Below are 288,358 nucleotides of genomic sequence, written 5' to 3'. Positions count from 1 at the left end.
ATCGCGGTATGCGTAAACACTGAACGCACACCGCGATCTCCACCGGATAGCAGGGACCGACAGGAGGGTGAGTATATTCACCTGTCCCCCGTTCTAGCGCTGCGTGCGGCTCCGTCTCCCGGCTCCTCTGCTGTGACGTTCACAGTTCAGAGGGCGCGATGACGCGCTTAATGTGCGCCGCCCTCTGACTGAACAGTCACAGCCAGAGGAGCCGGAAGATGGCGGCACGCAGCGGTGGAACGGGACAGACAGGTGAGTATAGCAAGTGCTGGGGGCCTGAGCTAGCGGTGATACCGGCACCTGACCCCCACAGCGCGCCGGTGTCCCCGCCTGCTCAGGCCCCCCAGCACTCGGCGCCCAGCGACCATAGGTGAGTATGGTATTTTTTTTTTTTATATATGGCAGCAGCATATGGGGCATACACTATGGAACATCTTATGGGGGCCATATAACACTATGGAGCATCTTATGGGGGGCATATAACACTATGGAGCATCTTATGGGGCCATCAACCATAATGGAGCAGTGTACGGGGGCATATATTATTGAGCATCTTATGGGGCCATCAACCTTTATGGAGCAGTGTACGGGGGGCATACACTATGGAGCATCTTATGGGGTCATAAACCATAATGGAGCAGTGCACGGAGGCATATATTATGGAGCATCTTATGGGGGCCATAAACCTTTATGGAGTAGTATACGGGGGCATACACACTGGAGCGTCTTATGGGGGCCATAAACCTTTATGGAGCAGTGTATGGGTGCATACACACTGGAGCGTCTTATGGGGGCCATAAACCTTTATGGAGCAGTGTACGGAGGCATACACTATGGAGCATCTTATGGGGGCCATCAACCTTTATGGAGCAGTGTATGGGGGGCATACACTATGGAGCATCTTATGGGGGCCATAAACCTTTATGGAGCAGTGTATGGGGGGCATACACTATGGAGCATCTTATGGGGGCCATAAACCATAATGGAGCAGTGTACGGGGCATATACTATGGAGCATCTTATGGGGGCCATCAACCATAATGGAGCAGCTTATGGGGCATATGGATGGGAGAAGCAAATTAAAGAATGGTGGCACAGGATGGGAGCAGCACGTGACAGAACGGAGGCGCAGGATGGGAGCAGCACATGACAGAACGGGCGCAGGATGGGAGCAGCACATGACAGAACAGGGGCACAGGATGGGAGCAGCACATGACAGAATAGGGCAGCACATGACAGAACGGGGGTGCAGGATGGAAGCAGCACATGACAGAACGGGCGCAGGATGGGAGCAGCACATGACAGAACGGGCACAGGATGGGAGCAGCACATGACAGAACGGGGGCACAGGATGGGAGCAGCACATGACAGGATGGGGGCGCAGGATGGGAGCAGCAAATGACAGAATGGAGGCGCAAGATGGGTGCAGCACATGTCAGAATGGGGGCGCAGGATGGGAGCAGCACATGACAGAACAGGGGCACAGGATGGGAGCAGCACATGGCAGGATGGGGGCGCAGGATGGGAGCAGCAAATGACAGAATGGAGGCGCAGGATGGGTGCAGAACATGTCAGAATGGAGGTGCAGGATGGGTGGAGCACATGTCAGAATGGAGGCGCAGGATGGGAGCAGCACATGTCACAATGGGGGCGCAGGATGGGAGCAGCACATGACAGAATGGGGGCGCAGGATTGGTGCAACACTTGACAGAATGGGGCGCAAGATGGGTGCAACACATGACAGGATGGGGGCGCAGGATGGGTGCAGCACATGACAGGATGGGGACGCAGGATGGAGCAGCACATGTCAGAATGGGGGTGCAGGATTGGACCAGCACATGTCAGAATGAGGGTGCAGGATGGGAGCAGCACATGACAGAACAGGGGCACAGGATGGGAGCAGCACATGACAGAATAAAGCAGCACATGACAGAACGGGGGTGCAGGATGGAAGCAGCACATGACAGAACGGGCGCAGGATGGGAGCAGCACATGACAGAACAGGGGCACAGGATGGGAGCAGCACATGACAGAACGGGGGCACAGGATGGGAGCAGCACATGACAGAATGGGGACGCAGGATGGGAGCAGCAAATGACAGAATGGAGGCGCAGGATGGGTGCAGCACATGTCAGAATGGGGGCGCAGAATGGGAGCAGCACATGTCACAATGGGGGTGCAGGATGGGAGCAGCACATGACAGAATGGGGGCGCAGGATGGGTGCAACACATGACAAAATGGGGGCGCAAGATGGGTGCAACACATGGCAGGATGGGGGCGCAGGATGGGTGCAGCACATGACAGGATGGGGACGCAGGATGGAGCAGCACATGTCAGAATGGGGGTGCAGGATTGGAGCAGCACATGTCAGAATGGGGGTGCAGGATGGGAGCAGCACATGACAGAACAGGGGCACAGGATGGGAGCAGCACATGACAGGATGAGGGCGCAGGATGGGAGCAGCAAATGACAGAATGGAGGCGCAGGATGGGTGCAGAACATGTCAGAATGGAGGCGCAGGATGGGTGCAGCACATGTCAGAATGGGGGCGCAGGATGGGAGCAGCACGTGACAGAATAGGGGCACAGGATGGGAGCAGCACATGACAGGATGGGGGCGCAGGATGGGAGCAGCAAATGACAGAATGGAGGCGCAGGATGGGTGCAGAACATGTCAGAATGGAGGCGCAGGATGGGTGCAGCACATGTCAGAATGGAGGCGCAGGATGGGTGCAGCACATGTCAGAATGGGGGCGCAGGATGGGAGCAGCACATGTCACAATGGGGGCGCAGGATGGGAGCAGCACATGACAGAATGGGGGCGCAGAATGGGTGCAACACATGACAGAATGGGGGCGCAAGATGGGTGCAACACATGGCAGGATGGGGTGCAGGATGGGTGCAGCACATGACAGGATGGGGACGCAGGAAGGAGCAGCACATGTCAGAATGGGGGTGCAGGATTGTAGCAGCACATGTCAGAATGGGGGTGCAGGATGGGTGCAGCATATGACAGGATGGGGACGCAGGATGGAGCAGCTCATGACAGGATGGGGACGCAGGATGGAGCAGCACATGACAGGATGGGGACGCAGGATGGAGCAGCACATACCAGGATGGAGACCATATACCAATATAGATGCTCGCCACCCTGGCGTAGAACGGGTTCAATAGCTAGTGTTACAGCGGCTGCTCACCGCTCTGTTCCTGGTCCTCAGCGTGCCTACTCCGCCCCCCTCGCGCGCTCTTCTTTCAGCGCTCGGCGCGTTGTCTTCTCCTCCTCTCGGGCGGCGCCATCTTCTTCCGGCATCGCTCGTTCCTGTGCCCCTACTTCCGGCGCTCCTGCGCAGGCGCACAGGCTTCAGCATTAGATACAGCCTCACAGCTCCAGATCACCTAGCACCGGGTGTGGTGCATCTGCAGCCAATCACCATGGAGAGCACGGTATTTCAGGCCACCTCCTCTGCTAGGAGGTGCCTGAGTATCTTTAGTGTTTGCTTAGTCTCTGGCCGTTCGCTGTGTCTCTGTACTTGCTCTGCGCTCCGGCGCTACTATTTACTGTGTTTGTTTTCCGTTACTTTGTTTCAGTTCCCTCTCCGTCCCTGGTTCTCCTCTGCCGATTCCTGCCTTCCGTTCCCGTGTCTTCTGCCTCTGGATTTTTCGCTGCTGATTCCGGTCCTCAGTTTTGTCTACTCTTCAGCCTTCCCTTTACTTGAGCCGTCCCTTCTGGTATCCGCTACCGTGGTAAGGTAACCTCTGGGCCTGCTCCTAAACAGCCCCTGTATAGGGGTTGGTTAACACCGGGTCTGCTCGCCCACGAGGGGGACTTCTACGGTCCAGAGGGTCCACTCTCGTACCCATCTCTGTAGTCCTAACAGTATACTCAGGCCATGGACCCCGCGGGTGCCGCGTTTTCTGCTCAGAAGGAATTGGCGCACATACGCGACAATCAGCAGCGCATCATGTCCTTCTTAAAAAATTTGGAGTCTCGCCTAACCTCTTTGCAAACCGCCGACCCTGCTAATACTAATCAAATTGCAGCCATGCAGCAGGAACTCTCCCAACAACGCGATACGCAGGCGCGTATGCTATCCTATTTGGCTTCCATAGACGACCGTTTATTTAATTTGCAGTCTCTCTCTACGGCTTCCGCCCAGGCTTCGCAAGATTCGGCTCCCTCGCCCCATCCGCTTCCTCGCCTCGGCAAACCTCCCAGGTTTAGCGGGGATCCCAAGATCTGTAGGGGGTTCCTGAACCAGTGTCGCCTCCACTTTGAGCTCCTTCCCCAACAGTATCCCTCCGACCGGGCCAAAGTGGCTTTTATAGTATCTCATTTAGAGGGGGAGGCTTTGGCCTGGATCAATCCTCTGTGGGAACGGGATGATCCTGTAGTTACCCAACTAGCTTCTTTCTTAGAGACTTTTCACAGGGTTTTTGATGAGCCCGGGCGCTTAGCTTCCACAACTGAGTCGCTTTTCAACCTCCAGCAAGGTTCTCTATCTGTTGGCCAATACGCCATACGTTTTCGTACTTTAGCCTCTGAATTAGGATGGAACAACGAGGCCCTGGTAGGAGCCTTTTGGCGAGGCCTGTCCAGTCGAATAAAGGATGAGCTGGCTGGACGGGATACCCCAACATCTTTAGATGACCTCATTTCCCTGTCCACGCGCATAGACCTACGCTTTCAGGAGCGAACGCGTGAGACTACTAGAGAAAAGAGGTCTGTTCGATCTCTACCTCCCATCCGCAGGTCAGGAAGTCCGCGTCCCTTGTCATCTACCACAACTTCCTTGCCAGAGCCCATGCAAATAGATCGGGTCAAGCTAGCAGAGCAACGCCGTCGGGAGAGACGATCCCAAGGACTCTGCTTTTACTGCGGTAGCGCCTCACATTTACTACGAACATGTCCTGAGAGGCCGGAAAACTCCTCCGCCTAGGACAGGTAAGGGAGGCCTCCCTAGGTGTTTCTGATTCCTCTCAACCCTTGTTTCTGTCCGTTTTGTTAGTGCTAAATCAAAAGCGTTTTTCTGAGGCCGCGTATGTGGATTCGGGCGCGGCGGGCAACTTTATCAGTCTTGAGGCGGTTCGGAGGCTTCGCGTTCCAGTTCTCTCGTTGGATTCTCCTCGTCAGATTGCTTCCGTGGATGGGAGACCCTTGCAAGATTCCGTCACTTTGATTACGGAAGAGATAGACCTATGTATCGGGGCTCTTCATCGTGGGAAGATAACTTTCTATGTTTTGCCTAATCTAACCCATACTCTGCTTCTAGGTTTTCCTTGGCTCCGTTTGCACGAACCCACCCTGGACTGGCGTTCAGGTGATGTATTCCGTTGGGGATCTACGTGTCAAACACAATGCCTTCTGCCTGTTCGCCCTGTAGTTTCGCTTCCAACTGATTCCGTTCTTCCCGGACTACCTACTCCATATCTGTCCTACATCGATGTTTTTGACAAGAAAGAAGCAGAGAGTCTTCCTCCGCATCGACTCTACGATTGCCCGATCAAACTTCTTCCCGGTTCCACTCCACCTAGAGGGAGGATTTACCCTCTGTCTCCTGCTGAGACTAAAGCTATGTCTGAGTACGTCCAAGAGAATCTATCTAGGGGATTCATCCGAAAGTCTTCTTCCCCTGCCGGTGCGGGGTTCTTCTTCGTCAAGAAAAAAGACGGATCTCTTCGACCCTGCATTGATTACAGAGGTTTGAACAACATTACTATCAAGAACAAGTACCCTCTGCCCCTTATTCCTGAACTCTTCGACCGATTAAGAGGAGCACGAATCTTTACGAAGCTGGATCTTCGAGGTGCTTATAATCTTGTTCGAATCCGGGCCGGCGACGAGTGGAAGACTGCCTTTAACACTCGGGACGGGCATTATGAATACCTAGTCATGCCGTTCAGTCTCTGCAATGCTCCCGCAGTCTTCCAATTCGTCAATGACATTTTCCGAGACCTTCTTTACTCCTGTGTGGTAGTATATCTAGACGACATCCTAATTTTTTCGGCTGACCTATCATCTCACAGAAGAAGCGTCCGTTTGGTTTTGCAACGCCTTAGAGAGAATCGTCTTTATGCTAAGTTTGAGAAGTGTCTCTTCGAACAGACTTCACTGCCTTTTCTTGGATACGTCATTTCTGATTCTGGTCTCAAGATGGACCCTGAGAAGCTGAGAACCATTCTCAGTTGGCCACGTCCCTATGGAACAAAAGCCATCCAGCGCTTTCTAGGGTTCGCCAACTACTACAGGCAGTTCATTTCACATTTCTCCTCGGTAGTTCGGCCTCTTGCTGCTCTCACTCGTAAAGGTGCCAATCCGAAGACTTGGACTCCAGAGGCCGAAAAAGCTTTTGAGCTTCTGAAGCAATCCTTTTCCTCCGCTCCCGTTTTACACCATCCAGAGATCAATAGACCATTCATTCTCGAGGTGGATGCCTCTTCTACCGGTGCCGGGGCAGTGCTCTCTCAAAGATCTTCTACTGGTCGCCTGGTTCCCTGTGGCTTCTTTTCCAAGACATTCTCAGCATCGGAACGAAATTATACCATTGGGGACCGAGAACTCTTGGCCATAAAGCTGGCTCTTGGGGAGTGGAGGCATCTTCTGGAGGGAGCCGTTCATCTGTTTGTGATTTTTTCTGACCACAAGAATTTGGCCTATCTTCAGACCGCACACAGACTTAATCCACGGCAAGCTCGATGGTCCCTGTTTTTTGCCCGCTTCGACTTTGAGCTTCGTTTTCGTCCTGGCGACAAGAACGTCAAAGCAGATGCCCTGTCCAGACTTTCGCAGCTTGAGGACATCGACGAGGAACCAGCGCATATTGTGGATCCCGGTAAAATCGTTACTGTGGCCCCTTTAAGTATAAGCTGTCCACCCCCGGGTAAGACGTTTGTCACTGAGAAGGACAGAGAGACAGTGCTGCGATGGGGACATTCCTCCAAATTGGCAGGCCACGCCGGGATTATTAAAACCTCTCTTCTCATCTCTCGCTACTATTGGTGGCCCTCGTTACGTCATGATGTCGAGGAGTTTGTCGTCTCCTGCCCTTCCTGTGGCAAGTGCAAGGTGCCTAGACAATTACCTCGTGGAGGGTTACTTCCTCTTCCTGTGCCTTCGAGTCCTTGGCAACACATCGCCATGGACTTCATTACCGATTTACCGAGATCCTCTGGTTGTACAGCCATCCTTACGGTGGTAGATCGGTTCTCTAAGATGGCCCATTTCGTTCCCTTGTCTGGACTTCCCTCAGCTCCAGAATTGGCGAGGATCTTTATTTCTAATATCTTCAAACTCCATGGGTTCCCTTTAAACATCGTGTCTGACCGAGGAGTCCAGTTTACATCACGATTCTGGAGAGCGTTATGCAAGCTTTTGAAGGTATCACTAGATTTTTCATCAGCCTATCACCCTCAGACTAATGGTCAAGCTGAACGAACAAATCAGATTGTGACTGCCTATCTTCGTCATTTCATCAACTCCCACCAAGATGATTGGGTAAACCTTGTGCCTTGGGCCGAATTCGCCTATAACAATCATTCTAGTGAATCCTCAGCCAAGTCTCCTTTTTTTGTCGTATTCGGACAACATCCGAATATGCCTCTTCCAATTTCTTCCACTACTGGAGTTCCGGCAGCAGACTCTTTGACTTTAAATTTTTCTGCAATTTGGGGTGAGGTTAAAGAGGCTCTCAAAAAGACTTCTGTTAAAATGAAGAGACATGCCGACAAGAAGCGCTTAGATTCTTTCTCATTTTTACCAGGCGATAAAGTTTGGCTCGCCTCTCGTTACATTAGGCTCAAGATACCATCCTATAAACTTGGTCCTCGTTTCATCGGTCCCTTCGAGATTCTGAGTCGAGTCAACGAAGTTGCCTACAAGCTGAAGTTGCCCGCTTCGCTCCGGATTCCCAATACTTTTCATGTGTCTCTGCTCAAGCCTGTTGTTCTTAATCGCTTCCATCCTTCTTCCTGTACCTCTCCTCAGCCTGTCCATGCTGATAACATCTTTGAGGTGAGGGATATTCTAGCCAAGAAGAGTATTCGCGGGAGAGAGTTTTTCCTAGTGGATTGGAAGGGGTTTGGGCCTGAGGAAAGATCCTGGGAACCTCGAGAGAATATCGATGCACCTCGTCTACTTAACAAATTCCTCTCTAGTTTTAGGAAGGGAGATTTTAAAGAGGGGGGTACTGTTACAGCGGCTGCTCACCGCTCTGTTCCTGGTCCTCAGCGTGCCGCCTCCGCCCCCCTCGCGCGCTCTTCTTTCAGCGCTCGGCGCGTTGTCTTCTCCTCCTCTCGGGCGGCGCCATCTTCTTCCGGCATCGCTCGTTCCTGTGCCCCTACTTCCGGCGCTCCTGCGCAGGCGCACAGGCTTCAGCATTAGATACAGCCTCACAGCTCCGGATCACCTAGCACCGGGTGTGGTGCATCTGCAGCCAATCACCATGGAGAGCACGGTATTTCAGGCCACCTCCTCTGCTAGGAGGTGCCTGAGTATCTTTAGTGTTTGCTTAGTCTCTGGCCGTTCGCTGTGTCTCTGTACTTGCTCTGCGCTCCGGCGCTACTATTTGCTGTGTTTGTTTTCCGTTACTTTGTTTCAGTTCCCTCTCCGTCCCTGGTTCTCCTCTGCCGATTCCTGCCTTCCGTTCCCGTGTCTTCTGCCTCTGGATTTTTCGCTGCTGATTCCGGTCCTCAGTTTTGTCTACTCTTCAGCCTTCCCTTTACTTGAGCCGTCCCTTCTGGTATCCGCTACCGTGGTAAGGTAACCTCTGGGCCTGCTCCTAAACAGCCCCTGTATAGGGGTTGGTTAACACCGGGTCTGCTCGCCCACGAGGGGGACTTCTACGGTCCAGAGGGTCCACTCTCGTACCCATCTCTGTAGTCCTAACAGCTAGTATATATATATAGACAGTATATATGTTTTTACGATTATTTGAGCCCATGGATCCATTGTATGTCCGTATGTCGGTTTTGCAAGCCTGCGAGAAAATTTCGCTGTACGGATGGCATACGGATTACATACGGAGGATGCCATGCGTAAAATACGCTGACACACCCTGCCTACGGATGACATACGGATCACTATTTTGGGGACTTTACTGCGTATTACGGCCGTAAATAACGGACCGTATTTTCATACGCTGAGTGTGACACCGGTGTCGTAGCTGTTTTCGTTCTGACCAATGACAGCTGACTTTTATCTGAAGTAATAGAGCAAGAGGCAATATTTTATACCATTTACAACATTAATGCAATTCATGTAGCCCCCACCATCACCCAGGGTCATACTGACCTTTATTCTCTAACGTACCCAGAGCATGTTGTGATTATTGAGAACATACATTGATAAGAAGTATGGTCTCCTTGAAAGGAGGCCATCAGACTACTGCGTCAACAGATTCTAGTAATTCTAACAATTAAAGGCAAAAGGCACTTAAAGGGAAACTATTAACCCTTCTATATCACCGGCCTTACACTGAGAAAACGGCGACAGAGAAACAAGATGTCCATTTCTTATATGGACAGGGACATGTGACTTTGGCAGCCAATCAGACCTTGTGGCATGACGTTGTGGATGGTTTCTGCGCCCTGATTGGCTGCCGGAATGTACACACATTAGGTTATCATAAAACAAATTAAAAAAAAAATAAAATTACACTCCGCCGCTCCTGTGACCTAGACACACCCCCACACACCTCATAAAACACGTCCCCCCTGCTGATCATACAGCACTACTGTTCTAGACAAAGTCAAAAGGAAAGCATTCATGGAAACGCAATAATTTACCGATCTGTGACCGAATTTTGCCGACTTTGAGGAAAAGAGAACAGGAAACCGAACACAAATCCGAATGAGCTATGTTTGTGCCAAACTTGAGATTTGATAACATTTTCCGAACAAGTTCGCTCATGTTTAGTTACGACAAGTATCTGAGGCAGCAGCAGTGATTACAGTATATCAGTCTATATGACATGATGGATCAAATATTTTATCTGCCACTCTGCCAACCAGATGCATTTCAGTAGACATGCACAATTTGAGCAGCAAGTTCCAGCTATGCCTAGACTATGAGCTTTGTCCAGCAAATATTCTGAGCCTTGGCCCCATAGATTTCTGGATTTGCAGACTGAGACAGTGCCAGGAACTAGCCCAGTTTGCCTTGGGCATACTATCTTGTGCAGCCTCCAGTATACTTTCAGAGAGAGCAGGAAGCCCGTTCCTAGGCAGTCATGCAACAGTCCTGAATTCTATCCATTTGCAAACTTTGTCTAATGATCTTTTGATGCACACCTAGGTCTTTAGCAATGTTTTTATTGCCTTTTCTAGGATTTGTAAAAGACGTCTTTTGAGGTCTCTTGAAAGTTGTTTGCTTGATTCAAGGTTTATATTAAAGTGCGCTGTGGGGATTCGTCGGTTTCAGACCTGGGATCAGAGGATATGTATGAGTTACACATACAGTATACCCGGCCAGTGAGCGTGGCCTCGCTCTCCATACACTTGTATGGAGCGAAGCTTCACTGTCTTGTCGGACACGCCCACTAGACAGGGCGCGATCTTGGATCCATACATGCGTATGGAGCGAGGCCATGCCCGCTGGCTGGGCTATGTATAACTTATATATATCCTCCGGTCCAGGGTCTGAAACCGGCTAATCCTCGCAGCACACAGTGCGTGTGCTGGGGGATTTATTCTTATCGATTTTGACCAGACAACCTCTAAGTAATATATGTTGGGAAGAACAGACTTGTCAGTAACTAGGCTGGGCTGCTTGGAGTAGTTTTGATGGGAACTCTGTTTTTTCTGGTGTAGACTGCACCCTGTTTGCCCATCCGTACAGAGTACATGGTGAGCAGGCTGCTAATCATTGGTCGAGGAAGGTTTACTCAGTTTAACCTGACTGGCGTGCACATGACACCTAGTCTGGCAGTGATAATCTCCTGATGATAAAACACTGATTGTATTGTAACTGCAACACATAGCCCAGTAAGTAATACATCTTTGGAATCAGGCTCACTTACCCAATATTATGCTGCTCTTAGAATAAATAGCAAAAACTTGCTGACAGATTCCCTTTAAAGAAATTGATTAATTGCTGTCCATATGAACAAACATCATGTATTTTTAATATTTAGCCTGAAATAATATTCTGTCACATATCCAAGTGACATGAATTGTCAAAATGAGAATTTTAAAATTACTCTTGAGTGCCAGGCTGATCTATGGGAAATAAATATATGGCGTAGCGCCTGCAATTCACTGCACTTATGTCAGCAATGTAAGTGTTTATCTGAGAGTGAAACCCAGCGGTGTGTACAGCATTTACCTCCAACATAAGAAGCTAAGAAGCTCTGCTGCCTTTGATCCACAAAATTGTTTCATCTATATACAAAACTCCAGGCTAAAATCATTTAAGTCACAGAGTGACTTGTATATTATTACTGTGAATTGAGTGCCTTCGTTTGCTGTTGAGATTGATTGATGATGGATGTTTTGGTCTTACATTGATCCGCACTCTCTGAGGTGCAAGAAAAAATACTGCTTAATGAAAAATCACTACTGCTGTAATACTGAAAAAAACACACCTCTGTATGAGGAAAATATCTTATTTGGTCAAAATTGCTATTTTGTTATTTCATTTACTTAAGACACATGGAGAATCACACAAAAATGGCAATGGTAGTTTCCCCCCTTGTGTGCTCATGTTATGTATCTCTATGATGGTATAAAATGCTGCTAGGCCTAGCAACCTGAATCTAAAGCTGCAAAATGGTCACAAAATGGTAATTATGGAGACAGTGTAGTTTTAACAATTTGATAAAAGCCTCTCCATTATACTTCAAGTGTTGCACTGTAAAATATTACACACCTGAAAATGATGCATGGCAGAGGGCACGTTTGCTCTGTCTGCGCCATTATACTGTAGTTTATATAAAATTAGAATATCATCAAAAAGTTAATTTATTTCTGTTCTTAAATACAAAAAGTGAAACCCATATATTATATAGAGTCATTACAAACAGAGTGATCTATATCAAGTGTTTATTTCTGTTAATGTTGATGATTATGGCTTACAGCCAATTTAAACCCAAAAGTCATTATCTCAGTACATTAGAATAATTAACAAAAACACTTGTAAAGGCTTCCTAATCATTTAAAAAGGTCCCTTAGTCTGTTTCAGTATGCTCCACAATCATGGGGAAGACTGCTGACTTGACAGTTATCCAGATGGCAGTCATTGACATACTCCATGTTCTGTCTTCCTCCACGTAGGATGCTGTGTGGATTCCAACATACGGCTAAACCTTCATCCACATCCCAGTAAACAGACTGTGTTGATGCTTAAGTCTTATTTATTAGGGTGATGATAACCAAAACTATAACGTTGAACAACAATGGTGGACAGTATTCATAGTAGATGATCGAATAGTGAATGATGTTGATGTACAAAGTGGATGTTCAGTGAATGATCATAGTGGATGACTGATCATAGTGGATGACTGATCATAGTGGATGACTGATGAAAAACTGTAAAGAATAACAGCATTTCAGTATATGCACATACAGGGTGCAATCACATAAATAACTGGGACCTAACAGCAAGAATTATACAGAGTGCATTACACAGTAATTCTAACAGCACTGCCCTATTCTATACAAGAATGCATCTATCTAAATGCAGAGTACACATTAACCTAACTGCAAGCTGCAAAGCACATCTGCCTAACTATATCTGACTATAGTAGCTGCATAAGGCCTAAATACTAACACAAACATAAGATGCATTAAACCTTTATAAAAGTACCGAGATCCGTTAGGACAGGGGTAAGAAAGTAAGCGAGACAGGAGCACGTGTGCCTCTCTGCAGATCTGAGGAAAAATGGCTACTGAAGCTTGTCTTCACAAGAAGAATGTGGGCGGAACTAACCCATAAGACATTGCTCTTAGGAGGGAAAGGTTGGTAAACAACATGAAAAGTAGGCAACTGATGACCTCCAGTGGCCACAACTTGAATAACATGATAATTACTCTCTGCACATTAAGATGGGCAGAACACTCCCCGCTTGGCGTCAACAGATGCCACAATTAGGTTCTTTTGGGGAAAATAATAATACAAGCTCGGTAACGGGCCTGAGGAACAGTTTGTTTTCTCCAAGCTTGCACACTCTGACCTCTACTTTCCGCACTTTCCCATCTTTACTGGGAAGGGTCTTAATGACTAGGCCGAGTGGCCACTCGTTCCGATGTGACTGACTGTCTTTGACGAGTACAACATCGCCAGATTGAATGTTTGGGCGGTCTTTCTGCCACTTTGTCCTGGTTTGCAGAGTGGAGAGATACTGTTTCCTCCATCTATTCCAGAAGACGTTGGACACGCTTTGTACTTGCCTCCATTGTCGTCTGTAGAGGTCTTTGTCATTGAATTCTCCGAGTGGAGCTTTCGGGACACAGGTTTTCTGTGTGAGTAACATTGCAGGAGTAAGGATGGATGGATCTCCAGAATCACTAGAAAGTGCTCTCTTGTAGGACTGGGTTACATGAAATAGACAAGCTATAGCTCGAACGAGTGACTTCCAGGTGGAGAACCTGCTGAACCAGTGAGATTCGAGGTGGCAGCTTGAAATCTCTGTATGTAGAGCAGACACTTGAGGTCGGATCTCTTCGTCTGTGTCTGGACCCACTAGTTCGAAAGTTTCAGGCCTGCTGATGTGGGACATCGAACGGTACAAAGAGGTAGGACCTGTGAACCATGAAGTGTCCTTCAGATGACTGGGTGCAACGGATCTAGTCGCGTGGTCCGCAGGATTGTGGTGAGTAGGTACGTAGTGCCACTGATTAGGGTCGGTGGATCTTCTTATCCGAAGTACTCGGTTGCTGACGTAGACGTAGAAGCGTCGTGTCTCGTTACAGATGTACCCCAGTACCACCTTGCTATCGGTGTAGAACTCTGCATCCTTGATCTTCAGCCTCATCGCATCCGAGATCAGTTCGGCCAACTCAACTGCGAGGACAGCAGCACAGAGTTCCAGTCTGGGTATCGTGTGTTCACGAAGTGGCGCCAGTTTCGTCCGACTCATAACGAACCCGATATGGCATTGTCCGCTTACGTCTATGGTTTTGAGGTATGCTACTCCTGCAATCGCTTTGACTGATGCATCACAGAAAATACAAATTCTTTGCGTTTTGACCTCTGTGGATGGCACAGGAGCATACGGTCGTTTCACACGAAGGTTGGTCAAGGCTTCAAGAGACTTCCTCCACTCTGCCCACAGGTCAGCCTTTCCCGCTGGAAGTGGATCATCCCAATCAGTAGTGTCTTGGGTGAAATCCCTGAGTATCAGCTTTCCTTGGATGGTTACTGGAGCTACGAACCCCAAGGGGTCGTATAAACTATTCACGAAGGAAAGAACTCCTCTGCTCGTGAAGGGTTTCTCATCCTTGCTGATCTGAAAGGTGAAGGTATCTGTCTTCAGGTCCCACAGCAATCCAAGGCTCCGTTGCATGGGAAGGGGGTCGATGCTGAGGTCTAAATCCTTTAGATCTCTGGAATAGTCTTCAGAGGGAAAGGCTTCCATCAACTCTCGGCTGTTGGAAGAAATCTTGTGTAACCTTAGGTTAGACTGAGCGAGCATGTCACGAGTCCTCTTTAGAAGACTGATTGCGGCCTCACTTGTCGGTGTGGACTTCAAACAGTCATCCACATAAAAATCCTTTTCCACAAAGGACCTGACGTCCGAGCCATACTCTTCTTCACCCTTTTTGGCAGAATGTCGGAGGCCATAGATTGCGACCGCTGGGGAAGGACTGTTCCCAAAGATGTGTACCCGCATCCGGTACTCTGCGATGTCTCCGTCCGGGTCGTTGTCACGGTACCAGAAGAACCTCAGGTAGTTTCTGTGTTCCTCTTTGACGAGAAAACAGTGGAACATCTGTTGTATGTCGGCCATAAATGCCACTGAATCTCTACGGAAACAGAGTAATACTTCCAGAAGTCTGTTGTTGAGGTCTGGGCCTGACAGTAAGACATCATTCAATGACACGTCTTCGCATTTGGCACTTGAGTCGAATACCACTCTAATTTGACCTGGCTTCTTAGGATGGTACACTCCGAAGAAGGGCAGGTACCAACACTCCTCTCCGTGTCGAAGTGCAGGTGTAATCTCTGCGTGGTTGTTCTGGAATATCTTTCCCATGAAGGTAAAGAAATGTTCCTTCGTCTCAGGTGACTTCTGAAGCTTGTGTCTTAGGGAGATGAATCTGCTGTAGACCAATTCCTTGTTGTTGGGTAGGCGTCTCCTCTGAGGTTGAAATGGTAGAGGTGCGACCCAACTATTCGCCGTATCCTTGACTATTTGTTCGTCCATGATGTCCAGGAATATCTTGTCTTCTATAGACATCGCTACCTCGTTGTCTTCCTTCGTCCTGTGGAAGACTGTACATCCTATGTGGTCTTGTTCACCTTCACAGGCGTGGTCTTCGTTGATAGGAACTGAGAAAGGGCAAGGTAGGGGAGTGCTGCTCGGTAGTTCCTTTACCAGCAGACTATTGTGACACGGCTGGAAGAGAGATGGACGTCCATTTTCTAGTGTGCTGGTAAGCATACTGTTGACTGAGACCGGCTTGTGTGCTCCTCCTAGACAGACATCTCCTACAATGACCCATCCAAGGTCTTGCCTCTGCGCGTATGGAGCATTCAGTGAGCCGTTGATATATTCTCTAGTCTTGTGGACTCGTAGTATATCTCTTCCCAGAAGTAAAGCTATTGGCGCTTCTGGTTCCAACTTAGGTATCAGGTGGGCTATACGCTTCAGGTGGGGGTGATACATTGCCACCTCTGGTGAAGGTATCTCAGACCTGTTGTCAGGAATCTGGTTGCACTCCAGGATGGTCGGTAGTGACAGACAGGTCTGGCCATCCATGAACTCCACTTTGTATCCGGTTGCTTTCCTCCCCGCCGTCTCGACGGTACCTGAACATGTCCTAAGGGAGTAGGGAGAACTGGGGCCTACAATGCTGAAGTTGTCAAAGAAGATGGACCTGGCTAAAGACCTATTACTTTGGTCATCTAGGATTGCATATATCTTGAGCACTTTGTCTCTGTGGCCTGTTGGATAGACTCGGACAAGGCAGATTTTTGAGCAGGATCTTCCTCCCTTGAGTCCCTTACAGATCTCCGTACATTGAGAGGTGACCGCAGGGGTGTCTTCATCGGTGTTCTTCTGTTTCTCATCGTGCTCCTCTGCTTGTGACAACACTCCTGGAGGTGGTCCAGGATGCAAGGCTGTATTGTGATCCGTGCTGCTGCATTCTGCACATTTCACGCTAGCTCCACAGTTCCTGGCGAAGTGAGAGGTCGTAGCACAGCATTTGAAGCAGATGTTGTTTTCCTTGAGGAAACCTTTGCGATCCTCTAAAGTCTTCTCCCTGAAGGCTCTGCACTTTAGTAGAGGATGTGGTTTCCTGTGTAGAGGACACTGCTTACTGACATCCTGAGGTTTGCTCTCTTCTGTAGGGGGCTTAGTTGTCTTGTGTGGAGGACCTGTGGAATCAATATCAGTTTTATGGACTGCCACGGGTGTCTTACTGGGTTTGACACCAGGGGTAGTGGAACATGACAGAGTGAAATCAAAACTAGGGTCATTTCTGATCTTGGCTTGCTGGGTGACAAACTCAACAAATACAGTAAAAGGAGGGAATGGTACGTTATGAATTTGTTTATACCGTGAACCATGTATAATCCACCTTTCTTGAAGATTGTAAGGAAGTTTTTGTACTATTGGATTGACACCCCTAGCAGTGTCTAAGAATGCCAATCCAGCCAAGTGACCTTCCTTCTGGGCGACCTGTAACTCTATCAATAAATCATTCAATTCTCTAAGTCTTTGATAACCCTTGGGCCCTATCTTAGGGAAATCATCAATTCTTTGGAATAAAGCATTCTCTATTACTTCTACGGACCCATAGCATTCGTCAAGTCTTTCCCACACTTTACGTAAACCTATGTGTGGGTATTCTATGTTAATGTCTCTTAGTCTTTTAGAATGCTCGACCGATTCAGTTCCAAGCCACTTTACCAGGAGATCTAACTCCTCACTACTAGAAAGGTCCAGTCCCTGAATGGCGTTCTGGAACGAAGCTCGCCACGACCTGTAGTTTTCGGCTTTGTCAGTGAACTTTACAAGTCCTTTTGTTACCAGTTCTCGGCGGGCAAAGAACTTTGCCAAGTCTATGGTGGCTTGATCAGTGTTGGTACGAGCCGGTATGTTATAGCCATGTCTAGTGTGTGGTGCATCACCATACCTGTGAGACGCTCTTGGCTTTGGACAGTCTGCATAGTACCTTTCTGGTGAAGAAGATGTCTCTTTAAGGTGAGGTGGGTGCTGTACCTTCTTCTCAGTGGAACGGTAGCTGTGGTCGACTCCTCTGCGTTGGACGTCTTCTTGTTTGTAGTAGCGAAGTTCGGGGTTGGATCGATGATAATCGATGTAGGCTGATCGTTGTAGTCTGTCGAGGGTGTTGTCCATGCTGGAGTGTCAATGAACGTACTCTGCGACGCGCTGAGCTGGATCTTGCTGCTCTAGATCTGTTCCAAGAACGTTGCTGCGTCTCTCATAATCAGGATCCTTCATGGCTTCCAAGTACTCTGCCTTAGCTATTGCAGCTGCTGCCTCTTTGTCTACCATAAGCCTTTCTAGAGACACTTGCAGGCGCGCACCTTCTGCTTCTTGCTCTGCCCGCAAACGTGCGGTTTCAGACTGCAAACGTGCGGTTTCGGCTTGCAGGCGTGCAGTTTGTTCTGCCTGCAAACGTGCATTTTCTGCTGCATGCTCTGCTTGTCTCAGCTTTAGATGCATTTCTTTCTCGGCGAAGGAAGACCTCGTTTTGGCTGCTTCAGCTTCAGCACGAGCGACAGCAGCCAGCTCTGCTAATGATGACCTGCTAGAGCTTGCTCGTGACCTCGTCTTGAGTGAGGATGTGCTGTTTCGAGACATTGTGCGCTTAGCTGCGTACTGCTGAGTGTTTTGGCGGGAAACTGAGTCTAGGTGCGGTGAGCTTCCGCGTGGCGGGAATGATGTAGCTCCTCTTGGCGGGCTGCAGTATAGTCCTGCGGCTGTATGGTGGCTGCTGTGATACCCGAATGCGGAGCAGTGTGGGTGTTAGCGGTTCCATACAGTCTGATCAACTACAGCCTGCGACCGGCTATCAGTTTCACTGAAGGCAGCTAATCTGTTCTTACTTTACAATCACCGCCTGCGACTGGCGATCTCGTTTTTCACTGTTCTGTCTTCCTCCACGTAGGATGCTGTGTGGATTCCAACATACGGCTAAACCTTCATCCACATCCCAGTAAACAGACTGTGTTGATGCTTAAGTCTTATTTATTAGGGTGATGATAACCAAAACTATAACGTTGAACAACAATGGTGGACAGTATTCATAGTAGATGATCGAATAGTGAATGATGTTGATGTACAAAGTGGATGTTCAGTGAATGATCATAGTGGATGACTGATCATAGTGGATGACTGATCATAGTGGATGACTGATCATAGTGGATGACTGATGAAAAACTGTAAAGAATAACAGCATTTCAGTATATGCACATACAGGGTGCAATCACATAAATAACTGGGACCTAACAGCAAGAATTATACAGAGTGCATTACACAGTAATTCTAACAGCACTGCCCTATTCTATACAAAAATGCATCTATCTAAATGCAGAGTACACATTAACCTAACTGCAAGCTGCAAAGCACATCTGCCTAACTATATCTGACTATAGGAGCTGCATAAGGCTTAAATACTAACACAAACATAAGATGCATTAAACCTTTATAAACGTACCGAGATCCGTTAGGACAGGGGTAAGAAAGTAAGTGAGACAGGAGCACGTGTGCCTCTCTGCAGATCTGAGGAAAAATGGCTACTGAAGCTTGTCTTCACAAGAAGAATGTGGGCGGAACTAACCCATAAGACATTGCTCTTAGGAGGGAAAGGTTGGTAAACAACATGAAAAGTAGGCAACTGATGACCTCCAGTGGCCACAACTTGAATAACATGATAATTACTCTCTGCACATTAAGATGAGCAGAACACTCCACACGGAGGGTAAGCCACAAAAGGTCATTGCTAAAGAAGCCGGCTGTTCACAGAGTGCTGTATCCCAGCATATTAATGGAAAGTTGAGTGGAAGGAAAAAGATTGTTGGAAAAATGTGCACAAGCAAACAGGATAACTGCAGCAGCCTTGAAAGGATTGTTAAGAAAAGGCCATTTAATAATTTGGGGGAGATTCACAAGGAAAGAACTGCTGCTGGAGTCATTGCTTCAAGAGCCACCCCACAAATACTTATCCAGGATATGGGCTACAAGTGTCGCACTCCTTGTGTCAAGCCATTCATGTCCAATAGTCTATTGGCAATAGACAACGCCAGAAGCGTCTTACCTGGGCCATGGAGAAAAAGAAATGGACTGTTGCTCAGTGGTCCAAGGTGTCCTTCCCTCTGCCGACAGCAGGATTTGGCACATGTCCACATTGCCAAAAGTACCAATAACTGGTTTAAAAACAACAGCATCACTGTGCTTGATTGGCCAGCAAACTCGCCTGACCTTAACCCCATAGAGAATTTATGGGGTGTTTTCAAGAGGAAGATGAGAGACACCAGACCCAACAATGAAGATGAGCTGAATGTTGTTATCAAATCAATGTGAGCTTCCATGACACCTCAGCAGTGCCACAGGCTAATCGCTCCCATGCCACATTGATGCAGTAATTGATGCAAAAGGAGCCCCGACCAAGTACTGAGTGCATTTACTGACCATACATTTCAGTAGGCCAACATTTCAGATTTTAAAATCATTTTTCAAGCTGGTGTTATAAAGTATTCTAATTTACTGAGGTAATGACTTTTGGGTTTTCATTGGCTGTAAGCCATAATCATCAACATTAACAGAAATAAATACTTGACATAGATCACTCTGTTTGTAACACAGGTGTTATCATTCGTTTGCCTTCACTTTTTGGGTGCAGCTTTATATTATGTCCCCCTGCTGGCATTTATTGCTGGTGATAGATTCACTTGGCTGTACTGACTAGAGATGAGCGAACTCGTTCAGAGTTCGCCAATTTAAAATTCAGCACGAACGTTGCATATTCAGATTCGTGTTCGGATTCCCAAGCATTTTCCCCCAAATCGGAAAAATTCGGCCAAGGTTCGATAAATTATCAAGTTTACACTAATGCTTTTGTTAGGACTTTGGCTAGGCTAGTAGAGCTGTATGATGTGTCACAGGGACTTGTTTGATGAGGGGATGGAATGGTGGGAGGTCAGAGTAGCAGCGGACTATATTTTCTAAAAAATGTTTAATAACCTAATGTGTGGAGATTCCGGCAGCCAATCAGGGATCAAAAACCATCTGTAGTCAGATAGTTCAGATACATAGGATCCTGTGTGAAATTGACCTTCCAGCTTCTAGATCGTTTCTGCTAATAGTGTGGGCCATACACCAGGCACATTTCAGCATCTAAATTGTTTGTGTTCATCGCGTAAGTCAGACAGCAGGCCACATTTCAATATCTAAATCCTTTCTGATAATAGTGTGGGCCATACACCAAGCCACATTTCAGAATGTAAATAATTTGTGCTAATAGTTTGTCCAGAGACCAGGCCACATTTCAGAATCTAAATAGTTTGTTCTAATAGTGTGGGCCATACACCATGCCACATTTCAGAATCGATATCCTTTCTGCTAATAGTGTGGGCCATACACCATACCACATTTCAGAATCTAAAAAGTTTCTGCTAATAGTGTGGGTCACAGACTAGGCCACATTTCATAATCTAAATCATTTGTGCTCATCGTGTAGATGTCACAATCCATTTTTGGATGCATGGCAGTGTGACGCCCAGGAGACCGGGATACCCAGCACCGGACCAATGGAGTCTGTCTCTTGAGGGGGATGTCACGGGTGGCTTGACCCGGTGCTGTGGCCTCAGGCAATGCACAGTGTAAGGGGTATCGTGAGGGGACAGGCACTTACTTGATCAGCAGCAGGTTCTCCCAGCGGTGACGATCCCGATCCTGGATAGATGGCTATTGTCCAAATGAAAGACTGAGGCACTGAAACGTTTAACTAGTTACTTCAACATAAAAGGATTTACAACCAGTCCTGTCACCGGAGTCTGTATGGGAACTCTGAGTTACTTTGACCCTGCCGGGGTCTTCGCCTCTTATTGTGCGCAATTTCTGTGTGGCCCTGCTGCTGTATGTGAACTGGCTGCCGGCCCAATCTGTCCCCTCCGGGTCCTGGTTCGACGGGCAACCCGAGTCCTTTTATCCGCTTACCCCCTCCGGGAGTACCGCTGAACTCTGTGTCTGTTGCTGCGTCCGGCCCTAGTGAAGCTGATATCACCTCACGTTTTTCCGGTTGCTGTATTATATATAATGAATACAGCCACGGATCCGGTATCCATCTTTGCGCCTGTTCTGGGTAGTGATTAATGCTACCCGGTTCTCACAATGTCCCTTTTCTCTGTCCCTCTTCTCCTCAGGCCGGTGATTTGGGCCTGGAAACCGTCATAGGGCTGTTAGAAATTCAGCTGTATGACCTCTCACTTTCAGCTCCTTAGCCCAACTGCCATTTCTTCTCTCAGACCAGAATGGATCAAGGGAAGTCTCTGGAGCTCCCCCTTCTGGCCGGAGGTGGTAGTGCAGTCTTGCTATTTTAGTATTTGTACTTACTGTCAGTAACTATTTTTGTGGCAAATACCCCTAGGGGTGCCACATTCCCCCTTAGTTAAGAACAGTACTCCGGGACTGTGGGACGATAACATTTTGACATAACAATTAATATGTACAGAGTCTTAAAAATGAAAAGTTACAAAAATCACTCAAGGAAACAAAAATAGAGTTCTGTAAAAAGTCACTTCAAATAGCGTCCATTAATACAGTCCTATCCTTGAAGGTACTAGAAAATGCACTGCACTTTGTGTCCAGGAATTTAGTTCCATTTTTCCAACGGAGTTGTCAATATAAAGTTTAAAGAAAGTTCAAAAAGAGCAAAAAGCAAAGTTCAAAAAGCAGTCTTTCCAGAGCTTTGATTTAGTGCCTCCGGGCTGATAACAAGTTCAAGAATATGCAAGAAGTTCATACAGACAAGTCTCTGTAGGCACTGGGCTTAAACGTTGCAGACTGATAACAATGACTATACTACATTTTCTGTTTAACTATATATGGCATAACATATATACAATTCACATTATGAGCTTTATAGTTGGTAATCTGCATACCTGGCCGGTAATTGACCCTGGGTACTACGCTGTGATCTACGTAATAGTGGTGTCTCTTCATGTGGTGTACTACTGTCTACTGCGGATGTAGTATCTGCCTGCTCTGCTAAAGATAATTCCACGACTATGGAGTTAGCAAGTCCACCGTGAATGGGTTGAATAACTTCTGGTTCTGGCTGGACAACTTCTGGCTCTTTCAATGCTTCCGGACATAATTTAAGATTGTCTCTTGACACTAGTACAGATGTTAAGCCTCCGTTTTTGCTAATGAGACACATTTTAGGATTATCCATTCTTGTTGGTAAAACTGTGTAGGGTACGGCTTCCCACTGATTGTCCAGTTTATTGGTTCGACGATTTCTCTGGAGCACTTGGTCACCCGGTCTTAATGGGGTCGCTAGAGCATTCTGGTTGAAAGTTCGCTCTTGTCTTTCTCTAGTTTGCTGAAGGCTTCTTTCCACACTCTCTTGCACTTGGCGATACTGCTTTTGCCGTATGATATCCCAATTGGAGTCTTGAACTTCTGCGTCTGGTTTCAGAATTCCCATTTCTAGATCGATTGGTAATTGGCCGGGTCTTGCACGCGTAAGATAAGCTGGGGTGCAGTTGATGGAGCTCACCGGGACATGATTATACAGATCCACCAAGTCAGGCAATTTCTCTGGCCATTGATTCCTTTCTGTCTCAGGTAAAGTCTTTAGTAGGTCTATTACAATATGGTTCATCTTCTCGCATAAGCCGTTTGTTTGTGGATGATAGGCCGTCGTCCGGATCTTTTTGCAACCATACATATTACAGAATTCTCTAAAGATCTCTGATTCAAAGGCTGTACCTTGGTCGGTGAGAACCTGTTCCGGATATCCATGGGGTCTACAAAAGTAAGTTTGGAACGCTTTGGCTGCTGTTTTTGCTGTCAGATCTTTTACGGGTACAACTACCAAGAAGCGTGAATAATGGTCCACGATGGTCAAGGCATAGACATAGCCGGACCGGCTTGGTATTAACTTCACGTGGTCTATGGCTACAAGTTCAAGTGGTTGTTTGGTGATTATGGGCTGCAGTGGTGCTCTTTGGTTCTTTTGATCGTTTCTTCTGAGGTTGCACGGGCCACAATTTCTGCACCACTGTTCGATTGATTTTCTCATCCCGACCCAATAAAATCTTTCTCTTAGAAGTACTTCTAACTTTTTCCAACCGAAGTGACCAGCACCATTATGGTAAGCTTCGAGGACCATCTTCACATCTTGTTTAGGCACGATAATCTGCCAAACCAATTCATGTGTTTTCGGATTGGTGTACCTTCTACAGAGCTTCCCTTGATACAGGAACATTTTGCCTCTCTCTTTCCAGAGTTGATGCGTCTCTTCTGGGGCATCCTCATCAGGATATGCACTTTGCTCAGTTAACAGTTCCTTCACCAACTTCACAGCCGGATTGCTGTCTTGGGTGTCAGCCCATCTATGGTGTGCTAACGGATTAAAATTCACCTCTTGTTGTTTCTGATAGGTACTTGACTGATGATGTTTTGCCTTGGGATGATGGAAGGCTGGTAGTTCAATTTCTTCAAGCTCCCCCGTTTCTTCTTCTACATCTCTCAAGTGTGGCATCCGGGATAGGGCATCGGCATTTCCATTCTTGCGACCTGCTCGATATTTGATCTTGAAGTTGTAATTAGATAACCGGGCTATCCATCGCTGTTCTAATGCACCTAATTTGGCTGTGTCCAGGTGGGTCAACGGATTGTTGTCAGTATAGACAATAAATTCTGCAGCGGCCAGATAGTGTTTGAAACGTTCCGTCACAGCCCAAACTACTGCCAGTAGTTCCAATTTGAAGGAGCTATAATTTTCTGGATTTCTTTCAGTAGGCCGGAGCTTTCTACTTGCAAAGGCGATGACTTTCTCCCGACCTTCTTGCTTTTGTGACAGCACCGCTCCTAGTCCCACATTACTGGCATCGGTGTAGAGGATGAAAGGTTGATGGTAATCTGGGTATGCCAGAACCTCTTCTCCGGTTAGTGCCTTCTTTAGTTGTTCAAAGGAGTCTTCCCTTTCGTCGTTCCATTGGAAAGAAGGGTTTCGGTTTGAAGGTTTCTTCGTCTGCCCTACCAAGGCGTCTTGCAAGGGTGCTGCCAACTTGGTAAATCCTTTTATAAATCTGCGATAGTAACCCACCAATCCCAGGAATTGCCTCACTTCTTTTGCGCTGGTAGGTCTCGGCCAATCCCTTATGGCGGTTATTTTCTCGGGATCCGGTGCTACTCCCTCCGAACTCACGATGTGTCCCAGGTACTGTACCTTTGGCTTGAGAAGGTGACATTTGGATGGCTTGACTTTCATGCCATACCTGGATAAGGCTTCGAACACTTCTGCCAGGTCTTTTAAGTGTTGTTCGTAAGTCTTTGAGTAGATGATCACATCATCTAGGTACAGTTGGACGGTCTCGAAGTTCTTGTGTCCGAGGCAGCATTCCATCAGCCGCTGGAATGTACCGGATGCATTGCAGAGTCCGAACGGCATGAGATTAAATTCACTTAGACCCATTGGTGTGGTGAATGCCGTCTTTTCCTTATCTCTCTCAGCCACAGGGACTTGCCAATACCCGCTTGTTAAGTCTAAGGTGGAAAAATAATTAGCAGATTTCAAAGCAGTCAAGGACTCTTCTATCCTAGGCAAGGGGTAGGCGTCTTTATGGGTGATGTTATTAATCTGCCGGTAGTCTACGCACATTCTCATGGTTCCGTCTTTTTTTTTGACAATCACTAGAGGGGCCGCCCAGGGGCTACAGCTGTCTCTTATTACCCCGGCCTGTTTCATCTCCCTCAGCATATCTTTTGCACATTGATAGTGAGCGGGCGGTATGGGTCTATATCTTTCTTTTATTGGGGGATGGTCACCGGTGGGGATTGTGTGTTCTACCCCTTCTATCCGTCCGAAGTCCAATGGGTGTTTACTGAAGACTTGTTCATATTCCATCACTAGCCTATACACCCCTTGTTTTTGACGGGTAGGTGTTGAATTTATGCCCACGTGTAGCTGTTGGCACCAATCCTCCATTTCTCCATCTGAGCCATTGCCTTCCACCTGACAGGTTGGTTCTAAGGGCTCAATGGTTGTGATGGCATTGTTGTCAACAGTATATAGCTTTGCCATTGTGGCATACCTTGGCAAAGTGACCTCTTCCTCTCCACAGTTCAAAAGTCGTACCGGCACTCGTCCCCGGTGTACCTCGACTATCCCTCGTGCTGTGAGTATAGTGGGCCTGCTGTCGGTGTACACTGGTTCTATTAATGCTTGATAATCTCGTCCCTTAGTACCAATGGCTGCTCTACACCATACCAGCATTTCTGTTTTTGGTGGGATTACAATAGACGTTGGATCACTTACCCTCACACTGCCGATTTCTCCACCTGCAACTTCTACCTGTTGCCTTAACATCAATACTTTTATTTCCCTCCGGAGAACTCTCTGCTGGCAGGATTGGGCAGTTTCAGCAATTTGCTGTAAGACAGAAATGACTTCGGAAAAGCAGTTCTCTAACACATTCATTCCTATCAATACAGTTGGTTCACAGTTCCGCCGGTCAACATCAACAACAATTATACCCTGTTTCTTCAATTCTACTTTACCAATCTTTATGGTCATCTCCCTGAATCCTAGTTTCGGTACCAACTTACCATTACTGGCCCATATATCTAGTTCAACATCAGAGGGCCCTTTATCAATATCTGCATCAGCCCAGTACCTCTTATAAAGGATATACAGCATAGATGAAATCTGGGAACCTGTGTCCAGCAAAGCGTTGAGGGGCATTCCGTCCAGCACGATAGGGATAATGGGTCGTCCTCCGATGTACCTGTTGTGCCAGGGTGTTGGGCCTTGAAAGTTCATTCCTGTGAAGCGGCCCGCATTCCCAGGGGATTCCCGTTTAAATCACAATCTCGTGCAAAGTGGCCTGGCTGCTGGCAACGGCGGCAAATGGGCTGTCCATCCGGTTGGTAGCGGTCGCGGGGTCGTCCTCTCCATGTCGGGTATCTCCGGGGTCTCATCCATGGAACACCTTCCCTACGGTTTGACAACTCCATCTTGGGTCCTCTCATCTCCTGCATGGTTTTAGCCATTGAAGCAACAACATCAGTTAAAGAGTCAAGCTTTTGTTGAAGAGCCTCATTAGTACTGGGCCCCAGGGGCTTAGCAATGGCCCCGGACATAGCTGATGTCACTGGTACTCCATGTTGTTGAGGAGCCTCTGCCATGAGTTGCGCAGGCTCCTGATCCCGAGGTGCCTCTGCCAGCTGGAGACGTATAACGCTCTCCTTTAATTGGGCAAATGTCAATTCAGGGTTCTTAAAAACAAGCATGCTCACATGCCCCCGGTGAGAAGGGGTGTAGAGTCCCTCAATAAATTGATCTCTTAGCAGTTTATCCGCTCCGGTGTTAAAAATGGGTTCAGCCAGTCTAAGTGATTTAAGGGCTTCCTGCAGGTTTAAGGCAAAGTCTCTCACGCCCTCATTAACTTTTTGTTTGCAATTAAAGAATCGTACTTTAGCTTTGCTGCTGGCAGTGGTTTCAAATGTAGCTTTTAATCCAGCAAATATGCGTTCAACAGTGCCTTTTAGATCAGCTGCCCATGCTGTGACTTCTCGCTTAGCATGGCCACTTAACTGCATCATCAGGAGACTAACACGCTGAACTTCACCCACGGGGAACATGTCAAAATGGGCCAGCATCTTTTCTCTGAAATCGTCAAGGGTATTAGGCTCACCTTCATACATTGGAAGCCATGGACCACCCGGGGTATATGGCATCAGCACCGGCATGATGGGCGCCACTCCTTGCACCGCTGCGCTACCGGACTCTCTATCGACACTCTGTCTTTCAACTGCATTAGCGTCGCCGGGTGCTGCGGCGTCTCCGTGCTGCGACATACTGTGCCCCCTTAGTTAATCCGGACCCTTCCGGTCCTCCGCTTCCGTCGGGATAGTGTAGATTCGTTCCGCTGTGCAGCAGGATCGATTTTCCCCTTGCTCTGACGTCAGAGCGCTCAGCTTGGTGCCGCCCACAATGACACACCCCCTGCTGCTCCCACCCACCGCGCTCTGTAATGGCGGATTCTGAAGTTTTTCAGTTAGACTGGGGCTCAGGTGATGGCATAGCTCAATTAACAGTCTCGTGCCTAACGGTTATGAGGTGATGGCGGCCATCTTTACTCCATTATAACCAATGGGGAAAAGTCACTTTCAATAGTTTTCAATGAGGAATGGATTTTTCTTTAATAAAGTCAATTTTCAAGATTTTTCATCCCAGTTTTCACAGTTTTGGGCTCCAATCACGGCACACAATACCCAGTATATGGGCTGGCTAGATCCTGTTCGTGACGCCAATTGTGACGCCCAGGAGACCGGGATACCCAGCACCGGACCAATGGAGTCTGTCTCTTGAGGGGGATGTCACGGGTGGCTTGACCCGGTGCTGTGGCCTCAGGCAATGCACAGTGTAAGGGGTATCGTGAGGGGACAGGCACTTACTTGATCAGCAGCAGGTTCTCCCAGCGGTGACGATCCCGATCCTGGATAGATGGCTATTGTCCAAATGAAAGACTGAGGCACTGAAACGTTTAACCAGTTTACTTTAACATAAAAGGATTTACAACCAGTCCTGTCACCGGAGTCTGTATGGGAACTCTGAGTTACTTTGACCCTGCCGGGGTCTTCGCCTCTTATTGTGCGCAATTTCTGTGTGGCCCTGCTGCTGTATGTGAACTGGCTGCCGGCCCAATCTGTCCCCTCCGGGTCCTGGTTCGACGGGCAACCCGAGTCCTTTTATCGGCTTACCCCCTCCGGGAGTACCGCTGAACTCTGTGTCTGTTGCTGCATCCGACCCTAGTGAATCTGATATCACCTCACGTTTTTCCGGTTGCTGTATTATATATAATGAATACAGCCACGGATCCGGTATCCGTCTTTGCGCCTGTTCTGGGTAGTGATTAATGCTACCCGGTTCTCACAATGTCCCTTTTCTCTGTCCCTCTTCTCCTCAGGCCGGTGATTTGGGCCTGGAAACCGTCATAGGGCTGTTAGAAATTCAGCTGTATGACCTCTCACTATCAGCTCCTTAGCCCAACTGCCATTTCTTCTCTCAGACCAGAATGGATCAAGGGAAGTCTCTGGAGCTCCCCCTTCTGGCCGGAGGTGGTAGTGCAGTTTTGCTATCTTAGTATTTGTATTTATTGTCAGTAACTATTTTTGTGGCAAATACCCCTAGGGGTGCCACAGCAGCTCTGGTTCTATGATGTAAATGTAGCTTTTTCCTATCAGGCCAGCAGGGGTTAATGACAGTTCACTTGCTGGCAGCTTGCTGTAATTGCAGAGTTGCTAGGTCAGCTGATATGAGGGGTGACCACTCCCACCATCCTTTAAATAATCACCTAATGCATCAGCTGTCTGTCGGTGATAGAGCAATCTATGTTAACCAAGCCTGGAGTAAGGAGCCCTCTGGTTGCAGTGGTGAATCTGCTGGTTTCATGGAGTTCGTGGTCTGGGTGCTTTTCTTCTGCTGTGCGGTGCTTTGCAGCAGAGAAAGTTGTTAAGCTAGGTTTGGGGTTTTTACTTTGTCTGTCTCTTGTTTGTCACTGTCCTCTGTGTTATACCATCTGCAGTGGTGAGGCTAGTGCCCTTGCCGGCCAGTGCAATAGCCAGGGCAGTGTGACTTAACAGTGAGGGACGAGTGTTATGATCTGGTGGCCTAGGAGCAGCATGAGACGTACTCTGGAGAAGGTGGTCCCTGTACTGACCGCAAACCCTGGACTTAGCAGCGCAACTAGAAGTAGCCGTGGGGGGTACTAGAAGTAGCCGTGGGGGGTACCTAACACTCCCTAGACCCCTCGACACAGCCTAAGAACTTACTACCCCTAAAGACAGAAACAGGAAACCTATCTTGCCTCAGAGAAAATCCCCAAAGGATAGACAACCCCCCACAAATATTGACTGTGAGAGGAGAGGGAAATAACATACGCAGACATGAAATCAGGATTTAGCATAGGAGGCCATACTAGCTAAAAAGAAAGAATAGGACAGAGTACTATGCGATCAGTATTAAAACACTAGAAAATATCCACCACAGAAAATACAAATCACCACATCTGACTAAAGACATGGAGGGTATATCTGCATCTCCAGAGACACAGCTAGGCTGCAAAAAATCCTTCACTGACAAAGCTGGTGGACAGCAAAAACAAAGCCAGAACTTATCTTTGTTGAAATGAACAGCAGAACAAAAGAGACCAGGTATGGATGTGAATCCTCCAAAAACAATGGACAACTGGCACTGACTAAAGGATAAAGCAGGACTAAATAGCCCAGCCCAAATTGCAAAAAATAGAAACACCTGATAAATGCTGCGATCCAACTACCGCAGCACTACCACTCATAACCACCGGAGGGAGCCCAAGAGCTGAATTCACAACAGTACCCCCCCTTTTGAGGAGGGGTCACCGAACCCTCACCAGAGCCCCCAGGCTGATCAGGACGAGCCAAATGAAAGGCACAAACCAAATCGTCAGCATGAACATCGGAGGCAACAACCCAAGAATTATCCTCCTGGCCATAACCCTTCCATTTGACCAGATACTGAAGCTTCCGCCTCGAAAAATGAGAATCCAAAATCTTCTCAACCACATACTCCAACTCCCCATCAATCAACACCGGGGCCGGAGGATCAACAGAGGCAACAACGGGCATCACATACTTCCGCAACAAAGATCTATGGAAAACATTATGAATGGAAAAAGAGGCTGGAAGGGCCAAACGAAAAGACACTGGATTGATAATCTCAGAAATCCTATCAGGACCAATAAACCGAGGCTTGAACTTAGGGGAAGAAACCTTCATAGGAACATGACGGGAAGACAACCAGACCAAATCCCCAACCCGAAGCCGGGAACCAACACACCGACAACGGTTAGCAAAACGCTGAGCCTCCTCCTGAGACAACACCAAATTGTCCACCACATGAGCCCAAATCTGCTGCAGCCTGTCAACCACAGAATCCACACCAGGACAATCAGAAGGCTCAACCTGCCCTGAAGAAAAACGAGGATGAAAACCAAAATTACAAAAAAAAGGCAAAACCAAGGTAGCAGAACTAGCCCGATTATTAAGGGCAAACTCGGCCAATGGCAAGAAAGCCACCCAATCATCCTGATCAGCAGACACAAAGCATCTCAAATAAGTTTCCAAAGTCTGATTAGTTCGCTCGGTTTGGCCATTTGTCTGAGGGTGAAATGCGGAAGAAAAAGACAAATCAATGCCCAGCCTAGCACAAAAGGCCCACCAAAACCTAGAAACAAACTGGGAACCTCTATCGGACACAATATTCTCCGGAATGCCATGCAAACGAACCACATGCTGAAAAAACAATGGAACCAAATCAGAAGAGTAAGGCAATTTAGGCAATGGTACCAAATGAACCATCTTAGAAAACCAGTCACAAACCATCCAGATAACAGACATCCTCTGGGAAACCGGAAGCTCTGAAATAAAATCCATAGAAATATGCGTCCAAGGTCTCTCAGAGACCGGCAAAGGCAGAAGCAACCCACTAGCGCGGGAACAGCAAGGCTTAGCCCGCGCACAAATCCCACAGGACTGCACAAAAGAACGCACATCCCGCGACAAAGAAGGCCACCAAAAGGACCTACCAACCAAATCTCTGGTACCAAAAATCCCAGGATGGCCAGCCAACACAGAACAATGAACCTCAGAAATCACTTTACTAGTCCATCTATCAGGAACAAACAGGTTCCCCACTGGACAGCGGTCAGGTTTATTAGCCTGAAATTCCTGAAGAACCTGTCGTAAATCAGGGGAGATGGCAGAAAGAATCACCCCTTCCTTCAGAATGCCGACCGGCTCAAGGACCCCAGGGGAATCAGGAAAAAAACTCCTAGAGAGGGCATCCGCCTTAACATTCTTAGTACCAGGAATGTACGAGACCACAAAATCAAAATGGGAGAAAAACAGAGACCATGGAGCCTGTCTAGGATTCAGCCGTTTGGCAGACTCGAGGTAAATCAGATTGTTATGATCGGTCAGGACCACAATACGGTGCTTGGCCCGCTCAAGCCAATGTCGCCTCTCCTCAAATGCCCACTTCATAGCCAACAACTCCCGATTGCCGACATCATAATTGCGTTCCGCAGGTGAAAACTTCCGAGAAAAGAAGGCACATGGTTTCATCAAGGAACCATCAGAATTCCTCTGAGACAAAACGGCCCCTGCCCCAATCTCAGACGCGTCAACCTCAACCTGAAATGGAAGAGAAACATCCGGCTGACGCAACACAGGGGCAGAAGTAAATTGGCGTTTAAGCTCCTGAAAGGCAGAAACAGCCGCAGAGGACCAATTCGTCACATCAGTGCCTTTCTTCGTCAAATCGGTCAGAGGTTTAACCACACTGGAGAAGTTGGCAATGAAACGACGATAAAAATTAGCAAAGCCCAAGAATTTCTGAAGGCTCTTCACAGATGTGGGCTGAATCCAATCATGAATGGCCTGAACCTTAACCGGATCCATTTCAATAGATGAGGGAGAAAAAATGAAGCCCAAAAAAGAAACCTTCTGCACTCCAAAAAGACACTTAGACCTTTTCACAAACAAAGCATTGTCACGAAGGATCTGAAATACCATCCTGACCTGTTTCACATGAGACTCCCAATCATCGGAAAACAATCAAAATATCATCCAAATATACAACCATGAATTTATCAAGATAACTCCGAAAGATATCATGCATGAAGGACTGGAACACAGATGGGGCATTAGAGAGTCAGAATGGCATCACAAGGTATTCAAAATGGCCTTCGGGCGTATTAAATACAGTTTTTCATTCGTCACCCTATTTAATACGAATAAGATTATATGCCCCTCGAAGGTCAATCTTAGTAAACCAGCTAGCCCCCTTAATCCTAGCAAACAAATCAGTAAGCAAAGGCAAAGGGTATTGAAATTTGACCGTGATCTTATTCAAGAGGCGATAATCAATACACGGTCTCAAGGAGCCATCCTACTTGGCAACAAAAAAAACCTGCTCCCAATGGTGAAGAAGATGGCCGAATATGCCCCTTCTCCAAAGACTCCTTAATATAGCTCCGCATGGCGGCATGTTCTGACACCGACAGGTTGAAAAGTCGGCCCTTAGGGAACTTACAACCTGGAATCAAGTCAATAGCGCAATCATAGTCCCTATGTGGTGGAAGGGAACTGGATTTGGGCTCATCGAATACATCCTGGAAATCTGACAAAAACTCAGGAATTTCAGAAGAGGGAGAAGAGGAAATTGACATCAAAGGAACATGACCATGAACCCCCTGACAACCCCAACTAGTCACAGACATAGATTTCCAATCTAACACCGGATTATGTAGCTGTAACCATGGAAAACCCAGCACAATATCATCATGCAAATTATGCAACACCAGAAAACGACAATCTTCCTGATGGGCTGGCGCCATGCGCATGGTCAGCTGTGTCCAAAACTGAGGTTTATTTTTAGCCAACGGTGTAGCATCAATGCCCCTAAAAGGAATAGGGTTCTGCAAAGGCTGCAAGGGGAAACCACAGTGTCTGGCAAATTCTAAGTCCATTAAATTCAGAGCGGCGCCTGAATCCACAAATGCCATGACAGAAAATGACGATAATGAGCAGATCAAGGTCACAGATAACAGAAATTTAGGTTGTACAGTACTGATGGTAACAGAACTAGCGATTCTCTTAGTACGCTTAGGGCAATCAGAAATAACATGAGCAGAATCGCCGCAGTAAAAACACAACCTATTCTGACACCTAAATCCTTGTCGTTCAGCTCTAGACAAAATCATATCACACTGCATAGACTCAGGGCTCCGCTCGGAGGACAACGCCACAGTGTGCACAACTCTGCGCTCGCGCAAGCGCCGATCAATCTGAATGGCCAGAGACATAGAATCACTCAGACCAGCAGGCGTGGGGAACCCCACCATAACATCTTTAACGGATTCAGAAAGACCCTTTCTGAAAATTGCCGCCAAGGCATCCTCATTCCATTTAGTCAGTACAGACCATTTTCTAAATTTCTGGCAATACGATTCTGCCGCTTCTTGACCCTGACACAGGGCCAACAAGATCTTCTCAGCTTGATCCACAGAATTAGGCTCATCATACAATAACCCCAATGCTTGAAAGAAAGAATCAACATTAAGCAAAGCAGGATTGCCAGATTCCAGGGAAAATGCCCAATCCTGTGGGTCACCACGCAGCAGGGATATGATGATTCTAACCTGCTGAATGGGGTCACCAGAGGACCGGGGTCTCAATGCAAGTTACAGTTTACAGTTATTTGTGAAACTCAAAAATTTGGATCTGTCACCAAAAAATAAATCAGGAGTAGGAATCTTAGGTTCTAAGGCAGGAGTCTGAATAATATAATCTGAAATACCCTGTACCCAAGCAGCAAGCTGATCCACACGAGAAACTAACTCCTGAACATCCATGTTATTACTAGGTTCTGTAGCCACCCAGAGATTAAGAGGGAGGAAAAGACAAAACAGGCTAAGGAAAAAAAAATGGCTCAAAACCTTCCCTCCCTTCTTCTGAGATGCAATTAACTCATTGTTGGCCAGTTGTACTGTTATAATCTGGTGGCCTAGGAGCAGCATGAGACGTACTCTGGAGAAGGTGGTCCCTGTACTGACCGCAAACCCTGAACTTAGTAGCGCAACTAGAAGTAGCCGTGCGGGGTACCTAACACTCTCTAGACCCCTCGACACAGCCTAAGAACTAACTACCCCTAAAGACAGAAACAGGAAACCTATCTTGCCTCAGAGAAAATCCCCAAAGGATAGACAGCCCCCCACAAATATTGACTGTGAGAGGAGAGGGAAATAACATACGCAGACATGAAATCAGGATTTAGTATAGGAGGCCATACTAGCTAAAAAGAAAGAATAGGACAGAGTACTATGCGGTCAGTATTAAAACACTAGAAAATATCCACCACAGAAAATACAAATCACCACATCTGACTAAAGACATGGAGGGTATATCTGCATCTCCAGAGACACAGCTAGGCTGCAAAAAATCCTTCACTGACAAAGCTGGACTAGACCAAACATGAAAATGCACAGAACTATAAGGTCCACAGCAGGTGGACAGCAAAAACAAAGCCAGAACTTATCTTTGTTGAAATGAACAGCAGAACAGAAGAGACCAGGTATGGATGTGAATCCTCCAAAAACAATGGACAACTAGCACTGACTAAAGGATAAAGCAGGACTAAATAGCCCAGTGTTCTGATAAGGTAATTCAGTACCACAATGGACATAGAGGTCAGAGCACATACTGTGACCTGACAATAACCCAAAAACATAGAACGAGCTCTGAGACGTGGGAACTCTGCTGACCGCAATCCCTAATCCTCTCCAACCACACTAGAGGCAGCCGTGGATTGTGCCTAACGCTCCCTATGCAACTCGGCACAGCCTGAGAAACTAGCTAGCCTGAAGATAGAAAATAAGCCTACCTTGCCTCAGAGAAATACCCCAAAGGAAAAGGCAGCCCCCACATATAATGACTGTGAGTTAAGATGAAAAGACAAACGTAGAGATGAAATAGATTTAGCAAAGTGAGGCCCGACTTTCTGAACAGAGCGAGGATAGGAAAAGGTAACTTTGCGGTCAACACAAAACCCTACAAAAACCACGCAAAGGGGGCAAAAAGACCCTCCGTACCGAACTAATGGCACGGAGGTACACCCTCTGCGTCCCAGAGCTTCCAGCAAGCAGGAAAAAACAAATAGACAAGCTGGACAGAAAAAAACAGCAAACAAAATAGCAAAGCAGAACTTAGCTATGCAGAGCAGCAGGCCACAGGAACGATCCAGGAGGAAACGGGTCCAATACTAGAACATTGACTGGAGGCCAGGATCAAAGCACTAGGTGGAGTTAAATAGAGCAGCACCTAACGACTTCACCACTACACCTGAGGAAGGAAACTCAGAAGCCGCAGTACCACTTTCCTCCACCAACGGAAGCTCACAGAGAGAATCGGCCGAAGTACCACTTGTGACCACAGGAGGGAGCTCTGCCACAGAATTCACAACAGTACCCCCCCCTTGAGGAGGGGTCACCGAACCCTCACCAGAGCCCCCAGGACGACCAGGATGAGCCATATGAAAGGCACGAACAAGATTGGGAGCATGGACATCAGAAGCAAAGACCCAGGAATTATCTTCCTGAGCATAACCCTTCCACTTAACCAGATACTGGAGTTTCCGTCTTGAAACACGAGAATCCAAAATCTTCTCCACAATATACTCCAACTCCCCCTCCACCAAAACCGGGGCAGGAGGTTCAACAGATGGAACCATAGGTGCCACGTATCTCCGCAACAATGACCTATGGAATACGTTATGTATGGAAAAAGAATCTGGAAGGGTCAGACGAAAAGACACAGGATTAAGAACCTCAGAAATCCTATACGGACCAATGAAACGAGGTTTAAACTTAGGAGAGGAAACCTTCATAGGAATATGACGAGAAGATAACCAAACCAAATCCCCAACACGAAGTCGGGGACCCACACAGCGTCTGCGATTAGCGAAACGTTGAGCCTTCTCCTGGGACAAGGTCAAATTGTCCACTACATGAGTCCAAATCTGCTGCAACCTGTCCACCACAGTATCCACACCAGGACAATCCGAAGACTCAACCTGCCCTGAAGAGAAACGAGGATGGAACCCAGAGTTGCAGAAAAACGGCGAAACCAAGGTAGCTGAGCTAGCCCGATTATTAAGGGCGAACTCAGCCAAAGGCAAAAAGGACACCCAGTCATCCTGATCAGCAGAAACAAAGCATCTCAGATATGTTTCCAAGGTCTGATTGGTTCGTTCGGTCTGGCCATTAGTCTGAGGATGGAAAGCCGAGGAAAAAGACAAGTCAATGCCCATCCTACCACAAAAGGCTCGCCAAAACCTCGAAACAAACTGGGAACCTCTATCAGAAACGATATTCTCTGGAATGCCATGTAAACGAACCACATGCTGGAAGAACAATGGCACCAAATCAGAGGAGGAAGGTAATTTAGACAAGGGTACCAAATGGACCATCTTAGAGAAGCGATCACAGACCACCCAAATGACTGACATCTTTTGAGAGACGGGAAGATCTGAAATAAAATCCATAGAGATATGTGTCCAAGGCCTCTTCGGGACCGGCAAGGGCAAAAGCAACCCACTGGCACGAGAACAGCAGGGCTTAGCCCGAGCACAAATCCCACAGGACTGCACAAAAGAACGCACATCCCGCGACAGAGATGGCCACCAAAAGGATCTAGCCACTAACTCTCTGGTACCAAAGATTCCAGGATGACCAGCCAACACCGAACAATGAACCTCAGAGATAACTTTATTCATCCACCTATCAGGGACAAACAGTTTCTCCGCTGGGCAACGATCAGGTTTATTAGCCTGAAATTTTTGCAGCACCCGCCGCAAATCAGGGGAGATGGCAGACACAATTACTCCCTCTTTGAGGATACCCGCCGGCTCAGATAAACCCGGAGAGTCGGGCACAAAACTCCTAGACAGAGCATCCGCCTTCACATTTTTAGAGCCCGGAAGGTACGAAATCACAAAGTCAAAACGGGAAAAAAACAGCGACCAACGAGCCTGTCTAGGATTCAACCGCTTGGCAGACTCGAGATAAGTCAAGTTCTTATGATCAGTCAAGACCACCACGCGATGCTTAGCTCCTTCAAGCCAATGACGCCACTCCTCGAATGCCCACTTCATGGCCAGCAACTCTCGATTGCCCACATCATAATTTCGCTCAGCAGGCGAAAACTTCCTGGAAAAGAAGGCGCATGGTTTCATCACCGAGCAATCAGAACTTCTCTGCGACAAAACAGCCCCTGCTCCAATCTGAGAAGCATCAACCTCGACCTGGAATGGAAGCGAAACATCTGGTTGACACAACACAGGGGCAGAAGAAAAACGACGCTTCAACTCTTGAAAAGCTTCCACAGCAGCAGAAGACCAATTGACCACATCAGCACCCTTCTTGGTCAAATCGGTCAATGGTTTAGCAATACTAGAAAAATTGCAGATGAAGCGACGATAAAAATTAGCAAAGCCCAGGAACTTTTGCAGACTTTTCAGAGATGTCGGCTGAGTCCAATCATGGATGGCTTGGACCTTAACAGGGTCCATCTCGATAGTAGAAGGGGAAAAGAAGAACCCCAAAAATGAAACCTTCTGAACACCAAAGAGACACTTTGATCCCTTCACAAACAAAGAATTAGCACGCAGGACCTGAAACACCGTTCTGACCTGCTTCACATGAGACTCCCAATCATCCGAGAAGATCAAAATGTCATCCAAGTACACAATCAGGAATTTATCCAGGTACTCTCGGAAGATGTCATGCATAAAGGACTGAAACACTGATGGAGCATTGGCAAGTCCGAATGGCATTACTAGATACTCAAAATGGCCCTCGGGCGTATTAAATGCAGTTTTCCATTCATCGCCTCGCTTAATACGCACAAGATTATACGCACCACGAAGATCTATCTTGGTGAACCAACTAGCCCCCTTAATCCGAGCAAACAAATCAGATAACAACGGCAAGGGGTACTGAAATTTAACCGTGATCTTATTTAGAAGGCGGTAATCTATACAAGGTCTCAGCGAACCATCCTTCTTAGCTACAAAAAAGAACCCTGCTCCTAATGGCGACGATGATGGGTGAATATGCCCCTTCTCCAAGGACTCCTTCACATAACTCCGCATAGCGGCGTGCTCAGGCACAGATAAATTAAACAGTCGACCTTTTGGGAATTTACTACCAGGAATCAAATCGATAGCACAATCACAATCCCTATGCGGAGGTAGGGTATCGGACTTGGGCTCATCAAATACATCCCGGTAATCAGACAAGAACTCTGGAACCTCAGAAGGGGTGGATGACGAAATAGTCAGAAATGGGACATCACCATGTACCCCCTGACAACCCCAGCTGGACACAGACATGGATTTCCAATCTAATACTGGATTATGGACTAGTAGCCATGGCAACCCCAACACGACCACATCATGCAGATTATGCAACACCAGAAAGCGAATAACCTCCTGATGTGCAGGAGCCATGCACATGGTCAGCTGGGTCCAGTACTGAGGCTTATTCTTGGCCAAAGGCGTAGCATCAATTCCTCTCAATGGAATAGGACACTGCACGGGCTCCAAGAAAAACCCACAACGCCTAGCATACTCCAAGTCCATCAAATTCAGGGCAGCGCCTGAATCCACAAATGCCATGACAGAATACGATGACAAAGAGCAGATCAAGGTAACGGACAGAAGAAATTTTGACTGTACCGTACCAATGGTGGCAGACCTAGCGAACCACTTAGTGCGCTTAGGACAATCAGAGATAGCATGAGTGGAATCACCACAGTAGAAACACAGCCCATTCAGACGTCTGTGTTCTTGCCGTTCAACTCTGGTCAAAGTCCTATCGCACTGCATAGGCTCAGGTTTAAGCTCAGGTAATAGCGCCAAATGGTGCACAGATTTACGCTCACGCAAGCGTCGACCGATCTGAATGGCCAAAGACATAGACTCATTCAGACCAGCAGGCATAGGAAATCCCACCATGACATCCTTAAGGGCTTCAGAGAGACCCTTTCTGAAAATAGCTGCGAGCGCACCTTCATTCCATTGAGTAAGTACGGACCACTTTCTAAATTTCTGACAATATACCTCTATCTCATCCTGACCCTGACACAGAGCCAGCAAATTTTTCTCTGCTTGATCCACTGAATTAGGTTCATCGTACAGCAATCCGAGAGCCAGGAAAAACGCATCGATATTACTTAATGCAGGATTTCCTGACGCAAGAGAAAATGCCCAGTCCTGAGGGTCGCCACGTAAAAAAGAAATAATGATCCTAACTTGTTGAACTGGGTCACCAGAGGAGCGAGGTTTCAAAGCTAGAAATAGTTTACAATTATTTTTGAAACTCAGAAATTTAGTTCTATCTCCAAAAAACAAATCAGGAATAGGAATTCTCGGTTCTAACATAGAATTCTGAACCACAAAGTCTTGAATATTTTGTACTCTTGCCGTGAGCTGATCCACACATGAAGACAGACCTTTAATGTCCATCGCTACACCTGTGTCCTGAACCACCCAAATGTCTAGGGGAAAAAAAAGGCAAAACACAGTGCAGAGAAAAAAAAATGGTCTCAGAACTTCTTTTTTCCCTCTATTGAGAATCATTAGTACTTTAGGCCTCCAGTACTGTTCTGATAAGGTAATTCAGTACCACAATGGACATAGAGGTCAGAGCACATACAGTGACCTGACAATAACCCAAAAACATAGAACGAGCTCTGAGACGTGGGAACTCTGCTGACCGCAATCCCTAATCCTCTCCAACCACACTAGAGGCAGCCGTGGATTGCGCCTAACGCTCCCTATGCAACTCGGCACAGCCTGAGAAACTAGCTAGCCTGAAGATAGAAAATAAGCCTACCTTGCCTCAGAGAAATACCCCAAAGGAAAAGGCAGCCCCCACATATAATGACTGTGAGTTAAGATGAAAAGACAAACGTAGAGATGAAATAGATTTAGCAAAGTGAGGCCCGACTTTCTGAACAGAGCGAGGATAGGAAAGGTAACTTTGCGGTCAACACAAAACCCTACAAAAACCACGCAAAGGGGGCAAAAAGACCCTCCGTACCGAACTAACGGCACGGAGGTACACCCTCTGCGTCCCAGAGCTTCCAGCATGCAGGAAAAAACAAATAGACAAGCTGGACAGAAAAAAACAGCAAACAAAATAGCAAAGCAGAACTTAGCTATGCAGAGCAGCAGGCCACAGGAACGATCCAGGAGGAAACAGGTCCAATACTAGAACATTGACTGGAGGCCAGGATCAAAGCACTAGGTGGAGTTAAATAGAGCAGCACCTAACGACTTCACCACATCACCTGAGGAAGGAAACTCAGAAGCCGCAGTACCACTTTCCTCCACCAACGGAAGCTCACAGAGAGAATCGGCCGAAGTACCACTTGTGGCCACAGGAGGGAGCTCTGCCACAGAATTCACAACAGCCCAGCCCAAATTGCAAAAAATAGAAACACCTGATAAATGCTGTGATCCAACTACCGCAGCACTACCACTCATAACCACCGGAGGGACCCCAAGAGCAGAATTCACAACAGACGAGGTTTCTGACGGCGGTGGGGGGAAGGACCCACTTGGGGCGTTAGGGGAGTGCAGGGACAGGCTCAGGTTCGAGCTCAGGAGGTGTCCATCCCTCATTCCCTATCGGTAGGGCCTTCCTCTTCCCATTTCCATCCCGTTGAGTGTGTGTTGTGCCATCCATTGACTGACCCCCTGTTGGCTCACTACATTTCGTGACCGTAGACATACACCACATCCTTAGGACAATAACACCATAGGATAAAGGAGTGAAGCTAGAAAATAATTTAATAAAAATTATTTAATTTTTATTACATCAACTAACATAAAAAAATACATGGTTAAAATTAGTAAGAAGGGTTCAGAAAGAAAAGAGGGACTTAGGACTCGAAATAGTGAAATCTGCTGTCTGGTAATGAACAGAATCTCATATTCAAAGAAATCTAAAATAATCAGAAATAACACTCCACTTGCAGAGATAATAAGGAGATAGGTGTTATAATGTTGTAAACAATAAAAATAATTTACAGTCCTTTAATACATGAATAGTATATAAATTATAACAAGCAGGTGATCATTTTGCAAGACCATGTTGCAAGTGCAGTATTATTATGTTACCAAATTGGCATCTTTAAACTCTTGATAAATGCTTCCTATTCTGTGCAAAACACACCTTTGCAGTGCAATGTAAAGCAATACAAACACTTTATATGCATCCTATTAAAGTCAGAGTGTAAACATGGGATAGTAGCAATCTTCAAGGAAATGACTACATGTAAACACAGTGGTTCAAAACTGAAAAAAAAAAGCTCCTGACTCTATTACCTGGCAGTATAGCAGAGTTTGTGAGTGGGTCCCGTCCCTCTGCCCTGATGTGCATGTTTCACCCTGAAAGCTCTATTGAACAAACACTGTCTCGTCCTATCCCAAAACAACTGATAATATCGTTTACTAGACGGGCTACTTGACTCCCTTTCTTTTGCAGCCACACAGCGGTACGTCTTGAGGGCTGGAAAGAGCATGTGCTTCAGTGGATGGCAAGTGTTGCATCAAGTGGCCTCTCCTCCTCTTTCTCCACTTTAAAATCACACACAGTACAATCCTCAGAGGTGGCACCCCAATTACCCTTGTTTCCTCCCTCATCACAACTCTGCAACTGCCCAACTAACTGTGGGGAGTCTGCAGAGCTTTTCACACATTCTATTCCATGGGCATCAGAGTTCTGCTCCAAAGATTCATGGAATCAAGAAGAGGAAAGCATCTGCACCAATTCACAAAAGAAAGCTGTGCCTACGCTACACCAGCATGTCGCAGACAATATCACCTGTTCCTTGAAAAAATCTATGTCTGCCAGGGTGCATTTCACCACTGGCATCTGGATGAGCAAACATGGGCAGGGGCGTTACATCTCGCTAACTGGGCACTGGGTGACTCTGGTGGCTCTGGGGTCAGGTGCGCAAGGGGTTGCTCTCCAAATCTTGGAATCCCCAAGGCTTGGGGGACAAACCTCTATATCTAAGGCTAGTTTCACATTTGCGTTAGAATCCGCAGCGTTTAATCCGCAACCGCAAATGAAGGAAAAACGCGGCATTTTCAAGCTTTTCCATGCGTTTTGCATGCGTTTGCGTTTTTTGTACGCATGGTGAAAAATTTTCATGGAGAAAAATCTAGATAACTAGACACCGCCAATGGGACTACAGTGGGCATGTATTATGGGATATCTATATATAGACCCTTGGACTGCTGAAATCTTCACAGTTTGCCACTGTATCCTGTGTCATGATGGATCTTCGCATGGAGAGCTTTTATTTCAACCTGGATTTAAGCATCAAGCGGTTTCTTGCCTGTGTATTTGCTTGGGAGCAACAAAGAAATAGAGAACGACAGAGAAGGACACGGTGTAGGCGTTTTTGGAGACACCCCATTATTGAACTCCGGGAGAGCCGTGGAGCCTACCACACACTATACGGCGAGCTTAATGCCAACGCGGACAAATTCCCTGAATACACCAGGATGTCTCAAGACTCTTTCTGGGAATTGCTAGGTCGTGTCCAAGGAGCCATCCGGAGTCAGGACACCCAGCTCCGTAGAGCGATTCCAGCAGAGGAACGTCTCTTTGTTACATTAAGGTACGTAATAATTCTAATCAAATGCTAGTCATAATTATTGTTGGTCTGCCATGTATTTGTATTTTCCTTTAGGTCTTTAGCTAAAAACCACCATAAATGGAATTCATTGTAAATTTATTTTTTTATTCTTATTTCAGATTTCTAGCTTATGATCCCTCCACTTTCAGTACCGGCTTGGAATTTCCACCCTGTCTGGAATAGTTGCGGACACCTGCCGGGCTTTGTGGAATGTTCTCCGGGATGAGTTTATACCCCTACCCACGGAGGACATGTGGATTGAAATTGCTGAAAAATTCTGGAGTGTGTGTGATTTCCCCAACTGTTTGGGAGCAGTGGATGGAAAGCACATACGCATTATCAAACCCGACAGAACTGGATCGGAGTACTTCAACTACAAAAAATATTTTTCAGTTGTGCTCATGGCAATAGCAGATGCGGACTGTCGCTTCATCGCTGTGGACATTGGAGCTTTTGGCTGTGGGAATGACTCACAGACTTTCAAGAACTCGGATATGGGCCGACGTGTGTATGGAAGAAATTTTAATTTTCCTCTGCCACGACCTCTCCCCAACACTCAAGGGCCACCGATGCCATTTGGTATGGTTGGGGATGTGGCCTTTCAGATGTGTAAAAACCTACTGAAGCCATATTCCAGTCGGGACTTGAACCACACTAAAAGGATTTATAGCTACAGACTGACCAGGGCCCGAAGAACAGTGGAGTGCACCTTTGGGATTCTTGTCTCAAAATGGCGCATTCTTGCGACAGCAATTAATCTAAAAATGGAGATAGTCGATGAGGTGGTCAAAGCCTGTGTGGTTCTCCACAATTACATAATGGCTAAGGAGCGACCCAACATTGAACTGGATGAACCTGTTGCAAACCCATTGCCAGATTACCAGCATCACCTGCTGCGGTCAACAGTTGAAGTTGGCCACATGCTGGACCTATTTGCTGCCTATTTTGATTCTGATATTGGACGTGTGGCATGGCAAGACAATGTTATGTAAAATTTCCTCTTTGGTTTTGTCCTGTACCAGTTATGTTTTAAATGTTAATAATATTTTTTGTTAATAAAATTCGTGTTTTGCTACCTTGACCGAGTCTCCTGTGTATTTCCTCTAAAAACCACTTATGTAGATAGTGGAAAGGTAGTTGACGTCATTACGTCCAGATTCTGTTCTGCAGTATCTATTGGACGCAGACTAAAGAGTAGATGGAGGTATAATAAAAAGCAGATCTACACTCATCAAATCAGGTGTCAGAAATAATTAATTCATGAGGCAAAAATAACAGCCTCATGAATTCACTATTTCTGACACCTGTCCAGGTGAGTATAGATATGTCTTGTATGACCTACATCGTCTCTTCGGTTTGTGTGAAATAGATTACGTACACAAGGCATTTCTCTACTCACCAGGTCAGGAGTCATATATAATGAGTTCGTGACGCAGAGTTTTGTGCATCACAAACTCACTATTTATGACACATGACCTGTTGAGTATAGTTCTGGTTTCCATTACCGCCATTTTCTCTTCAGTCTGCGACACAGATTAATCAGACTAAAGAGATTATGGAGAAAATACAAGTTATATATTTTTTTGCCACCTCATAGCTCTATACCAAACACACAAAGCTGCAGTGTTGTACTTAATAACTACTGGACCTATTTCTCAACGCAGTGATTCCAGCTTGGCATAGGTGGCTTTCCTTCATAGGATGCTGCCCTTCCCGTGGTTGTTCCTTCCCGGGGAAAGGCCTGGCTATTCACTGCTTGCGTCGAGAAACACGTGATGGTGTCTCCGCAGCTTCTTTACATGCATCTGCATATTTCCCATAAGGGATGGGGGCAGTGTTCTGGAATCACTGCGTTGAGAAACACGTGATGGTGTCTCCGCAGTGTTGGATGTTTTGGTCTCCCCGAGGCCAATCATCTGTGCCTTTATAGCCTTTTTACTAGGCACTGCTCCTAATAGCCAGATTCCTACTCCACACTGATGAGGGGCAAACACTCCGAAACAGCTGTCTGTGGATGGATACCATGCTTGGCATAGGTGGCTTTCCTTCATAGGATGCTGCCCTTCCCGTGGTTGTTCCTTCCCAGGGAAAGGCCTGGCTATTCACTGCTTGCGTCGAGAAACACGTGATGGTGTCTCCGCAGCTTCTTTACATGCATCTGCATATTTTCCATAAGGGATGGGGGCAGTGTTCTGGAATCACTGCGTTGAGAAACACGTGATGGTGTCTCCGCAGTGTTGGATGTTTTGGTCTCCCCGAGGCCAATCATCTGTGCCTTTATAGCCTTTTTACTAGGCACTGCTCCTAATAGCCAGATTCCTACTCCACACTGATGAGGGGCAAACACCCCGAAACAGCTGTCTGTGGATGGATACCATGCTTGGCATAGGTGGCTTTCCTTCATAGGATGCTGCCCTTCCCGTGGTTGTTCCTTCCCGGGGAAAGGCCTGGCTATTCACTGCTTACGTCGAGAAACACGTGATGGTGTCTCCGCAGCTTCTTTACATGCACCTTGGAGGTTTTGTCATGCCCGATAGCTAGCGTTCTCTCAGAACGTGTCTTCAGCGCTGCTAGTAGTGTCCTGATGGATAAGCGCATCCGACTGTCACCTGAAAGTGTAGACCACCTAGCTTTCATCAAAATGACAAGTCATGGATAGCCAATGACTTTTGCTGGGTAGACTAGGCAATGGTGCAGTTTTTAGTGTTATTTCAGTCTGTGCCACCTTTGTCGTGGCTTCTGTGCCTGATGTTGCTACTGCTGCGGATGTTACAAACAATTTTTTTCTCCATCTGGTGGGTTGCCTGTAGTGGAATGGGTGTCAGAGCCCCATTAAACTATTTCTACTCATGGAATTTGATGCCATGCTGTAATCCATGTCTGAGGATAAACAGTTTTCAACCTGGACAGTGCCAAGATGTGACCGTCCAGGCTGAGAACCACTGAGGAATGAGCTGCTGTGAGCACAGCATCAGTGACTAGTGGTGGCATCATTGAGGTTACTAAGGCTGCGTTCCCAGCCGGGCTCCTAAAGAATGGTCACCTCAGCACCCGCAGAAAGAGTCAATGAGTTCACTGCAGTTCAAGCTCAGTGAGTTCACCGTAGGTCAGCTCAGTGACTACATCACCGTGAGATTACAACGTGGGACAGAACGAAGGACAGGTAAGGGATGTGGTAGTTTTTGTTTTATTACAGGAGATGAATGCTTTAATGGAATGGGCGTTAGATGAGTATAACTGTGTTTGTGTTTGTTATTTTTAAATAAAAAAGGAAAATGAGTTTTCTTTTTATTTCAAATAAAGGACTTTATTTTGGCTGCGTATTTATTTACAATATAACTTTAGGATTAGAAATGGATAGGTGTACTAAGCAATGGACTTGATGCCATCGGACAATACAAAGGTGACATCAACCCCACAGAAATAAACCCCACTTGCCACTGCCACAGGGCATGTGAGAAGAGGCGGCAAAGCATCTAATAACCCTTACCAGCCTGAGAATACCAGCCACCAGCTGTCTGCTTTAGCTTGACTGGTTGTCAAAAATGGGTGGGGATTCCAAGCCAATTTTTTTTTATTATTTATTTAACCCCTTGGTGACCGGGACAAATTTTTGAAATTTGACCAATGTCACTTTATGTATTAATAACTCTGAAATGCATCAACAAATCCCAGTGATTTTGAGATTGTTTTTTCATGGCACATTATAATCTATGATAATGATAAATTTAGGTTGATATGTTTTGTGCTTATTTATAAGCAATATCAGTAATTTGACAAAAATGTAAAAAAATATCAATTTTCAAACACGGAATTATTGTCCCTTTAATCCATATAGTCTTACCACAGAAAAACATTGATAAATAACATTTCCCACATGTCTGCTTTTACATCAGCACCATTAGTAAAATTTTATTTTGTTAGCCTTTTAAGAGGTTTAAAAATATATCAGTAATTTTTCTTTTATCAAGGAAATTTACAAAATTTATTTTTTGAGGGGCCTATCCAGATTTGAAGTGACTTTGAGGATCTTATATATTGGAAAAATTCCAAAAGTGATACCATTTTAAAAACAGCACTCCCTTGACATATTGAAAACTTCTGTCATGTAGTTTATTTACCCTTCAGGTGATTTTCAGGAAGTAATGCAAAGTGGCATGACAGAAATGAAAAAGTGTATTTTTACCACCTAAGGCTATGTGCGCACATAGAATATTTGCTTGCAGATATTTCTGCAAGATTTTTCTGCATCTTTTGGCAGGAAAAATGCTGCCACAAAAAACGGCGTTTTTGCCATGTTTTTGGTGTGTTTTTGCTACATTTTTGTATGTTTTTTTTTGCATGTGTTTTTGTACACCAATGAAGGCTTTTTTTAGCTAAAGATATTTAAAAATAGTTTTGTGATGTAATTTCTTAATTCAATACCACCTGTTTCATGCTGATGCAGTTGCATCAGAGTAATGGGATTAGGGCTTGGCGTCAACAGCTGTTATTGACACCTAGCCCTAGGCTTAAGGTACCTTCACACTGAGCAACTTACCAACGATCACGACCAGCGATACGACCTGGCCGTGATCGTTGGTAAGTCGTTGTGTGGTCGCTGGGGAGCTGTCACACAGACAGCTCTCTCCAGCGACCAACGATCAGGGGAATGACTTCGGCATCGTTGAAACTGTCTTCAACGATGCCGAAGTCCCCCTGCAGCACCCGGGTAACCAGGGTAAACATCGGATTACTAAGTGCAGGGCTGTGCTTAGTAACCCGATATTTACCCTGGTTACCATTGTAAAAGTTAAAAAAAAAGTAAAAGTAAAAAAAAAAACACTACATACTCACATTCTGATGTCTGTCACTTCCCCCGCCGTCAGCTTCCCTGCACTGACTGTGTCAGTGCCGGCAGTAACAGCGGTGACGTCACCGCTGTGCTCTGCTTTACGGCCGGCGCTGACAGTCAGCCGAAAGCAGTTTCCTGTGGACGCCGGGGGACATGACAGACATCACAATGTGAGTATGTACTTTTTTTTTTACTTTTACAATGGTAACCAGGGTAAATATCGGGTTACTAAGCGCGGCCCTATGCTTAGTAACCCGATATTTACCCTGGTTACAAGTGAACACCACGCCGATCCAGCGATGACAATGGTCCTGATCATTCCCCAACGACCAACGATCTCCCAGCAGGGGCCTGATCGTTGGTCGCTGTCACACATAACGAGATTGTTAGCGGGATCGTTGCTACGTCACCAAAAGCGTGACGTAGCAACGATATCGTTAACGATATCGTTATGTGTGACTCATCCTTTAGTAATGAAAAGTTGTCAGCCTGACACCCTCATTACTAATCCGATAAGTAAACACAAACACACACACACATTGTCACCAGTCTATGTAGGAGCATTAACCCCTTAGTGTCAGAGCCATTTTGGTACCTAATGACCAAGCCAATTTTTACAATTCTGACCACTGTCACTTTATGAAGTTATAGCTCTGGAACGCTTCAACGTATGCCACTGATTCTGAGACTGTTTCTTCATGACATATTGTACTTCATGTTCGTGGTAAAATTGCTTCAATATAACTTGTGTTTATTTATGAAAAAAAGGGAAATTTTCAAACTTTTATTTTTTGTACACTAAGGCTGGTTTCACACTTGCGTTTCAAAACGCATGCGTTTTTGCATGTGGTGAAAAAAATGTAGCGTTTTGACGCATTTACATGCGTTTTTTCATGCGTTTGCGTTTTTTAAACGCATGCAGATAAATGTGTGACAGCTGCCAATCATCAAAATAAAGTTAAAAACCCACTATAAACAGAAAGAGCTAGGGTTAGGGTAGGGTTAGGGGTAGGGATCCTAACCCTAACCCTAACCCTAAAGGGATCCTAACCCTACCCCTAACCCTAACCCTAACCCTAAAGGGATCCTAACCCTAACCCTACCCCTAACCCTAACCCTACCCCTACCCCTAACCCTACCCCTAACCCTACCCCTAACCCTACCCTTAAATGGATTAGGGTTAGGGGTAGGGTTAGGGTGAGGGGTAGGGGTAGGGTTAGGGGTAGGATCCCTTTATCAATTTTATGGTGTGGGGTGGTTTATCAGTGTGTTTTTATGTTTTTTTTTTAAAAAACGCATGCGTTTTTAACGCATGCAAACGCATGCACAGAAAAACGCATGCGTTCCCATTGACTCCAATGTGTTTTTTGACCCCAAAAAACTCATGAAAACGCATGCTTTTTTTGTGTCCATTTTTGAAAATGAACGCATGCAGTAAAAAAACGCATGCGATTGAAAACGCGACCAAACGCGTACACAAAAAAACGCATGCGTTTTCAATGTTAAATATAGGGAAAAAAATGCATGCTTTTTGTGTGCAAAAAACGCTGCAGACAAAAACGCAAGTGTGAAACCACCCTTAAATCAGAGAGTGGTGTCACACAACATAGTTAATAAATAACATTTCCCACATGTCTACTTTACATCAGCACAATTTTGGAAACATAATTTTTTGGGGTTATAAGGGTTAAAAGTTGACCAGCGATTTCTCATTTATCCAACAAAATGTACGAAACCATTTTTTAGGGACCACCTCACATTTGAAGTGAGTTTTGGAAGTCAATATAAAAAAACCCTTAAAGTGACACCATTCTAAAAACTGCACCCCTCAAGGTGCTCAAAACCACATTCAAGAAGTTTATTAACCCTTCAGGTGCTTCACGAGAACTAAAGCAATGTGGAAGGAAAAAATGGACATTTCACTTTTTCACTAAATTTTACTTTGGAACCAGTTTTTTTATTTTCACGAGGGTATCAAGGAAAATGGACCACAAAATTTGTTGTGCAATTTCTCCTGCGTACGACAATACCCCGTATGTAGGAGAAAGCCAATGTTTGGGCATATGGCAGGGCTCAGAAGGGAGGACTGTTTGACTTTTTGAACCCAACATTGGCTGGAATCAATGGTGGTGTCATGTCGGGTTTGGAGACCCCCTGATGTACCTATACAGTAGAACCCCCAATACTAACTCCAAGCCTAACCCCAACACACCCCTAACCTAATCCCAACCCTAACCATAACTCTAACCACAACCCAAACCCCAACACACACCTAACCCTAATTCCAACCCTAACAATAACCCTAACCACAAACATAACTCTAACACACCCCACCCCTAATCCCAACCCTAACCGTAATCCCAACCATAACCACAACTCTAACTCTAGCCCAACCCTAACTTTAGCCCAACTCTATCTTTAGTCCAATCCTAACCCGAGCCCCAACCCTAACTTTAGCCCAGCCCTAACCCTAGCCCCAACACTAACCCTAGCCCCACCCTAACTTTAGCCCAACCCTAACTTTAGCCCAACTTTAACCCTAATGGAAAAAATGGAAATAAATACTTTTTTAATTTTATTATTTTTACATAACTAAGCGGGTGATAAAGTGGGGTTTGATTTACTATTTTTTTTATTTTGATAGCTGTGATAGACGCTATCACAGTGATCAAAATGAACCAATAGGAAAAATGTCCTGTTGTTGTGCTGTTGTTGTGCTGGCCAGCAGATCTTGGTGGGAGCACTGCGCATGTGCCCGCCATTTTCTTCCAGGAAGAAGATGCTGGCGGCCCGGGGGACTTCACAGGGGGATGCAGGGACACCGGAGGTACCAGGGAGGGGGATCGGGGGATCCCATTTCCCTCTTCTCTGATGTGCAATCACATCAGAGGAGAGAGAAATTAAATGGGAAATCAGACTTTTTTCTTGGAGTCATCGTTATTCCATTAATAATAACCCGATCGCAACACTGAGGTCGGTAAAAACTGACCTGAATCATGTTCTCTGGGGTCTCAGCTACTCCCGGTAGCCAAGAACCCAGAGAAATTCCAATGCTGGGTCACCATACACTTATTTCTCGACACTTAAAAAGCAGTGCTGACACATAAGTACCCTTAACTGACGCTGTTAAAAGGTGTATTGTCGGTCATTAAGGGGTTAACAGAACGAACGTACATAGGTTGTAACCAAACCTCAACTGTTAATTTTAAAGAAGAAAAAAATGAAAAAAAAATTGTGTGGGATCCCAGGTAAATTTAATAACCAGCAGAGGGAAAACTGAAGGCTGAATGCTGATGGTTATATTCTTGGAAGGAGCCAATAGCCATAAAGGTTCCCAGATTACTAATATCAGCTCCCATCTGTTTGCTTAGCCTTTACTGGCTAGTTTACAGGGGGACCCCAGAAAAAAAATGACATAAGGTCCACCTATAACATCTAACCAGCAATGGCTAGGGAGACAGTTGTGGGCTGATATTAATAGCCTAGGAAGGGGCCATGAATATTGGCTCCCTACCAGACAAAAACTCAGCTCTCAGCCGTCCCAGAAAAGGCGCATCTATAAGATACACCAAATCTGGCGCTTAGCCTCGCTCTTCCCACTTGCCTTGTAGCGATGGCAAGTGGGGTTCATATTTGTTAGGTTGATGTCACCTTTGTTTTGTCATGTGACATCAAGCCCACAAGTTAGTAATGGAGAGGCATCTATAAAACATGTATCCATTAATGTGGCAAACCCCAATAGAAAGCCAATTAAAAACGCACACAAAAACGCAGCAAATCCACAAACATTTTTATACCTGCATATTTGCTGTGGATTTGACTGTTTCAATTGAAATCAATGGGTGAAAAGCGCTGCAGAAACACAAAAAAGAATTGCAATGCTGCAGAGAAAAACATACAAATACTCAAAGGAAATTTACTTATCATGTGCACAACACTTCAGGATTGTAATTGAGTTAGCTTGCATAAGGAGTCTATAATGTTTTTGGCCCATTTCTATGTTGAAAAAACGCAGGGAAAACGTATAAAAAATGCACTGTGTGTGTAAGCATGTTTCTGGATGCAGTGACATAAGAGAGGCAGAGCAATGATTAACAGTTTTAATTTAAAAAAAAACACCATAAGAGGAAAGACCTCCACTATTCTAGACAAAAAAAAACAAAACACTAGTACACAGGCAGAGATGTTTACCTGTCCAAGGCCTCCAAACAATTGCACTAGCCAAGGTACACCGGGCCCAAGTTAAGATGGCAGATACACAGGTGCAATAATACACTGGTTGGCAGCTTAAATATTGTGGCCATAATATCGACCAATACCTTGAATACATTGTTATGTTTTTGGTGCACTGTATATTTTTCCAGGGTGCGGATGGGCCCTAGATGGCTCTGTATACTGTGGCCTCTGTTCACACAGGATGCATTATGGTTAGCCCACTTTATGGCATCATTAATAGGCTTTGAGCCATATACTTTGTATTCCTGTGTGAATACGCCACATGCAGACTATTTGTTTGCACAGGTGCACCAAGTGGCCAATTCCTGATTGTAGGGTGGCTGCCTTATCGGTATTATTGCACCTGTGTATCTGCCATATTAACTTGGGCCCGCTGCACCTTGGCTAGTGGAATTGTTTGGAGGCCTTGGACAGGTAAGCATCTCTGCCTGTGTACTGGTGTTTTTTTTTCAGTTTTAATTTAACAGGGGTTACTCCACGCAGGGAGATAAACAGTTAAACACTTCAAGGGAAGGCAATAGGTAGAGTAAATGAGCAATAAATAAGATAACGGCAGTTCCTTAAATCACTTGTTGTGTCAAAAGCTTCCCAGTCTTCTGCTGAAGCTTGGAGGGCAGCGGCGCTGACAAAGGCCAGCGCAGTGCTGTTCCAGTGGGGTCCTGCAAACAATGGTCCGTCTTCTGGCAGCAGCGGTCGGTCTCCGGTACCTTCCGCTGAGCCCCTAGTCCATAAGTTGGCATGGTGGGGATGACAAGAGCTGCGGCACTTGTAGGGTCCAACGTGAGGTAGTCAGTAGCAATGGGCCACGTAAGCTGCAGAGGTTCGTCTGCTACCCGGCACTTTCTAGGCGGCCCATGCACTGTACTCCCAGCCACGGGGCACGCGGTACCTCTCAGTTGCGCAGAGGCAGTGTACATGGCACCTTGGTCTCTGACAGTCACTTGGTTGGTGGCCAGAGCTGGCGAACGCAAACCGATGCGGCGCGGGTGCTCAGGGAACGGAGCACACCCCTCAGCCTGCTGCACGTTACCTGTCCGTGCCAAAACTAACTGCTGCAGCCTGCACTTTTACTTGTGTACGCCCCCTGCTTCTGGGTCACGGGGTTCTGTCTGGGCCATTATGGCTTGCCCCGGACAACAGGAGATGCAGCCTCAGCATTTCCGGACCCGGCGTGGTACAAGTGCCCGCAGTCCGGTGATTCCCCTTACATTGCCTAAATGTCGCTAACTTGTGAACAGACCAATATAGCTGGCACACTCTAAGGCCACTATTTGGCCATGAACTGCCATGGCAAACATCACTATTGATAGCAGCATCTAAGTGGTTAAACAACTATAGTCGATGTGAACACTGATCATGGCTGATACAGCAAATTGTCAGCTATAGTGTACAGTCGACAACAGCTACCTGAAATGGACTCGGCTATCTCCGGCGATATTGTCTGATATATTTCACATACCATATGTTGTTGGCATATGCAACAGATTGGGACTTAGCAAGCAGCTAAAGCGTGGAATGACAAAATCACGGAAGTACTTACAAATGAAAAATTTCAAAGAAGCAAAGCTGATCCATGCTTATATACAAAAAGGCTGATTAATAGATGGATTTACATACTCATATATGTAGACGACATTTTGATTTGTTTTGAACAAGAAAGGGATAACGAAAACATTCTAAAAATCCTGAAGCAACATTTCGAAATCAAAGACTTGGGAAATGTAAAACAATATCTAGGAATACAAGTAGAAAGAGAAGAAGATGGAAGTTTCCTACTGAATCAAAATCATATGATTCAAGACATAACAGAAAAACTTGGATTACAGGATGCAAAAACAGTAAAGTCTCCAATGGAAACTAATTATCTCAAAGAGATGAACAGTGAACAAAATATGCTACCAAATAATGAAGAATACAGAACAGCAATAGGAAAACTACTGTATCTAGCGACCGTTACAAGACCAGACATCGCAGCAGCAGTAGGAATCCTGAGTAGAAAGGTATCAAAACCAAATAAAGCTGATTGGAATGCCGTGAAGAGAGTAATACGTTATTTGAAAGGAACTAGCAATGTTAAGCTGAAATTACCCACAAGCGATGATTGCATTTTAACAGGATATGTTGATGCAGATTGGGCTGGAGATCCAACTGACAGAAGATCTACCAGTGGACATATTTTTTTCCTCTCAGGTGGACCAATAAGTTGGACAAGTAAGAAACAGTCAATTGTGACACTATCTTCAACAGAAGCAGAATATGTTGCCGCAGCACACGCGAGTCAAGAAGTACTGTGGTTAAGACAATTGTTGACAGAATTAGGACAACCACAGTTGGCACCAACAAAACTGAAAGAGGACAATCAAGGATGTATTGTTCTTGCTCAGATGGAAAGAGTCAATCCAAGAACCAAGCATATTGATGTGAAATATCATTTCTTGAGAGACCATCAGGAACACGGAGTCTTGAAGTTAGAGTACTGTCCTACTGAAGAAATGACAGCAGACATTTTCACGAAGGCGTTGAATGCTGATAAACATCAGAGACTAATAAAAAAGTTGGGTTTGATTGAATAAGTCCTTACTGTTGAGAAAGGGTGTTGGCATATGCAACAGATTGGGACTTATTATAAGTAAAAGGAGGACTTTATACTAACCAGACAGCAGATGGCGATAGTGTGTAAAGTCATATACTTGCTGTAATGTGGGGAGGGAAGCTCTCAGTGGTTGGTTGTTTTCTTACTTTCGGTTTTGCTTTTCTTCATGAATGTGTTGTCTTCAGTGCACGGACTGTGTGACACTGAATTGTATCTCATGTTTATCCAGTATGAAGTAAATACTGTTTACTCAAGATATCTTGCTGATTGAAGCTCTCCTAAGTAGGGTTGAGCGACCTTCACTTTTATAGGATCGGGTCGGGTTTCACGAAACCCGACTTTTGGAAAAGTCGGGTCGAGTGAAATCGGCCGATCCTATAAAAAAGTCAGGGTCGGCCGAAACTCGAAACCCAATGCAGTGCATTGGGTTTCCATGGTTCCCAGGGTCTGAAGGAGCGGAAACTCTCCTTCAGGCCCTGGGATCCATATTTAAGTGTAAAATATAGAATTAAAATAAAAAATATTGCAATACTTACCCTCTGACGCGCCCTGGTACTAACCGGCAGCCTTCCTCCTTCGAATCCGCGCTTCTAGGACCTTGCCGTGACGTCGCGGTGACGTCGCGGCTTATGATTGGCCGCGCGGCCGCCCATGTGACCGCTCGCGCGGCCAATCACAAGCCGCGACGTCACCCGCGACGTCACCGAAGGTCCTGGAAGGGCTGATTCTTAGGAAGGAAGGCTGTCAGAAGGAAGCAGGGCGCTTCCGAGGGTGAGTATATTCCTATTAGGGTAAGTATTGCAATATTTTTTATTTTAATTCTATATTTTACACTTTAATCTGAATTCCGATACCAATTCCCGATATCTTAAACATATCGGGAATCGGGATCGGAATTCCGATTCCAGATTCAAAAGATCGCCGACTTCATGGCCGACCCCCCACTGGGGTCGGGTCGGGTTTCATGAAACCCGACCTTGCCAAAAGTCGGCGACTTTTGAACAATTTCGACCCGTTTCGCTCAACCCTACTCCTAAGTACAGCGGTGACTGCAAGAAGACGCACTCTGCAACAGGTTATGGGCCCAGACATCCCAGATAAGCCCAGGCACCCCAGATAACCCCAGATCACCCCAGATCACTCCAGGCACCCCAGACACTACAGGTCTGCACTACAAGCTCAGGCAGAAGGATCCTGGTTTATAGCCCAGATAACGGAGCACACAGATAAGCTCTGTAAACAGAAGGAAATAAATCCAGATACAGAGTGACAGAGGAATTCAGCATCCCAGGAGCTGGATATAATTGCAGAGAATTCACAGGACATACAGGAGAATATCTTCAGTACAACTCTCTAAACAAGTAAGACTATATAAAGATGATGAGTAACACAGAACTGAAATTTATAGTAGCTAAACTGAATAGTGAAAATTATCAGTTATGGAAATTCAAAGTAGAGATGTTGTTATCTAAGGATCATCTATGGGAAGTAATTGTTACAGCAAGACCAGATCAAGATAATCAGACATGGGATAAGAAGGATATAAAAGCTAGAGCTACCATTAGCTTATTAGTGGATGATGCTCAATTAATACATATAAGAAATGAAGAAACAGCAAAGGGAATGTGGGAAGCATTAAGAAAACTGTATGAAAGACCTAGCTTGAATCACAAGTTGTTTTTATTAAGAAAGCTGTACAGTATGAGATTGAGTGCAAATGACGATATGCAGAAGCACATATTCTCAATGATGGAAGTGATATCACAGCTAAGATCTATTGGTGAAGATGTTAAAGAAAGTCATGTAGCAGCTATATTGTTGTGCAGTTTACCAGATTCGTATACAGCCTTGATAAATGCCCTTGAGACGAGACCAGAAACTGACATTACATTAGATTTTGTGAAAACAAGACTAATAGATGAATATCAGAGAAGAAAAGAACAAAGAAATGATTCTTCTACTGAAAAGGACAGTGAAAACGCTCTTAAAGCTACAGAATTCAAAAAACCCTATAATAAAGAGACAAGAGAATGCTTCAGATGTAAGAAAAAAGGTCATTTAAAGAAAGACTGTACCATATGGAAAGCAGAACAACAAAAATTACAACATAAAAAGCATACAGAGAAAGTAAAAAACACAATTTACGATTCATGTGAGAATAATTGGAATGACACATTTAAAGTAACAGACAAGAAATCATCACTTGGTTGGTTTATTGATTCAGGAGCAACGAGTCATATGACAAGTGACAAGAATTTCTTTACTGATCTTGATTTAGATAAGAAAGAAGCCATTTATCTCGCAGATGGAAGCAAAATAACCGCAGAAGGTATCGGACAAGGTATGCTAACTTGTTCAAACAAGTTCGGACAAGATTCAAAGATACTTGTACAAGATGTGTTGTATGTTCCAAAATTGGAAGGCGGATTATTATCTGTGAAACGTTTAACAGCAAATGGACTTACAGTGAAATTCAAAGACAATGAGTGTGCAATTATTGCAGGAAACAAGGTGATAACCAAAGTCAAGGCAGATGAACAATTATATCATTTTGACACACCAAAGGAACAGATGAAGGTATGTACACATGATCACAAAAACTGTATTCACATGTGGCATAGACGTCTAGGACATAGACACCCTGACAGTATAAGGGAACTACAGAGAAAAGAATTGACAAAAGATTTAAAGATATCAGATTGCTCAATTACCATAAGATGTGATTGTTGTATAAAATCCAAAGCCACAAGGATATCTATTCCAAAAGAAAGTGAGATGAAAAGCGAAAGACCACTTGATTTGGTGCATACTGACGTATGTGGACCCATGAAAGTGACTACATCAGGAGGCAATAGATACATGTTGACTTTTATAGACGATTACTCAAGATACACAGTCACATACTTAATTAAAAACAAAAGTGAAGTTTTTGATAAACTTGTAGACTATGTAACAAGATCAAGTAACAAATTTCAAAGGAAGCAAATTGTCATCAGAAGTGATAATGGAGGTGAATTTACAGGTCACAGAATAGAAGACTACTTGAGACAAAATGGAATAGAACACCAAAAAACGGTTCCATACACACCTGAACAAAATGGAGTAGCAGAAAGGAAAAACAGAACTCTAACAGAGATGATAAGATGTATGCTGACAGATTCCAAACTACCAGAGAAATATTGGGGTGAGGCAGCAATGACAGCTACTTATCTACAGAACCGACTTTTTTCCAGAAAACTGACGAAAACTCCATATGAACTGTGGCAAGGTATGAAACCAAGTGTCAATCATTTAAAAGTTTTTGGATGTAACTTTTTCATATTCATTCCAACAGAAAAACGTTCCAAACTTCAAAACAGATCCATGGAAGGAATATTTGTTGGATATAGTGAGAATTGCAAAGGATACAGAATCCTAGATCCCAAAACAGACAGAGTTACGGTGAGTAACAGTGTGACATTCATTGAAGATTTGAATGAAGATATTATGATTTCAGTTGAAACAAAAAATGAGAAAACCAATAATGACACAACTGAAGAAATATCTGCTGAGAAAGAAGCAGAAGTTAATGAAGAACAAAATACTGAAAGTGAAGAATCACAACTACAAACAGACACAGAACCAAGACGTTCAATGAGAGAGAACAAAGGAAAACCACCAAAACGTCTCTCATACAAGACAAGCACAAGAAAAATCTATGAGCCTACTTCTTGGGAAGAAATATCTAAACTGCCTGTTGGAGAAGACTATGATGAGACATTTGCTCCAGTTGTCAAACACACTACAATAAGAACTTTATTTACAGTTGCAGCAATGAAACAGATGCAACTGAGACATCTGGATGTAAAGACAGCTTTTCTGAATGGAGATTTAACAGAAGACATTTATATGGAACAACCTTCAGGATTCAAAGATGAAAGAAATCCAAACAAAGTTTGTAAACTACAGAAAAGCATATATGGTTTAAAGCAAGCAGCTAAAGCGTGGAATGACAAAATCACGGAAGTACTTACAAATGAAAAATTTCAAAGAAGCAAAGCTGATCCATGCTTATATACAAAAAGGCTGATTAATAGATGGATTTACATACTCATATATGTAGACGACATTTTGATTTGTTTTGAACAAGAAAGAGATAACGAAAACATTCTAAAAATCCTGAAGCAACATTTTGAAATCAAAGACTTGGGAAATGTAAAACAATATCTAGGAATACAAGTAGAAAGAGAAGAAGATGGAAGTTTCCTACTGAATCAAAATCATATGATTCAAGACATAACAGAAAAATTTGGATTACAGGATGCAAAAACAGTAAAGTCTCCAATGGAAACTAATTATCTCAAAGAGATGAACAGTGAACAAAATATGCTACCAAATAATGAAGAATACAGAACAGCAATAGGAAAACTACTGTATCTAGCGACCGTTACAAGACCAGACATCGCAGCAGCAGTAGGAATCCTGAGTAGAAAGGTATCAAAACCAAATAAAGCTGATTGGAATGCCGTGAAGAGAGTAATACGTTATTTGAAAGGAACTAGCAATGTTAAGCTGAAATTACCCACAAGCGATGATTGCATTTTAACAGGATATGTTGATGCAGATTGGGCTGGAGATCCAACTGACAGAAGATCTACCAGTGGACATATTTTTTTCCTCTCAGGTGGACCAATAAGTTGGACAAGTAAGAAACAGTCAATTGTGACACTATCTTCAACAGAAGCAGAATATGTTGCCGCAGCACACGCGAGTCAAGAAGTACTGTGGTTAAGACAATTGTTGACAGAATTAGGACAACCACAGTTGGCACCAACAAAACTGAAAGAGGACAATCAAGGATGTATTGTTCTTGCTCAGATGGAAAGAGTCAATCCAAGAACCAAGCATATTGATGTGAAATATCATTTCTTGAGAGACCATCAGGAACACGGAGTCTTGAAGTTAGAGTACTGTCCTACTGAAGAAATGACAGCAGACATTTTCACGAAGGCGTTGAATGCTGATAAACATCAGAGACTAATAAAAAAGTTGGGTTTGATTGAATAAGTCCTTACTGTTGAGAAAGGGTGTTGGCATATGCAACAGATTGGGACTTATTATAAGTAAAAGGAGGACTTTATACTAACCAGAGAGCAGATGGCGATAGTGTGTAAAGTCATATACTTGCTGTAATGTGGGGAGGGAAGCTCTCAGTGGTTGGTTGTTTTCTTACTTTCGGTTTTGCTTTTCTTCATGAATGTGTTGTGTTCAGTGCACGGACTGTGTGACACTGAATTGTATCTCATGTTTATCCAGTATGAAGTAAATACTGTTTACTCAAGATATCTTGCTGATTGAAGCTCTCCTAAGTACAGCGGTGACTGCAAGAAGACGCACTCTGCAACATATGTGAGGCAGTGACTGGTGTTACCTGGGGGGTCACTGTATGTTCCCCCAGAATGCGAACGGAGGTGTAATGAGGCCATGGGAGTGCATTGCAGTCATGGGCGTAACTGTGATTGCAATGCAGAATAAAAGTAAGTGTTAGTCTTGGGCATGCTATGTGTCCAGGGCAGATTTAGGAAAACCTGTTGGGCTTTTGTGTTTTGAAACGAACTATAGGGTGGTAGTCGTGCAGTACGTTTAATTCCTGGCCAGGTTTTCCATTGGGCTAAAGGCCACCAATTCTAGTTAAAAACTTTGCAGTATGGGGATCGGGTGTGTCAGGTTCAGTCTGGTGTTGGCAGGAGTACAGAGCATGAGACTCTGCAGAGCTCCACCTGTGTGAGGCAACACATGCCAATAGAGTCAAATGGCCAAGGTAGCTGAAAAGCCTGGACCCACAGCGTAAACAGCGGTGCAGTCACCTATAGCAACTGGTCTCAAGAGGTGGACCGGCTTGTTTAGTGACTGTAAACTGGAGGATATGGTTTCCAGCTGCGAGCCGGAGGATATCTAGTACTATGTAATGCTGTGAGAAGAACATTAACACGGCGGAGCAGTCGCCCATAACAACAGGTCAGAGGTGGATTGGCGTGTTTAGTGACTGTAATCCATGTGCCCAGCTGTGAACCGGAGGTGAACTGTCTTGTTCTCGGCTGCGATCCGGAGGTGGACTGTTCTGTTTCCCGGCTGCGATCCGGAGGTATCGTGTGCTGTGTTTTTTTGAGTTGAACATTTAAGATACCTTTTGCTTTGAATATTCCTGGGTCACTGCCTCATCACTGCACAGGGAGCTACCGCTGCACTACACATATGATATATCAGACATATGATACAATCTAATTTCATGCATCATATGGTGCCCCACCATCTGATATACTTCTGAAACTTTACTATCTGCTGTATTTAGGGGCCATATAGGGCTAGGGAAGGATAATCGAAGGTGAGCGGGGGCCCAGTTGCTGGGTAAGGGTGCCAACCTCTGCAGCAAGGCAGGGAGACGTTGGGTTGAATAATTTTTTTTAGAAAAAATCAATTTTTGATTTGGTATATAACCTTTTTAGTTGATTGAAATAGAAGGTATGATTTATATGATGTAATTATGGATATAGTACTTTGGACGGTGAATTTCTTTCTCTCCACTGATAACACCTCCACGTGAGTTCTATTATTACATTGCATATTATGATGTACTATAAATAACACCAAACTTGTTAGAACTATAACTCCTATGTAACAGCGATGCACAGGGGTTTTTCCACATCAGCACTAATCTGCTTTCCCACCGCTTATAGTTTTCATTTAGTTGGTTTTGGTATGTCACATTGTGATTAAGTCTTTCTCATGTGATAATATTGGTGTGATGACACCAATGGTGTCACTGGCGCTGTCAAGGGGGCGCTATCAGGGGGCACGGGAACGAGCACAGGGGGTGTAGGAAGGAGACACGCCATGCGCAAGGACCTGAGACTAAGCAGTGAGCACAGGACCTGGCACTGAGCAGTCAGTGACCAGGGGGCAGAGTCACCGCGCATGAGTGCAGGGAAGGCAAGGAGTACAAGGCACAGATAGTAAACGTGGTCAAGGAAAGCTGAGGATCAAAAGCCAGACGAGAGCGTAGTACCAAGGGATAAGACAAACAGTAAACGGAGACAAGCCAAGGGGTCAGATCTCCGGAAAGGACAGGGCAGTACAAAGCAAGATACAAAGGCAAAAGTCAGGGGACAAACCGGATCATACACAGCAAAGCACAAAAGCACAGAGGTATGACGTTTACGGATGAGTAACCTGGGTCAGCAACCACAAACCGAGTATACAGAAGTTTCAGCGACACTAAATTCAGGAACTGCCAATATTAAATTGCCGCTCAAGAACCAAAGAGAGGCAAACTAAAATTAACCCTGACCTCACTTGGATGGAGGCGGAACCATCCTGTTTAGAGTCATGACAGTTGGCATGATTAGACAGTATGAAAATAAGCAAGTTTGCAATTGACTTGCTTTTTTATCTGCTGATTTTATATTGTTTACAGCTGATTGTCAGACCACCAGAACCTGACTAAAGGTACTGTCACATTTAGCGACGCTGCAGCGATCTAGACAATGATGCCGATCGCTGCAGCGTCGCTGTGTGGTCGCTGGAGAGCTGTCACACAGACAGCTCTCCAGCGACCAACGATGCCGAAGTCCCCGGGTAACCAGGGTAAACATCGGGTTACTAAGCGCAGGGCCGCGCTTAGTAACCCGATGTTTACCCTGGTTACCAGTGTAAATGTAAAAAAAACAAACACTACATACTTACATTCCAGTGTCTGTCGCGTCCCCCGGCGTTCTGCTTCCCTGCACTGTGTAAGCGCCGGCCGTAAAGCACAGCGGTGACATCACCGCTGTGCTCTGCTTTACGGCCGGCCAGCGCTGACACAGTGCAGGGAAGCAAAATGCCGGGGGACGCGACAGACACCGGAATGTAAGTATGTAGTGTTTTTTTTTTTTCACATTTACACTGGTAACCTGGGTAAATATCGGGTTACTAAGCGCGGCCCTGCGCTTAGTAACCCGATGTTTACCCTGGTTACCAGTGAAGACATCACTGAATCAGCGTCACACACGCCGATTCAGCGATGTCTGCGGGAGATCCAGCGACGAAATCAAGTTCTGACCTTTCTGCTCTGACCAACGATGTCACAGCAGCATCCAGATGGCTGCTGCGTGTCAAACACAACGATATCGCTATCCAGGACGCTGCAACGTCACGGATCGCTAGCGATATCGTTGTTAAGTTGTTCAGTGTGAAGGTACCTTAAGTATTTGCAAACTAGGTTTACGAATTAACTCCTGAGATCCCAGTCACCTCTCTCTAGAAAATTAATTTATATAGTGCAGGTAAATAGGTGCTCACTTTTCCAGCCCTTTCTGATTATTGTTCATCCTTTACTGCTGCTATTAGTCTTGCAAGTTCACAATCCTGAGTATTTCTCCTTATCACTGCTCACTTTATAGAGCTATGTGCTTGTTTCAAAGGCCCTGTTATCACTGTAAGGGCTCCTTCTCACTTGTGAGAAATACGTCCGAGTGTCGCAGGTTAAAACCCTGCTCTGGCGCCGGCACACCAGAGCGGAGAGTGCAGCTCCATGTATTGCTGTGTGGCTGCACGCTCCTCTCTGGAGTGCCGGCACCAGAGCAGGGTTTTAACCTGCGAGACTCGGACGTATTTCTCGCAAGTGAGAAGGAGCCCTAAGTATTCAGAACAAGGGCACTGACAAAACCTGAATTTGTCACAGCAGCACAATAAGCTCAGCAAAAAGATCCTAACCAGTACAGTCACTATTGGAAAAGTGCCCCCAGGACAAGGAAGTGAAAAGGCTGGAGAGCTGTGTGCTCCTGATAACACATATCGAGAATAATCCTTTAATTCTATGCCTATTATTTGGTGAATTTGTTCCCCTGTGATATGATTGTTATGTGCACAGACACTAAGCGCTATATATTTTATACTGTCTTTTCAATTTAGTTATTAATTAGGGGAACATTCATCAGTTTGACATTTGGTATGGTTTATTATTTTTATTGTTGTCTGCTAGAAGAATTACATAATATTTTTTATGTGTTTTTTTTATTATATTTGAAACATGTGCACTGTTTCCTTCCATTGCTTTTCCTTTTTTTCTCTTTATTTTTTCCAATCAATTGCTAGATAGTGCTTCGATCCTCTACAGGATGCTCCAACAATGATTTTCTCAGCAATGGAAAATCTATTTGTGACCAGAAAGGTATGTTTACATTTGTCTTTTACCAGCTACCCAGCATTGTAAGTAGTTTGATTACCCTAAAGGTACCGTCACACATAACGATATCGTTAACGATATCGTTGCTTTTTGTGACGTAGCAACGATATCGTTAACAAAATCGTTATGTGTGACAGTGACCAATGATCAGGCCCCTGCTGGGAGATCGTTGGTCGCTGGGGAAAGTCCAGCACTTTATTTTGTCGCTGGATCTCCCGCTGACATCGCTGAATCGGCGTGTGTGACACCGATTCAGCGATGTCTTCACTGGTAACCAGGGTAAATATCGGGTTACTAAGCGCAGGGCCGCGCTTAGTAACCCGATGTTTACCCTGGTTACCCGGGGACTTGGGGATCGTTGGTCGCTGGAGAGCTGTCTGTGTGACAGCTCTCCAGCGACCAAACAGCGACGCTGCAGCGATCGACATCGTTGTCGGTATCGCTGCAGCGTCGCTTAGTGTGACGGTACCTTAAGACTTCAGATTTGTTCCCTTTTAAAGGAGGTTTGTCCTCAGTGAACCATGTATTACACTGTTATCCATTCACTAAAATGACATAGAGGACATATACTTCTGGAGTGAGTTTGCTGCACTGAAAGTAAAGGGGCTGAATAATATTGCACGCCCCACTTTTCAGTTTTTGAATTTCCACAAAAATTTAAAATAACCAATAAATTTAGTTCAACTTCACAATTGTGTTCCACTTGTTAATTCTTCACCAAAAATTTACATTTGGTATCTTTATGTTTGAACCATGATTTGTGGGAATAGGTGGAAAAGTTTCAGGGAGCCAAATACTTTCACAAGGCACTGTATATTGTGCTCCCCAAACCATTACTGATTGTGGAAACGTCACACTAGACCTCAAGCAGCTTGGATTGTGGCCTCTCCAGTCTTCCTCCAGACTCCGGGACCTTGATTTCTAAATGAAATGCAAAATTTACTTTCATCTGGAAACAACACCTTGGACCACTGAACAACAGTCCAGTTCTTTTTCTTCTTGGCCCAGGTAAAACACCTCTGGCGTTGTCTGTTGGTCATGAGTGGCTTGAAACAAGGACTGCGACACTTGTAGCTCATGTCCTGGATACGTCTGTGTGTGGTGGCTCTTGAAGCAATGACTCCATTCCTTGTGAATCTCCCACAAATGTAACAATCCTTTCAAGGCTGCGGTTTTCCCATTTGCTCGTGCACCTTTTTCTGCCACATTTTTTCCTTCTACTCAACTTTCCATTAATATGCTTGGAACAGCACTCTGTGAACAGCCGGCTTCTTTAGCAATGATCTTTTGTGGTTTACCCTCCTTGTGGAGTGTGTCAATGACTGCCTTCTGGACATCTGTCAAGTCAGCAGTCTTCCCCATGATTGTGGAGCCTACTGAAACAGACTAAGGGACATTTTTAAATGCTTAAAAAGCCTTTGCAGGTTTTTTTTATTAATTATTCTAATTTACTGATATAATCACTTTTGGGTTTTCATTGGCTGTAAGCCATAATCATCAACATTAACAGAAATAAACACTTGAAATAGATCACCCTGTTTGTAAAGACTCTATATAATATAGGGGTATCACTTTTTGTATTGAAGAACTGAAATAAATTAACTTTTTGATGATATTCAAATTTGGCGAGAAGCACCTGTACATACAGTGGGTACGGAAAGTATTCATACCCCTATAAATTTTTCACTCTATGTTTCCTTGCAGCCATTTGGTAAATTCAAAAAAGTTTATTTTTTTCTCATTAATGTGCATTCTGCACCACATCTTGACTAAAAAATAGAAATGTAGTAATGTTTGCAAATTGATTAAAAAAGAAAAACTGTAATGGTCATAAGCATTCAGACCTTTTGCTCAGTATTGAGTAGAAGCACCCTTTTGAGCAAGTACAGCCATGAGTCTTCTTGCAAAGTTTTTCACACCTGGATTTGGGGATCCTCTGCCATTCTTCCTTGCAGATCCTCTGCAGTTTCGTCAGGTTAGATGGTGAACGTTGGTGGACAGCCATTTTCAGGTCTCTCCAGAGATGCGCAATTGGGTTTAGGTCAGGGCTCTGGCTGTGCCAGTCAAAAATGGTCATAGAATTGTTCTGAAGTCACTCCTTTGTTATTTTAGCTGTATGCATAGGGTCATTGTCTTGTTGGAAGGTGAACCTTTGGCCAAGTCTGAGGTCCAGAGCACTCAGAGAGGTTTTTATTCAGTATATCTCTGTTCTTGGCTACATTCATGTTTCCTTCAATGGCAACCAGTAGTCCTGTCCCTGCAGCTGAAAAACACTCCCATAGCATGGTGCTGCCACCACCATGTTTCACTGTTGGATTTGTTTTGGGCAGGTGATGAGCAGTGCCTGGTTTTCTCCACACATACCACTTAGAATTATCACCAAAAAGGTCTATCTTCTCATGAGACCAGAGAATGTTATTTCTCATAGCCTGGGAATCCTTCATGTGTTTTTTTTTAGCAAACTCTATGCAGGCTTTTATATGTCTTGCACTGAGGAGAGGCATCCGTCGGGCCACTATGCCATAAAGACCCGACTGGTGGAGGGCTGCAGTGATAGTTGACTTTGTGGAACTTTCTTCCATTCCCCTACTGCATCTGTGGACCTCAGCCACAGTGATCTTGGGGTTCTTCTTTACCTCTCTCACCAATGCTCAGCCTAACAGACCACTGCGCTCTGCAAATGACTTTCGATTAACCTCTGCACTGATCCGTACCTCCCACTCCCACTCCCGACTCCAAGACTTCTCCCGTGCTGCGCCAATCCTCTGGAATGCTCTACCCCAAGATATTAGGACCATCCATAATTTGCATAGTTTTAGGCGCTCGCTCAAAACACATTTGTTCAGAGCAGCCTATCACGTTCACTAATCAAAGTAATTTTATGTTTGTGTGTGTGTGTAGCCCATTCACTATCCCCATCTATTCCCCAACCCCTGAAGATGGCTGGACCATGATTGTAAATACATCATTGTAAATACACACCTGTACTTTGTATTTCCCCACCTCATTGTAGATTGTAAGCTCTCACGAGCAGGGTCGTCTTATTTTGCTTTACTTATTGTATTGTTAACGTTGTTACTTATGACTTTTGTGTTTGAAACTGTTAAACTGTAAAGCGCTGCGGAATATGTTGGCGCTATATAAATAAAGATTATTATTATTATTAATGCTCTTCTCCCGCAATAGCTCAGTTTGGCTGGATGGCCACATCTAGGAAGACTTCTGGTGGTCTCAAACTCCTTCCATTTAAGGATTATGGAGGCCACTGTGCTCTTAGGAACCTTGAGTACTGCAGAAATTCTGTTGTAAGCTTGGCCAGATCTATGCCTTGCCACAATTCTGTCTCTGAGCTCCTTGGCCAGTTCCTTTGACCTCATGATTCTCATTTGGTCTAACATGCACTGTGAGGTCTTATATAGACATGTATGTGCCTTTACAAATCAAGTCCTATTAGTTTAATTAAGAACAGCTGGACTCCCATGAAGGAGGTAGAACCGTCTCAAGGAGGATCACAAGGAAATGGACAGCATGTGATTTAATTATAAGTGTCTGAGCAAAGGGTCTGAATACTTATGACCATGTGATATTTCATTTTTTCTTTTTAACCCCTTCCCGACCTTTGACGCATACGCTGCGTCATGAAAGTCGGTGCCATTCCGACCCATGACGCAGCATATGCGTCATGGAAAGATCGCGTCCCTGCAGATCGGGTGAAAGGGTTAACTCCCATTTCACCCGATCTGCAGGGACAGGGGGAGTGGTAGTTTAGCCCAGGGGGGGTGGCTTCACCCCCTCGTGGCTACGATCGCTCTGATTGGCTGTTGAAAGTGAAACTGCCAATCAGAGCGATTTGTAATATTTCACCTAAAAAAATGGTGAAATATTACAATCCAGCCATGGCCGATGCTGCAATATCATCGGCCATGGCTGGACACACTAATGTGCACCCACCCCACCCCTCCGATCGCCCCCCCAGCCCCCCGATCTGTGGTCCACTCCCCTCGGTCCTGTGCTCCGCTCCCCCGTCCTCCTGCCCGCTCCCCCCGTGCTCCAATCACACCCCCCGTGCTCCAACCAAACCCCCCCGCACTCCGATCCCCCCCGCACAGCGATCCCCCCCCACACAGCGATCCCCCCCGCACAGCGATTCCCCCCCCGTGCTCCGATCCACCCGCCCGCACAGCGATCCCCCACTCCGTGCTCCAATCCACCCCCCCCGTGTTCCGATCCCCACCCCGTGCTCCGACGCCCCCCCCCGTGCCCTGATCTCCCCCCCCTTATACTTACCTGGCCTCCCGGGGACCGTCCGTCTTCTTTCCTGGGCGCTGCTATCTTCCAAAATGGCGGGCGCATGTGCGGTGCGCCCGCCAAATCTGCCGGCTGGCAGATTCGTTCCAAAGTGCATTTTGATCACTGAGATAGGTTATATCTCAGTGATCAAAATAAAATAAAAAAGTAAATGACCCCCCCCCCCCTTGTCACCCCCATAGGTAGGGACAATAAAAAAAAAATATATATATTTTTTTCCACTAAGGTTGGGGTAAGAACTAGGGTTAGGGTTAGGGGTAGGGTTAGGGTTAGGGGTAGGGTTAGGGGTAGGGTTAGGGTTAGGGGTAGGGTTAGGGTTAGGGTTTCGGTATGTGCACACGTATTCTGGTCCTCTGCGGATTTTTCCGCTGCGGATTTGATAAATCCGCAGTGCTAAACCGCTGCGGATTTATGGCGGATTTACCATGTTTTTTCTGCGCATTTCAATGCGGTTTTACAACAGCGATTTTCTATTTGAGCAGTTGTAAAACCGCTGCGGAATCCGCAGAAAGAAGTGACATGCTGCGGAATGTAAACCGCTGCGTTTCCGTGCAGTTTTTCCGCAGCATGTGTACAGCGATTTTTGTTTCCCATAGGTTTACATTGAACTGTAAACTCATGGGAAACTGCTGCGGATCCGCAGCGTTTTCCGCAGCGTGTGCACATACCTTTAGAATTAGGCTATGTGCACACGGTGCGGATTGGCCGCTGCGGATTCGCAGCAGTGTTCCATCAGGTTTACAGTACCATGTAAACATATGGAAAGCCAAATCCGCTGTGCCCATGGTGCGGAAAATACCGCGCGGGAACGCTGCGTTGTATTTTCCGCAGCATGTCAATTCATTGTGCGGATTCCGCAGCGTTTTACACCTGTTCCTCAATAGGAATCCGCAGGTGAAATCCGGACAAAAAACACTGGAAATCCGCGGTAAATCCGCAGGTAAAACGCAGTGCCTTTTACCCGCGGATTTTTCAAAAATGGTGCTGAAAAATCTCATACGAATCCGCAACGTGGGCACATAGCCTTAGGGCTAGGGTTGGGTTGGAATTAGGGTTGTGGTTAGGGTTAGGGGTGTGTTGGGGTTACGGGTGTGTTGGGGTTAGGGTTGTGATTAGGGTTACGGCTACAGTTGGGATTAGGGTTAGGGGTGTGTTGGGGTTAGTGTTGGAGGTAGAATTGAGGGGTTTCCACTGTTTAGGCACATCAGGGGGTCTCCAAACGCAACATGGCGCCACCATTGATTCCAGCCAATCTTGTATTCAAAAAGTCAAATGGTGCTCCCTCACTTCCGAGCCCCGACGTGCACCCAAACAGTGGTTTACCCCCACATATGGGGTACCAGCATACTCAGGACAAACTGCGCAACAATTACTGGGGTCCAATTTCTCCTGTTACCCTTGTGAAAATAAAGAAATGCTTGCTAAAACATCATTTTTGAGGAAAGAAAAATGATTTTTTATTTTCACGGCTCTGCGTTGTAAACGTCTGTGAAGCACTTGGGGGTTCAAAGTGCTCACCACATATCTAGATAAGTTCCAATGGGGTCACTTGTGGGGGTTTCTACTGTTTAGGCACACCAGGGGCTCTGCAAACGCAATGTGACGCCCGCAGACCATTCCATCAAAGTCTGCATTTCAAAAGTCACTACTTCCCTTCTGAGCCCCGACGTGTGCCCAAACAGTGGTTTACCCCCACACATGGGGTATCAGCGTACTCAGGAGAAACTGGACAACAACTTTTGGTGTCCAATTTCTCCTGTAACCCTTGGGAAAATAAAAAATTCTGGGCTAAATAATTATTTTTGAGGAAAGAAAACGTATTTATTATTTTCACGGCTCTGCATTATAAACTTCTATGAAGCACTTGGGGGTTCAAAGTGCTCACCACTAGAGTTGAGCGACCTTGACCTTTTTAGAGTCGAGCCGGGTTTTGCGAAACCCGACTATGTCCAAAGTCGGGTCGAGTGAAATCGGCCGATTATGACGTAAAGTCGGGATCGACCGAAACACGAAACCCAATGCAAGTCAATGGGGCAGCATAGTCGGCAGTGAGTGGGGGCCAGGAAAACACCTAGAGTGGCCATTTTAATGTCAAAACCATCCATTCTTCTTAATGAAGCTTGTCAAGCGTAATTTACCTTATAATAATTGGAAGGCATTTGAAATTGGGGGTCATTTGGCTAAAGTTGTGGGGGGTAGGGCTGGTTCAAGTAATTAGTGGGCCCAGGAAATCTGGACCACGTCACGGCAGTGGAGCAGGGAGAGGTAAGTATTTCAACTTTGCAAGTGCTGTGAACCTGAGCAAGCAGGGGGGGCCCACTCGTTGGCATTGGCACTGGCACAGGGCCCCTCAAAGTACAGCGGTGTGTTTGCACGGCGGGGGCGCCTCCCACCGGCAGCAACACTTTTGCGTACTATGAGAGGCCCTGTGCCAGTGACGTCGCCAACTAGTATTCCTCCCCCCACCTGATGAAGGAACCTGCACTTTCATCTGCACCTTCCTCTTTGTCCCCGTGTAAGGTGGTATGGTATGCGGGAAGAGCAACCTGACTTTCAGCAGGGTCACAATGTTGTTGTGTAGCGTGCACGGGGAATGTTGCGTTATGGGTCAATGTACCAGCAGACTCATCTATCACTGGCTGGGCAATGGGCACGATGAAGTGGAAACACAGATATAGGCCCAAAGAAGAAAGTGGGCTAAATGCAGTTCAAAATTGGTAACACAGGAATAACCAGGGGGCATTGCAGTGGAGGACAACTGGAATGAGAGGCTGACACAGAGAGTAGGGCCAAATCAGTAAGTAGTCGAAATGCAGTTCAAAATTGGCAACCGTAGTAAACAGGCGGCACAGCTTTGTTCAGTGGAGGAGAACAGCAAGGAGTGGCAGACACCGATAGTAGGCCCCAAACCAACTAGTACGCCAAATGCAGTTGTTCCATTTAACCACAATTTAATGAGAGCCTGAAGATAGAAGCTCAGGAAAGGCAACCTGGGGAACACCTTGGAGTGTAACACACCATCTCTCTCCACCCCATACCCATTTTGTATGGCCTAATGCAGTGTACTTTTCTACAACTACTAAACGAGAGTCGGAAGACCGAAGCAATGGCAAGGAAACCTGGGGAACACCTTAGAGTGTAACACACCCTCTCTCTACACCCCATACCCAATTTGAAGGCCTAATGCAGTGTAGTTTCCAAGAACTACTAAACGAGAGCCGGAAGATCGAAGCTCAGGAAAGGCAACCTGGGGAACACCTTGGAGTGTAACACACCCTCTCGCTACACCCCATACCCAATTTGAAGGCCTAATGCAGCGTAGTTTCCAACAACTACTAAACGAGAGCCGGAAGATCGAAGCTCAGGAAAGGCAACCTGGGGAACACCTTGGAGTGTAACAAACCCTCTCTCTACACCCCATACCCAATTTGTAGGCCTAATGCAGCGTAGTTTCCGACAACTACTAAACGAGAGCATGAAGATCGAAGCTCAGGAAAGGCAACCTGGGGAACACCTTGGAGTGTAACACACCCTCTCTCTACACCCCATACCCAATTTGTAGGCCTAATGCAGCGTAGTTTCCGACAACTACTAAACGAGAGCCGGAATATCGAAGCTCAGGAAAGGCAACCTGGGGAACACCTTGGAGTGTAACACACCCTCTCTCTACGCCCCATACCCAATTTGTAGGCCTAATGCAGCGTAGTTTCCGACAACTACTAAACGAGAGCCGGAATATCGAAGCTCAGGAAAGGCAACCTGGGGAACACCTTGGAGTGTAACACACCCTCTCTCTACACCCCATACCCAATTTGAAGGCCTAATGCAGTGTAGTTTCCAAGAACTACTAAACGAGAGCCGGAAGATCGAAGCTCAGGAAAGGCAACCTGGGGAACACCTTGGAGTGTAACACACCCTCTCGCTACACCCCATACCCAATTTGAAGGCCTAATGCAGCGTAGTTTCCAACAACTACTAAACGAGAGCCGGAAGATCGAAGCTCAGGAAAGGCAACCTGGGGAACACCTTGGAGTGGAACACACCATCTCTCTACACCCCATACCCAATTTGAAGGCCTAATGCAGAGTAGTTTCCAAGAACTACTAAACGAGAGCCGGAAGATCGAAGCTCAGGAAAGGCAACCTGGGGAACACCTTGGAGTGTAACACAACGTCTCTCTACACGACGGAAGGGCTGATTCTTAGGAAGGAAGGCTGTTGGAAATAAGCATTGCGCGTCCGAGGGTGATTATATTCTTATTAGGTATATACTCACCCTCGGACGCGCCCTGCTTCTTTATTTGGAATGAATGTTTATTTGCAATGTGGTGTTGACTTTCTCTATTATTTTGGTAATTAATGATTTTATTATTTTCATTATTTTGCATCTTCTCGGCAATAATATAAAGAAGACGCGACAGGACAACACTCGGTGGATGCCATATGTGTGTTTTCAATTTAAAAAAACTTTCAGTTAACTACTTGCAGGAGAAAGTAATTGTAGCTGGTGGCCATTTTTAGTACTGTACCAGATTAGAGTTGTGTGTTTGTTTTTAATGTTAAAATGTCTGCATTTGATATCTCACCAGTATTTTCTTTTTTATAAGCAAAATACTTATTTTTATATTTTCTGATGTTGGTTCCAGGGGTACACGGCCAGCAGTGCCCTGGTCAGTGTAGTAGTAGTTGAAAGAATGGACCGCAGACAGGCATCGAAGGCCTAAAATAATAACACATGGCTGTAGGCAATTTTAAATTGGTTCCAGGGGTACACGGACAGCAGTGGTGTGGTCAGTGGAGGCCTAGTGGAAGGAGTGACCGCAGACAGGCATCGAAGGCCTAAAATAATAACACATGGCTGTAGGCAATTTTAAATTGGTTCCAGGGGTACACGGGCAGCAGTGACCTGGTCAGTGTAGTAGTAGTTGAAAGAATGGACCGCAGACAGGCATCGAAGGCCTAAAATAAAAAAATTGGGCTGGCTGTAGGCAATTTTAAATTGGTTCCAGGGGTACACGGGCAGCAGTGGTGTGGTCAGTGGAGGCCTAGTGGAAGGAGTGACCGCAGACAGGCTTCCAAGGCCTAACATAACAAACTTGGGCTGGCTGTAGGCACTTTTAAATTGGTTCCAGGGGTACACGGGCAGCAGTGGTCTGGTCAGTGGAAGTCTAGTGGAAGGAGTGACCGCAGACAGGCTTCGAAGGCCTAACATAACAAAATTGGGCTGGCTGTAGGCACTTTAAATTGGTTCGAGGGGTACATGGGCAGCAGTGTATGGTCAGTGGAAGTCTAGTGGAAGGAGTGACGGCAGACAGTCTTCGAAGGCCTAACATAACAAAATTGGGCTGACTGTAGGCACTTTTAAATTGGTTCCAGGGTAACACGGCCAGCAGTGGCCTGGTCAGTGTAGTAGTTGTAGAAAGAAGGGACCGCAGACAGGCTTCGAAGGCCTAACATAACAAAAATGTCAAAACAATGGTATTGTCAGTGCCAGGCATTGAAGGATGTCAGCGGCTAGACTACACATTGGTGAAGCTGTGAGAGATAATTTTGCTAGTGGTAGAGCACTGTTTGAGCTGGGGGGGGGAACTGTCTTGTGGCCGGCGGTACAGGCACAGGGCCCCTCATATTACAACGGTGTGTCTGACGTTGGGTGCGCACCACCACCGCCAGAGACACTTTATTGTACTATGAGGGACCCAGTGGCAGTGCCGTCGACCAAAAGCGGCCACACCCACCTCTTCAGACAAACAGCACTCTCAAGGGTCCAAGCGCAAAGTGGCGATAGCACGGCCCCGTGTGGGGAGTTTGGCCATTTCGTGAGGTGGAAACATGTCGTATGCTGGACAATCAGGTGAAGAAAATTACGAGATTGGAAAAGTCATTCAGAATAGTCCACAGGCAAGACCTTTTCATAGGAAAGCTAGGTGTCAGCCGGGCAGGGTGGGGCAAAAGATTTTGAAATCCAGTTGTGGTTCATTTTAATGAAGGTTAGATCATCTACATTTTGGGTAGCCAGACGAGTCCTTTTTTCTGTTAGTATTGAACCTGCAGCACTGAATACTCTTTCTGATAGGACACTAGCTGCCGGGCAAGCAAGCTCCTGCAATGCATATTCTGCCAATTCTGGCCAGGTGTCTAATTTGGATGCCCAGTAATCAAATGGGAATGACGGTTGAGGGAGAACGTCGATAAGGGATGAAAAATAGTTTGTAACCATACTGGACAAATGTTGTCTCCTGTCACTTTGAATTGATGCTGCAGTACCTGTCCTGTCTGCGGTCATAGAAAAATCACTCCACAACCTGGTCAGAAAACCCCTCTGGCCAACGCCACTTCTGATTTCTGCCCCTCTAACACCTCTGGTCTGCTGGCCCCTGGAGCTCGTGTGAGAACGATCACGGGCGCTGTGTGCAGGGAATGCCAGAAGCAAACGGTCAACAAGAGTTGATTGTTTTGTTGCTAATATTAGTTCCAAGTTCTCATGTGGCATAATATTTTGCAATTTGCCTTTATAGCGAGGATCAAGGAGGCAGGCCAACCAGTAATCGTCATCGTTCATCATTTTTGTAATGCGTGTGTCCCTTTTGAGGATACGCAAGGCATAATCCGCCATGTGGGCCAAAGTTCCCGTTGTCAAATCTGCGGTTGTGCTTGGTTGAGGGGCAGTTGCAGGCAAATCTACGTCACTTGTGTCCCTCAAAAAACCAGAACCCGGCCTTGCCACGCCACCAATTTCCCGTGCCCCCGGGAAAGCTTCCTCATTAAAAATATACTCATCCCCATCATCCTCCTCATCCTCCACCTCCTCTTCGCCCGGTACCTCGTCATGTACACTGCCCTGACCAGACAATCGCTGACTGTCATCAAGGCTTTCCTCTTCCTCTGGTGCAGACGCCTGATCCTTTATGTGCGTCAAACTTTGCATCAGCAGACGCATTAGGGGGATGCTCATGCTTATTATGGCGTTGTCTGCACTAACCAGCCGTGTGCATTCCTCAAAACACTGAAGGACTTGACACATGTCTTGAATCTTCGACCACTGCACACCTGACAACTCCATGTCTGCCATCCTACTGCCTGCCCGTGTATGTGTATCCTCCCACAAAAACATAACAGCCCGCCTCTGTTCGCACAGTCTCTGAAGCATGTGCAGTGTTGAGTTCCACCTTGTTGCAACGTCTATGATTAGGCGATGCTGGGGAAGGTTCAAAGAACGCTGATAGGTCTGCATACGGCTGGAGTGTACAGGCGAACGGCGGATATGTGCGCAAAGTCCACGCACTTTGAGGAGCAGGTCGGATAACCCCGGATAACTTTTCAGGAAGCACTGCACCACCAGGTTTAAGGTGTGAGCCAGGCAAGGAATGTGTTTCAGTTGGGAAAGGGAGATGGCAGCCATGAAATTCCTTCCGTTATCACTCACTACCTTGCCTGCCTCAAGATCTACAGTGCCCAGCCACGACTGCGTTTCTTGCTGCAAGAACTCGGACAGAACTTCCGCGGTGTGTCTATTGTCGCCCAAACACTTCATAGCCAATACAGCCTGCTGACGTATGCCAGTAGCTGCCCCATAATGGGAGACCTGGTGTGCAACAGTGGCAGGTGCGGATGGAGTGTTTGTGCGACTGCGGTCTGTGGACGAGCTCTTGCTTCTGCAGGAGGACGAGGAGGAGGAGGAGGAGGGGGTGCGAACGGCTACAGACAACTGTTTACTAGACCGTGGGCTAGGCAGAACTGTCCCAAACTTGCTGTCCCCTGTGGACCCTGAATCCACCACATTTACCCAGTGTGCCGTGATGGACACGTAACGTCCCTGGCCATGCCTACTGGTCCATGCATCTGTTGTCAGGTGCACCTTTGTGCTCACAGATTGCCTGAGTGCATGGACGATGCGCTCTTTAACATGCTGGTGGAGGGCTGGGATGGCTTTTCTGGAAAAAAAGTGTCGACTGGGTAGCTCGTAGCGTGGTACAGCGTAGTCCATCAGGTCTTTGAAAGCTTCGCTTTCAACTAACCGGTAGGGCATCATCTCTAACGAGATTAGTCTAGCTATGTGGGCGTTCAAACCCTGTGTACGCGGATGCGAGGCTAAGTATTTCCTTTTTCTAACCATAGTCTCATGTAGGGTGAGCTGGACTGGAGAGCTGGAGATCGTGGAACTAGCGGGGGTGCCGGTGGACATGGCAGACTGAGAGACGGTGGGAGATGGTATTGTTGCCGCCGGTGCCCTAGATGCAGTGTTTCCTACTACGAAACTGGTGATTCCCTGACCCTGACTGCTTTGGCCTGGCAAAGATACCTGCACAGATACAGCAGGTGGTGCGCTAAATGGTGGTCCTACACTGCCGGAAGGGATGTTGCGTTGATGACTAGCTTCATTGGCCGAGGGTGCAACAACCTTAAGGGACGTTTGGTAGTTAGTCCAAGCTTTCAAATGCATGGTGGTTAAATGTCTATGCATGCAACTAGTATTGAGACTTTTCAGATTCTGACCTCTGCTTAAGGAAGTAGAACATTTTTGACAGATGACTTTGCGCTGATCAATTGGATGTTGTTTAAAAAAATGCCAGACTGCACTCTTTCTAGCATCGGATACCTTTTCAGGCATTGCAGACTGAGCTTTAACCGGATGGCCACGCTGTCCTCCACCAGGTTTTGGCTTTGCCACGCGTTTTGGGCAAGATACGGGCCCGGCAGATGGAACCTGTGGCGATGTTGATGCCTGCTGCGGCCCCTCCTCCTCCTCTGCTTCAGAACTGCTGCCGCCTGCACCCTGTTCCCCCAATGGCTGCCAATCGGGGTCAAGAACTGGGTCATCTAATAACTCTTCTTGTACCTCCTGCGCAACTTCGTCTGTGTCACCGTGTCGTTCGGTGGTATAGCGTTCGTGATGGGGCAACATAGTCTCATCAGGGTCTGATTCTTGATCAGCACCCTGCGAGGGCAATGTTGTGGTCTGAGTCAAAGGACCAGCATAGTAGTCTGGCTGTGGCTGTGCGTCAGTGCACTCCATGTCAGATTCAATTTGTAATGGGCATGGACTGTTAACTGCTTCACTTTCTAAGCCAGGGACGGTATGTGTAAAGAGCTCCATGGAGTAACCCGTTGTGTCGCCTGCTGCATTCTTCTCTGTTGTTGTTTTTGCTGAAGAGGACAAGGAAGTGACTTGTCCCTGACCGTGAACATCCACTAACGACGCGCTGCTTTTACTTTTACCAGTTTCACGAGATGAGGCAAAAGAGCTAGAGGCTGAGTCAGCAAGATAAGCCAAAACTTGCTCTTGCTGCTCCGGCTTTAAAAGCGGTTTTCCTAATCCCAGAAAAGGGAGCGTTCGAGGCCTTGTGTAGCCGGACGACGAACCTGGCTCCACAGCTCCAGACTTAGGTGCAATATTTTTTCCCCCACGACCACCTGATGCTCCACCACTACCACTACCCTCATTACCAGCTGACAATGAACGCCCCCGGCCACGACCTCTTCCACTAGACTTCCTCATTGTTTTAAAAACGTAACCAAACTAACGTTATTTGTTGCAGTCACACAACTTACACGGTGAGCTATAACTTCAGTATGATTTAGCTACCCCTTTACAGGTTGGTGAGACCACAGCGAAAATCAGGCCCAATGTTACACACTCTTTTTTTGGTGGCTGCAAATTAGAGAGATGCCCCACACGCAGGACTGTCACTGAAGCACAAATGTTAATATTAATGTCACACTATTATTTTTTTTTTATTTTTATTTTTTTCAGGAACACTTTAGAAACCCCCCCAAAAAAAAAAAATAGATTTTTGCAGGGAGAATTTAGAAAACAAATGTAACAAACTATATGCTTTCTATGGGCCACTGAGTGAGAGATGACGCACACAGGAATCAGGAGTGGCACACAAGCCCAGAGGCCAATATTTTTCTACCAATGATTGATGGAGTTATTTTCTCTGGTAGATTTTGGAACCCAAATCAAGGAAAAAAAATGTAGGCTTTCTATGGACCACAATTGGAGAGAGAGAGAGAGAGAGATGGCACACCCAGGAGTCAAGACTGGCACACAAGCAGAAAGGCCAATATTAATCTCCCACTGTTTTTTTTTTTTTTTTTTTTTTTTCAGGGAGACTTTAGAAAAAAAAATAATAAAAAAAATATGATTTTATCAGGAAGAATTTAGAAACCAAATAAAATAAAATGATTTTTTCAGGGAGAATTTATAAAACAAATAAAAACAAAAATAGGCGTTCTATGGCCCACTGACTGAGAGATGACGCACACAGGAGTCAGGAGTGGCACACAAACCCAGAGGCCAATATTTTTCTACCAATGATTGATGTAGTTATTTTCTCTGGTAGATTTTAGAACCCAAATCAAGGAAAAAAAATATAGGCTTTCTATGGACCACAATTGGAGAGAGAGAGAGAGAGAGAGAGAGAGAGAGAGAGAGATGGCACACCCAGGAGTCAAGACTGGCACACAAGCAGAAAGGCCAATATTAATCTCCCACTGTTTTTTTTGGTTGTTTTTTTTTTTTTTTTTTTCAGGGAGACTTTAGAAAAAAAAATAATAAAAAAAATATGATTTTATCAGGAAGAATTTAGAAACCAAATAAAATAAAATGATTTTTTCAGGGAGAATTTATAAAACAAATAAAACCAAAAATAGGCGTTCTATGGCCCACTGACTGAGAGATGACGCACCCAGGAGTCAAGACTGGCACACAAGCAGAAAGGCCAATATTAATCTCCCACTGTTTTTTTTGTTTTTTTTTTTTTTTTTTTTTTCAGGGAGACTTTAGAAAAAAAAATAATAAAAAAAATATGATTTTATCAGGAAGAATTTAGAAACCAAATAAAATAAAATGATTTTTTCAGGGAGAATTTATAAAACAAATAAAACCAAAAATAGGCGTTCTATGGCCCACTGACTGAGAGATGACGCACCCAGGAGTCAAGACTGGCACACAAGCAGAAAGGCCAATATTAATCTCCCACTGTTTTTTTTTTTTTTTTTCAGGGAGACTTTAGAAAAAAAAATAATAAAAAAAATATGATTTTATCAGGAAGAATTTAGAAACCAAATAAAATAAAATGATTTTTTCAGGGAGAATTTAGAAAACAAATAAAACCAAAAATAGGCGTTCTATGGCCCACTGACTGAGAGATGACGCACACAGGAGTCAGGAGTGGCACACAAACCCAGAGGCCAATATTTTTCTACCAATGATTGATGTAGTTATTTTCTCTGGTAGATTTTAGAACCCAAATCAAGGAAAAAAAATATAGGCTTTCTATGGACCACAATTGGAGAGAGAGAGAGAGAGAGAGAGAGAGAGAGAGATGGCACACCCAGGAGTCAAGACTGGCACACAAGCAGAAAGGCCAATATTAATCTCCCACTGTTTTTTTGGTTGTTTTTTTTTTTTTTTTTTCAGGGAGACTTTAGAAATAAAAATAATAAAAAAAATATGATTTTATCAGGAAGAATTTAGAAACCAAATAAAATAAAATGATTTTTTCAGGGAGAATTTAGAAAACAAATAAAACCAAAAATATGCGTTCTATGGCCCACTGACTGAGAGAGAGAGAGAGATGGAACGCTTAGTACTGGCACACAAGCCCAAAGGGCAATATTAATCTCCCTTTTTTTTTCCAGGGAGAATTTCTGAAACCCAAAAAAAAAATAAAATAGGCTTTCTATGGCCCACTATTTGTGAGAGAGATGGGACGCTCAGGACTGGCACAGATGGCACGCTCAGGACTGGCACAGAAGCCCAGAGGCCAATATTAATCTCCCTTTTTTTCTGGGAGAATTTATAAAACCAAAAAAATATTTAAATAGGCTTTCTATGGCCCACTATTTGTGAGAGAGATGGCACGCTCAGGACTGGCACAGATGGCACGCTCACAACTGGCACACAAGCCCAGAGGCCAATATTAATCTCCCTTTTTTCAGGGAGAATTTCTAAAACCCAAAAAAAAAATAAAATAGGCTTTCTATGGCCCACTATTTGTGAGAGAGATGGGACGCTCAGGACTGGCACAGATGGCACGCTCAGGACTGGCACAGAAGCCCAGAGGCCAATATTAATCTCCCTTTTTTTCTGGGAGAATTTATAAAACCAAAAAAATATTTAAATAGGCTTTCTATGGCCCACTATTTGTGAGAGAGATGGCACGCTCAGGACTGGCACAGATGGCACGCTCACAACTGGCACACAAGCCCAGAGGCCAATATTAATCTCCCTTTTTTCAGGGAAAATTGATAAAACAAAAAAAAAAATTAAATAGGCTTTCTATGGCCCACTATTTGTGAGAGAGATGGCACGCTCAGGGCTGGCTGGCACAGATGGCACGCTCAGGACTGGCACACAAGCCCAGAGGCCAATATTAATCTCCCTTTTTTTCTGGGAGAATTTATAAAACCAAAAAAATATTTAAATAGGCTTTCTATGGCCCACTATTTGTGAGAGAGATGGCACGCTCAGGACTGGCACAGATGGCACGCTCACAACTGGCACACAAGCCCAGAGGCCAATATTAATCTCCCTTTTTTCAGGGAAAATTTATAAAACAAAAAAAAAAATTAAATAGGCTTTCTATGGCCCACTATTTGTGAGAGAGATGGCACGCTCAGGGCTGGCACAGATGGCACGCTCAGGACTGGCACACAAGCCCAGAGGCCAATATTAATCTCCCTTTTTTTCAGGGAGAATTTATAAAACCAAAAAAAAAAATAAATAGGCTTTCTATGGCCCACTATTTGTGAGAGAGATGGCACACTCAGGACTGGCACACAAGCCCAAAGGCCAATATTAATCTCCCACTGTATTTTTATCAGGGAGAATTTATACACCCCACAAAAAAAAATACAGAAAAATGAAAAGGCTTTCTATGGCCCACTATGTGAGAGAGATGGCACACACAGGGATGGCACTCTAGCAGAAATGCCAAATTGCCAATCTTAATCTCCCACCAAAAAAAAAAAAAAAAAAAAAACAGGGAATGTCCTACAATTACTATCTCCCTGCCTGCAGTAATCTCAGCCAGGTATGGCAGGCAGCTACTATCTCCCTGCCTGCAGTAATCTCAGCCAGGTATGGCAGGCAGCAATAAGGAGTGGACTGATGCACAAATGAAATAAAAAGTGTGGACAAACAAAAAAGATAGCTGTGCAGAAAGGAAGGAACAAGAGGATTTGTGCTTTGAAAAAAGCAGTTGGTTTGCACAGCGGCGTACACACAGCAATGCAGCTATCAGGGAGCCTTCTAGGGCAGCCCAATGAGCTACAGCGCTGAGGGGAAAAAAAAAAAAAAAAAAACTTCCACTGTCCCTGCACACCGAGGGTGGTGTTGGACAGTGCAAATCGCTGCAGCACAAGCGGTTTTGTGGTTAATGGACCCTGCCTAACGCTATCCCTGCTTCTGACAAAGCGGCAGCAACCTCTCCCTAAGCTCAGATCAGCAGCAGTAAGATGGCGGTCGGCGGGAACGCCTCTTTATAGCCCCTGTGACGTCGCAGACAGCAAGCCAATCACTGCAATGCCCTTCTCTAAGATGGTGGGGACCAGGACCTATGTCATCACGCTGCCCACACTCTGCGTTTACCTTCATTGGCTGAGAAATGGCGCTTTTCGCGTCATTGAAACGCGACTTTGGCGCGAAAGTCGCGTACCGCATGGCCGACCCCGCACAGGGGTCGGATCGGGTTTCATGAAACCCCGACTTAGCCAAAAGTCGGCGACTTTTGAAAATGTTCGACCCGTTTCGCTCAACCCTACTCACCACACATCTAGATAAGTTCCTTTCAGGGTCTAGTTTCCAAAATGGGGTCACTTGTGTGGGGTTTCTACTGTTTAGGCACATCAGGGGCTCTGCAAACGCAACGTGACGCCCGCAGAGCATTCCATCAAAGTCTGCATTTCAAAACGTCACTACTTCAATTCCGAGCCCCGGCATGTGCCCAAACAGTGGTTTACCCCCACATATGGGGTATCACCGTACTCAGGAGAAACTGGACAACAAATATTGGGGTCAAATTTCTCCTGTTACCCTTGGGAAAATTAAAAAATTCTGGGCTAAATAATTATTTTTGAGGAAAGAAAACGTATTTATTATTTTCACGGCTCTGCATTATAAACGTCTGTGAAGCACTTGGGGGTTCAAAGTGCTCACCACATATCTAGATAAGTTCCTTGGGGGGTCTAGTTTCTAAAATGGGGTCACTTGTGGGGGGTTTCTACTGTTTAGGCACACCAGGGGCTCTACAAACGCAATGTGACGCCCGCAGACCATTCCATCAAATTCTGCATTTCAAAAGTCACTACTTCCCTTCTGAGCCCCGACGTGTGCCCAAACAGTGGTTTACCCCCACACATGGGGTATCAGCGTACTCAGGAGAAACTGGACAACAACTTTTGGTGTCCAATTTCTCCTGTAACCCTTGGGAAAATAAAAAATTCTGGGCTAAATAATTATTTTTGAGGAAAGAAAACGTATTTATTATTTTCACGGCTCTGCATCATAAACTTCTATGAAGCACTTGGGGGTTCAAAGTGCTCACCACACATCTAGATAAGTTCCTTTCAGGGTCTAGTTTCCAAAATGGGGTCACTTGTGCAGGGTTTCTACTGTTTAGGCACATCAGGGGCTCTGCAAACGCAACGTGACGCCCGCAAAGCATTCCATCAAAGTCTGCATTTCAAAACGTCACTACTTCAATTCCGAGCCTCGGCATGTGCCCAAACAGTGGTTTACCCCCACATATGGGGTATCAGCGTACTCAGGAGAAACTGGACAACAACTTTTGGGATCCAATTTCTCCTGTTACCCTTGGGAAAATAAAAAATTCTGGGCTAAATAATTATTTTTGAGGAAAGAAAACGTATTTATTATTTTCACGGCTCTGCATTATAAACTTCTATGAAGCACTTGGGGGTTCAAAGTGCTCACCACACATCTAGATAAGTTCCTTTCGGGGTCTAGTTTCCAAAATGGGGTCACTTGTGGGGGGTTTCTACTGTTAAGCCACATCAGGGGCTCTGCAAACGCAACGTGACGCCCACAGAGCATTCCATCAAAGTCTGAATTTCAAAATGTCACTACTTCACTTCCGAGCCCCGGCATGTGCCCAAACAGTGGTTTACCCCCACATATGGGGTATCAGCGTACTCAGGAGAAACTGGACAACAACTTTTGGGGTCAAATTTCTCCTGTTACCCTTGGGAAAATAAAAAATTGCAGGCTAAAAGATCATTTTTGAGAAAATAATTTTTTTTTTTTATTTTCGTGGCTCTGCGTTATAAACTTCTGTGAAGCACTTGGGGGTTCAAAGTCCTCACCACACATCTAGATTAGTTCCTTTGGGGGTCTAGTTTCCAAAATGGGGTCATTTCTGGGGGATCTCCAATGTTTAGGCACACAGGGGCTCTCCAAACGTGACATGGTGTCCGCTAATGATTGGAGCTAATTTTCCATTTAAAAAGCCAAATGGCGTGCCATCCCTTCCGAGCCCTGCCGTGCGCCCAAACAGTGGTTTACCCCCACATATGGGGTATCAGCGTACTCAGGACAAACTGGACAACAATATTTGGGGTCCAATTTCTCCTATTATCCTTGGCAAAATAGGAAATTCCAAGCTAAAAAATCATTTTTGAGGAAAGAAAAATTATTTTTTATTTTCATGGCTCTGCGTTATAAACTTCTGTGAAGCACCTGGGGGTTTAAAGTGCTCAATATGCATCTAGATAAGTTCCTTGGGGGGTCTAGTTTCCAAAATGGGGTCACTTGTGGGGGAGCTCCAATGCATAGGCACACAGGGGCTCTCCAAATGCGACATGGTGTACGCTAACAATTGGAGCTAATTTTCCATTCAAAAAGTCAAATGGCGCGCCTTCCCTTCCGAGCCCTGCCGTGTGTCCAAACAGTGGTTTACCCCCACATATGAGGTATCGGCGTACTCGGAAGAAATTGCCCAACACATTTTAGGATCCATTTTATCCTGTTGCCCATGTGAAAATGAAAAAATTGAGGCTAAAAATTTTTTTTGTGAAAAAAAAGTACTTTTTCATTTTTACAGATCAATTTGTGAAGCACCTGGGGTTTCAAAGTGCTCACTATGCATCTAGATAAGTTCCTTGGGGCGTCTAGTTTACAAAATGGGGTCACTTGTGGGGGAGCGCCAATGTTTAGGCACACAGGAGCTCTCCAAACGCGACATGGTGTCCGCTAACGATGGAAATAATTTTTCATTCAAAAAGTCAAATGGCGCTCCTTCCCTTCCGAGCCTTACCATGTGCCCAAACAGTGGTTTACCCCCACATATAAGGTATCGGCGTACTCAGGAGAAATTGCTCAACACATTTTAGGATCCATTTTATCCTGTTGCCCATGTGAAAATGAAAAAATTGAGGCTAAAAGAATTTTTTTGTGAAAAAAAAGTACTTTTTCATTTTTACGGATCAATTTGTGAAGCACCTGGGGGTTCAAAGTGCTCACTATGCATCTAGATAAGTTCCTTGGGGCGTCTAGTTTCCAAAATGGGGTCACTTGTGGGGGAGCTCCAATTTTTAGGCACACGGGGGCTCTCCAAACGTGACATGGTGTCCGCTAAAGAGTGGAGCCAATTTTTGATTCAAAAAGTCAAATGGCGCTCCTTCCCTTCCAAGCCCTGCCGTGCGCCCAAACAGTGGTTTATCCCCACATATGAGGTATCAGCGTACTCAGGAGAAATTGGACAACAACTTTCGTGGTTCAGTTTCTCCTTTCACCATTGGGAAAATAAAAAAAATGTTACTAAAAGATAATTTTTGTGACTAAAAAGTTAAATGTTCATTTTTTCCTTCCATGTTGCTTCTGCTGCTGTGAAGCACCTGAAGGGTTAATAAACTTCTTGAATGTGGTTTTGAGTACCTTGAGGGGTGCAGTTTTTAGAATGGTTTCACTTTTGGGTATTTTCAGCCATATAGACCCCTCAAACTGACTTCAAATGTGAGGTGGTCCCTAAAAAAAATGGTTTTGTAAATTTCGTTGTAAAAATGACAAATCGCTGGTCAAATTTTAACCCTTATAACTTCCTAACAAAAAAAAATTTTGTTTCCAAAATTGTGCTGATGTAAAGTAAACATGTGGGAAATGTTATTTATTAACTATTTTGTGTCACATATCTCTCTGGTTTAACAGAATAAAAATTCAAAATGTGAAAATTGCGAAATTTTCAAAATTTTCGCCAAATTTCCGTTTTTATCACAAATAAACGCAGAATTTATTGACCTAAATTTACCACTAACATGAAGCCCAATATGTCACGAAAAAACAATCTCAGAACCGCTAGGATCCGTTGAAGCGTTCCTGAGTTATTACCTCATAAAGGGACACTGGTCAGAATTGCAAAAAACGGCAAGGTCTTTAAGGTCAAAATAGGCTGGGTCATGAAGGGGTTAAATAAATTTGCAAAAAATTCTACACTTCTTTTTTTCAGTCAAGATGGGGTGCAGAGTATACATTATAGAGAAAAAAAAATGAACTTTTTTGAATTTACCAAATGACTGCAATGAAACAAAAACTGATAAATTTAAAGGGGACTGAATACTTTCCTTACTCACTGTATATCAGCTAATTTACTTTAACTTTATTCATACGACTATTGTGTTTTGCTTAGTTTATTTTTTTGTTTTTCCAAAGGGAAAAAAGAACATTAGAATGATATACGGTAATATTAAACCAGTAGTAGCATTGCAGGGGTATGACATTCTGCACTATGAAGGATGGAAAAGTACAAAGTACAAAGGCTTTCTCGGTGTATGTGTCGCTCCTGGCACCGTGGCAAAATAAACATACCGTTATATAAAGGTGGACACATCTGAGCCATGTATTGCAAGATACGATGGATACAGAGGAATCTTCAGCAGAAGGCAGAGTTGTTCTAAAAAGGACCATTGGGTATTTCAGTGGAGTCAGCTTCATTATCACTGTCATCTTGGGCACTGGCATTTTCATCTCTCCTGGCGCTGTTCTTCTGTGTTCACAGCTGAACGTTGGAGTTGCTCTTGTGATTTGGGCAGCATGCGGCATAATATCAATGGCTGGGGCTCTCTGTTATGCAGAACTTGGAACTACTTTTCCATCATCTGGAGGGGAATATTTCTACATAAAAAAAGGACTAGGCCCCATCCCTGCATTTATCTTCTTATGGACTTTCATAGTGTTCCTCAGACCTGCTATGACCACAGTCCAGGCGCTAATGTTTGCAGAATACGTTATCCAGCCATTTTTTCCAGGATGCCCAACACCAGAGACAATAAAAAAAGCCACAGCTATTGCTGTTATTCTGGCTGTTGGGATTATCAATTGCTTAAGTTCAAAATGGATTATTTTAGTGCAGAACGTTTTTATGGTCCTTAAGATGGCTTCCCTCAGTGCTATTGTTATAAGTGGCATTGTCCATCTAGCCATGGGTAACACATCCAGTTTTCAGGGAGCATTTGAAGGCAACGTTCCGAATGTGTCCCAGGTTGCTGAAGCGTTCTACCAGGGCATGTTTGCGTTTGGTGGATGGAATGTCCTTAATTACGTCATAGGTATGTACTTGTGTTTGCTTTATAATGTAAATGTTTGCAGACATGTTCCGACGTGACAAAGTCTTGTCTGGTCATTTCAGGTAATACATCAGTTGTGGATACAGTGTAAGGTTTGACATGAAAAGTAGTGTTTACTATTTCCCCTAGCTGCTAACAAGATGTGATTGATAAAGTAATGATATATTGACTTTGTACCAAAAAAGTACACGCAGCGGAAAATCTGCAATGTTTTGCGATATTAGTGTTTTTAAAAAAAGGTTTTTAAGAGATCTGATGCATACACTATGAAAAATATCAACGACGTGAAATTGACAGATGCGGCAAATTTGAAATCTGAAGCAAGTCAATCTACCCTGCGGATGTCAGTGCATATTTCATCCTTTGCATTGCACTTTTCCACTTTCACAGCAGTATCCACTCCGGAAATGCATGTGGGAACATGCCTTTACAGAGCAGACCTGCATTAAAGGGATATTATGATAATATTTTGTACTGACAAGTTATAGCTGTCCAAGAGCTGGGACCGCAGTCTCAATGTCCTCTTTCTAGACATTAGTGATGGTAAATGCTATCAGTCTGCAGATTTGAGGTTGATCTGTGTTTTGAACCTGCCCGGCAGGGCCGGCTCCAGGTTTTTGAGGGCCCCGGGCGAAAGAGTCTCAGTGGGCCCCCCCTTTAACATATACCACAATGCATGATCGCATATAAACACAGCCATGTAGTATATAACACTGCCCACGTAGTATATAGCAGCCCATGTAGTATATAGCAGCCCATGTAGTATATAGCAGCCCACGTAGCATATAGCAGCCCACATAGTATATAGCAGCGCCACTCACTCATGCACTGGTAGGACTAGGAGCTCCTCCTGAATCTGCCTCATAACTTCAGCAGCACAGCAGCCAGCCAGGGGCAGAGATCAGAGCAGAGAACATGCTCTCTCCCCCCACAAACAATGTCATGCTGGCTGCCTTCTCTTAACCCCTATGTGTGCCTGCCTGGCTGCACTCACTGAGTGATAAGATGCTTGTGTCAGAGCTGGCACATAGGGGTTAAGAGAACGCAGCCAGCAGTGACTTTGTAGGCGGAGAGAGCATGTTATCTCCTGCTCTGCTCTCCCAGCTGTATCTATGACAGCGAGAGTGGGCCCCCCTCTCTCCCCAGGGCCCCGGCATTTGCCCGCTGTGCCGGGTGCTGACGCCGGCCCTGCTGCCCGGACACTGCTCTATGAGCCCAGCATGGGTCAGTCACTGCTCTGTGTATAGTGACCAGCTGTAATTGTGCTTCCGGCAGTGACTGACAGCTGTCCTAAATGCTGTGAGAGCTGTCAGTCAGTGCTGAGGGTGTGGTTACAGCACAGGGCGGTGACTGAACTTACGCTGCTGATTTTCTCTCAGCATTGGGGCACTAAGTGTGGGCACCGAGCAGGTTCACAATGTTATTAATCTGCAGATTGACCATACAACTGCAGATTGATAGCATTTTTTCATGTGACGAGTTCCTTTTAATATAGAATATTCCGAGGCACTACTGTAAAGGTGCTCAAATAGTTTACCCAAACCACAAATAGTAATAATTAAACTTGGCACTCAATTTAATAGATCTTTGTTCAGAAAATTTTACTTTGCACTCTGAGCAAAGATCTATTAAGTTGAGTGCCAAGTTTTATTATTACTATTTGGGGTTCCTTTTAATGTCCCAGGGTTTTTCCTATATCTAATTTCTAATTATCTCTAGACTAGTGAGGGAAGAATAGCTGCCTTGTCACCCATACACTAAACACACATAACAAGTAGTGATGAGCGAGTGTACTTGTTGCTCGGGTTTTCCCAAGCACGCTTGGGTGACCTCTGAGTATTTATGACTGCTCGGAGATTTAGTTTTCATGGCGGCAGCTGAATGATTTGAGGCTACTAGCCAGCTTGAACACATGTGGGGATTCCCTAGCAACCAGGCAACCCCCACATGTACTCAGCCTGGCTAGCAGCTGTAAATCATTCAACTGCCGCAATAAAAACTAAATCTCCGAGCAGTCATAAATACTCGGAGGTCACCCGAGCGTGCTTGGGAAAACCCGAGCAACGAGTGCACTCGCTCATCACTAATAAGGAGACATTCCTGCTCTTTTTTTCCCCTTGGTACTACACAGACAGAAGCAGCAGAGGCATAGAGATAATTATACTGCAGTACTGAGCTGCATAGCTGTGAATCCAGCACTGGAACAAGCTAGCTATAAAGTGCTGGATCAGTTTCTCTCTCTTGCTCTACTCTTCTTCCATGTAACCTGACACTTCACAATATGGTACTGCTTAGCCGCCTTATTAAAAGTCCTGCTACAACAAGAAGATGAACTTATTTACTTCTGGGAGTCAACGGCTTTCAGTCAAGGGGGAGTGCATGGAGCTGCGAAAGTCACCACTCATAGTATTTTACTATAATTCACTATATTACTGCCTTTGTACTTTCATTGATGGCCCAGTCTGAAGCACAGCTGCATCAAAGTGCTGGGGTGTGTATACAGCCGCTGACAGTGTTCGATTCTCAGGAGGAAATAAATTAATTTTCTCCCAGTAGCTGCACTTTCAGTGAGGCGGGCAGGCAGCACTGAAATGCCGCTTACCTACAGATGAACTTTATATTTGCAGGTATATTGCATTTTCCAAGATAACTGGAGCAACATAATACAATTTTTCTTCACATTCCAGCCCAAAAAGTTACAACAAAAGTTTATTGTTAAATTAATGTGTATAGATTTCAATGCTGTCTAAATAATCTAAAAATAATTCAGTTGAGACTGAGTCTACATGTGACTTTTTGCAAGACTAGACAAGTATTACATGTCTTTATATTACGCCATACTTTCAATCAGCAGTAAAAACTGTAACTTTCTATGATTGATAGTTTATATAGAATAGTAGATCTCTTTTAGATGTTTGCGGCGGTGGAGAAATAATCATGCAAACTGAAATAACTATCTGTCAAAATGATTTTCCACTTTGTTGGTTTTGCAGTGGTGCATGAAGTCTTTTCACTCATGAAATACCGCAGTTATTGTCAGTGTTCAGTGAATTTTTCTTTAGTCTTGTAATAAAATAGCATCGGAGGTCGTCCAAATGTACTTTCATATTGCAGCTCCATTCTAATCCAGATTAATCTCACAATGGATAATCTGCAATGTCCAGGCTAGCTTCTTGTTACATCTTTTCTGTAGTGCCCCTGATGGTAAAACAAGGTATTGCAATGTATGGAGAAATTCTTGGTTGTCCAATGCTTATAAGGTTTGACCCTACAAATCTTCTGTGTGTGGCTCTTGGCTTTACCTTACAGAGAGATAGTAATACCAAATATTTTAAAATTGAATGTTATCAATTTCAAGGGTTGTTCTAAAGTTTTGTCTTCACAAGTGCAGCGCTCCTATCCTCATGGCTTCCTGTGTGACAGGGGCAGTGCGCTTCTGCAGACTGACAGTTCACTGATGCTGCAACAGTTTGGGAAGAGCACAAGGACAACAAATACGGGCCAACAATCCTGATGGCAGCTTTAGGAATATTAGTAAAAGCGCTATCACAATGAGTTTGTAAACAGTGGACTTGCTCCTAGATTGGCGGTGGCTGGAAATCTAGACAGAAAGCATTAGGCAACATAATTAAGTCAATTTTTAATAAGATTAAGTGTAAGTTCACACTAGTTGTTTTTTTTCAGCATTTTTTTTCCTGCAGCAAAACCTGATCTCTTGGCAGGAAAGAAGCTGCAGAAAAAGCACGTTTTCCTTGTTATCTCTTGCATTTTTTGTGTGTTTTTTGCAGTTGTTTTGGCATGTTAGATTTGTCTCTTGTGCATGCTTACGCAAGTTTAGTGTTGAAGGAAAAAGTCCTATTCCTAAGGCCTCTTTCACACGTCCAGATAATTTCGGTACCGGAGAAATCGGTACCGGAGTTATCCGTGTCCGTGTGTCCGTGTGCTCAAGTAGCACATCAATGTGGCACACGTGTGGCACACGTGCGGCAGTCGTGTGCCGCCCGTGTGCCGACTGAGGACCACACGGACCGTGCTGGAGCCAGCGCTACAGTTAAGCACTGTCCCCTGCTTTTGGTACTGAAGCCGGCATTCATTCCTTCTCCCCAGCAGCGTTCGCTGGAGAGAAGGAATGAATAATCAAGGTTTTTTTCTGTGTTAAAAATAAAGTTTGTGGGTCACCTCCCGCCTCCCATCCTCTGTGCGCCCACCCGCTTGCCAAGAAATACTCAGCCAGCTCCTGCGATGTATGCTCTCAGCGCCAGCAGCAGGTCCTGTGTGAGCGGTCACATGGTACCGCCCATTACAGTGATGAATTAACACAAAAAAAGCATTGATTTTTCATTCTTTCTCTCCAGCGAACGCTGCTGGGGAGAATAAATGAATGCCGGCTTCAGCACCACACGCAGGGGGGACAGCGCTTACTGTAGCGCTGTCTCTCCTGCGGGCGGTACGTGCACACGGAGGAGAGTGCACACTGTTTTCCGTGTGCGGGATGTATTGCGGTACGTGCTACTGGAGAAAAGCGGACATGTCTCCGTGTTTTGCACACGGACACACAGTCTGTGAAAACACAAAGACATGTGCATAGACCCATTTATTTGAATGGGTCTACGTGTGTCAGTGCCTCCGGTTCGTGAGAAAACTGTCAGTACACGTACCGGAGACACTGACGCGTGAAAGAGGCCTTAGAATCAGGTTTCGGCACAAAAACGCAGCAAAACCTGATACCTGCATTTCTGTAGCATATTTTCACCACCCATTCAAGTCAGTAGGTGAAAAATGCTGAAAAAAGTGACATGCTCTATGACCAAAAAACTATGCAAAGCAGAATATCCTGATGACAAAAAAACCCAAAAACAATGTGTGTGCATGAGATTTCTGAATAGGCTTTGCTGGTACTGTAAAAAGCAGCTGAAAATTAGCATAATGAACGCAGCAAAAACGCTTAGTGTGAACTTAGCCTTAATTTTCGAGGTTCCTTGCTTTTATAAGCTTTTTGAAATTCCAATGGAACCTGTCACGCCCACAGACTTTACCTCGAAAATGAACTTTATTCTTCCTGGGAGCAGCTTGCTTTTAATCATTGAGGCGTAGGAAAGAGACTACAGTCTCAGTACACAGTGAGTGGCAACTTTAAGTTTGCCCCCGCACTTTGACAGATCACTACGTTGCTCATTTGTGCACAGAGAGTAGTCAGTAAAAGTACCAAGGTTTGCTTATAGCCATCATTCACAACACTCAGGGCACGTCTCCATGACTGAGAGCCAGCGGCTCTGGAAAGAATAAAGTCCATTTTTTCCTGGCAGTCGCACTTTCAGTAAGTTTTGTAACACTATTAACAATAATAATAATAACAATCTTTATTTTTATATAGCGCTAACATATTCCGCAGCGCTTTACACACATTATTAACCTGTAGATTAACCTTATACCTGCTGATAGATAATGTTTGGAAACATGACAGGTTCCCTTTAAATAATATTGATGTTGTAACAACCCCTTTAGTTAAATGATAGATAAATAACTTGGCACTCAACTTTGTAAATGGTGATGATTTTTTATTACTTAGGTGGCAGTCCAAATTAAACGTTTCGGTCAAACATTAGACCTTCTTCAGCAAACCGACTGCTTATATGATGAATATAGAAGATGTCTCTGGTTATAGAGTAGGTCCTAGGGTATAGTTTCAAGTGGACCTGTCTGGGAAAATAGTTTCCCGGGTAGGAAAAAGGATTAATTTCGCATCTGGGCCTAAAGTTCCAGGTTTGTAATAAACCGATTCAACTAGCGGCGGACACCGCGTTGAGGCACAACACTTACTTATTATACATGGGCTGCGGTTTTCTCCAAGCGCGCCCATTCCACCAGGTATCCTTATGCACCTCAATTATTAGACACTTACACCATTTAATTGGATACCCTAGCGTTTTGGGGCCATATTATATGGGATACAGTACTTCCTTATGCTATTATACTCATTATCAACCCTTCTCTTGATACCACAGTGGATATAGAGCCTTAAGCCTAGTTCACATTGAGCTACCTATACTAGCCTCGGTTTATTACAAACCTGGAACTTTAGGCCCAGATGCGAAATTAATCCTTTTTCCTACCCGGGAAACTATTTTCCCAGACAGGTCCACTTGAAACTATACCCTAGGACCTACTCTATAACCAGAGACATCTTCTATATTCATCATATAAGCAGTCGGTTTACTGAAGAAGGTCTAATGTTTGACCGAAACGTTTAATTTGAACTGCCACCTAAGCAATAAAAAATAATCACCATTTACAAAGTTGAGTGCCAAGTTATTTATCTATCATATGTCTACTGGTGTGTGGGAAACCTATCTTGTGCACCGACACAGCTGTGCCACGATATACTTCACTAACCCCTTTAGTTAAAGACATATTATCATAAAAGTTTTTCTACTCTAAACCTGTATAAATGTACATGTGATCTAGTGTTACTGTGTCAATATACTTATAGATCGCCATCCTTTCTGGGTTCCAGTTCCACTCCTCTTCTCACTCACGTGACTGCAGCCCCGACTCACTGGAACACACTGAGCCAGAAGTTTAGTCTATGGAGCTTCGTTCTGACCCTCTATAGGATTACATTTTACGGGCTCGCTGACACTGCCGCATAATACGGAGTAGTGCAATGCGAGAAAACATCACACTCTGACCATTGTTAGTAAATGAGTCACTGCTCATCTGTGATTTTTCGTTCAGCTTGGATCGTAATGGGGGGACAAAAAAACACAGAATGCTGCGATTGTCTGCGAGAATTGGATCTCACTCGTCAATCCAATCAGTGGGTGTTAAAAAAATAAAAAATCACACAGGACATGGACCATGAGTATGCGGTCCGATTTTGTTGTACACATTTCACAGGAAACAAGACATTTAATCAGCTACAACCATCAGAATAAAGATATAGAATAGATAGATGTAGAAAAAAGTGGCAGTGCTTCAGTATATATCAAACTAGAAAAAGGACCTTAACCCCTTTCTGACATAGGGTCAGGGCTGGACTGGGACTAAAATTCAGCCCTGGCATTTGAAGTTACACAGGCCCACTTGTCACATGGTGATGACTGTATAATATCTTTGTACACTTGTAGGCAGGGCCGGTTTTAGGCAAAGTGGGGCCCTAGGCAAAGTTTAAAATGGGGCCCCAAATGCTAACATATTGCACATCACACAAAAGCATTTCTGCTGTATTTACATGCGCTGATCTCAGGCCGCTAAAAGAGTTTGATCGACAATACTGAAGTTGTTCAATGCTGGTTTCCCGGCCTCTTTCCACCAGCTGAGGAATAATGATGGGACAGAACGATCACTAATAGATCACTAACACGTCACCATATAGTATCATGTTATCAGCAGCACATCTACAGTTTACACCGGCAATGTGCTGCTGAGAACAAGGATTTTTGTTCCGGCAAAAACAATCTGAATATGCAGCATTTTACTTGTTTAGTAAATTACACCCCATAGTCCTCCATATATTATAATGTGCACCACAGTCCTCCATATAGTATAATACATTCCCTATAGTCCTCCATATATTAAAATACACTGCTCAGTCCTCCACATAGTATACTACACTCCTCATAGTCCTCCATATAGCATAATACACTCCTCATACTGCTCCATATAGTATAATGCACCACCATAGTCATCCATGTAGTACAATTCACTTCCCATAGTATAATGCACCCCATAGTTCTTCATATAGTATAACGTATTCCCCATAGTCCTCGATACAGTATAATGCAGCCCACATACAGTATAATGTATCCACCACCCTACATAGTATAATGCAGCCACCCCAGAGTATAATGCAGCCACCTCAGAGTTTAATGCAGCCACCCAAGAGTATAATGTAACCTCCCCATAGAATATAATGCAGACCCCCTCATAGTTTAATGCAGCCCCCTCACAGAGTATGATGCAATCACCCCTCATAGAATATAAATATAATACAGCCCTGATTAGAATAGAATACAGCCCACCTCCCCATAAAATATAATGTAGCCCCATCAAAGAGTATGATGCAATCATCCCTCATAAAATCTAATACAGCCCCCCATAGAATATAATACAGCCCACCTCCCCATAATATATAATGTAGCCCCCCATAGAATATAATGCAGCCCCCATAGTATATAAGACAGCCTCCCCCATAGAATATAATATACTCACCATAGTATATAACACAGCCTCCCCCATAGAATATAATGTACCCACATAGTATATATCAAAGCCCGCATAGTATATAGCACAACCCGCATAGTATATAGCACAGCCTGCATAATGTAGCACAGCCAGCATAGTAGTATACAGCACAGCCCGCGTAGTAGTATACAGAACAGCCTACACAGTAGTATACAACACAGCCCACACAGTAGTATATACAGCACAGCCCACACTGTAGTATATACAGCACAGCCCACACAACTGTAACTGAGGCAATGACAGACTAGCACAGCCCACATCTCATCTCTCCTACCCCCCCGATAATGGCCCCACAGTCCAGTAAAAAAAAACACACTCCTCACCTCTCCTCTTGCCCGCGCTACCCCCTGCTCCTGTCTCGGCAGCTGCAGTCTGCCCGGAACACAGCAGGTGCGCGATGATATGATATGACATCATCGCGCACCCGCAGTGTCAGAGGCAGAGCGGGGAATGATGGGAGAGGGAGCCTCCATCATTGCATTGAACTATACCGGCATCATAGACGCTGGCATAGTTGAATGCGGCGGCGGCAGCACTGGCAGGGGGAGGGGGGAAAGAGTGCAGCAGACCAATACTGGCACCGGCCCTTCTGGCATTTGCCAGAAGTGCCCGATGGCCAGTCCGGCCCTGCATAGGGCGTAACAGTACACCCACTTCGGACTCTCTTTGTTTGGTGCGGGCTGGAGCACCTTTCCCGGCACATGTCAGCTGATCTATACAGCTGACATGTGTGACGCCAGTCACAACCCACGGCCAGGCCAGGCCGTGAATCAGCACAGTCAGACATTCCGGAGTCAATACCAAAAGATCACATAGTAAACCAAGGGAAAATACAAAGTTGTAAGTCAGGTCACATTCCAGGGTCAGAATGCCAGAGAAATAGCGGATAAGCAAAGGGGCAATAACAAATGGGTAGTCTGAACACAGTCCAAAGGTCAGCAGCAGAAGAAGAAGATGATCAGAACTTACAGCACAGGGTACAGGAAAACACACCAGAGAACACAAGCTTAGAACAAGCTTTTGACTGGTAATGATATGGGCCAGACAGATAACCTAAATAGCAGGGCAATTACCAAGAACATGGAGAACCTGTGGAAATCTCTGCACCTTCCAGTTAGAGTTGCCTGAGGAGGTGGTGATGGCGAACTCAGTCGAGGGGTTCAAGAGAGGCCTGGATGTCTTCCTGGAGCAGAACAATATTGTATCATACAATTAGGTTCTGTAGAAGGACGTAGATCTGGGGATTTATTATGATGGAATATAGGCTGAACTGGATGGACAAATGTCTTTTTTCGGCCTTACTAACTATGTTACTATGTTACTATGTTAGATAGGTCAACCGAGCTGTCAATCAAAGCACTGACAACTCAGCACGCCCCAGCACAGGGTACCAGACACTCCAAGCTGAGGAATCGTGACAAATGTGCCCGCAACAACCGCGGGTGGAATCACGTGTTATCTAATTAAATGCCGTTGTCAATCTCTGACAGTGGCATTTAAATCACGCTTACTAGAAGCGCATCCTTTATCCCACCCATTGATGACCCCGTCACATGATCACGGGTCACCGATGGGTCTCCAGCAGACCTTATGTCATAGCCAGATTGCCATTAGTGCCGCCTAGTGAACATGGTAAAAAAAAACAACAACTGTGAAATTGCACTTTTTTTTTGCAATTTCACCGCACTTTAAATTTTTTCCAATTTTCAATTACACGACATGGAAACACCAATGGAGTTGTTCAAAAGTACAACTTGTCCCACAAAAATCAAGCCCTCACATGGCCATATTGTCCTAAAAATAAAAAAGTTATGGCTCTGTGAAGAAGGGGAGCAAATACCGAAAATGCAAAAACTGAAATTCCCCTGGTCTCTAAGGGGTTAAAAGCCCTGGAAGCATGGCATAGATAGAAATATGTCTGTGAGATATATAATCAGTGCTTGCCTGCTCCTGCTGGGTTACTTTAACCCCTTTCTGACATTAGGCCTCTTTCACACGTCCAGATAATTCTGGTACCGGAGAAATCGGTACCGGAATTATCCGTGTCCGTGTGTCCGTGTGCTTACGTAGCACATCAGTGTGGCACACGAGCGGCAGCCGTGTGCCACCCGTGTGCCGACTGAGGACCACACGGACCGTGCAGGAGACAGCGCTACAGTTAAGCGATGTCCCCTGCGTGCGGTGCTGAAGCCGGTATTCATCCCTTCCCAGCAGCGTTCGCTGGAGAGAAGGAATGAAAAATCTTTTTTTTTTCTTCTCCCTTAATAATAAAGTTTGTGCGTCCCCTCCCACCTCCCATCCCCTGTGCGCCCCCCCGCTTGCCAGGAAATACTCACCGACACCCAGCTCCAGTAAACGCTGCTGGGAAGAAGGGATTAATTCTGGCTTCAGCACCACACGCGGGGGGGGACAGCACTTACTGTAACGCTGTCTCTCCTGCGGGCGGTACATGCACATGGAGGAGAGTGCACACTGTTCTCCATGTGCATGTGTGCGGGACGCTTTGCGGACCGTGCTGCCAGAGAAAAACGGACATGTCTCCGTACTATCCCTTCGAGGTGAGGTGGGCCCGTATGCCCACTGATGGGATAGTACATCATAGCGATCGGCCGCGCTCAAGGGAGGAGTGGGGCCGATCGCGGCTGGGTGTCAGCTGACTATCGCAGCTGATATCCAGCACTATGTGCCAGGAGCGGTCACGGACTACCCACGGCACATTGTCTGGATTGCCCCCACGTAAGGGCAATGGGGTACTCGGTACCGGGTCCTTCAGTTCCCTCAGCTGGGATGTCATGGTGGCCCGACCCGGACCGTGGCCCTATGAGGGGCGCCCAATAAAAGGGGTTAGAGTTTGTAGAAAAACGGTAGTGTTCGTGACGCCACCTGTGGTATTCGGCCAGGGTGACCGACGCTGCTTAGAGGTCCGCTGGGGTGATGGAATGGCAGCTAGATGGTATACCTTCCCACAGGTGAAGTATATCCCCAGGGCTTCCCAGAAGTGTAGATGGTGATGATGGGTGCTGCAAGACGCGGTGAATAATGAGGACACACTGGGTGCAGTCTCTACATTTACTGAAGGCTTCAGCATCCACAGTCCAGAGTGCCGGATCACAGGGTAGGCAGAGTCCGGCCGGTCTGATGGCAATTCCAGAGTCCCCTTATCCAGGTGGAAATCAGTAGCCTTCCCCTTGCGCACAGTAACGTAGTAGGTCCCTACGTGCATTAGCTCCCATAGGATCCTCACTCTTGTTACTCTTCCCTCTGTCCCCCAGATGGATAGGACAAACCCGTATGACGGTGGTTGCCTGAGGCTATTTTATAGTGACCCTAGTGTCGCCCCTCCTCCGCATTGCCACCTTGTCTGCTTAGGTTCTTAGGTCGGGCAGCCAACTTGGAATCGACTGTCCTGCCGGTCTCTGAAGTAAAACGTAGAGTCTATTACTCCCTCGGTGTTCTGGCTACCGGATCTGCGCTCAGTGGGAGGCAGCCTGCTTCTAGCTGGTCTCCCACTGGTGTTTTACTCCTGTTGCTATGACTTTGGTGCTCACTCACTACAGCACACTTCCTTTCGTGTCCTTTCCTTGGAGGCTGCCGCATGGGTTGCAGGCGCACCTCCGTGTCCTTCCTTCCTTCCTTCCTGGGCCGAGCCCAGTCTGCTCCTCTCCTCCTGAATATCTCCTTCTCCTCCAGTCAGAACTCCTTTCTCCTCCAACTGATCTCACTTCCTAACCAAGCCCCCAGTTTTACCCAAGTGTGAGGAGTGGCCTAATAGATAGAACCCTTAGCTCCCCCTGGTGGCCGGCGTGTGAAGTGTGTGTGTGGCTGTGATACCTGGCAGGGTGAACTCCTTTGGTGCCATCAGACGTAACATCGCTCCCCCCTAGTGGAAAAAACTACATTACTGCAACGACCAGGACTCTGGGGCGCTGCACTCCCCCCTCTCCCCCCCTCCCCCCTTCCCCGTTAAATCCAGCACTCCCGGGCTGGGAAAAGAACACAACAGTTACAGGTTAGGAAAAGACATGCAAAATTTTTGATATGCTTTAAACAAATAATTTAACAGTGATTACCTTTATGGGAGGTGAGAACACTTGAACGTTGCAAACAAAACATATTCACATTGTGCATATTATAAAAGAGAACAGTTACTAACTTACTATGAAATACAATTACCCATACAGGTATTCTATCTTACTAAGTGCAAGTACCCTCTAAGGGTATACTATCATTAACCCTTAATGTGCAATATTAACCTTTTCTTTATTCTTCTTCTTAACATGCAGGACTATCTGTCTACGCCTACGGGCCTACTGCATTTTTCTTCCTAAAACCTTACTTTTATATAAAGTACGTCATTAACATTCTATCATTTACAAACTTTCTAGCTACATACTATCTACTATGTAAACATCATCAAAGTGCAACAAGTAAACATTCCCTTTAAGAGGAACAATCAGTCTTTTCTGAAGTAGTGTAAACAATCAACAAGTCACTAATAAACTTTAAGACTATAGAAACTTTCACGTCGTCATCAGGAATAGTTTCTTCGCAAAGTCTTCTTGTTTGTAAAACCAGTAGGGAGCACCTTTAAGAAGGTGCAAACTATTTACAGGAACAGTTTGTGAATCATTCACCGTCCATGATTCGGTAGTCTCTTGATAACCGCAAAACTTGCGCAAAAACTTAGAAACAAAATAGGGATCCCGGGTAAACTAAGGGATCCCTTTAAAAGTTAACCCTGAATGGGTTTAAAGCAGCAAAGAAAGAAAGAACAGTTAACTATATACATTTTTCAGGTTTTCAAGGTTTACTCGAGTTCTGGTGGTAGTACCGGCCGAGGTAGCCCACCCGGATATTGGCGGCTACCAGGTGCCACATAAGGGGCTCCCTCGCTCCATACAGGGGTCTGCGTACCCACGGTTCTCTGTTTAGGCACAGCTGGTGCGCAAACCATCACTGTAGCCAATTCTTTGGCAACCGCTGTAGTAGTGGTGGCTACAGTACAGGTAATGGTCCTGACGATGGTGCTCGTTGGGGTAGCAATAGTAGTCTTCATGACAGCAGACGTCTGGACACAAAGGGGCACCGTTGCCATTGGAGTTGATTGAGCGGAGGCTTTAGTCTGGTGCACGACGGTGTCCCTCTTCTTATGCACGTTGAGTGCAAACCAGCCCTTCTCACCGAAGTGCCTGGTATATGTCACGGTGTCACCCAGGTATAGGTCCCCCCGGAGATGCGACTCCACGTCTCAACGGTTCACAAATACCTCTGCGTACAGCCCAGGCTCCTTTATAAAGCCCCAACCTCCACCGAGTCTAAAAGTCACGACTCTGCCCTGCCTCTGCGGGGCCTGGTGGGTGCTGCAGTCCTTGCGGGCCTTGGCCTTGACGGCAAGGTCCTTTAGGTGGTAGGCCTGATGCTTGGCCTGGTATTCTGCCTCCTGCGCCTCCCACTTCTGGTCAAGTTGGGCCTGATAATCCTCCCAGCTGAGGACCTCCACCGTCTCACCCTCTTGCTGTTTGCCCCCGGGAAACCCCATAAAATTTTGCCCAGGGTTCACCCAGCGGCACACGGTCCGCTCTGCGTAGACCTCACCCGGCAGGGTGGTGGGCGCGATCGGGGCCTTTAGGAGTTGCTCCATACCCGTGGCCTGGTCCCAGGGCTCCAGGCGCTGGAGGCGGTGAGTACCGCGGGGAGGTGGCGCTGCGACAGGGCCCACAAGCAGGCCTTAAGTCACCGGGGCAGGGTCAGCGTCCTTACCTGCCACCTCGGTGTCCTGGGTCCTGACTGGCTCCACCGGCGGCGGTGTCGATAGCAGTTCCAGTGGCGGTGTAGGGAATGGCGTCAGTGTCTGTAGCTCTTCCGCAGGCACCACCGGGTATGAGGACTTAGTCTTCACCTGCAGCCGCAGGAGTTGATCGATCAGCTCCTCCATTCCAAGCTGCAGGGAATCAGCATCAGCAGTGAGGACTTGGCTATGATACCCTTCCGGGTAGCTGGGGGAGTATCCATTTCCGACCCCACGCTCTGGCTCCGGGTGACTTGCCATGGCATCCACCACGTGGCTGCTGTCCACCTAGTCCTTTTCCCACTCTCTCCTCCGTGGGCGGTTTCGTTTTCTTTGTCTCCGCCCGCCATTGAGGATCAGGAGGCGGATCTCGGCTGCTGACTGACATGTCCTCAAGGTACAGAAATATTTAGACTGGGCGGCCATTATTTTTCACGCTTCTCAGTTAGTTCACGCCCACAACTCCACGCCCTTCTTCTCCAGCGCTCCTCGTGGTGCGGCAATGGCGGCATTTTTTGGCAGGAATCTTTGCGGTAAATAGCAACACACAGTCTTTAAGCAGTTCACAGTTCAAGCACAATTCTGACACAGTCCTAAGGCACCCATGACCTGAATTCTCAAGCTTAAGTAGATCCTGTTTGTGACGCCAAAGATGGATCGACCCCACGTAAGGGCAATGGGGTACTCGGTACCGGGTCCTTCAGTTCCCTCAGCTGGGATGTCATGGTGGCCCGACCCGGACCGTGGCCCTATGAGGGGCGCCCAATAAAAGGGGTTAGAGTTTGTAGAAAAACGGTAGTGTTCGTGACGCCACCTGTGGTACTCGGTCAGGGTAACCGACGCTGCTTAGGGGTCCGCTGGGGTGATGGAAAGGCAGCTAGGTGGTATACCTTCCCACAGGTGAAGTATATCCCCAGGGCTTCCCAGAAGTGTAGATGGTGATGATGGGTGCTGCAAGATGCAGTGAATAATGAGGACACACTGGGTGCAGTCTCTTTACCTTTACTGAAGGCTTCAGCATCCACAGTCCAGAGTGCTGGATCACAGGATAGGCAGAGTCCGGCCGGTCTGATGGCAATTCCAGAGTCCCCTTATCCAGGTGGAAATCAGTAACCTTCCCCTTGCGCACAGTAACGTAGTAGGTCCCTACGTGCATTAGCTCCCATAGGGTCCTCACTCTTGTTACTCTTCTCTCTGTCCCCCAGATGGATAGGACAAACCCGTATGACGGTGGTGGCCTGAGGCTATTTTATAGTGACCCTAGTGTCGCCCCTCCTCCGCATTGCCACCTTGTCTGCTTAGGTTCTTAGGTCGGGCAGCCAACTTGGAATCGACTGTCCTGCCGGTCTCTGAAGTAAAACGTAGAGTCTATTACTCCCTCGGTGTTCCGGCTACCGGATCTGCGCTCAGTGGCAGGCAGCCTGCTTCTAGCTGGTCTCCCACTGGTGTTTTACTCCTGTTGCTACGACTTTGGTGCTCACTCACTACGGCACACTTCCTTTCGTGTCCTTTCCTTGGAGGCTGCCGCATGGGTTGCAGGCGCAGCTCCGTGTCCTTCCTTCCTTCCTTCCTGGGCCGAGCCCAGTCTGCTCCTCTCCTCCTGACTATCTCCTTCTCCCTCCAGTCAGAACTCCTTTCTCCTCCAACTGACCTCATTTCCTAACCAAACCCCCAGCTTTACCCAAGTGTGAGGAGTGGCCTAATAGATAGAACCCTTAGCTCCCCCTGGTGGCCGGCGTGTGAAGTGTGTGTGTGTGGCTGTGATACCTGGCAGGGTGAACTCCTTTGGTGCCATCAGACGTAACATCGCTCCCCCCTAGTGGAAGAACGACATTACTGCAACGACCAGGACTCTGGGGCGCTGCACTAATTATCCCCCGGCACACTGCGATCAAACATGATCGCAGTGTGCCAGCGGTAAAAGGAAGCATTGCGCAGGGAAGAGGCTCCCTGCGTGCTTCCCTGAGACCCTCGGAGCAACGCGATGTGATCGCGTTGCTCCGAGGGTCTCCTACCTTCTTCTCCCTGCACGCCCGGATCCAAAATGGCCACGGGGCTGCATCCGGGTCCTGCAGTGAAGTGGCTTCATAGCGCCTGCTCAGAGCAGGCAAAGGGAAGCCTCCCTGCTGTGCACGTCAGATTGCTGATCTGACACAGTGCACAGCAAAGTGTCAAATCAGCGATCTGTCACTTTACTGTGATGTCCCCCTCTGGGGCAAAGTAAAAATGTAACAAAAATTTTTTTTCCATGTGTAAAAAGAAAAAAAAAATCCTAAAATATATATTGTTCCAATAAATACATTCCTTTATCTAAATAAAAAAACAAAACAATAAAATTAAAAGTACACATATTTAGTATCGCAGCATCCGTAACGACCCCACCTATAAAACTGTCCCACTACTTAACCCCTTCAGTGAACACCTTAAAAGAAAAAAAACGGGGCAAAAAACAACGCTTTATTATTATACCGCCAAACAAGAAGTGGAATAGCACGCGATCAAAAAGGCAAATGTAAATAACCATGGTACCGCTGAAAACGTCATCTTGTCACACAAAAAACGAGCCACCAATCAGCATCATCAGTGAAAAAATAAAAAAGTTATAGTCCTCGGACTAAAGCGATGCAAAAATAATTATTTTTTCTATAAAATAGTTTTTATCGTATAAAAGCGCCAAAACATAAAAAACATATAAATGAGGTATCGTTGTAATCGTACTGACCCGAAGAATAAAAATGCTTTATCCATTTTACCAAATGCGGAACGGTGTAAACGCCTCCCCCAAAAGAAATTCATGAATAGCTGGTTTTTGGTCATACTGCCTCAAAAATCGTTATAAAAAGCGATCAAAAAATGTCACGTGCCCAAAAATGTTACCAATAAAAACGTCAACTTGTCCCGCAAAAAACACGACATCACAAGACTCTGTGGACCAAAATATGGAAAAATTATAGCTCTCAAAATGTGGTAACGCAAAAAAATATTTTTTGCAATATAAAGCGTCTTTTAGTGCGTGACAGCTGCCAATCATAAAAATCCGCTAAAAAACCTGCTATAAAAGTAAATCAAACCCCCTTCATCACCCCCTTAGTTAGGGAAAAATAATAAAATTTAAAAAATGTATTTATTTCCATTTTCCTATTAGGGTTAGGGTTAGGGCTAGGGTTAGGGCTAGGGTTAGAGCTAGGGTTAGAGCTAGGGTTAGGGCTAGGGTTAGGGCTAGGGTTAGGGTTAGGGTTGGGGCTAGTGTTGGGGCTAGGGTTGGGGCTAGGGTTAGGGTTGGGGCTAGGGTTAGGGTTTGGATTACATTTATGGTAGGGATTAGGGTTAGGGGTGTGTCAGGGATAGGGGTGAGGTTAGGGTTATGGTTGGGATTAGGGTTAGGGGTGTGTTGGAGTTAGGGGTGTGGTTAGAGTTGGGGTTAGGGGTGTGGTTGGGATTAGGCGTGTGTTTGGTTAGGGTTTCAGTTAGAATTTGGGGTTTCCAAACGCGACATGGCGTCTGATCTCAATTCCAGCCAATTCTGCGTTGAAAAAGTAAAACAGTGCTCCATCCCTTCCGAGCTCTCCCGTGCGCCCAAGCAGGGGTGTACCCCAACATATGGGGTATCAGCGTACTCAGAACAAATTGGACAACAATTTCTGGGGTCCAAATTCTCCTGTTACCCATGGGAAAATACAAAACTGAGGGCTAAAAAATAATTTTTGTGGGAAAAAAAAAGGATTTTTGATTTTCACGGCTCTGCGTTATAAACTGTAGTGAAATACTTGGGGGTTCAAAGTTCTCACAACACATCTAGATAAGTTCCTTGTGGGGTCTAGGTTCCAATATGGGGTCACTTGTAGGGGGTTTCTACTGTTTAGGTACATCAGGGGCTCTGCAAATGCAATGTGACGCCTGCAGACCAATCCATCTAAGTCTGCATTCCAAATGGTGCTCCTTCCCTTCCAAGCTCTGCCATGTGCCCAAATGGTGTTCCCCCCCACATATGGGGTATCAGCGTACTCAGGATAAATTGGACAACAACTTTTGGGGACCAATTTCTCCTGTTACCCTTGGGAAAATACAAAACTGGGTGTTAAAGATAATTTTTGTGGAAAAAAAAGATTTTTTATTTTCACGGCTCTGCGTTATTAATTGTAGTGAAACACTTGGGGGTTCAAAGTTCTCACAACACATCTAGATAAGTTACTTGTGGGGTCTATTTCCAATATGGGGTCACTTGTGGAGGGTTTCTACTGTTTAGGTACATCAGGGGCTCTGCAAATGCAACGTGACGCCTGCAGACCAATCCATCTAAGTCTGCATTCCAAATGGCGCTCCTTCCCTTCCGAGCTCTGCCATGCGCCCAAACGGTAGTTACCCCCTACATATGGGGTATCAGCGTACTCAGGACAAATTGCACAACAACTTTTGGGGTCCAATTTCTCCTGTTACCCTTGGGAAAATACAAAACTGGGGGCTGAAAAATAATTTTTGTGTAAAAAAATTAAAAAGCGTCTTTTAGTGTGTGACAGCTGCCAATCATAAAAATCCGCTAAAAAAACGCTATAAAAGTAAATCAAACCCCCTTCATCACCCCCTTAGTTAAGGAAAAATAATAAAATTAAAAAAAGTTTTAATTTCCATTTTTCCATTAGGGTTAGGGCTAGGGCTAGGGTTAGGGCTAGGGTTAGGGTTTGGGTTGGAGCAAGGGTTGGGGCTAGGGTTGGGGCTAGCGTGACGGTTGGGGCTAGGGTTAGGGTACCGTCACACAGTGGCATTTTGATCGCTACGATGGCACGATTCGTGACGTTCCAGCGATATCGTTACGATCTCGCTGTGTCTGACACGCTACTGCGATCAGGGACCCCGCTGAGAATCGTACGTCGTAGCAGATCGTTTGAAACTTTCTTTCGTCGCTGGATCTCCCGCTGACATCGCTGAATCGGCGTGTGTGACGCCGATTCAGCGATGTCTTCACTGGTAACCAGGGTAAACATCGGGTTACTAAGCGCAGGGCCACGCTTAGTAACCCTATGTTTACCCTGGTTACCAGCGTAAACGTAAAAAAAACAAACACTACATACTTACCTTCTGTGTCTGTCCTCCGGCGCTGGGCTTCTCTGCACTGGCTGAGAGCGTCGGCCAGCCAGAAAGCACAGCAGTGACGTCACTGCTCTGCTTTACGGCTGACCGGCGCTGACAGTGCAGAGGAAAGCACAGCGCCGGAGGACAGACACGGAATGTAAGTATGTAGTGTTTGTTTTTTTTACGTTCACGCTGGTAACCAGGGTAAACATCGGGTTACTAAGCGCGGCCCTGCGCTTAGTAACCCGATGTTTGCCCTGGTTACCCGGGGACTTCGGGATCGTTGGTCGCTGGAGAGCTGTCTGTGTGACAACTCTCCAGCGACCACACAGCGACGCTGCAGCGATCGACATCGTTGTCGTATCGCTGCAGCGTCGTTTCAGTGTGACGGTACCCTTAGGGTTGGAGCTAGGGATAGGGCTTGGATTACATTTAAGGTTGGGATTAGGGTTAGGCGTGTCAGGGTTAGGGTTATGGTTGGGATTAGGGCTAGGGGTGTGTTGGAGTTAGGGGTGTGGTTAGGGTTGGGGTTAGGGGTGTTTTGGGGATTAGGGGTGTGTTTGGGTTAGGGTTTCAGTTAGAATTTGGGGTTTCCACTGTTTAGGCACATCAGGGCTCTCCAAACGCGACATGGCGTCCGATCTCAATTCCAGCCAATTCTGCGTTGAAAAAGTAAAACAGTGCTCCTTCCCTTCCGAGCTCTCCCATGCGCCCAAGCAGGGGTTTACCTCAACATATGGGGTATCAGCGTACTCAGGACAAATTGGACAACTTCTGCGGTCCAATTTTTCTTGTTACCCTTGGGAAAATAAAAATTTGGGGGGCTAAAAAACATTTTTGTGGGACAAAAATGATTTTTTATTTTCATGGCTCTGCGTTATAAACTGTAGTGAAACACTTGGGGGTTCAAAGCTCGCACAACACATCTAAATAAGATCCCTAGGGGGTCTACTTTCCAAAATGATGTCACTTGTGGGGGGTTTCAATGTTTAGGCACATTAGTGGGTCTCCAAACGCAACATGGCGACCCATCTCAATTCCAGGCAGTTTTGCATTGAAAAGTCAAATGGCGCTCCTTCCCTTCCTATCTCTGCCATGCGCCCAAACAGTGGTTTACCCCCACATATGGGGTACTCAGGACAAATTGTACAACAACTTTTGGGGTCCATTTTCTCCTGTTACCCTTTGGTAAAATAAAACAAATCGGAGCTGAAGTAAATTTTTTGTGAAAAAAAATTAAATGTTCATTTTTTTTTAAACATTCCAAAAATTCCTGTGAAACACCTGAAGGGTTAATGAACTTCTTGAATGTGGTTTTAAGCACCGCAAGGGGTGCAGTGTTATGTTTGCTAATGACAGGTGTTATGAAGGCAATCCAGAAACACAGTGTGCTTAGCGATCAGAGCGCACACAGTGATCTGACAAATACCCAAAAATACAAGAACGAGCTCTGAGACGTGGAAACTCTGTGGACTGCACACCTGATCCTATCCTAAACACAACTAAAAGCGGCTGTGGATTGCGCCTAACAACTACCTAGGCAACTCGGCACAGCCTAAGAAACTAGCTAGCCTGAAGATAGAAAAATAGGCCTGACTTGCCCCAGAGAAATTCCCCAAAGGAAAAGGCAGCCCCCCACATATAAAGACTGTGAGTAAGATGAAAAGACAAAACGTAGGGATGAAATAGATTCAGCAAAGTGGGGCCCGATATTCTAGGACAGAGCGAGGACAGTAAAGCGAACTTTACGAACTAACGGCACGGCGGTACACCCTTTGCGTCTCAGAGCTTCCAGCAAAACAAAAGACAAGCTGGACAGAAAAAAAACAACAAAAAAGCAAAAGGCACTTAGCTATACAGAGCAGCAGGTCACAGGAACAATCAGGAGAAGCTCAGATCCAACACTGAAACATTGACAAGGAGCAAGGATAGCAGCATCAGGCGGAGTTAAGTAATGAAGCAGTTAACGAGCTCACCAGAACACCTGAGGGAGGAAGCTCAGAAGCTGCAGTACCACTTGTGACCACAGGAGTGAATTCAGCCACAGAATTCACAACAGTACCCCCCCCTTGAGGAGGGGTCACCGAACCCTCACCAGAGCCCCCAGGCCGACCAGGATGAGCCGCATGAAAGGCACGAACAAGATCGGAAGCATGAACATCAGAGGCAAAAACCCAGGAATTATCTTCCTGAGCATAACCCTTCCATTTAACCAGATACTGGAGTTTCCGTCTAGAAACACGAGAATCCAAAATCTTCTCCACAATATACTCCAATTCCCCCTCCACCAAAACCGGGGCAGGAGGCTCAACAGATGGAACCATAGGTGCCACGTATCTCCGCAACAACGACTTATGGAATACATTATGTATGGAAAAGGAGTCTGGGAGGGTCAGACGAAAAGACACAGGATTGAGAACCTCAGAAATCCTATACGGACCAATAAAACGAGGTTTAAATTTAGGAGAGGAAACCTTCATAGGAATATGACGAGAAGATAACCAAACCAGATCCCCAACACGAAGTCGGGGACCCACACGGCGTCTGCGATTAGCGAAAAGTTGAGCTTTCTCCTGGGACAAGATCAAATTGTCCACTACCTGAGTCCAGATCTGCTGCAACCTATCCACCACAGAATCCACACCAGGACAGTCCGAAGACTCAACCTGTCCTGAAGAGAAACGAGGATGGAACCCAGAATTGCAAAAAAATGGAGAAACCAAGGTAGCCGAGCTGGCCCGATTATTAAGGGCGAACTCAGCCAACGGCAAAAAGGACACCCAATCATCCTGGTCTGCAGAAACAAAACATCTCAGATATGTTTCCAAGGTCTGATTGGTTCGTTCGGTCTGGCCATTAGTCTGAGGATGGAAAGCCGAGGAAAAGGATAGGTCAATGCCCATCCTACCACAAAAGGCTCGCCAAAACCTTGAAACAAACTGGGAACCTCTGTCAGAAACAATATTCTCAGGAATGCCATGCAACCGAACCACATGCTGAAAGAACAAAGGTACCAAATCAGAGGAGGAAGGCAATTTAGCCAAGGGCACCAGATGGACCATTTTAGAAAAGCGATCACAGACCACCCAAATGACTGGCATCTTTTGAGAAACGGGAAGGTCAGAAATGAAATCCATCGAAATATGTGTCCAAGGCCTCTTTGGGACCGGCAAGGGCAAAAGCAACCCACTGGCACGAGAACAGCAGGGCTTAGCCCTAGCACAAATCCCACAGGACTGACAAAAGTACGTACATCCCGTGACAGAGATGGCCACCAGAAGGATCTAGCCACTAACTCTCTGGTACCAAAGATTCCAGGATGACCAGCCAACACCGAACAATGAAGTTCAGAGATAAGTTTATTAGTCCACCTATCAGGGACGAACAGTTTCTCTGCTGGACAACGATCAGGTTTATTCGCCTGAAATTTTTGCAGCACCCGCCGCAAATCAGGGGAGATGGCAGACACAATGACTCCTTCCATGAGGATACCCGCTGGCTCAGATAAACCCGGAGAGTCGGGCACAAAACTCCTAGACAGAGCATCCGCCTTCACATTTTTAGAGCCCGGAAGGTACGAAATCACAAAGTCGAAGCGGGCAAAAAATAACGACCAACGGGCCTGTCTAGGATTCAAGCGCTTGGCAGACTCGAGATAAGTCAAGTTCTTATGATCAGTCAATACCACCACGCGATGCTTAGCTCCTTCAAGCCAATGACGCCACTCCTCGAATGCCCACTTCATGGCCAGCAACTCTCGATTGCCCACATCATAATTACGCTCAGCGGGCGAAAACTTCCTGGAAAAGAAAGCACATGGTTTCATCACTGAGCAATCAGAACCTCTCTGTGACAAAACCGCCCCTGCTCCAATCTCAGAAGCATCAACCTCGACCTGGAACGGAAGAGAAACATCTGGCTGACACAACACAGGGGCAGAACAAAAACGACGCTTCAACTCCTGAAAAGCTTCCACAGCAGCAGAAGACCAATTAACCAAATCAGCACCCTTCTTGGTCAAATCGGTCAATGGTTTGGCAATGCTAGAAAAATTACAGATGAAGCGACGATAAAAATTAGCAAAGCCCAGGAACTTTTGCAGACTTTTCAGAGATGTCGGCTGAATCCAATCCTGGATGGCTTGGACCTTAACTGGATCCATCTCGATAGTAGAAGGGGTAAAGATGAACCCTAAAAATGAAACTTTCTGCACACCGAAGAGACACTTTGATCCCTTCACAAACAAAGAGTTAGCACGCAGGACCTGAAAAACCATTCTGACCTGCCTCACATGAGACTCCCAATCATCCGAGAAGATCAAAATGTCATCCAAGTAAACAATCAGGAATTTATCCAGATACTCACGGAAGATGTCATGCATAAAAGACTGAAACACAGATGGAGCATTGGCAAGTCCGAACGGCATCACTAGATACTCAAAATGACCCTCGGGCGTATTGAATGCAGTTTTCCATTCATCTCCTTGCCTGATTCTCACCAGATTATACGCACCACGAAGATCTATCTTAGTGAACCAACTAGCCCCCTTAATCCGAGCAAACAAGTCAGATAACAATGGCAAGGGATACTGAAATTTAACAGTGATCTTATTAAGAAGGCGGTAATCAATACACGGTCTCAGCGAACCATCCTTCTTGGCTACAAAGAAGAACCCTGCTCCCAGTGGTGATGACGATGGGCGAATATGTCCCTTCTCCAGGGATTCCTTCACATAACTGCGCATAGCGGCGTGTTCGGGCACGGATAAATTAAATAATCGACCTTTAGGGAATTTTCTACCAGGAATCAAATTGATAGCACAATCACAATCCCTATGCGGAGGTAGAGCATCGGACTTGGGCTCTTCAAATACATCCTGATAATCAGACAAGAACTCTGGGACCTCAGAAGGGGTGGATGACGAAATCGACAAAAATGGAACATCACCATGTACCCCCTGACAACCCCAGCTGGATACCGACATGGAATTCCAATCCAATACTGGATTATGGGTTTGTAGCCATGGCAACCCCAACACGACCACATCATGCAGATTATGCAACACCAGAAAGCGAATAACTTCCTGATGTGCAGGAGCCATGCACATGGTCAGCTGGGCCCAGTATTGAGGTTTATTCTTGGCCAAAGGTGTAGCATCAATTCCTCTCAATGGAATAGGACACCGCAAAGGCTCCAAGAAAAACCCACAACGTTTAGCATAATCCAAATCCACAAACGCCGTGACAGAAAACGACGACAAAGAGCATATCAAGGTAATGGACAGAAGGAATTTGGACTGTACAGTACCAATGACGGCAGACCTAGCGGACCGCTTAGTGCGCTTAGGACAATCAGAAATAGCATGAGTGGAATCACCACAGTAGAAACACAGACCATTCAGACGTCTGTATTCCTGCCGTTCAACTCTAGTCATAGTCCTATCGCACTGCATAGGCTCAGGTTTAACCTCAGGCAGTACCGCCAAATGGTGCACAGATTTACGCTCGCGCAAGCGTCGACCGATCTGAATGGCCAAAGACAAAGACTCATTCAAACCAGCAGGCATAGGAAATCCCACCATGACATCCTTAAGAGCCTCAGAGAGACCCTTTCTGAACAAAGCTGCCAGCGCAGATTCATTCCACTGAGTGAGTACTGACCATTTCCTAAATTTCTGACAATATACTTCTATATCATCCTGACCCTGGCACAAAGCCAGCAAATTTTTCTCAGCCTGATCCACTGAATTAGGCTCATCGTACAGCAATCCGAGCGCCAGGAAAAACGCATCGACACTACTCAATGCAGGGTCTCCTGGCGCAAGAGAAAATGCCCAGTCTTGAGGGTCGCCGCGCAAAAAAGAAATAATAATCAAAACCTGTTGAATAGGATTACCAGAAGAATGAGGTTTCAAGGCCAGAAATAGCTTACAATTATTTTTGAAACTTAGAAACTTAGTTCTATCTCCAAAAAACAAATCAGGAATAGGAATTCTTGGTTCTAACATAGATTTCTGATCAATAGTATCTTGAATTTTTTGTACATTTATAACGAGATTATCCATTGAAGAGCACAGACCCTGAATATCCATGTCCACACCTGTGTCCAGAATCACCCAAATGTCTAGGGGAAAAAAAAAAGTGAACACAGAGCAGAAAAAAAAAAAAATTATGTCAGAACTTTTTTTTTCCCTCTATTGAGAATCATTAGTTTGGCTCCTTGTACTGTTATGTTTGCTAATGACAGGTGTTATGAAGGCAATCCAGAAACACAGTGTGCTTAGCGATCAGAGCGCACACAGTGATCTGACAAATACCCAAAAATACAAGAACGAGCTCTGAGACGTGGAAACTCTGTAGACTGCACACCTGATCCTATCCTAAACACAACTAAAAGCGGCTGTGGATTGCGCCTAACAACTACCTAGGCAACTTGGCACAGCCTAAGAAACTAGATAGCCTGAAGATAGAAAAATAGGCCTGACTTGCCCCAGAGAAATTCCCCAAAGGAAAAGGCAGCCCCCCACATATAATGACTGTGAGTAAGATGAAAAGACAAAACGTAGGGATGAAATAGATTCAGCAAAGTGGGGCCCGATATTCTAGGACAGAGCGAGGACAGTAAAGCGAACTTTGCAGTCTACCAAAAACCCTAAAGCAAAACCACGCAAAGGGGGCAAAAAAAACCCACCGTGCCGAACTAACGGCACGGCGGTACACCCTTTGCGTCTCAGAGCTTCCAGCAAAACAAAAGACAAGCTGGACAGAAAAAAAGCAACAAAAAAGCAAAAGGCACTTAGCTATACAGAGCAGCAGGTCACAGGAGCAATCAGGAGAAGCTCAGATCCAACACTGAAACATTGACAAGGAGCAAGGATAGCAGCATCAGGCGGAGTTAAGTAATGAAGCAGTTAACGAGCTCACCAGAACACCTGAGGGAGGAAGCTCAGAAGCTGCAGTACCACTTGTGACCACAGGAGTGAATTCAGCCACAGAATTCACAACAGTGCAGTTTTTAGAATGGTGTCACACTTGGGTATTTTCTATCATATAGACCCCTCAAAATGAAATCAAATGTGACGTGGTCCCTAAAAAAAATTGGTGTTGTAAAAATGAGAAATTGATGGTCAACTTTTAACCCTTATAACTCCCTGACAAAAAAAAAATGTTGTTTCCAAAATTGTGCTGATGTAGACATGTGGGAAATGTTACTTATTAAGTATTTTGTGCGACATATCTCTGTGATTTAAGGGCATAAAAATTCAAAGTTGGAAAATTGTGAAATTTTCAAACTTTTCGCCAAATTTTCATTTTTTTCACAAATAAACGCAGGTAATATCAAAGAAATTTTATGACTATCATGAAGTACAATATGTCACGAGAAAACAGTGTCAGAATCACCGGGATCCATTTAAGCGTTCCAGAGTTATAACCTCATAAAGGGACAGTGGTCAGAAATGTAAAAATTGGCCCGGTCATTAACGTGCAAACCACCCTTGGGGGTAAAGGGGTTAAATGCGCATTGACAGTGCGCTCCCTAGCTGGCTCTAAAATAAAGTGACAAGCTGGCAAGACTCTCTGCTGGAGTCACCCTAGCATATAAAAAAGAAAATCGGTCCAATGTTGATCTAGAATAGTAGGACGAGTGTCATGCGATTACAATGCGATTTTTCTCAACATGCATCCGTATGACATGTGTATGCATTGTGTTTTGAATATCAGCTTTTACATACTGTAATTCTCTGTGTAATTTAAAGCTAGTTTACTAACTAATAAAGCAATCATATATACAGATATTTATAGATAGATAGATAGATAGATAGATAGATAGATAGATAGATAGATAGATAGATAGATAGCCATGAGATTTTTAACCTCTGTGGAGCTTATCCGGCAACATTTTAGGGAAAAAAAAGACTCAGCGCAAGTACTGACAAGCTTTGACGTCAGTAAGGTTACTACAGGTCACAGCTGTCTGTTTTCCCTTAGCTGGTTAAAAAAAATAAGGGGGACCTCAAGTCCCCTTTTATTTGTGCCTTAAATGCTGCCATATAAGCTCCAGTGATGGCTATCTATCTCTCTCTATGTATCTATCTATATCTGTATATATGATTGCTTTCTTAGTTAGTAAACTAGCTTTAAATTACATAGAGACGACAGTATGTAAAAGCTGATGTTAAAAACATTTTGCAAATGGATGCTAGTTGATAGTAGAGAAAAATTGCATTGTCATCACATGACACTCGTCCTACTTTTTTGGATCAACATCGGACCCATTTTTTATACACTAGTGTGACTCCAGCAGGGAGTCTTGCCAGCTTGTTACTTCTCTTTAGAATCAGCGAGGGAGCACACTATAAACGCACATTGAAAGCAACCCAGCGGACAGCATTCTGAGCATTTGTAAGTATTGATAACCGCCACACTGTCAGTGGCTCAGTATAGCATAGAATAGCCCAGCCCCTAAAAGAATTGTCCCCGGTGACAATCCATTTCAGGGTGGGAACAGAGGTTGTGGCAGTGACCGCAGTGCTAGCCCCCAGATGAAATCTCAATTGAAAACTCCCAGTGCATGCTGGGGGACTCACAGGTAACATCATCAGAGCTAAGAGAAAGAAAATACAGATAAAAAGAGTAGAGTGGGAATAGTAGAGATTTTTTAATGGAAGTATATCAGACAAGTGCTAGATAATGATATTAACCCCTTAACTCCAAGCCTGTTTTCACGTTCATTACCAAGCCAAATTTTGCAATTCAGACCACTGTCACTTTATGTGGCCTAATCTATCCCTATCAGCTAATCTACTTTTTTTATTCTTTTTTTACACTTGCTGAAGAAAAAAACACAAGTATGCTGATCAGAGATGTGTGCCACTTATCAGTGCTCGCTGGCTGTAGGATGGATGCACAGATGTAGTGCAAATTGCCTCTTCTGAGAAAAAGAGGACTTAAACTCTATAGCGCCACCTGTTGGAAGTAGCGATCCTACAAGTCACAATCAACCCTTTAACGAGTCGTGCAATATGACTTAGGATAAAAGCCAAATCAGTATCTCAATTCACAGACACAGTGTTTCGGGCTGTTGGCCCTCGTCAGTGCAAAGCATGAGAACTAATTTGACTAGGTGAGAGGCTCTGGACTGGGGTCTAAGGGGTATCGTTTCTCCTTATGGAGAGTGACATACCATCTCTGGCTTGTCAAGGTAAGGAGGCTTATTCGCCGTGCAATGCTCCTCTGGGAAATATAATATGCAAATTGCCTCTTCTGAGAAAAAGAGGACTTAAACTCTGTAGCCCCACCTGTTGGAAGTAACGATCCTACAAGTCACAATTAACCCTTTAACGAGTCGTGCAATATGACTTAGGATCAAAGCCAAATCAGTATCTCAATTCGCAGACACGGTGTTTCGGGCTGTTGGCCCTCATCAGTGCGAAGCATGAGAACTGATTTGGCTAGGTGAGAGGCTCTGGACTGGGGTCTAAGGAGTATCGTTTCTCCTTATGGAGAGTGACATACCATCTCTGGCTATAGAGTTTAAGTCCTCTTTTTCTCAGAAGAGGCAATTTGTATATTATATTTCCCAGAGGAGCATTGCACGGTGAATAAGCCTCCTTACCTTGACAAGCCAGAGATGGTATGTCACTCTCCATAAGGAGAAACGATACCCCTTAGACCCCAGTCCAGATGTAGTGCAAAATTGGGCAAAATATGGACTGAAAAAGAAAGTCCTGTCCAAAAGCAATCACGCTGATCAGTGATGTGCGTCATTGATCAATGCTCAGCAGCTGTGGGATGCATGCACGGATGTGCTGAAAAAGGAGTGAAAAAATGGACAGAGAAAAAAAGTCCTGGCCATAAGCAATCACAGATGCTGATCAGTGATATGCATCACTGATCAATGGCTCAGCGGCTGCAGAATGCAAGCAAATAGGTGGTGCAAACTGGGGAATAATGGATGGGAAAAAATAAGTTCTCTCCAAAAGTGAGCACAGATGCTGATCACATCACTGATCAATGCTAGCTAGCTGCAGGTCGCATGCACGGAGGTGGGCAAAAAAAGAATAAACTGCTAAAAACCGAGTGATAAAGTACTAATTTGCGGTCAAGCACTGATCAGCACTCAGCAGCAGAAGGGGAGGTGGGGAAGTGGGGAAAGGAGTTAAAGGGGGAGGGGGGATTGGGGTGGATTAGAAAAAAAGCAGGGGATAGAAACTGGTCAGGAACAGATCAGGAATTATGTATTTCTTCTATCAGCAGCCGCACAAGAAGTGATGGCACAAGCTTTAAAAGTCAGTGGCACTACAAGGCCCACCATATCAGCAGCAGAATGACATAGTCACCACTCTGCAACTTCTCCAAGCTGGAATGAGGCGGTGTGGAGCAGTCACTATGACGTCGCCTCTCCTCTCTGATTGGTGTGATCGGGCGTCATCGTCTGATCGCTCCAATCAGTTCTGGGGCTGGTGACTCTGCCATTGCTAACCTCCAGCCTATGATCTGTGCTCTTATTTTACCGATCATAACTAGACTTCAGTGTTTCAGGCAATTTCATTTGCCTGAAATACTGCAATTGCTGTGATTGGCTGTTCAGAATTGAATAGTGAAACCCTCCGTAGCAATGAGCACAGGTGAACTGCTGTCAGGCACCTTCATGCAATCACTGTGCCCTCGGTCACGGTGACGCATTTTCACCAGGATGTATCCATGTGTCAAAGATCGAGAACCCCTTCTGAACCAGGACGTATGGACACGTCCAAGTTTGTGAAAGGGTTAAATTAATTTTGGTCTTAGATGATTGTGACACCCCAGGGTCCTGGTTGTCACAGTAGCATTGCTTTCCTCATGGGGAAAGTGATGTCACGCTTGGAAGCGAAGGAAGATCTCTTTCATCAGGTAACCAGAAAGCACACAACATGTTCACACTCCAGGCCAGAAGGGGGAGCTCTGGTCCAGCTTGTATATTCTGGTCAGGAGGGAAAGTCAGTGAGTAGGAGGAGAGAGAGAAGGCCAGACAGCAGGAGCAGTCTGAGGCAGAGAGGAGAGTTGGAGAAGGCCAGAGAGGAACTTGTCACGGAACTTCAGCTGAGGCAGAGCTGGTATGAAAGGAGAAGAGCTGAGCAGATGTGGGAGTCTGCAACTCCTGGCAGAAAGAGGAAGGAAGAGAGCAGTCAGAAGGACTGAAGGGGTAGTGCAGCCAAGAGGGTGCTGCAGCTCCTAGATAGAGAAAGTGGGAAGGAAGAACAGTGTGTAGTGAACATGCAGGAGAGCAAAGCACAGGAGAGTGACAACAGAGGAGGACAGCTGCAACTGGGCTACCTCCCTGGCAGAGCACAGATATCCGTAGCCGGAAGACTGAGGTTGTGTCGGACTCTAAGAGGCTCAGCAGAAACCTGGCAGGACAGCTGGACTACACGTAATCTGTCCGCCCTAATACCCAGGAGACACAGTGGCACATAGAGCCCTAGTCGTGATAGGCTCAAGCCACCTGTCATATGGGTTAGTGTCCCACCTTTATGGAGGACAGAGAGAACTGTGAGGACCTTGACAGAAGCCACAGGCAGCAAGACACTACACCACCGCGCTAGTAGGAAGGCTTTTAACTCCACCTGGTAAAGGGGACTCTGAACTCGCTTACAAGCCGGCCAAACCCTGCCTGTACCTGTAATCTGGTGCCCTGGGCTGTGGCTGCCTGAAGTCTTCAGTATACCAGGTAAAGAGACTGCAAACCTCCGTTTCTTATTAAAGGGGGACAGAGAGGAACTTGTGTGAGGCCTAAAGCAGCAAGGAACTACAACTCAGCGCTTGAAGGAATGCTTCCAACCAGACCTGGTTAGGGGGATTCCCAATTCGCTTCCAAGCCAGCCAGACCATACCAGTGATCCGGTAACCTGGACTGCGGCTGCCTGAACTCTACAGTAAAAAGGTAAAGAGACTGCAATCCTGTGTCCTCTGTTTCTTACTTCACCATCTTTATCTGTACACCGGGAGCACTGGGGACCCAACTTCACCTGTGGGAAGTTATACCATCCTAGCTGCCATAACATCACCCCAGTGGACCCCTTTAAGCAGCGTCAGTCCCCACTGGCCGAATACCACAGGTGGCGTCACGAACACAAACTTTATTCACCAAATCCCTTTAAAGATTTTCCCTTTTACATGGGCGCCCAGGGCGACAGACTGGGTCGTTGTCACCGTGACACATCTCCTTAAGTACCGAGTACCCCACGGCCCTGGCGGGCGTTCCATGATCCCTTTGAGAAAAGAAGTAATTATGTCCCAACGGCCAAGTTTACATGACAGCTATGTCCATGAAATAACCGACACTAGGACCAATGTTATTCATGGGGAAGGGAAGATGAGCAATTTTTTTCACTGACTGAATCTGCGTGCAGAAAAATCTCAGTATGTACTAGTTTCTTCTTTGTGTAAGATGAGACTCGCCCATCCAAGCCTACAGGTGTGTAAAAAACATTGGATGCCATATGGAGCCACAGTCTAGCATCCAATTTTTTCAGATACATTACAATTCTGTAACAAGAAACTGTAAATAATCTTATAAATTATTAATAATTGCTTCTGAATAAATGTATTGCGTAACAAGTGAGGACAAAATCGTCTAAGTTTTCTGAATGAAACCATGACGATTTTTACATGCACGTGTGAACTTAGCCTAAGGGTGGACAACCCTTGGCTGACAATAGTCTCAGGAGAAGTCTGAAGCAGTTTGTGTCCCCTTGTACTTTAAATAAATAAATGTCATTGCATTTGATGTAGTTCTATAATTATCTGCAGCAAAGCTTAAAGGCATTATTGTTATTGCACTTTAATAGGCGCACACAATTCATTAGCCTTTGATGGGTATTTGTAATTGAAATTTTGTTGACATACATCCAGATGAAGTCTGTCTAGTGTGTGCTTCTTGGGTCTAATTGCTTCTAATCACATTAATTAGCAGATAATGTTCTATTATTTGCCAATATTTTATAAAGCTCAGCACACTCATCATTCTGAGCGCCACAATGAGTATGATTTTAAGGCAGACATTGAAAGTTGATGACACTAGAAAAGTAATTTGGACAGGATGAGGCTTCGAAATAGGCAGCTAAAACAGGAATTAGGCTGCCGCTGACATCTTGTAACTACTAGATATTCTGATTAAACATTATATCCTAAAATATTGCTGTAACTTTACAGACCTGACATTAAAATTTAAAGCAATATATGAAAAAGAGAAAAATAAAGCCCCCTGATAATGTCTAACTACTTCTTAGTTGGGGTAGTCTGTGATATGTCACTAGGATATGCTTTCACTTTGTGATTGTTGGGTCGGACCTAGGATCCACAAATATAAGAGATTGGTGAATTTATTCAAGTGGAATAAAATTTGACAAAAATCTGTATTCTGAAGAACACAGATTTTTGGTAATTTGCTGCTGGCAAATTCAATAAAAATGCTACCAGCTACGGCTGGCACCTTGCTGAACAGTTGAGATTCAACAAAGGTTTAAAAAGAAAAAAACTTACGTCATTACACTACACATGCACAGTGACTCCTGGGACCTGACACTGGAATTCTAAGCCTGGTGTTCACAATGAATTCTGGGGCCTGCTCATAGTCAGAAGCCTGGGCCTAGAGTGAATAACAGGCTGAGAATGTGGTGCGATGGAGGAGTGCAGGGCAGGGAGCAGCCAATTCAAATGTTGTCAAAGGCACTCATCTCTATTCATAGCGATATCATTATCAGAGAAAAAATCTCATAATCTCATCCTGATCTTTGTATGTATTTCTCATTCACTGCTGGGTAGTAGCCTAAAGTTCTTAGGTGCAGTATACAGTTTATGATTTCTAACGTTACTGTAGAGCATTGCTGGTGAAAATTAGAACTAAAATCATAATAACCATGGCTTTGCTATATATACTGTACGTATGGCCTTGTATGTTATATCGGGTATAGGAGAGCTTTGATATTTTAGCCTTCAAATAAAACCATATGTCAAATTAAGACTTGCAAGTGATTTATGCTTCTGTGACAAATGAGCCTTGCATCTCTCTTTAGGCTCCTGACATACAGCTCTGGCAAGAATTAAGAGACCACTGCAAAATGTTCAGTTTGTGTGATTTTTCTCTTTATAGGTATGTTTTTCAGTAAAATGTAAATTGCTCTTTTACTCTATAAACTTCTGCCATGTGTCTGAATTTCCAAGCAATATATTTAGTTTTTTTTCTGAAAAGGAGAAATGGTCCAAATTAAAAAAAAAACAGTGCTTTCAGACCTGAAATAATGCAAAGAAAAGAAGTTCATAATCATTTAGAAACAACAATACTAATGTTTTAACTCAGGAAGAGTTCAGAAATCAATATTTTGTGGAATAACCAAGATTTTTACTCACAGCTTTCATGCGTCTTGGCATGCTTTCCACCAGTCTTTCACACTGCGTCTAGCGCAAAAATGTAAGCAGTTCTTCTTTGTTTGATGGCTTGTGACTATCCATCATCCTCTTGATTACATTCCAGAGGTTTTCAATGGGGTTCAGGTCTGGAGATTGGGCTGCCCATGACAGGGTTTTTGTAAAATATATCAATAATAATAAATATGGAAGATTACCACAGAATCCAACTAGCAGAGACACTGGGTAGTTTGTGACTGAGTTATTGTGAGACCCTTGCTAGATACATCTGTGATCTGTATGTCATAGCTAAAGGACCCTTGTCAGAACTGCCAAAATGTGGCTATATGGAGATAATAAATGGTTCTTTTAAAGGTCACACAAGCTATATGCTTAACCCCTTAATCCCATATGACGTACTATCCCGTCCAGGTGACCTGGGACTTAATTCCCATGGACGGGATAGTACGTCATATGCGATCGGCCGCGCTCACGGGGGGAGCGCGGCCGATCGCGGCCGGGTGTCAGCTGCCTATCGCAGCTGACATCCGGCACTATGTGCCAGGAGCGGTCACGGACCGCTCCCGGCACATTAACCCCCGGCACACCGCGATCAAAGATGATCGCGGTGTGCCGGCGGTGCAGGGAAGCATCGCGCAGGGAGGGGGCTCCCTGCGGGCTTCCCTGAGACGATCGGTACACGGTGATGTGCTCACCGTGTACCGAGCGTCTTCTCCCTGCAGTCCCCGGATCCAAAATGGCCGCCGGGCTGCATCCGGGTCCTGCAGGGAGCACTTCCGGGTCAGGATCAGGCTGCAGCTGCAGCTCTAATCCTGCCCGGCTGTATGTCAGATCACCGATCTAACAGAGTGCTGTGCACACTGTCAGATCGGTGATCTGTGATGTCCCCCCCTGGGACAAAGTGAAAAAGTAAAAAAAAAAATTTCCACACTTGTAAAAAAAAAATAAAAAAAAAATTCCTAAATAAAGCAGAAAAAAAAAAATATTATTCCCATAAATACATTTCTTTACATAAAAAAAAAACAAAAAAACAATAAAAGTACACATATTTAGTATCGCCGCGTCCGTAACGACCCGACCTATAAAACTGGCCCCCTAGTTAACCCCTTCAGTGAACACCGTAAGAAAAAAAAAAAAAACGAGCCAAAAAACAACGCTTTATTATCATAACGCTGAACAAAGAGTGGAATAACACGCGATCAAAAAGACGGATATAAATAACCATGTTACCTCTGAAAACGTCATCTTGTCCCGCAAAAAACGAGCCGCCATATAGCATCATAACCAAAAAAATAAAAAAGTTATAGTCCTCTGAATAAAGCAATGCCAAAATAATTATTTTTTCTATAAAATAGCTTTTATCGTATAAAAGCGCCAAAACATAAAAAAAATGATATAAATGAGGTGTCGCTGTAATCGTACTGACCCGAAGAATAAAACTGCTTCATCAATTTTACCAAACGCGGAACGGTATAAACGCCTCCCCCAAAAGAAATTCATGAATAGCTGGTTTTTGGTCATTCTGCCTCACAAAAAAATCAGAATAAAAAGCGATCAAAAACTGTCACGTGTCCGAAAATGTAACCGATAAAAACGTCAACTCGTCCCGCAAAAAACAAGACCTCACATGACTCTGTGGACCAAAATATGGAAAAATTATAGGTCTCAAAATGTGGAGACGCAAAAACTTTTTTGCTATAAAAAGCGTCTTTTAGTGTGTGACGGCTGCCAATCATAAAAATCCGCTAAAAAACTCGCTATAAAAGTAAATCAAACCCCCCTTCATCACCCCCTTAGTTAGGCTAGGTTCACATTGCGTTAATGGGTTAACGCTAACGGACAGCGTTGCATGGCGAAAATGTCACAATTAACGCCGTGCAACGGGTCCGTTAGCACAACCATTGACAGCAATGTGATTTTCAGGTGTAGCGCATCGCTAGAGCGTGCCATTTTCGGCTCGCGCTAGCAAGGTGCCATTCTTTTGTGGCGCGCCTCAGACGCTGCTTGCAGCGTCCGCGGCGCGCCCGAGGTCCGATCCCCGATCTTCCAGAGCGGGGACGTTAACGCGACCACTAAACACGACACCTAAAAAGACATTGTGTTAGCGCAATCCGCTAGTGCTAAACGGATTTCCCTAACGCAATGTGAACCTAGCCTTAGGGAAAAATAATAAAATTAAAAAAAATGTATTTATTTCCATTTTCCGGTTAGGGTTAGGGCTAGGGTTGGGGCTAGGGTTAGGGTTTGGATTACATTTACGGTTGGGATTAGGGTTGGGATTAGAATTAGGGGTGTGTCTGGGTTAGGTGTGTGGTTAGGGTTACAGTTGGGATTAGGGTTAATGGTGCGTTTGGATTAGGGTTTCATTTATAATTGGGGGGTTTCCACTGTTTAGACACATCAGGGGCTCTCCAAACGCGACATGGCGTCCGATCTCAATTCCAGCCAATTCTGCATTGAAAAAGTAAAACAGTGCTCCTTCACTTCCGAGCTCTCCCGTGCGCCCAAACAGGGGTTTACCCCAACATATGGGGTATCAGCGTACTCGAGACAAATTGGACAACAACTTTTTGGGTCCAAGTTCTCTTGTTATCCTTGGGAAAATAAAAATTTGGGGGGCTAAAAATCATTTTTGTGGGAAAAAAAAGGATTTTTATTTTCACGGCTCTGCGTTGTAAACTGTAGTGAAACACTTGGGGGTTCAAAGTTTTCACAACACATCTAGATAAGTTCCATGGGAGGTCTAGTTTCCAATATGGGGTCACTTGTGGGTGGTTTCTACTGTTTGGGTACATCAGGGGCTCTGCAAATGCAACGTGACGCCTGCAGACCAATCCATCTAAGTCTGCATTCCAAATGGCGCTCCTTCCCTTCCGAGCTCTGCCATGAGCCCAAACAGTGGTTCCCCCCCACATATGGGGTATCAGCGTACTCAGGACAAATTGAACAACAACTTTTGGGGTCCAATTTATTCTGTTACCCTTGTAAAAATACAAAGCTGGGGGCTAAAAAATCATTTTTGTGAAAAAAAAAAGAATTTTTATTTTCACGGGTCTGCGTTATAAACTGTAGTGAAACACTTAGGGGTTCAAAGTTCTCACAACACATCTAGATAAGTTCCATGGGAGGTCTAGTTTCTAATATGGGGTCACTTGTGGGGGGTTTGTACTGTTTGGGTACATCAGGGGCTCTGCAAATGCAACGTGACTCCTGCAGACCAATCCATCTAAGTCTGCATTCCAAATGGCGCTCCTTCCCTTCCGAGCTCTGCCATGCGCCCAAACAGTGGTTCCCCCCCACATATGGGGTATCAGCGTACTCAGGACAAATTGGACAACAACTTTTGGGGTCCAATTTATTATGTTACCCTTGTGAAAATACAAAACTGGGGGCTAAAAAATTTTTGCGAAAAAAAAATAAATTTATTTTAACGGCTCTGCGTTATAAACTGTAGTGAAACACTTGGGGGTTCAAAGCTCTCAAAACACATCTAGATAAGTTCCTTAGAGGGTCTAGTTTCCAAAATGGTGTCACTTGTGGGGGTTTTTAATGTTTAGGCACATCAGGGGCTCTCTAAACGCAACATGGCGTCCCATCTTAATTCCAGTCAATTTTGCATTGAAAAGTCAAATGGCGCTCCTTCCCTTCCGAGCTCTGCTATGCACCCAAAAAGTGGTTTACCCCCACATATGGGGTATCGTCGCACTCAGGACAAATTGCAAAACAACTTTTGTGGTCTAATTTCTTCTCTTACCCTTGGGAAAATAAAAAATTGGGGGCGAAAAGATCATTTTTGTGAAAAAATAAGATTTTTTATTTTTACGGCTCTGCATTATAAACTTCTGTGAAGCACTTGTTGGGTCAAAGTGCTCACCACACATCTATATAAGTTCCTTAAGGGGTCTACTTTTCAAAATGGTGTCACTTGTGAGGGGTTCCAATGTTTAGGCACATCAGGGGCTCTCCAAACGCAACATGGCGTCCCATCTCAATTCCAGTCAATTTTGCATTGAAAAGTCAAATGGCGCTCCTTTCCTTCCGAGCTCTGCCATGCGCCCAAACAGTGGTTTACCCCCACATATGGGGTATCGTCGCACTCAGGACAAATTGCACAACAACTTTTGTGGTCTAATTTCTTCTCTTACCCTTGGGAAAATAAAAAATTGGTGGCGAAAAGATTATTTTTGTGAAAAAATATGATTTTTTATTTTTACGGCTCTGCATTATAAACTTCTGTGAAGCACTTGTTGGGTCAAAGTGCTCACCACACCTCTAGATAAGTTCCTTAAGGGGTCTACTTTCCAAAATGGTGTCACTTGTGGGGATTTCAATGTTTAGGCACATCAGGGGCTCTCCAAACGCAACATGGCATCCCATCTCAATTCCAGTCAATTTTGCATTGAAAAGTAAAATGGCGCTCCTTCCCTTCCGAGCTCTGCCATACGCCCAAACAATGGTTTACACCCATATACGGGGTATCAGCGTACTCAGGACAAATTGGCCAACAATTTTTGAGGTTCAATTTCTTCTCTTACTCTTGGGAAAATAAAAAATTGGGGGCGAAAAGATCATTTTTGTGAAAAAATATGATTTTTTATTTTTACGGCTCTGCATTATAAACTTCTGTGAAGCAATTGGTGGGTCAAAGTGGTCACCACACATCTAGATAAGTTCCTTAGGGTGTCTACTTTCCAAAATGGTGTCACTTGTGGGGGGTTTCAATGTTTAGGCACATCAGTGGCTCTCCAAACGCAACATGGTGTCCCATCTCAATTCCTGTCAATTTTGCATTTAAAAGTCAAATGGCGCTCCTTCCCTTCCGAGCTCTGCCATGCGCCCAAACAGTGGTTTACCCCCACATATGGGGTATCAGCGTACTCAGTACAGATTGTACAACAATGTTTGGCATCCATTTTATCCTGTTACCCTTGGTAAAATAAAACAAATTGGAGCTGAAATAAATTTTGTGTGAAAAAAAGTTAAATATTCATTTTTATTTAAACATTCCAAAAATTCCTGTGAAACCCCTGAAGGGTTAATAAACTTCTTGAATGTGGTTTTGAGCACCTTGAGGGGTGCAGTTTTTAGAATGGTGTCACACTTGGGTATTTTCTATCATATAGACCCCTCAAAATGACATCAAATGAGATGTGGTCCCTAAAAAAAAACGGTGTTGTAAAAATGAGAAATTGCTGGTCAACTTTGAACCCTTATAACTCCCTAACAAAAAAAAATTTTGGTTCCAAAATTGTGCTGATGTAAAGGAGACATGTGGGAAATGTTACTTATTAAGTATTTTGCGTGACATATCTCTGTGATTTAAGGGCATAAAAATTTAAAGTTGGAAAATTGCGAAATTTTCAAAATTTTCGCCAAATTTCCGTTTTTTTCACAAATAAACGCAAGTTATATCGAATAAATGTTACTACTAAAATGAAGTACAATATGTCACGAGAAAACAATGTCAGAATCGCCAAGATCCGTTGAAGCGTTCCAGAGTTATAACCTCATAAAGGGACAGTGGTCAGAATTGTAAAAATTGGCCCGGTCATTAACGTGCAAACCACCCTCGGGGCTTAAGGGCTTAAAGGTACCGTTACACTAAACGACTTACCAACGATCATGACCAGCGATACGACCTGGCCGTGATCGTTGGTAAGTCGTTGTGTGGTCGCTGGGGAGCTGTCACACAGACAGCTCTCTCCAGCGACCAACGATCAAGGGAAAGACTTCGGCATTGTTGAAACTGTCTTCAACGATGCCGAAGTCCCCTGGTAACCAGGGTAAACATCGGGTTACTAAGTGCAGGGCTGCGCTTAGTAACCCGATATTTACCCTGGTTACCATTGTAAAAGTAAAAAAAAACAAAACACTACATACTAACATTCCGATGTCTGTCACGTCCCCCGCCGTCAGCTTCCCGCACTGACTGTGTCAGAGCCAGCTGTAAAGCAGAGCACAGCAGTGACGTCACCACTGTGCTCTGCTTTACGGCCGGCGCTGACAGCCAGTGCAGGGAAGCTGACGGCGGGGGACGTGACAGACATCGGAATGTGAGTATTTACTGTTTTTTTTTTTTTAACTTTTACAATGGTAACCAGGGTAAATATCGGGTTACTAAGCGCGGCCCTGCACTTAGTAACCCGATATTTACCCTGGTTACAAGTGAACACATCGCTGGATCGGCGTCACACACGCCGATCCAGCGATGACAGCGGGTGATCAGCGACCAAAAAAAGGTCCTGATCATTCCCCAGCGACCAACGATCTCCCAGCAGGGGCCTGATCGTTGGTCGCTGTCACACATAACGAGATCGTTAGCAGGATCGTTGATGCGTCACAAAAAGCGTGACGTTGCAACAATATCGTTAACGAAATCGTTATGTGTGAAGGTACCTTAAGCATTTTAAAATGAGGTAATGTACAGAACTAATATGCATATTCTGGAAGTTACTAGCGTTTTTCTTATATGGATGAAGCTATGAACTTAGCGATAGGTCACCATATGTGGTTATGAGATAGAAAAATAGAAACCACTGTAAGTCTATGGATCAAATTAGTATATAAAGCCAACCCAGCTCCTGTTCAGGAGATCCTCACTTCTTGAGAATCTCCACACAGACCACATCATATGTAAGATCAATTAATGCTTGATTTCTCTTTTATAATCTAATTCTTAATTTTGTGTGCTATGAACTTATGAACTTACTTTTCTCCATTTTTGTAATCATTTTTTGATTGAACATTAAACAAGATTTGTTTTATCCACACAATTCAATATTGCTTTCCTTTCTATCCTCACCGTACTCTTAAGGTACCTTCACACATAACGATATTGTTAACGATATCGTTGCTATTTGTGACGTAGCAACGATATCGTTAATGAAATCGTTATGTGTGACAGCGACCAACGATCAGGCCCCTGCTGGGAGATCGTTGGTCGCTGAATAAAGTCCAGAACTTTATTTCGTCGCTGGACTCCTGCTGACATCGCTGGATCGGCGTGTGTGACACCGATCCAGCGATGTCTTCACTGGTAACCAGGGTAAACATCGGGTAACTAAGCGCAGGGCCGCGCTTAGTAACCCGATGTTTACCCTGGTTACCATGCTAAAAGTAAAAAAAAACAAACACTAGATACTTACCTACCGCTGTCTGTCCTCCAGCACTGTGCTCTGCACTCCTCCTGTACTGGCTGTGAGCCGGAAAGCAGAGAGGTGACGTCACCGCTCTGCTTTCCGGCTCACAGACAGTACAGGAGGAGAGCAGAGAAGCAGAGCGCAGCGCTGGAGGACAGACAGCGGTAGGTAAGTATGTAGTGTTTGTTTTTTTTTACTTTTAGCATGGTAACCAGGGTAAACATCGGGTTACTAAGCGCGGCCCTGCGCTTAGTTACCCGATGTTTACCCTGGTTACCGGCATCGTTGGTCGCTGGAGAGCGGTCTGTGTGACAGCTCTCCAGCGACCAAACAGCGACGCTGCAGCGATCCGGATCGTTGTCGGTATCGCTGCAGCGTCGCTTAATGTGAAGGGGCCTTTACTTGAAAAAGTAAGGAAGTGTTACTTTTTCTAGCAGTTTTAATGTGGTGGTCACTTACTTTTTGCCATAGCTGTATACTGTGACTGTGAACCACCAGTTTGCACTATTGTTCAGAGCATAAGCGACCTCAATTTATACTTTTCTAAAGTGATATATTTATTTTTATAGATGTATTGCCCTGAATGAGAATACAATATTTTTTTTACCCTCCCAAACTGTTCATGCTGCTTTCACAGATTATATAAATCTAGGTGTGGATAACATTATTTTACAGAGGGGAACATGACCACATAAACAGTTTTGGGGTAGGATTTTTTTTATAGATTCCCTTTAACCCCTTTACCCCAAAGGTGGTTTGCACGTTAATGACCGGGCCTATTTTTACAATTCTGACCACTGTCACTTTATGTGGTTGTAAGTCTAGAATGCTTCAACGGATCCCAGTGATTCTGAGAATGTGTTTTTGTGACATATTGTAATTCAGTCTAGTGGTAAAATTTCTTCGACTTGCGTTTATTTGTGAAAAAAAGTAAATTTGGTGAAAATTTGACAATTTTCCAACTTTGAATTTTCATGCTTTTAAATCACAGAGATATGTCACACAATATAGGTAATTAGTAACATTTCCCACATGTCTACTTTACATCAGCACAATTTTGGAACAAATTTAGTGGATGCTTTCCTGAAACGGAAAGTACTTGCAAGCAGCATAATACAAAGAATAGCAGGTTTACCCAGAATCCTTTGCAGTAGGCGGAGCTATGCAAATCATCTCTTTCCACCCCAGTCTAATCCACAGCGCTTGGAATCGCCAAGCGTGCAATGCTGCGGATTAGTTTCTAAATTTACACAGCCAACCAATTCCTACCTGTGGACACGTGTTTCGGGCTTTAGGCCCTCATCAGCACAGGGCTGGAATTGGTTGGCTGTATGGAGTGGGGCTCGGTGAGCAAGCGATACACACATGCTAGCCACCTTAGGGAGAGACCCAAGTTGGGCTAAATGTAGCGGGACAAAAGAGACTGAAAAGCCCTCAAGTAGAGGGCTTTTCGGTCTCTTTCGTCCCGCTACATTTAGCCCAACTTGGGTCTCTCCCTAAGGTGGCTAGCATGTGTGGAACAAATTTAGGGAGTTATAAGGGTTAAAAGTTGACCAGCGGTTTCTCATTTTTACAACAAAATTTACAACAACATTTTTGTTAGGGGCCACCTCACATTTGAAGTCACTTGGAGGGGTCAATATGATGGAAGATACCCAAAGTGACACCATTATAAAAACTGCACCCCTCAAAACCTCATTCAAGAAGTTTATTTACCCGTAGGGTGCTTCACCGGAATTTTTGGAATGTGGAAAAAAAATGAACATTTAACTTTTTTCAACTTTTTCAACAAAAAATTACTTCAAATCCAATTTTTTTAATTTAGATAAAGGTCACAGGGAAATATGGACCCCAAAATTTGTTGTGTAGTTTCTCCTGAGCATGCAGATACCCCGTATGAGGGAGAAAATAACTGTTTGGGCGTGTTAGCAGGTTGCGGAATGCAGTGACAGACAAAAGGCAGAGCAAGAATTAACAAATTAAACAGTTTAATTGAACAAGGGATTTACTCCTCGCAGGGAAACAAATGATTAAGGGGAAAATATGCAGAACAGTAAGTGCAGAATGAGAACAGTCTTTTTAGAAATAACTTATTGTGTCCTTGGTAGTCCTCCATGACAGATGATTCCCCAGGGAGTTGCAGCATCAGCCATGGCTGAAATGATATCCAGAGATGAATCCTTCAAAGTCGGTGTACAGTACCTTCCGCTGTGCCCCTAATCCATGAATTGCTGTGGCCGAAGTAAAGAGGGCCACAGAGTCTCTCAAGTCCTGGGTGCACTTGCCGAGGTTTATTGTCAAGGAGGGCCGCAGATATCTCTCCGGTACCCGGCCTCCTCTACTCTTTACACCTGCTGTGCTTACAGTACTGGAGCACACAGCACCTTTCTTCTCAACGATCCCGCAAGTGGCAGCGGGAGCCAGTGCACAAGGCCCTTCGCAGTGACGGCGCTCAGGAGAAAGAGCACTCTCCTTCGCCTACCGCTTGCTGTCTGTTCGTGCCAAAAGTGACTGCTTCTGCGCACGCTGTGGCTTAGCCATGCCCCCTGCTTCCGAGTAAAGAGATTTGTCCAGTCTTTTATTCTTTCCCACGGGCAACAGAGGAGACAGCCCCGACACAGCACAGAAGAGGTACTTGCAGCTCGGTCTTCCTTCTTACAGGCGCATGGCATAGCTTGGAAGGGAAGGAGCGTCTTTTGACTTTTTGAATGCAAAATTTCCAGGAACAATTGTCAGACGCAATGTCATGTTTAGAGAGCCTCTGGTGTGCCTAAACAGTGAACCCCCCACAAGTGACACCATTTTGGAAACTAGACCCCTCAGGAAACTGATCTAGAGGTGTGGTGAGCACATTGAACCTTCAGGTGCTTCACTGAAGTTTATAATGTTGAGGCTTAAAATCAAGAAGAAAAAAACAAATTTTCCCAACAAATATGTTTTCAGACCAAAATATAGCATTTTCATAAAGGTATCAGGAAAAATTGCACCATACAATTTATTGTTCAATTTCTTCTGAGCACGCTGATATCTAATATGAAAGATAAAACTACTATTTGGGCGCACGGCAGGGCTCTAAAGGGAAGTAGCGTCATTTAACTTTTTGAATGTAAAATTTCTTGGAATCATTAGTGGACGTCATGTCCCATTTGGAGAGACCCTGATGTGCCTGAAACAGTGGAAACCCCCAGTGACACCATTTTGGAAACTGGACCCCTCAATGAATGTATTTAGATGTGTGGTGAGCTCCTTGAACCACAAGGTGCTTCACAGAAGTTTATAACGTTGAGCCGTGAAAATAATAAAATCACATTTTCCTCACAAAATTATTTTAGTCCCAAATTTTGCATTTTCATATGGGTAACAGGAGAAATTGCACCATGCAATTTGTTGTGCAATTTCTCCTGGGTATGCCGATACCCCATATATGGGAGAATACTACTTTTGAGGCACAGTACTAAGCTTAGATGGGAAAAGGCGCCATATTGGAGTTCAGATTTTCCTGGAATGGTTTGAGGATGCCATGTCACATTGGAAGAGCCCCTGAGGTGCCAGAACAACAGAATACCCCTATATGTGATCTCACTTTGCAAACTACACCCCCCCCAATGAATTCATCTAGGGGTACAGTGATCATATTGACACCACATGTGCCTCACACAATTTTATACCACTGAGCGGTGAAAAAGAATAAATTACATTTTCACCACTAAAATGTTGTTTTAGCCCCAAGTTTTTACCTTTTCTAAGGGATAATAGGATTTTTTTTGCAACAAGCTGAGGTCCATTTTTTTTCTGAGTGCACCAATACCCTACATGTAATCGAGAAATATTTTTCAGGCACAGTGCAAAGCTCAGAAGGCAAGCAGTGCCAGATTCTACTGCTATGGTTTGCAGGTGCCATGGCCCACTGGGACAGCCCATGAGGTGCCAGTGATCATATTGACACCACAAGTGTGTCACAGAATTCTATATCATTGGGCAGGCAAGATACATTTTTACAAACAACATTTTGTTTTAGCTCCAGATATTACATTTTCACACAAGAAGTGGATAAAAAAATTAATTTGTCCCACAATATCTACTGAATGTGGCATACCCCATATGTGGCTGTACAGTACTACTTAGCCATACAGAGAGATTCCGGAGGAACAGAGCACTATTTGCCTCCTGGAGTGCAGATGTTCCTAGAATAGTTTGTGGACTCCATAAACAAAGCCCCTAATTGCTAGAAGAGCAGAATTCCCCCTCAAGTGACCCCATTTTGGAAACTATACCCCTTGGGGAATCTATCTACGGGTGTAGTGACGATTTTGACTGCATGGGTATTTTCCAGAAACAAGCGGCAATGAATGTTGTCGAGTGAAAAATGGAAACTGCAGTTGTAGTGACCAGTATGCTGTAGTCACCAGTATGTTATGCCCAGCCCGTACTTCTGGAGACATGCACCCGTAAGTTAGGCGGGCTCTCATCACTTCAGAAATGCCAAATATGGACGCAGTATGTGTTTTACGTACACTATGGGGCTCAGAAGTGAGGGGGAATTTGGATTTCAGAGCAGAGAATCTGCTGAATTTCTTTGGGCGGATGATGAGCCATTTCGCTTTTCCAGAGCCTTTCTGCTACCAGTAACGTTGAAGCCCCCTATATTTTCGTAAACAGATGACAGACCTAAGTGCATTTTTTGTGCACTGAGTTGAGGTGAGTTGACGCTTATATTGGGAACATTTTACATAATGTTTAGGATCACTTTTATCCTGCGCTCTATGCTGAGCACTTACTTTGGGATTTCCATCTAAATCTCTGAGTGACGTGACAGATGAAACCCCCCGAGGGATCTACTGTATTCACTATAATGAGGCAGCAGAGTTACTCTGAACTCCGTCTGGCCTCTGTTCAGCTGTGTCCTTTTCAGAAGTGCACAAAACTGTGGCCAACGGCACTTTTATGTAGTCCTAAAAAGACAAACACGGCCAGATCATAGGTCAGATGACGTCCACAGTGCCTCCATCTACCTCATTATAGGGAATCTTCTACCAGAGGTTCTATCTCAATCACTTATTTCAGAGATTTACATGGAAACCCAGATGCAAGCGTTCAGTGCAGAGCGCAGGATAAATGTGCGCCGAGCCTTACTGCGATCTTTGGGAGGCAGAAAGGAACAATTTCAAGAGTGCCAACATTTTCATGACTGTATATATTGCTCTTGCATAAGGGTCTCTTCTGTCTGTGTCCGCTCCTGGCTTATGCATTATAGCATGTTACATTTTAACAGACTGAGGTTTTATTTTAAACTTTACTTGTAATTAATTAACTTTGGTTACCAGTAAGAGTGACCCGGTAACCTATGGACACCTAACATAGATGATACTAAATTCATTGCTATACATTAAACAGTTTAATAGGTGATGACATTTTAGAAATGACATTAGGTGAATAAACAGCATCACTTCAAAATTGGATTTCACTGTCACTACCCTTAATATTGCACTCAACATGCTGAAATGGACATTTATTTTCAGACAAGGAAGGTAAAAGAAGATAATGGAAAAGTTTGTCTGAAGAGGCATTTGGACAATTTTGACAGTGTGTGTTACCGTGTTGATAGCATTGTAACATAGTGTGGGGCAGTAGCCATGGGCTAGGTACTTTTGTGTTTCATACCCCATAATGCTACATGAAGGTGGAGGTCTTGGCCGAGTGTGTGGGCTTTGTCAACGGGGGCGCTATGTTTTTGCAGGCTGCATGATGCCTGTGACTTCGGCAGGCCAAGACCAGATGGTGTGAAGTTCAATGAGGGAGACCACTAGCCAAACATACAGCTCTGGCAAAAATTGAGAGACCACTGCAAAATGTTCAGTTTGTCTGATTTTTCTCTTTATAGGTATATTTTTGAGTAAAATGTAAATTGCTTTTTTACTCTATAAACTTCTGACAATATGTCTCTGAATTTCCAAGCAATAAATGTTTTTTTTTCTGAAAAGGAGAAATGGTCCAAATTAAAAACAAAAATAGTGCTTTCAGACCTCAAATAATGCTAAGAAAACAAGTGCATAATCATTTAGAAACAACAATACTAATGTTTTAACTCAGGAAGAGTTCAGAAATCAATATTTTGTGGAATAACCATGATTTTTGATCACAGCTTTCATGCATCTTGGCATGTTTTCCACCAGTCTTTCACACTGCTTCTGGCACAAAAATTCTTCTTTGTTTGATGGCTTGTGACTAGGGTTGATCGATCACCCTAAAAATCGGATCGGAAAGGATCGGTCCGATCACACTTGAAAATCGGAGATCGGGAATTTTGATTTCTGATCCTCATTGAAGTCAATGGGGATAAAAAAATCAGAATTCCTAAAACATCTATTTTACATTGTGGTGTTTTCTAAATGACTAAAAATGCCCAAAAAACAAATGGAAAATTTTCTGCTCCAGAGGGGGAAAGCCGACGGCCAGGGGCCAATAGCCTGGGAAGAGGGTAATACCCATGGCCCCTCCCAGGCTATGAATATCAGCCTGCAGCTGTCTGCGTAGCCTTTACTGGCTATTAAAATAGGGGAACCCCCCCAAAATAATGACATGGGGTCCACCTACTGTATATTTTATAGCCAGAAAGACTACGCAGACAGCTGCCGGCTGATATTCATAGCCTAGAGAGGGGCCATGGATATTGGACCCCCGGCTACAAATACTAGCCCACAGCCGCCCCAGAAATGGCGCACCTGTGAGATGCGCCAATTTCGGCACTTAGCCCCTCTCTTCCCACTCCCGAATAACGGTGGAATATGGGGTAATAATGGGTTAATGTCACCCTGCTATTGTAAGGTGACACTAAGCCCGGTTAATAATGGAGAGGCGTCAATAAGATGCCTATCCATTATTAATCCTAGAGTAGTGAAAGAGTTAAAAAAATAAAGACACAGCCAGAAAAAAAGTATTTTATTATTCTTAATTTAACCATACTTACCATACTCGATCACCTGCAAAAAATTAAAAAATAATGAACCGTATACTCCCTGTCCGACGCAGTCTAATTAATAACGAGTGTCCCACGACGATCTCCCCTATAGAACGGTGACATTGGGTGATGTAACTGCTCTATATAGACCCTTCAGTGACACACTGACAGGAGACAATGGCTCCTGCAGTGCATCACTGAGGTTACCTTAGTTCACTGGTCTCACTTTATGGCATTGCTGCGTGGAAACTTTCTCACACAGCAGTACCAGAAGTGAGACTAAGGACTATTTTTTAAAGTGGCGGAGGTATACAGTGCGGAAGGATATCTTCCGTCATTGTATTCCTGGAGCACCTGGAGAGCGGTCGCATCAGCTGATGCTGCTGCTCTCCAAGGGAGATTATCGTGGGACACTCATTTTTATTGGATTTCTGCGGATCAGGGAGTATAGTGTTTGTTTATTTTAATATTTTTTACAGGTGACACTGGCTTCGGGGATCAAAGTGACAAGTGATGGTGAGTATGTACTCTATGTTATATGTACTGTATGTTATATGTATGTATTGTATGTAATGTATGAATATATTGTATGTAGTATGTATGTATGTAGTATGTATGTATGTAGTATGTTGTATGTATGTAGTATGTATGTAGTATGTTGTATGTATGTATGTATGTATGTAGTATGTATGTAGCATGTTGTATGTATGTATGTATTGTGATGCAGTGACCCCTGTAACAGGTAGGGGGCGCTGCATGGTCTCCCCGGTGTGCACACGGAGGTGTATTGAGGCCATGAGAGTGCATGGCAGTTGCATGCATGGCTGTGATAATAAGACAGGGTCCAGCATTGTGGTGAATGGCCGATATGTGTGTCGCAGAGGAGGAGACTCTGCGCTGCCAGCCTGAAGCGATGTGGTGTTCTGGGACCTGTAGTCCTATTAGAATAGTGTTGTATAATAGTCGTGGGAGGATGGCAGGGCTAGTTATGTGATATGGGCGGGACAAACTAGCCAGACACCCACACTCCCACCCAGGGGAGTGGTTAAAGGTATGTGATGTGACCAGGGTGTGGGTCACATGTTGCTGTGAGTTTACTGTTTGAAGCCTGTGTTGGAAGCCTTGGGAGGAGGCTTCCTGCAGAGCACATTGTGGGGCTTCAGACCTGGTGGCCTGGGGTGTTCGACTAACGTCCTGAATAGCACCCGGACAGGTCAAATGCCTAGGGTTTTGGACTAATGTCCTGAACAGCACCTGGACAAGCCACATGCTTGTGTGTTGGTAGGTCCTGGGAGTAGGACCGGATCCTGAGCAGTGCAGCAGTGAAACTGTGGACCTGGATGGTCTGTGTTGGGAAAGCTACCGTCCTTCGGTGGGTCTGGACTAAGGTGTGCCACCCAGGCAAGTTGGTGGTCTCTGTGAGGCAGCTTTCCCGGAAGAGAGGACTGACATATAGTCAGCAGGTGGAGCAGGAGCTCCCATCAGGTACCCATACAGACTGTTGGTGCTTGTGATGTTGTAACCCATGGCAACTGGTCAGGAGAGGACCAGTGTGTTTAGTTGCTGCAAATGGGTAATGAGTTAAAGCCATAACTTGTAAATTTCTTTGGCCTATGTGATATCCTGTTGGTGATGCAACTTAGCTTACGATGCGGTTTATGCTGTATAAAATAAACCGTATGGACTCTTTTTGTGTTTAAAGTTCGTGCCCATGTACGTTAATCACGTGCCAAGCGAGTGTCCCCCAATACACTCAGTAAGTGCAATCTTACAGTGTGTAGTATGTATGTAGTATGTGTGTAGTATGTTGTATGTATGTATGTAGTATGTATGTAGTATGCATGTAGTATGTTGTATGTATGTATGTAGTATGTATGTTGTATGTATGCATGTAGCATGTATGTTGTATGTATGTTGTATGTAGTATGTATGTAGTATGTTGTATGTATGTAGTATGTATGTAGTATGTATGTAGTATGTATGCAGTATGTACGTGGTATGCACTATGTCGTATATATGTATGTAGTATGTATGTAGTATGTTGTATGTAGTATGTATGTTTGTTTTTTGTTTTTTTACATTCAACACATTAGCCGGATGATGGGACTACTACTGTCCCATCATTGGCTAATGTGTCAATCACTGTAACTGTAGCAGGCATAGCCCGATGGGACTTGTAGTCCCATCGGACTATGCCTGCACACACACACAAAGAACCCCGAGAGGCCCGCACAGACCCCCGGCAGGCCCGCACAGACCCCCGACAGGCCCGCACAGACTCCCGACAGCCCGCACAGACCACCGGCAGCCCGCACAGACCCCCGGCAGGCCGGCACCGCCCCTGGCAGGCCTGCACAGACCCTCGGCAGGTCCGCACAGACCCCCAACAGGCCCGCACAGACCCCCGGCAGCCCGCAAAGACCCCCGAGAGGCCCGCACAGACCCTCAACAGTCCCGCACAGACCCCGCTCGCACACACAGACACGCACAGTCTCCGCCCACGCACCGCCCACACTCTTCCCCCCTCCCGAACTGCAGCGTTTCTCCTCAGCTAAACCGCAGATCTTTTTTATATCTGCGGTTTTGCTGCAGAAGTGCCCGACTCAATGCAAGTCAATGGGTGCAGAAACGCTGCAGTTCCACACAAAGAATTGACATGCTGCAGAAAAAACAACGCTGCGTTTCCGCGCTTTTTTCCGCAGCATGTGCACAGTGGATTTGGTTTTCCATAGGTTTACGTGGTACTGTAGACAGCTGAAGACCCCAAACTGCCAGAAGGAGAAATGCGGGCTGTGCTGTATACTACTATGTGGGAGGTGCTGTATACTACTGTGTGGGCTGTGCAGTATACTACTATGTGGGCAGTGCTGTATACTACTATGTGGGCTGTGCTATATACTACTATGTGGGAGGTGCTGTATACTACTGTGTAGGTTGTGGTGTATACTACTATGTGGGCAGTGCTGTATACTACTATGTGGGATGTGCAGTATACTACTGTGTGGGAGGTGCTGTATACTACTATGCGGGCTATGTTATGTACTACTATTCGGGCTGTGCTATATACTACTATGTGGGCGGTGCTATATACTACTGTGTTGGCAGTGCTGTATACTTCTGTGTGGGCTGTGCTGTATACTACTGTGTGGGCTGTGCTATATACTACTATGTGGGCTGTGCTATATACTACTATGTGGGCTGTGCTGTATACTACTATGTGCGCAGTGCTATATACTACTATGTGGGCAGTGCTGTATACTACTATGTGGGCAGTGCTGTATACTACTATGTGGGCTGTGCTGTATACTACTATGTGGGCTGTGCTGTATACTACTGTGTGGGCTATGCTGTATACTATTGTGTGGGCTGTGCTATATACTACTATGTAGGCTGTGCTGTATACTACTATGTATGCTGTAATGTATACTGCTACGTGGGCTGTGCTATATACTGCTACGTGGGCTGTGCTGTATACTGCTATGTGGGCTGTGCTGTATACTGCTACGTGGGCTGTGCTGTATACTACTATGCGGGCGGTGCTGTATACTACTGTGTGGGCGGTGCTGTATACTACTATGTGGGCTGTGCTATATACTACTAAGTGGGTTGTGCTGTATACTACTATGTGGGCTATGCTGTATACTACTGTGTTCCCCAGATTTCTCCACCACATGCAACTGCACCCAGGAAGGGAGGGGATGAGGGCAGAAGAAATCTGAGGACATTATGGAGACATAAATCTGAGGACTAGGGTTGAGCGAAACGGGTCGTTCATTTTCAAAAGTCGCCGACTTTTGGCAAAGTCGGGTTTCATGAAACCCGATCCGACCCCTGTGCGGGGTCGGCCATGCGGTACGCGACTTTCGCGCCAAAGTCGCGTTTCAATGACGCGAAAAGCGCCATTTCTCAGCCAATGAAGGTAAACGCAGAGTGTGGGCAGCGTGATGACATAGGTCCTGGTCCCCACCATCTTAGAGAAGGGCATTGCAGTGATTGGCTTGCTGTCTGCGGCGTCACAGGGGCTATAAAGGGGAGTTCCCGCCGACCGCCATGTTACTGCTGCTGATCTGAGCTTAGGGAGAGGTTGCTGCCGCTTCGTCAGAAGCAGGGATAGCGTTAGGCAGGGTCCATTAACCACCAAACCGCTTGTGCTGTAGCGATTTCCACTGCCCAACACCACCTTCGGTGTGCAGGGACAGTGGAAGCTACATTTTTTTTTTTTCCCCCTCAGCGCTGTAGCTCATTGGGCTGCCCTAGAAGGCTCCCTGATAGCTGCATTGCTGTGTGTACGCCGCTGTGCAAACCAACTGCTTTTTTCAAAGCACAAATCCTCTTGTTCCTTCCTTTCTGCACAGCTATCTTTTTGGTTTGTACACACTTTTTATTTAATTTGTGCATCAGTCCACTCCTTATTGCTGCCTGCCATACCTGGCTGAGATTACTGCAGGGAGATAGTAATTGAAGGACACTCCCTGTTTTTTTTTTTTTTTGTGGGAGATTAAGATTGACATTTCTGCTAGAGTGCCATCCCTGTCTGTGCCATCTCTCACTCAGTGGGCCATAGAAAGCCTATTTATTTTTTTGCTTGATTTGGGTTATAAAATCTACCTGAAAAAATCACTACATCAATCAGTGGGAGAAAAATATTGGCCTCAGGGCTTGTGTGCCACTCTTGACTCCTGTGTGCATCATCACTCACTCAGTGGGCCATAGAAAGCCTATTTATTTTTTTGCTTGATTTTGGTTCTAAAATCTACCTGAAAAAATCACTACATCAATCAGTGGGAGAAAAATATTGGCCTCAGGGCTTGTGTGCCACTCCTGACTCCTGTGTGCATCATCACTCACTCAGTGGGCCATAGAAAGCCCATTTTTTTTTTTTTTTTGCTTTATTTGGGTTCTAAATTCTACCTGAAAAAATCAATAAATCAATCAGTGGGAGATTAATATTGGCCTTTGGGCTTGTGTGCCAGTCCTAAGCGTGCCATCTCTCTCTCTCAGATAGTGGGCCATAGAAAGCCTATTTATTTATTTATTTTTTTATTGGGTTTATAAATTTTCCCTGGAAAAAAAAAAAAAGTGGGAGATTAATATTGGCCTCTGGGCTTGTGTGCCAGTCCTGAGCGTGCCATCTCTCTCACAAATAGTGGGCCATAGAAAGCCTATTTATTTATTTTTTTTTGGTTTTTATAAATTCTCCCTTAAAAAAAAAAGGGAGATTAATATTGGCCTTTGGGCTTGTGTGCCAGTCCTAAGCGTGCCATCTCTCTCTGTCTCTCAGATAGTGGGCCATAGAAAGCCTATTTATTATTTTTTTTATTGGGTTTATAAATTTTCCCTGGAACAAAAAAAAAAAAGTGGGAGATAAATATTGGCCTCTGGGCTTGTGTGCCACTCCTGACTCCTGTGTGCGTCATCTCTCACTCAGTGGGCCATAGAAAGCCTTTTTTTGTTTTATTTGTTTTCTAAATTCTCCCTGAAAAAATCATTTTATTTTATTTGGTTTCTAAATTCTTCCTGAAAAAATCATTTTATTCTATTTTTTTTTTTCCTAAAGTCTCCCTGAAAAACAAAAAACAAAAACAAATCAGTGGGAGATTAATATTGCCCTTTCTGCTTGTGTGCCAGTCTTGACTCCTGGGTGTGCCATCTCTCTCTCTCTCTCCAATTGTGGGCCATAGAAAGCCTATTATTTTTTTTAGCTTGATTTGGGTTCCAAAATCTACCTGAAAAAATCACTACATCAATCAGTGGGAGATAAATATTGGCCTCTGGGCTTGTGTGCCACTCCTGACTCCTGTGTACGTCATCTCTCACTCAGTGGGCCATAGAAAGCCTTTTTTTGTTTTATTTGTTTTCTAAATTCTCCCTGAAAAAATCATTTTATTTTATTTGGTTTCTAAATTCTTCCTGAAAAAATCATTTTATTCTACTTTTTTTTTCCTAAAGTCTCCCTGAAAAAAAAAAAAAAAAAACAAATCAGTGGGAGATTAATATTGCCCTTTCTTCTTGTGTGCCAGTCTTGACTCCTGGGTGTGCCATCTCTCTCTCTCTCTCCAATTGTGGGCCATAGAAAGCCTATAATTTTTTTTAGCTTGATTTGGGTTCCAAAATCTACCTGAAAAAATCACTACATCAATCAGTGGGAGATAAATATTGGCCTCTGGGCTTGTGTGCCACTCCTGACTCCTGTGTGCGTCATCTCTCACTCAGTGGGCCATAGAAAGCCTTTTTTTGTTTTATTTGTTTTCTAAATTCTCCCTGAAAAAATCATTTTATTTTCTTTGGTTTCTAAATTCTTCCTGAAAAAATCATTTTATTCTATTTTTTTTTCCTAAAGTCTCCCTGAAAAAAAAAAAAAAAAAAACAAATCAGTGGGAGATTAATATTGCCCTTTCTGCTTGTGTGCCAGTCTTGACTCCTGGGTGTGCCATCTCTCTCTCTCTCTCCAATTGTGGGCCATAGAAAGTCTATTATTTTTTTAGCTTGATTTGGGTTCCAAAATCTACCTGAAAAAATCACTACATCAATCAGTGGGAGATAAATATTGGCCTCTGGGCCTGTGTGCCACTCCTGACTCCTGTGTGCGTCATCTCTCACTCAGTGGGCCATAGAAAGCCTTTTTTTGTTTTATTTGTTTTCTAAATTCTCCCTGAAAAAATCATTTTATTTTCTTTGGTTTCTAAATTCTTCCTGAAAAAATCATTTTATTCTATTTTTTTTTTCCTAAAGTCTCCCTGAAAAAAAAACAAAAAAAAACAAATCAGTGGGAGATTAATATTGCCCTTTCTGCTTGTGTGCCAGTCTTGACTCCTGGGTGTGCCATCTCTCTCTCTCTCTCCAATTGTGGGCCATAGAAAGCCTATTATTTTTTTAGCTTGATTTGGGTTCCAAAATCTACCTGAAAAAATCACTACATCAATCAGTGGGAGATAAATATTGGCCTCTGGGCTTGTGTGCCACTCCTGACTCCTGTGTGCGTCATCTCTCACTCAGTGGGCCATAGAAAGCCTTTTTTTGTTTTATTTGTTTTCTAAATTCTCCCTGAAAAAATCATTTTATTTTATTTGGTTTCTAAATTCTTCCTGAAAAAATCATTTTATTCTATTTTTTTTTTCCTAAAGTCTCCCTGAAAAACAAAAAACAAAAACAAATCAGTGGGAGATTAATATTGCCCTTTCTGCTTGTGTGCCAGTCTTGACTCCTGGGTGTGCCATCTCTCTCTCTCTCTCCAATTGTGGGCCATAGAAAGCCTATTATTTTTTTTAGCTTGATTTGGGTTCCAAAATCTACCTGAAAAAATCACTACATCAATCAGTGGGAGATAAATATTGGCCTCTGGGCTTGTGTGCCACTCCTGACTCCTGTGTGCGTCATCTCTCACTCAGTGGGCCATAGAAAGCCTTTTTTTGTTTTATTTGTTTTCTAAATTCTCCCTGAAAAAATCATTTTATTTTATTTGGTTTCTAAATTCTTCCTGAAAAAATCATTTTATTCTATTTTTTTTTTCCTAAAGTCTCCCTGAAAAAAACAAAAAAAAAAAAAACAAATCAGTGGGAGATTAATATTGCCCTTTCTGCTTGTGTGCCAGTCTTGACTCCTGGGTGTGCCATCTCTCTCTCTCTCTCTCTCCAATTGTGGGCCATAGAAAGCCTATAATTTTTTTTAGCTTGATTTGGGTTCCAAAATCTACCTGAAAAAATCACTACATCAATCAGTGGGAGATAAATATTGGCCTCTGGGCTTGTGTGCCACTCCTGACTCCTGTGTGCGTCATCTCTCACTCAGTGGGCCATAGAAAGCCTTTTTTTGTTTTATTTGTTTTCTAAATTCTCCCTGAAAAAATCATTTTATTTTCTTTGGTTTCTAAATTCTTCCTGAAAAAATCATTTTATTCTATTTTTTTTTTTCCTAAAGTCTCCCAGAAAAAAAATAAAATAAAAATAAAATCAGTGGGAGATTAATATTTACATTTGTGCTTCAGTGACAGTCCTGCGTGTGTGGCATCTCTCTCATTTGTTGCCACCAACAACAGAGTGTGTAACATTGTGCCTGATTTTCGTTGTGGTCTCACTCACCTGTAAAGGGGTAGCTAAATCATACTGAAGTTATAGCTCACCGTGTAATTTGTTTGACAGCAACAAATACCGTTAGTTTGTTTACGTTTTTAAAACAATGAGGAAGTATGGTGGAAGAGGTCGTGGCCGGGGGCGTTCATTGTCAGCTGGTAATGAGGGTAGTGGTAGTGGTGGAGCATCAGCTGGTCATGGGAAAAAAAATATTGCACCTAAGTCTGGAGCTGTGGAGCCAGGTTCGTCGTCTGGCTACACAAGGCCTCGAACGCTCCCTTTTCTGGGAGTAGGAAAACCGCTTTTAAAGCCGGAGCAGCAAGAGCAAGTTTTGGCTTATCTTGCTGACTCAGCCTCTAGCTCTTTTGCCTCCTCTCGTGAAACTGGTAAATGTCAAAGCAGCGCTTCGTTAGTGGATGTTCACGGTCAGGGACAAGTCGCTTCCTTGTCCTCTTCAGCAAAAACAACAACAGAGAAGAATGCAGCAGGCGACACAACGGGTTACTCCATGGAGCTCTTTACACATACCGTCCCTGGCTTAGAAAGTGAAGCAGTTAACAGTCCATGCCCATTACAAGTTGAATCTGACATGGAGTGCACTGATGCACAGCCACAGCCAGACCGCTATGCTGGTCCTTTGACTCAGACCACAACATTGCCCTCGCAGGGTGCTGATCAAGAATCAGACCCTGATGAGACTATGTTGCCCCATCACGAATGCTATACCACCGACCGACACGGTGACACAGACGAAGTTGCACACGAGCTACAAGAAGAGGTAATAGATGACCCAGTTCTTGACCCCGATTGGCAGCCATTGGGGGAACAGGGTGCAGGCGGCAGCAGTTCTGAAGCGGAGGAGGAGGGGCCGCAGCAGGCATCAACATCGCAACAGGTTCCATCTGCCGGGCCCGTATCTTGCCCAAAACGCGTGGCAAAGCTAAAACCTGTTGGAGGACAGCGTGGCCATCCGGTTAAAGCTCAGTCTGCAATGCCTGAAAAGGTATCCGATGCTAGAAAGAGTGCAGTCTGGCATTTTTTTAAACAACATCCAATTGATCAGCGCAAAGTCATCTGTCAAAAATGTTCAACTACCTTAAGCAGAGGACAGAATCTGAAAAGTCTCAATACAAGTTGCATGCATAGACATTTAACCACCATGCATTTGCAAGCCTGGACTAACTACCAAACGTCCCTTAAGGTTGTAGCACCCTCGGCCAATGAAGCTAGTCAGCAACGCAACATCCCTTCCGGCAGTGTAGGGCCACCATTTTCCGCACCACCTGCAGTATCTGTGCAGGTTTCTTTGCCAGGCCAAAGCCGTCAGGGTCAGGGAATCACCAGTTTCGTAGTAGGAAACACTGCATCTAGGGCACCGGTGGCAACAATACCATCTCCCACCGTCTCTCAGTCTGCCATGTCCACCGGCACCCCCGCTAGTTCCACGATCTCCAGCTCTCCAGTCCAGCTCACCCTACATGAGACTATGGTTAGAAAAAGGAAGTACTTAGCCTCGCATCCGCGTACACAGGGTTTGAACGCACACATAGCTAGACTAATCTCGTTAGAGATGATGCCCTACCGGTTAGTTGAAAGCGAAGCTTTCAAAGCCCTGATGGACTACGCTGTACCATGCTACGAGCTACCCAGTCGACACTTTTTTTCCAGAAAAGCCATCCCAGCCCTCCACCAGCATGTTAAAGAGCGCATCGTCCATGCACTCAGGCAATCTGTGAGCACAAAGGTGCACCTGACAACAGATGCATGGACCAGTAGGCATGGCCAGGGACGTTACGTGTCCATCACGGCACACTGGGTAAATGTGGTGGATGCAGGGTCCACAGGGGACAGCAAGTTTGGGACAGTTCTGCCTAGCCCACGGTCTAGGAAACAATTGGCTGTAGCCGTTCGCACCCCCTCCTCCTCCTCTTCGTCCTCCTGCAGAAGCGAGAGCTCGTCCACAGACCGCAGTCGCACAACCACTCCATCCGCAGCTGCCACTGTTGCACACCAGGTCTCCCATTATGGGGCAGCTACTGGCAAACGTCAGCAGGCTGTATTGGCTATGAAGTGTTTGGGCGACAACAGACACACCGCGGAAGTTCTGTCCGAGTTCTTGCAGAAAGAAACGCAGTCGTGGCTGGGCACTGTAGATCTTGAGGCAGGCAAGGTAGTGAGTGATAACGGAAGGAATTTCATGGCTGCCATCTCCCTTTCCCAACTGAAACACATTCCTTGCCTGGCTCACACCTTAAACCTGGTGGTGCAGTGCTTCCTGAAAAGTTATCCGGGGTTATCCGACCTGCTCCTCAAAGTGCGTGGACTTTGCTCACATATCCGCCGTTCGCCCGTACACTCCAGCCGTATGCAGACCTATCAGCGTTCTTTGAACCTTCCCCAGCATCGCCTAATCATAGACGTTGCAACAAGGTGGAACTCAACACTGCACATGCTTCAGAGACTGTGTGAACAGAGGCGGGCTGTTATGTTTTTGTGGGAGGATACACATACACGGGCAGGCAGTAGGATGGCAGACATGGAGTTGTCAGGTGTGCAGTGGTCGAAGATTCAAGACATGTGTCAAGTCCTTCAGTGTTTTGAGGAATGCACACGGCTGGTTAGTGCAGACAACGCCATAATAAGCATGAGCATCCCCCTAATGCGTCTGCTGATGCAAAGTTTGACGCACATAAAGGATCAGGCGTCTGCAGCTGAGGAAGAGGAAAGCCTTGATGACAGTCAGCCATTGTGTGGCCAGGGCAGTGTACAGGACGAGGTAGCGGGCGAAGAGGAGGAGGAGGACGAGGAGGATGATGGGGATGATTATATTTTTAATGAGGAAGCTTTTCCGGGGCCACTGGAAATTGGTGGCGCGGCAAGGCCGGGTTCTGGTTTTTTGAGGGACACAAGTGACGTGGATTTGCCTGAAACTGCCCCTCAACCAAGCACAACCGCAGATTTGAGAACTGGAACTTTGGCCCACATGGCGGATTATGCCTTACGTATCCTCAAAAGGGACACACGCATAACTAAAATGATGAATGATGACGATTACTGGTTGGCCTGCCTCCTTGATCCTCGCTATAAAGGCAAATTGCAAAATATAATGCCACATGAGAACTTGGAACTAATATTAGCAACCAAACAATCAACTCTTGTTGACCGTTTGCTTCTGGCATTCCCTGCACACAGCGCCCGTGATCGTTCTCACACGAGCTGCAGGGGCCAGCAGACCAGAGGAGTTAGAGGGGCAGAAATCAGAAGTGGCGTTGGCCAGAGGGGTTTTCTGACCAGGTTGTGGAGTGATTTTGCTATGACCGCAGACAGGACAGGTACTGCAGCATCAATTCAAAGTGACAGGAGACAACATTTGTCCAGTATGGTTACAAACTATTTTTCATCCCTTATCGATGTTCTCCCTCAACCGTCATTCCCATTTGATTACTGGGCATCAAAATTAGACACCTGGCCAGAATTGGCAGAATATGCATTGCAGGAGCTTGCTTGCCCGGCAGCTAGTGTCCTATCAGAAAGAGTATTCAGTGCTGCAGGTTCAATACTAACAGAAAAAAGGACTCGTCTGGCTACCCAAAATGTAGATGATCTAACCTTCATTAAAATGAACCACAACTGGATTTCGAAATCTTTTGCCCCACCTTGCCCGGCTGACACCTAGCTTTTCTATGAAAAGGTCTTGCCTGTGGACTATTCTGAATGCCTTTTCCAATCTCGTAATTTTCTGCACCTGATTGTCCAGCATACGACATGTTTACACCTCACTAAATGGCCAAACTCCCCACACGGGGCCGTGGTATCGACACTTGGCGACAGCACCCGTGAGAGTGCAGTTTGTCTGAAGAGGTGGGTGAGCCCGCTTTTGGTCGACGGCACTGCCACTGGGTCCCTCCTAGTACAATAAAGTGTCTCTGGCGGTGGTGGTGCGCACCCAACGTCAGACACACCGTTGTAATATGAGGGGCCCTGGGCCTGTACCGCCGGCCACAAGACAGTTTCCCCCCACCCCAGCTCAAACAGTGCTCTACCACTTGCAAAATTATCTCACAGCTCCACCAATGTTTAGTCTATGCGCTGACATCCTTCAATGCCTGCCACTGACAATACCATTGTATTGACATTTTTGTTATGTTAGGCCTTCGATGCCTGTCTGTGGTCACTCCTTCCACTAGGCCTCCACTGACCACACCACTGCTGCCCGTGTACCCCTGTAACCAATTTAAAATTGCCTACAGCCATGTGTTATTATTTTAGGCCTTCGATGCCTGTCTGCGGTGACTCCTTCCACTAGGCCTCCACTGACCACACCACTGCTGCCCGTGTACCCCTGGAACCAATTTAAAATTGCCTACAGCCATGTGTTATTATTTTAGGCCTTCGATGCCTGTCTGCGGTCACTCCTTCCACTAGGCCTCCACTGACCACACCACTGCTGCCCGTGTACCCCTGTAACCAATTTAAAATTGCCTACAGCCATGTGTTATTATTTTAGGCCTTCGATGCCTGTCTGGGTGACTCCTTCCACTAGGCCTCCACTGACCACACCACTGCTGCCCGTGTACCCCTGGAACCAATTTTAAATTGCCTACAGCCATGTGTTATTATTTTAGGCCTTCGATGCCTGTCTGCGGTCACTCCTTCCACTAGGCCTCCACTGACCACACCACTGCTGCCCGTGTGTTGTGAATTCTGTGGCTGAGTTCACTTCTGTGGTCACAAGTGGTATTGCAGTCTCTGGGCTTCCTCCCTCAGGTGTTTTGGTGAGCTCGTTGGCTGCCTTGCTATTTAGCTCCACCTGAGTCTGTCTTCCTTGCTCCTTGTCAATGTTCCAGTGTTGGATCTGAGCTACTGCATCTTTCCTTGGGCCTGCTGCTCTGCTAGATAAGTGCTTCTAGTTTGTTTTCTGTTTTTTCTGTCCAGCTTGCTATTAACTTTTGCTGGAAGCTCTGAGAAGCAAAGGGGTGCACCGCCGTGCTGTTAGTTCGGCACGGTGGGTCTTTTTGCCCCTTTGCGTGGTTTTCGTTTTAGGGTTTTTTGTAGACTGCATAGTTCTCTTTGCTATCCTCGCTCTGTCTAGAATATCGGGCCTCACTTTGCTGAATCTATTTCATTCCTACGTTTGTCTTTTCATCTTGCTAACAGTCATTATATGTGGGGGGCTGCCTATTCCTTTGGGGTATTTCTCTGAGGTAAGTCAGGCTTGTATTTCTATCTTCAGGCTAGTCAGCTCCTCAGGCAGTGCCGAGTTGCATAGGTAGTGATAGGCGCAATCCACTGCTGCTTATAGTTGTGTGAGGATAGATCAGGTACTGCAGTCTACAGAGATTCCACGTCTCAGAGCTCGTCCTATTGTGTTTGGTTATTGCCAGATCTCTGTATGTGCGCTGATTACTGCACGCTGTGTTGCCTGATTGCCAGCCATAACAGTACAAGGAGCCACACCAATGATTCCCAATAGAGGGAAAAAAGAAATCCTGACATCATTTTTTTTTCTTAGCTCTGTCTTCAGTCTTTTTTTTCCCCTAGACATTAGAGTGCTTCAGGACACAGCTGTGGACATGGATATTCAGGCTCTGTGCTCCTCAATGGATAATCTCGTTGTAAATGTACAAAAGATTCAAGATACTATTGATCAGAAATCGATGCTAGAACCAAGAATTCCGATTCCTGATTTGTTTTTTGGTGACAGAACTAAGTTCCTGAGCTTCAGAAATAATTGTAAGCTATTTTTGGCCTTGAAACCTCATTCTTCTGGTAATCCTATTCAACAGGTTTTGATTATTATTTCTTTTTTGCGCGGCGACCCACAGGACTGGGCGTTTTCTCTTGCACCAGGAGATTCTGCATTGAGTAATGTTGATGCATTTTTCCAGGCGCTGGGATTGCTTTACGATGAGCCTAATTCAGTGGATCAGGCTGAGAAAAATCTGCTGGCTTTATGCCAGGGTCAGGATGATGTAGAAGTATATTGTCAGAAATTTAGGAAGTGGTCAGTACTCACTCTGTGGAATGAATCTGCACTAGCGGCTTTGTTCAGAAAGGGTCTCTCTGAAGCTCTTAAGGATGTTATGGTGGGATTTCCTATGCCTGCTGGTTTGAATGAGTCTATGTCCTTGGCCATTCAGATCGGTCGTCGCTTGCGCGAGCGTAAATCTGTGCACCATCTGGCGGTATTGTCTGAGAGTAAACCTGAGCCTATGCAGTGCGACAGGACTATGACTAAAGTAGAACGGCAAGAACACAGACGTCTGAACAGACTGTGTTTCTATTGTGGTGATTCTACTCATGCTATTTCTAATTGTCCTAAACGCACTAGGCGGTTCGATAGCTCTGCCGTTATTGGTACTGTACAGTCCAAATTCCTTTTGTCCATTACCTTAATGTGCTCTTTGTCATCGTATTCTGTCATGGCGTTTGTGGATTCAGGCGCTGCCCTGAATCTGATGGATTTGGATTATGCTAAACGTTGTGGATTTTTCTTGGAGCCTTTGCGGTGTCCTATTCCGTTGAGAGGAATTGATGCTACACCTTTGGCCAAGAATAAGCCTCAGTACTGGGCCCAGCTGACCATGTGCATGGCTCCTGCACATCAGGAAGTTATTCGCTTTCTGGTACTGCATAATTTGAATGGTGTGGTCGTGTTGGGGTTGCCATGGCTACAAACCCATAATCCAGTATTGGATTGGAACTCTATGTCGGTAACCAGCTGGGGTTGTCAGGGAGTACATGGTGATGTTCCATTTTTGTCTATTTCGTCATCCATTCCTTCTGACATCCCAGAGTTCTTGTCGGACTTTCAGGATGTATTTGAAGAGTCCAAGTCTGATGCCCTACCTCCGCATAGGAATTGTGATTGTGCTATCGATTTGATTCCTGGTAGTAAATTCCCTAAGGGTCGTTTATTTAATTTGTCCGTACCTGAACACACCGCTATGCGCAGTTATGTGAAGGAGTCCCTGGAGAAGGGACATATTCGCCCATCGTCGTCACCATTGGGAGCAGGGTTCTTTTTTGTAGCCAAGAAGGATGGTTCGCTAAGACCGTGTATTGATTACCGCCTTCTTAATAAGATCACTGTTAAGTTTCAGTATCCCTTGCCATTGATTTCTGACTTGTTTGCTCGGATTAAGGGGGCTAGTTGGTTTACTAAGATTGATCTTCGTGGTGCGTATAATCTGGTGAGAATCAGGCAGGGAGATGAATGGAAAACGGCATTTAATACGCCCGAGGGTCATTTTGAGTATCTGGTGATGCCGTTCGGACTTGCCAATGCTCCATCTGTTTTTCAGTCTTTTATGCATGACATTTTCCGTGAGTATCTGGATAAATTCTTGATTGTTTACTTGGATGACATTTTGATCTTCTCAGATGATTGGGAGTCTCATGTGAAGCAAGTCAGAATGGTTTTCCAGGTACTGCGTGCTAATTCCTTGTTCGTGAAGGGATCAAAGTGTCTCTTCGGTGTGCAGAAAGTTTCATTTTTGGGGTTCATCTTTTCCCCTTCTACTATCGAGATGGATCCGGTTAAGGTTCAGGCCATCCAGGATTGGACTCAGCCGACATCTCTAAAAAGTCTGCAGAAATTCCTGGGCTTTGCTAATTTTTATCATCGCTTCATCTGTAATTTTTCTAGCATTGCCAGACCATTGACCGATTTGACCAAGAAGGGTGCGGATTTGGTTAATTGGTCTTCTGCTGCCGTGGAAGCTTTTCAGGAGTTGAAGCGTCGTTTTTGCTGTGCCCCTGTGTTGTGTCAACCTGATGTTTCTCTTCCGTTCCAGGTCGAGGTTGATGCTTCTGAGATTGGTGCAGGGGCGGTTTTGTCACAGAGAGGTTCTGGTTGCTCAGTGTTCAAACCATGTGCTTTCTTTTCCAGGAAATTTTCTGCTGCTGAGCGTAATTATGATGTGGGCAACCGAGAGTTGCTGGCCATGAAGTGGGCATTCGAGGAGTGGCGTCATTGGCTTGAGGGTGCTAAGCATCGCGTGGTGGTTTTGACTGATCATAAGAACCTTACTTATCTTGAGTCTGCCAAGCGCTTGAATCCTAGACAGGCCCGTTGGTCGTTATTTTTTGCTCGTTTTGATTTTGTGATTTCATACCTTCCGGGCTCTAAAAATGTGAAGGCGGATGCTCTGTCTAGGAGTTTTGTGCCCGACTCTCCGGGGTTATCTGAGCCGGCGAGTATCCTCAAGGAAGGAGTCATTGTGTCTGCCATCTCTCCTGATTTGCGGAGAGTGTTGCAGAAATTTCAGGCTAATAAACCTGATCGTTGTCCGGCCGAGAAACTGTTCGTCCCTGATAGGTGGACTAGTAAAGTTATCTCTGAACTTCATTGTTCGGTGCTGGCCGGTCATCCAGGAATCTTTGGTACCAGGGAGTTGGTTGCTAGAACCTTCTGGTGGCCATCTCTGTCACGGGATGTGCGTGCTTTTGTGCAGTCCTGTGGAATTTGTGCTAGGGCTAAGCCCTGCTGTTCACGTGCCAGTGGGTTGCTTTTGCCCTTGCCGGTCCCGAAGAGGCCTTGGACACATATTTCGATGGATTTCATTTCTGACCTTCCTGTTTCTCAAAAAATGTCGGTCATTTGGGTGGTCTGTGATCGCTTTTCTAAAATGGTCCATTTGGTGCCCTTGGTTAAATTGCCTTCCTCCTCTGATTTGGTGCCTTTGTTCTTCCAGCATGTGGTTCGTTTACATGGCATTCCTGAGAATATTGTTTCTGACAGAGGTTCCCAGTTTGTCTCGAGGTTCTGGCGAGCCTTTTGTGGTAGGATGGGCATTGACCTATCTTTCTCCTCGGCCTTCCATCCTCAGACTAATGGCCAGACCGAACAAACCAATCAGACCTTGGAAACATATCTGAGATGTTTTGTTTCCGCTGACCAGGATGATTGGGTGTCATTTTTGCCGTTGGCTGAGTTCGCCCTTAATAATCGGGCCAGCTCGGCTACCTTGGTCTCTCCATTTTTCTGCAATTCTGGGTTCCATCCTCGTTTCTCTTCAGGACAGGTTGAGTCTTCGGACTGTCCTGGTGTGGATTCTGTGGTGGACAGGTTGCAGCAGATCTGGACTCAGGTAGTGGACAATTTGACCTTGTCCCAGGAGAAGGCTCAGATTTTCGCTAATCGCAGACGCCGTGTGGGACCCCGACTTCGTGTTGGGGATCTGGTTTGGTTATCTTCTCGTCATATTCCTATGAAGGTTTCCTCTCCTAAATTTAAACCTCGTTTTATTGGTCCGTATAGGATTTCTGAGATTCTCAATCCGGTGTCTTTTCGTTTGACCCTCCCAGACTCCTTTTCCATACATAATGTATTCCATAGGTCGTTGTTGAGGAGATACGTGGCACCTATGGTTCCATCTGTGGAGCCTCCTGCCCCTGTTTTGGTGGAGGGGGAATTGGAGTATATTGTGGAGAAGATTTTGGATTCTCGTGTCTCTAGACGGAAACTCCAGTATCTGGTCAAATGGAAGGGTTATGCTCAGGAAGATAATTCCTGGGTTTTTGCCTCTGATGTCCATGCCCCAGATCTTGTTCGTGCCTTTCATGTGGCTCATCCTGGTCGGCCTGGGGGTTCTGGTGAGGGTTCGGTGACCCCTCCTCAAGGGGGGGGTACTGTTGTGAATTCTGTGGCTGAGTTCACTTCTGTGGTCACAAGTGGTATTGCAGTCTCTGGGCTTCCTCCCTCAGGTGTTTTGGTGAGCTCGTTGGCTGCCTTGCTATTTAGCTCCACCTGAGTCTGTCTTCCTTGCTCCTTGTCAATGTTCCAGTGTTGGATCTGAGCTACTGCATCTTTCCTTGGGCCTGCTGCTCTGCTAGATAAGTGCTTCTAGTTTGTTTTCTGTTTTTTCTGTCCAGCTTGCTATTAACTTTTGCTGGAAGCTCTGAGAAGCAAAGGGGTGCACCGCCGTGCTGTTAGTTCGGCACGGTGGGTCTTTTTGCCCCTTTGCGTGGTTTTCATTTTAGGGTTTTTTGTAGACTGCATAGTTCTCTTTGCTATCCTCGCTCTGTCTAGAATATCGGGCCTCACTTTGCTGAATCTATTTCATTCCTACGTTTGTCTTTTCATCTTGCTAACAGTCATTATATGTGGGGGGCTGCCTATTCCTTTGGGGTATTTCTCTGAGGTAAGTCAGGCTTGTATTTCTATCTTCAGGCTAGTCAGCTCCTCAGGCAGTGCCGAGTTGCATAGGTAGTGATAGGCGCAATCCACTGCTGCTTATAGTTGTGTGAGGATAGATCAGGTACTGCAGTCTACAGAGATTCCACGTCTCAGAGCTCGTCCTATTGTATTTGGTTATTGCCAGATCTCTGTATGTGCGCTGATTACTGCACGCTGTGTTGCCTGATTGCCAGCCATAACACCCGTGTACCCCTGGAACCAATTTAAAATTGCCTACAGCCATGTGTTATTATTTTAGGCCTTCGATGCCTGTCTGCGGTCACTCCTTCCACTAGGCCTCCACTGACCACACCACTGCTGCCCGTGTACCCCTGGAACCAATTTTAAATTGCCTACAGCCATGTGTTATTATTTTAGGCCTTCGATGCCTGTCTGCGGTGACTCCTTCCACTAGGCCTCCACTGACCACACCACTGCTGCCCGTGTACCCCTGGAACCAATTTAAAATTGCCTACAGCCATGTGTTATTATTTTAGGCCTTCGATGCCTGTCTGCGGTCACTCCTTCCACTAGGCCTCCACTGACCACACCACTGCTGCCCGTGTACCCCTGGAACCAATTTTAAATTGCCTACAGCCATGTGTTATTATTTTAGGCCTTCGATGCCTGTCTGCGGTCACTCCTTCCACTAGGCCTCCACTGACCACACCACTGCTGCCCGTGTACCCCTGTAACCAATTTAAAATTGCCTACAGCCATGTGTTATTATTTTAGGCCTTCGATGCCTGTCTGCGGTGACTCCTTCCACTAGGCCTCCACTGACCACACCACTGCTGCCCGTGTACCCCTGGAACAATTTAAAATTGCCTACAGCCACGTGTTATTATTTTAGGCCTTCGATGCCTGTCTGCGGTCACTCCTTCCACTAGGCCTCCACTGACCACACCACTGCTGCCCGTGTACCCCTGTAACCAATTTAAAATTGCCTACAGCCATGTGTTATTATTTTAGGCCTTCGATGCCTGTCTGCGGTGACTCCTTCCACTAGGCCTCCACTGACCACACCACTGCTACCCGTGTACCCCTGGAACCAATTTAAAATTGCCTACAGCCATGTGTTATTATTTTAGGCCTTCGATGCCTGTCTGCGGTCACTCCTTCCACTAGGCCTCCACTGACCACACCACTGCTGCCCGTGTACCCCTGGAACCAATTTAAAATTGCCTACAGCCATGTGTTATTATTTTAGGCCTTCGATGCCTGTCTGCGGTCACTCCTTCCACTAGGCCTCCACTGACCACACCACTGCTGCCCGTGTACCCCTGTAACCAATTTAAAATTGCCTACAGCCATGTGTTATTATTTTAGGCCTTCGATGCCTGTCTGCGGTGACTCCTTCCACTAGGCCTCCACTGACCACACCACTGCTGCCCGTGTACCCCTGGAACCAATTTAAAATTGCCTACAGCCATGTGTTATTATTTTAGGCCTTCGATGCCTGTCTGCGGTCACTCCTTCCACTAGGCCTCCACTGACCACACCACTGCTGCCCATGTACCCCTGGAACCAATTTAAAATTGCCTACAGCCATGTGTTATTATTTTAGGCCTTCGATGCCTGTCTGCGGTCACTCCTTCCACTAGGCCTCCACTGACCACACCACTGCTGCCCGTGTACCCCTGGAACCAATTTAAAATTGCCTACAGCCATGTGTTATTATTTTAGGCCTTCGATGCCTGTCTGCGGTGACTCCTTCCACTAGGCCTCCACTGACCACACCACTGCTGCCCGTGTACCCCTGGAACCAATTTAAAATTGCCTACAGCCATGTGTTATTATTTTAGGCCTTCGATGCCTGTCTGCGGTCACTCCTTCCACTAGGCCTCCACTGACCACACCACTGCTGCCCATGTACCCCTGTAACCAATTTAAAATTGCCTACAGCCATGTGTTATTATTTTAGGCCTTCGATGCCTGTCTGCGGTGACTCCTTCCACTAGGCCTCCACTGACCACACCACTGCTGCCCGTGTACCCCTGGAACCAATTTTAAATTGCCTACAGCCATGTGTTATTATTTTAGGCCTTCGATGCCTGTCTGCGGTGACTCCTTCCACTAGGCCTCCACTGACCACACCACTGCTGCCCGTGTACCCCTGGAACCAATTTAAAATTGCCTACAGCCATGTGTTATTATTTTAGGCCTTCGATGCCTGTCTGCGGTCACTCCTTCCACTAGGCCTCCACTGACCACACCACTGCTGCCCGTGTACCCCTGGAACCAATTTTAAATTGCCTACAGCCATGTGTTATTATTTTAGGCCTTCGATGCCTGTCTGCGGTCACTCCTTCCACTAGGCCTCCACTGACCACAACACTGCTGCCCGTGTACCCCTGGAACCAATTTAAAATTGCCTACAGCCATGTGTTATTATTTTAGGCCTTCGATGCCTGTCTGCGGTCACTCCTTCCACTAGGCCTCCACTGACCACACCACTGCTGCCCGTGTACCCCTGGAACCAATTTAAAATTGCCTACAGCCATGTGTTATTATTTTAGGCCTTCGATGCCTGTCTGCGGTCAATCCTTCCACTAGGCCTCCACTGACTACACCACTGCTGCCCGTGTACCCCTGTAACCAATTTAAAATTGCCTACAGCCATGTGTTATTATTTTAGGCCTTCGATGCCTGTCTGCGGTCACTCCTTCCACTAGGCCTCCACTGACCACACCACTGCTGCCCGTGTACCCCTGGAACCAATTTAAAATTGCCTACAGCCATGTGTTATTATTTTAGGCCTTCGATGCCTGTCTGCGGTCACTCCTTCCACTAGGCCTCCACTGACCACACCACTGCTGCCCGTGTACCCCTGTAACCAATTTAAAATTGCCTACAGCCATGTGTTATTATTTTAGGCCTTCGATGCCTGTCTGCGGTCACTCCTTCCACTAGGCCTCCACTGACCACACCACTGCTGCCAGTGTACCCCTGGAACCAATTTAAAATTGCCTACAGCCATGTGTTATTATTTTAGGCCTTCGATGCCTGTCTGCGGTCACTCCTTCCACTAGGCCTCCACTGACCACACCACTGCTGCCCGTGTACCCCTGGAACCAATTTTAAATTGCCTACAGCCATGTGTTATTATTTTAGGCCTTCGATGCCTGTCTGCGGTGACTCCTTCCACTAGACCTCCACTGACCACACCACTGCTGCCCGTGTACCCCTGTAACCAATTTAAAATTGCCTACAGCCATGTGTTATTATTTTAGGCCTTCGATGCCTGTCTGCGGTCACTCCTTCCACTAGGCCTCCACTGACCACACCACTGCTGCCCATGTACCCCTGGAACCAATTTTAAATTGCCTACAGCCATGTGTTATTATTTTAGGCCTTCGATGCCTGTCTGCGGTCACTCCTTCCACTAGGCCTCCACTGACCACACCACTGCTGCCCGTGTACCCCTGGAACCAATTTAAAATTGCCTACAGCCATGTGTTATTATTTTAGGCCTTCGATGCCTGTCTGCGGTCACTCCTTCCACTAGGCCTCCACTGACCACACCACTGCTGCCCGTGTACCCTTGGAACCAATTTAAAATTGCCTACAGCCATGTGTTATTATTTTAGGCCTTCGATGCCTGTCTGCGGTCACTCCTTCCACTAGGCCTCCACTGACCACACCACTGCTGCCCGTGTACCCCTGTAACCAATTTAAAATTGCCTACAGCCATGTGTTATTATTTTAGGCCTTCGATGCCTGTCTGCGGTCACTCCTTCCACTAGGCCTCCACTGACCACACCACTGCTGCCCGTGTACCCCTGTAACCAATTTAAAATTGCCTACAGCCATGTGTTATTATTTTAGGCCTTCGATGCCTGTCTGCGGTCACTCCTTCCACTAGGCCTCCACTGACCACACCACTGCTGCCCGTGTACCCCTGTAACCAATTTAAAATTGCCTACAGCCATGTGTTATTATTTTAGGCCTTCGATGCCTGTCTGCGGTCACTCCTTCCACTAGGCCTCCACTGACCACACCACTGCTGCCCGTGTACCCCTGGAACCAATTTAAAATTGCCTACAGCCATGTGTTATTATTTTAGGCCTTCGATGCCTGTCTGCGGTCACTCCTTCCACTAGGCCTCCACTGACCACACCACTGCTGCCCGTGTACCCCTGGAATCAATTTAAAATTGCCTACAGCCATGTGTTATTATTTTAGGCCTTCGATGCCTGTCTGCGGTCACTCCTTCCACTAGGCCTCCACTGACCACACCACTGCTGCCCGTGTACCCCTGTAACCAATTTAAAATTGCCTACAGCCATGTGTTATTATTTTAGGCCTTCGATGCCTGTCTGCGGTCACTCCTTCCACTAGGCCTCCACTGACCACACCACTGCTGCCCGTGTACCCCTGGAACCAATTTAAAATTGCCTACAGCCATGTGTTATTATTTTAGGCCTTCGATGCCTGTCTGCGGTCACTCCTTCCACTAGGCCTCCACTGACCACACCACTGCTGCCCGTGTACCCCTGGAACCAATTTTAAATTGCCTACAGCCATGTGTTATTATTTTAGGCCTTCGATGCCTGTCTGCGGTCACTCCTTCCACTAGGCCTCCACTGACCACACCACTGCTGCCCGTGTACCCCTGGAACCAATTTAAAATTGCCTACAGCCATGTGTTATTATTTTAGGCCTTCGATGCCTGTCTGCGGTCACTCCTTCCACTAGGCCTCCACTGACCACACCACTGCTGCCCGTGTACCCCTGGAACCAATTTAATATTGCCTACAGCCATGTGTTATTATTTTAGGCCTTCGATGCCTGTCTGCGGTCACTCCTTCCACTAGGCCTCCACTGACCACACCACTGCTGCCCGTGTACCCCTGGAACCAATTTAAAATTGCCTACAGCCATGTGTTATTATTTTAGGCCTTCGATGCCTGTCTGCGGTCACTCCTTCCACTAGGCCTCCACTGACCACACCACTGCTGCCCGTGTACCCCTGGAACCAATTTAAAATTGCCTACAGCCATGTGTTATTATTTTAGGCCTTCGATGCCTGTCTGCGGTCACTCCTTCCACTAGGCCTCCACTGACCACACCACTGCTGCCCGTGTACCCCTGGAACCAATTTAAAATTGCCTACAGCCATGTGTTATTATTTTAGGCCTTCGATGCCTGTCTGCGGTCACTCCTTCCACTAGGCCTCCACTGACCACACCACTGCTGCCCGTGTACCCCTGGAACCAACATCAGAAAATATAAAAATAAGTATTTTGCTTATAAAAAAGAAAATACTGGAGAGATATCAAATGCAGACATTTTAACATTAAAAACAAACACATACAACAAAAATCTGGTACAGTACTAAAAATGGCCACCAGCTACAATAACTTTCTCCTGCAAGTAGTTAACTGAAAGGTTTTTTCAATTTTAAACACAGATATGGCATCCACCGAGTGTTGTCCTGTCGCGTCTTCTTTATATTATTGCCAAGAAGATGCAAAACAATGAAAATAATAAAATCATTATTTACCAAAAAAATAGAGTAAGTCAAAACCACATTGCAAATAAACATTCATTACAAATAAAGAAGCAGGGCGCGTCCGAGGGTGAGTATATACCTAATAAGAATATAATCACCCTCGGACGCGCCCTGCTTCTTTTCGACAGCCTTCCTTCCTAAGAATCAGCCCTTCCGTGGTGTAGAGAGAGGGTTTGTTACACTCCAAGGTGTTCCCCAGGTTGCCTTTCCTGAGCTTCGATCTTCCGGCTCTCGTTTAGTAGTTGTTGGAAACTACGCTGCATTGGGCCTACAAATTGGGTATGGGGTGTAGAGAGATGGTGTGTTCCACTCCAAGGTGTTCCCCAGGTTGCCTTTCCTGAGCTTCGATCTTCCGGCTCTCGTTTAGTAGTTGTTGGAAACTACGCTGCATTAGGCCTACAAATTGGGTATGGGGTGTAGAGAGATGGTGTGTTCCACTGTAGAGAGATGGTGTGTTCCACTCCAAGGTGTTCCCCAGGTTTCCTCTCCATTGCTTCGATCTTCCGGCTCTCGTTTAGTAGTTGTTGGAAACTACGCTGCATTAGGCCTACAAATTGGGTATGGGGTGTAGAGAGATGGTGTGTTACACTCCAAGGTGTTCCCCAGGTTTCCTCTCCATTGCTTCGATCTTCCGGCTCTCGTTTAGTAGTTGTTGGAAACTACGCTGCATTAGGCCTACAAATTGGGTATGGGGTGTAGAGAGATGGTGTGTTACACTCCAAGGTGTTCCCCAGGTTTCCTCTCCATTGCTTCGATCTTCCGGCTCTCGTTTAGTAGTTGTTGGAAACTACGCTGCATTAGGCCTACAAATTGGGTATGGGGTGTAGAGAGATGGTGTTTTACACTCCAAGGTGTTCCCCAGGTTTCCTCTCCATTGCTTCGATCTTCCGGCTCTCGTTTAGTAGTTGTTGGAAACTACGCTGCATTAGGCCTACAAATTGGGTATGGGGTGTAGAGAGATGGTGTGTTACACTCCAAGGTGTTCCCCAGGTTTCCTCTCCATTGCTTCGATCTTCCGGCTCTCGTTTAGTAGTTGTTGGAAACTACGCTGCATTAGGCCTACAAATTGGGTATGGGGTGTAGAGAGATGGTGTGTTCCACTCCAAGGTGTTCCCCAGGTTTCCTCGCCAATGCTTCGATCATCATGCTCTCGTTTAGTAGTTGTTGGAAACTACGCTGCATTAGACCTACAAATTGGGTATGGGGTGTAGAGAGATGGTGTGTTCCACTCCAAGGTGTTCTCCAGGTTGCCTTTCCTGAACTTCTATCTTCAGGCTCTCATTAAATTGTGGTTAAACGGAACAACTGCATTTGGCGTACTAGTTGGGTTGGGGCCTACTATCGGTGTCTGCCACTCCTTGCTGTTCTCCTCCACTGAACAAAGCTGTGCCGCCTGTTTACTACTGTTGCCAATTTTGAACTGCATTTCGACTACTTACTGATTTGGGCCTACTCTCTGTGTCAGCCTCTCATTCCAGTTGTCCTCCACTGCAATGCCCCCTGATTAGTCCTGTGTTACCAATTTTGAACTGCATTTAGCCCACTTTATTCTTTGGGCCTATATCTGTGTTTCCTCCTCATCCTGCCCATTGCCCAGCCAGTGATAGATGAGTCTGCTGGTACATTGACCCATAACGCAACATTTCCCGTGCACGCTACACTGCAAGATTGTGACCCTGCTGAAAGTCAGGTCCCCCTTCCCGCATACCATACCACCTTACACGGGGACAAACAGGAAGGTGCAGATGAAAGTGCAGGTTCCTTCATCAGGTGGGGGGAGGAATACTAGTTGGCGACGTCACTGGCACAGGGCCTCTCATGGTACGCAAAAGTGTTGCTGCCGGTGGGAGGCGCCCCCGCCGTGCAAACACACCGCTGTACTTTGAGGGGCCCTGTGCCAGTGCCAATGCCAACGAGTGGGCCCCCCCTGCTTGCTCAGGTTCACAGCACTTGCAAAGTTGAAATACTTACCTCTCCCTGCTCCACTGCCGTGACGTGGTCCAGATTTCCTGGGCCCACTAATTACTTGAACCAGCCCTACCCACCACAACTTTAGCCAAATGACCCCCAATTTCAAATGCCTTCCAATTATTATAAGGTAAATTACGCTTGACAAGCTTCATTAAGAAGAATGGATGGTTTTGACATTAAAATGGGCACTCTAGGTGTTTTCCTGGCCCCCAGTCACTGCCGACTATGCTGCCCCATTGACTTGCATTGGGTTTCGTGTTTCGGTCGATCCCGACTTTACGTCATAATCGGCCGATTTCACTCGACCCGACTTTTGAGATAGTCTGGTTTCGCGAAACCCGGCTCGACTCTAAAAAGGTCAAGGTCGCTCAACTCTACTGAGGACATTATGGGGGCAGAAATCTGAGGACTTTATAGGGGGCAGAAATCTGAGGGGGGCGCCAAACTGATCCTTTGCCCCGGGTGCATGAAGAGCTAGATACACCTCTGCTTCAAGGCTTGCATTTTTCTGCCCCCAACTTGCTCTGCCTTCACCACAACCCAGCACACTACAACAGTCCAATAAGTGAGAGTCCTATCCTCAACCCATAGTTCCGCGTCCTCCTTTCGCTTAGGGGAACTAGTTTCCACTATGGCAGATACTTAACTTCTTGGCTTGATGACACCTTGGAACTACTGCCTGGGCACTCTCTTTATCTCACATTCTTTGTTCTGTCCAGGCCCGTTATCTCTCTGTCTGGTAAACTCAAGGCCATACTGCTATGTGTCCTGCCCCAGGACACGTCACCGGTTCATCACTCTGTTTTGTCATTTTTCTTTTCTCTGCTCAGGATCACGTTATACACTGCCTCGGTCTCCACTTAATTTGTGGTTCTGCTGAGTACGTAGTCAGACAAAAGGTCTGCTCTAGCTGCAAGCTAGACCCTGCCTGCCTCACTACCATGAAGTTCTCTTGATCATGCTTCATAGCACCTCTCTCCCTGGGCTAGTCACAGCTCTTACTATGGGGAAAATAAGTATTTGATACACTGCTGATTTTGCAAGTATTCCCACCTACAAAGAATGGAGAGGTCTCTTAATTTTTATTGTAGGTACACTTCAACTGTGAGAGACAATATCTAAAAATAAAAACCAGAAAAATCACATTGCATGATTTTTTAATAATTAAATTGCATTTTATTGCGTGAAATAAGTAGTTGATCACCTATCAACCAATTCTGTCTGTTACAGACCTGCTAGTTTTTCTTTAACAAGCACCCCTACTCTGAACTTATTACCTGTATTAATTGCAACTATTTGAACTCATTATCTGTATAAAGGACACACACTCAATTAATCACACTCCAACCTCTCCATCATGGCCAAGACCAAAGAGCTGTCTAAAGATACCAGGGACAAAATTGTAGACATGCACAAGGCTTTGATGGGCAGTTGTTGCTGGCACAATTATTAGAAAATGGAAGAAACACAAGATGACTGTCAATCTTCCTCGGTCTGGGGCTTCATGCAAGATATCACCTCGTGGGGTAAGAATGATTCTGAGAAAGATTAGGAATCATCCCAGAACTACACGGGAGGGAACTGACCAATGACCTGAAGACTAACAACAAGTTATTAGAAACAGCGATAAAGGAAAATACCAATCATACAAATATACTCCTACAGACAGGGGTAAACACTGGGGAGTGGAGGATGGGGTAAAAAGGTTGGAGAAGAAAAAGGAATTAGCACACACTCAAAACCTAGCAACAGTCACAGATAAATCCACCAAACACCTTTTCAAACAACATCCACAAACCATTTCCTAACCTTGCAGCATAAGTTATCTCTGGCAATGAGTGCTAGCCAGGGCCCAGATTATACTGTATATTTCAGGGAATAGTCACTTTCCTTTTTTCTTTTTTGAGTTTTTGTATTTTAAAATGTATTGAATAAATTGCTGTTTTAACTGCAAATTTTCCTCAGATTTGCTGCTGGATCACCACAATACAGTTTGACTCTACACACCGATAATACTGCTTATTCTGAACAGTCACTCAAAATGAAGGGTACACTCTTATGATGTGAACAGTAACATCATGTGTTGTGAATTCCGCTCTTGGGCTCCCTCCGGTGGTTGTAAGTGGCACTTTTGTGAGTTCTGCTCTTGGGCTCCCTCCGGTGATTTTAAGTGGAATGGCTGCTCCTTGGATTTAGCAGTCTGCAGCTGCTTCCACTGATTGTCTTTCTGCTTGGCTATTTATGCCTGGCTCTTCTCTTCAGCAAGTGCCACTTGTCAATGGTTCCTGGTTGGATTCCCTGATATCCTGACCAATTCAGCAAAGATAAGTCCTTGCTTTGCTCTTTTTCTGTCCACATGTTGTGGACTGATTCGTTCTGTGCATTCTATGTTTTGTCCAGCTTGTCAGTATGGATTAATTAAGCTGGAAGCTCTGGGAAGCAGATTTACCCTCCACACCTTTAGTCAGGTGTGGAGATTCTTGTAAACTCTGTGTGGATTTTTGTAGTTTTTAATACTGACCGCACAGTATTCTATCCTGTCCTATCTATCTAGCTAGACTGGCCTCCTGTGCTACATCCTGGTTTCATTCTGTGTATGTATTTTCCCTCTCCACTCACAGTCATTACTTGTGGGGGGCTATCTATACTTTGGGGATTTTCTCTGATGGTAGATAGTTTTCCTGTTTCTATCTTTAGGGGTAGTTAATTCTCAGGCTGTGACGAGGTGCCTAGGGAGTGACAGGAGCATCCCACGGCTACTTCTAGTTTTGTGTTGAGCTTAGGGACTGCGGTCAGTACAGGTACCACCTCCTTCAGAGCTCGTCCCATGTTGCTCCTAAACCACCAGTTCATAACAATCATGATCATTGTAGACATTTCATATTAAGTGCTAGATAGGACATGACCAAGAGTTTATATTACATTCAACCACTGTCTAGAGCAGTGGTCCCCAACCTGTGACTCGTGGATCCATATCTGTCAGCTTTGTGCAATAGCACCTGGTCTAGCAAACAGCTATGAAGAGCAGGTCTCCATATTGTGATTTTTGTGAGTAACCTGACACAGAAGAGCAGATCTGGATCTGCATATACTGGACTTTGGGATTTAGAGATAATTTAAGTTTGGTATGCTGGAGATTGAATGATACTACCTGTCAGAAGAGGTGCTCGAAGCTGGATGCGGTGGTAGTGCTTGATGTGAGAATACTGAATGGAGGTATTGCAAGGACTCATGGATCTTGGTATACTGCCTCATTGTGATTTCTGTGGAAAAGGTTTGGCTGTCATTATACCAGTAATGGGGACTTTGAGAATCACTAATGTGAGAGGAGTGAGAGCTGGATGTGGCTCGTGACCCTCTTTCAGAGCTGAAAGTGGCTTTCAAGGTCAGAAAGGTAGAGCTTTGATGATGCGAATATGAACCTAAAGTTCCATACACATCAGATGACTGATGGCTGGAAGATGCTTTGGTTATTTGTTCATTTGACAATTGACTTGGCTGTCTTTTCCATACACAGGAACACACGTTCAGCTGAGTGCTCCTGTGTTCCCTATCAGTAAGATGGTAGCTTATTTCTGGGAGAACAAAGTGATTATTAGTTCAAAATTGGACATGCCTGATTAACCTCAGCCCTGACAATCATTTGGCTGGAACTCATATTAGAGTCTGGGTGGTTGGTGTAACTACTGATGTTCTTCTTAATCTTATTTTTCTTATTTCTGCGTGTATCCATTCCTAAGGTATGGCCCCCATTTCCTTGTATGTCAATGTAGTTTTGTTAGCCAAAGGGGGTTGTGACCTTCACCTATTCTCTGTGAGTGTCTTCATGAGGACCACACCCAGCTGGCCCAAAATACTAGGTTTATATACAAGTAAGAGTTGATCATATCTCATTAACGGAGAGGAGCAGGACCAAAAAATATAAAATTCCAGATTCAGGTGAACAGCGGCATTTACAGAAAGTAAAAAAAAATTACAATTATGAAAAGTGTTCTGTCCTCTTTAAATGAAGTGAATATAACTCATTACCCAACTAGTTTACAGCCAGGAGTATCTGACCATTTACTGAGAACATCTGAGAACTTTCATAAAAATTAGGATAAATTGTGCTGTGTTATGAAGCGTGTACTTGACTTATGTAGCTATTAGAGCATGTTACAATTTGACAGACTGAGGAGCATTTCTTTACACATTTACTGGTAATTAGTTGACTTTGTTCACCACTAAGAGTGACCTGGTAACCTATGAACACCTAACAAAGATGTTGCTGAATTCAATAAAATATGTTTAACAGGTGAAAAGATTTTATGAATGTCATTTAATGAACAAGCAGCATCACTTCAGAGGTGGATACTTCACTGTCGATACTAGAAATGCTGGAAAAGACTAGAGCCAAGATGCTGAAAATGGAGACTTCTTCCCAGAAAAAGAAGGTAAAAGAAGACGATGGAAAAGTTTGTCTAAAGAGGCGTTTGGGCTTTTTTGACAGTGTTTTCTTTCTTGTTGGTAGCATCATAGGTGCTGGAATATTCGTCTCTCCTAAAGGCGTCTTGCAGTACGCCCAGCTTAACGTTGGGGTGGCATTATGCATATGGGCTGCCTGTGGTGTGATATGTGTAATGTGCTCACTCTGTTATGCAGAGTTGGGCTCAGCCTTGCCATTTTCTGGAGGTGAATACTACCATGTGAAAAGAGGAATCGGATCTCTGCCAGCCTTCATTACTATCTGGACATTAATATTGTTTATCAGACCGGCATCCAATGCAGCACGGGCCCTTACCTTCGCAGAATATGTCAGCCGGCCGTTCTACGCTGGTTGCCCACCACCTGACCTACTCAAAAAAATGCTAGCTATTGGAATTCTGTGGATTTTATGCATCATAAATTCAAAAAGTATCAAGATGGCTACTTGGGTGCAGAATATATTCACAGTGCTTAAAATGATGTCTTTGACTCTCATCATTGTATATGGAATGATTGAACATGGAAATAACACTAAGGCTTCGGAAGTATTTACAGATGCATTCAATTCAGAAGTCCCAAATGCAGCTCAGACAGCAGAGTCTTTTTACCAAGGTCTGTATGCATATGGAGGATGGAATTACCTCAACTATATGGCCGGTATGTATGTTTTCCTACTGGGTCAAGAAATATTGGAAAAATAGAATTAGTTTGCATCAGTCATTTGCATGCTTTTACCCCCAGAGGAAAAACGGACAAAATGTTGTACTAATCAAGAACCCCAACAATCATACCATCCATTTGGAACAAGACAGAAGCTACCTATTGTACTAACTGACTGATCTTGTCATTTATATTTGAGAGTTTAAAGGGACTCTGTCACACCCCTTGGACATATGTAACCTATTAATATGGGCATACAGGTTATAGAATGGTTTTAAAATAGTCATACCTGTATGCCTCATATCTGTGGTGTTGTTGTGGAGAAATTCTCTTTTATTTGTTTATGGTAATGAGTCCTTCCAGGCTCTGGGGCATGCAGTATCTGGAAGAAAACTTTGCCCCCGATCCTTATTAGTGTACTAGCCCCCTCCCATAAGCATCACAGTGCCTTGTGACGTGTAGTTGTGGTCCTGAAATCCCGCGCCTGTGCCCTGCCATTAGCGCGATTACACTTGACATTTCTGCCCTTCTCTGGGCATTGGCTTCTTCTTTTTTCTGCGCAGGCACAAGTGAGTCGCTGTAAGTGGGGAATGGGGAGAACACCTTATCACACCAGAGGCCACTGTTGCAGAAGTAGCAGTGACTCGAAGGTCATGCACAGAAGAAGCCAATTCCCACATAGAAGGATGGAAACGTCAAGTGTAATCGCGCTATTTCAGGGCACAGGCACGGGATTCCGGAGACATCACGGGTGCAGGTACACTACTAAAGTCTAGAGGCAGAGTTTTATTTCAGACACCCCACACCCCAGAGCCTGGAATAACTCTTTACCATAAATTAATAAAATAATTTCCCCCCAGCAAGACCACAGATATAAGGCATACAGGTATGACTATTTTAGCCATTCTATAACCTTATAACCTGTATACCCAAATTAATAGGTTACATAAATCCAAGGGGTAGGGGGTGACAGATTCCCTTTAATAATAGGATAAATATTCAAAGCAGCAGCGGACACTGACAGCAATAGCCCCTGTGCGGAAAGTGTGTTGAGACCCACCCATAATGCCCCACCCGTGTATACACTCACTTATTAACGTGAACACTCCCACTGGGAACACATATACACACATTTATAAAATATACACATACTAACACATAGTGCGCATACACATAGTACATGCATGCACATATAAGATAGGCACATATACACATGACACACATATGCCTGGTAAACACATTAAACATAAAAGGTACAATTTACAAATATATACACATGGCACATATTTGTGTATTAACTGGATAGAATGCCAAAAAACTATCATGTGTGAACATGATCTAAAAAGGAGAGTGGTGTCTTTAAGATGCAAAGTTTATAATTCAACCTTTTCACTGATGGAAATTTTGAAGTTTGTTAAGACGACCATAACAATATCAATATCTTCACCTTCCCACATAAAAGCTATAACATTCATAAAGATTTTTATTATTTATAAAATAAATTTCACTCTGAAGGCTTTTTTGTGAGATGAATAGCATCTTTTTAGATGGCATTTTAAAATACACATGTAAACATTAGAAGTAGTGATGAGCGGGCACTAAAATGCTCGGGTGCTTGTTGCTCTTAACGAGCTTTCTGTAATAATCGAGTGTTCGTCTTGAGTAACGAGTATAATGGAAGTCAATGGGAAACTCAAGCTTTTTTCCAGTAGATCTTCCATAGGAGGTCTGGGGAGGGCATTATAACTGCAGAAATGGATGGAAACAGTGCTCAAATTGAATAACAGCATGGTGAAGACACATCTTTGACTCCTAGGTGGCTTCTGGGAACAATGTCGTCAGAGTATTTTGACACTTTTACGAACTGGCAATGAAACAGAAGAACCTCTAGAAAATATGGATTTTACAGGAAAAAAATGTTAGGAAAGATTCTTTAATGTATGATGATGAGTTGTATACAAGGCCAAATAAAAAAAAAGAGAGAAAAAACCCTCCTTCACCCATTAGGCTAAGCATTCACTCCATCTGTTAGGAATATCTGCTTTGGACACAATCGTCCTCCTCCGATTTCCAGACTTCCCTGCCGGTGCTGGAGCTATTGCGCACATGGATGGTGCAACTACACATGGCGATTTCTCATGTTTGGAAGTATGAGTGATGTGGAAACCCCACTTCCCACATTTTTCGTCGCCTGAGAGACATGGGACCCTGTGTATTCCAGTTGCCAGGCATTGCAAGTCCTGCCTTGTCTGGTGTTAGTCAATGGTGGAAATGTGTGCACCCTGCTGTATAGGTGAGCAGGATGTTGATCCCTGTACATGACTGAGAGGAATGTATCACTTAATTTTAATCTTTAGCATTGGGCTCGCTATTTACAGCCTGCTCCTTTCCAGTACAGTGTTGTTTATTAAGTTCCCTTGTGTAGTGGTGGGGTGAGTGCCTTTTGGTTTATTGCTACTGGCTTAGAAATTACTCTGGTATCCTGACTAACATTTTTCGCATCACCAGACGCAAGCTACTCTGCGACAGCTCTGTAAAGTCCCAACCCATCGGACTTGCCTATCTGTGGTGGCTTGTGCTAAGTGCGTCTGTGACTGCGCATTTGCTGGTCCGCTGCAAGTCACTACCGAATACATTAACTTGTGCGAATAACACCATCTTTAGTAATGTATGCACACATACATTAATTCTTATCTACCTGATAGGATTACAACACCTGTCCAGACCTACATCCCACCACAGAGACAAGAACCAATCCGGATTAATTCCTAGAGAATAAAATCATCCACAGTGACAAAGTGAAGGGCTATGCGCCCCGTTGTGTTCTTGAGCTGTTGGAGTGCAATTATGGGTCCCTATTTTCAGAAATGTTATTCTTCACCCAACTCTCAAAAAACTGAAAGAGTCCTCAGTAGAGATGGGTAGACGAGCTGGGCTATCGGTGCATCTGTAGCTGTGGTGTCATCCTTTCTATGGTTAATCATTTTTATAGGTCCATAAGAGGCAGTGGGGTGGCTAAAGGGAGAAGGTGGGTATCTGTTCCCCAAAGCAACCACAATCGTCAATTTTCCTCTTCATGCTTTAAGTGTTTCTTTTTTTGGTTATTCTTATTGCCATGCCCCCCTTCTGACCTAAAAAATGGTTTATGGTTCATGTTCTTTTTTTTTGTCCTCTACCACAGAGTCATCTTGCAGCCCTCACTCAATTTATAGAGGCTCATCAGTGGGAGTGGGGTGTCCAGAGGGAGAAGGCGGCCAAACGTTGCACCCATTTCCGCAAGTCAGCTTGAGCTGTCGCTTGTCTGGCAGTGCTGCTGCAGCAGCGCTTGCAAGTGCCAGCTCACCAACTGGTTTGCAACCTGCCCACATACTGGAACTCAACATTAATTATGTACTTGGCAAGGCTTTGTGAGCAGCAGTGGGCAGTAGTGGAATACCAGCTCCAACATGGCAATCAGTATTCTGCTCAGAGCAGCACAGAAAAAGTGATGAGTTGCCTTGGATGAATGACATCTGTGAGGAATAAACCAAGATTGTGAAGGGCGATGTCACCACAATCAGTGTAAACATCCCACTTCTGTGTCCACTCAAATGCCTCCAGCTCAAAATTAAAGAGGAAGGTTTGCATGTGGACCAGGCAGAAATGGAGAAAGAAAGTACATGGAAAGAACTTGCACGGATGTGTAAAGCTCTGCAACTGTAGTGCACATTCGCAAGCACCATCAGCAACCATGTCTACTTCCTTGTCTCAGCACAGCATTCAGCTGTCTCTATCCCGTGCCCTGGAAATCTTGCTGGTCAGGCTCGTGGACACTGAATTTCCATAACTTCATGGTGGCATACGTCCCTTGATACTCGGTCCCCATCCGACACAATTTTTCGACGTGTTCCATCCCCACCTTACACCAGCAAGTGTCTCATAACATCCCGCGTACCCTGACCAACGCAGTTATTGTGAATATCCACCTAATGACAGACATTTGGATCTGCGCTTGTGGGCAGGGACGCTATGTTTCTTTTACAACTGCATTCTTATACACACAAGAATGGACAAAGCAGGGGAGATATAACCAAAGGACCCTAAACAGGCTAAGAATAGCCTAAATCTAAGTCTGATTTGTCCCTGCCTGATCGTTAAGGTTGGCACCCTAAAATAACGCAATGGTGCCCACACTAAATGTCATCTGGCCCATACATTTTTGGAGGGCCCTCATGCAGTGCACTACCATACATTTTGGAGAGCCTTTTTTATTACAAATCTGTAAATCCAGCAGGAATCAATTTATGGCAGATCAGTAGTTCCCAGTGTGGCCATCAGTATAAACAATATGCCTCACAGGTTTTTTTGCTCAATTTGTAAACATTTTCAGCCAGCAACAATACTGACATTTCAGGATGAGGAAAGGGAGGAGGACGAGATGGAGAATCCTCCTCCTTGTGGGGACAGGGAAGTCTTGACTGTTGGGACTCTGGCAGACATGGTTAACTGTGTTTCATGTGACCCACGAGTTATATACAGTTTGGACAATAGTGATTACTGGTTGTTCAACCTTCTTGACCCATGTGCCGAGGAGAACTCATAAAATAAACACTTCTAAAATTTTGAGGACTCAACCATTAATTCTGGAGGGCCCTCTACTATTAATTTTGAATGGCCCTTATGCGACCCTCTATAATTAATTTAACATGTTAACAGACGTGGGTGGATCACGATTTCACCCACGGCTGTTAGGGGCACAGCCCATCAGATCAGTTGTCATGTGCTGGAAAAGGGGGAGGCACAGAATGACGGATACTGCATGTCATTGGGTGTTAAGGGTTTAAAACACAGTACTCCCACAGGTGAGGAATGCAGAATACACACAGCAGATTAAAGGGCAGTACTCCCACAGGTGAAGGGTCCTATCAAGGACTGACCTGAGTTGGAGTAGTGATATTGCAACCTCTATGGGCAGCACCAGCAGGTAGCATTGTCAGGATATAGCCAGAGGTTGGTACATGGAGCAGCAGTGTAGTTGGGAGGATAAGCAGGTATCGTAGTTAGGATATAGCCAGAGGTTTGTATATGAAGCAGCAGTAGGCTATTGAGGATAAGCAGCAGGTGGGAAGACACTAGACTAAAGGCTGGGAGCTCAATAATCTTGCAATGAAGGAAGTGCAGTGCCAGGTTTTAATTAGGAGACCACAGGGTGAGCAAGTCAAGAACTTTGGGTAGAGACATCAGGAACTCAGGTTGGAGACATCAGGAACAGCACAGGTACTAGTATCTGATTTAACAAGGAGCTATCCAGTGAGCTTAATAGCTCAGAGGGAAGTGCTGCTGCCTCGTGCACAGGAGCTGTTGGATTCAAATCCTGACAGGTGCAGAGTACACACACCAGTTTAAAGGACAGTTCTCCCACAGGAAGGGGATGCAGAGTAAACACAGTGGATTTTAGCACAGTAATCTCACAGACGGGTTTGCAGAGTACACTCAGTGGCTTAAAGGACAGTACTCCCACAGGCAGGGGGGTGCAGAGTACACACAGTGGCATGTAGCAAAGTACTAGCACAATACTACAGTACAGATATGGGTTGCAGACTTAACGCAGCATTTTTTTTTTGGTGCGCAATCACCATCTGTCCCTCACTCCAACTGCATTCTATCCCTACACTAATGAGAGCATAATATCGGTGGCACTCATGATCCGGCCTTTTTACAGGCTAGGTGTCATGCTGTGTCGGCCAATCATATCACATGCTGTGCCGAACAAGTATTGTCATGACTATGATGACAAAGGAAGTACCCACAGTCTAAAATCATGTTTATTTGCTGTTCTATAGCCTGTCAACAAGCTTTATTAGACTGGCGAACCTAAACAGAAAACGTAAAATACAGTAAAAAGTCCATGTAGGAGATTCGGCAATGAACACTAGGTGTTCGGCACGGACACAGAACTTTCCTGTTCGGGTTCACTCATCCCTAATTATTATACGCGGCAGTAACAAACTCATTGATGCAATCAAACCTGCCAGAATGTTTCTAATACGATATTTGAGTTACCCCTGAAAAGAGCTGTTAGATTCACTTAGCAACACGAAGGACTGTTATCTGTCTAATATACAGTGCCTTGCGAAAGTATTCGGCCCCCTGGAATATTTCAACCTTTTCCCACATATCATGCTTCAAACATAAAGATACCAAATGTAAATTTTTGATGAAGAATCAACAACAAGTGGAACACAATTGTGAAGTTGATCAAAATTTATTGGTTATTTTAAATTTTTGTGGAAATTCAAAAACTGAAAAGTGGGGTGTGCAATATTATTCGGTCCCTTTACTTTCAGTGCCGGAAACTCACTCCAGAAGTTCATTGTGGATCTCTGAATGATCCAATGTTGTCCTAAATGCCTAATGGTGATAAATATAATCCACCTGTGTGTAATCAAGTCTCCGTATAAATGCACCTGCTCTGTGATAGTCTCAGGGTTCTGTTTGAAGCACAGAGAGCATCATGAAGACCAAGGAACACAACAGGCAGGTCCGTGATACTGTTCTGGAGAATTTTAAAGCCAGATTTGGATACAAAATGATTTCCAAAACTTTAAACATCCCAAGGAGCACTGTGCAAGCGATCATATTGAAATGGAAGGAGTATCATACCACTGCAAATCTACCAAGACCCAGCCATCCCTCTAAACTTTCATCTCAAACAAGGTGAAGACTGATCAGAGATGCAGCCAAGAGGCCCATGATCACTCTGGATGAACTGCAGAGATCTACAGCTGAGGTGGGACAGTCTGTCCATAGAACAACAATCATTCTACACTGCACAAATCTGGCCTTTATGGAAGAGTGGCAAGAAGAAAGCCATTTCTCAAAGATAGCCATAAAAAGTGTCCTTTACAGTTTGCAACAAGCCCCCAGGAAGACACACCAAACATGTGGAAGAAGGTGCTCTGGTCAGATGAAACCAAAATCTAACTTTTTGGCAACAATGCCAAACGATATGTTTGGAGTAAAGGCAACACAGCTCATGACCCTGAACACATCATCCCCACTGTCAAACATGGTTGTGGCAGCATCATGGTTTGGGCCTACTTTTCTTCAGCAGGGACAGGGAAGATGCTTAAAATTGATGGGAAGATGGATGGAGCCAAATACAGTACCATTCTTGAAGAAAACCTGTTGGAGTCTGCAAAAGACCTGAGACTGGGACGGAGATTTGTCTTCCAACAAGACAATGATCCCAAACATAAAGCAAAATCTACAGTGGAATGGTTCACAAATAAACCTATCCAGGTGTTAGAATGGCCAAGTCAAAGTTCAGACCTCAATCCAATCAAGAATCTGTGGAAAGAGCTGAAAACTGCTGTTCACAAACTATCTCCATCAAACCTCACTGAGCTGGAGCTGTTTGCCAAGGAAGAATGGGCAAGAATTTCAGTCTCTCGATGTACAAAACTGATAGAGACATACCCCAAGTGACTTGCAGCTGTAATCACAGCAAAAGGTGGTGCAACAAAGTATTAAGTTAAAGGGGCCGAATAATATTGCACGCCCCACTTTTCAGTTTTTGAAATTCCACAAAAATGTAAAATAAGCAATAAATTTTGTTCAACTTCACAATTGTGTTCCACTTGTTGATTCTTCGCCAAAAATTAATATTTGGTATCTTTATATTTGAAGCATGATATGTGGGAAAAGGTTGAAAAGTTCCAGGGGGCCGAATACTTTCGCAAGGCACTGTATGTGCTCATAATACACTATTCCTACTACAGCAGCTAATCCTACCCAAAATGTAGTTAACTTCAGTATTACAGAATAGAATCTATTTCCATTAGCTGTAAAAATGGCTGTTGGTTTAAGATTGCACAATCAAGTAGATAAATGCTGTCTAGCACACTGTCACTTCTCCTGCAGTTCTCCCTATGGTATTTCTGTGTACAATTGGTGGCACCATGTCTTATAGAGAGTAGACCCGATGACGCTATGGAGCTGACCAATCGCAGCAATGCCAGTCGTCAAAATGACTACGACATTACTGACATTATTGGCAGGCAATCCCTGCATGTTTAGTGGCTCAAATTCAGGCACCAAACATGCAGAGTGGGGAGTCAAGCATTGAGAGCGAGTACATGGATACTCGAACAAGTGCCAAACTCATCGAACAGGCAAATGCACCAACAAGCCTCGAGTAGCGCAGAGCATGCTCGCCCATCCCATCACTTATAACAAGTAGAATAATTTTTCTTACAAGTTTATTGGAGAAAAACACAATTAAGCCATTTTTATGCCATTTTTCAATAGACATGCATAATGTTCTATCTGTTTTATGGGGTTTGTTCTGATTACAGGAATACCAAATATTCCTGTAATCAGAACAAATATACCATGTGATTTACTGGTTTGTGATCTGTATTTTACAAAAGATATAAAAACTTGATTATTTTAATTGTTTTTGCTCCATTATATTTTATTAACATTCTTGGAAGAAATATGTTTTCAGCTTTTTTTATAGTCATAATGCCATAATGTCAAGGTATCTTTATGTATCTCTATGTACAAGTAGAATACAATTAGAAATACAATTAGATAATTACATTGTATTACAAAAATACTATTTAGATCTTTAGGTAGGGAAATTCTGTTACAAATAACCATGTGAGACAGTATGCCGGGAGAAAAATCAACTTTATTCCCCATGGCTCTGACTGACACTGGCTTTGCATTGTCAATTTAGGTTAGGGGCGCCATTACTGCAGCCAGAGTGATAACTAAACCAACGCCGGCGCCATCTCATCCACCCCCTGTGACTGGTTGCCGAATGCTGCTAAGAAGAGTGAAGTAAGTTTTCTCCTGGCAGTGTTCAACTAAGTGTCGGCGCTGGGTATGTGTCACGGGTGTGTAAGAGGCTGCAGACAGTCGCACTGCATCTAGCTGCAGAAGGTCTCAGTGGTTGGCTTTGCAGACTCCTTCCTAGTCCTTCTGACTTTAGGACCCAGTGGCAACCTCCCCCGACTCTAGTTGACACACCTGGACCAGGGTGTTTATAACTCCCAGCTTGCTGCTGGGAGTTGCGGGTGATATTTCCATTTCCCTGGTGAGGCTTGGAGCTATAGCAGTCAGCTATCTTCCTCTGTGGTGTTTGGAGGACGTTTGTGTTTCTCTTTGAGTCTACTCAAGCTAAGTGTTCCCCTTGTTTGTGTCACATCTGTCTTTAGTGGCAGTTGTGATCGACTAGTGCACACCCTGTCCTTCCCTTTGCGGGGCTTATTGCCAGGGTCAGGCAGGGGTTAGGTATCCTGCTTGGCAATAGGTGCGGAACCTATATAGGGACATGTTGGGCAGACAGGGTGACCTTAGATCTGCATAGGGGTCTCCACTCCCCCTTCCCTAGAGTTGGGTTCCCTTCCCCTTATCCCTTCGTGTTGCACGTAGTCTTTCCTACACTGTACGTGACAGTAGGCTAATAACACTTTTAACCTGCAGATTAACCCCATATCTGCAGGTTAGTAGCATTTTTCTGGTGACAGATTCCCTTTAATACAGTTCATTCTTTATAAATTGCTAATAAAGACAAATATTATATTATGTTTGCCATTCCTACCAGCTTCAATACTAAGTAATTTAACCAATGCTGCCTGCAGCATATGCTATGTTACTTTACTGCTTTAAATATTTGCAAATCACAGAGTGTTACCACAAGATGGCATTTACCAGTTATTGTTATACTGGCAAGAGACAAAGGTAATATCAATATATAAATAGTAATAGAAACGTGTGTCACACAGGTCATCTTTTACATGCGTTTACACCGAGTTTAATTTCACTTACAGTTAATAGTGCATCTTCTATGGACTCAAAAATACAAAATATTTGATAACTGATTTTCTAGCCTTGGATTGAATATAGATCTTGATAATCTGGCATTTGAAAAAATAAGATTTTGAGCTGCCCATGATTAAAGGGGTTGTGCAGCTTTGGTGTACAAATCTGCAGTCACTCTATGTGACAGCAGACTTGTGAATTTTCACGTTGTGTGCACGACGCGCTGTGAGGACTCTCTGGTGCCAGGAGTGGGGTGATCATGCTAGCGTGCACTGCACGCTGTGGGGATCCTCCAGTGGTGCATAAAATGTCTAGTCAGCATGTGACCATGTATCCAAATCACAATCTTACTGTCATGTGCTCCCCGCTCCCGGAGCCAGCAATGGAGAATCCTGACAGTGTACAGTGCACGCATTATGAGGATTCACAAGTCTGCAGTCACATAGAGTGACTGAAGACTTAGGCTATGTGCACACATTGTGGATTTGCCTCTGGATTTTTTTGTGTGGATTCTGCATTTTTTGGCAGAAAACGCAGGTGCGGATTTGATGCGTTTTTTATGCAGATTTTGTGCGGATTTCATGCGTTTTTACCCCTGCGGATTTCTGTAATGGAATCGGTACAAAAACGCACTGTTAAATCACTTGCGGATCTGCAGCATTTCTGCGTGGAAAAAAAACGCTGCGGATCCGCAGTAAATCCGCAACGTGTGCACATACTGTAGCCTTATAGCCTAAGACTGGACAGCTCCTTTAAGTGTGACACTGTTTCTGCAGAGCAAAGTTTTCTTTTCTGACCTTTTGCAAACTCTCAAAGAAATATTTCAGCTTTAAATACTGTCCAGATTTACAGTGTAATTCTTATGACATATGTAGATTGGACTTCCACTGGGAACCAGTAATATCATTGAGTCATAAGGCAAAGAATATTTCTACCATATAATTACTTCCTAACAGATAATTAGACTATATTTTACATTTTCAGGAGCAGTGGTTCACACCACTTGAGATATAAAATGTTGCCCACAATATGCCGTATAAATATGAATGAGATGTTGTCTCTATAACTACAGCCATGTAAGACACAAGTGTTAATGAAATACAAGCCAGCCGTGGTCTCCATCAATACTTTACATTAATCTTGGAGAAACTATCATGGAAGAAATCGTAGATGGGTTCCTGTGACCATTTATATCTAGCCGACAGCCCAATTAAAATGATGTATCTATGTTGTATGGACCTATGCTTTTAATTTAATGGAAAGCAACTGCACAAGTTAATGGAGTTTCATCTGTTTGGGAGGAAGCAATTGCAGATTGTGTCACACGGGTTTATAACTAATCTTTTTATGTTTCTAGCAGACTGACCTATGACTCCGCCGGTAGGTCAAGTATTTAGGTCAGGCAGTGCAATAACCGTTTCCGTCATGCAGATCTATGTTCTCAGCTTCACTAGTAGAACATCAAGTTCTCTATTAAGAAAGTGCTTTAGTTCTCACAGTAGATTGCAGTTAATCATATTTGGAAATTGTGAATCTTTGAGAGAGAAATAAACTTGTTCACTTTTTCGAGCTCCTGAAATAAATAGCTGTGGAATAGTTAGAGACAGAGCGCTTCTTTGTGTCGAATATTCAATATAGAAAAAACTTGGCACTCAAACAGTGGTTTTAACGTGAAGGGTGAGGTTCCATTTATTATGCATCCACAGAATATGTTGTTTAACGTTTTGGCTCCTAACTAGGACCTTCATCATAACTGGTTCAGTAGATGAAGACAAGATGATTCTATAATCCAATGGGGATATCCTGCCATGTGCCAAAATTCCACGGGGAATTCAAGATGCCTGGATGCCTGAATGAGGATGAGCGTGGAATTTTGGCACACGGCTGGATATCCCCATTGGATTATAGAATCATCTTGTCTTCTTCTACTGAACCAGTTCTGATGAAGGTCCTAGTTAGGAACCAAAACGTAAACAACATATTCTGTGGATGCATAATAAATGGAACCTCTCCCTTCACGTTAAAACTGCTGTTGGAGTGCCAAGTTTTTTCTATATTGGATATTTCTGGGCTGGATACCTTACTTGAGCACCTTTGACTATTTTTTCTATGAGTGCCGTGCTTCTCCTACATCCTTTGTGTCATATAGTTTAAGATATTTCGTCTTTAGATTTACAAATAGAAAGGTGCTCATCATTTTGGTCTGTGTAATAACACAATAGCCTAAAAGCATTTACTTACTGTTAAGTCGAGAATTTGCAGCCATTTGAATGTACTGCTGTGGAAAAATCCAGATCAGGTGAAGATAGGTATAAAATAGTGGTGATTATTACCATGAAAAGATTCCCAGTATTCTGTGCTGTCCCCAATTCACAGGTATCCAAGTGTACAGCAGTAGTCAAGGTAGTTCATTTTTGCAAGGACAACGCGTTTCGGTGTATCAAACTTCTTCATCAGACCCTAAATATTTAGATCTGATGAAGAGTTTTGATATCTTTTTGACTTACCTACTGATATATGCTTTTATGCTATTGTGTCATTAACCCCTTCCCGACATGCACCATACTAGTACTGCTCTGCAGGGACTGCATTCCCCCAAACAGCAGTACAGGTACAGCGCACTCATCGCACGGCCTCACGTTAAGTGCCGCGGCGATCGGGTGCGGGCATCAACTGTGACGGTTGACACCCTGTAGCAACAACCACGATCGGTGCTAGCACCGATCGTGGGCATTTAACCCCGCTGATGCCGCTGTCAGGAGTGACACCAACATAGAGGGGTATTGCGCAGGGAGAGGGCTCCACATGCGGAATGGTATAAAGATAAAAAACCAAAAAGCAAGTCCTGAATTGCTGGTGTTTGTTCATTCTGTCATAATAGAAAGCGGTCAAAAAAATGTCATGTACCTAAAAATGGTACCAATAAAAATGTCAGATCGTCCCACAAAAAACAAGCCATAACATGACTCTGTCTGCTGAAAAATGGAAAAACTATAGCTCTCAAAATATGGTGATGCAAAAACTATTTTTCGCAATAAAAAGCTATTTTTAGTGTGTGACAGCAGCCAAACATAAAAAACCTGATATAAATCTGGTATCGCTGTAATCGCACGAACTCAAAGAATAAAGTCACTGAATCACTTATACAGCATGAGGAATGGTATAAAAAATAAATAAATCCATTTCTTCACATGCTGTTGATTTTTTCATTCTGCCTCCCAAAGATCGCAATGAGGCTTGACGAAGCCACTTTGGGTCTCCGCTTCACCTGCGCTTTGGTATGCTAAGCTGTTTACTGCCTGCAGCTTGCCCATGGTATTGTATGTGACCAAGCTCCACATGGGGTCCGCTGCACTTTTGTTCACAGTCAGCCACAGCAGCTGACGTGAGCTAGGATTATTACTCATGTGTACGCCTTATAGAGAGATTTCTCTGTTAGTGGGAGCGGTATTTGTTATATAATTAGTAGCATTGTGTCTTCTTATCTATAGCATATTGGTACCGTTCTTTGGTGGGATATTGCTAAGCTTATTTACGCATGATACTGTCGTCCCCATGAATGTCCAAACTGTGCCATGGCAGGGAGATATGAATTTTTCTAGATGTTATTCCATCTTGAGGACTTATTAATGGGCTTTGCTCTATTGTATGTTATTTAACCACAGTGTTGTCCATATAGGCACCCTATTTAGGGTTATGGGTCCTAGTTAACCTGCGCAGGTGTTAGCTATACTGTGGGCTGTGTATATAAGGGACAAATATGTTTTCCTTTTTTAATTGTTTTTAAAATATGTGTGTTTTTTCTATTGCATGTTCTGATTTGTTATTGCACATGAATAAAAAGCTGTGTTCACTTTAGCCAAATACCATTCGTGTGGTGACCCCCGTTTATATGACCATCGCTTTTCTCTCTGTTCTTTATTGTTTGATGAACATTTATCTTGTGCTCTGCGCTGAGCACTTACACTGGGGTTTCTGTGTAAATCTCTGAAATATGTGATTCAGACAGAACCCCCAGCAGAAGATTCCCTATAATGAGGCAGATGGGGCACTGTGGCACCATAGGACCTGCGATCCTGTGGTGTCCGTCTTTTTAGGATTGCATAAAAGTGCCATCGACCACAGTTTTGTGCACTTTAGAAAAGAACACCACTGAACAGAGGCCAGACAGAGTCCAGAGTAACTCTGCTGCCTCATAATAGTGAATGGATCCATCAGGGGTTTCATCTGTCATGTCATTTAGAGATTTAGATGGAAACCCTGATCTAAGTGCTAAGCGTAGAGAGCCGCATAAATGTGATCATAAATGCTATGTAAAATGTTTCCACTCAATCCACAAAAAGCTTCAAGCTTCAACTCAAGCCACAAAAAAGCAAGCCTTCACTCAGATTTGTCATCTGTTAACAGAAATATAGGGGCTTCAACATTACTGGTAGCAGAAAGGCTCTGGAAAAGCTAAATGGCTCCTCGCTCCCCAAAAGAAATTCAGCAAATTCTTCACTCCCAAATCCAAATGCCTCCCTCCCGCCTGAGCCCCAGTGTGCCTAAATGACATTTGGCGCCCACTTGTTTGGCATTTCTGTAGTGATGAGAGCTCGCCTAATTTACAGGTGCCTGTCTCCAGAAGTATGAGCTGGGCATAATGTACTGGTCACTACAACGCCAGTTTGCAATTTTCACTCAGCAACATCCACTGCTGCCTGTTTCTAGAAAACGCCCATGGAGTCAAAATCGTCACTACATCTGTGGATAAATTCCCAAAGGGTTATAATTTTCAAAATGGGGTCACTTGAGGGGGGATTCTGCTTTTCTAGCACTTAGGGGCTCTGTATATGGAATCCGCAAACTATTCTAGGAAAATCTGCGCTCCAAGAGGCAAATAGCGCTCCGTCTCTTCCCTGTCTCTCCTTATGGCTAAGTAGTAGTGATGAGCGAATATACAAGATTCCTTAGCAACCAGGCAACCCCCACATGTACTTGTGCTGGCTAACAGATGTAAATCATTCAGCTGCGGCAAGAAAAACGAAATCTCTGAGCACTAAAAAAATACTTGGAGGACCCCCGAGCGTACTCGAGAAATCTCAAGTAACGAGTATATTCGCTCATCACTGCTAAGTAGTACTGCACAGCCACATATGGGGTATTACCACGTTCAGTACAAATTGTGGGACAAATTTTGTTGCCATTTTTACCCATTTCCCATTAATTAAATGTAAAACTTGGGGCTAACACACAATCTTGGTGGTAAAAATGTAAATTGTTTTATCTTCACTGCTGAATGGTGTAAAAGTCTGTGTCACACCTGTGGTGTCAATATAATCACTGCATCCATAGATGAATTCACTGAGAGGTTTAGTTTGTGAAATTGGATCACTTATGGGGGGTTCTACAGTGTTGGCACCTCAGGAGCTCTGCTAATGTAACATGGCACCCTCAAACAAGTGCAGCAAAATCTGCACTGTAATATGGCACTACTTCCCTTCTGAGCTTTGCACTGTGCCTCAAAAGTAGTTTTCAATGACATATAGACTATCAGTGAACTCAGGAGAAATTGTACAACAAAATTTGGGGTCCATTTTCTCCTGTTACCCTTGTGAAAATACAAAATTTGGAACAAAAAAAAATTTGTGATTATTTTTATTTTATTTTTACAGCTTAGCGTTATAAACTTCTGTGAAGCACCTGTGAGTTCAGTGTCCTCAATACACATCTTGATAAGTTCCCTAAGGGGTCTAGTTTCCAAAATGGTGTTACTTGTGTGGAGATTCCACTGTTTAGGCACATCAGGGGCTATGCAAATGCAACATGGCATCCGCTAATTATTCCGGCAAATTTTACATTCAAAAAGTCAAGTGGCGCTCCTTCCCTTCCATGCCATACCGTGCGCCCAAACAGTTGTTATCCTCCACATATTGGGTATCTACGCACTCAGGAGGAATTGCATAATAAATTGTATTGTCCATTTTCTCCTGTTATCCTTGCGAAAGTAAAAAAATTAGGTCTAAAGGAAAATGATTGTGAAAGAAAAAGGTTTATTTTTTCCTTTCACATTTCAAAAATTCATGTGAAGCACCTAAAGGGGAATAAACTTCTTGAATGTGGTTTTGAGTATCTTGAGGAGTGCCGTTTTTAGAATGGTGTCACTTTTGGGTATTTTCTGTCATATAGGCCCCTCAAAGTGACTTCAAATGAGAGGTGGTCCCTTGTTTTGCAAATTTTGTAGTAAAAATGAGAAATCCCTGGTCAACTTTTACCCCTTATAACTTCCTAACAAAAAAAATTATGTTTCAAAAATTGTGTTGATGTAATTTTATACCCTATAGTTTGGTCGCAGATAAAGAGAGGGAATGCCTATCCATGTTATAGATGTATATAAGGTAGGAGGTTTGAGCCAAACTGATGCCCATTAGTGATGAGCGAGTGTACTCGTTGCTCGGGTTTTCCCAAGCATGCTCGGGTGATCTCCAAGTATTTATGACTGCTCGGAGATTTAGTTTTCCTTGGCAGCAGCTGAATGATTTGCGACTGTTAGACAGTTTGATTACATGTGGGGATTCCCTAGCAAGCAGGCAACCCCCACATGTACTCAGGCTGGCTACTAGCTGTAAATCATTCAGCTGAGGTGATGAAAACTAAATCTCCGAACACTAACAAATACTAGGAGGTGACCCGAGCGCGCTCGGGAAAACCCGAGCAACGAGTATACTCGCTCATCACTAATGCCTTTATATTGGACATGGTTATTTAATAACCATGGATGACATCCCCAATCATTACAAGAAGTCTACACCAGGGTAAAAGATTCTTGTGATAAAAGTGAAATCAGTAAAGGTAATTCAATGGATAGTTGGCAATGACACTGATGCACTCAGAAACTTCAATTTCTTTGGAACTTGATTGAGGCTGCTTATCCACCATCCAGACTAACCTGCGTCGCAACTTTCAATCAATTTTTCTCTGCCATCCACATCCAGGGAGATTAGCTACAGTGCCATGAGTTGTAAACTTCTTTATTATGTTGTTCACCGTGGACAAATGAACATCAAAATCTCTAGAGATGGGCTTGTAACTTTGAGATTATTGATATTTATTCTGTCCCCGGGGCCTGTGGCTGCAAATATGGCTCTGTGAGATTCTGAATCTCTTCCCACTACTTACAATTGGCGACGTTCGGAGATAGCTTAACTCAGCTGCAAGCACACATGTTATGAAGAATCCAGAAGAGACTTTGATTTCTTTAAGAATTCTTGTTGAATGCATGCAAACAGCAGCAGGAAAAAAAAGACTTTATTGAGACAAGCTAAAAGCACATGTGCCTCTAATGAAGCCAATATGGAGACTGAGACACAGGGAGAAGAAGGAAGTGACATGACACCCAGCAGAGGGAGACAGGGAGACAGAAGGGACAAACTTCATGGAAAGGGAGGATATCAGCTATGCAAAACACAGGAACACATAGCACCAATAAACAATATGAGAGACTGCAATACAGCATGTAAAATGTACAGGACAGTCTGTAAAATGTGTCATTCATGGGACATAACACTCCCCATCTGAAATCTTTAGATTTCATAATTTTTATGATGTCCTCTGGGGATGTCACTGTAGATCTGAAAAACAAAAGGAAAACAAACATGCAAGTAACAACAACAACAGTTGTAGTCCGATTGGCATGGTCCAATCTTCAGTTAGAGACATGAAGTCCTCAACAGCGGGATAGCCCGAGTCCAAACGTAAACCCATTTTCGGATTGGGGAAGCCGCAACGTGCAAACACTTCCACCAACCCAACAATCCGCTGGAGAAAGTTCAAATGTTCCATCACAGCTGGAGGAATATATGGCGGTAGGCTCCCCGCCGTGAGCTGTGTCCATAAACAATGACTTTTTGTGATGTCCTCCTTTGGTAAAAGTAGCACAAGCTCAGTGACTGGACAGAAGAATGTACGAGTTGAACCGCACTTCGTAACCTTGACTTCTACCTTACGGATCTTCCCGTCATTGCTTAGTGCAACCTTGGTGATAAGACCCATTGGCCAGTCATTGCGATGAGCTTCTTTATCTTTAAGGAGGACGAGGTCTCCCTCTTGGAGATTAGGTTTTGCAGTCTGCCATTTGTGACTGCTTTGGAGCAAGTGCAGGTATTCAGTTTTCCAGTGGTGCCAAAAGACATTGGACAAGTGCTGTACCTCAGGGGTGTCAAACTGCATTCCTCGAGGGCCGTAAACCATGCGTGTTTTCAAGATTTCCTTAGCATTGCACAAGGTGCTGCAATCATTATATGTGTAGGTGATTAAATTATCACCTGTGCAGTACAAGGAAATCCTGAAAACATGACCTGTTTGCAGACCTCGAGGAATGTAGTTTGACACCCCTGCTGTACCTGTTTCCACTGACGTCTGTAAATATCCCCATCCACAAACTTCCCTGGAGGGATTGTAGCAGCTCCAACCTTATAAATAAGAAGTGTAGCAGGAGTAAGGATCATTGGAGCAACAGGGTCCGATCTTACTGGTACCACTTTCCTGTATGTGTAGAAGGTAAATGAATCAATAGCAATGTCCATTTCATCCTTTATAGCTTCAGCTAACTCGACTGCCAGAACGGCGGCACAAAGTTCGAGTCATGGAACAGAGTGAGCAGGTTTCGGGGTTAGTTTTGCCTTACGGAGGATGAATCCACAATGCACCTTATTATCTTCTTCCAAGGTCTTCAGTTAGGCTACGGCAGCTATAGCCTCTGTAAAAGCGTCAGAGAAAATGTGGACTTCTCTTCTGATGGTAGCTGAAAGGGTGCCTGGGGAATAACATCCTAGGACTTGGAAATGCTCTAAGTCGTTCAGAGACTTCTTCCACGCCTCCCACCTTTGTTGTTTCTGGGATGGTAGCGGAGTGTCCCAATCCGTACTCTTGGCGGTCAACTGTCTCAACAGTATCTTGCAAAGGTGATGGTTGCGATAAACCCGAGAGGATCATAGATGCTGTTCACAACAGATAGGACTCCTCGTTTAGTGAAAGGTTTATCACAAGCTGACACCTGGAAAGTGAACATGTCCTGCTTAATATCCCAAAGCAGACCGAGGCTACGTTGCGTGGGAAGAACGTCAGAACCCAGAACAAGATCATTTACACCAGCAGCATGATCCTCAAATGGAAATGCTTCCATTACCTTTTTACTGTTGGAGATGATCTTGGGGAGTCTAAGGTTTGCTGTTGACAGCATTTCCTGAGTCCTAGAGAGCAGATCGATTGTCTCTTCACTTGTGGTAAGAGACTTAAGCAAAAAGCTTGGCATATGACTGCACATTAGAGACTTGTATGTGGCGCTGTTCACACAATGGGAATGCACAGCATCCAGGTTAACAGCCTATTAGTGACACCCTTCTATTAGCTCAGGCAGGCTGCCCAGTGCTATTAAGATGCATCCCATGTGAACAGACACAACAGTTTACAATTACAAGACAACCTGTGATTTTCATATTTCCCACACCTGTTACTTGCCACAGGTGAGTTTGAACAAGCATTACATGCTCGACGCAAAGTTGTTTACCCACAATTTTGGAAAGGTGGCAACAATTTTGTCCTGTCCAAGTTTGGGGTTTTATGTGAAATTATGTTTAAAGGGAACCTGTCACCCCCCTTTGTAACTAAAAGAGCCACCTTGTGCAGCACAAATGCTGCATTCTGACAAGGTGGCTCTTTTAGTTATGCTGCCTGCACACGCTGAAATAATCACTTATAAAATGTGCCCCCCTCTTACCTTGAAATCACCAGGAAGGCGGGTCTTTCTTCCTAGTCAGGCGCAGCACAGTCATCACTCCGGGCCTGTGCACGCCGGGCACCACCTCCTCAGCGTTGTCCTGGTACCTGCACTGTGTTGTTAACCCTTGGGCATGCGCAGTGAGTGCTGCCCGTCCTCTGTCCTCATTTGCAGTCTAGCTGACTACGCCTGTGTGGCCGCCCTGCCAGACATCGCGCTTTGCAGTGTCTTCTGATTTATTCACACTGCGCATGCCCAGGGGACTTCCTGGATAGGGCTCAGTGCAGTCAGGATGGAGCAGTGAACAGTGTGAAAGGACAGTCTGCCAGCCATGAGGATAAAGCTGCTATTGCAGGAAGGGGCCCCAGGCTGAGGAACACACGGGCAGTCACCAGCTAGACCAGAGGCTAACCCGAAATGGATCCGAGGTCTACAACCGGGGCAGGTGGAGCTGAAGATGGCAAACTTGGCACCTTTTCCCTTTTGAAGCCAGACCAGGGAATGGTAGGAAGCTGGTGAGCCTGGAGCACAGACGGAACAGGGATTGTTCAGAAGTGAGACAGGGATTGTCCAGGAGTGGGACAATGATTGTTCAGAAGCAAGGCAGGGATTGCTGGAAAGAGAAAAAGACTGCAGGAGAAACAGGGAAAGCTGAGGAAATGTTACTCGGTGTATATTGTGCTGCACATGTGATGGAGGCCCTACTGCTCAGTTAAGTTATCTTGGTGAAAAAGGACATTGTCTCTGAAGTAGTTTGTGGAGCTCATGGATCGGGAGTCGGAGTGACAGAAACTGAGGGGACTCTGACAGTAAACGTGAGTGTACTGCTGCGTACGCTGCACATGCAGCGGAAGGGACATTGTGTTTCATATGTGGGGTGCTAGGGTGTGGGAAAACTACAGTCCGTTGCCACGACTACCACCCTGCCCGCCTTACACCATCACGCCTGCATCATCAAGACCGGCATGGACCTCACTGGTCTTGATTAATGAGGTTCAATGTGGTTACAGATTTCTATTTATCATTTTTGATAAAAAATTGAGAATATAGACACTGATCTTGAAGTTGTTCGTTCCTTGGGAGTTGAGGTTTTGCAAGCATCGAATTGTCACAGCTTGGAGATCACTGGATTAGACTGCCAGAGGGTTTTTGCTTGTGTTTCATGATAAAGCATCTTAGTACTGTCAAGGCTCATCCTATCATGGCTCAGAGGCTCAATAGCTCAAAGCTAAATCCTGTGTTGGGGTCAGTTAATTATTATTGGATACAGATCCCACATTAAAGCTATGGTACTGTAAGTAAAAGGCATTGATTTAAAAAAAAGCTTTATGGAGCCAATATTACTATGTGACATGTTTCCATCTGCAGATCTGACTGCTTTCATCTCACATGTCCACACAACTATGCCATCCAATAACCAGCACTCCCACAGGTCACATTATTTCAGGATGGTGGCCACAACACATCATGTTGATAAACACCAGGATCCTGACAATTGTCTGCAGCTCAGTGACACTATCCTCCTACAGTTCATTGCGCTTGGTTTTTCCACGAGTCTTTTTCTCAAACTTTTCCAATCTTTTATTTCCCCAGCGTTTAATTTATTGAGACAGTATGTTCCACTGTGAGGTTCGATGTGTTTAAATAGTAAACTATTTAAGGCATTTATTCTCAGATCGGAAGTTCCCTAATGATATCGTAAATGAGACTTTTTGCTTTCAGGCGAGTTTTATAGTGAAGTAATACAAGCTGTACTTTAATTGCACAACTGAAATGCAGACTGTTTACCCCCTAGGAGGAAAAAGGATTAGTTTTCCAACTGAGCAGTTTCTTACTAAACGTACATATGCTCGTTGTTAACACTGTGTACGTGCCGATATTCGACTGCTATTGTGTTGCGGATTTTTGTAAATCTATAATTAGATGCAATCATAGCCACTAAAACGTTCCTGTATTGCAATGAGCAGCCTGGTAAATAAGGGCTTAGCCATAATGGATTGTCTTAACCCTTCGATGAGAGGCTAATAAAGGTGGACTAGGAAATTTGTTTTTGTTTTGTTGCTGATTACATGGTGGGTTATGGAGGGTAAGTCTGGGTTAGCACTAAGATTTCTATTTTGCCAGTTTTTGCTAGCATCAGTTTTGGAAATATGTAAATAACTAGAAAACCTAATTTGCTCACATGAAAAATGTGAATTCTTTGCTTTATAAAAAGGACAACTATTGATTATTTGACACGTATGTATCAGAAAGTGCCAGTCAGGTTCTTAGAAGAATAAAAAGAGTTGTCTGGGACTTCAACATTGATGACCTATTCTTAGGATAGGTCATCAATGTCAGATTGCTTGCCGTGTGACACGGTGTCGGCAGCTGGAACTGCCCAGCTCCGTCAACTGCGGTTGAGGATGGATATGCAATACCTGGTACCTGACCGCGCCCACTATTTCACTGACAGAGCTGTGCTGTGCATCTCCACATCTGAGCAGTTCCGGCTGACTACAGGAACAGCTGATTGGCAAGGGGTTCTGGGTGTCGCATCCCCACCATTTAGATATCGATGATCTATCCTAAGGATATGCCATCAATATTAAAGTGCCAGACAACTCCTTTATGGTTCAGAGTTTTGAGAGGTGATGGAGAATATGCCACTGACCGTCACCTACCATTAACTGTTTGCATGTAATTTGCAGCTACTGTTGTATTTTATTAGTTATGGACATTGAGAATATTCTTGCCTGCAGTACTAATCAATGGCCACAGGATGCCGCTGTTTCCCCTGTAACTGCTCGATGACTCTGGCTCAAGGCTCAACCCCTTAACGTCCAGTGACGGGCGTAGCCCATCAAGGCCGGGTGTCAGTTCCCGGACCAGTAGAGGAGCTGCGGAGACACCATCACGTGTTTCTCAACGCAGGCAGTGAATAGCCAGGCCTTTCACCGGGAAGGGACAACCAAGGGAAGGGCAGAATCCAATAAAGGAAAACATCCAATAAAGGAAAACCACCTATGCCAAGCATGGTATCCATCCACAGACAGCTGTTTCGGGGTTTTTGCCCCTCATCAGTGTGGAGTAGGAAACTGGCTATCAGGAGCAGTGCCTAGTAGAAAGTCTATAAAGGCACGGATGATTGACCTCATGGAGACCAAAACATCCAACCCCGCTGAGACACCATCATGTGTTTCTCAACGCAGTGATCCAGAACACTGCCCCCAAATATGCAAATGCAAGTAGAGGAGCTGCGGAGACACCATCACGTGTTTCTCAACGCAGGCAGTGAATAGCCAGGCCTTTCACCGGGAAGGAACAACCAAGGGAAGGGCAGCATCCAATAAAGGAAAACATCCAATAAAGGAAAACCACCTATGCCAAGCATGGTATCCATCCACAGACAGCTATTTCGGGGTTTTTGCCCCTCATCAGTGTGGAGTAGGAAACTGGCTATCAGGAGCAGTGCCTAGTAGAAAGTCTATAAAGGCACGGATGATTGACCTCATGGAGACCAAAACATCCAACACCGCGGAGACACCATCACGTGTTTCTCAACGCAGTGATCCAGAACACTGCCCCCAAATATGCAAATGCAAGTAGAGGAGCTGCGGAGACACCATCACGTGTTTCTCAACGCAGGCAGTGAATAGCCAGGCCTTTCACCGGGAAGGAACAACCAAGGGAAGGGCAGCACCCAATAAAGGAAAACATCCAATAAAGGAAAACCACCTATGTCAAGCATGGTATCCATCCACAGACAGCTGTTTCGGGGTTTTTGCCCCTCATCAGTGTGGAGTAGGAAACTGGCTATCAGGAGCAGTGCCTAGTACACGTGATGGTGTCTCCGCAGCTCCTCTACTTGCATTTGCATATTTGGGGGCAGTGTTCTGGATCACTGCTTTGAGAAACACGTGATGGTGTCTCCGCGGTGTTGGATGTTTTAGTTCCCGGACCAGGACGGGCTATGACCGTCATGCATTTAAACTATCACTGCGTGTTTACACGCAGTGACAGTTCAGTGCCGAGAGCTGTCTGTGACAGCTGAGATGCACAGGAAGAGGTGCAGGGACCCATGCTGTCGGTCCCCACACCCAGATCGCTGTGATCAGTCAGTCACTCTGACTGACCGATAACAGCATGATTGCGCAGGAAATGCTGAAATATCATGGCTTCCTGCTCAATCAGTGCAGCAGGGACTGCTCAATCAGTGCAGTCCTGGGGAAGCCAGGTGTAATGTATAAGAATTAGATCTGTCTCTTTAAGAAAGCGAGGGCGGGAGTTGAGAGGAGTTTCAGTTTCAGTTCTGACCTGAGGAGGAAATGTTATGCTGCTGTTATGCTGTGTGCTGGAGGAAATGAGAAGAATAAACTACAGTTAAAGCTTACTCTCTCTTAAATTCCTTACACCGTGTGGACATTACAACTGGCGACGAGGATGGGATAGAATCACCTGCTACTGTGAGTACTGACCCCTGCTTTACTGCTTCACACGCCAGCACCACTGAGAGACTCCATCATGGCTGAATACTTGCACATGTTCCCACAGTTTGATATGACTGATGTCACTAATCTCTCTCATAACTGGAGAAAATGGTTAAATCGATTTGAGAATTTCCTGGAAGCAATAGATATAAAAGAGGAGAACAGAAAAAAAGCCGTGTTCCTGCATTGTGCGGGCACAGGAGTCTATGACATATACAGCACATTACCAGCAGCGGAGACAGACACGTACAGCAAATGCTCCAAAGCTCTCACTGACTACTTCAACCCTAAACAAAACATCAGATATGAAAGATACAAGTTCAGGATTGCTAAGCAGCTTCCAGAAGAATCCATAGACACCTATGTCACCCGGCTAAAAGAACTAGCACATGGGTGTGCATTTACTGACGTAGATGATGATGAAATCCTAACTCAAGTAATTGTCACCTGCTCGTCTAATACCATAAGGCGTAAAGCTCTGCAGCAGGATCTCTCTCTGCATGATTTACTCAAGATGGCCCGTGCTATAGAGATAGCAGATCATCAGGCAACTGCAATGGAGAGTGGGGATAATTTACATGTGCATAATCTCAAACATAACAGTGCACAAGGCAAGCAGGCCCCGCAACAGAAGAAATGTTATAGATGTGGACAAGATTTCCCTCACCACATGAACAAATGTCCAGCTATAGGACAAACTTGCAGTAAATGTGGAAAAGGGAACCATTTTGCAGTTGTCTGCAAATCAGCACCCAACAAGTCTCCTCTGCCAATTACAAAGCCTGCAAATATAAAAATGGTAAATCAGGATATAGGAGAAGTGTCTGTGGCTGAGAACTATGTGTTCACGACGTCTGCCACTGGCTCAGTGCAGGCTCCATGTATTACACTCACCATCTGCAACACGGATATCACCTTTACCATAGATACAGGAGCTTCGGTGGATATCATAGACAGCAATGCTTATGAACAGTTGAAAACAAAGCCAGTCTTACAGCAAGTGCAGACTAAAATCTTTCCATATGGATCTAAAACACCTCTAGTTACAATGGGACAATTTGATGCTGAACTTAGCTATAAAGAAAATAGGCAGAAAACCACTTTTCACACATTACAAGGATCCGGAGGCTGTCTTCTCAGCTATCACACTGCCTTGAAGCTAGGACTCATCCAGATTGTTCATACCATAACCGACCCTGCGGACCTGGATGTACAAGCCATGGTGAATAGTTTTCCCTCCCTATTTAGTGGATTAGGAAAATTAAAGGACTCTCAAGTGCATCTTCATGTGGATGACAGTGTCCGTCCAGTAGCCCAGGCTCACAGGCGTATTCCATTTCACCTGAGAAAGAAGGTAGAAAAGGAACTCCAATTACTCATGGATGATGATGTCATTGAAACTGTTTCTGGTCCCACTCTGTGGGTCTCTCCACTTGTGGTAGTTCCAAAACCAAAGACTCCAGAGCAGGTAAGACTGTGTGTTGACATGCGCCTGCCCAACACTGCTATTCAAAGGGAAAGACACATCTCGCCCACAATGGATGACATTATTCATTTATTAAATGGAGCAACTGTTTTTTCAAAGCTCGACCTCAATAAGGGCTATCATCAATTAGAATTGAGTCCAGAATCCAGATACTTAACAACATTTTCCACCCATGTGGGTCTCAGAAGATACAAAAGATTGACGTTTGGGGTCTGCTCAGCAGCAGAAATTTTTCAAGATACGATAAGGAGTGTCATTCAACATATTCCAAATGCCTTTAATTACAGTGATGACATACTGGTTTTTGGGAAAACTCAAGCTGAACATAATCGTGCTCTATATGCTATCTTTGAATGTCTGCTCTCTGCTGGACTCACTTTAAACAAAGAAAAATGCGAATTTGATAAAAATTCATTGGAGTTCTATGGTCACATTTTCTCGGCGGAAGGAGTACGACCTGATCCCAAGAAAGTGGAATCCATCAGAGCAGCTTCAATTCCACAGGATGCCAGTGAAGTGCGCTCTTTTCTTGGAATGGCAAGTTACTGTGCTAGATATATTCCAAATTTTTCGACAATCAGCACTCCATTAAGGGAACTTACGAAACAAAATTGCGTTTTTCAATGGTCCCAAGACTGTCAGGCCTCTTTTGAAACAATCAAAAAGGAACTCTGCTCAACAACCACCATGGCCTATTTTGATCCAGCTCTTCGAACCGAACTGATTGTGGATGCTAGTCCCGTGGGACTGGGTGCAATTTTAGCACAATACAAGGATGACAATCAAAGTCCCCACATCATTTCTTATGCAAGTAAAAGCTTAACAAGCACTGAAAGAAAGTATTCACAACCTGAAAAAGAAAGCTTGGCAGTCGTCTGGGGATGTGAACACTTTCACTTATTTCTCTATGGCGCTCCCTTCACCATTGTCACAGATCATCAAGCTCTCCTTACAATTTTTGGAAATCCCCGAGCTAAAATGCCAGCACGGATTGAACGATGGGGTCTACGTCTACAGGACTATAATTACAAAATTGTTCACAAACCTGGAAAATACAGCAATCCGGCTGATTATCTCTCAAGACATCCCACGAATGATGATTTACCTGTGCATTCCTCCATTGAAGAATACATCCACTTTGTTGCAGCTCACGCCGTGCCAAAAGCACTTTCTGTTGATCAGTTTGTGAATACGACAACAAGTGACAAGACACTCTGTGCCTTAATACAAATTATTCAAAATAGAAGGTGGCATGAAATTCAAAAGAAAAAATTTCCTGAAGATGGGATTGATCTGAAAGAGTTAAAACTATTTTCAAATGTATGTGAGGAATTATCAGTCACTGAAGATCAACTCATCCTTCGTGGTACCAAACTGGTTCTACCTAAGGCCTTGCGCAACCTAGTCATACAGATAGCACACGAAGGTCATCTAGGAATTGTTGGCACAAAAAAGTTACTCAGAGAAAAAGTGTGGTTCCCAAATATGGATAAATTGGTGGAAGAGAAGATTGGACATTGCTCCACTTGTCAATTAATTACTCCATCATCAACTCTAGAGCCATTACAAATGTCTCCGTTACCCACTGCTGTATGGGAGGAAGTGGCAGTCGACATATATGGACCATTACCAAATGGCCAATACATTCTAGTAACAATTGATGAATATTCAAGATACCCTGTCATTTCATTCATCTCTTCAACGTCTGCTAATAGTGTCATACCAGAACTGGACGACATATTCTCTGCATATGGTATTCCAAGAGTGGTCAAAACAGATAATGGACCTCCATTCAATGGACATGTGTTTGCACAGTTTTCTGAATACTTGGGGTTCGGCCACAGAAAAATCACACCTTGCTGGCCGCAAGCTAATGGAATCGTAGAACGTTTCATGCGCACCATGGGGAAACGAATCAAGGCAGCTAGCCTGGAGCACACCCCACTGAAACAGTCACTATACAAATTCCTGCGCAATTACCGCAACACGCCACATTCCACCACTAATGCTGCGCCATCTCATCTAATGTTCAGCAGAACTCTTCGTACACGGATCCCTGATGTGACCAGTCATCCCTTACTAAATGACTCTTCAGTGCGATCAACGGATTTCTTTAACAAGCAAGCCATGAAACATTATGCAGACAGAAGGCGACGGGCACAGCCATGTGCCATCAAAAGAGGTGATATGGTTGTTGTGCGTCAAAAATCAACCAACAAAACCTCAGCTGTATATAGTCCTGCAAAATATAATGTTACTGAGAGAAAAGGCAGTATGGTCACGGCTGAGCGAGACGGACACTCCATCACTCGAAATTCCTCACATCTTAAAATCATACCGCAGAACAATGGTAATGAACTCCCACCAGTGGAAGATTTGATACCCGACGGTGGAGAGGACCAACAAGAGGTGACTGATCCGTCAGCACTGGACACCCCCAATGAACGCAGACATTACCCTACACGGGAAAGAAGGGCTCCATCGAGACTTATTGAAGAGATATAGTTTTAAAAAAAAGGGGAATAAGACAATACAGACATATGGTTTTTCTTGGACATTTTCGTGTTGTTACATTGTCAATATTTGTTTTAGGTTGTTAATATATGTATATAAAAAAAAAAAAAAAAAAGGGGGATGATGTAATGTATAAGAATTAGATCTGTCTCTTTAAGAAAGCGAGGGCGGGAGTTGAGAGGAGTTTCAGTTTCAGTTCTGACCTGAGGAGGAAATGTTATGCTGCTGTTATGCTGTGTGCTGGAGGAAATGAGAAGAATAAACTACAGTTAAAGCTTACTCTCTCTTAAATTCCTTACACCGTGTGGACATTACACCAGGGACTGCAGGGATCGCGCCAGGAGCAGGTAAGTATACGGGGAGCGCAGCGCTATATTTACCTGCTCCTCGCTCCGGTGCGGCTCCGTCTGCAGCGTCCTCTAGCAGTGACGCTCAGGTTAGAGGGCGCAGTGACGTAGTCAGTGCACGCCCTCTGCTGAGCGTCAGTGCTGGAAACGGAGCCGCACGAGGAGCAGGTAAATATTGAAAGCGCCGACGTCCTGAGCAAGAGAGGTGAGTATGTGATTTTTTTTTTATTGCAGCAACAGCAGCAGCATTCTATATGGCACAGCTTGATAAGGAGCATCTATGGGGCCATAATCAAAGGTGCAGAGCAATAAATATTGGGCACAGCTTTATATGGAGCATCTATGGGGCCATAATGAACAGTGCAGAGCAATATATATGGGGCACAGCTTTATAAGGAGAATCTATGGGGCCATAATGAACAGTGCAGAGCAATATATATATGGCACAGCTTTCTATGGAGCATCTATGGGGCCATAATGAACAGTGCAGAGCAATATATATATGGGGCACAGCTTTATAAGGAGCATCTATGGGGCCATAATCAAAGGTGCAGAGCATATATATATATATGGCACAGCTTTATAAGGAGAATCTATGGGGCCATAATGAACAGTGCAGAGCAATATATATATGGCACAGCTGTATAAGGAGCATCTATGGGGCCATAATCAAAGGTGCAGAGCAATATATATATGGGGCACAGCTTTATAAGGAGCACCTATGGGGCCATAATCAAAGGTGCAGAGCATATATATATATATACATATATATATATATATATGGGGCACAGCTTTATAAGGAGCACCTATGGGGCCATAATGAACGGTATAGAGCATTCCATATGGCACAGCTTTATGTGGAGCATCTATGGGGCCATAATGAACGGTGCAGAGCATTCTATATAGCACAGTTGTATATGGAGCATCTATGGGGCAATAATGAACGGCATAGAGCATCTATTTTTATTTTTGAAATTCACCAGTAGCTGCTGCATTTCCTACCCTAGGCTTATACTCGAGTCAATAAGTTTTCCCAGTTTTTTGTGGCAAAATTAGGGGGGTCAGCTTATACTCGGGTCGGCTTATACTCGAGTATATACGGTAGATGGAAACCCCAATGGTCAGCGATGAGCACCAGACAAATGTTATACCAAATGTTATGAAAAATGTATCCAATAAAAGCTTCAACTCAATTCACAAAGAAGCAAGTCCCCACTCAGGTCCATCATCCGTTAACAGAAATATGGGGGGCTTCCACATTACTGGTAGCACAAAGACTCTGGAAAAGCAAAATGGCTCATTTCTCACAAAAATAAATTCAGTGAATTCTGAGCTCCCAAATCTAAATACCCCTCTCCCTTCTGAGCCCCAATGTGCATAAACCACCTTTAGCATTCACATTTGGCAGGGGTATCATTTCCAAAATGGGTTCACTTGAGGGGAGATTCTGCTCTCTAGCACTTAGGAGCTCTGTATGTGGAATTTGCAAGCTATTCTAGGATAATCTGCACTCCAGGAGGCAAATAGCGCTGCAGCCCTACCGAGACTCTCCGTATGGCTAAGCAGTGCTGTACAGCCACATAAGGGGTATTTCTACATTCAGCAGAAATTGTGGGACAAATTCTGGTGCCAATTTTACCCACTACTTGAGTGAAAATATAAAATCTGGAGCTAAAACAAAATTTTTCTATTAAAAATGGAATTCTTTTTTCTTCACTGCCCAATGGTGTAAAATTCTGTGACTCAAAGATGGTGTGAAAATGATCACTGCACCCCTAGATTAATTTATCAAGAGCTGTGTTTTGTAAAATGGGGTCACTTATGAGGAGTCCTGCTGTTCTGGCACCTCAGGGGCTCTCACAGTGGGCCATGGCACCCTCAAACCATAATAGTAAAATCTGCACTATAATATGGTGCTCCTTCCCTTTTGAGCTTTGCAGTGTGCCTCAAAAGTAGTTTTCACCCACACATGGGGTATTGGAACTCTCTGGATAAATTGCACAACAATTTTGGGGTCCATTTTATCCTGCTACCTTTGTTAAAATAAAAAAATTTGGTGCTAAAAGATGATTTTTGTGGAAAAAAATAGATTTTTAATTTTCACGGCTCTACATTATAAACTTATATGAAGCATCTGGGGTTCAAGGTACTCACCAAACATCTAGATAAGTCCCTTGAGGGGTCTAGTTTCCAAAATGGGGTCACTTATGGGGGGGTTTCCACTGTTTAGGCACATTGGGGCTCTCCAAATGTGTCCTCTCTCAATTCCATCCAATTTTGTGTTCAAAACCTCAAATGGCACACCTTCCCTTCCAAGCCCTGCTGTGCGCCTAAAGAGTGGTCTTATTCCACACATAGGATATCAGCGTACTCAGGAGAAATTGCATAACAAATATTGTAGCTCATTTTCTCCTCATACCCTTGCGATAATAGAAAGATTGTGTCCGAAGTATTATTTTTGTGAAAAAATGTTAGATGTCTATGTTTTCTGTCTTCTGTTCTTGTGAAGCACCTGAAGGGTTAATAAACTTCTTGAATGTGGTTTTGAACACCTTGAGGGGTTCAGTTTTTAGAATGGTGTCATTTTGGGGTATTTTATGTCATATAGGCTCCTAAAGTCACTTCAAATGTGAGGTGGTCCCAAAAAAATGGTTTTGTAAATTTTGTTGGAAAAATGAGAATTCACTGGTCAACTTTTAACCCTTACAACTTCCTAGCAAAAAAATAATGTTTCAAAAATTATGCTGATATAAAGCAGACATATGGGAAATGTTATTTATTAACTATTTTGTGTGACATAATGCTTTGATTTAGGGGCAAAAAAAATTAAAAGTTTGAAAATTGTGAAATTTTTTAAATTTTTGCCAAATTTACATTTTATTCACAAATAAGCGCAAGTCATATCAAAGAAATTTTATAACTATCATAAAGTACAATATGTCACGAAAAAGCATTCTCAGAATCACTGGGATTAATTGAAGCGTTCCAGAGTTATAACCACGTGAATTGACAGTTGTCAGATTTCAAAATTAAGGCCTGGGCATTAACCTACAAAGTGGCTTGGTCCTTAAAGAGTTAAACTGGTTTGTGTAGACTTTTTATTCAGAAACAATTATTCAGATCTGTGACGAGACATGGAAACAGCAATTCTGTTGGCAGAGACTGGTGGCAGAGAAACTGCAATTTGGACAGAACCAGATGGAGCCAGCGTCGAATTGGAGCACCTTGGGCCCACCAGGGAAAATCATTCTTGGGGCCCACTATGTAGCTACATAGAAATAAATACAAGACCACCAATTGTGTGGTAAAACACGCTAATATCAGGATATAATATAAAGTAGTACATGTCTTAATTATGTAGCAGGGGTTGGGGTAGCTCCCATCGTAGAATATAATGTAGCCCCCTCATAGAATATAATGTAGTCCCCTCATACATACCTCCCAACTTTTGCCGCGGCAAATTTTAGGCCACGCCTCTGACCACACCCATTCACTAGTCACACCCATATCCACATCCCAACCACACCCATTTAGCACTGCTGATCACACTGTTCATAAAGAATAATTATAAACAAAAACAATATGGCCACACTGCTCCATACTGTATAATGGCCACACAGTGCTCCATACTGTATAATGACCCCACATGATGCTCCATACTGTATAACGACCCCACATGATGCTCCATACTGTATAACGACCCCACACAGTGCTCCATACTGTATAACGACCCCACAAGATGCTCCATACTGTATAACGACCCCACATGATGCTCCATACTGTATAATGACCCCACATGACGCTCAATACTCTATAATGGCCGCACATGATGCTCCATACTGTATAATGGCCACACATGATGCTCCATACTGTATAATGGCCACACATGATGCTCCATACTGTATAATGGCCACACATGATGCTCCATACTGTATAATGACCAAACATGATGCTCCATACTGTATAATGACCGCACATGATGCTCAATACTGTATAATGACCGCACATGATGCTCAATACTGTATAATGACCCCACATGATGCTCCATACTGTATAATGACCCCACATAATGCTCAATACTGTATAATGACCGCACATGATGCTCCATACTGTATAATGGCCACACATGATGCTCCATACTGTATAATGGCCACACATGATGCTCCATACTGTATATTGGCCGCACATGATACTTCGTATCGTATAATGGCCACACATGATGCTCCATACTGTATAATGGCCACACATGATGCTCCATACTGTATAATGGCCACACATGATGTTCCATACTGTATATTGGCCGCACATGATGCTCCATACTGTATAATGACCGAACATGATGCTCCATACTGTATAATGGCCACACATGATGCTCCATACTGTATAATGGCCGCACATGATGCTCCATACTGTATAATGACCGAACATCATGCTCCATACTGTATAATGGCCGCACATGATGCTCCATACTGTATAATGACCGAACATGATGCTACATACTGTATAATGACCACACATGATACTTCATACCATATAATGGCCACACATGATGCTCCATACTGTATAATGACCGAACATGATGCTCCATACTGTATAATGACCGCACATGATGCTCCATACTGTATAATGACCGCACATGATGCTCCATACTGTATATTGGCCGCACATGATGCTCCACACTGTATAATGGCCGCACATGATGCTCAATACTGTATAATGACCGCACATGATGCTCAATACTGTATATTGGCCGCACATGATGCTCCATACTGTATAATGGCCACACATGATGCTCCATACTGTATATTGGCCGCACATGATACTTCGTATCGTATAATGGCCACACATAGCTACTCCTACACTTTGCACACACGGCTCCACTCCATACATCTCATACACACACGGCTCCGTTCCGTACACCTCGTACACATTCAGCTCCGCTCCGTACACCTCGTACACATTCAGCTCCGCTCCATACACCTTGTACACATTCAGCTCCGCTCCATACACCTCATACACACACGGCTCCGCTCCATACATCTCGTACACATGGCACTACTCCGTACACCTCATACACACACCGCTCCGCTCCATACACATTGCACACGCTGCTCCGCTCCGTATACCTTCCACACACACGGCTCCGCTGCGTACACATACGGCTCCTCTCCATACATCTCATACACACACGGCTCCGCTCTATACACATTGCACACGCTGCTCCGCTCCGTATACCTTGTACACGCATGGCTCTGCTCCGCACACCTCGTACACACGTGGCTCTGCTCTGTACACCTCGTACACACGTGGCTCTGCTCTGTACACCTCGTACACACGTGGCTCCGCTCCATACACCTCGTACACACGTGGCTCCGCTCCATACACCTTTCACACGCTGCTCCGCTCCGTACACCTCGTACACACGCGGCTGTGCTCCGTACACCTCGTACACATGGCTCCGTACACCTCTTACACACGACTCCGCTCCTTACACCTTTCACATGCTGCTCCGCACCTTTCACATGCTGCTCCGCTCCTCGTACACACGCGGCTGTGCTCCGTACACCTCGTACACACGCGGCTGTGCTCCGTACACCTCGTACACACGCGGCTGTGCTTCGTACACCTCGTACACATGCGGCTGTGCTCCGTACACCTCTTACACACGACTCCGCTCCGTACACCTTTCACATGCTGCTCCGCTCCGTACACACGCGGCTGTGCTCCATACACCTTGTACACATGGCTTCGTACACCTCTTACACGCGACTCTGCTCCGTACACCTTTCACAGTACGAGGTGCACCGAGCGGAGCCGCGTGTGTACGAGGTGTACCAAGCGGAGCCGCGTGTGTGTATGAGGTGCACCGAGCGGAGCCGCGTGTGTACGAGGTTTACCAAGCGGAGCCACGTGCGTGTGTGAGGTGTACCAAGCGGAGCCGCGTGTGTGTATGAGGTGCACCGAGCGGAGCCGCGTGTGTGTGTGTGTGTACACGAGGTGAACCGAGCGGAGCCGCGCGTGCGTGTACGAGGTGCACCGAGCAGAGCCGCGTGTGTGTCTCTGTGTACGAAGTGTACTGAGTGGAGCCTCTGCCGTGTGTGTGTACCAAGCGGGGCTGCAGCTTGTAATTCGCACATGATGATACAGTGACTGACTGTCATAGGGGCTTAGTCTTAGGCCGGCTTCACACTTGCGAGTTTTACGGACGTAAGAGCGCAGAAACTACGTCCGTAAAACTCGCAAAAAATACGGCACAATTATTCTCTATGCCTCTGCTCCTATCTGCCGTATTTTACTGATCAGTATTATACGGCTTTCTACGGCCGTACAAAATCGCAGCATGCTGCGTTTGTCACCGTACTGCGCAAGAAATACGCCAATGAAAGTCTATGGAAGCGTGAAAAATACGGATTACACACGGACAAGCAGTGTGACTTGCGAGAAATACGCAGCGCTGTTAGAGAGAAAAGCCGGCAATTCAGTGCGGTGTACAGTAAAATCACACTGACAGCTTACAGTAGAATAGGTAGAATAAATGTGTACACATAGAATAGGTATATATATATACAGTGGGGCAAAAAAGTATTTAGTCAGTCAGCAATAGTGCAAGTTCCACCACTTAAAAAGATGAGAGGGGTTTGTAATTTACATCATAGGTAGACCTCAACTATGGGAGACAAACTGAGAAAAAAAAATCCAGAAAATCACATTGTCTGTTTTTTTAACATTTTATTTGCACATTATGGTGGAAAATAAGTATTTGGTCAGAAACAAAATTTCATCTCAATACTTTGTAATATATCCTTTGTTGGCAATGACAGAGGTCAAACGTTTTCTGTAAGTCTTCACAAGGTTGCCACACACTGTTGTTGGTATGTTGGCCCATTCCTCCATGCAGATCTCCTCTAGAGCAGTGATGTTTTTGGCTTTTCACTTGGCAACACGGACTTTCAACTCCCTCCAAAGGTTTTCTATAGGGTTGAGATCTGGAGACTGGCTAGGCCACTCCAGGACCTTGAAATGCTTCTTACGAAGCCACTCCTTCGTTGCCCTGGCGGTGTGCTTTGGATCATTGTCATGTTGAAAGACCCAGCCACGTTTCATCTTCAATGCCCTTGCTGATGGAAGGAGGTTTGCACTCAAAATCTCACGATACATGGCCCCATTCATTCTTTCATGTACCCGGATCAGTCGTCCTGGCCCCTTTGCAGAGAAACAGCCCCAAAGCATGATGTTTCCACCACCATGCTTTACAGTAGGTATGGTGTTTGATGGATGCAACTCAGTATTCTTTTTCCTCCAAACACGACAAGTTGTGTTTCTACCAAACAGTTCCAGTTTGGTTTCATCAGACCATAGGACATTCTCCCAAAACTCCTCTGGATCATCCAAATGCTCTCTAGCAAACTTCAGACGGGCCCGGACATGTACTTGCTTAAGCAGTGGGACACGTCTGGCACTGCAGGATCTGAATCCATGGTGGCGTAGTGTGTTACTTATGGTAGGCCTTGTTACATTGGTCCCAGCTCTCTGCAGTTCATTCACTAGGTCCCCCCGCGTGGTTCTGGGATTTTTGCTCACCGTTCTTGTGATCATTCTGACCCCACGGGGTGGGATTTTGCGTGGAGCCCCAGATCGAGGGAGATTATCAGTGGTCTTGTATGTCTTCCATTTTCTAATTATTGCTCCCACTGTTGATTTCTTCACTCCAAGCTGGTTGGCTATTGCAGATTCAGTCTTCCCAGCCTGGTGCAGGGCTACAATTTTGTTTCTGGTGTCCTTTGACAGCTCTTTGGTCTTCACCATAGTGGAGTTTGGAGTCAGACTGTTTGAGGGTGTGCACAGGTGTCTTTTTATACTGATAACAAGTTTAAACAGGTGCCATTACTACAGGTAATGAGTGGAGGAAAGAGGAGACTCTTAAAGAAGAAGTTACAGGTCTGTGAGAGCCAGAAATCTTGATTGTTTGTTTCTGACCAAATACTTATTTTCCACCATAGTATGCAAATAAAATGTTAAAAAAACAGACAATGTTATTTTCTGGATTTTTTTATCTCAGTTTGTCTCCCAGAGTTGAGGTCTACCTATGATGTAAATTACAGACGCCTCTCATCTTTTTAAGTGGTGGAACTTGCACTATTGCTGACTGACTAAATACTTTTTTGCCCCACTGTATATATGTCAGTGAGACACATATATGTATATATATTAATATTTTTTCCAGCGCTATACAGCTTGAAAGCCGGTAATTCAATTACCGGCTTTTTCCTTCTCCTTCCTAAAACCCGACATGATTTGAGACATGGTTTACATACAGTAAACCATGTCTTCTCTCCATTTTTTTTGCAGATTCCACACTACTAATGTCAGTAGAGTGTATCTGCAAAATTTGGCCGTTGTAGCTCTTAAAATAAAGGGTTAAATGGCGGAAAAAATTGGCGTGGGCTCCCGCGCAATTTTCTCCGCCAGAGTAGTAAAGCCAGTGACTGAGGGCAGATATTAATAGCCTGGAGAGCCTCTCCATTATTAATTAGGCTTAATGTCACCTTACAATAGCAAGGTGGCATTAACCCTTCATTACCCCATATCCCACCGCTACACGGGAATGGGAAGAGAGTGGCCAAGTGCCAGAATAGGCGCATCTTCCAGATGTGCCTTTTCTGGGGTGGCTGGGGGCCAGCCTGGGAGCTTTCTAGGTAATTTCCCACGATCTATGAACATCCAGCAGAGGGCGCCTCACCGCAAATGAAGCTAAATATAGCTCATTGATCTATATTTAGACTCATTCCCCGGGGTTTTGCAGCGAGGAGTAGCATTGCATTAGCAAAGCTCCTTGCTGCAAAATGTTTTAACCCCTTCAGAAGGATTTACATCGTTGGACGTTACAGATCTGCGGAGGGTAAGTATATTGTTGGTTTATTATGTTATTTCTTTCACAGAACGAGGGTCTTCAGTGACTGGATTGGGCGTAGAATAAAATACTCAAACAACCATTGTTTTTATTTCATTAAAATAATTTTAAATAATGTGTTTGTGTTTTATTTAACCCTTTACTACAATTGGATTAATAATGGATAGGTGTCATAATTGACGCCTCTCCATTATTAATTAGGCTTAATGTCACCTTACAATAGCAAGGTGGCATTAACCCTTCATTACCCCATATCCCACCGCTACACGGGAATGGGAAGAGAGTGGCCAAGTGCCAGAATAGGCGCATCTTCCAGATGTGCCTTTTCTGGGGTGGCTGGGGGCAGATGTTTTTAGCCAGGGGGGGGCCAATAACCGTGGACCCTCTCCAGGCTATTAATATCTGCCCTCAGTCACTGGCTTTACTACTCTGGCGGAGAAAATTGTGCGGGAGCCCACGCCAATTTTTTCCGCCATTTAACCCTTTATTTTAAGAGCTACAACGGCCAAATTTTGCAGATACACTCTACTGACATTAGTAGTGTGGAATCTGCAAAAAAAATGGAGAGAAGACATGGTTTACTGTATGTAAACCATGTCTCAAATCATGTTGGGTTTTAGGAAGGAGAAGGAAAAAGCCGGTAATTGAATTACCGGCTTTCAAGCTGTATAGCGCTGGAAAAAATATTAATATATATACATATATGTGTCTACTGACATATATATATATATATATATATATATATATATATAGACAGTATATATATATATTTTTTTCTTTTTGGGACACATGGATCACTTCTATAGCGGTATGTTGGTTTTGCAAGCCTGCGAGAAAACCACGCAGTACGGATGCCATACGGATTACATACGGAGGATGCCATGCGCAAAAAACGTTGACACACCCTGCCTACGGAGGAGCTACGGACCACTATTTTCGGGACATTTCAGCGTATTACGGCCGTAATATACGGACCGTATTTTCATACGCTGAGTGTGAAGCCGGCCTTAGGGTACCGTCACACTATACGATTTACCTACGATCACGACCAGCGATACGACCTGGCCGTGATCGTAGGTAAATCGTAGTGTGGTCGCTGGGAAGCTGTCACACAGACAGCTCTCCAGCGACCAACGATGCCGAGGTCCCTGGGTAACCAGGGTAAACATCGGGTAACTAAGCGCAGGACCGCGCTTAGTAACTCGATGTTTACCCTGGTTACAAGCGTAAAACTAAAAAAAAACAGCACATACTTACATTCTGGTGTCCGTCAGGTCCCTTGCCGTCTGCTTCCCGCACTCACTGACTGCCGGCCGTAAAGTGAAAGTGAAAGCACAGCCGCTGTGCTCTGCTTTCACTTTACGGCCGGCAGTCACAGTGCGGGAAGCAGACGGCAAGGGACCTGACGGACACCAGAATGTAAGTATGTGCTGTTTGATTTTTTTTAGTTTTACGCTTGTAACCAGGGTAAACATCGGGTTACTAAGCGCGGTCCTGCGCTTAGTAACCCGATGTTTACCCTGGTTACAAGCGAACGCATCGCTGGATCGCATCGCTAGATCGGTGTCACACACACCGATCTAGCGATGACAGCGGGAGATCCAGCGATGAAAGAAAGTTCTAAACGATCTGCTACGACGTACGATTCTCAGCAGGATCCCTGATCGCTGCTGCGTGTCAGACACAGCGATATCGTAACGATATCGCTGGAACGTCACGAATCGTACCGTCGTAGCGATCGAAATGGTATAGTGTGACGGTACCCTTAGCCCTTTAATGTCTGGGGAAATAAAGCAGCCACATTGATAGTGTTGTCACTATCTCCCAGGAGGCTGCAGCTGCTCCTCCTCAGCAATGCACTGGACGGAGTGAGCCATCTCTGTGACATCCACTACTCACTGATCTGCATCTGTCACTTTAGCAGCCTCCAGTCCACTCATGGTCTGCTGCTTACATTGCCGCTGGCACCCAGGCTGTGTCTGGCTGTGTTAAGTCCCCTCAGGTGTCCCCTCTCTCTGAACTGTGAGGCACACTGGAAGACTCAGGAACATACCGACGGGGAAGGGGCATGGCCTAACAAAAGGGGGCGTGACAGCAGCTTCAACTGTTCTGTCTGCTCTGCAGGACGCTCTGCGTCCCGTGCAGGACAGCCGGGACAAGCATGAAATCCAGGAAAGTCCCGCACAATGAGGGACGGTTGGGAGGTATGCCCTCATAGAATATAATGTAGCCTCTCTCATAGAATATAATGTAGCCTCCCTCATAGAACATAATGTAGCCTCCCTCATAGAATATAATTCAGCCCCTCAAAAAATATAATGCAGCCCCCTCTTATAGAAGATAATGCAGCCCACTTTATAGAATATAATGCAGCACCCCACAAAATATAATGCAACCCCCTCATATGGTATAATGCAGCCCCCCTCATATAGTATGATGTAGCCCCCCCAGAATATAATGTAGTCCCCTGAGAGAATAATTCAGCACTATCACGGAATATAATGTAGCCCCCCATAGAGTATACTGTAGCCCTCTCATATAATATGATCTAGCCCCCCAGAGTATAATGTAGTCCCCTGAGAGAATAATGCAGTCCCCCAACAAAATATAATGTAGCCCCCTCATAAAGTATAATGCAGCCCCCCTCATAGGGTATAATGCTGCGCCTCCCCACCTCCATCATTGTTCTCCCCCACCACCCCTATCATTGCCCATTCCACCACCATTGTCTTTTCCACCACAACTATCATTGTCCTTTACACCACAACCATCATTGCTTTCTCCCCCACAACCCCATCATTACCCATTTCAACACCCCCATCATTGCCCATTTCAACACCTCCATCATTGCTTTCCCCCACCACCATCATTGCCTCCGTCCCCACCACCCGCATCGTCCTTCCCCACCGCCCCATCATTGCCAATCTCCAACACACACATCTCCAATACACACACACAAAGCACCGCACCACATACACGCACACACTACCGCACCACTCTCTCACACTCACACACACTGCATCACACCACATACACACGCAGACAGATAGAAATGCCATGCGTGTGTGTATGTGGTGCAGTGCGGTGCTTTGTGTGTGAGTGTGAGAGAGTGGTGCGGCGGTGGTTGGGTTTACATGCAGGCAGTGTTAGCTGTAGCCTGCAGCTAATGCTGCCCGCTATTAAAGTGAAATGGTATTCACTCCTCTCCATGCCCATGGGGGCATGGTGAAGCATGAATATTCATTTCTCTTTAGCAGCGGGGACAGGCATGGCTTCCTGTCACCCGCTGCTGCTCCACTGGCACAGGGTGGGTCCCCTTAACTCAGGGGCCCTATAGCCACTGGCTGGGGGCCCCTAGAGCAGTGAGGGCCTTAGGCAGCTGCTGGCCAGTATGCCAGCAGGTTTCAGTGCCTAGGCTCACCGGAGAATCCTCCGGATCTCTTGTGGGCCACTACGCCCCTGGATGGAGCCTCAGGTGGGGGGGAGGTTATTGCAAGCAATTAGAAGGAAGTGTCTGGCAGGAAGGGGTGATTTCGGTGGCCATTTTAGGAGAGCTAGGTGAGAGCTGGAAGGAGGAGCACTTGTGACATCTCTGTCGAGATCGGGTGTGCCAGGGGGACAAAGACCGCATCGGGTAGCAGAGAATACCATCCTGTTCCAGTACCACAGGCAGTGAAGAAGTTTGGAATGATGCCATCCACAGGAAGTGGCGGAGCTTAAATCTCCAGGATTAGGCATTTGTGATGCACCAAAGGACCCTCCAGCATGTCAGTTGTGGTACCACACACCAGTTAGAAACTTGGCATCCCTTGTTCTCACAACAGTCGTCCAGGTGGGCTCATCTCTGCAACAACACAGCAACCAGAGAAAGGTATGTAAATTCTAAGCTCAGGCCCACCTCGAGGATTATGGTGGGAGTGTGCACGCACAGACAGTTAGTTTGGCGCCAAACTCAGACAGTCAGATATAGGCACCTGAATGTATCAGTGCCCATCAGACTCAACTTGCTGAACCACTAGAGACTTACAGAGACTACAGTATTAAAAGTGATCTACTGAAGTGTACAGAGGTGATCCAGGGAGTGGCTCATTGCCCTCCCATGATCCTTAAAGTGAAAATGATGAATAATGTATAATTCGACAACTGGGTTCTATCTAATGGGTTTAGAGTTGTTTTGTTAAATGTATACGCTGCTATGCTGATTCACCAATAAGCCACACCTGACATTTCCTTGATTGTTCCAGTTTTCCAGGTAAATGCTCAGTAGCTGCACTAGACGGCTGCACAGTTAGGTAAATTACAGTAACGCAGTCAGTTCTTGCCAGGGGTGTGTGAATTTACCTCTTACATTTCGTTGGTTGATGGAAGCGCACTCAGTCTGAGTTTGACAGTAACTTTATTTGTTGAATTTAGTGTTTACTGCTTTTCTTGTCCACGGCTTCGCTGTATCCTGGAGAGCCCACCCAGTCCATAGCTTACAGTCTAATACTATGGAAGCAGGCTATTTGATTTCTGTGAGTCCCAACAGACAGATGACCTAGTTCTGACTTGCCACATTCCCTTTCGTATTTGGTGCAAAATTGTGAAGTTCTCTCCCCTCTCTGGAGGATTTTTAGCAAGAAAAGGGAACAGGAGCTCATGGGTTAAGGAAAGGGAGAGTTATGATGGCAAAATCCAGAACTGGGTTAGTGTTTCATTATGGTTCAAGGAATTGTGATGAATAGGGTTGAGCGAAATGGATCGGACAAATTAAAAAATCGCCGACTTTCGGCAAAGTCGGGTTTCATGAAACCCGACCCGATCCTAGTGTGGGATCGGCCATGAGGTCGGCGATCTTCGCGCCAAAGTCGCGTTTCGTATGACTCTTTCAGCACCATTTTTCATCCAAAGAAGGAGGACGCAGAGTGTGGGCAGCGTGATGACATAGGTCTCGGTCCCCACCATCTTAGAGAAGGGCATGACAGTGATTGGCTTGCTTTCTGCGGGGTCACAGGGGCTATAAAGGGGCGTGCATGCCGATCACCATCTTACTTCTGCCGATCGTAGCATAGGGAGAGGTTGCTGCAGCTTCATCAGAAGGGATATAGTTAGGGGGGGAAGATTAAGCCTCGAAACTGCTTGCGATTTCCACTGTCCAACACCACCATTTGTTTGCAGGGACAGTGGAGGCTATATTTTTGTGCATCAGCTCTGTAGCTCTGTAAGGCTCCCTGATAGCTGCATTGCTGTTTGCACGCCACTGTGCAAACCAACTGCTTTTTTAAAAGCAAAAATCCTGTTGCTCCTTTCTGCACAGTTATCTTGTTTATTTGTCCACACTTTTGTGTCCAGCAGTCCTTTTTATTGCTGCCATTCTTTTCCTGAGATCATTGTAGGGAGATTGAAATTGTACTACAGTCCTTGTATTTTTTCATATATCTTCCAGCCACTTTCTGCCACTGCATGGATTCAAAGTGACAGGAGACAGCATTTGTCCAGTATGGTTACGAACTGTACTTTTCCTCCCTTATCGATGTTATCCCTCACAGGTCATTCCCCTTTGATTACTGGGCATCTAAAATAGACACCTGGCCTGAATTGGCAGAATATGCATTACAGGAACTCGCTTGCCCAGCAGCTAGTGTGCTATCAGAAAGAGTCTTCAGTGCTGCTGGTTCAATACTGACCGAAAAAAGGACACGTCTGGCTACCCAGAATGTTGATGATCTAACCTTCATTAAAATGAACCAATCATCGATTTCAAATTATTTTGCCACACCTTCTCCTGCTGACATGTAGCTTGCCTGAAAAATGTCTCCTCTTACAGACTTCTCCAATTCCGCCATTTGTAGCTGCTGAATGTCCACCATAGGCCATTTTTATACCTCCCTAAATGGGCTGACTCCCCCCACAGGGCTGTGGTCACCACCTGGCGCAAGTACCCGTGCGAGTGCCGTTTGCCTGGACAGGTGGGTGCTCCCACTCTTGGGCGTCGGCACTGGCACAGGGTCCCTCATAGTACAATGAAGTGTCTCTGACGGTGGTGGTGCACAACCAATGTCAGACACACCGTCGTAATATGAGGGGCCCTGTGCCAGTACCGCCGCCCACGAGAAAGTGTTCCCCCCCAGCTCGAACAGTGCTCTACCACTTGCAATACTTATCTCTCCCTGCTCCACCACTGTGTAGTCTGTGCTGTTAACTCCTTCAATGGCACTGCCAATACAAATTTGTTGAAATGATAGATGATAGTTAAAATATACCGGGGCCCTGGCCTCCATTTAGACCAGTTAATACTTTGCACCTTCTACCACTGTCTGCTACTCAGCAGAGGAGCCCACCCCAGTACCTAGCTATGCCACCTGTTTAGTCCTGTTACCAAATTTGAACTGCTTTTGGCCTACTTTTGTATTTGGGTCTACTAACCGTGTCTGCGCCACTCATTACAGTTGTCCTCCACTGAACAAAGCAATGCCACCTGTTTAGTCCTGTTACCAATTTTGAACTGCATTTAGCCTACTTTTTTATTTTGGGCCAACTGTGTCTGTGCCACTCATTACAGTTGTCCTCCACTGAACAAAGCTATGCCGCCTGTTTAGTCCTGTTACCAATTTTGAACTGCATTTAGCCTACTTTATTATTTGGGCCTATATCTGTGTTTCCTCCTCATCCTGCCCATTGCCCAGCCACTGCTAGATAAGTCTGCTGATACATTGACCCAGACCACTACATTCCCCTTGCACTCTACACAGCCTGAATCTGACCCCGCTGAAAGTCAGGTTCCCCTTCCCGCATACTATACCACCTTACACGGGGACAAAGAGGAAGGTGCAGATGAAAGTGCAGGTTCCTTCATCAGGTGGGGGGGGGCATACTCATTGGCGACGCCACTGGCACAGGACCCCTCATAGTACGCAAAAGTGTCTCTGGCAGTGGGAGGCGCCACCCGCCGTCAAACACACCGCCGTACTATGAGGGGCCCTGTGCCAGTGCCAAGTGCCAACGAGTGGGCCCCCCTGCTTGCTCAGGATCACAGCACTTGCAAAGTTGAAATACTTACCTCTCCCTGCTCCACCGCCGTGACGTATTCCGCATTTCCTGGGCCCACGAAAATCTTGAGCCACCCCTACCCCCCCACAACTTTAGCCAAATGACCCCCTGTTTTCAATGCCTAACTATTATTATAAAGTAAATTAAGATTGACAAGCTTAAGAAATAAGAATTGATGTTTTTGGCATTAAAATGGGCACTGTAGGTGTTTTCCTGTCCTCCACTCACTGCCGACTTTGATTCCCCATTGACTTGCATTGGGTTTCGTGTTTCGGTCGGCCCTCTACTTTTCGAAATAATCTGTTTCACCCGACCCGACTTTTGACAAATTTGAAACCCGACTCGATCCGAAAAAAGTAAAAGTCGCTCAACTCTAGTGATGAATAAATAAATGCTCACACGAAAATTGAATAAACTAAAATGTATTTACTTAATAAAAGATAATAAAAAGAAACAGTCACTCAAAATAACACATAATCAATAAAGCCATAAGTCATACATTTCATTAGCATGGTAGGAGTTCATCACTGATCGTCCAGGAAACAAGAGAGCCCAAGCACAATGTGTCCTCTCTCATCCAATCTGTCTCCCTGTGTGTCTCTCTTGCATCTCATCATTTATATCCTAAACCAACTCCATTGCAACTTCTCTAAATGTTTGATGTTTATCCTGGTATGTATACTGAAGCCTTAAGACCAAATAGATAAGACTGCACCACCTGGCATCCCTGGGGGCTTTAAGACCTCCAATCAACATATGTAGGCCTAGGAAGATCTCTCATCTTTGAAGATAAGTGTAAAGTGTACACTAAATGTAAATTACTAGTCATTAACATTCTCTGAATCCCTCCTCCCTCTCACAGATATAAGTTCCTTACACAATGCGGATGACACTGCCGCTCTATATAGCACAACAATAGCTGTGGCATTGGAATCTGCTGCCCCACTTACACATACCAAAGCTCGCAAAATCGACAGACAGACCTGGCACACCAGCCTGACCAAAGAACTGAGGCGAGCTTCCAGGGCTGCTGAGCGCAGATGGAAAAGATCCCACTCCAACGAGCACTTCATCGCATTCAAACAGTCCCTCACTACTTTCAAGACCACACTCACCACAGCTAAACAAACCTACTTCTCATCTCTCATATCCTCCCTGTCTCACAACCCTAAACAGTTATTCAACACCTTCAATTCTCTCCTCCATCCCCCAGCACCTCCTCCCTCTCCACTTATCTCAGCTGAAGACTTTGCCTCATTTTTCAAGCAGAAGATTGATAACATCAGAGACAGTTTTGGTCAACAACCCCAAGAGCCCATCCTCCCAACTTCCCAGCCCTTCGCCTCCAAAACCAACTTCTCCACCATTACAGAAGATCAACTCTCCACTCTACTCTCAAGATCGCATCTAACCACCTGTGCATTTGACCCGCTCCCATCCCACTTCATCCCAAACCTCATCACAGTCTTCATCCCAACCCTAACCCATCTCTTCAACCTATCACTAACAACTGGTGTTTTCCCCTCAAGCTTTAAACTTGCCTCCATCACACCTATCCTCAAAAAGCCTTCTCTTGACCCATCCTCTGTATCTAGCTATCGCCCTATATCACTTCTCCCCTATGCCTCCAAACTACTGGAACAACACGTCTACCTTGAACTGTCCTCCCATCTCTCTTCTTGCTCCCTCTTTGACCGCTTACAATCTGGCTTCCGGTCACACCATTCCACTGAAACTGCCCTAACTAAGGTCACCAATGACCTATTAACCGCCAAGAGCAAGCGACACTACTCTGTCCTCCTCCTCCTCGACCTGTCGGCTGCCTTTGACACAGTGGACCATTCTCTATTATTACAGACCCTCTCATCCCTTGGGATCACAGACTTGGCCCTATCCTGGATCTCATCATACCTAACAGACCGGACATTCAGCATCTCCCACTCACACACCACCTCCTCACCTCGCCCACTATCTGTCGGAGTCCCACAAGGTTCAGTCCTAGGGCGCCTGCTCTTCTCCATTTACACCTTTGGCCTGGGACAGCTCATAGAATCTCATGGCTTTCAGTATCACCTCTATGCTGATGACACACAGATCTACATCTCTGGACCAGATATCACCTCCCTACTAACCAGAATCCCTCAATGTCTGTCCACTATTTCATCCTTCTTCTCTGCTAGGTTTCTGAAACTTAACATGAACAAAACAGAATTCATCATCTTTCCCCGATCTCACGCGACCCCCCCAACGAACCTATCCATTACAGTATATGGCTGCCCACTCTGCCCAGTACCACAAGCTCGCTGCCTCGGGGTAATCCTTGACGCTGATCTCTCCTTCAAACCACATATCCAAGCCTTTTCCACTTCCTGCCGACTTCATCTCAAAAATATTTCACAAATCCGTACATTCCTCAACCAAGAATCTGCAAAAACCCTAGTGCATGCCCTCATCATCTCTCGCCTTGACTACTGCAACCTCCTGCTCTGTGACTTACCCTCTAACACTCTTGCACCCCTTCAATCTATTCTAAACTCTGCTGCCCGACTAATCCACCTGTCCCCCCGCTAATCCCCGGCCTCTCCCCTCTGTCAATCCCTTCACTGGCTCCCCATTGCCCAGAGACTCCAGTATAAAACCCTAACCATGACGTACAAAGCCATCCACAACCTGTCTCCTCCATACATCTGTGACCTCATCTCCCGGTACTTACGTACACGCAACCTCCGTTCCTCACAAGATCTCCTTCTCTACTCCCCTCTTATCTCCTCTTCCCACAATCGTATACAAGATTTCTCTCGCGTATCACCCCTACTCTGGAACCCTCTACCACAACACATCAGACTCTCGCCTACCATCGAAACTTTCAAAAAGAGCCTGAAGACCCACCTCTTCCGACAAGCCTACAACCTGCAGTAATTACCGATCAACCAAACCTCTGCATGACCAGCTCTATCCTCACCTACTGTATTCTCACCCATCCCTTGTAGATTGTGAGCCTTCACTGGCAGGGTCCTCTCTCCTCCTGTACCAGTTATGACTTGTATTGTTTAAGATTATTGTAGTTGTTTTTATTATGTATACCCCTCCTCACATGTAAAGCGTCATGGAATAAATGGCGCTATAACAATAAATAATAATAATAATAATAATTAACTGACAACAAATGAACCAGTCATTTAGCTAGTTCATTTACATTCATTTGTTTGGTAACCATCTGGAACAATTGATATATGGTTGAATGGTTGAACAAATGTCTATTACCTTTTGCCAACTCCATACAGTAAGGCTATACTATATATTATATATTAACTGATTGAAACCAATATTAATATCTCTATTATTCGTATTAATTAATTGGAGTGTTGAAATCATTAAAAAATATATAACATACTACACAGTTAGGGAGCTTCTGTAGGATCAACATTCTCCCAAACCTTGCCATGGGACCATTGTCTTCTGTGTATGTTACTGCTTGTGCACATGGCATTTTTTGGATTCATGGTGTACAGATCCATAATGGGGCACCCTTTGCCTAATAAAGACCTATGTAGTAAAATCTCATCCAATATTGCTGACCTATTTATAATTTAGATATATTTTATTACTTTTAGGGAAAGATATAGTGTCTCACAGAGAGTATCTAGGTCTATAGAATGGACATGGTATGTGCACAAGGCTTATTCATTCATAGCTAATACTGGTCAACTAAAGGTTTTATCATTCCAAAAATTGTTTGCAAAATACTAAAACCAATTCTGCTGATTAAATTGTATTACCCCTACACAGAACTTTCTCAAGGAATGGCTGAAACAAAATAAAGGGCTATGTATTATGATATTCGAGTTGGCATTGTTATTCTATCTGCCTTTAACAATTTCATCCACAACAATGATGAATGATGATTCTCATTTTATTTCTGAAAAAAGTCATTTCTTAAAAAAGTTTTCTATGCCAAGATTTTCGCTTCATTTTTATTGATTAATTTTCTTTTTTATTCTTCAGAGGAGATAAAGAACCCAAGTAAAAACATCCCTCACAGTATATTAACAGCCATGTGTGCAGTGATTGTCTTCTATCTGCTCGTGAACATCTCATACCTCACAGTTCTGACACCCAAGGAGATTGTATCTTCAGGTACAGTGATTTCCATTTTGTTAATGAACCCAGAAGCTACAGAACATCAACAGTTGAGGTCATTTATCACATATGAGAGAAGACTGAAGAACTTACAAAATGAGATCTGAAACCCACTCTATCATCTCAAAGTTTTTAATATTTCAGATTTCAAACTTCTTACACTTTATTCAGGTGAGAATTTGTGGATACAATGAGGATCCATATATAGTGGCGTAACTAGAGTCCGATGGGCCCTAGTGAAAAAGTTGGAACTGGGCCCTCCCCCTTCCCGCAAGCTGGTTCTATTTGCTCTTTAATTATAGGCCCTTTTTAGATCATTTCATCTTCAACTTGCTTAACTCTTTACAATAACAGCAATTTTCACCAGGGGTGCACACCCTGTACATGTCCCCCATCCTAGGGATGAAAAGAGATTTTTCAATCCAGCAAAATGAATTAAAAGCAAAATGCTGTATTGTAAATTCATTAAAATAGTAAGGACTGACCATCACTTCCCAACAGCAAACTGGTGTGAAGAGGTGCAGTGTGAAGAGGTGCAAGCTAAGAGTAGCCACCTCCTTGTATAACTAACAAATAAAGCTGCACTCTTTAATGATATAACAGGCAAACATTGAATATATAATTGGAAATGCATTACTGCACTAGAAAATAGATTAATATTAAGATACTTAGCACATAAATTGGCCAATTCATGTCTGCCCAGCAGCCAACGACAAGGCGATCCTCTTTGCTAGGAACCTCATTAGGTATCACTTTTAGGCTTTTCTGTCCAGCTGGAAAAGCACATTGTTTTTGGGTACAAATTTCTCTGCTCATTCATTTAATAAAATGTCTTCCCTTGAACGTTCAGACAGCCATAGTGTTAAATGATCAACGTCTTTCAGCCTAGAGTTCTAATGTGTTTTTGGGCCTCCCGATTCTCCCCTTTCAGATGATGTCAGGGGAGAGAAGGATTCGACTGTTAGAATTTCAATGGCTGATTCATGTTTGTTCTTGATGATAAGCCTCTGCTAGAAGAATCTGACACAGGGTCTCTCATAGCGAACTCAACATTGCCCGGCCCTCATGGGCTCTCTCATACAGAGCACTAGAATGCTCAGCCAGCAGTGGCACTCTCGTACAAAACACAAGATTGCTCTCTGAGCTGGCAGTGGCTTTCTCATACAGAACCCTACAATCCTCAGCCAGCAGTGGTACTCTCATATAGAACACTAGAATGCTTAGTCAGATGTGGCTTTCTCATACAAAACACTAGAATGCTCAGCCAGCATTGACACTCTCATATGGAACACAAGCATGATTGTTGAGCTGGCAGTGGCTCTCATACAGAACACTAGAATGCTCAACCTGTAGAGGCTCTCTCATTTAGATAACTAGAATGCTCAGCTGGAAGTGGCTCTCATACAGAACACTAGAATGCTCAGCTGGCAATGGCTTTCTCATACAGAACACTAGAATGCTCAGCTGAAAGTGGCTTTCTCATACAGAACACTAGAATGCTCAGCTGGCAGCGGCTCTATCATACAGAACATGTGCATTATACTACATGAATGACTATGGCCTGTGCATTATACTGCATGGATGACTATGGGCTGTGTATTATATTATATCAAGGAAATAGGGCTGTGTATTATACTAATATGGAGGACTATGGGCTGTGCATTATATATGGTGGTGCACTATACGGAGGAAAATGGGGGGTGAATTCTATATGGAGGAATATGGGAGTGTATTATACTATATGAAGGACTATGAAGGTGCTTTATACTGTATGGAGGCCTATGGGGGTGCGCTATACTATAGTGAGGTTTATGGGCTGTGGATTATACTATATGGCGGACTATGGGGAGTGCATTATACTTCTGGTATGGGGCTCCATGACTTCAGTGTATGCCCCTGGTGAGTTCAGTGGTTTATTATTTTCTATACGTTAACGAACAGCAGCAGAATGGGGGAATATGCCAGGATGGGATGTATATATATATATATATACAGTGGGGCAAAAAAGTATTTAGTCAGTCAGCAATAGTGCAAGTTCCACCACTTAAAAAGATGAGAGGCGTCTGTAATTTACATCATAGGTAGACCTCAACTATGGGAGACAAACTGAGAAAAAAAAATCCAGAAAATCACATTGTCTGTTTTTTTAACATTTTATTTGCATATTATGGTGGAAAATAAGTATTTGGTCAGAAACAAAATTTCATCTCAATACTTTGTAATATATCCTTTGTTGGCAATGACAGAGGTCAAACGTTTTCTGTAAGTCTTCACAAGGTTGCCACACACTGTTGTTGGTATGTTGGCCCATTCCTCCATGCAGATCTCCTCTAGAGCAGTGATGTTTTTGGCTTTTCGCTTGGCAACACGGACTTTCAACTCCTTCCAAAGGTTTTCTATAGGGTTGAGATCTGGAGACTGGCTAGGCCACTCCAGGACCTTGAAATGCTTCTTACGAAGCCACTCCTTCGTTGCCCTGGCGGTGTGCTTTGGATCATTGTCATGTTGAAAGACCCAGCCACGTTTCATCTTCAATGCCCTTGCTGATGGAAGGAGGTTTGCACTCAAAATCTCATGATACATGGCCCCATTCATTCTTTCATGTACCCGGATCAGTCGTCCTAGCCCCTTTGCAGAGAAACAGCCCCAAAGCATGATGTTTCCACCACCATGCTTTACAGTAGGTATGGTGTTTGATGGATGCAACTCAGTATTCTTTTTCCTCCAAACACGACAAGTTGTGTTTCTACCAAACAGTTCCAGTTTGGTTTCATCAGACCATAGGACATTCTCCCAAAACTCCTCTGGATCATCCAAATGCTCTCTAGCAAACTTCAGACAGGCCCAGACATGTACTGGGTTAAGCAGTGGGACACGTCTGGCACTGCAGGATCTGAGTCCATGGTGGCGTAGTGTGTTATTTATGGTAGGCCTTGTTACATTGGTCCCAGCTCTCTGCAGTTCATTCACTAGGTCCCCCCGCGTGGTTCTGGGATTTTTGCTCACCGTTCTTGTGATCATTCTGACCCCACGGGGTGGGATTTTGCATGGAGCCCCAGATCGAGGGAGATTATCAGTGGTCTTGTATGTCTTCCATTTTCTAATTATTGCTCCCACTGTTGATTTCTTCACTCCAAGCTGGATGGCTATTGCAGATTCAGTCTTCCCAGCCTGGTGCAGGGCTACAATTTTGTTTCTGGTGTCCTTTGACAGCTCTTTGGTCTTCACCATAGTGGAGTTTGGAGTCAGACTGTTTGAGGGTGTGCACAGGTGTCTTTTTATACTGATAACAAGTTTAAACAGGTGCCATTACTACAGGTAATGAGTGGAGGAAAGAGGAGACTCTTAAAGAAGAAGTTACAGGTCTGTGAGAGCCAGAAATCTTGATTGTTTGTTTCTGACCAAATACTTATTTTCCACCATAATATGCAAATAAAATGTTAAAAAAACAGACAATGTGATTTTCTGGATTTTTTTTTCTCAGTTTGTCTCCCATAGTTGAGGTCTACCTATGATGTAAATTACAGACGCCTCTCATCTTTTTAAGTGGTGTAACTTGCACTATTACTGACTGACTAAATACTTTTTTGCCCCACTGTATATATATATATATATATATATATACGGTATATAATCAGGATTGGGGGCAGTTCAAATCTTGCACTGGGGCTCATCAGACTCTAGTTATGCCACTGGCCAATGCTTGTTTGATCGCTATCTAATGTGTATACGGATTAAAACCAAGGACACTCCTGTAGGCAGACTTAGGCTACGTTCACATTAGCGTTACGCTAATGTGCGTCGCTGTTGCGTTGGCGACGCAGCGGCGACGCAGCGGCGACGCGCACCTATGTTTAACATAGGGGACGCGTGCGTTTTTTTGTTTGCGTTTTTCGACATGTGCGTCGTTTTCGACGCTAGTGTCGGACGCACGAAAATGCAACAAGTTGCATTTTTCGTGCGTCCGATTTTCGTCAAAAAACGACGCACGCGTCGCAAAACGCAGCGTTTTTGCGCGCGTTTTTGGTGCGTCGCGCGTTGCGTCACCGTTGCGTCGCCAACGCACCGGCGCGCAACGCTAATGTGAACGTAGCCTTAGTGATATAAATGAGAGTTGTAAGCATTCAGATGTAGTGCGTTCCACCTAATAGTGGCAGCACACAGATTTATTTTCATCTTTTTACTCTTGCTGAGTGAAATCAAGCATTATATTCTAAAATTACAATCTGAGAACCAGAGTTGTAACTCTTATAGAGATATATTCTAGAATATATGGACCTAAAATGAGATTATGTCCACGTAAGATATAAATGTATGTACGATTTTGTTGTAGAGTTATCTGAGAGCTGAATGATTTTAGATTCCTGGTGAGACTGTGCCGCTGTGATCTGATGTAGCATCTTGCTTCTTTATAACTTTGCAGAATCTTACAATACCTGGAGAATTATATTAATAATAATGTCTTATATGTTGATTGAAGATCAGCATGGAGAGCCCAGACACAGTGCTGGTTGGAATAACTTTACATTTACTTTCTTGGACTTCAAATGCATTAATATATATATATATATATATATACTGAAAAAACAACAACCTTTTGGGGATCCAACCATCACTTTTTGTGTAAAGCATCCAAATTGAGGTGGAGTGTAGCAAATTAATAAATATAATAAATTACTACAAGACAGTGAATTAGAGATGAGCTAATTACTTTGAGGCAAATTGAATTTGCTTTGAATATTTCTAAAACTTTAGATACTCCTTAATTCAATATTTTAGTGATTCACTTAATGGGAATTTTCAATTCAGCAAAATCATGGCCGGCCCACCTCCATTTTGCTGATTTCTCTGGGATCTGGAGAGACCTAAAAGCATGAAAAGAAACATTCGATTCACATGAAATAAATTAAATAGGAATCAAAGTCTCTGTCCAAATTAAAGCGAAAACGTATTTACAGTGGGGCAAAAAAGTATTTAGTCAGTCAGCAATAGTGCAAGTTCCACCACTTAAAAAGATGAGAGGTGTCTGTAATTTACATCATAGGTAGACCTCAACTATGGGAGACAAACTGAGAAAAAAAAATCCAGAAAATCACATTGTCTGTTTTTTTATCATTTTTTTTGCATATTATGGTGGAAAATAAGTATTTGGTCAGAAACAAACAATCAAGATTTCTGGCTCTCACAGACCTGTAACTTCTTCTTTAAGAGTCTCCTCTTTCCTCCACTCATTACCTGTAGTAATGGCACCTGTTTAAACTTGTTATCAGTATAAAAAGACACCTGTGCACACCCTCAAACAGTCTGATTCCAAACTCCACTATGGTGAAGACCAAAGAGCTGTCAAAGGACACCAGAAACAAAATTGTAGCCCTGCACCAGGCTGGGAAGACTGAATCTGCAATAGCCAACCAGCTTGGAGTGAAGAAATCAACAGTGGGAGCAATAATTAGAAAATGGAAGACATACAAGACCACTGATAATCTCCCTCGATCTGGAGCTCCACGCAAAATCCCACCCCGTGGGGTCAGAATGATCACAAGAACGGTGAGCAAAAATCCCAGAACCACGCGGGGGGACCTAGTGAATGAACTGCAGAGAGCTGGGACCAATGTAACAAGGCCTACCATAAGTAACACACTACGCCACCATGGATTCAGATCCTGCAGTGCCAGACGTGTCCCACTGCTTAAGCAAGTACATGTCCGGGCCCGTCTGAAGTTTGCTAGAGAGCATTTGGATGATCCAGAGGAGTTTTGGGAGAATGTCCTATGGTCTGATGAAACCAAACTGGAACTGTTTGGTAGAAACACAACTTGTCGTGTTTGGAGGAAAAAGAATACTGAGTTGCATCCATCAAACACCATACCTACTGTAAAGCATGGTGGTGGAAACCTCATGCTTTGGGGCTGTTTCTCTGCAAAGGGGCCAGGACGACTGATCCGGGTACATGAAAGAATGAATGGGGCCATGTATCGTGAGATTTTGAGTGCAAACCTCCTTCCATCAGCAAGGGCATTGAAGATGAAACGTGGCTGGGTCTTTCAACATGACAATGATCCAAAGCACACCGCCAGGGCAACGAAGGAATGGCTTCGTAAGAAGCATTTCAAGGTCCTGGAGTGGCCTAGCCAGTCTCCAGATCTCAACCCTATAGAAAACCTTTGGAGGGAGTTGAAAGTCCGTGTTGCCAAGCGAAAAGCCAAAAACATCACTGCTCTAGAGGAGATCTGCATGGAGGAATGGGCCAACATACCAACAACAGTGTGTGGCAACCTTGTGAAGACTTACAGAAAACGTTTGACCTCTGTCATTGCCAACAAAGGATATATTACAAAGTATTGAGATGAAATTTTGTTTCTGACCAAATACTTATTTTCCACCATAATATGCAAATAAAATGTTAAAAAAAACAGGCAATGTGATTTTCTGGATTTTTTTTTCTCAGTTTGTCTCCCATAGTTGAGGTCTACCTATGATGTAAATTACAGACGCCTCTCATCTTTTTAAGTGATGGAACTTGCACTATTGCTGACTGACTAAATACTTTTTTGCCCCACTGTATATACTATCAGTTTAAAGGTTGTGAACACGTTTAAGACTACAGCAAGACATCAATGCTTATCAATATCACAAGTTTGATTGTGGACAGATTTTGTGTTTTTTTTTTCTCTACAGCATTGCAGAGTTATATTATGGGCTACTGAAGTTTCGATGCCACTTTTTCCTTAACTCAAGGGAGTAGCAGAGATTCTTCGATGGGGCATTTACTTTTTCCCCTGTATGACATTGACCAATTGACAGCATCATACAGGAAAAAATAAACCGCCCCCTGAGAAAGACATAACAACAGGTTTTCTGCTTTATTTGGGGAGATTAGATTAGTAACATTTTATCATGTTGATAACTCTTCATACTGTCGCCTCCTGCCAATGTGGCATAGTGATAGGCGGAAATCCGCAGGAGTTCCAGAGTGCTCCTTTGAACAAAAGCTACTCGCACACTGCAGTTCTCCTCCTAGATATATAAACAGCCAAATATAATGAAAGGCAGCACTCCAAATTCATAGGTGCTAATAACTGCTGTGGAATTTTTTCATAAAAAGTGATGTTAAAGTCAATGTGGTCTGAGCATTATTTACAAGGGTTCCAAAATGACATAATAAAGTCAATCCATCAAGTTCAGCTGTCCTCATTTATAATCCATTCATTCCTCGATATAACCCACAGTGCTATTTGGCTTTAGATAAACATTTACCCTTTTTTGTAAAATTCTGGCTACAGATGAGCAGACGGATCCGTGGAAAATTTTGTTTCAGTCACATTTCCTGAAGTTTGTGGTTTCATGCGATTTCAAATATTTTTAACTTTGATTCGCAAAAAAACCCTTTCCTGCCACCATTTCCCATGCTGCTCAAGTATCAGAGAGTGGACTAACATTATTTTGAATTGCTGTTCGGGCCTCCCTGTAATGCCCTGCATTTATGACATCTTATGGATTATTATACAATATTATACCTTGTACAGTGATGATCAGAACGTGAGTCATCAGAGATCACCGGTTCCTAGTGGAGTACAATTTGCACAAAAGAGTTGTTTTCCAACTCCAGGGTCACTGGATAAGCCTCTCTTTTTTGTAGAGTGTAAGGTCTTATAGTCAGCAGGGTTCTCTCTCTTTCCTGTAGAGTGTAAGCTCTTATGGTCAGCAGAATCCTCTCTCTCTCATGTAGAGTGTAAGCTCATCCTTTTTCTCCTGTAGAGTGTAAGCTTTAAGGTCAGTGGGGTCCTCTTTCTCTCTCCTGTAGAGTGTAGGCTGCAATGATCAGCAGGGTCCTCTCTCCTGTAGAGTGTAAGCTCTTATGGTCAGCAGTGTTCTCTCTCTGTCTTGTAGAGTGTAAGCTCTTATGGTAAGCAGGGTCTGCTTTCTCCTGTAGAGTGTAAGCTCTTATGGTCAGCAGAGTCCTCTCTCTCTCCTGTAGAGTGTAAGCTGCTATGATCAGTGGTGTTCTCTCTCTCTCTCTCTGTCTTGTACAGTGTTACTGTGACACCCCAGGAGTTTGGGTACCACAGTGGAATGGCCTTCCTCTCGGGGGAGGGTGAGGCCATGACTGGAAGCAACAAGGATCCCTTTAAGAGGTAACACAGATGAGTCACCCACCAGGGCCATGGGGTACCCGGTACCGGGTCTGGTGTTCACAGGGGGATGTCACGGTGGCAAACTGGTCCGTGGCCCTGTGCGCCCATGTAAAAGGGGAAGGTCTTTAAAGGGAATACAGATTATGTTCATTACCCAACCTGTAGTATTCAGTCAGTGGGGACCGACGCTGCTTTAAGGGGTCCTCTGGGGTGATGTTATGGCAGCTAGATGGCATAACTTCCCACAGGTGAAGTATATCCCCAGGGCTCCCGGTGTGTAGATGGAAGATGGTAAATGGCGCAGTAAAGAACGAGGACACAGGTTTGCAGTCTCTTTACCTTGTTTACTGATGACTTCAGGCAGCCACAGTCCAGGAAACCAGATCACAGGGCAGGCAGGGTCTGGCCAGCTTGGAGGCAAGTTGGGAGTCCCCTTATCCAGGTGTAAATCAAAGCCTTCCTCTAGCGCGGTGGTGTTGTAGTTCCTTACTGCCTATGGCTTCATATAAGGTCCTCACAGATGTTATCTCTGTCCCCCTTATAGGATAGTACATAACCCGTATGACTGGTGAGGTGACTTGAGCCTTTTTACAAGGAATCTAGCATGCCCCGGACTCTATAGGTGTCACCGTGCCTCCTGGGTATTAGGGCGGACAGGTAACTTGCAGTTCAGCTGTCCTGCCGGTCTCTGATGTAAAGTTGTGGAGTCCCTTACAACCTCGGTGTTCCGGCTACCGGTGTCTGCACCTCAGAAGGAGGCAGCCTGCTTGTGGCTGGTCTCCCACTGGTATCCTCTCCTGTGCTTCTCTCTCCTACATGCTCACTGCAATATATTCAGCTTTTGTATAATCTCTTCCCAGGAGCTGCAGCACTGCGGCTACACAGCTCCGTACACCTTCTTCTGCCACAGACTGCTCCAGTCTGTTCCCTAGCAAGAACTGTCTAACTTTCCCTCCAAACTACCATATATATATGGGGAGTCACCTAGTAAATAGGATCAAAAGCTCCCCCTATTGGCCTCGAGAGTGAACATGTTGCATGCTTGTGTTTACCTGGTGACAGTTATCCTTTCTTGCCTCCAAGCGTAACATCACCTCCCCTGTGATGGAAGCAATGCTACTGTGACGACCAGGACCCTCGGGCGTCACACATACAAACAACACTGTTCTGATTCCAGGCCAGAAGGGGAAGCTCTAGATCTGGTTTCAGGGGACCTTCCCTATGCATTCTGGCTAGAGGAGGAGTTAGCAGTCAGTCAAGAAGAGAGCTAGAGCTGATCAGACACATGGTTCTGCAGCTCCTGACAGTGCAGTCTGTAGGAGAGTGTGAGGGGAGAAGGAGCACAGGAGAAGTGCGGAGCTGGAGGGAAGCTGCAACTGACCTCCATCCATGCTGAAGCTCAAGATCCAGACACCAGGAGTCCGAGGCTGTGTGGGAATGTATGCCCCACAGCAGAAACCAGAGGGAAGGAGATTTCAAGTCACCTGTCCACAACTGCACCTGAAGGCACAGCAGCCTATAGAGCCCGGAGTCACCGCAAGTAGGACACCTGTAAAAAGGGCTCGCGTTGCCTGCCATGCGTGTATTGTCGTAGGACAGAGAGAGAGGACCTTGTGAGAAGCCTCAGGCAGCAAAGGACGCACATTACAGTGCAGTAAGGAAGGCTTCCAACCCCACCTGGCTAAAGGGATTCTAAGTCACTTCCAGGCTGCCCGGATTTTAAAGACCACCTGTAACCTGTGTACTGGAAAGTCATCAGTAAGAGGTAAAGAGATTGCAATCTTGTGTCCTTCAATTCTTTCTGGCTCTATACCATCTATCATCTTTGCCCACTACACCGGGAGCCCTGCGGACTAAGCTTCACCTGTGGGAAATCATACCATCCCTGCTGCAATACCACCTTCCCCAGTGGACCCCTTTAAGCAGCGTCAGTCATCCCTGACCGAATACCACAGGTGGCGTCACGAACATTCTTTATTCTCTTCCAAAACAACCCCTTGAACCAGGTCACTGCCACCATGACTATCTCTTTAATGACCACCAGACCCGGCCCAGGTACCCCATGGCTCTAGCGGGTGCACCATAAGCTCTTATGGTCAGTGGGGTCCTCTCTCTCCTATAGAGTGTAAGCTGCTATGATCAGCGGTGTTCTCTCACTCTCCTGTAGAGTGTAAGCTCTTATGGTCAGTGGGGTCCTCTCTCTCCTATAGAGTGTAAGCTGCTATGATCAGCGGTGTTCACTCACTCTCCTGTAGAGTGTAAGCTCTTATGGTCAGTGGGGTCTTCTCTCTCTCTCTCCTGTAGAGTGTAAGCTGCTATGATCAGCGGTGTTCTCTCTTTCTCTGTCTCGTAGAGTGTAAGCTCTTATGGTCAGTGAGGTCCTCTCTCTCACTGCCTCTTGTAGAGTGTAAGCTCTTATGGTCAGTATGGTCACCCTCTGTCTCTCTTCCTCCCCCAAATATGTAATTACAAGGTTTCCAGTACAAAGAGTCACACACATTGTGTGATGGAAATTTGGCAAAGTTTGTGAATATTTGCTGCAAATGCATTTTTTTGGGGAAAATTTGGCTAGGTTAGCAAATTCAAATTTCAAAAGATTCACTCATTTAATTCTGACACATTATTTATCAGCCATTACTATTTCTAGAATTAAAATATTCTATTCTATGGTTTGACTACTGTAACTGTAAAGAATGATACCTTTGTTAAGTCAGCATTCTCTTTTCTTTATCTGTCCTTCATGCTGCGTTTCTATGCACAAATAGAGATAGGGGAGCAGGAGCTCCTCTTCTTTCTGTGTGCAATGTCCAGGAGACACAGAGGAAGCTACTTCAAACGTGATTTCAAACGTGTAAGCAGGCAGATATGTGTACAGAGACAATTATTCTGGGCAGGATATTAAGGCAACAAAAGTTATGAGTTGAGTGTTGACCCAATCCCGGGTCTTATTCGTACAATCGCTCTTTGAAGTTTTGTCCTTAGAGGTAGTATGTCTTTTATACCCTGATGGGGAGAAGTAGTGGGTGTTGCCTTGTGAAGAGGAGTGAATCCCGTGCTCCTGCACACTGCCTACTGTGATCAGTGTTGGAGACAGAGGGGAGGAAGAGTGTAGTTTCATTAGTATGGAATTTTTTGGTAATCGGATGAAATATCACAAGTTTCTTATCTTTGCTTGTATTAATGATCTAAGGAAAACTAACAATAAATGAGATATATTTAATGCTGTTAAGAAGAGTTGGCCAAATATATTTCACAGAGATACGAAAGAAATATCTCCAGTTTTCAGAAGAGTTTGGTTGCAGCAGTTGCAAAATTAAATTTTTGCACAGGATCGTTTCACAAATGAAATATTCTTAGGCTAGGTTCACATTGCGTTAATGGGTCAACGCTAGCGGACTCCGTTACATGGCGAAATTGTCACAATTAACACCATGCAACGGATCCGTTAGCGCACCCATTGACTGCAATGTGCTAACGGATCTCTAGCGCATGCCATTTTTGGCATGCGCTAGCGATGTCCCGTTAGTTTCGGGCGGACCGCAGACGCTGCTTGCAGCATCCGAGGTCCGTTCCTCACTAGCGCAGATCGGGTATCTGCGCTATCGGGATCGGCAAACGTGATCCCTTTTGGGACATTGCGTTAGCGCAGTCCGTAGCGCTATGCGCTAAACGGACTGCCCTAACACAATGTGAACCTTATTAAAAATGTATTTTGCATTTACTCAGTCACTTTTCATATATAGCTGTACTCTGTATACAGCACAGTGTCCATGAATCTTGTGTGATGTACACAGCAGTATCAGAGTATCCTATGTCATGTATACAGCATGTTTGTATGTTCTCTCCGTGTTTGCGTGGGTTTCCTCCGGGCACTCTGGTTTCCTCCCACATTCCAAAGACATACTGATAGGGAATCTAGATTGTGAGCCCCATCGGGGACAGTGATGATAATGTGTGCAAAAACTGTAAAGCGCTGCGGAATATGTTAGCGCTATATAAAAAAATAAAGATTATTATTATTCTCAATATACCCTTTGTGATGTATACATCAGTCTTAGTGTATGCTATGTGCTGTATACAGAAATCTCAGTGTATCCTATGTGATGTATATAGCAGTTTCAGTGTATGCTAGGTGATGTATATACAGCAGAGTATCAGTGTAACTTATGTGATGTATACTGTAGTCTCCATGTGTCCTATGTGATGTATACAGCAGTTTTAATGGGTCCTATGTAATGTATTCTGCAGTCTCAGTACATGCTATGTGATGTATGGGTGCTGATTTGTTGCATTGGACAACATCAACAGTTCTAGATAGTTTCACAAGTTTTCATCCATATCTCTAGCTGCACAAAAAGATCCAGTATAATGCCTTCCGACAGTTGGGGGAGGCAGAGGAAGACATTGATGGCTTTCTGCAGAACTTTGAGCGGCAGTGTGCCCTTCATCAAGTGAAGCCGGAGGAACGGGTTCAGATTCTGGCCAGCAAGCTGACAGGCCGGGCAGCGGACGCCTATCACACGGTACCTGATGAGGAATGTATGGACTATGAGCGGATCAAAGGAGTGATCTTGGCCCGATATGCGCTGACACCAGAGGCATACCGCCAAAAGTTTCTGTAAATTACGGCGGTCACTGCTACAAGGGTACCAAGCAACCACTAAGGAGGACGTCTTCCAGCTGGTCTTGTTAGAACGATTCTTTAATGGACTAACCCACGAGACACAGGAATGGCTTTGGGACAGGTGGCCAACGACTCTTGAGGAAGCCGCTCGTTTGGCCGATGAACATCATGATGCCAGGAGGCCTCAGTTTTCTGGATCAAAGATGGTCACTAGGGGTCCGCCCATGGACTTGGAGGGGCCCAAACCACCGAAGATTGTAGGGGGACCTGCTAGAAACCTGGCCTACCACAGTTCCCCTGGGGCGCGATGCCACACCTGCCGTCAGCTGGGCCACCTGGAAAGACAATGTCCTAACCGGACTCAGCATACACAGTGGCCAAAGGCGGGAACAGCTACCTTCAGCCGGGCTACTGTACACTGCTACCAAGGTGAAGCTGACCCGGCATTGGGGGCTATGACTAACCAAGGGGTGGAAGAGATGGAGAAAGTGCTGCATGAAGTAATAATAATAATAATAATTTTTATTTATATAACGCCAACAAATTCCGCAGCACTTTACAATTAAGCGGGGACATGGATAGACAATAAATTCAGTACAAATTAAGACAATTTAAACAGTGACATTAGGGGTGAGGTCCCTGCTCGCAAGCTTACAATCTACAAGGAAATGGAGGGACACAATAGGTAAAAGTGCTTGTTATTTCAGGTCTGGCAATTATAATAAATAGGGATTTTCATATAAAGCTGCATGATCCGGTCATCAGCCCGTGTATTTAAGTGCAATAGTCAAGTATCAAGTGCAGTTATGTGCATGGAGGGTGTGGAGACAGATGAATAGTAGGGTGCAGATTCACATGCAGATAATATTTGGAAGGAGGGAAGTAGACCCCATGCAGGCAGCTTGGGCAGATAATCGACAACAGCATGGACAGGTCGTGTGGGTTAATGGGAAACGTATGCAGGGACTAAGAGATTCAGGGGCAACTTTGACCCTTGTGAAGCCTCATCTCGTCAAAGAGAAGACGGACCGTACAGTGGCAGTCCGTGTAGCAGGGGGAGCCATACATCGACTGTCCACTGCCAGGATTCACCTGAACTGGGGAGTCGGGGATGGCCTTGTTGAGGTCGGCTTGATGGAGGATTTGCCTGCAGACGTCTTGCTGGGAAATTACTTGGGGCCCATGTTGTCTGCCTTCTTCATTGCCCCTCTGGCTGAGACATATCCTGTGACCACCCGGAGACAAGCTCGAGCTGCGGAGGCGGAATCACACTCAGAGGAGGCCCAAGTAAGACATCCCAGCCCTACACGTATTCCCATAGCCAGACACATTGCTTTGGCCACCACAGATGAATTTAAGAGGGAGTTACTTGAGGATCCTTCATTGGAGGGATATCGTGGGAAGGCACAGGAGGGGAGAGGGGTACTGGAAGGGGAACAGTTTATATGGAAGCAGGGACTCCTCTACCGGATCACAGAGCAGCACCACACAGGAACGAGCCCCACTGTAAAACAACAGCTGGAAGTATAGGCAGGAGTTACTGCGAATCTCTCATGACATACCCTTGGCCGGGCACTTCGGCGTCAGTTGCAACAAGCATCGTCTGACACAAAACTTCTTTTGGCCGGGGGTAACCTATGATGTTCGTCAGTACTGCCAGACCTGTGACAGTTGCCAGCGCATTGGCAAGAGGGGAGATCGATGCAAGGCCAAATTATGCCCCCTCCCCATTGTGGAGGAACCATTTAGCCGAGTAGCGTTCGATCTGATAGGGCCATTAGCCAAACCCATTCCATCAGGGAAAAGGTATATATTGACAGTGGTAGATTATTCGTGTGTACACCGTGTCCAGAGGCGGTTGCGTTACCTAACATACTGGCAGAGACGGTGGCGGCTGCCCTGCTCCAGGTTTTCTCACGGGTTGGATTTCCCCAGGAGATTATCTCGGACCAAGGTACCCAGATAACAGCAGAGGTGACCAACCAACTGTGGAAGCTGTGCGGTGTAAAGTCCATTAGAAGCGCCCCATACCACCCGCAAACCAATGGGTTGTGTGAACGCTTTAACGGGACATTAAAACAACTCATTGGGACTTTTACCAGGACCTACAGGGACTGGGAGAAATTCTTGCCTCACCTCCTGTTTGCCTATCGGGATGTGCCCCAAGAATCCATGGGGTTCTCCCCGTTCGAACTGGTATACGGGAGATGGGTAAGGGGACCCCTAGACTTAGTGCTAGAACACTGGGAAGGGGAGGGCATCATAGAAGGGGTACATATTGTACCCTATGTGCTGCAATTCTGGGACCGCCTACAGGAGCTGACCCCAGCTGTACGTGGGAACATGCAGGTGGCCCAGCGGCGCCAGCGCGTATGGTGCAATCAGAGGGCCAGAGAGTGCACCTTGGAAATAGGACCGAAGGTCCTGGGGTTAGAGCCCACTAGGCAGAACAAGTTCCAAGCTGCATGGCAGGGGCCCTACCACGTAGTGGGGAAAATAGCCGACACCATCTATAATGTCGCCGATTGTGACGACCCCAGGGTTATCCGCATGTTCCACATGAATATGCTGAAGCCCTACCGGGAGTGCCCTGAAGAGGTAGTGGCCATCTGTGCACCTGAAGCAGAGGATTTAGCCAGACTTCCCTTGCCTGATGTCTTAGGGGAAAGGACTCAGTCTAAAACATGGGACCAGGTACACGTGGGTGAATACCTAGGCCCCCGGGAGAGACAGCAGGCGGAGGAGTTGTTGAGGCAGCGACAGAGGATGTTTTTGGGGAGACCAGGGTACACTCGCCTGGCACAACACAAGGTTGAGACCCAGGATCAGACCCCCCTGCGACAACCCCCCTTCCGCATCCCTGAGTCTGTACGAGAAGGGATGCGACAAGAGATACAAGATATGTTGCGTTTAGGGATCATTGAAGAGTCAGATAGTCCCTGGGCATCCCCCGTAGTGTTAGTGCCTAAGAAGGATGGGACTACATGGTTTTGTGTAGACTATCGTAAGCTCAATGAGAAAACAGTGACGGATGCGTATCCCTTGCCGCGTGTGGATGAGTTGTTAGACCGGCTGGCGGGGGCCATCGATCTATGCAAAGGCTACTGGCAAATTCCCCTTAGTCCTGACGCTATTCCCAAGTCAGCATTTGTCACCCCGTTAGGCTTATTCCATTTTCGAGTTATGCCATTCGGGATGAAGAATGCCCCGGCGACCTTCCAGAGGCTGGCTGACCGGCTTCTGGATGGTTTCCAGGACTATGCTTGTGCCTACCTGGACGACATCGCCATCTACAACGTGACATGGGAAGAGCATCTAAATCACATAGAGACAGTATTGGACAGGATCCACAAGGCCGGAATCACCCTGAACCCAAACAAGTGTCACGTGGGTAAAGCAGAGGTTTAGTATTTAGAGCATTGGGTGGGAAGTGGGAAACAGAGACCAGAACCAGCCAAGATTGAGGCCATAGCCAAATGGCCCACCCCACGCACTAAAACCCAGGTCATGGCATTTCTAGGGACAGCGGGGTATTACAGGAAATTCGTTCCCAATTACAGCAGCGTAGCCATTCCCCTCACTGATCTGACCCATAAGAACCAACCCCGCCAGGTAACCTTGACCCCAGAGTGTGAGGAAGCCTTCTGCCAGCTAAAGGACGCCCTCACCAATACCCCTGTATTGGCCGCACCCGATCCAACTAAACATTTCCTTGTTCACACCAACGCTTCTATGTTTGGATTGGGGGCAGTACTGAGCCAAGTTGGGCCGGATGGCCAAGAACACCTGGTAGCTTACCTGAGTCGGAAACTACTGCCCTGTGAAGTAAGCTATGCGGCCATCGAGAAGGAGTGCCTGGCGGTAGTATGGGCACTCAAAAAGTTGCCACCATATTTGTATGTATGACAGTTTTCCCTCCTAACGGACCATAATCCCCTAGTCTGGCTTAATCAGGTCTCCGGAGACAACGCCAGATTACTGCGGTGGAGTTTAGCCCTACAACCTCTGGACTTCACTATCCACTACAGACTCGGCAAACAAAACGGTAACGCCGATGGACTAAGTCGACAAACAGAACTTGTACCAACCCCATAAACTTCAGACATCCCCAAATCGATCCGTTAAGGATCAGACTGTGTATGCCGATCGCGTCGCTGAAAAGGGGAGCCGTGTTACATGTTACGGAACCCCACAGCACCCAGAATATGTTGAGTTATATGTATGTATAATAGGTTCCATGTGAGATGCATCAGCCCACAGGCTGCGCCCCTGGGCAGAGGGGACAAGATATCCCCCTTCTGTCCTCCCTCCGCCTTTGTAATTCCCATAGTAAATATCGGCAGGCTCCGGCCCCCTGCGGCTATTGTAATGTATGTCTGGCCTGCTGCTTTTCTATTGGTCTGCCCTCTGTATCTGTGTGATATATTCTGTGTCCTGTGAATAAAGTGTTGTCAGACTGGAAATACGTGGAGAAGCAGTGAGATTTTATATGCGCCCATGTAACCAAGCAGTTCCAGCCAGCGTCCTTCATTCAGACTCCAGCCAAAGCAAAGTGGACCTCCTGAAACACGGGGTGGTACTGAAAAAGGTACCCCAGCACGGTTTTCCCCGTTACAGATGCCGTTACAAAATAGTAGTTAGGTAAACAGGCGGTGTAGCTTGCTTCATGGGTGGGGTATGCTGCTGAGTATCACTAAATTCTACTAGTCTCAAATGGATTTCCTGGGCTAAATGCCATTACAAAATAGTACTTAGGTAAACAGGCGGTGTAGCTTGCTTCATGGGTGGGGTACTCTGCTGAGTAGCACAAAATGCTATTAGGTACAAAATTATTTCCTGGGCTAGATGCCGTTAAAAAATAGTACTTAGGTAAACAGGCAGTATAGCTTGCTTCATGGGTGAAGTACGCTGCTAAGCAGGACCAAATTCTATTAGGCCCAAAAGGATTTCCTGGGCTACATGCCATTAAAAATAGTACTTAGGTAAACAGGCGATGGGTGGCTGGGCTACTCTGCTGACTAGCAGACACTGAAGCTTTGGAGCAGACCTCTGAATCCCAGGCCATAGTATGAGGAAACAACTCTGCCAACGACCCCACCCACCTGGAATTGACGATGGCAATGTCATGTAAAACTCAGCAAGGGGACTAAATAAAAGAGTCTCCATTTTTTCCAAAAATTCGGCCACAGACACCACTTAAGTGGCATCAATTTCGCCACAGTTCTTTAAAACGGTTGGTGAAGTGATTTTCAAAAATCATCAAGCTTTTAGTCTCCCCAAGGTGACACAGGGGTAGAAAAGTCCTTGCGGATCCAGGATTTGTTCATCTTGATGAACGTTAGTCTGTCTACATTGTCACTGGACAGCCGCGTGCGCTTATCTGTCAGCACACCACCAGCAGCACTGAACACACGTTCAGAGAGAACGCTGGCTGCAGGGCACGACAAGATCTCCAAGGCGTGAGTGGTGAGCTCAGGCCATTTTTCAAGATTGGAAGCCCAAAATGAGCAAGGGTCCAGTTCCACAGTCATGGCATCGATGTTAACTTAGAGATACTCTTGTACCATCCTCTCTAGGCATTGGCTGTGCGTCAGACTTCTTGTCTCCTGTGGCCTTGCAAAGGATGGTCTAAAAAAATCATGAAACGATTGGAAAAAATTGCTGTTACCACCAGATACGATGTTACTGTTACGGTTTGAATGCTGACTCGATAGTCCCACAGTTGGCAATTTAGAACTCAGAGATTGACTACGTGCACCACTGGTGTTTTGTGGAAAAGCAGATGTTAGATTCTGTAACAGTCTCTGCTGATACTCCTGCATGCGTGAATCCCTTTCTATGGCAGAAATTATTTAGCCAAATTTGCTTTTGTATCAGGGATCTAAGAGTGTGGCAACCCAGTAGTCGGCATTACTTCGGATTCTGACAATCCGAGGGTCATGTTGCAGGTAGCGTAGCAAGAAGGCACTCATGTAACTTGTGCATCCAGGAGGACCAATGTTATGATCCGGTGACCTTGGAGCTGCATGAGAACTTTCACTGGAGAAGGTGGCCCCTATACTGGCCGCAATCCTGAACTTAACACCACAACTAGAAGTAGCCGTGGAGTGTACCTAACACACCTAGACACCTCGTCACAGCCGGAGGACTAAATACCCCTAAAGATGGAAATTGGAATACTATCTTCCCTCAGAGAAAATCCCCAAAGGATAGATAGCCCCCCACAAAAATTGGTGGTGAGTCGGAGAGGAAAAAACATACACAGGCAGAAAAACAGGATTAGCACAGGAGGCCACTCTAGCTAGATAGGACAGGATAGGACAGAGTTCTGTGCGGTCAGTACAAAACCCTTCAAAACATCCACAGCAGAATATACAAAAAACTTCCTACATCTAACTAAAAGATGTAGGAGCGTAAATCTGCAACTCCAGTGAATCCTGCAATCAGAGCAGGAATAAAACTGAAACAAGCACACAGCAGTATGCCACAGATACAAAAACCAAACACTTATCTTTGCTGAATTTGGCAGCAAGCAGGAGACGCCAGGAAGTGATCCAACACTTCACAAGGAACATTGACAACTGGCAAGGGCTAAAGGATCCTGCACACCTAAATATCCCAGTCAGAATTGTAATCATCCGATACACCTGGCCAGGACTGCGAGTCAGAGACAACTGCATTCCCACATACAACCCCTGGAGGGAACCCAAGAGCAGAATTCACAACAGTACCCACCCTTTGAGGAGGGGTCACCGAACCCTCACAAGGGCCCCCAGGACGATCAGGACGAGCCAGATGAAAGGCATGGACCAAATCAGCAGCATGGACATCAGAGGCAAAAACCCAAGAATTATCCTCCTGGCCATAACCCTTCCACTTGACCAGGTACTGAAGCTTCCGCCTCGAAAAATGGGAATCCAAAATCTTCTCAACAACATATTCCAACTCCCCATCAACCAACACAGGGGCTGGAGGATCAACAGAGGGAACAACGGGCTCCACATATTTCCGCAACAAAGATCTATGGAACACATTATGGATAGCAAAAGAGGCCGGAAGCGCCAGTCGAAAAGACACCGGATTAATAATCTCAGAAATCCTATAAGGACCAATAAACTGAGGCTTAAACTTAGGAGAAGAAACCTTCATAGGAACATGACGGGAAGACAACAAGACCAGATCCCCAACCCGAAGCCGGGAACCAACACACCGACGACGATTAGCAAAACGTTGAGCCTCCTCTTGAGACAACACCAACTTGTCCACCACATGAGCCCAAATCTGCTGCAACCTGTCCACCACAGAATCCACACCAGGACAGTCAGAAGGCTCAACCTGCCCAGAAGAAAAACGAGGATGAACACCAAAATTACAAAAGAAAGGCGAAACCAAGGTAGCAGAACTAGCCCGATTATTAAGGGCAAACTCGGCCAATGGAAAGAAGGCCACCCAATCATCCTGATCAACAGACACAAAGCATCTCAAATAAGTCTCCAAGGTCTGATTAGTTCGCTCGGTCTGGCCATTTGTCTGAGGATGAAATGCAGAAGAAAAAGACAAATCAATGCCCAGCCTAGCAAAAAAGGCCCGCCAAAACCTAGAAACAAACTGGGAACCTCTGTCGGACACAATATTCTCCGGAATACCATGCAAACGAACCACATGCTGAAAGAACAACGAAACCAAATCAGAAGAGGAAGGCAATTTAGGTAAGGGCACCAAATGAACCATCTTAGAGAACCGGTCACAAACAACCCAGATAACAGACATCTTCTGGGAGACCAGAAGGTCAGAAATAAAATCCATCGAAATATGCGTCCAGGGCCTCTCAGGGACTGGCAATGGCAAAAGCAACCCACTAGCACGGGAACAACAAGGCTTGGCCCGCGCACAAGTCCCACAGGACTGCACAAAAGAACGCACATCACGTGACAATGAAGGCCACCAAAAGGACCTACCAACCAAATCTCTGGTACCAAAAATGCCAGAATGACCGGCCAACACGGAACAATGAACCTCAGAAATCACTCTACTAGTCCATCTGTCAGGAACAAACAATTTCCCCACAGGACAGCGGTCAGGTTTGTCAGCCTGAAATTCCTGAAGAACCCGTCGTAAATCAGGGGAAATGGCAGAAAGGACCACCCCCTCTTTCAGAATACCGACCGGCTCTAAGACCTCAGGAGAGTCAGGCAAAAAACTCCTAGAGAGGGCATCAGCCTTAATATTCTTAGAACCCGGAAGGTACGAGACCACGAAATCAAAATGGGAAAAAAACAAGGACCATCGAGCCTGTCTAGGATTCAGCCGTTTAGCAGACTCGAAGTAAATCAAATTTTTATGATCGGTGAAGACCACAATACGGTGCTTAGCTCCCTCAAGCCAATGTCGCCACTCCTCAAATGCCCACTTCATAGCCAACAACTCCCGATTGCCGACATCATAATTGCGTTCAGCAGGCGAAAACTTACGGGAAAAGAAGGCACACGGTTTCATCAAGGAACCAACAGGATCCCTCTGAGACAAAACGGCCCCTGCCCCAATCTTAGAAGCGTCAACCTCAACCTGAAACAGAAGAGAAACATCCGGTTGGCGCAACACTGGAGCAGAAGTAAATCGACGTTTAAGCTCCTGAAAGGCAGAGACAGCCGCAGAGGACCAATTCGCCACATCAGCGCCTTTCTTCGTCAAATCGGTCAAGGGTTTAACCACGCTGGAAAAATTAGCAATGAAATGGCGATAAAAATTAGCAAAACCCAAAAATTTCTGAAGGCTCTTCACGGATGTGGGCTGAATCCAATCATGAATGGCCTGAACCTTAACCGGATCCATCTCTATAGACGAAGGAGAAAAAATGAAGCCCAAAAAAGAGACTTTCTGCACTCCAAAGAGACACTTAGACCCTTTCACAAACAGGGCATTGTCACGAAGGATCTGAAATACCATCCTGACCTGTTGCACATGAGACTCCCAATCATCGGAAAAAATCAAAATATCGTCCAAATATACAATCAAGAAGTTATCAAGATAAGTCCGGAAGATATCATGCATGAAGGACTGAAAAACAGATGGAGTATTAGAGAGTCCGAATGGCATGACAAGGTATTCAAAATGGCCTTCGGGCGTGTTAAACGCAGTTTTCCATTCATCACCCTGCTTAATACGAACAAGATTATATGCCCCTCGAAGGTCAATCTTAGTAAACCAACTAGCTCCCTTAATCCTAGCAAACAAATCGGAAAGCAAAGGTAAAGGGTATTGAAACTTGACCGTGGTTTTATTCAAGAGGCGATAATCTATACAGGGTCTCAAGGAACCATCTTTTTTAGCAACAAAAAAGAACCCCGCTCCCAACGGTGAAGAAGATGGTCGAATATGCCCTTTCTCCAAAGACTCCTTAATATAGCTCCGCATGGCGGTATGTTCTGGCACAGACAGGTTAAAAAGTCGACCCTTAGGAAACTTACAGCCTGGAATCAAGTCAATAGCACAATCGCAGTCTCTGTGCAGTGGAAGAAAATTGGACTTGGGCTCTTCGAATGCATTCTGAAAATCAGACAAAAACTCTGGAATTTCAGAAGGTGAAGAAGAGGAGATTGACATCAAAGGAACATCATTATGAACCCCCTGACAACCCCAACTAGTCACAGACATGGACTTCCAGTCCAACACAGGATTATGTACCTGCAACCATGGAAAACCCAGCACAATAACATCATGCAAGTTATGCAACACCAGAAATCGACAATCTTCCTGATGGGCTGGCGCCATGCGCATGGTCACCTGTGTCCAAAACTGGGGCTTATTTTTAGCCAAGGGTGTAGCATCAATGCCCCTTAAAGGAATAGGGTTCTGCAAAGGCTGCAAGGGAAAACCACAACTCTTGGCAAACTCAAAGTCCATTAAGTTCAATGCGGCGCCTGAATCCACAAACGCCATGACAGAAAATGATGACAATGAGCAGATCAAGGACACAGATAACAGAAATTTAGGTTGTACAGTACTGATGGTAATTGAACTGGCGATCCTCTTTGTCCGCTTAGGGCAGACAGAAATGACATGAGAAGCGTCGCCACAATAATAACACAACCTATTTTGACGTCTGAAACCTTGTCGTTCCGTTCTAGACAGAATTCTATCACATTGCATAGGCTCAGAAATTTGCTCTGAGGATAACGCCACAGCACGCACAGTTCTGCGCTCCCGCAGGCGTCGGTCAATCTGAATGGCCAGAGACATAGAATCACTCAGGCCGGAAGGTGTGGGAAACCCCACCATAACATCTTTAAAGGATTCAGAAAGCCCCCTTCTGAAAATTGCCGCCAAAGCATCATTATTCCATTTAGTCAACACAGACCATTTTCTGAATTTCTGACAATACAATTCTGCCGCCTCTTGACCCTGAGACAGGGCCAACAAGGTCTTCTCAGCTTGATCCACAGAATTAGGTTCATCATACAATAGTCCTAAAGCCTGAAAAAAGGAGTCAATATTAAGCAAAGCCGGATTCCCAGATTCCAGGGAAAACGCCCAATCCTGCGGGTCGCCACGCAGCAGGGAGATTACGATTTTTACCCACTGAATGGAATCACCAGAGGATCGAGGTCTCAGGTCAAAAAACAGTTTACAGTTGTTTTTAAAACTCAAAAATTTAGTCCTGTCACCAGAAAACAAATCAGGAGTAGGAATCTTCGGTTCTAAAGCAGGAGTCTGAACAATATAATCAGAAATACCTTGCACCCTAGCAGCAAGCTGGTCTACACGAGAAGCTAATTCCTGAACATTCATGCTTGCACCAGGCTCCTCAGCCACCCAGATATTAAGAGGGAAGAGAACACAAAACAGACTGGAGAAAAAAAAATGGCTCAAAAGCTTCCTTCCCTTCTTCTGAGATGCATTTAACTCATTGGTGCCCAGCTGTACTGTTATGATCCGGTGACCTTGGAGCTGCATGAGAACTTTCACTGGAGAAGGTGGCCCCTATACTGGCCGCAATCCTGAACTTAACACCACAACTAGAAGTAGCCGTGGAGTGTACCTAACACACCTAGACACCTCGTCACAGCCGGAGGACTAAATACCCCTAAAGATGGAAATTGGAATACTATCTTGCCTCAGAGAAAATCCCCAAAGGATAGATAGCCCCCCACAAAAATTGGTGGTGAGTCGGAGAGGAAAAAACATACACAGGCAGAAAAACAGGATTAGCACAGGAGGCCACTCTAGCTAGATAGGACAGGATAGGACAGAGTTCTGTGCGGTCAGTACAAAACCCTTCAAAACATCCACAGCAGAATATACAAAAAACTTCCTACATCTAACTAAAAGATGTAGGAGCGTAAATCTGCAACTCCAGTGAATCCTACAATCAGAGCAGGAATAAAACTGAAACAAGCACACAGCAGTATGCCACAGATACAAAAACCAAACACTTATCTTTGCTGAATTTGGCAGCAAGCAGGAGACGCCAGGAAGTGATCCAACACTTCACAAGGAACATTGACAACTGGCAAGGGCTAAAGGATCCTGCACACCTAAATATCCCAGTCAGAATTGTAATCATCCGATACACCTGGCCAGGACTGCGAGTCAGAGACAACTGCATTCCCACCTACAACCACTGGAGGGAACCCAAGAGCAGAATTCACAACAGACCAAGTCCTTGTTGTCTTGGTGGTGGCGAGGTGCCCATGCCCAGCGCCAGTTCGTACTTCACTTCTTCCTCGCCTCCTGCACCTTCCTCAACAGTTTGGCTGCTACCATGCGCTTTCGGTAACCCCTCTTCCGCATACGACTCCTCCTGTTTCTCCTCCTCCTCCTCTTGTTCCACCACCTGACTCCGAACACTGTGTAAGGTGTGCTCCAGCATGTAAATCACCGGAATGGTCATGCTGATAATGGCATCGTCAGCACTAAACATCTTCGTTGCTATTTCAAAACTGTGCAGAAGGGTGCATACTGTAGGTCCCTGATCTGAGACCACTCCTGCAGCGTGATTTGCCCCACCTCTTGATCTTGTTGGCCCAGGCTATACATCATAACGTTTTGCACCAGGGCTCGTCAGTGCTGCCACAGTCGCTGCAACATGTGCAGAGTTAAATTCCACCATGTGGGCACATCGCATTTCAGCCGGTGAACTGGCAGGCCCAATGACTTCTGTAGAGATGCAAGTTATCGAGCTGCGGGATGCGAACGGCAGAAGTGAGCACACAGCAACTGTGCCCTCTGCAGAAGCCCATCTAGTCTGGGACAGTGGGATAAAAATTGCTGGACAACCAGGTTCAAAACGTGAGCCAAACAAGGCACATATTTGACATTGCCCCGGCGAAGGGCCGCACCCAGGTTTGCAGCATTATCGCACACAGCCTTCCCTGGCTGCAGGTTGAGTGGAGACAACCATTGATGGAACTTGGTCTCCAGAGCTAACCACAACTCCTTTGCTGTGTGACTCACATTTCCCAGACATTTCCATGTAAACACTGCATGATCCCGTTGAGCCCTGGTGACAGCATAGTGAGGAGGTGTGCAGGATTCCTTCTGCGCAGTTACAACGCGGGTGGCATTACCAGACAGGCTTTGGGTGCAGGTGGAGGACCGAGAGGAGGTTGAGGAGGCAGAAGCAGTGGAGGAACTTCTAGATACAGAGGATTGATGAGCAACTCGTGGCAATGGCAAGACTTGGACAGCAGCCCCTTCTCCTGATGTCGCCGTAGTTGCCCAGTGCCCAGTCACCGACATGTAACGCCCCTGTCCATGTCTACTCGTCCAAGTGTCTGTGGTGAAATGCACCTTGTCACACACAAAGTTTCTCAAGGAAGCGGTGATGTTGTGTGCGACATGCTGGTGTAGCGCAGGCACAGCTTTGTTTGAGAAGTAGTGGCATCTGGTACTGGGGCACTGCGACGGACATAAGGTCTCGAAAATCCTCTGTGTCCACCAGGCGGAACGGCAGCATTTCTGTAGCCAACAGCTTGCTGATGGAGAAATTCAACCTCTTAGCTTTGTCACGGCTAGGAGGAAATGGTCTTTTACTTGTCCACATCTGAGGCACTGAGGGCTGGCTGCCATGCTTAGACGGAGTTGACTAGGGTGTCCCCGGCAAACTGCTGGTCTGTGAGGAAAGTGCGGGCGTAGATGTTATGTTGCCTTGATCAAAATGTGGTGTCGATGTCGGAGAGCGCTCAACACCAGCAGGTGTTTCCACTAGCAAATGTCCTGACGACCAGCCAATCACACTGGCTGTTGCGGGTAAAGAGGTGGAAGGTCTGCATCCAAAACCATGTGCGACTGCTGTCCCCACAGTCACAGAGGAGGAAGAGGACGCGGATGCACTTGATGGGGCAGACGGTGGTTGACCCGGCACACTAGGCCACATTGTAGCACAGTGAGCTTCCCACTGCAACTTATGCCTCATATCCATGTGACGGTTCATGCATGAAGTACTCAAGCTAGTGATTTTTTGGCCTCTACTGAGATTCTGTTGACAAATCTTACAGACAACATGAGTTGGGTCATCCTTTGCGATGTCAAAAAATGCCCAGGCTACGCAAGGCTTAGAGCCCGTGCAACTTGAAAAGCCACCATGACTACTGGTCTGAGGCACAGTTGGGGTTGTGGATGCAGTTGTTGACGTGCTTCCAGTACTCCGTCTCTGTCCAGGAAGGCACACTGTTACCTCATCGTCAGACTCGTCACTAGCATCCTCCTCCACCTCCTCTGCTGACCTCATGGACTGGCGGACTGGGGGTTGTGTTGTGAATTCTGCTCTTGGGCTCCCTCCGGTGGTTATGAGTGGTAGTGCTGCGGTAGTTGGATCGCAGCATTTATCAGGTGTATCTATTTTTTGCAATTTGGGCTGGGCTATATAGCCTTGCTTGTTCCTTTAGTCAGTGCCAGTTGTCCATTGTTTTTGGAGGATTCACATCCCTTCTGGTCTCTCCTGTTCGCTGTGCTTTTCTTCAAAGATAAGTCCTGCCTTTTTTTTGCTGTCCACCTGCTGTGGACCTTATAGTTCTGTGCATTTTTCATGTTTTGTCTTGTCCAGCTTTGTTGTGAAGGATTTTTTGCAGCCAAGCTGTGTCTCTGGAGATGCAGATATACCCTCCATGTCTTTAGTCAGATGTGGTGTTTTGTATTTTCTGTGGTGGATATTTTCTAGTGTTTTAATACTGACCGCATAGTACTCTGTTCTATCCTTTCTTTTTAGCTAGTATGGCCTCCTATGCTAAATCCTGATTTCATGTCTGCGTATGTTATTTCCCTCTCCTCTCACAGTCAATATTTGTGGGGGGCTGTCTATCCTTTGGGGATTTTCTCTGAGGCAAGATAGGTTTCCTGTTTCTGTCTTTAGGGGTAGTTAATTCTTAGGCTGTGTTGAGGGGTCTAGGGAGCGTTAGGTACCCCCCACGGCTACTTCTAGTTGCGCTGCTAAGTTCAGGCTTTGCAGTCAGTACAGGTGCCACCTTCTCCAGAGTACGTCTCATGCTGTTCCAAGGCCACCAGATCATAACAGTACAACTGGCCAACAATGAGCTAATTGCATCTCAAAAAAAGGGAGGAAAGGTTTTGAGCCATTTTTTTTCCTTAGCCTGTTCCTCCCTCTTAATCTCTGGGTGGCTGCGGAACCTAGTAATAACATGAGTGTTCAGGAGTTAGTTTCCTGTGTGGATCAGCTTGCTGCTAGGGTACAGGGTATTTCAGATTATATTGTTCAGACTCCTGCCTTAGAACCTAGGATTCCCACTCCTGATATATTCTTTGGTGACAGATCCAAATTTTTGAGTTTCAAAAATAACTGTAAACTGTTTTTTGCATTGAGACCCCGGTCTTCTGGTGATCCCATTCAGCAGGTTAAAATCATCATATCCCTGCTGCGTGGTGACCCACAGGATTGGGCACTTTCCCTGGAAACTGGCAATCCTGCTTTGCTTAATGTTGATTCTTTCTTTCAAGCATTGGGGTTATTGTATAATGAGCCTAATTCTGTGGATTAAGCTGAGAAAATCTTGCTTGACCTGTGTCAAGGTCAAGAAGCGGCAGAATCGTATTGCCAGAAATTTAGAAAATGGTCTGTACTTACTAAATGGAATGAGGATGCCTTGGCGGCAATTTTCAGAAAGGGTCTTTCTGAATCCATTAAAGATGTTATGGTGGGGTTCCCCACGCCTGCTGGTCTGAGTGATTCTATGTCTCTGGCCATTCAGATTGATCGGCGCTTGCGCGAGCGCAGAGTTGTGCACACTATGGCGTTGTCCTCTGAGCGGAGCCCTGAGCCTATGCAGTGTGATAGGATTTTGTCTAAAGCTGAACGTCAAAGATTTAGGCATCAGAATAGGTTGTGTTTTTACTGCGGCGATTCTGCTCATATTATTTCTGATTGCCCTAAGCGTACAAAGAGAATCGCTAGTTCTGTTATCATCAGTACTGTACAACCTAAATTTCTGTTATCTTTGACCTTGATCTGCTCATTATCATCATTTTCTGTCATGGCATTTGTGGATTCAGGCGCCGCTCTGAACTTAATGGACTTAGAATTTGCCAGACGTTGTGGTTTCCCCTTGCAGCCTTTGCAGAACCCTATTCCTTTAAGGGGCATTGATGCTACACCGTTGGCTAAAAATAAACCTCAGTTTTGGACACAACTGACCATGCGCATGGCGCCAGCCCATCAGGAAGATTGTCATTTTCTGGTGTTGCATAATTTGCATGATGATATTGTGCTGGGTTTTCCATGGTTACAGGTACATAATCCGGTGTTAGATTGGAGATCTATGTCTGTGACTAGTTGGGGTTGTCAGGGGGTTCATGGTCACGTTCATTTAATGTCAATTTCCTCTTCCCCCTCTTCTGAAATTCCTGAATTTTTGTCAGACTTCCAGGATATATTCGATGAGCCCAAATCCAGTTCCCTTCCACCGCATAGGGACTGTGATTGTGCTATTGACTTGATTCCAGGTTGTAAGTTCCCTAAGGGCCGACTTTTCAACCTGTCGGTGTCAGAACATGCCGCCATGTGGAGCTATTTTAAGGAGTCTTTGGAGAAGGGGCATATTCGGCCATCTTCTTCACCATTGGGAGCAGGTTTTTTTTTTGTTGCCAAGAAGGATGGCTCCTTGAGACCCTGTATTGATTATCGCCTCTTGAATAAGATCACGGTCAAATTTCAATACCCTCTGCCTTTGCTTACTGATTTGTTTGCTAGGATTAAGGGGGCTAGCTGGTTTACTAAGATTGACCTTCGAGGGGCATATAATCTTATTCGTATTAAGCAGGGTGAAGAATGGAAAACTGCATTTAATACGCCCGAAGGCCATTTTGAATACCTTATGATGCCATTCGGACGCTCTAATGCCCTATCTGTGTTCCAATCCTTCATGCATGATATCTTTCGGAGTTATCTTAATAAATTCATGGTTGTATATTTGGATGATATTTTGATTTTTTCCGATGATTGGGAGTCTCATGTGAAACAGGTCAGGATGGTATTTCAGATCCTCCGTAATAATGCTTTATTTCTGAAGGGGTCAAAGTGCCTCTTTGGAGTGCAGAAGGTTTCTTTTTTGGGCTTCATTTTTTCTCCCGCATCTATAGAAATTGATCTGGTTAAGGTTCAGGCCATTCATGATTGGATTCAGCCCACATCTGTGAAGAGCCTTCAGAAATTTTTGGGCTTTGCTAATTTTTATCGTCATTTCATTGCCAACTTCTCCAGTGTGGTTAAACCTCTGACCGATTTGACGAAGAAAGGCGCTGATGTGACGAATTGGTCCTCTGCGGCTGTTTCTGCCTTTCAGGAGCTTAAACGCTGATTTACTTCTGCCCCTGTGTTGCGTCAGCCGGATGTTTCTCTTCCATTTCAGGTTGAGGTTGACGCGTCTGAGATTGGGGCAGGGGCCGTTTTGTCTCAGAGGAATTCTGATGGTTCCTTGATGAAACCGTGTGCCTTCTTTTCTCGGAAGTTTTCGCCTGCGGAACGCAATTATGATGTTGGCAATCGGGAGTTGTTGGCTATGAAGTGGGCATTTGAGGAGTGGCGACATTGGCTTGAGGGGGCCAAGCACCGTATTGTGGTCCTTACCGATCATAAGAATTTGATTTACCTCAAGTCTGCCAAATGGCTGAATCCTAGACAGGCTCGATGGTCCCTGTTTTTCTCCCGTTTTGATTTTGTGGTCTCATACATTCCGGGTACTAAGAATGTTAAGGCGGATGCCCTCTCTAGGAGTTTTTTTCCTGATTCCCCTGGGGTTCTTGAGCCGGTCGGCATTCTGAAGGAAGGGGTGGTTCTTTCTGCCATCTCCCCTGATTTACGACAGGTTCTTCAGGAATTTCAGGCTGATAAACCTGACCGCTGTCCAGTGGGGAAACTGTTTGTTCCTGATAGATGGACTAGTAAAGTGATTTCTGAGGTTCATTGTTCTGTGTTGGCTGGCCATCCTGAGATTTTTGGTACCAGAAATTTGGTTGGTAGGTCCTTTTGGTGGCCTTCTTTGTCGTGGGATGTGCGTTCTTTTGTGCAGTCCTGTGGGATTTGCGTGCCGGCTAAGCCTTGCTGTTCCCGCGCTAGTGGGTTGCTTCTGCCTTTGCCGGTCCCTGAGAGACCCTGGACCCATATTTCTATGGATTTTATTTCAGATCTTCCGGTTTCCCAGAGGATGTCGGTTATCTGGGTGGTTTGTGACCGGTTTTCTAAGATGGTTCATTTGGTACTTTTGCCTAAATTGCCTTCCTCTTCTGATTTGGTTCCGTTGTTTTTTCAGCATGTGGTTCGGTTGCATGGCATTCCGGAGAATATTGTGACCGATAGAGGTTCCCAGTTTGTTTCTAGGTTTTGGCGGGCCTTTTGTGCTAGGCTGGGCATTGATTTGTCTTTTTCTTCTGCATTTCATCCTCAGACCAATGGCCAGACCGAGCGAACTAATCAGACTTGGAAACTTATTTGAGATGCTTTGTGTCTGTTGATCAGGATGATTGGGTGGCTTTCTTGCCATTGGCCGAGTTTGCCCTTAATAATCGGGCTAGTTCTGCTACCTTGGTTTCGCCTTTTTTTTGTAATTTTGGTTTTCATCCTCGTTTTTCTTCAGGGCAGGTTGAGCCTTCTGATTGTCCTGGTGTGGATTCTGTGGTTGACACGCTGCAGCGGATTTGGGCTCATGTGGTGGACAATTTGGTGTTGTCTCAGGAGGAGGCTCAGCGTTTTGCTAACCGTCGTCGGTGTGTTGGTTCCCGGCTTGGGGTTGGGGATTTGGTCTGGTTGTCTTCCCGTCATGTTCCTATGAAGGTTTCTTCCCCTAAGTTCAAGCCTCGGTTTATTGGTCCTAATAGGATTTCTGAGATTATCAATCCAGTGTCTTTTCGTTTGGCTCTTCCAGCCTCTTTTTCCATCCATAATGTGTTCCATAGATCTTTGTTGCGGAAGTATGTGGTGCCCATTGTTCCCTCTGTTGATCCTCCGGCCCCGGTGTTGATTGATGGGGAGTTGGAGTATGTGGTTGAGAAGATTTTGGATTCTCGTTTTTCGAGGCGGAAGCTTCAGTATCTGGTCAAATGGAAGGGTTATGGCCAGGAGGATAATTCTTGGGTTGTTGCCTCCGATGTTCATGCTGACGATTTGGTTCGTGCCTTTCATTTGGCTCGTCCTGATCGGCTTGGGGGCTCTGGTGAGGGTTCGGTGACCCCTTCTCAAGGGGGGGTACTGTTGTGAATTCTGCTCTTGGGCTCCCTCCGGTGGTTATGAGTGGTAGTGCTGCGGTAGTTGGATCGCAGCATTTATCAGGTGTATCTATTTTTTGCAATTTGGGCTGGGGTATATTGCCTTGCTTGTTCCTTTAGTCAGTGTCAGTTGTCCATTGTTTTTGGAGGATTCACATCCCTTCTGGTCTCTCCTGTTCGCTGTGCTTTTCTTCAAAGATAAGTCCTGCCTTTTTTTGCTGTCCACCTGCTGTGGACCTTATAGTTCTGTGCATTTTTCATGTTTTGTCTTGTCCAGCTTTGTTGTGAAGGATTTTTTGCAGCCAAGCTGTGTCTCTGGAGATGCAGATATACCCTCCATGTCTTTAGTCAGATGTGGTGTTTTGTATTTTCTGTGGTGGATATTTTCTAGTGTTTTAATACTGACCGCATAGTACTCTGTTCTATCCTTTCTTTTTAGCTAGTATGGCCTCCTATGCTAAATCCTGATTTCATGTCTGCGTATGTTATTTCCCTCTCCTCTCACAGTCAATATTTGTGGGGGGCTGTCTATCCTTTGGGGATTTTCTCTGAGGCAAGATAGGTTTCCTGTTTCTGTCTTTAGGGGTAGTTAATTCTTAGGCTGTGTTGAGGGGTCTAGGGAGCGTTAGGTACCCCCCACGGCTACTTCTAGTTGCGCTGCTAAGTTCAGGCTTTGCAGTCAGTACAGGTGCCACCTTCTCCAGAGTACGTCTCATGCTGTTCCAAGGCCACCAGATCATAACAGTACAACTGGCCAACAATGAGCTAATTGCATCTCAAAAAAAGGGAGGAAAGGTTTTGAGCCATTTTTTTTCCTTAGCCTGTTCCTCCCTCTTAATCTCTGGGTGGCTGCGGAACCTAGTAATAACATGAGTGTTCAGGAGTTAGTTTCCTGTGTGGATCAGCTTGCTGCTAGGGTACAGGGTATTTCAGATTATATTGTTCAGACTCCTGCCTTAGAACCTAGGATTCCCACTCCTGATATATTCTTTGGTGACAGATCCAAATTTTTGAGTTTCAAAAATAACTGTAAACTGTTTTTTGCATTGAGACCCCGGTCTTCTGGTGATCCCATTCAGCAGGTTAAAATCATCATATCCCTGCTGCGTGGTGACCCACAGGATTGGGCACTTTCCCTGGAAACTGGCAATCCTGCTTTGCTTAATGTTGATTCTTTCTTTCAAGCATTGGGGTTATTGTATAATGAGCCTAATTCTGTGGATTAAGCTGAGAAAATCTTGCTTGACCTGTGTCAAGGTCAAGAAGCGGCAGAATCGTATTGCCAGAAATTTAGAAAATGGTCTGTACTGACTAAATGGAATGAGGATGCCTTGGCGGCAATTTTCAGAAAGGGTCTTTCTGAATCCATTAAAGATGTTATGGTGGGGTTCCCCACGCCTGCTGGTCTGAGTGATTCTATGTCTCTGGCCATTCAGATTGATCGGCGCTTGCGCGAGCGCAGAGTTGTGCACACTATGGCGTTGTCCTCTGAGCGGAGCCCTGAGCCTATGCAGTGTGATAGGATTTTGTCTAAAGCTGAACGTCAAAGATTCAGGCATCAGAATAGGTTGTGTTTTTACTGCGGCGATTCTGCTCATATTATTTCTGATTGCCCTAAGCGTACAAAGAGAATCGCTAGTTCTGTTATCATCAGTACTGTACAACCTAAATTTCTGTTATCTTTGACCTTGATCTGCTCATTATCATCATTTTCTGTCATGGCATTTGTGGATTCAGGCGCCGCTCTGAACTTAATGGACTTAGAATTTGCCAGACGTTGTGGTTTCCCCTTGCAGCCTTTGCAGAACCCTATTCCTTTAAGGGGCATTGATGCTACACCGTTGGCTAAAAATAAACCTCAGTTTTGGACACAACTGACCATGCGCATGGCGCCAGCCCATCAGGAAGATTGTCATTTTCTGGTGTTGCATAATTTGCATGATGATATTGTGCTGGGTTTTCCATGGTTACAGGTACATAATCCGGTGTTAGATTGGAGATCTATGTCTGTGACTAGTTGGGGTTGTCAGGGGGTTCATGGTCACGTTCATTTAATGTCAATTTCCTCTTCCCCCTCTTCTGAAATTCCTGAATTTTTGTCAGACTTCCAGGATATATTCGATGAGCCCAAATCCAGTTCCCTTCCACCGCATAGGGACTGTGATTGTGCTATTGACTTGATTCCAGGTTGTAAGTTCCCTAAGGGCCGACTTTTCAACCTGTCGGTGTCAGAACATGCCGCCATGTGGAGCTATTTTAAGGAGTCTTTGGAGAAGGGGCATATTCGGCCATCTTCTTCACCATTGGGAGCAGGTTTTTTTTTTGTTGCCAAGAAGGATGGCTCCTTGAGACCCTGTATTGATTATCGCCTCTTGAATAAGATCACGGTCAAATTTCAATACCCTCTGCCTTTGCTTACTGATTTGTTTGCTAGGATTAAGGGGGCTAGCTGGTTTACTAAGATTGACCTTCGAGGGGCATATAATCTTATTCGTATTAAGCAGGGTGAAGAATGGAAAACTGCATTTAATACGCCCGAAGGCCATTTTGAATACCTTATGATGCCATTCGGACGCTCTAATGCCCTATCTGTGTTCCAATCCTTCATGCATGATATCTTTCGGAGTTATCTTAATAAATTCATGGTTGTATATTTGGATGATATTTTGATTTTTTCCGATGATTGGGAGTCTCATGTGAAACAGGTCAGGATGGTATTTCAGATCCTCCGTAATAATGCTTTATTTCTGAAGGGGTCAAAGTGCCTCTTTGGAGTGCAGAAGGTTTCTTTTTTGGGCTTCATTTTTTCTCCCGCATCTATAGAAATTGATCTGGTTAAGGTTCAGGCCATTCATGATTGGATTCAGCCCACATCTGTGAAGAGCCTTCAGAAATTTTTGGGCTTTGCTAATTTTTATCGTCATTTCATTGCCAACTTCTCCAGTGTGGTTAAACCTCTGACCGATTTGACGAAGAAAGGCGCTGATGTGACGAATTGGTCCTCTGCGGCTGTTTCTGCCTTTCAGGAGCTTAAACGCTGATTTACTTCTGCCCCTGTGTTGCGTCAGCCGGATGTTTCTCTTCCATTTCAGGTTGAGGTTGACGCGTCTGAGATTGGGGCAGGGGCCGTTTTGTCTCAGAGGAATTCTGATGGTTCCTTGATGAAACCGTGTGCCTTCTTTTCTCGGAAGTTTTCGCCTGCGGAACGCAATTATGATGTTGGCAATCGGGAGTTGTTGGCTATGAAGTGGGCATTTGAGGAGTGGCGACATTGGCTTGAGGGGGCCAAGCACCGTATTGTGGTCCTTACCGATCATAAGAATTTGATTTACCTCAAGTCTGCCAAATGGCTGAATCCTAGACAGGCTCGATGGTCCCTGTTTTTCTCCCGTTTTGATTTTGTGGTCTCATACATTCCGGGTACTAAGAATGTTAAGGCGGATGCCCTCTCTAGGAGTTTTTTTCCTGATTCCCCTGGGGTTCTTGAGCCGGTCGGCATTCTGAAGGAAGGGGTGGTTCTTTCTGCCATCTCCCCTGATTTACGACAGGTTCTTCAGGAATTTCAGGCTGATAAACCTGACCGCTGTCCAGTGGGGAAACTGTTTGTTCCTGATAGATGGACTAGTAAAGTGATTTCTGAGGTTCATTGTTCTGTGTTGGCTGGCCATCCTGAGATTTTTGGTACCAGAAATTTGGTTGGTAGGTCCTTTTGGTGGCCTTCTTTGTCGTGGGATGTGCGTTCTTTTGTGCAGTCCTGTGGGATTTGCGTGCCGGCTAAGCCTTGCTGTTCCCGCGCTAGTGGGTTGCTTCTGCCTTTGCCGGTCCCTGAGAGACCCTGGACCCATATTTCTATGGATTTTATTTCAGATCTTCCGGTTTCCCAGAGGATGTCGGTTATCTGGGTGGTTTGTGACCGGTTTTCTAAGATGGTTCATTTGGTACTTTTGCCTAAATTGCCTTCCTCTTCTGATTTGGTTCCGTTGTTTTTTCAGCATGTGGTTCGGTTGCATGGCATTCCGGAGAATATTGTGACCGATAGAGGTTCCCAGTTTGTTTCTAGGTTTTGGCGGGCCTTTTGTGCTAGGCTGGGCATTGATTTGTCTTTTTCTTCTGCATTTCATCCTCAGACCAATGGCCAGACCGAGCGAACTAATCAGACTTGGAAACTTATTTGAGATGCTTTGTGTCTGTTGATCAGGATGATTGGGTGGCTTTCTTGCCATTGGCCGAGTTTGCCCTTAATAATCGGGCTAGTTCTGCTACCTTGGTTTCGCCTTTTTTTTGTAATTTTGGTTTTCATCCTCGTTTTTCTTCAGGGCAGGTTGAGCCTTCTGATTGTCCTGGTGTGGATTCTGTGGTTGACACGCTGCAGCGGATTTGGGCTCATGTGGTGGACAATTTGGTGTTGTCTCAGGAGGAGGCTCAGCGTTTTGCTAACCGTCGTCGGTGTGTTGGTTCCCGGCTTGGGGTTGGGGATTTGGTCTGGTTGTCTTCCCGTCATGTTCCTATGAAGGTTTCTTCCCCTAAGTTCAAGCCTCGGTTTATTGGTCCTAATAGGATTTCTGAGATTATCAATCCAGTGTCTTTTCGTTTGGCTCTTCCAGCCTCTTTTTCCATCCATAATGTGTTCCATAGATCTTTGTTGCGGAAGTATGTGGTGCCCATTGTTCCCTCTGTTGATCCTCCGGCCCCGGTGTTGATTGATGGGGAGTTGGAGTATGTGGTTGAGAAGATTTTGGATTCTCGTTTTTCGAGGCGGAAGCTTCAGTATCTGGTCAAATGGAAGGGTTATGGCCAGGAGGATAATTCTTGGGTTGTTGCCTCCGATGTTCATGCTGACGATTTGGTTCGTGCCTTTCATTTGGCTCGTCCTGATCGGCTTGGGGGCTCTGGTGAGGGTTCGGTGACCCCTTCTCAAGGGGGGGTACTGTTGTGAATTCTGCTCTTGGGCTCCCTCCGGTGGTTATGAGTGGTAGTGCTGCGGTAGTTGGATCGCAGCATTTATCAGGTGTATCTATTTTTTGCAATTTGGGCTGGGGTATATTGCCTTGCTTGTTCCTTTAGTCAGTGTCAGTTGTCCATTGTTTTTGGAGGATTCACATCCCTTCTGGTCTCTCCTGTTCGCTGTGCTTTTCTTCAAAGATAAGTCCTGCCTTTTTTTGCTGTCCACCTGCTGTGGACCTTATAGTTCTGTGCATTTTTCATGTTTTGTCTTGTCCAGCTTTGTTGTGAAGGATTTTTTGCAGCCAAGCTGTGTCTCTGGAGATGCAGATATACCCTCCATGTCTTTAGTCAGATGTGGTGTTTTGTATTTTCTGTGGTGGATATTTTCTAGTGTTTTAATACTGACCGCATAGTACTCTGTTCTATCCTTTCTTTTTAGCTAGTATGGCCTCCTATGCTAAATCCTGATTTCATGTCTGCGTATGTTATTTCCCTCTCCTCTCACAGTCAATATTTGTGGGGGGCTGTCTATCCTTTGGGGATTTTCTCTGAGGCAAGATAGGTTTCCTGTTTCTGTCTTTAGGGGTAGTTAATTCTTAGGCTGTGTTGAGGGGTCTAGGGAGCGTTAGGTACCCCCCACGGCTACTTCTAGTTGCGCTGCTAAGTTCAGGCTTTGCAGTCAGTACAGGTGCCACCTTCTCCAGAGTACGTCTCATGCTGTTCCAAGGCCACCAGATCATAACAGTACAACTGGCCAACAATGAGCTAATTGCATCTCAAAAAAAGGGAGGAAAGGTTTTGAGCCATTTTTTTTCCTTAGCCTGTTCCTCCCTCTTAATCTCTGGGTGGCTGCGGAACCTAGTAATAACATGAGTGTTCAGGAGTTAGTTTCCTGTGTGGATCAGCTTGCTGCTAGGGTACAGGGTATTTCAGATTATATTGTTCAGACTCCTGCCTTAGAACCTAGGATTCCCACTCCTGATATATTCTTTGGTGACAGATCCAAATTTTTGAGTTTCAAAAATAACTGTAAACTGTTTTTTGCATTGAGACCCCGGTCTTCTGGTGATCCCATTCAGCAGGTTAAAATCATCATATCCCTGCTGCGTGGTGACCCACAGGATTGGGCACTTTCCCTGGAAACTGGCAATCCTGCTTTGCTTAATGTTGATTCTTTCTTTCAAGCATTGGGGTTATTGTATAATGAGCCTAATTCTGTGGATTAAGCTGAGAAAATCTTGCTTGACCTGTGTCAAGGTCAAGAAGCGGCAGAATCGTATTGCCAGAAATTTAGAAAATGGTCTGTACTGACTAAATGGAATGAGGATGCCTTGGCGGCAATTTTCAGAAAGGGTCTTTCTGAATCCATTAAAGATGTTATGGTGGGGTTCCCCACGCCTGCTGGTCTGAGTGATTCTATGTCTCTGGCCATTCAGATTGATCGGCGCTTGCGCGAGCGCAGAGTTGTGCACACTATGGCGTTGTCCTCTGAGCGGAGCCCTGAGCCTATGCAGTGTGATAGGATTTTGTCTAAAGCTGAACGTCAAAGATTCAGGCATCAGAATAGGTTGTGTTTTTACTGCGGCGATTCTGCTCATATTATTTCTGATTGCCCTAAGCGTACAAAGAGAATCGCTAGTTCTGTTATCATCAGTACTGTACAACCTAAATTTCTGTTATCTTTGACCTTGATCTGCTCATTATCATCATTTTCTGTCATGGCATTTGTGGATTCAGGCGCCGCTCTGAACTTAATGGACTTAGAATTTGCCAGACGTTGTGGTTTCCCCTTGCAGCCTTTGCAGAACCCTATTCCTTTAAGGGGCATTGATGCTACACCGTTGGCTAAAAATAAACCTCAGTTTTGGACACAACTGACCATGCGCATGGCGCCAGCCCATCAGGAAGATTGTCATTTTCTGGTGTTGCATAATTTGCATGATGATATTGTGCTGGGTTTTCCATGGTTACAGGTACATAATCCGGTGTTAGATTGGAGATCTATGTCTGTGACTAGTTGGGGTTGTCAGGGGGTTCATGGTCACGTTCATTTAATGTCAATTTCCTCTTCCCCCTCTTCTGAAATTCCTGAATTTTTGTCAGACTTCCAGGATATATTCGATGAGCCCAAATCCAGTTCCCTTCCACCGCATAGGGACTGTGATTGTGCTATTGACTTGATTCCAGGTTGTAAGTTCCCTAAGGGCCGACTTTTCAACCTGTCGGTGTCAGAACATGCCGCCATGTGGAGCTATTTTAAGGAGTCTTTGGAGAAGGGGCATATTCGGCCATCTTCTTCACCATTGGGAGCAGGTTTTTTTTTTGTTGCCAAGAAGGATGGCTCCTTGAGACCCTGTATTGATTATCGCCTCTTGAATAAGATCACGGTCAAATTTCAATACCCTCTGCCTTTGCTTACTGATTTGTTTGCTAGGATTAAGGGGGCTAGCTGGTTTACTAAGATTGACCTTCGAGGGGCATATAATCTTATTCGTATTAAGCAGGGTGAAGAATGGAAAACTGCATTTAATACGCCCGAAGGCCATTTTGAATACCTTATGATGCCATTCGGACGCTCTAATGCCCTATCTGTGTTCCAATCCTTCATGCATGATATCTTTCGGAGTTATCTTAATAAATTCATGGTTGTATATTTGGATGATATTTTGATTTTTTCCGATGATTGGGAGTCTCATGTGAAACAGGTCAGGATGGTATTTCAGATCCTCCGTAATAATGCTTTATTTCTGAAGGGGTCAAAGTGCCTCTTTGGAGTGCAGAAGGTTTCTTTTTTGGGCTTCATTTTTTCTCCCGCATCTATAGAAATTGATCTGGTTAAGGTTCAGGCCATTCATGATTGGATTCAGCCCACATCTGTGAAGAGCCTTCAGAAATTTTTGGGCTTTGCTAATTTTTATCGTCATTTCATTGCCAACTTCTCCAGTGTGGTTAAACCTCTGACCGATTTGACGAAGAAAGGCGCTGATGTGACGAATTGGTCCTCTGCGGCTGTTTCTGCCTTTCAGGAGCTTAAACGCTGATTTACTTCTGCCCCTGTGTTGTGTCAGCCGGATGTTTCTCTTCCATTTCAGGTTGAGGTTGACGCGTCTGAGATTGGGGCAGGGGCCGTTTTGTCTCAGAGGAATTCTGATGGTTCCTTGATGAAACCGTGTGCCTTCTTTTCTCGGAAGTTTTCGCCTGCGGAACGCAATTATGATGTTGGCAATCGGGAGTTGTTGGCTATGAAGTGGGCATTTGAGGAGTGGCGACATTGGCTTGAGGGGGCCAAGCACCGTATTGTGGTCCTTACCGATCATAAGAATTTGATTTACCTCAAGTCTGCCAAATGGCTGAATCCTAGACAGGCTCGATGGTCCCTGTTTTTCTCCCGTTTTGATTTTGTGGTCTCATACATTCCGGGTACTAAGAATGTTAAGGCGGATGCCCTCTCTAGGAGTTTTTTTCCTGATTCCCCTGGGGTTCTTGAGCCGGTCGGCATTCTGAAGGAAGGGGTGGTTCTTTCTGCCATCTCCCCTGATTTACGACAGGTTCTTCAGGAATTTCAGGCTGATAAACCTGACCGCTGTCCAGTGGGGAAACTGTTTGTTCCTGATAGATGGACTAGTAAAGTGATTTCTGAGGTTCATTGTTCTGTGTTGGCTGGCCATCCTGAGATTTTTGGTACCAGAAATTTGGTTGGTAGGTCCTTTTGGTGGCCTTCTTTGTCGTGGGATGTGCGTTCTTTTGTGCAGTCCTGTGGGATTTGCGTGCCGGCTAAGCCTTGCTGTTCCCGCGCTAGTGGGTTGCTTCTGCCTTTGCCGGTCCCTGAGAGACCCTGGACCCATATTTCTATGGATTTTATTTCAGATCTTCCGGTTTCCCAGAGGATGTCGGTTATCTGGGTGGTTTGTGACCGGTTTTCTAAGATGGTTCATTTGGTACTTTTGCCTAAATTGCCTTCCTCTTCTGATTTGGTTCCGTTGTTTTTTCAGCATGTGGTTCGGTTGCATGGCATTCCGGAGAATATTGTGACCGATAGAGGTTCCCAGTTTGTTTCTAGGTTTTGGCGGGCCTTTTGTGCTAGGCTGGGCATTGATTTGTCTTTTTCTTCTGCATTTCATCCTCAGACCAATGGCCAGACCGAGCGAACTAATCAGACTTGGAAACTTATTTGAGATGCTTTGTGTCTGTTGATCAGGATGATTGGGTGGCTTTCTTGCCATTGGCCGAGTTTGCCCTTAATAATCGGGCTAGTTCTGCTACCTTGGTTTCGCCTTTTTTTTGTAATTTTGGTTTTCATCCTCGTTTTTCTTCAGGGCAGGTTGAGCCTTCTGATTGTCCTGGTGTGGATTCTGTGGTTGACACGCTGCAGCGGATTTGGGCTCATGTGGTGGACAATTTGGTGTTGTCTCAGGAGGAGGCTCAGCGTTTTGCTAACCGTCGTCGGTGTGTTGGTTCCCGGCTTGGGGTTGGGGATTTGGTCTGGTTGTCTTCCCGTCATGTTCCTATGAAGGTTTCTTCCCCTAAGTTCAAGCCTCGGTTTATTGGTCCTAATAGGATTTCTGAGATTATCAATCCAGTGTCTTTTCGTTTGGCTCTTCCAGCCTCTTTTTCCATCCATAATGTGTTCCATAGATCTTTGTTGCGGAAGTATGTGGTGCCCATTGTTCCCTCTGTTGATCCTCCGGCCCCGGTGTTGATTGATGGGGAGTTGGAGTATGTGGTTGAGAAGATTTTGGATTCTCGTTTTTCGAGGCGGAAGCTTCAGTATCTGGTCAAATGGAAGGGTTATGGCCAGGAGGATAATTCTTGGGTTGTTGCCTCCGATGTTCATGCTGACGATTTGGTTCGTGCCTTTCATTTGGCTCGTCCTGATCGGCTTGGGGGCTCTGGTGAGGGTTCGGTGACCCCTTCTCAAGGGGGGGTACTGTTGTGAATTCTGCTCTTGGGCTCCCTCCGGTGGTTATGAGTGGTAGTGCTGCGGTAGTTGGATCGCAGCATTTATCAGGTGTATCTATTTTTTGCAATTTGGGCTGGGGTATATTGCCTTGCTTGTTCCTTTAGTCAGTGTCAGTTGTCCATTGTTTTTGGAGGATTCACATCCCTTCTGGTCTCTCCTGTTCGCTGTGCTTTTCTTCAAAGATAAGTCCTGCCTTTTTTTGCTGTCCACCTGCTGTGGACCTTATAGTTCTGTGCATTTTTCATGTTTTGTCTTGTCCAGCTTTGTTGTGAAGGATTTTTTGCAGCCAAGCTGTGTCTCTGGAGATGCAGATATACCCTCCATGTCTTTAGTCAGATGTGGTGTTTTGTATTTTCTGTGGTGGATATTTTCTAGTGTTTTAATACTGACCGCATAGTACTCTGTTCTATCCTTTCTTTTTAGCTAGTATGGCCTCCTATGCTAAATCCTGATTTCATGTCTGCGTATGTTATTTCCCTCTCCTCTCACAGTCAATATTTGTGGGGGGCTGTCTATCCTTTGGGGATTTTCTCTGAGGCAAGATAGGTTTCCTGTTTCTGTCTTTAGGGGTAGTTAATTCTTAGGCTGTGTCAAGGGGTCTAGGGAGCGTTAGGTACCCCCCACGGCTACTTCTAGTTGCGCTGCTAAGTTCAGGGTTTGCGGTCAGTACAGGTGCCACCTTCTCCAGAGTACGTCTCATGCTGCTCCAAGGCCACCAGATCATAACAGGGTTGACAGTAAGTGGGGTCTACAACCTCGTCATCATCATCATCCTGTGTGTTCTCACACCCATCGTCCTCAGAGCCAACCTTTTCCTGCCCTGCCCGAAAAGTCAAGTTTTCATTCCAATCAGGTATCTCAGTCTCATCATCATCTTCCTCATTGTCTCCACCAACAGGAGTTACAGTTTGGGAACGAGGGTCTACATTATGCTCAGAACCTTCTTCATCTGGGCCTGGATCCGACTCACAAAGATTCTGGGCATCAGTGCAGATCATTTCCTCGTCTGGATTCACAGAAGCTCTGGAGCTGAACTCTGATTCCCAGGCTATAGTATGCGTAAACATCTCTACAGACTCAATCATGTGTGTTACCCCATGCTCAGACGGGCAGCTGGAGACTTGGGAGCTGTGAGGAAGCAAGTGCGATTGGGGTGACAACTCTGAGGACTGGAGTAGTTGTGATGTTGAAGTTGACATGGAGGAGAGCCCACTTGAACGAGCACTTGATATCCATTCAAGCACCTGCTGTTTTTGTGCCTCATCTGGAATTTTTAGCGATGCTTGTAGCAATGGTCGTAAGAAAGGGATCATATCAAATTGTCCACGAAAAGAAGTAGACATCTTACTTTGGCTGGAAGATGGTCTTTCTTCTGCATATGTTACTGTTGCTTTGCCACCAACCCCACGGACACAACCTTTTTTTCCCTTTCCAACACTCCTATTCCCCTTTCCACCAGCAGCAGGCATTTTGCCACTTATTTTAGTGCTTAACTAATTGGCAACTCTGTATCTGTAGTTGATGGCACAACAATCGATGGATGAAAACCAGCAGAACTGAGTGGCCAAACTGTGGTACTAGGCCCAAAACTAATAACTGGGTTAGATGCAGTGAAAATTGAAATACACAGGCGGTTTCGTTTGTTTCACAGGCAGGCTACTCTGCTGACGTGCAGACACTGCTCCTAGGCCCTAAACTAATAACTGGATTAGATGCAGTGAAAATAGAGATACACAGGCGCTATAGTTAGTTTCACAGGCGGGCTACTCTGCTGACGTGCAGACACTGCTCCTAGGCCCTAAACTATTAACTGGATTAGATGCAGTGAAAATAGAGATACACAGGCGGTATAGTTTGTTTCACAGGCTGGCTACTCTGCTGACGTGCAGATACTGCTCCTAGGCCCTAAACTTATAACTGGATTTGATGCAGTGAAAATAGAGATACACAAGCGGAATAGTTTGTTTCTAAGGCGGGCTACTCTGCTGACGTGCAGACACTTCTCCTAGGCCCAAAACTAATAACTGTATTAGATGCAGTGAAAATAGAGATACACAGGCGGTATAGTTTGTTTCACAGGCAGGCTACTCTGCTGACGTGCAGACAGTCACTGCTCCTAGGCCCAAAACTAATAACTGGATTAGATGCAGTGAAAATAGAGATACACAGGCGGTATAGTGTGTTTCACAGGCGGGCTGCTCTGCTGACGTGCAGACACTGCTCCTAGGCCCTAAACTAATAACTGGATTAGATGCAGTGAAAATAGAGATACACAGGCGGTATAGTTTGTTTCACAGGCGGGCTACTCTGCTGACGTGCAGACACTGCTCCTAGACCCAAAACTAATAACTGGATTAGATGCAGTGAAAATAGAGATACACAGGCGGTGTAGTTAGTTTCACAGGCGGGCTACTCTGCTGACATGCAGACACTGCTCCTAGGCCCTAAACTATTAAGTGGACTAGATGCAGTGAAAATAGAGATACACAGGTGGTATAGTTTGTTTCACAGGCGGGCTACTCTGCTGACGTGCAGACACTGCTCCTAGACCCAAAACTAATAACTGGATTAGATGCAGTGAAAATAGAGATACACAGGCGGTGTAGTTAGTTTTACAGGCGGGCTACTCTGCTGACATGCAGACACTGCTCCTAGGCCCTAAACTATTAACTGGACTAGATGCAGTGAAAATAAAGATACACAGGCGGTATAGTTTGTTTCACAGGCGGGCTACTCTGCTGACGTGCAGACACTGCTCCTAGGCCCTAAACTATTAGCTGGATTAGATGCAGTGAAAATAGAGATACACAGGCGGTGTAGTTAGTTTCACAGGCGGGCTACTCAGATGACTATCAGACAATGCTACTAGCCCAAAATGATTGGCTGAGCTAGATTACACCAAATGCTGTGACAAACACTTGCACAGCACTGGCACAGACCTGCCTGGCAAACAGTGCTATGAACTGCTGTAACCTACCCTGAAAAGGGCTGATATTACAACTAGTCCTGACTCCTCCCGACTCCCTAAACCTATCTTTGACAATTCGCTCCAAAAAAACACTCGTTGTCTGTATAGCGGCCACAGCAGCAGTGGTGCCGTCTAACACTAAGCTGCAGCAGTGAGGAAATGGTGGCGATGGGGCAAATGGCTGCTTCTTATAGGGCAAGGACATGTGACATACACAGCCAATGACACATGCCCTTGCTTGTGTGCATCACACACACATTGCTGTGTGTGTGTGTGCACTGCTGATAGGCTGAGAGACTGCACCGCCCCACTGTAAATGCGGGAAAGAAAAAAAAAATGGAGATCGGCTGGATTTCAGCACAGATCTATCCCCGCCCTCCCCCATCCAATATACACTGAAACAGTCTAATAACAATGATAAACAGTTTTAATGTGCAAATCAAGCGAGGCTTTTGGTGAACGAACAGTTATTGAACAGAAACTCGAATAGCCGAATTTTAAGCAAATTGTTCGGGATCTTCGAACGACTCAAACACCGCCAAAACAGCTCAAATTTGAGATTGGCGAACAGTTCGACTCGAACACCGCTCATCTCTACTCACTAGGTGCAGACTGGCGAATCCTCACAGTGCGCAGTGTGCATGCTGTCAGGATTCTCCGCTGGCTATTTGCATGCATGCGGTCACATGCCGTCTAGACATGCGATGCCTCATTCAAGTGAATTGAACCAGGCCTTACATGTCTTTTCAGGATGTACCCGGAAGTATACATATCAAATAAAGTGACTGCACAGTTAAGCCCCATGCCTGGACAACCCTTTTAAGCATAAAATATGCAGAACATTTTCTGGAGTACTTCTGTAAGTACAAGGTACATAATGAGATGTACATTTTTGTTGATAAATTATCTAGATCTGTTTTACACTAGATTGAATGCTATTTCTCTATTATTCCAGCTGCAGTGTCGGTGACGTGGGCCGATAGAACAATTCCATCTGTTGCTTGGATCATCCCCGTTTCAGTGGCTGTCTCAATATTTGGTTCCCTAAATGGCGGGATGTTCATGCTGGGTCGACTAAACTACGCTGGAAGTAAGGAGGGACATTTGCCATCCATCATATCAATGCTCCATGTTCATTACTTGACTCCTGCTCCAGCTATGATCATTTCCACAATAATTGCATCAATTTTTGTTATTCCTTCTGACCTTATTTCATTAACAAACTATTTTAGTTTTTCCTCGTGGCTTCTGGTTGGACTAACTTGTGTTAGCCTGGTTGTACTGCGTTATCGAGAACCCAATCTTGAACGCCCTTACAAGGTGAGGTGAACATCAAAACCACAATTGTAATAGTTAATGCTATTTCGAGGTGGACAAAAGCACAACAATTATAGATGATTATTTGTATAATATCTTTCGTTCTTCTACCTCTATTTGGGGGGTCCTATGGCACCATGCTTTCCGGTTCATTGCTGTTATTACGAAAGCTTCAGAAAGGTTATATAATTTTACAAAATGCTTTTTGTATAAATTCTTTATTTTCGATGGATAAAAGTGTGTCTCATCCTGGTTGTATGATAGACACACAGGTGCATGGCTTGTCACAGTTATAGTACAATTATCAGAGCTGTTTCTTGTAATTAATCCTCATCTCACGGACAGAGTTGAGACTTAGAGAGTGGGTACTGTGTAATTCTAACTTTAATTCATTTTCAAATTTCATGATATGCAGTTTATGGCCTGATCCCATTTTCAGATTTTTCTCTTGGAGTGCCCCTCCCAGTAATTTAGGCTGGTTATGCATCCAATGTATATATAGAAGGCTGCTGTCTTTATTAGTTCATACATCAACACAGCTTCTGTCCTGAACTTTTTTTAATCATTTCATGTACTTTCCTCCTTTTCTATAGCCTATTTTTTTCTCCCCTCCATGAATGTGCACATGCTCTTTCCTCTGACCACAGTGTGAGTATCTCCACTTCCCTGCTGCTATCTCTAACACCAAGAAGGAAGATGATGAGCAGAGGGAGCTGTCAGAATGAGTAGTTCTGACAGATTAGTAACGTTTTTTCAAAAGCTAGAGGAAGGACTTACAGACACTCTGCAGCAGCAAATTAGCAGACAATGGCGGACTATTGTTTTATGAAGTTTTATTATTGTATCATTAGACTGGATATACTTATACATACACAGAACAAGTATTCATTGTATTTGCATGATAATCAGCTTCATGTTTTTATATTTTAGGTCTTTCTTCCCATCGCCTTTGGAGTTATTGCGGTTTCAATCTTCCTGGTTCTTGCACCCATTATCCAGTCGCCTAAAGTCCAGTATTTTTATGCTTTGCTGTTCATGTTCAGCAGTGTGATTATCTATATCCCCTTTGTATATTTCAAGTTAAAGATTCCATACTTTGATAAAGTCACCTGTTTTCTGCAACTACTGCTGGAGGTTTCGCCAACTGATATTTTTGAGGATTCTAAAACCGAGTAGCCCTGTATTTTCCATCCTATAAAATCAGCCATTTGTATCGAGGACACTTGCAGAAAAATAAAAGCTTTTAAAGAGCTTTCTGTAGATAAAGGCCGAGACTCAATGTCAAGTAATATCCAGTGAAAAAATGAAATAAATCTATCTTGTGACCTACAGGTTAGAAGTCGTTTTGCTCTGCTTTATAGCGTATGTCTTATCTGGAGACACAGTTCTATTGTACAGGAAAAAAATGCAACTAAAAAGAAAAATCTAATAGCAAAGTATATTGTGGTCAGCAATTTTTAGAAATAAGTTTCAAAAGTTAAGTATTAAATATTACGTATGTTCTTCAAGAATTTTATAATAAATTCAATGATATTTACATACAATGGCTCGAGATGTAAATCTTCAGGAGCGCGCCGCCATCGGCAAAGCTGGAAGTGAGCTCCAGAAGCTGCACCAAGTCATCCATTGTAATGAGGTTCTCCCATTGCAGATATTTTCCTTATCACTTAATAAGGTGACCTTCATTATCAATAAATCAAGAGGGGTGTGCAGCCAACTCTGCATTCTTTATCTTCTTGCATTCAGAAGACTTTCTTCTGGTAACAGACATTTTAGGTTTAGACTCTGAAAATGCTAAAAGTGTCTGGAAAAGGTGCAAACATATAACCCTTAAAATATACATTTAATTGAAAACTCTAAAGTCACACCAAAAGAAACCTTAGTGCACAAATAGTGATACACATACAGAGAATATCAAACTATATTTCATAAATGACTGTTTTGATGAGTCAAAAGTACAGTCACATGTGCTCCAACAGAGTGCCACTATCGTTGTCTCCCCTTGCACGTACCAAGATAAAGATGAACTGGTAAAGAGGCAGAGAGTGACAGGTGGGCTGGATAAGCTCTATTGAAGAAGTCCCATGTACTATCACACACGGCCTAGGACGCCCTACGTGTCCACTAAAACATCCCTGCCTACCAGCGGAGGTTGGTACCCTAGACCTGATAATTGACGCCCCTGCTCCATGGCGGCTGCTTCTGCTAAGACAGTGGACACTGCAGACTCCCACACAGCACGCTGCCACACAGATCTCCTCTATTCAGATGACTGATGAAGGTCAGATATTGACTGAAAAGTCTCATCTATTTCTGGAAATTCTTCACTCAATAAATAAGTTCTTGAATACACCTATACGAGTATTTGTACATCGCAGCTGACGGATTTGGTTATCCTACTTGTGCAAAAGACCGGAGAAGAGGGAGGTCTTCGGAGAACAGCTGCGGATGTGAAAAAGTCATCATGACATCTAGACAAGATGGAGATGAAAAGAAAGAGACAACTGCAGAGAAGACGTAACCTATAAGGTACCTTATATGTAAATGTTTATTTGTCATTCTGACTAATTCTCACCCATTCTGTGGTTCCTGTATGGTCCGCTTTCTGATGATGGCTGTTAATAACAACTCCCAGTATCTCCTTACCATTATTAAGGACATACTGGGAGTTATAGGGTTGTAGGTTCATGCAATACAATTGTTTATGGGGCTGACTTGATATTCCAATAGATCATTATATTAAGCTTGGTTCTTGTATTCAAGTACTCTTGGTTCTGGTCATGTATTCATGTACTTATGTAGGTTCTGCTGACATATTAACTTGTTGATTAATATGGTGATTCTGGTGACGTTGTCAAGTACTGATGGTGATTCTAGTGACATATGCATGTACTGATGATTGTTCTAGTGACGTATTTATTTACTAATGATGCTTATGTGCCATTTTCATGTACTATTGATGTCTCTGTTGCTCTAATTATGTACTGATGATGATTTTGGCTTCATATTCATGCACTGATGGTGATTCTGGTGATGAATAAATCACCAAAATCATCATTGCTAAGTGAATACAGCACCAGAATAACCATCACTATATGAATGTTACCAGAACCCGGAATCTATCAGCAGAACCACCATCAGTTTTGTGCAAGCTATATTTATCTCATGACAGATGCAAAAACCATCAGACGTATCCCTTTATTTATAATGGGGGTCTGTTTATTTTTCATTAGGGTATTTGTCCTATGCTGGACATCTTAATTGAAACCAAATAGCTCCGATTATAATTACGCCATATTAGTTTCCATAATTATCCTTGTGTTTGACATTTAAAATATAGGACATCAGGGATGACTCTCGCTATTTGTTCCCTGTTTTGTGGAAATGGTCAGCAAAAAATGATAAATCTGTATCTAGCTTTGATATTGCACTCCCTGTTAAGTCACATCCCCAAAGTACACCACTTGTTTTTTTTACTTTTGATGAATTTTTTTTGTGAAAAAGGTAACAATTCTAGTGGAAGTGCTCATCAGAGTTTGCTATCTAACCCATCGGAGGGGAAGGGAGATGTGCATTAGGGGTCCTGTTACCTTAGTTTCTCAGCCATTGTTTTGCTCTGTGGTGGGGGTGGATCATTGGCTTCATCTGCCTAGGGCACCAAAATACTTTGCCCTGGCCCTGAACACAAATGTATAGAAGTGAGGCCACACCCACTGGCCAGGAGTACAGTGGGTACGGAAAGTATTCAGACCCCTTTAAATTTTTCACTCTTTGTTTCATTGCAGCCATTTGGTAAATTCAAAAAAGTTCATTTTTTTCATTAATGTACACTCTGTGCCCCATCTTGAAAAAAAAAACTGAAATGTAGAAATTTTTGCAAATTTTTTAAAAACGAAACACTGAAATATCACATGGTCATAAGTATTCAGACCCTTTGCTCAGACACTCATATCCACAGGTTGTCTTTTCAAAATAGACATGTGAGTGCTGCCATCATTGCTACAGAGATTAAAGGGGTGGTGGGTCAGCCTGCCAGTGCTCAGACAATACGTAATATACTGCATCAAATTGGTCTGCACTGCTGTAATCCCAGAAAGAAGCCTCTTCTAAAGATGATGCACCAGACAGCCTGCAAACAGTTTGCTGAAGACAAACAGACTAAGGACATGGCTTACTGGAACCATATTCCATGGTCTGATGAAAACAAGAAAAACTTATTTGGTTCAGGTGGTGTCAAGCATCTGTGGCAGCAACTAGGTGAAGCATACAATGACAAGTGTATCTTGCCTACAGTCAGGTATGGTGGTGGGAGTGTCATGTTTGGGGCTGCATGAGTGTTGCCGGCTGTTGGTTTCCCATTGAGGGAACCATGAATACCAACATGTACTGTGACATGCTGAAGCAGAGCATGATCCCTCCCTTCAGAAACTGGGCTGCAAGGCCGGAATCAAACAGGATAATGGCCCAAAACACACCTCTAAGATGATCTCTACCTTGCAAAAGAAACTAAGGATAAAGGTGCTGGACTGGCCAAGCATGTCTCTATATCTCTAAACTCTATTGAGCATCTGTGGGACATCCTCAAATGGAAGGTGGAGGAGCAAAGGTCTCCAACCTACACCAGATCTGTGATGTCATCATAGAGGATGGAAGAGGATTCCAGTGGCAACCCATGAAACATTAGTGAACTCCATACCCAATAGAGTTAAGGCAGTGCTTGAAAATAATGGAAGTTATACAAAATATTCACACTTTGGGCACAATTTCGCCATTTTCATTTAGAAGTGTATTCACTTTTTTTGTCAGCGGTGTAGACATTTATATATAATGATATACTGTATATATATATATATACAGTATAATATATATATATTATACTGTGTATATATATATATATATATCTATATATATACTGTATATATACAGGTGCTTCTCACAAAATTAGAATATCATCAAAAAGTTAATTTCAGTTCTTCAATACAAAAAATGAAACTCATATATTTTATAGTCATTACAAGCAGAGTGATCTAGTTCAAGTGTTTATTTGCGCTAATGTTGATGATTATGGCTTACAGCCAATGAAAACCCAAAAGTAATTATCTCAGTAAATTAGAATACTTTATAACACCAACTTGAAAAATGATTTTAAAATCCAAAATGTTGGCCTACTGAAATGTATATTCAGTAAATCTACTCAATATCTGGTTGGGGCACCTTTTGCATCAATTGCTGCATCAATACGGCGTGGCGTGGAGGCCATCAGCCTGTGGCGTGGCTGAGGTGTTAAGGAAGCCCAGGTTGCTTTAATAGCAGCTTTCAGCTCGTCTACATTTTTGGGTCTGGTGTCTCTCATCTTCCTCTTGACAATACTCCATACATTCTCTGTGGAGTTAAGGTCAGGTGAGTTTGCTGGCCAATCAAGCACAGTGATACTGTTGTTTGTAAACCAGGTATTGGTACTTTTGGTAGTGTGGACAGGTGCCAAGTCCTGCTGGAGAATGACATTTGCATCCCCATAAAGCTTGTTGGCAGAGGGAAGCATGAAGTGCTCTAAAATTTCCTGGTAGACGGCTGTGCTGACTTTGGTCTTGATAAAACACAGTGGACCTAAACCAGCAGATGATATGGCTCCCCAAACCATCACTGATTGTGGAGACTTCACACTAGACCTCAAGCAGCATGAATTGTGTGCCTCTCCACTCTTACTCCATACCGTGATTTCCAAATGAAATGCAAAATTTACTTTCATCTGAAAACAAACCTTGGACCACTGACCAAGAGTCCAGTTCTTTTTCTCCTTGGCCCAGGTAAGACGCTTCTGGCATTGTCTTTTGGTCATGAGTATACTAACTTAAACCAAGCTCAATGTTTGTGATTTGTTTTTATTGGTCATGAGTGGCTTGACACAAGGAATGGGACACTTGTAGCCCATGTCCTGGATACGCTTGTACGTGGGGGCTCTTGAAGCAATAACTCCAGCAGCAGTGCACTCCTTGTGTATCTCACCCAAAATTTTGAATGGCTTTTTCTTAACAATCCTTTCAAGGCTGCGGTTATCCCGGTTGCTTGTTCAGCTTTTTCTACCACACTTTTTTCCTTCCACTCAACTTTTCATTAATATTATTGGATACAGCACTCTGTGAACAGCCAGCTTTTTTTTAGCAATGACCTTTTTTGGCTTACCCCCCTTGTGGAGTGTGTCAATGACTGCCTTCTGGACATCTGTCAAGTCAGCAGTCTTCCCCATGATTGTGGAGCCTGCTGAAACAGACTAAGGGACCTTTTTAAACGCTTAAAAAGCCTTTGCAGGTGTTTTTTGTTAATAATTCTAATTTACTGAGATAATGACTTTTGGGTTTTCATTGGCTGTAAGCCATAATCATCAACATTAACAGAAATAAACATTTGAAATATATCACTCTGCTTGTAATGACTCTATATAATATATGAGTTTCACTTTTTGTATTGAAGAACTGAAATAAATTAACTTTTTGATGATATTCTAATTTTGTGAGAAGCACCTGTATATCTGTTCAGTAAGGAAGTAATGGCTGAACACAGGTTTTAATACCCTCTAAAAATAGAATATCGTTTTTTTTTTCTTTTGTACCAGTCTCCCCAGGATATGTGCAGAGGAAAGAGGTTCAACAATGTCGACTACTCTTATAAAAGAAAAATATAATTTTGATCTCCAACATAATGGGATTCTAAATGAACAGTCCAAAATAGAATTGAAAGAAAGTGAGATTGGGTGATTTTCTATATGGTTCAACTTTTAAGAACACAGGGCCACATAAAAGGCATTTTTAAGTGGCACAATATCTTTCAGCCAGCAGCAATTACATTGAAAGCGTTTACGATATATGTGTTGGCATTTGTTCAACTTAAATTGGATTCTCGTATAGACCTTCATCTTCTGTATGATTGATATACAATATTGCCTTGCCTTACATCTCAGAGCAACAATAATTCATAAAATAAACGTTTCTCCCGTAGAAGCTGAGTAAAGTAGATCTGTCAAATGATTCACCAAGAGATCTACTTTATGTCCGCTCATGTTGACTGTGTAGAAATATTGCAAAAAAATTATTCGTATACAAACAGATGTCAAAATGATGACTAAGGGCTGGTTTGGTTTTCACACATTTTTCTGCTTTAGCGTTTTTAGATCTTAAATAAAAGGTTTCTATGGTTACTGAAGAACAATTACAAACATTTAATAACACAGGTCTGCAAAAAAATAAAATGTCAAGAACTGCTTTGATTTTTTAAACGTGATCTTTATATTTTTTGGTGCGCTGAATCCAAAAATGACCTCTGTTTTGTCATAGGACATCACGTTTCCTGACAATTTAGGTAACTATGTTAAATAAGGCAATACTGCAAAATAAATAAAAATAGACTTATAAAATTATTTTTTTATTTTTCATGAATATAATTTTTTTACTGAAATTACCTCACTAACGCTAACTAAAATCGATATTTTTTTCCCTATGAGGCTCCTCTTGGTACATTTACTTTTGTGAGTAGCATCTGGAATGTCTCTCTGACATGGCATCCATCAGTAGTCTGCCAGCCAAAATATTTTCCATCCAAATTCACATTTTCCCTATTAATTTTGCACACTATAGCTTTATTGCAAAGTTGTATAGTGTGACCTCAGTTGCATAACTATCCAGTGCCCCATCCTGGCATATATTTGTCCCCCGTACTGCCATTGTTATGTAATGTATAAAAGAAAATAAACCATTATACTCATCAGGGGCTAACATAGAAGTCATGGGGATCCATATAAGAAGTATAATGCACCCCCATAGTACTCCTTATAGTATAATACACTCCCCATAGTCCCCCATATAGTATTGTACACTCCTCAATCCTCCATATAGTATAATACACTCCTCCGTATATTAAAATACACTCCTCATAGTGTTCCATATAGCATAATACACTCTTCGTAGTGCTCCATATAGTATAATACACTGCTCAGTCCTCCATATAGTATAATACACCCCTCATAGTCCTCCATATAGTATAATACACTCCTCAGTCCTCCATATAGTAAACTACTCTCCTCAGTCCTCCATATAGTATAATACACTGCTCATAGTGCTACATATAGTATAATGCACCCCTCATAGTCCTCCATATAGTATAATACACCCCTCATAGTCCTCCATATAGTATAATACACTCCTCAGTCCTCCATATAGTAAACTACTCTCCTCAGTCCTCCATATAGTATAATACACTGCTCATAGTGCTCCATATAGTATACTGCACCCCTCATAGTCCTCCATATAGTATAATACACACCTCATAGTCCTCCATATAGTATAATACACTCCTCAGTCCTCCATTCAGTATTATACACTCCACATAGTCCTCCATATATTAAATATATTGGGACCGGAGCGTCGCGAGGAGCAGAGGGAAAGGCACCGGAAGGTGAGAATAGCACGATTTTTTATTTTTTTAAAATTATTTTTAACATTAGATCTTTTTACTATTGATGCTGCATAGGCAGCATCAATAGTAAAAAGTTGGTCACACAGGGTTGATAGCAGCGGTAACAGACTGCATTACACCGTGTTATGCCACGGTGTAACGCAGTCCGTTTAACGGACTGCTAAACCGCTGTGGGGGCACTGACTGGAGGGGAGTAGGGAGGGGCCAATTCGTGGCCGGACTGTGCCTGTCGATGATTGGTCGCGGCCGGCTTTCTGTGACAGACAAACAGACGGAAGAGACCCTTAGACGATTATATAGATAGATAGATACTGCAACTATACACAGCAGTATCACCTATATAACGAATATGAAGTAGTCTATGCATTACACAGATGATACTGCAAATGTTGGATACACGTTATATATACTGCTACTGCTGTATATAATGATAGTATCACCTATATAATGTATATACAGTAGTCTATACACATTCTATAGGAAATACTGCTACTGTATATACGCTATATATAGGTGATACTGCTAGGTGTGTATGTGTGTGTGTATATAAATACACCGTCCGCAGTGTCAACTATATCGAATATACACATCAGTAGCAGTATTGCCTATAGAATGTATATAGACTGCTGTATATACATTATATAGGTGATACTATCATTATATACAAAAGCAGCCAGTATCACTTATATATTGTATATACAGCAGTCTATATACATTCTATAGGCAATACTACTACTGATGTGTATATATGTTAAATATAGGTGATACTGCTGTGTATATATGTACGTGTGTGTGTATATATACACACACACCAGTATGGCCTATATAACGAATATACACATCAATAGCGGTATTTCCTATATAATGTATATAGACTTATATATACTGTATACACATTATATAGGTGATACTGCTGTATATAATCACTGTATCACCTATATAATGTATGTATAGCAATCCATATACATTATATAGTGAATACTGCTACTGATGTGTATATACGTTATATAGGTGATACTGCTGTGTATATATGTACGGGTGTGTGTGTATATATATATATATATATATATACATACACATACACACACAGCATTCCCTATATAATGTATATAGACTGCTATACATACATTATATAGGTGATACGGTGATTATATACAGCAGTATCACCTATATATTGTATATATAGCAGTCTTTACACATTATATAGGTGCAACTGCTGTATATACACATTTAAAAAAAAATCATCTTGGGACTTACCCAGGTCCCTGAGATGGGGGGAGGTCGGTAGGATAAAGGGCTGAGATGGGTCGGGTCCCAGCATCGGCGGTAGAGGATCCCAGGCAGGCAGGCAGCATTGGTGAGAGGCAGAGCAGTCTTCTCTGATGCTGGTTCAGGCCAGCCAGCGTCAGACACAGGTGGAGGTCCCAGCGTCGGCGGTAGAGGATCCAGGCCGCAGCCAGGCAGCATTGGTGTACAGTCTTTTCTGACGCTGGTTCAGGCCAGCCAGCGTCAGACACAGGTGGAGGTCCCAGCGTCGGTGGTAGAGGATCCCGCAGGCAGCATTGGCGTGGCGGGCAGTCTTCTCTGACGCTGGTTCGGGCCGGCCAGCGTCAGACACAGGTGGAGGCGTGCGCCCTATTGCGCACCAGCCTTTTCAAATATCTCCGTGTGCAGTGTGCACGTGGGGTCTCCTGCTTGCCCGCGCTCGCAAGGGCAGCAGCAGCAGACGAGCACATGCAGGTGGCAGGATCAAGGACCGTGGCCATGCTCATTGCTCCCGCGACCCGCACTGACGCCGGCCGCCGTGGGCGGCCCTTGTCAGTGCGAGCAACTGAACACGCGCATACAGGAATATTTAAAGGGCCGGCTGCATGGATAGTGTGCTATGTAGTATCGTTGCCGGTCTGACCTGCCGGGCGGCGGGCCCCTGACCTGCCGGGCCCCGTCGCAGTGGCGACCGCTGCGACCGCGGTAGTTACGCCACTGATTGTAATGCTCCATTTTCCCTGGCATCTCTTTAATATCCTGGTGGAATCATTCACCTTGCTCTTCGCTCACAGCTCCCAAATTTTCAGAAAGCAGTCAAGGTGAGAATAGAGAAAATGCACTTTCAAACTCGTCAGGCAACCTAAAGCTTGAAATGCTTTCAGAATTCTTCCGGCAATCTTCTCTATGAAGCCTTCCCTATTTCTTAGAAGCAATTTTACAAATTGCTTCATAAAGCCCAATTTTATGTGGAGAGGTGGTAGAAGAACTTTGTAGGGAGGTACCAAAGTTTCTCAGAGGACTTTTTTTACTGACTGTGAGCACCCTCATCTGCCAACTCTTATTGGTCCAGTTATTTTATTGGTTTCAATTGTCCCACAAATACAGAAAATAAGGGTATTTGGTATATCCTGCTTGTTGCCTGAGCAGCATGCACAAGACCTTCAAATCCCCCAGTGTGGGGTCGGCCATGAAGTCGGCGATCTTTTGAATCTGGAATCGGAATTCCGATCCCGATTCCCGATATGTTTAAGATATCGGGAATTGGTATCGGAATTCAGATTAAAGTGTAAAATATAGAATTAAAATAAAAAATATTGCAATACTTACCCTCTGACGCGCCCTGGTACTAACCGGCAGCCTTCCTCCTTCGAATCCGCGCTTCTAGGACCTTGCCGTGACGTCGCGGTGACGTCGCGGCTTGTGATTGGCCGCGCGGCCGCCCATGTGACCGCTCTCGCGGCCAATCACAAGCCGCGATGTCACCCGCGACGTCACCGAAGGTCCTGGAAGGGCTGATTCTTAGGAAGGAAGGCTGTCGGAAGGAAGCAGGGCGCTTCCGAGGGTGAGTATATACCTAATAGGAATATACTCACCCTCGGAAGCGCCCTGCTTCCTTCCGACAGCCTTCCTTCCTAAGAATCAGCCCTTCCAGGACCTTCGGTGACGTCGCGGGTGACGTCGCGGCTTGTGATTGGCCGCGCGAGCGGTTACATGGGCGGCCGCGCGGCCAATCACAAGCCGCGACGTCACCCGCGACGTCACCGAAGGTCCTGGAAGGCTGATTCTAAGGAAGGAAGGTTCCCGGTTAGTACCAGGGCGCGTCAGAGGGTAAGTATAAGGATATTTTTTATTTTAATTCTATATTTTACACTTAAATATGGATCCCAGGGCCTGAAGGAGAGTTTCCGCTCCTTCAGACCCTGGGAACCATGGAAACCCAATGCACTGCATTGGGTTTCGAGTTTCGGCCGACCCCGACCCCGACTTTTTTATAGGATCGGCCGATTTCACTCGACCCGACTTTTCCAAAAGTCGGGTTTCGTGAAACCCGACCCGATCCTATAAAAGTGAAGGTCGCTCAACCCTAATCCCCACACACTTGCCATTCGTGGTCTTCATATGTAAGTTTACGTAGAACCAATTCCAAGTTCTTGCAGGTTTTCTTCAAGTATACAGAATGACATACAGGGAAGGAATCGTAAAAACGCCGTTGTGGAGTAAAACTGCTTTAGGACTTCTTTTTGAAGAATCTATAAAAAGACTCCATTGTGTTGAATCATATTGGATTTTGAATTGACCTATCAAACCTTCGACATTGATGCAATAAATCAACTTGCCTTCTTGGGCAAAGTAAGGAATGAACTCCTTTTAACGATGTCTGAACCATGAAAAAGACAATCTTGGTAACATTAAATTCCTGCTTTTCAGCCTTGATCAGAGTAACTTAGCGGCATCTTTGGGAAGATTCAAGTCTCTTACTAAATCCTTAATCTCCTCCTAGGAACAAAATTTTGGTCTTGTATCATCTTCAAAGTCAGAACTTGATTCGTCATCTGGTTCAGGTATGAATTCACCTTCATCGGAGCTAGGTATCTCTTCCAAGGTAGCAGGGCCTTAGGTACTGGTATATCTGTGCCATGGAGGATGGGACGAACTGCTGAGTGAAGATTGGGGTATGAAATGGAAAGCTTCTATTAGGAATTATACCCATTCACATTGCATGAACAAAAGTAACAGTCGTCACTATGGTTCTTTGCTCTCATCATACCATAGAAATCCCATAACGGAAATCTTTTTTCTTACCTTTAATCCAATTTCGGAGGTCCTCATCCTCAACACACCATTTGCACACTTTACGAGGCGCCCAAACTTTATCTTGATCTCCAAGTTGTAGTCCGAAATATGCAAAGTATACTTTTTTCAAAGTCTATAATATTCAGCTGTTGATTCAACACTGTATATTCACCACAAATGAAACAGAAACGATCAGGTGAATTAATACTCTTCCGCAAAGCCATAAAGCTAACTTGGGAAAGCACGGTGGATGAAAGAAATTCCTATGCAAATTTCTTGAAAGCATAAGGACCTCTCATTATGTCACTAACCACCTGACTGCCGCCAGCCAATCAAACAGTTCCTATTGATGTTAGTGGGGAAAGAAAAAGCTGCCTGCCGATGATTCACACCAGAGTTTATAGCAGAACCTATAGGTTTGTGGCAAGTCCTGATGTTTAGGAGTTTTTTTCAATATATCTTTTGTTATCAAAACACCAAAATACATGGAAATTATATGAAAATAATCAAACAGCTTTTTAGTCACAGGCCTGTGTAATTAAATCACTTTTAAGGATGTGCAGTGATTGTACTCCAGATAATTGGGGCAAAGTTATTTTCTCTCATGAAGCCTCCTACAGACTGTTTGGGACTTTTGGAAAAATTATTGTTCAGAGAAGAAAAGGTGAGCACTACCATGACTCCTGTGTCATGCCAACAGTCAAGCATCCTGAAACCAATCATGTGTGAGGAACTGTCATCTATGGGCACACTCATAATATTAAATATCAGAGATATCCAAATAAATACTGTATACATTGAGACATTACAAAAATTCAATTATATCAACCTAGTCTTGGATCACAAGAAGTGAATGTATCAATCATAAGAATTAAAGAAATGTTTTATTCGTTTATTAAAACAAACAAAAAAAACAGTTAAAAGTTCAGAAAAAGGTGCCAAGTAGACTAGGGACGATAAAATATGCTGAGTGGGAATGTAATAATTATATTACCAAAAGACTACAGTAATTGTATTTAGATAGTCAGACATATTAAGACCATAATAACCTATACATACAACTTGCAAAAAAAATAGCAGTCTCATAAGCGACTAGCAGTAAGTGATCCTAAGTAGATATTCAATTATTATGTCCCTTATCCTAGTATCTGTCATTTTTTCTGGGCCCCATGCTGGTATATATCCTCCATCCTGGTATATGCTCCCCTTTCTGCTGCTGTTCTTTATTGCGTAGAAAAAAATAAACCATTATACTCACCTTTCCTTTGCTCCGCCGCTGCACAGCGTCCTTGTCTAAAGTTGGCAGCTGACTTCAAAGTGCAATCACGGGAATGCATGACATCACTGCCATGCCCCCCAGTCACGTGCACACTGATAAAACAGAATCCGGCACTCAACTTTGCCATAAGGTGAAGATGATTTTATTCAATCCCAATATATATTAATTGTAGGGTTGAGCGACCTTGACCTTTTTAGAGTCGAGCCGTGTTTCGCGAAACCCGACTATCTTAGAAGTCGAGTCGAGTGGAATCGGCCGATTATCGCGAAAAGTCGGGTATCGCCCGAAACACGAAACCCAATGCAAGTCAATTGGGGAGCATAGTCGGCAGTGAGTGGAGGCCAGGAAAACACCTACACTGCCCATTTTAATGGCAAAAACATCCATTCTTGTTAAAGAAGCTTGTCAATCGTAATTTACCTTATACTAATTGGAAGGCATTTGAAATTGGGGGTCATTTGGCTAAAGTTGTGGGGGGTAGGGCTGGTTCAAGTAATTAGTGGGCCCAGTAAATCTGGACCACGTCACGGCAGTGGAGCAGGGAGAGGTAAGTATTTAAACTTTGCAAGTGCTGTGATCCTGAGCAAGCAGGGGTGGCCCACTCGTTGGCATTGGCACTGGCACAGGGCCCCTCAAAGTACAGCGGTGTGTTTGCACGGCGGGGGCGCCTCCCACCGGCAGCAACACTTTTGCGTACTATGAGAGGCCCTGTGCCAGTGACGTCGCCAACTAGTATTCCTCCCCCCACCTGATGAAGGAACCTGCACTTTCATCTGCACCTTCCTCTTTGTCCCCGTGTAAGGTGGTATGGTATGCGGGAAGAGGAACCTGACTTTCAGCAGGGTCACAATCTTGCTGTGTAGCGTGCACGGGGAATTTTGCGTTATGGGTCAATGTACCAGCAGACTCATCTATCACTGGCTGGGCAATGGGCAGGATGAGGAGGAAACACAGATATAGGCCCAAAGAATAAAGTGGGCTAAATGCAGTTCAAAATTGGTAACACAGGACTAACCAGGGGGCATTGCAGTGGAGGACAACTGGAATGAGAGGCTGACACAGAGAGTAGGCCCAAATCAGTAAGTAGTCGACATGCAGTTCAAAATTGGCAACCGTAGTAAACAGGCGGCCCAGCTTTGTTCAGTTGAGGAGAACAGCAAGGAGTGGCAGACACCGATAGTAGGCCCCAACCCAACTAGTAGGCCAAATGCAGTCTAACATTAACAACTACTTAACAAGAGCCTGAAAATGGAATTTCAGGACAGGAAACCAGGAGAACAGCAAGGAGTGGCAGACACCGATAGTAGGCCCCAAACCAACTAGTACGCCAAATGCAGTTGTTCCATTTAACTACAATTTAATGAGAGCCTGAAGATAGAAGTTCAGGAAAGGCAACCTGGAGAACACCTTGGAGTGGAACACACCATCTCTCTACACCCCATACCCAATTTGTAGGCCTAATGCAGCGTAGTTTTCAACAACTACTAAACGAGAGCATGAAGATCGAAGCAATGGAGAGGAAACCTGGGGAACACCTTGGAGTGGAACACACCATCTCTCTACACCCCATACCCAATTTGTAGGCCTAATGCAGCGTAGTTTCCAACAACTACTAAACGAGAGCATGAAGATTGAAGCTCAGGAAAGGCAACCTGGAGAACACCTTGGAGTGGAACACACCATCTCTCTACACCCCATACCCAATTTGTAGGCCTAATGCAGCGTAGTTTCCAACAACTACTAAACGAGAGCATGAAGATCGAAGCAATGGAGAGGAAACCTGGGGAACACCTTGGAATGGAACACACCATCTCTCTACACCCCATACCCAATTTGTAGGCCTAATGCAGCGTAGTTTCCAACAACTACTAAACGAGAGCATGAAGATCGAAGCAATGGCGATGAAACCTGGGGAACACCTTGGAGTGGAACACACCATCTCTCTACACCCCATACCCAATTTGTAGGCCTAATGCAGCATAGTTTCCAACAACTACTAAACGAGAGCATGAAGATCGAAGCAATGGCGATGAGACCTGGGGAACACCTTGGAGTGGAACACACCATCTCTCTACATCCCATACCCAATTTGTAGGCCTAATGCAGCGTAGTTTCCAACAACTACTAAACGAGAGCATGAAGATCGAAGCAATGGCGATGAAACCTGGGGAACACCTTGGAGTGGAACACACCATCTCTCTACACCCCATACCCAATTTGTAGGCCTAATGCAGCGCAGTTTCCAACAACTACTAAACGAGAGCATGAAGATTGAAGCTCAGGAAAGGCAACCTGGAGAACACCTTGGAGTGGAACACACCATCTCTCTACACCCCATACCCAATTTGTAGGCCTAATGCAGCGTAGTTTCCAACAACTACTAAACGAGAGCATGAAGATTGAAGCAATGGAGAGGAAACCTGGGGAACACCTTGGGGAGGCAGACACCGTTAGTAGGCCCTACCAAAGTTGTACACCCAATGCAGTTTTAAAATTCCTAGAGGCTGAAAACAAGACTATTGACGCTCAGCTTTTTTCAAAGGAACACAGCTGAATTGAGTGGCACAGACAGACACAGGTAGTAGGACTCAAACCAAAAATGTGGCTCACTGCAGCAGAAAAAAGTTACAGGGGTACACAAGCTGCAGTGCTCTGGGCAGTGGAGGACAATTTCAATAGTGAACCGCAGACAGACTTTGTACGCCTACTATTAAAAAAAGGATGCTCTATGCAATTATAAATAGGTTCCAGGGGTACACGGGCAGCAGTGGTGTGGTCAGTGGAGGCCTAGTGGAAGGAGTGACCGCAGACAGGCATCGAAGGCCTAAAATAATAACACATGGCTGTAGGCAATTTTAAATTGGTTCCAGGGGTACACGGGCAGCAGTGGTGTGGTCAGTGGAGGCCTAGTGGAAGGAGTGACCGCAGACAGGCATCGAAGGCCTAAAATAATAACACATGGCTGTAGGCAATTTTAAATTGGTTCCAGGGGTACACGGGCAGCAGTGGCCTGGTCAGTGTAGTAGTAGTAGAAAGAACGGACCGCAGACAGGCATCGAAGGCCTAAAATAAAAAAATTGGGCTGGCTGTAGGCAATTTTAAATTGGTTCCAGGGGTACACGGGCAGCAGTGGTGTGGTCAGTGGAGGCCTAGTGGAAGGAGTGACCGCAGACAGGCATCGAAGGCCTAAAATAAAAAAATTGGGCTGGCTGTAGGCAATTTTAAATTGGTTCCAGGGGTACACGGGCAGCAGTGGTGTGGTCAGTGGAGGCCTAGTGGAAGGAGTGACCGCAGACAGGCATCGAAGGCCTAAAATAATAACACATGGCTGTAGGCAATTTTAAATTGGTTCCAGGGGTACACGGGCAGCAGTGGTGTGGTCAGTGGAGACATAGTGGAAGGAGTGACCGCAGACAGGCTTCGAAGGCCTAACATAACAAAAATGTCAATACAAGGGTATTGTCAGTGGCAGGCATTGAAGGATGTCAGCGCATACACTAAATATTGGTGGAGCTGTGAGATAATTTTGCAAGTGGTAGAGCACTGTTTGAGCTGGGGGGGGGGGAACTGTCTTGTGGCCGGCGGTACAGGCCCAGGGCCCCTCATATTACAACGGTGTGTCTGACATTGGGTGCGCACCACCACCGCCAGAGACACTTTATTGTACTAGGAGGGACCCAGTGGCAATGCCGTCGACCAAAAGCGGGCACACCCACCTCTTCAGACAAACAGCACTCTCACGGGTGCTGTCGCCAAGTGTCGATACCACGGCCCCGTGTGGGGAGTTTGGCCATTTAGTGAGGTGTAAACATGTCGTATGCTGGACAATCAGGTGCAGAAAATTACAAGATTGGAAAAGGCATTCAGAATAGTCCACAGGCAAGACCTTTTCATAGGAAAGCTAGGTGTCAGCCGGGCAAGGTGGGGCAAAAGATTTCGAAATCCAGTTGGGGTTCATTTTAATGAAGGTTAGATCATCTACATTTTGGGTAGCCAGACGAGTCCTTTTTTCTGTTAGTATTGAACCTGCAGCACTGAATACTCTTTCTGATAGGACACTAGCTGCCGGGCAAGCAAGCTCCTGCAATGCATATTCTGCCAATTCTGGCCAGGTGTCTAATTTTGATGCCCAGTAATCAAATGGGAATGACGGTTGAGGGAGAACATCGATAAGGGATGAAAAATAGTTTGTAACCATACTGGACAAATGTTGTCTCCTGTCACTTTGAATTGATGCTGCAGTACCTGTCCTGTCTGCGGTCATAGCAAAATCACTCCACAACCTGGTCAGAAAACCCCTCTGGCCAACACCACTTCTGATTTCTGCCCCTCTAACTCCTCTGGTCTGCTGGCCCCTGCAGCTCGTGTGAGAACGATCATGGGCGCTGTGTGCAGGGAATGCCAGAAGCAAACGGTCAACAAGAGTTGATTGTTTGGTTGCTAATATTAGTTCCAAGTTCTCATGTGGCATTATATTTTGCAATTTGCCTTTATAGCGAGGATCAAGGAGGCAGGCCAACCAGTAATCGTCATCGTTCATCATTTTAGTTATGCGTGTGTCCCTTTTGAGGATACGTAAGGCATAATCCACCATGTGGGCCAAAGTTCCAGTTCTCAAATCTGCGGTTGTGCTTTGGTTGAGGGGCAGTTTCAGGCAAATCCACGTCACTTGTGTCCCTCCAAAAACCAGAACCCGGCCTTGCCGCGCCACCAATTTCCAGAGGCCCCGGAAAAGCTTCCTCATTAAAAATATAATTATCCCCATCATCCTCCTCGTCCTCCTCCTCCTCTTCGCCCGCTAACTCATCCTGTACACTGCCCTGGCCAGACAATGGCTGACTGTCATCAAGGCTTTCCTCTTGCTCAGCTGCAGACGCCTGATCCTTTATGTGCGTCAAACTTTGCATCAGCAGAAGCATTAGGGGGATGCTCATGCTTATTATGGCGTTGTCTGCACTAACCAGCCGTGTGCATTCCTCAAAACACTGAAGGACTTGACACATGTCTTGAATCTTCGACCACTGCACACCTGACAACTCCATGTCTGCCATCCTACTGCCTGCCCGTGTATGTGTATCCTCCCACAAAAACATAACAGCCCGCCTCTGTTCACACAGTCTCTGAAGCATGTGCAGTGTTGAGTTCCACCTTGTTGCAACGTCTATGATTAGGCGATGCTGGGGAAGGTTCAAAGAACGCTGATAGGTCTGCATACGGCTGGAGTGTACGGGCGAACGGCGGATATGTGAGCAAAGTCCACGCACTTTGAGGAGCAGGTCGGATAACCCCGGATAACTTTTCAGGAAGCACTGCACCACCAGGTTTAAGGTGTGAGCCAGGCAAGGAATGTGTTTCAGTTGGGAAAGGGAGATGGCAGCCATGAAATTCCTTCCGTTATCACTCACTACCTTGCCTGCCTCAAGATCTACAGTGCCCAGCCACGACTGCGTTTCTTTCTGCAAGAACTCGGACAGAACTTCCGCGGTGTGTCTGTTGTCGCCCAAACACTTCATAGCCAATACAGCCTGCTGACGTTTGCCAGTGGCTGCCCCATAATGGGAGACCTGGTGTGCAACAGTGGCAGCTGCGGATGGAGTGGTTGTGCGACTGCGGTCTGTGGACGAGCTCTCGCTTCTGCAGGAGGACGAAGAGGAGGAGGAGGGGGTGCGAACGGCTACAGCCAACTGTTTCCTAGACCGTGGGCTAGGCAGAACTGTCCCAAACTTGCTGTCCCCTGTGGACCCTGCATCCACAACATTCACCCAGTGTGCCATGATGGACACGTAACGTCCCTGGCCATGCCTACTGGTCCATGCATCTGTTGTCAGGTGCACCTTTGTGCTCACAGATTGCCTGAGTGCATGGACGATGCGCTCTTTAACATGCTGGTGGAGGGCTGGGATGGCTTTTCTGGAAAAAAAGTGTCGACTGGGTAGCTCGTAGCGTGGTACAGCGTAGTCCATCAGGGCTTTGAAAGCTTCGCTTTCAACTAACCGGTAGGGCATCATCTCTAACGAGATTAGTCTAGCTATGTGGGCGTTCAAACCCTGTGTACGCGGATGCGAGGCTAAGTACTTCCTTTTTCTAACCATAGTCTCATGTAGGGTGAGCTGGACTGAAGAGCTGGAGATCGTGGAACTAGCGGGGGTGCCGGTGGACATGGCAGACTGAGAGACGGTGGGAGATGGTTTTGTTGCCGCCGGTGCCCTAGATGCAGTGTTTCCTACTACGAAACTGGTGATTCCCTGACCCTGACTGCTTTGGCCTGGCAAAGAAACCTGCACAGATACTGCAGGTGGTGCGGAAAATGGTGGCCCTACACTGCCGGAAGGGATGTTGCGTTGCTGACTAGCTTCATTGGCCGAGGGTGCTACAACCTTAAGGGACGTTTGGTAGTTAGTCCAGGCTTGCAAATGCATGGTGGTTAAATGTCTATGCATGCAACTTGTATTGAGACTTTTCAGATTCTGTCCTCTGCTTAAGGTAGTTGAACATTTTTGACAGATGACTTTGCGCTGATCAATTGGATGTTGTTTAAAAAAATGCCAGACTGCACTCTTTCTAGCATCGGATACCTTTTCAGGCATTGCAGACTGAGCTTTAACCGGATGGCCACGCTGTCCTCCAACAGGTTTTGGCTTTGCCATGCGTTTTGGGCAAGATACGGGCCCGGCAGATGGAACCTGTTGCGATGTTGATGCCTGCTGCGGCCCCTCCTCCTCCGCTTCAGAACTGCTGCCGCCTGCACCCTGTTCCCCCAATGGCTGCCAATCGGGGTCAAGAACTGGGTCATCTATTACCTCTTCTTGTAGCTCGTGTGCATGTGCAACTTCGTCTGTGTCACCGTGTCGGTCGGTGGTATAGCGTTCGTGATGGGGCAACATAGTCTCATCAGGGTCTGATTCTTGATCATTACCCTGCGAGGGCAATGTTGTGGTCTGAGTCAAAGGACCAGCATAGTAGTCTGGCTGTGGCTGTGCATCAGTGCACTCCATGTCAGATTCAACTTGTAATGGGCATGGACTGTTAACTGCTTCACTTTGTAAGCCAGGGACGGTATGTGTAAAGAGCTCCATGGAGTAACCCGTTGTGTCGCCTGCTGCATTCTTCTCTGTTGTTGTTTTTGCTGAAGAGGACAAGGAAGCGACTTGTCCCTGACCGTGAACATCCACTAACGACGCGCTGCTTTGACATTTACCAGTTTCACGAGAGGAGGCAAAAGAGCTAGAGGCTGAGTCAGCAAGATAAGCCAAAACTTGCTCTTGCTGCTCCGCCTTTAAAAGCGGTTTTCCTACTCCCAGAAAAGGGAGCGTTCGAGGCCTTGTGTAGCCAGACGACGAACCTGGCTCCACAGCTCCAGACTTAGGTGCAATATTTTTTTTCCCACGACCAGCTGATGCTCCACCACTACCACTACCCTCATTACCAGCTGACAATGAACGCCCCCGGCCACGACCTCTTCCACCAGACTTCCTCATTGTTTTAAAAACGTAAACAAACTAACGGTATTTGTTGCTGTCACACAACTTACACGGTGAGCTATAACTTCAGTATGATTTAGCTACCCCTTTACAGGTGAGTGAGACCACAACGAAAATCAGGCACAATGTTACACACTCTGTTGTTGGTGGCAACAAATGAGAGAGATGCCACACACGCAGGACTGTCACTGAAGCACAAATGTAAATATTAATCTCCCACTGATTTGATTTTTTTTTTTTTTTCAGGGAGACTTTAGGAAAAAAAAATAATAGAATAAAATGATTTTTTCAGGAAGAATTTAGAAACCAAATAAAATAAAATGATTTTTTCAGGGAGAATTTAGAAAACAAATAAAACAAAAAAAGGCTTTCTATGGCCCACTGAGTGAGAGATGACGCACACAGGAGTCAGGAGTGGCACACAAGCCCAGAGGCCAATATTTATCTCCCACTGATTGATGTAGTGATTTTTTCAGGTAGATTTTGGAACCCAAATCAAGCTAAAAAAATAATAGGCTTTCTATGGCCCACAATTGGAGAGAGAGAGAGAGAGATGGCACACCCAGGAGTCAAGACTGGCACACAAGCAGAAAGGGCAATATTAATCTCCCACTGATTTGATTTTTTTTTTTTTTCAGGGAGACTTTAGGAAAAAAAAATAATAGAATAAAATGATTTTTTCAGGAAGAATTTAGAAACCAAATAAAATAAAATGATTTTTTCAGGGAGAATTTAGAAAACAAATAAAAGAAAAAATAGGCTTTCTATGGTCCACGGAGTGAGAGATGACGCACATAGGAGTCAGGAGTGGCACACAAGCCCAGAGGCCAATATTGTTCTCCCAATGATTGATGTAGTGATTTTTTCAGGTAGATTTTGGAACCCAAATCAAGCTAAACAAATAATAGGCTTTCTAATGCCCACAATTGGAGAGAGAGAGAGAGATGGCACACCCAAGAGTCAAGACTGGCACACAAGCAGAAAGGGCAATATTAACCCCTTCATGACCCAGCCTATTTTGACCTTAAAGACCTTGCCGTTTTTTGCAATTCTGACCAGTGTCCCTTTATGAGGTAATAACTCAGGAACGCTTCAACGGATCCTAGCGGTTCTGAGATTGTTTTTTTCGTGACATATTGGGCTTCATGTTAGTGGTAAATTTAGGTCAATAAATTCTGCGTTTATTTGTGATAAAAACGGAAATTTGGCGAAAATTTTGAAAATTTCGCAATTTTCACATTTTGAATTTTTATTCTGTTAAACCAGAGAGATATGTGACACAAAATAGTTAATAAATAACATTTCCCACATGTTTACTTTACATCAGCACAATTTTGGAAACAAAATTTTTTTTTATTAGGAAGTTATAAGGGTTTAAATTTGACCAGTGATTTGTCATTTTTACAACGAAATTTACAAAACCATTTTTTTAAAGGGACCACCTCACATTTGAAGTCAGTTTGAGGGGTCTATATGCCTGAAAATACCCAAAAGTGACACCATTCTAAAAACTGCACCCCTCAAGGTACTCAAAACCACATTCAAGAAGTTTATTAACCCTTCAGGTGCTTCACAGCAGCAGAAGCAACATGGAAGGAAAAAATGAACATTTAACTTTTTAGTCACAAAAATTATCTTTTAGCAACAATTTTTTTATTTTCCCAATGGTAAAAGGAGAAACTGAACCACGAAAGTTGTTGTCCAATTTGTCCTAAGTACGCTGATACCTCATATGTGGGGGTAAACCACTGTTTGGGCGCACGGCAGGGCTTGGAAGGGAAGGAGCGCCATTTGACTTTTTGAATCAAAAATTGGCTCCACTCTTTAGCGGACACCATGTCACGTTTGGAGAGCCCCCGTGTGCCTAAAAATTGGAGCTCCCCCACAAGTGACCCCATTTTGGAAACTAGACGCCCCAAGGAACTTATCTAGATGCATAGTGAGCACTTTGAACCCCCAGGTGCTTCACAAATTGATCCGTAAAAATGAAAAAGTACTTTTTTTTCACAAAAAAATTCTTTTAGCCTCAATTTTTTCATTTTCACATGGGCAACAGGATAAAATGGATCCTAAAATGTGTTGGGCAATTTCTCCTGAGTACACCAATACCTCACATGTGGGGGTAAACCACTGTTTGGGCACATGGTAAGGCTCGGAAGGGAAGGAGCGCCATTTGACTTTTTGAATGAAAAATTATTTCCATCGTTAGCGGACACCATGTCGCGTTTGGATAGCTCCTGTGTGCCTAAACATTGGCGCTCCCCCACAAGTGACCCCATTTTGGAAACTAGACCCCCCAAGGAACTTATTTAGATGCCTAGTGAGCACTTTAAACCCTCAGGTGCTTCACAAATTGATCTGTAAAAATGAAAAAGTCCTTTTTTTTCACAAAAAAATTCTTTTCGCCTCAATTTTTTCATTTTCACATGGGAAGTAGGATAAAATGGATCATAAAATTTGTTGGGCAATTTCTCCCGAGTACGTCGATACCTCATATGTTGGGGTAAACCACTGTTTGGGCACTCGGCAGGGCTCGGAAGGGAAGGCGCGCCATTTGACTTTTTGAATGGAAAATTAGCTCCAATTGTTAGCGGACACCATGTCACGTTTGGAGAGCCCCTGTGTGCCTAAACATTGGAGCTCCCCCACAAGTGACCCCATTTTGGAAACTAGACCCCCCAAGGAACTTATCTAGATGCATATTGAGCACTTTAAACCCCCAGGTGCTTCACAGAAGTTTATAACGCAGAGCCATGAAAATAAAAAATAATTTTTCTTTCCTCAAAAATGATTTTTTAGCCTGGAATTTCCTATTTTGCCAAGGATAATAGGAGAAATTGGACCCCAAATATTGTTGTCCAGTTTGTCCTGAGTACGCTTATACCCCATATGTGGGGGTAAACCACTGTTTGGGCGCACGGCAGGGCTCGGAAGGGATGGCACGCCATTTGGCTTTTTAAATAGAAAATTAGCTCCAATCATTAGCGGACACCATGTCACGTTTGGAGAGCCCCTGTGTGCCTAAACATTGGAGATCCCCCAGAAATGACACCATTTTGGAAACTAGACTCCCAAAGGAACTAATCTAGATGTGTGGTGAGGACTTTGAACCCCCAAGTGCTTCACAGAAGTTTATAACGCAGAGCCATGAAAATAAAAAAAAAAATTATTTTCTCAAAAATGATCTTTTAGCCTGCAATTTTTTATTTTCCCAAGGGTAACAGGAGAAATTTGACCCCAAAAGTTGTTGTCCAGTTTCTCCTAAGTACGCTGATACCCCATATGTGGGGGTAAATCACTGTTTGGGCACATGCCGGGGCTCGGAAGTGAAGTAGTGACGTTTTGAAATGCAGACTTTGATGGAATGCTCTGTGGGCGTCACGTTGCGTTTGCAGAGCCCCTGATGTGGCTTAACAGTAGAAACCCCCCACAAGTGACCCCATTTTGGAAACTAGACCCCGAAAGGAACTTATCTAGATGTGTGGTGAGCACTTTGAACCCCCAAGCGCTTCATAGAAGTTTATAATGCAGAGCCGTGAAAATAATAAATACGTTTTCTTTCCTCAAAAATAATTATTTAGCCCAGAATTTTTTAATTTTCCCAAGGGTAACAGGAGAAATTTGACCCCAATATTTGTTGTCCAGTTTCTCCTGAGTACGGTGATACCCCATGAGTGGGGGTAAACCACTGTTTGGGCACACGTCGGGGCTCAGAAGGGAAGTAGTGACTTTTGAAATGCAGACTTTGATGGAATGGTCTGCGGACGTCACGTTGCGTTTGCAGAGCCCCTGATGTGCCTAAACAGTAGAAACCCCCCACAAGTGACCCCATTTTGGAAACTAGACCCCGAAAGGAACTTATCTAGATGTGTGGTGAGCACTTTGAACCCCCAAGTGCTTCATAGAAGTTTATAATGCAGAGCCGTGAAAATAATAAATACGTTTTCTTTCCTCAAAAATAATTATTTAGCCCAGAATTTTTTAATTTTCCCAAGGGTTACAGGAGAAATTGGACCCCAAAAGTTGTTGTCCAGTTTCTCCTGAGTACGCTGATACCCCATGAGTGGGGGTAAACCACTGTTTGGGCACACGTCGGGGCTCAGAAGGGAAGTAGTGACTTTTGAAATGCAGACTTTGATGGAATGGTCTGCGGACGTCACGTTGCGTTTGCAGAGCCCCTGGTGTGCCTAAACAGTAGAAACCCCCACAAGTGACCCCATTTTAGAAACTAGACCCCCCAAGGAACTTATCTAGATATGTGGTGAGCACTTTGAACCCCCAAGTGCTTCACAGACATTTACAACGCAGATCCGTGAAAATAAAAAATCATTTTTCTTTCCTCAAAAATTATGTTTTAGCAAGCATTTTTTTAGATTCACAAGGGTAACAGGAGAAATTGGACCCCAGTAATTGTTGCGCAGTCTGTCCTGAGTATGCTGGTACCCCATATGTGGGGGTAAACCACTGTTTGGGCACACGTCAGGGCTCGGAAGTGAGGGAGCACCATTTGACTTTTTGAATACGAGATTGGCTGGAATCAATGGTGGCGCCATGTTGCGCTTGGAGACCCCTGATGTGCCTAAACAGTGGTAACCCCTCAATTCTAACTCCAACACTAACCCTCCCACACCCCTAACCCTAATCCCAACTGTAGCCATAACCCTAATCACAACCCTAACCACAACCCTAATTCCAACCCTAACCCTAAGGCTATGTGCCCACGTTGCGGATTCGTGTGAGATATTTCCGCACCATTTTTGAAAAATCAGCAGGTAAAAGGCACTGCGTTTTACCTGCGGATTTTTCCGCGGATTTCCAGTGTTTTTTGTGTGGATTTCACCTGCGGATTCCTATTGAGGAACAGGTGTAAAACGCTGCGCACAAAGAATTGACATGCTGCGGAAAATACAACGCAGCGCTTCCGCGCGGTATTTTCCGCACCATGGGCACAGCGGATTTGGTTTTTCATATGTTTACATGGTACTGTAAACCTGATGGAACACTGCTGCGAATCCGCAGCGGCCAATCCGCAGCCAAATCCGCACAGTGTGCACATAGCCTAATTCTAAATGTATGTGCACACGCTGCAGAAAACGCTGCGGATCCGCAGCAGTTTCCCATGAGTTTACAGTTCAATGTAAACCTACGGGAAACAAAAATCGCTGTACACATGCTGCAGAAAAACTGCACGGAAACGCAGCGGTTTACATTCCGCAGCATGTCACTTCTTTGTGCGGATTCCGCAGCGGTTTTACAACTGCTCCAATAGAAAATCGCAGTTGTAAAACCGCAGTGAAATGCACAGAAAAACAGCGGTAAATCCGCCATAAATCCGCAGCGGTTTAGCACTGCGGATTTATCAAATCCGCAGCGGAAAAATCCGCAGAGGACCAGAATACGTGTGCACATACCGAAACCCTAACCCTACCCCTAACCCTACCCCTAGCCCTAACCCTAGCCCTAACCCTAACCCTACCCCTAACCCTAACGCTACCCCTAACCCTACCCCTAACCCTACCCCTACCCCTAACCCTACCCCTAACCCTACCCCTAACCCTAACCCTACCCCTACCCCTAACCCTACCCCTAACCCTACCCCTAACCCTAACCCTACCCCTAACCCTAACCCTATTCTAACATTTGTGGAAAAAAAAAAATTTCTTTATTTTTTTATTGTCCCTACCTATGGGGGTGACAAAGGGGGGGGGGTCATTTATTATTTTTTTTATTTTGATCACTGAGATATAATCTATCTCAGTGATCAAAATGCACTTTGGAACGAATCTGCCGGCCGGCAGATTCGGCGGGCGCACTGCGCATGTGCCCGCCATTTTGGAAGATGGCGGCGCCCAGGGAGAAGACGGACGGGACCCTGGCTGGATCGGTAAGTATGATGGGGTGGGGGGGGACCACGGGGGGGGGGATCGGAGCACGGGGGGGGAATCGGAGCGCGGGAGGGGTGGAACGGAGCACGGGGGACGTGGAACGGAGCACGGGGGGGGCTGGAATGGAGCACGGGGGGGTGGAACGGAGCACCGGGGGGGGGTGGATCGGAGTGCAGGGGGGGTGATTGGAGCACGGGGGGGTGATTGGAGCACGGGGGGAGCGGAGCACTGGACGGAGGGGAGCCGGAGCAGTGTACCGGCCAGATCGGGGGGCTGGGGGGGCGATCGGTGGGGTGGGGTGGGGGCACATTAGTGTTTCCAGCCATGGCCGATGATATTTCAGCATCGGCCATGGCTGGATTGTAATATTTCACCCGTTATAATAGGTGAAATATTACAAATCGCTCTGATTGGCAGTTTCACTTTCAACAGCCAATCAGAGCGATCGTAGCCACGAGGGGGTGAAGCCACCCCCCCTGGGCTAAACTACCACTCCCCCTGTCCCTGCAGATCGGGTGAAATGGGAGTTAACCCTTTCACCTGATCTGCAGGGACGCGATCTTTCCATGACGCCACATAGGCGTCATGGGTCGGATTGGCACCGACTTTCATGACGCCTACGTGGCGTCATGGGTCGGGAAGGGGTTAATCTCCCACTGATTTGATTTTTTTTTTTTTTTTTCCAGGGAGACTTTAGAAAAAAAAAATAATAAAAAAAAAAAAGATTTTTTCAGGAAGAATTTAGAAACCAAATAAAATAAAAATGATTTTTTCAGGGAGAATTTATAAAACAAATAAAACAAAAAATAGGCTTTCTATGGCCCACTGAGTGAGAGATAACGCACACAGGAGTCAGGAGTGGCACACAAGCCCAGAGGCCAATATTTATCTCCCACTGATTGATTTATTGATTTTTTCAGGTAGAATTTAGAACCCAAATCAACCAAAAACATAAATAGGCTTTCTATGGCCCACTATTTGTGAGAGAGATGGCACGCTCAGGACTGGCACAGAAGCCCAGAGGCCAATATTAATCTCCCACATTTTATTTTTTTTCAGGGAAAATTTATAAACCCAATAAAAAAAATAATAAATAGGCTTTCTATGGCCCACTATCTGAGAGAGAGAGATGGCACGCTTAGGACTGGCACACAAGCCCAAAGGCAAATATTAATCTGCCTTTTTTTTTTCAGGGAGAATTTATAAAACCAAAAAATAAAAAATAAATAGGCTTTCTATGGCCCACTATTTGTGAGAGAGATGGCACGCTCAGGACTGGCACACAAGCCCAGAGGCCAATATTAATCTCCCACTTTTTTTTTTTTGTTCCAGGGAAAATTTATAAACCCAATAAAAAAAATAATAAATAGGCTTTCTATGGCCCACTATCTGAGAGAGAGAGATGGCACGCTTAGGACTGGCACACAAGCCCAAAGGCCAATATTAATCTCCCTTTTTTTTTTCAGGGAGAATTTATAAAACCAAAATAAAATAAATAAATAGGCTTTCTATGGCCCACTATTTGTGAGAGAGATGGCACGCTCAGGACTGGCACACAAGCCCAGAGGCCAATATTAATCTCCCACTTTTTTTTTTTTGTTCCAGGGAAAATTTATAAACCCAATAAAAAAAATAATAAATAGGCTTTCTATGGCCCACTATCTGAGAGAGAGAGATGGCACGCTTAGGACTGGCACACAAGCCCAAAGGCCAATATTAATCTCCCACTGATTGATTTATTGATTTTTTCAGGTAGAATTTAGAACCCAAATAAAGCAAAAAAAAAAAAATAGGCTTTCTATGGCCCACTGAGTGAGTGATGATGCACACATGAGTCAGGAGTGGCACACAAGCCCTGAGGCCAATATTTTTCTCCCACTGATTGATGTAGTGATTTTTTCAGGTAGATTTTAGAACCCAAATCAAGCAAAAAAATAAATAGGCTTTCTATGGCCCACTGACTGAGAGATGGCACACACAGGAGTCAAGAGTGGCACACAAGCCCTGAGGCCAATATTTTTCTCCCACTGATTAATGTAGTGATTTTTTCAGGTAGATTTTATAACCCAAATCAAGCAAAAAAATAAATAGGCTTTCTATGGCCCACTGAGTGAGACATGACACAGACAGGGATGGCACTCTAGCAGAAATGTCAATCTTAATCTCC

At 45.0% G+C, this 288,358-nt stretch overlaps 1 protein-coding gene across 2 annotated transcripts; it reads left to right on the top strand.

Annotated features, from left to right (window-relative positions):
- The first annotated feature begins 85,708 nt into the window (after positions 1–85,708).
- On the top strand, positions 85,709–260,632 carry LOC138641476 (b(0,+)-type amino acid transporter 1-like). 2 transcript variants are annotated; one of them, XM_069728974.1, is made up of 4 exons: positions 85,709–86,409; positions 213,222–213,353; positions 258,654–259,018; positions 259,946–260,632. In XM_069728974.1, exons 1-4 carry the CDS (start codon positions 85,716–85,718, stop codon positions 260,189–260,191), a joined length of 1,437 nt encoding a protein of 478 aa, XP_069585075.1. In that variant the 5' UTR covers positions 85,709–85,715; the 3' UTR covers positions 260,192–260,632. The 2 variants fall into 2 exon arrangements, with proteins under 2 accessions (XP_069585075.1, XP_069585076.1); XM_069728975.1 differs by lacking the exon at positions 85,709–86,409 and adding an exon at positions 164,389–164,890.
- The last annotated feature ends 27,726 nt before the right edge of the window (positions 260,633–288,358 follow it).

Source organism: Ranitomeya imitator, chromosome 6, assembly GCF_032444005.1.
Source record: "Ranitomeya imitator isolate aRanImi1 chromosome 6, aRanImi1.pri, whole genome shotgun sequence".
Lineage (NCBI taxonomy): Eukaryota > Metazoa > Chordata > Amphibia > Anura > Dendrobatidae > Ranitomeya > Ranitomeya imitator.
Note: the sequence above shows the minus strand (reverse complement) of the source record. Positions and strands in the feature narration are given on the sequence as shown.

What these genes read in the sequence shown, in the direction of transcription:
- LOC138641476 (XM_069728974.1), top strand. Translation starts at nt 85,716, where the DNA reads ATGGATACAGAGGAATCTTCAGCAGAAGGCAGAGTTGTTCTAAAAAGG. An exon ending in TGTCCTTAATTACGTCATAG is followed by an intron (nt 86,410 to 213,221) that starts GTATGTACTTGT and finishes TTTATTCTTCAG; the next exon opens with AGGAGATAAAGAACCCAAGT. An exon ending in CAAGGAGATTGTATCTTCAG is followed by an intron (nt 213,354 to 258,653) that starts GTACAGTGATTT and finishes CTATTATTCCAG; the next exon opens with CTGCAGTGTCGGTGACGTGG.